A 244,142-nucleotide genomic window follows, 5' to 3' on the forward strand; every position below is an offset into this window, starting at 1 on the left:
CCCCCCCAACTAACACAACGCCCCCCAGAAGGCATAGGAATTTATACTGAAGGGTAATGGGCTAAAAAGGATAAGGGCTCATGATTGAAGTGCTAGTCTAGCAGTAAAGGTCTGAACTCGGAAAGTTGCCACTGCAAGATCCAGTCTAGTTGTTGCTCCTGCAAGACATGGATGGTCAGTCTTCAGAACCCCCCTTCTGAACGCTTTTTCTTCTCTCCCTTGACAGATGCAGCAGCACCAGTCAGGAATAACAGGAATACCTGCATATTCTCCCTAACTGAATACAGGAAAAGACACAAAAGGAAGAGAGGAGGTGAGACGTGCTCACAAGAGGGACAGACTCAGGTAAGATAAATCTCAATAAAAAGTGGTGCTTCACAAGGGAGTGTGAAAGCCTTAAAGGCAAGGACAGAATAATATTGTGTAACAGAGATGCAGTGTGGCTTCTCCTCTTCCAAAACAAGCTGATTTTACCTCACTGCCAGAAAGGAAAACGGTGCTCATATTGCTCTGCATCTGGTGTTCACTGGGCAGCAGTCCATCCACCTGGATAAATACTCCAAACTACCCTGACAGTGGGATGTCTAGAGAGTTGGAATTCGGGAACAGTTGTATCTTTCGGTGAAGAAGAAAGTTAGTAGGTTCTGTTGTCCATATGAATGAAATCCAACTTTTACTGCATTCAATACAGCATTCTCAAAGACTAAGCTTTAACTTGAGTGTTTCTTATGTTTACCAAGGTAATCTGTAAGTATATAAATAATGTATCTGTTACTGGCACTTTTCCACTCTCAGATCTTCTTCCTTGTGTAAATCTGGTGTATTCTCAAGTGTTATTTTCCACTGAACTGTTCCATATTTGGGATATTATCAAGTTTCAGAATCATGGCAATTCTTAGAGATGAGTCCAAGTTTTATAAAAATTTTACAGTAGTTAAAAAAGTATTAAAAAGATCTGTCCTTGTGATTGTTTTCCTAAATTTACACTTAGTGTTAAGTAACATACTTTTTATATTTGAGACTTTATCTGATTTCTCTTCATTATAGATTTTACTTAATTTGACCTAAGACTCAATTTTTCCATTGCTTGAAGAAATTTTGAAGGTTTCTCTATTGGTGATTCTGATCACTTGTTTCCCATAAGTCCTTCTGTTGGCAAACTCTTCTATAGCTCTTTGCCCTCAAATATTCCTTTCAAGTCCTCCTGGTGCCACCCAGTGCCATTCCATGTCTGTAGAAATGTCCTACTCTAGATTAATTTCATGGTTCTCATTCCAGATACACAACCTCATGGGAAGTAACAAAAACTGCCACTTTTATCCATTCCAGGTGCTATGAAGAAAGAAAAGTATGTCAGAGAAATGAGAAAAATGGTATTTCAGTTATTTTTCCTCTCCTTTAGGGCAGAGCCCGACTGACTTTCATTCATTTCTCAACTACACAGAATTCTCAAAAGCCTCTCACCTAGAAACCCAGAAGTGTCCAGACCATTAGTTTTCCTCTAACATTTGTTGCAAGAAATGTCAACTGCTTTACAGAGTACTAAGAGGATCATGAAAGTACGATAGTTAATAGGGTATAGAGCCAATGACAGGCTAGGATCAAGCAACCTTCTAAAAGAGGCAGCTTGGGCTTCCCTGATGGCGCAGTGGTTTAGAATCTGCCTGCTAATGCAGGGGACACGGGTTCGAGCCCTGGTCTGGGAAGATCCCACATGCCACGGAGCAACTAGGCCCGTGAGCCACAACTACTGAGCCTGCGCGTCTGGAGCCTGTGCTCCGCAACAAGAGAGGCCGCGATAGTGAAGAGGCCCGCGCACCGCGATGAAGAGTGGCCCCCACTTGCCGCAACTAGAGGAAGCCCTCGCACAGAAACGAAGACCCAACACAGCCAAAAATAAATATAATAAATAAATAAATAAAAGATTACTATTAAAAGAGGCAGCTCTAACTAAGGCAATTACTATTATAAATGGAAAAAGGAAAAAGAAAGTGTTTGTTTGTTAGCCAGTAGCAGCACCATTAAAGCAGCCAGTCACCCAGCAAAACCATTCAGCCCACTATGGCAGTTGTGTGGTATCTCAAAATAAACTGCATGTGTTTGCTTTCATTGCTTTCCAGCTGGACATTCATTATTTCTCAAACTGTGCCCAGGCAGGGAAAGGTGAAATCAAAAGGAAAGACTCAGGGGACCTTTGTGGGCTCCACAGCAAGGGTAAGGAATTATGGCACCAAACTTTAAATGATAATCATCAGTGACCCTCATTCACAATTCACCATTTTGTGCCTTGCTTCTTCTTCTTCCTTTTCATAGGGTCTCTTTTCCCACTTTCTTCTCCCCTTGTTCACTAACCAGCTCCCTACCTATGTTATGAATCAGGCCTGCCAATTCACGGGCACCGCTGGCAGAACTCCATTTATTCAGTTCAAGTTCCAATTATATGCTCAGCCTTGGTCCAGATGATGAGGATCTCAATGCTAAGAGCTTTACTGCCCACTGGTTCTGACTGGAAGCAGTAGTTACTTTTTTTTTTTGTATCACATATAATTCTTTATTCCTGCATAGTCTAATTTTTATTTTTATTTGTTTTTAACATCTTTATTGGAGTATAATTGCTTTACAATGGTGTGTTAGTTTCTGCTTTATAACAAAGTGAATCAGCTATACATATACATATATCCCCATATCTCTTCCCTCTTGTGTCTCCCTCCCACCCTCCCTATCCCACCCCTCTAGGTGATCACAAAGCACCAAGCTGATCTCCCTTCTCCCTGTGCTATGCGCTGCTTCCCACTAGCTATCTATTTTACATTTGGTAGTTTATATAAGTCCATGCCACTCTCTCACTTCATCCTAGCTTACCCTTCCCCCTCCCCGTGTCCTCAAGTCCATTCTCTACGTCTTTATTCCTGTGCTGCCCGTAGGTTCTTCAGAACCATTGCTTTTTTTTTTTAGATTCCATATATATGTGTTAGCATACGGTATTTGTTTTTCTCTTTCTGACTTACTTCACTCTGTATGACAGACTCTAGGTCCATCCACCTCACTACAAATAACTCAATTTCGTTTCTTTTTATGGCTGAGTAATATTCCATTGGATATATGTGCCACATCTTCTTTATCCATTCATCTGTCGATGGACACGTAGGTTGTGGAAGCAGTAGTTACTTTTGAAGAAACTAAGTCCCAACATGAGATTCTAAGAAAATGAACCTGCTTTGAAATATATTCAAGCGACTTAGGCAGATGCTTTTTTTTTTTTTTTGGCTGTGCTGCGCAGCTTGCGGGATCTTAGTTCCCCAGCCAGGGACAGAACCGGTGCCCCCTGAAGTGGAAGCACAGAGCCCTAATCACTGGACCGCCAGGGAATTCCCGTCAGATGCTTATTATTATCACCTCTGCTTAATCCTTTTCTCCCCCTCAAAAAGGATCAAGATCTATGCCTCAGAGGAGTGTAACACCAGTCTACCTAAAAGCAAAAATAGCATAATGACCTGGTAATGGTCTTCCATTTTTGTTCCCACCTTAAACTCAGCTCCAGATGAACTGCCCTGGAAAGAAGCTCCCTCAAAAACCCTCAAATGATGTTCTTTTTTTTTTTTTTTTTTTTTTTTTTTTTTTTTTTTAAACATCTTTATTGAAGTATAATTGCCTTACAATGGTGTGTTAGCTTCTGCTTTATAACAAAGTGAATCAGTTATACATATACAATATGTTCCCATTTCTCTTCCCTCTTGCATCTCCCTCCCTCCCACCCTCCCCATCCCACCCCTCTAGGTGGTCAAAAAGCACCGAGCTGATCTCCCTGTGCTATGCGGCTGCTTCCCACTAGTTATCTATTTTACATTTGGTAGTGTATATATGTCCATGACACTCTCTTACCCTGTCACATCTCACCCCACCCCCTCCCCATATCCTCAAGTCCATTCTCTAGTAGGTCTGTGTCTTTATTCCCGTCTTGCCACTAGGTTCTTCATGGCTTTTTTTTTTTTTTTCCTTAGATTCCGTATATATGTGTTAGCATACGGTATTTGTTTTTCTCTTTCTGACTTACTTCACTCTGTATGACAGACTCTAGGTCCATCCACCTCACTACAAATAACTCAATTTCGTTTCTTTTTATGGCTGAGTAATATTCCATTGGATATATGTGCCACATCTTCTTTATCCATTCATCTGTCGATGGACACGTAGGTTGTGGAAGCAGTAGTTACTTTTGAAGAAACTAAGTCCCAACATGAGATTCTAAGAAAATGAACCTGCTTTGAAATATATTCAAGCGACTTAGGCAGATGCTTTTTTTTTTTTTTTGGCTGTGCTGCGCAGCTTGCGGGATCTTAGTTCCCCAGCCAGGGACAGAACCGGTGCCCCCTGAAGTGGAAGCACAGAGCCCTAATCACTGGACCGCCAGGGAATTCCCGTCAGATGCTTATTATTATCACCTCTGCTTAATCCTTTTCTCCCCCTCAAAAAGGATCAAGATCTATGCCTCAGAGGAGTGTAACACCAGTCTACCTAAAAGCAAAAATAGCATAATGACCTGGTAATGGTCTTCCATTTTTGTTCCCACCTTAAACTCAGCTCCAGATGAACTGCCCTGGAAAGAAGCTCCCTCAAAAACCCTCAAATGATGTTCTTTATTTACTTTATTAAATGCAATCTCTTCACTTCTATTCCAAGCGCTCCATAGTAGATCCACAAGAACTTATTTTCCAACTCTAACTCTTTCTCTAAATGTACCCGAATTACATTTAGTAAAAAAAAGTACTACAGATTTTCTCACTTGCTTATCTCTGAAGCTTTCAAGGCTTTGCTCTTACCTTACCTTCTGCCTGGAATGTGGCCCCACTCCCTGCTGCAGGCAAATCCCTCAAGGATTTTTATAATTTTCCCCAACCCCAAAATCGACTTTCATTTCCTTGGAATTCCCACGGCGTTCAGCTTATGTCTTACCCTTTCCTACCTTGTGTTGCTGATATTTGTGAAATTGCCTCAGACCTTTCGCCAGATCCCTTGAATCAAAGGCTCTGTCCTATCGACTCTGTAACACTGGCTACACATAGTAGACTTAATAAATAATCCCTTGACTAGTATAGGCTGACACTATGAAAATACTGACAACTGGAAATATTGGAGGCCAACAACCGAAATACTCAGATTCTTATAAATATGATTCAGTAAATATTTATGGAATGCCTACCTTACCCAGGCAACTCTACCAGACTCTATAGGACAAGATGAAAAGAAGGTTCCCATGCTCCAGGGAGCACGCTGTGGTGGAAAAAGCAGAAGACAGGACAAAGGTGCCCTAAATTCCACTGGAGGACCTGCCACTGGTGAATTATGTGACCTCGATCAAGTCACTCCTTAGCTCTCAATTCTCTGTCAAGGAGATCTATAAAAGGAACCTATTTCACAAGTAAAAACCTACCTCACAAGAAAAAATAGAATCGTGTGTGCACGCACAGCCCAGAAATGAGTACACACCCCTCAGGGGCCGTCGATCCTGACCGGGACAAAACGGCCTCCTACTGTAGGAGGCTGCGACAAGGCCCTGGCCGGCAGCTTGGGCACGGCCGGCTGAGCCGCGGTAAGGTCGGGCGCCCAGCGCACGGAAGGGAACGGTGACCCTCAGGGCGGGGCCCGGGTAACCAGGCTCCGCCGGCAGCCCGAACACGACACAGGAACGACCTGGACGCACGCGCCCCACAGAGCTGGGACGCGAGACGGCGACACAAGGGCGCCAAGCCGCGCGCAGGGCCCTCTAGGCTGGGCGGGCCTGGAGACTCGGTGGACTTAACTCTTTCTTGCCGCCAGGGCTGAACCCGGGCAGGAGGCCGGTCGCCCAGCGCGGCCTGGAGCGGCGGTGCTCACGGACCCAGCCGGGGCTGAGCGGGTCCTCCCCGGAAGCGTGTCACTTCTGCCTCCGGTTGGAGCGCGGGTCGCTGCGCAGGGAGGATTTCAGGTGGGGTAGGGGGGCCGGGTGGGTCTAAATAGTGCCCGGCCTGCGCTCCCAAACCCCGGGGCCTGGGGGGCCCGCCCCTGAGTGGCGCGTGGCGGGGAGCTGTCCTCCTTAGAGCGGTGGCCGGGCCGGCGGCGACTTGTGGTAGAGCCCCGGGAAGAGGTAGCGGCCTCCACGAAGCCAAGCCGTCCGAGGTAACCTAGAAGTGGCTTCCGCTTTGGCGCCGGCTCCGGAGCCCCCGAGAGACGCCGGCCGCTGCTCGGGGCCGCTGCACAGCGGCCGGTGGTGTTTCCGAGCCGGGCGACAGGACTGTCTGGGGCGAGGCCCGCCGTCAGGCTCGTGAGGCCGCTCTCTCCAAAGTTTGTGCGGGCGGCGCCCGGGGCCGCGCGGCGGGAGCCCGCTCGGACACTGCCCGCAGGCACAGTGCTCGCGGGCGCGCCAGGGCGGTCCTGTCCACTTTCCCGCCTCCGCCGGCGTTTCGTTTACTGGCTGATGTTACTGCGGGAGAAACGGGCGGTCCAGCCTCAGTCAGATAAGCTTCCTCTGATGCAAAAGCCTGGGAAGTGTCCCCAGCACCTCAGAGCCATCGGGGGCCGACCGTCTGTGAACATCGTGGCTTCCTGGGCAGAATTTCGGTGTCCTTTCTGCTGGATCACCTCAGGGAAAGTGAGCCTCACGAAGCTCTCCTCAGCCTCGCTTAGAGGTCTAAATGAACCCTGGAGAAAGGTAGCAGCTGAATGTAATCATCACCAACTAACATGCTGTCCTTTTTTTTCCAATTGACATTTGGATAAACATTTTGTGAACAAGGATCAGCTGTAATTTTTCCTAGGTCAAGTAACGAGAAGTTAGAGATACAGGTATAGGACTTCCCTCGTGGCACAGTGGTTGGGAATCAGCCTGCCAATGCAGGGGACACAGTTCTAGCCCTTGTCCGGGAGGATCCCACGTGCGGCGGAGCAGCTAAGCCCATGGGCCACAACTGCTGAGCCTGCGCTCTGGGGCCCGCGAGCCACAACTACTGAACCCACGAGCCACAACTACTGAAGCCGGAGCGCCTAGAGCCTATGCTCCACAATGGGGCGTGGCCCCAGTCGTTGCAACTAGAGAAAGCCCATGCGCAGCAGCGAAGATCCAACACAACCATACATACATACATACATAAATACATACATACATAAATAAGTGAATTTGGAAAGGAAAGAAAAATTATACAGGTATACATCTTCTGCATGGTGCTCTTTATATGTCTTGCAAAGAAATGCCAAGACAAATGTAGAGCAACTAGTTACTTAATTGGGGGATGCTTTTGAGAAGAATAAGTCTCCATTTTTCTGAATTACTTTTCTTCTACTCTGGTCTCATTGTTTCAGCTCTCCTGCCAGTTTTCACACAATGGAAAGGAGCACCTCAAATGGTCCAGGAAGTGAAGGCTTCCATCTTCCCAAAAGGATAAAGGTCATAGAAGTTGTACCCTCTTACTGAAGACAGACTAGGACGATATGTTGAAATTTAAGAGAAACTCAGAATATTCTCCTGATCTTTCCTTTACAAGGAGAGGATGGCATAGGAAGTGCATCAATTAAATCTTTGGATAATCCCCAAACTCCTTGGAGCCAGTGGGTACTAGTTTTTTCACCCACCAACCTTTCCTGATTTTTTTTTTTTGTTAAGGCAAAGTGATTTATTGGCATTTGTCTTTAATAAGCTGTGCTGTATTCCGTTGAATAATAGAAAGAAAAGGAGAGAAACAAGGGCCTGGCAGTAGCTTTTTAAAGTTCATGTTTCTCTCATAATAGGTAACAAGTAGTAAAGTTCATGTGACTTTCTTACTGACATGCACTTTTTTCTGCCCTCAATGCCTTAGGAAGAAGATCCTTTTATTGATTTTGTTCCAGACCAGACTGGGCCTCAGTTGTCAGAGGTAGTGCTGGAGGTGTGTCCAATACAGGAGCAGAATTGTTCCTCAAGAAGAATGATGACCATAGATCTGAAGGTGGCTGAGTACTTGAACCCTCAGATCAGGACTCGGTGGGAGACCAAGGGACCTGTGACAGGGAGCTCCAGTCAGCATAAGAAATATGCCCCCCAAACGGACAGTCTCAGTCCTGAGAGGTCTCACCAGCATTTCCGGAGCTTCCTCTATCATGAAGCAGCTGGACCCCGGGAGGCTGTTGACCAGCTTCTGGAATTATGCCGTCGGTGGCTGAGGCCAGAGATTCATTCAAAAGAGCAGATCTTGGAACTTGTGGTGCTAGAGCAGTTCCTGTCCATTCTGCCCAGGGACACCCAGACCTGCATAAAGAAGCACCATCTACAGAGCATCGAGGAGGCTGTGGTCCTGGTAGAACACTTGCAGAGGGAATCTGGTCAAATGAGGAATGGGGTGAGAAGAAAGATTCTTCATGTGTGCAGTGAAATAGGGTGAAGGTGGATGTATTGGGGCAGTTAATTGGGAAATAGGATGAATTAGGTCTCAGTTCTGTTGTTCCTTTAGGACATGTAAAGCAGGACGTGAAAGCACAGACCCACAGCCATAGTCAGTCCACAGGTTTCAGAGATCCTGGCAGACTTCCCTGGCCTTAGGGAGAGAGTTGCTTTTGGCCTTCTTTGGAGCCAGAGTGTGTTGAGGGTAATGAGCCTAGTCTGGCTTGGCGAAGGAGATGGGCCTCAAGTTCTTAGAAACAAACAAAAGACAATAAGGAGTTGGAGAGGACGGGACAGATCCAAAAAAGGAGTAATTCTCAGAGACCAAAGGAGAGTGAAGATACGAAAGAGAGGGAGAAACCAAACAACTAGAGGAAGACTGCCCAGGAAGAGAAAAAGTAGAAAGAAAACAGGGAAAGAAAGATTTGGAAATCCCAATAGAGTAGCTGAGAGAAGAAAGAGCGTGAGGGATAGTGTCCTCTGTACCGTAGACAAGGGCCTCCACTGCCCTCCCTCAGTGGTTGTTCCTTGGCTGTGCTGTGAGCGGGGATCCAGGGCATGCCCTTGGGCAGGTGGCGGCATACCAGCTGGCTTCACAGGCCTGCTGAGAATACCGGGAGGGCACACGTTTTGTGTCAAAATCATTTGAGGATAGGTGGGAGCCCTGACCCTCTTTTTTTTTTTTTTTTAATTTACTTTTGGCAGCATCGGGTCTTCCTTGCTGTGTGCAGGCTTTCTCTAGTTGCGGCGAGCAGGAGCTACTCTTCGTTGCGGTGCGCAGGCTTCTCATTGCGGTAGCTTCTCATGTTGCGGAGCATGGGCTTTAGGCGCGTGGGCTTCAGTAGTTGTGGCTCTTGGGCTCTAGAGCCCAGGCTCAGTAGTTGTGGCGCACGGGCTTCGTTGCTCTCTGGCATGTGGGATCTTCCTGGACCAGGGCTCAAATCCGTGTCCCCTGCATTGGCAGGCGGATTCTTAACCACTGCGCCATCAGGGAAACCCAGAGCCCTGGCTCTTTCCTCCCACTTTTTTCTCCATTTCATCCCAATCCTCTGTGAGACTCTTCCCTGGCCATGTGGAAAATCTGGTTGACAGGACAACTTTTAAATTCAATTCCTTAATCTTCTGAGAGAGTTAGAGGACAGGAAACCACTAAGGCAAGAATCTAAGTTGGTAGAGAAAGTCTGTCAAGGCAGCATGAGAACAGGTGGCCTGTGCAACCCTGTTAGTGGTCTGAGCTGGGCTGGGTGCAGAGGGTGGGGGCTGCTGTCTGGGAGGGCTGGCAGTAACCACACCTTTTTTCCTCTTCTGCCAATTTTCCTATATTTTGTGTATAGTTCTGTGGAAAATTGGTGGTCCCGTATCTCTTTTAAGTCTCTGTGACATTTCCTTTAGTGTCTCCTTCCCACAGTTTGCACTCTGCTTTTTCCTCTCTCTCCCATCAACTCCCAAACCAAAAGTAAGTTCCATGGTAACAAGGATGGGCATTATTTCTAGGTTGCAGACCATGAGCTGGGAAAGGAGGCAGTGCTCTTGGGAGAAACAGCAGAGGCCCTAGGCTTCAAGCTGAAGCCAGCAGAGGCCCAGCAAGTGGGCATGTCCCAGGATGAAGAATTTTGGAATACACACCAGAGTCTACGAGAGCTGCTGATCAGGAATACCCACAAAGAAACTGAGCCCGTATGTGAGAGGGGTAAGGAGCTTCACGTTACTTTCCTTCTCCTGGGAGCTGCGATAGTAATTTAAGCCAGAACGTGTGAGCACTTTCTGGTTGCCCTGCCCTGTGGATCTACTAATGCAGCCACGTTAGCAATTAGGATGCCCCCCAGGTTATGGTAGAGCAGACCAGGTGTGGGTGAAGGTGGGGATTGGCCTGACATACAGAAATCTCCAAACCACAGAACCCTGGTAATAACACTGGGAACTCAGTTTTTTAGAAAAGTGGAGAGGGTCGAGCCCACCTTGTCCTCATAAAATACAGAAGGAATTGGGATCAGAAATGGGTTGTCAGTGGCGGAATGTGAAGAAAATTGTGTACCAGGAAAGAAGTAATAAATGATTAAAATCTCCTACTGTATACTGGAGTCCCTGAGTACGTCATTTTCAAATATGTTTAAGCTTTGTCTAACTCTGAACAATTTGTGTCATGAGAGGAAAATAAAAAGGGTTTTTCCTTTTGTTAATTTTGCTCATGAAAACTGGGGAATCTGTTTAGAGGCTGGTAGATACTTGGTTCTCATTAACAAGGAGAAGGCCATTTCTGGGCACCATACACTTGTAAAGGTGTCTCATCAATACTGAAAAACTCAAGGTCTTCTGTATTTTAGAAATGAGCCTAAGATATTCAGAAACAGAAGCGAGAGAGATTTCCTGTGGCTCTCCTTCACCCACAGCGGTGTCTGCTCACCGGATCCTAGCCTTTCCTGAGCAGACAAACACCAAAGACTGGACAGTGGCACCTGAGCTCATCTTGCCTGAGTCCCAGGTGAGCTGTGCTTTCCAGCTTTTTAGGGCTGCCTTTCCCTGCTGCCCTTGACCCGTGCTCCCCAGCAGGTGTTCAGAGCTGTTAGTCCAGATGTTCCCCAGGATTTGGGGCACTTGTTTGTTGATCCCTTGCCTCCTTCCTTTCTGCCTTCTCACTTTTTAAAAATCAAATGCTGTTAGTTCCTTTTGTGACTGGCTTACCATGCAGTTGATGGCTCAGAAGGTTGGGCTCCTTTTGAAGTGGCAAGTACTGAGCTAAAGCCCATTTTCTTCTCTAGAGCTTGTTGACATTTGAAGAAGTGGCCATGTATTTTTCCCAAGAAGAATGGGAGTTACTGGATCCTACTCAGAAGGCCCTCTACAATGATGTAATGCAAGAAAACTATGAGACTGTCATCTCTCTAGGTAAAGGTTCTCCCCTTCCCTTTGCATAGGAGTGGAGTAATCTGTCCTGTTGTTGGCATACTGAGAATGCACCCCTGTGAGAGAGTCTCTGTTCTAGTAGCTGACTGGTTCTCAACTAGATGGTGTAGGCAGGGAAAAGGTATATCCAGATCACCAGGGAGCTTTTTCCCAGTGCACATGATCATTCCTTATCCTAAATCTTGATCCTTCCTGCCTTCTTTCCCTCCAAATTGCTCTTCTCTTAACTTTCCCATCTCCACAAAGGACACCGCCATTCACCCAATATTTTAGCCCAGAAAACTTGGTCATCCTTTACACCGATCTTATCATACACCAGTAGTACTACTGCATCACTAGTACTCTTGGCTCCACCTTCACCGTGTAGCCTGAGTCCAACCAAGTCTCAGCCTGCTGTGCTTTAGCATCGTGGTGTAAGCCAGCGGCATCTCTAAGAAGGTCCACCTCAGTACTTTCTATCTGGCACCCCCTGCCACCATTCCTCCCCTCCCACAGGCTGTTTTCCGCAGAGCACAGCCAGAATCTTTTAAAAACTGGATCATATCAGGACATTTCTCTGCATCAAAACCTTACTGTGACTTTTCACACATTCAGAATGAATCCAAACTCCTTGTAGAGGCACCCAGGACCCCCCAAGTTCTGGCCCCTCCTCACCTTCCTCCCCTCATCTCCTGCCACTCCTGCCCTGCTCAGTCCTCTTTAGCCACACTGGTCTTCTTGCTGTTTCTTTTTTTTTTAATATATACATTTATTTATTTATTTATTTATTTAATTTTGGCTGTGTTGGGTCTTCATTGCTGCATGCAGGCTTTCTCTAGTTGCTGCGAGCGGGGGCTACTCTTCGCTGCAGTGTGTGGGCTTCTCATTGCGGTGGCTTCTCGTTGCGGAGCACGGGCTCTAGGGCCGCGGGCTTCAGTAGTTGTGGCGCATGGGCTCAGTAGTTGTGGCTCGCGGGCTCTAGAGCACAGGCTCAGTAGTTGTGGCGCATGGGCTTAGTTGCTCCATGGCATGTCGGATCTTCCTGAACCAGGGCTCAAACCCGTGTCCCCTGCATTGGCAGGTGGATTCTTTTTTTTTTTTTTTAAAGGAACTCCTTTATTTATTTATTTATTTATTTATGGCTGTTGGGTCTTCATTTCTGTGCGAGGGCTTTCTCTAGTTGCGGCAAATGGGGGCCACTCTTCATTGCGGTGTGCGGGCCTCTCACTATCGCGGCCTCTCTTGTAGCGGAGCACAGGCTCCAGACACGCAGGCTCAGTAGTTGTGGCTCACGGGCCTAGTTGCTCCGCGGCATGTGGGATCTTCCCAGACCAGGGCTTGAACCCGTGTCCCCTGCATTGGCAGGCAGATTCTCAACCACTGCGCCACCAGGGAAGCCCGGCAGGGGGATTCTTAACCACTGCGCTACCAGGGAAACCCTTCTTGCTGTTTCTTGAACTCACCAAGCTCATTTCTACCTTTGCATTTCCTTTACTTGGCACACTGGACTCAGTACTACATTTTCCAACACCTCTAATTTTTGTCCAACTCAGGAGAATTCATGTCATGTAAGGAAAAAACAAGACTTCCTTTTATTGACTTCACTCATGAAAACTGAAGAGAGTCAACTGGGAAACCCATCTTAGGGGCTAGTAGATGCTTGATTCTTGTTTAAAATGAGATAGCCACTTCTAGGTACCACATAACACTTGTAAAGTGTTCCATTTCTACTGAAAGATCAGGATCTTCTATATTTCAGAACTGAGCCTAGGATGTTCAAAGACAGAAGGGAGAGAAATTTCCTCTCACTCTTCCACAGCGGTGCCTGCTCACCAGATCCTGGCCTTTCCTGAGCAGACAAATGCCAAAGACTGGACAGTGGCACCTGAGCTCGTCTTGCCTGAGTCCCAGGTGAGCTGTGCTTTCCAGCTTCTTAGGGCTACCTCTCCCTGCTGCCCTTGACCCACACTGCCCAGCAGGTGCACAGAGGTGTGTTAACCCAGATGATCCCACTCAAGAACTGGGCACCTCCCAGGCTATTTGCTGATCCCTTGCCTACTTCCTTTCTGCCTTCCCACTTAAAAAAAATTCATGTGCTGTTAGTTCCTTTAGTGACTGGCTTACCATGCAGTTGATGGCTCAGAAGGTTGGGCTACTTCTGTAGTGGCAAGTACTGAGCTAAAGCCCATTCTCTTCTTTAGAGCTTGTTGACATTTGAAGAAGTGGCCATGTATTTTTCCAAGGAAGAATGGGAGTTACTGGATCCCACTCAGAAGGCCCTCTACAATGATGTAATGCAAGAAAACTATGAGACTGTCATCTCTCTAGGTAAAGATTCTCCCCTTCTGTTTGCATAGGAGTGGACTAATCTATCCTGTTGTTGGCGTACTGAGAATGCACCCCTGTGAGGGAGTCTCTGTTCTAGTAGCTGACTGGTCTCAACTAGATGGTGTAGGCAGGGAAAAGATCACCAGGGAGCTTTTTCCAAGTACACATTCCTTACACTATTTGGAATTCTTGATCTCTTCTTCCCTCCAAACTTGCCCTTACATCTTGCCCTTATCATCTCCGTAAAAGGAATACCCACTCATCCACTTGCTCAGAGCAAGGAACATCCAGTCATCCTTTACCTTGATCTTGCTGTAATACCCCACTAAGTCTAACACATCACTCTTGGCTCCACCTTCACAGTGTAGCCTGAGTCTGATCATGTCTCAGCTTCTTGTGTTAGCGTCCTGGTCTCAGCCAGCAACATCTCTATCAAGGTCCACCTCAGTACTTTCTAACTGGCACCCACTGCCACCACTCCTGCCCTCTCAGTCTGTTTTCTACATGGCAGCCAGAGTCTTTTAAAAACCTGATCAGATCATGACATTTTTTGCTTCAAAACCTTGCAATAACTTCTCATAAGGTTCAGAATAAATCCAAATTCCTTACCAAGGCTCTCAGGACCCTCCAAAATCTGGCCCCTCCTCACCAGCCTGCTGTCATCTCCTGCCTCTCGTGCCCTTTCTCTGGCCTCTTTGTTCACACTGCTCATCTTGCTGTTTCATGGACTTGATGTGCTCATTTCTTTCCCCTTCCCTCTTCCTGGCCCACGTTTCTGCCACATGGTAAAATTCTCATTTTAGGGTTCTGCTCAGATATCACTTTCGAAAAGAGGCTTTTCATACAGCCTTATCTAAAATATCTTCACAGAAGCAGAATCTTAACTGTTCTCTTACCCTGCTTTAGTTTTCTTCAAAACATTTATCACTTCCTGACATTTTATTTGCTTGTTTATTAATGTTAGATTGTCTCACTCTGCACTAGAAGATAAGCTCTGTGAGATCGGGGGTTTGGCTTATTCACCACTGTGTCCTTAGCACATAGAGGGTGTCTGGTGCACCATAGCCACTCAGCACATATGTATTGAATGACTGAGTGATGAATACTTTCCATACTTGGCAATATGATTTAGAGAAAGTCCACTAAGTAATTCTGGTCTGTTTCCTCCACCTGGATGTGAACCAGTGAGCTCTGGCAATGGTAGAAATCTTTCCTGGTCCAGTGTCTGGTACCTGAGAGCTAAATTGAAAGTTGCTGTAGTATAAGAGGAATCACTTGTGTTTATGATACCCAGCCCACTGACCTTCACATTGACTCCCCTAGACCTGGCCTTATCCAGTATGAGTCTTCCTAAAGACGTAATAGGCCCAGGTATATTTCCTACAGCCTTTGCAGTTTGGTCCTACCTTAGTAGAATATGGGGTATTCTTGGTAGCAGAAGATGGGGATCATGCACTGGATTCCCATGCCCTATATCCTTTTCATTGGTCCAGCTTAGGTTTATTTCTCAGTCTCTACTTTGCATATCCACCCACAAATGAAGTATGTTATGAACCTGATACCAGATATGAGTCTATCCATTTAACCATTTGGTGTTGCAGACTGTTGAAGTATCCTTTGCTCTTCCCGAAATAGTCTGGAATTAGTGGACTATTGTTGTTACCAATCCTTGACCTCAGTTTTTCTATTTCACAGCATTATTTGTGCTCCCCAAACCTAAAGTGATCTCCTGTCTAGAGCAAGGGGAAGAGCCGTGGGTTCAAAGATCCCTGGGGTTCAAGGACAATTCTGGAGAGCTGCCTACAGGTAGGTACACCATCGGAAGAAAGGAAATGTGCCTTAATAGGAACTTTTACAAGGGCTTAATATTTTACAGTTCTGCTTATCTGTTTTTTTAAAAAAATTAGTGTTCATCCAATTTTTCTCCTCATTACTGTGGCTTTCTTGCTCTGTCATATAGTTAGCTGTTTCTTATGTTTATTCCAGCAGGGCTAAAGCTCAAAAATGACACTGAAAATCTTCAGCCTCTATGTCTTTCTGACTTAGAAATACAAGCACCAGTAGATATAGCATCAAAAAAGGCCAGATTGAAAGTCCCCCAGAAAACTATGGGCAAAGAAAATCATGGTGATGTGCATAGGGTGGGGAAATGGCACCGAGATTTTCCAGTGAAGAAAAAAAAGAAACTTTCAACCTGGAAACAAGAGCTGCTGAAACTTATGGATCTTCACAAAAAAGAACGTGCAGGAGAGAAGCCTTTTAAATGCCAGGAATGTGGGAAAAGCTTCAGAGTTAGCTCTGACCTTATTAAGCACCAAAGAATTCACACTGAAGAGAAACCGTATAAATGTCAGCAGTGTGATAAGAGGTTTAGGTGGAGTTCAGATCTTAATAAGCACTTAACAACACACCAAGGAATAAAACCATATAAATGCTCATGGTGTGGGAAAAGCTTCAGTCAAAATACAAATCTCCACACACACCAAAGAACTCACACTGGAGAGAAGCCCTTTACATGTCATGAATGTGGAAAAAAATTCAGTCAAAATTCCCACCTTATTAAACACCGGAGAACTCACACAGGTGAGCAGCCTTATACCTGTAGCACATGCAGGAGAAACTTCAGCAGACGCTCAAGCCTTCTTAGACACCAGAAACTCCACCAGTAAAGGGAAGCTTGTTCAGTGTCCTCAGTCTGAAGAAATTCACCAAGTGGAGCTTGACCTTAAAGTTATGAAAAGTACAAAATTATGAAGCATGAAGAATTTTTCATCAGTGGAATTTTTCATCAGGAAACTTTGGGAAATAAACATGTTTCACAGAAGGAATCAAGGTTGAGTCTGCAGGGAATGTGTTAGTAGTTGTACTACTTGCTGTTTTTACTAAAAACTTTCAGGGAATTCCTTAACAGGAGAGGTGTTCTGAGAACATTCAGAGTAAAGGGGAAAGCTGTTTTGGGATTGTATTTGGCAAAATAGCAAATTCAGCTTCAAGTAGTGGATGCAGCCATGAATTCTTCTGTGGTCACAGAGGTGAATATTGTTGGTTTGCATTGATTTCCCCAGCCACTCTTAAACATACATGTTAGAAACATTTGTAGCATGGTCTTCCAAAACAGAAAGCAATAATATGATGTTTAATTGCATACCATTGTCTTCCAGGTTTACCAATTTCAGTAATCTCATGGGCAGAAATGAATTCTAATGTAAAATTTTTGAAGAATCAAATTGGATTTTCTTAACTGTCCTATCATCGGGTACTGTTCACAAATTTGGACATTGAGTTCCTTTTTTAACTTTTTAGCAAATTCAGCTCTTGAATCCTATTAGAACAGTTTTTACTGTGATGAAATCATATTTACTTCACCAATAGGGAATCTGCCCAGGTGAACTAATCACTATTGTATGTATGCCTCTCTGGTGGTGGATGGAAAAGGGAGAACACCTCTAAGAAGGAGATATTATGGAAACGAGTTGGAATCTTTAGCCATGTAAAGAAGAATTTTCTCGAGTAAAAGAAACTAGACTGTTTACTTAGGTCACAATATCAATAGGATAAAGCAGCCATGAAAATGAGCACTTTTCCAAGGTCTAAATGGAAATTAATGGCAATTCAGGATCACCTTCTCAGGTTTTTATCTGTTTGCATTTTAACTTGGCTTTTGTATATCATTAAGAACAAGAAAAGTGTTATATTTGTCTGGGAACTGGAGTGTTTACTGCACCAGGATCCTGTGGGTCACAGGGCATGTTACTCTGGGAATCCAGTGAGCAGGAGACCAGTTCCCAAAAGCAAAGATTTGAGAGAGGATGCTGAGTGGTAGGCAAGGACGGACAAATACACATCTATGTTGGTTGACTTACACTGTAACTGTTAAACAGGAAGGGTCATCCTTCTGTTTTCTCCATCGTATCATGTAACAGCCTTAGTGTACACATTTGATAGATTGCTGAAAACCTCTGTAGGCTGTGGATTTTCTTGTAGCTCCACCTTTTATCTACAACAGTGATGCCGGTGTGTTCCTGATAGAGCATCTAGGTGTAATCAGGAAAGGAGTTAAACAAGGAAATAAGGCTCGAAAGAGATCCAGAGGCTTGTTAAGACCCCATAGCTAGTGGGTCTGTTGGCTGTCACTTAGCTGCATCAGTCAGGCCTGAGGGCAGGATTAGTAGGACTCATCTGTATGTTGTCCCTGCCCAGCCAGCCTGGATGACATTGTATCGTATCTATTTCTATTTCTAGCTTGTAAAACATTCCTGTTTCTTGACTGGTTACTGAAACACTCTTAAATCTCCAGTTTCCTTATGAAATAGAGATAACACTCAACTCAGGTTTTTTCTGGGGATTAGAGGGGTTGATGAAGGAAAAGCACCTAACGGCCTGGGCAATAGCAGGGTCTCAGTCAGTGTGCGTGTCCTTCCCTTTCCCCTGGTCCCCAGTGCTATGTTGGGTGGACTGACTACATTCAAGGAGCAGATGCATTTGTGGCTGTTGCAGCTCCTTCCAGGAGCTGAGCACTCGTGGTGGTGGTTTGCTCGGTTGATTTGGTCCTTGGCTTCAGTGCTTTATGGTGTAAGTCACCTGAGGTTTTGGTCTGCCGCTGTCAGCAGGATTTCATTTTCTTCTCTAAGATGATCTGTACCAGTATACCAATGTGCTTATTTCTTAAGCTCAGCCAGCTCTGCAGCTCTGGTCTGCATAGATCTTACCCAACAGTCTCAGCCTTACACCCCTGGGACTCTGTTTCTTCTCCCAAGATATACATGTGGATTTCTTGCTGACACTGCATTCATTCATTCAAGTTAATGAGGGCCTATTATGTGCCCAGGTAGTCTTCTAAACTAAGGATATAGTAGTGGACAAGGAGACAAAATGCATATCCTCATGGAGCTTGTATCCTAGTGAACAGTAAGAAGGGAGTGGTTAGACTCTTTTCTCCTTGCAGTTAGACAGGATCCTGAGATAGTTTTGAGCAGTGGGTTGTGCGCAGAACTCTCACTTCTCAGCTTAAGCATTTATTTTTTGGTGCAGGACTCTCTAATGCTGTCTTTTCCTGCCTCAGTCATATAAGCACATACAGAGAGAGGGGTCACAAGTCACAACAGTCTGGAATGCCGAGTCCCCCACATTGGGGAGGGGTATCTGTTCCAGAGAGTCTCCCAGACCTATAATGGATTTTGTAGGGATAAGAAATAAACTTTTGTTGTGTTAAATCACTGCGATGTTGATGCTGTGTGTTTCTGCAGCATAACCTGGCCTGTCTTGTTGGAAATGCTAGAACAGATCCAGCACTTGCTGGATGACATATGTAACCCAGTAGATGTTGATAGTCTTCTTGAAATAGGAGAGATGTGAACCTTAGGATGAAACTAACACCATAGAAGGCAGAGCAGAGTGATAAATACTCAGGTTTTAGAGACACCACTGAGCGGTAGGATCAAGAATCACCTGACACCTAGAATTGACCAGGACTTTTTAGCGACATAAATCTATACGTTTCCTCTTATTGTTTAAACCAGTGTGATTGGGGTTTCTGTTCATTGTAACAGAAATCATTCTAATACATAGAACAATACCTGATTTAAGATAATATATGTAGGAGAGGAACAATGTTCTTATATATACCTATTTAAAAGCTTTCATTATGAGGCTTCCCTGGTTGCGCAGTGGTTAAGAATCCACCTGCCAACGCAGGGGACACGGGTTCAAGCCCTGGTCGGGGAAGATCCCACATGCCACGGAGCAGCTAAGCCTGAGCGCCACAACTACTGAAGCCAACGTGCCTAGAGCCCGTGCTCCACAACAAGAGAAGCTAGCGCAATGACAAGCCTGCACACCACAACAAAGAGTAGCCCCCGCTCAGTGCAACTAGAGAAAGCCCACGCTCAGCAATAAAGAGTAGCCCCCGCTCGCCACAACTAGAGAAAGCCTGCGAGCAGCAATGCAGCCAAAAATTAATGAATTAATTAATTAAAAAAAAACTTTCATTACAGAAATTATCAACATATTTAAAGTAGAGAAATTAATATGACAAACCCCTATATAGGCTTTAACAATTTTGCCAACTTTTGTCATTTATCTCCTCCAGTTTTTTTTTTCTGCGTCTATTGAGATGATCATATGGTTTTTATTCATCAATTTGATAATATGGTGTATCACATTGATTGATTTGCGTATATTGAACAATCCTTGCATCCCTGGGATAAATCCCACTTGATCATGGTGTATGATCCTTTCAATGTGTTGTTGGATTCTGTTTGCTAGTATTTTGTTGAGGATTTTTGCATCTATATTCATCAGTGATATTGGTCTGTAATTTTCTTTTTTTGTAGTATTTTTGTCTGGTTTTGGTATCAGGGTGATGGTGGCCTCATAGAATGAGTTAGGGAGTGTTCCTTCCTCTGCAATTTTTTGGAGGAGTTTGAGAAGGATGGGTGTTAGCTCTTTTCTAAATGTTTGTTAGAATTCACCTGTGAAGCCATCTGGTCCTGGACTTTTGTTTGTTGGAAGATTTTTAATCACAGTTTCAATTTCATTACTTGTGATTGGTCTGTTCATATTTTCTATTTCTTCCTGGTTCAGTCTTGGAAGGTTATACCTTTCTAAGAATTTGTCCATTTCTTCCAGGTTGTCCATTTTATTGGCATAGAGTTGCTTGTAGTAGGCTCTTAGGATGCTTTGTATTTCTGTGGTGTCTGTTGTAACTTCTCCTTTTTCATTTCTAATTTTAATGATTTGAGTCCTCTCCCTCTTTTTCTTGATGAGTCTGGCTAATGGTTTATCAATTTTTTTTATCTTCTCAAAGAACCAGCTTTTAGTTTTATTGATCTTTCCTGTTGTTTTCTTTGTTTCTATTTCATTTATTTCTGCTCTGATCTTCATGATTCCTTTCCTTCTGCTAACTTTGGGTTTTGTTTGTTCTTCTTTCTCTATTTCCTTTAGGTGTAAGGTTAGATCGTTTATTTGAGATTTTTCTTGTTTCTTGAAGTAGGCTTGTATAGCTATAAACTTCCCTCTTAGAACTGCTTATGCTGCATCCCATAGGTTTTGGATCGTCGTGTTTTCATTGTCATTTGTCTCTAGGTATTTTTTGATTTCCTCTTTGATTTCTTCAGTGATCTCTTGGTTATTTAGTAACATATTGTTTAGCCTCCATGTGTTTGTGTTTTTTACGTTTTTTCCCCTGTAATTGATTTCCAATCTCATAGCATTGTGGTCAGAAAAGATGCTTAATATGATTTCAATTTTCTTAAATTTACTGAGGCCTGATTTGTGACCCAAGATGTGATCTATCCTGGAGAGTGTTCCGTGTGCGCTTGAGAAGAAAGTGTAATCTGCTGTTTTGGGATGGAATGTCCTATAAATATCAATTAAATCTGTCTGGTCTATTGTGTCATTTAAAGCTTCTGTTTCCATAGTTATTTTCATTTTGGATGATCTGTCCATTGGTGTAAGTGAGGTGTTAAAGTCCCCCAGTATTACTGTGTTACTGTCGATTTCCTCTTTTATAGCTGTTAGTAGTTGCCTTATGTATTGAGGTGCTCCTGTGTTGGGTGCATATATATTTATAATTGTTATATCTTCTTCTTGGATTGATCCCTTGATCATTATGTAGTGTCCTTCCTTGTCTCTTGTAACATTCTTTATTTTAAAGTCTCTTTTATCTGATATGAGTATTGCTACTCCAGCTTTCTTTTGATTTCCATTTGCATGGAATATCTTTTTCCATTCCCTCACTTTCAGTCTGTATGTGTCCCTAGGTCTGAAGTAGGTCTCTTGTAGACAGCATATATATGGGTCTTGTTTTTCTATCCATTCAGCAAGGCTGTTTCTTTAGGTTGGAGCATTTAATCCATACACGTTTAAGGTAATTATCGATATGTATGTTCCTATCACCATTTTCTTAATTGTTGTGGGTTTGTTTTTGTAGGTCCTTTTCTCCTCTTGTGTTTCCCACTTAGAGAAGTTGCTTTAGCATTTGTTGTAGAGCTGGTTTGGTGGTGCTGAATTCTCTTAGCTTTTGCTTGTCTGTAAAGCTTTTGATTTCTCCATCGAATCTGAATGAGATCCTTGTCAGGTAGAGTAATCTTGGTTGTAGGTTCTTCCCTTTCATCACTTTAAGTATATCATGCCACTGCCTTCTGGCTTGTAGAGTTTCTGCTGAGAAATCAGCTGTTAACCTTATGGGAGTTCCCTTGTATGTTATTTGTCGTTTTTCCCTTGCTCTTTCAATAATTTTTCTTTGTCTTTAATTTTTGCCAATTTGATTACTATGTGTCTCAGTGTGTTTCTCCTTGGATTTATCCTTTATGGGACTCTCTGCGCTTCCTGGACTTGGGTGGCTATTTCCTTTCCCACGTTAGGGAAGTTTTCGACTATAATCTCTTCAAATATTTTCTCAGGTTCTTTCTCTCTCTCTTCTCCTTCTGGGACGCCTATAATGCGAATGTTGCTGCGTTTAATGTTGTCCCAGAGGTCTCTTAGGCTGTCTTCATTTCTTTTCATTCTTTTTTCTTTATTCTGTTCCACAGCAGTGAATTCCACCATTCTGTCTTCCAGGTCACTTATCCGTTCTTCTGCCTCAGTTATTCTGCTATTGATTCCTTCTAGTGTAGTTTTCACTTCAGTTATTGTATTGTTCATCTCTGTTTGTTTGTTCTTTAATTCTTCTAGGTCTTTGTTAAACATTTCTTGCATCTTCTCGATCTTTGCCTCCATTCTTTTTCCGAGGTCCTGGATCATCTTCACTATCATTATTCTGAATTCTTTTTCTGGAAGGTTGCCTATCTCCACTTCATTTAGTTGTTTTTCTGGGGTTTTATCTTGTTCCTTCATCTGGTACATAGCCCTCTGCCTTTTCATCTTGTCTCTCTTTCTGAATGTGGTTTTTGTTCCACAGGCTGCAGGATTGTAGTTCTTCTTGCTTCTGCTGTCTGCCCTCTAATGGATGAGGCTATCTGAGAGGCTTGTGTAAGTTTCCTGATGGGAGGGACTCCAGTTTTTTGTTTTTTATTTTGCTTGGGGAGAGTGGGTTGGTTGTTTTGGAATATTTAAAGCCAATCTCAGACATTATGAAATTTCATGCATAAATAGTTTCATTTATAAGAGATAAACAATTCTTGACAGTCTCTGCCCTAAACCATATTTGAGAAAGAATTCTCAAAGAAGAATTCTCCCTCTTGTGGAGGCCTTCTCTCCACAAGAGGCAAGCTTAATTGAGAACGTGGGAGCTTCCTTTCCCTCCCTAAGAGGGCAACCAGAACTTGACCAACAACTTCTCAAGGTGACTTTGTAAGAGGACCCTCTTGGTCTCCCCTCTGGGGTATTCATTTATGAGAACAACAGGTAACCCAAATGCCTCATAATGAGGGTGGTCCAGAAGGAATACTAGATGCCTGTAATGATCAGACCAATTTATTAATAAGCTGAAACTACATGATCAACTGCTAACTTTTAACAAGCATCAGAGTGATTCACGCATTAAGAGTTCATTGGCAGTAGTTAATTGTTGGTTTTCTGGAAGCCACTGAAGAACAAAATAATAATAGTAAGTACTCTCTAACATGTTCATATACGACATTTCCCCAGGAGCTCAAAGTACCCTCATTTACCTACTTTCATTGGTTTTCATCTTTGTTTTTCTTGAAATAATGTGTAAATGAATACTAAAAAAGTAGAATTTATTGTAATTCACTTCCCTCTAAGCATTCCTGCTTGATCATATTTCTTTTTGTTAGCATTACCCATCACATTTAACTAACTGCTAAGATGAAAAATGAAGTGGAAATTTAATACTCCTTTTCTATTTCCTTTCTCATTTGGCACCATACTTCCTCTTTATGAGGAATTTTCTCTTCTTTTTCTTGGTTGGTGTCCACCCCTTACCTTGATCCTCTTCTGGTGTTATTCTAAGGTAATTATTCTGTGCTTCAATACCTAGTGCTCTAATAGTCTAGAAGTGTGGTATAACCTGCTTTGAAAGATCCCTTTATGGCCAATTTAACTTACCATACTTTATCATTTATAAATATCGACTTAATCAACAAAGGGTATATGCAACCAGTATTCCTGGTGCCATAAACTAGTGTTTATCACCTGCAGTTCCCAAATTGACACATTAGCCTGCTGCCAAAAACTGGTTCCGTCTTTATCTCTACCTGCGGATGTTTGCTTCCTAAAACTTTTGGAGAGATATGTGCTGGGAATGTTCATTTATTCATTCAACATTGGGCAAATGTTTATTGGGCACTTTCTACGTGCCAGGCATTGTTTTAGGTGCTGAGATTTTCACTTAGCCTTTTTGCTTCTAAAGAATGCTGGGGTGAGGGGGAGGAACCTTCCATCGTGGTCCAGTGGTTAGGACGCCACACTTCCACTGAAGGGGGGCACAGGGTTCCATCCCTGGTCGGGGATTCCCGCAAACTGCGCGGCACATCCAAACCTAAATAAATAAAGCTGGACTGAGGATGAAGTGGGCATTCTCTAGGCTCCTGTACATCGTTTAAACAATTTGTATATTTTTGTTATTCATTTGTTTGGCAGTTTGGCTTTCCATGGTCAGTTTCCCACTCCATCTTATCTTTTTTTTTAATATAAATTTATTTTATTTTATTTTATTTTTGGCTGCACTGGGTCTTCGTTGCTGCACGCAGGCTTCCTCTAGTGTGGTGAGCGGGGGCTACTCTTCGCTGCCATGCACGGGCTTCTCATTGGGGTGTCTTCTCTTGTTGCGGAGCACAGGCTCTAGGTGTTTGGGCTTCAGTAGTTGTGGCACGTGGGCTCAGTAGTTGTGGTTTGCAGGCTCTACAGCGCAGGCTCAGTAGTTGTGGTGCACGGGCTTAGGTGCTCTGCGGCATGTGGGATCTTCCCGGACCAGAGTTTGAACCCGTGTCCTCTGAATTGGCAGGCAGATTCTTAATCACTGCATCCCCAGGTAAGTCCTAGATACATTCTCAGTAAGACATTGAGACACAAAGCAAACTCCTATGAAAATTTAGGCACTTTAGTATATAAGCAATTATATCCTATTTGCCAAAAGAGTTTTGTTTGTTTGTTTGTTTTTTTGGCTGTGTCGCGTGACATGTGGGATCTTAGGTCCCTGAACAGGGATCAAACCTGTGCCTCCTGCAGTGTACGCGTGGAGTCAACCACTGGACCACCAGGGAACTTCCAAAAGGGTTTTTTTTTTTTTTTTTTGGCTGCCTTGGGTGGTATTCGTTGCTGTGCGTGGGCTCTCTCTAGGTGCAGTGAGCGAGGGGCTACTCTTCATTGTGGTGCACAGGTTTCTCATTGCGGTGGCTTCTCTTGTTGTGGAGCATGGGCTCTAGGCGCATGGGCTTCAGTAGTTGCAGCACGTGGGCTCTAGAGCTCAGGCTCTGTAGTTGTGAAACACGGGCTTAGTTGCTCCACAGCATGTGGGATCTTCCTGGACCAGGGCTTGACCCCGTGTCCTCTGCATTGGCAGGCGGATTCTTAACCACTGCGCCACCAGGGAAGTCGCAGCGTTTTTTTTTTTCAAGCCTGTTTCAAATTTTTATAACCATCAACCCCAAAACGATCAGCAACTTCATTTCAGCATTACTTGGGGACTTCCCTGTTGGCGCAGTGGTTAAGAATCCACCTGCCAATACAGGAGACATGGGTTGGATCCCTGGCCCGGGAAGATCCCACATACCACAGAACAACTAAGCCCATGTGCCACGACTACTGAGCCTGCACTCTAGAGCCCGTGAGCCACAACTACTGAGCCCACATGCCACAAATACTGAAGCCCGCATACCTAGAGCCCATGCTCCGCAACAAGAGAAGCCACTGCAATGAGAAGCCTGTACACTGCAACAAAGAGTAGCCCCCGTTCGCTGCAACTAGAGAAAGCCCATGCACAACAAAGACCCAACGCAGCCAAAAATTAAAAATTAAAAAAAAAAAACCCACAAAAAACCTATTAAAAAATTTTAAAAAGAAGTATTACTTAACACTACATGAAAGAGACTCAGTAGTAGAGAATTTAATATTGAAGGATTTGAATAGACATTTCTCACAATAAGATATACAAATGGCCAATCAGCACATAAAAAGGCAATCAACATCGTTAACCATCACAGAAATTCAAATCAAAACCACATTGAGGGAAATGCTCCAAGCAAAAGACACAAGCTTGCTGCATGGATACAAAAACAAGACCCATATATATGCTATCTACAAGAGACCCACTTCAGACCTAGGGACACATACAGACTGAAAGTGAGGGGATGGAAAAAGATATTCCATGCAGATAGAAATCAAAAGAAAGCTGGAGTCGCAATACTCATATCAGGTAAAATAAACTTTAAAATAAAGAATGTTATGAGAGACAAGGAAGGACACTACATAATGATCAAGGGATCAATCCAAGAAGATATAAAAATTATAAATATATATGCACCCAACATAGGAGCACCTCAACACACAAGGCAAATGCTTACAGCTATAAAAGAGGAAATCGACAGTAACACAATAATAGTGGAGGACTTTAACACCTCATATACACCAATGGACAGATCATCCAGCCAGAAAATTAAGGAAACAAGCTTTAAATGACACAATAGACCAGATAGATTTAATTGATATTTACAGGACATTCCATCGGAAAACAGCAATTACACTTTCTTAAGTACACACAGAGCATTCTCCAGGATAGATCACATCTTGGGTCACAAATCAGCCTTGGTGAATTTAAGAAAATTGAAATCATATCAAGCAACTTTTCCAACCACAATGCTATGAGATTAGAAATCAATTACAGGGAAAAAAACATAAAAAACAAACACATGGAGGCTAAACAATATGTTACTAAATAACCAAGAGATCACTGAAGAGATCAAAGAGGAAATAAAAAAATACCTAGAGACAAATGACAATGAAAACACTACAATCTAAAACCTATGGGATGCAGCAAAAGCAGTTCTAAGAGGGAAGTTTATAGCAATACAGTCCCCTACCTCAAGAAACAAGAAGAATCTCAAACAATCTAACCTTACACCTAAAGGAACTAGAGAAAGAAGAACAAACAAGACCCAAAGTTAGTAGAAGGAAAGAAATCATAAAGATCAGAGCAGAAATAAATGAAATAGAAACAAAGGAAATAATAGCAAAGATCAATAAAACTAAAAGCTGGTTCCCTGGTGGTCCAGTGGTTAGGATTCTGTGCTCTCACTGCCGAGGGACTGGGTTTGATCCCTGGTTGGGAAACTAAGATCCTACAAGCTGCCAAAAAAACAAAACAAAACAAAAAATCAACCAACCAAACAAAACACATTGAGATACCATTTATCTCCCCTAGCATGGCTATAATCAAAAAGATAATAACACATGTTATCAAGGATGTGGAGAAATTAGAACCCTCATACACTGCTGATGGGAATTTAAATTGTTCAGTCACTGTAGAAAACACCTTGTCAGTAATTGCAAAAGTTAAACATTACCATTTGGCCCAACAATTCCATTGCTAAGTATATACCCAAGAGAATAGAAAGCTCGTGTCCACAGAAAACCTTACATATGAATGTACATAGCAGCCTTATTCACAATAGCCCCGAAGTAGAAAGAACTCAGATGTCCATCAACTGTTATATGGATGAATAAAAAGTGGTATATCCATACAATGGAATATTATTAGCTATAACAAATGAAATTCTGATATAGGCTACAACATGGATGAATGTTGAAACATGCTAAGTGAAAGGAGTTAGACATAAAAGTCACATGTATGAAATATCCAGAATAGACAAATCTGTAGAGACAGAAAGTGGATTAGTGTTTTCCAGGGACTGGAAGCGTCAGGGGGTGGAGGTTGACTGCTAAAGATACAGGGTTTCTTTTGGGGTGATGAAGATGTTCTGGAATTATATACTGATGATGGTATGCAAATATACTAATAAACCACTGAATTAAACACTTTAAAATTGTGAGTTTTATTATATGTGTCTTATATTGCAATTTAAAAATTGGCAGGGACTTAAGCAGGTATTTTATTGTGGTTTTTTTGTTTTGTTTTCTATTGTGGTTTTGATTTGCATTTCCCCAATTACAAGTAGGCTTCCAGGGACTTCCCTGGTGGCACAGTCGTTAAGAACCCGCCTGCCAATGCAGGGGACACGGGTTCCACCTCTGGACGGGGAAGATCCCACATGCAGCGGAGCAACGAAGCCCGTGCACCGCAACTACTGAGCCTGTGCTCTAGAGCCCGCGAGCCACAACTACTGAGCCCGCGTGACACAACTACCAAAGCCTACGCACCTAGAGTCCATGCTCCACAAAAATAGAAGCCACCGCAATGAGAAGCCCGTGCACGGGAACGAAGAGTAACCCCTGCTTGCTGCAACTAGAGGAAGCCCGCGGGCGGCAATGAAGACTCAACGCAGCCAAAAATAAAACATCAATAAATAATAAAATTTAAAAAAAACAAGTAGGCTTCCAGATAACTAATAGTAACAGGTGGGACAGGGAAGAAGACTGTGGACAAGCAAAAATGAAAGATTACGTAAAGGCTTTGAAAAGGAGTAAACTAATTTAGGAAGACTTTTGTGGAGGCAGGGGTTCGGTGGCAGAGTGGAGAACCAGTAATACAGGAAAAGAAAAAAAACGTATAAAGATTGGAAAGGCGCGAGAAAAACTATTAGTATTGGGGTTCCAGCTCTGGGTAAGTTGGAGTAAGCATGCTTCACCTTTTCTCTCACATAGAAAACAAGTCTAAAACCTGGATAGAATGCATGGAGCAGCTATTTGAGAACTTCAAAGCGTCAATAGCAGCAGGTGATTTGGAGAACAACAGTAGAATTCAAAGTACCACTGAACTGATGCTGAGTTTATATAGGATTTTTTTTTAATTAATTATTTTTGTCTGCGTTGGGCCTTTGTTGCTGCACGCGGGCTTTTCTCTAGTTGCGGCGAATGGGGGCTACTCTTCGTTGTGGTGTGTGGGCTTCTCATTGCAGTGGCTTCTCCTGTTGCAGAGTACAGGCTCTAGGCGGGCAGGCTTCAGTAGTTGTGGCACATGGGCTTAGTAGTTGTGGCTCACATAATGGTGAGTTTACAAGTTATATTCTCTGATATTCCTTTACCTCAACTTAGCACAACTAGAAACCTGGAAGTGAGCACTGTAGCGAAGATGGAGACAAAATACAACATTTATTTATGACAAAAATTCTAAGAAAACTAGGAGTAGAATGGAACTTCTTCAACCTGTTCTTTTAAGTTAATTTATTTATTTTTATTTTGGTTGCACTGTGTGGCTTGCAGGATCTCCGTTCCCTGACCAGGGATTGAACCCAGGCCACGGCAGTGAAAGCACACCAAATCCTAATCACTAGATCACCAGGGAACTCCAAAAGAGTATCTATATTTTAAAAACCTATAGTTCATATCACATTTAATTGTCAAAGACCGAATGCTTTCCCTCTGAGATAAGGAACAAAACAAGAATACCCACTCCTGCCACTCCTGTTTAGCATTGTACTGTAAGGCTTGGCCAGTCCAATAATGAAAGAAAAGGAAATACAAAACATCCAGATTTGAAAGGAACAACAAAACTGTCTACTCAGATGACGATTTTTATTGTGGAAAATCCTAAGATGCTACCAAAATTTCTAGAATAAGTAAATTTAGTAAGATCACAGGATACAAAGTCAACAAACAAAACAAATTCCACTTCTATACACTGGAAACAATATAATTTACAATAGCTTCAAAAAAATGAAATATTTAGTTATAAATCTAACAAAACATGTACAGGATATGTATGCTGAGAACTATAAACCACTGGTGAAATAAGTGAAAGAAATCCTAAGTAAATGGGAAGACATACCATGTTCGTAGTTTGGAAAGACTCAACATAGTAAAGATATCAATTCCCCAGACTAATCAATAGATTTAATGCAATGTGGAAAGATAAACGAATTAGAATAGCCTAAGTAGTTTTGAAAAATAAGAAAAAAATTAGAAGGAATTACAACACTTGATTATAAGACTTTCTCTAAAGCTACATTAATCAAAAGAGTGTGGTCTTGGGGACTTCCCTGGTGGTCCAGTGGCTAAGACTCCACGATCCCAATGCAGGGGGCCTGGGTTCGATCCCTGGTCAGGAAACTATATCCTGCATGCCTCAGTGAAGATCACATGGCAACGAAAGTCCTGTGTGCCACAACTAAGACCCTGTGCAGCCAAATAAATAAATAAATAAATATTAAAAAAAAAAGAGTGTGGTCTTGGTAAAGGGATAGACCCACAGATCAATTGCATAGAATAAAAAGTCCAGAAGTAGACCACATAAATACAGCAAGTTAATTTTTATATGCAAATTTTTTTTTTTTTTTTTTTTTTTTTTTTTTTTTTTTTGGCTGCACTGCCCTGCTTGCAGGATCGTAGTTCCCCAAGCATGCACTGAACCTGGGCCCCGGCAGTGAAAGCACAGAGTCCTAACCATTGAACCAGCAGGGAATTCCCATCATATGCAATTTATAAATGAGATGACAATTACATAAAATAAAATTAACCATTTTAAAGTGAACAATTGAGTAACACTGAGTACATTCACAATGTTGTACACGTCTATCTAGTTCCAAAATATTTTCATCACACCCCTCCTGTAAAACCCCATATCCATTAGGCAGTTACTCCCCATTTCCGTTTCCCCACAGTGCCTGGAAAATTACAAACCTGCTTTTTGTACCTCTGGATTTATCTATTCTGAATATTTAATATAAATGGTATCATACATTTATTATTGGGCCTGAATTTCTTTCACTAGCATAATGCTTTTGAAGTTCATTCACATTATAGCATGTATCAATCAGCACTTCATTCCTTTTTTGGCTGAATAATATTCAATAGTATTGATTTATTATAATTTGTTTATCCATTCATCTGTTGATGGACATCTAAGTTGTTTGTAGTTTTTAGGTATTGTGATAGTTCCTCTGTAAACATGCATGTACCAGTATTTTTGGGGGTACCTGTTTCCAGCTCTATTGTGTTTATACCCAGAAGTGGAACTGTAGGGTCATGTGGTAATTCTATGTTTAATTTTTGAGGAACAGTCAAACCTTTCTATGGTTGCTGAACTGTTTTACATTCCCACCAGCCATGTACAGGGTATCCAATAACTCTACATCCTTGACAACACTTGCTATTTTCTGTTTTATTATTATTATTTTTGCCATCTAAATGAGTGTGAAGTGGTATTTTATTGTGGTTTTGATTAGCATTTTCCCAATGACTAATGATGTTGAGCATCTTTCCAGATTCTTCTTGGCCATTTCTCTTCTTTGGAGAAATGCCTATTCAAGTCTTTTGGCCATTTCAAAATTGGGTTGTTTGTCTTTTTGCTTTTTTTTTTTTTAATTTTTTAAATTAATTAATTAATTAATTTATTTATTTTTTGGCTGTGTTGGGTCTTCGTTGCTGTGCGAGGGCTTTCTCCAGTTGCGGCAAGCGGGGGCCACTCTTCATCACGGTGCGCGGGCCTCTCACTATCGCGGCCTCTCTTGTTGCGGAGCACAGGCTCCAGACGCGCAGGCTCAGTAGTTGTGGCTCACGGGCCTAGTTGCTCCACGGCATGTGGGATCCTCCCAGACCAGGGCCCGAACCCGCGTCCCCCGCATTGGCAGGCAGACTCCCAACCACTGCGCCACCAGGGAAGCCCTGTCTTTTTGTTTTTGAGTTGTAGGAATTCTTTATATATTCTGGATATTAAACCCTTATCCTGTGTATGATTTGTAAGTATTCCCCACCCTTTTACACGTTTTCTTCTCACTTTTCTGATAATGTCCTTTGATACACAAAATATTTACATTTTGGTGATGTCCAATTTATCTATTTTTTCTTTTGTTGTTTTTGCTTTTGGTGTCATATATAAAAAGCCATTATCGGACTTCCCTGGTGGTGCAGTGGTTAAGAATCTGCCTGCCAATGCCGGGGACAAGGGTTCAAGCCCTGGTTCGGGAAGATACCACATGCCACGGAGCAACTAAGCCCGTGCACCACAACTACTGAGCCTGTGCTCTAGAGCCCGCAAGCCACAACTACTGAGCCCACGTGCCACAACTACTGAAGCCCGTGTTCCCAGAGCTCGTGCTCCACAACAAGAGAAGCCACTACAATGAGAAGCCCGTACACCGCAACGAAGAGTGGCCCCTGCTCACCGCAACTAGAGAAAGCCTGCGCACAGCAGTGAAGACCCAACACAGCCAAAAATAAATTTTAAAAAAAGCCATTATCAAATCCAACTTCATGAAGATTTTCTCATATATTTTCTTTGGAAATTTTATAGTTTTAGCTCTTATATTTAGGTCGTGGATCCATTTTCATGATTTTTTTTTTTGACCTTGCCACACAGCATGTGGGATCTTAGTTCCCCAAACAGGGATCGAACCCGTGCCCCCTGCAGTGGAAGCACAGAGCCTTACCCACTGAACTTCCAAAGAAGTCCCTCATGAATTTTTGTGTTTGGTGTGAGGTAGGGGTCCAACTTGTTTCTTTTGCATATGGCTATCCACTTGTGCCAGCACCATTTGTTGAGACTATTCTTTCCTGCTTGGAATGTTCTTGTAGCCCATATTGAAAATTGTTTGGCCATAGATATATTGGTTTATTTTTGGAGTTTTAATTCTATTCTAGTTGTCTGTATATCTGTCCTTATGTCAGTGCCACATTATTTTTATTACTATAGATTTGTATTATTTTTTGAAATTGGGTAGTGTTTCTCCTCAAACTTTGTTCTCTTTTTCAAGACTGTTTTGGTTAATCAAGGGTCCCTTGCAATCCCATATTAATTTATATTGTAAAAGATTATTGAAATTTTGATATGGATTGCATTGAATCTGTAGATCACTTTGGGAGAATTGCAATATGAACAATGTTAAGTCTTCCAATCCTTGAACACGAGGTGTCTTTCCTTTTATATATGTCTTCTTTAATTTATTTTAACAATGTTTTATAGTTTTCAACGTACAAGTCTTTCATTCCCTTGGTTAAATTTGTACCCAGGTACTTTATTCTTTTGGATGCTATTGTAAATGGAATATTTTTCTTTATTTCCCTTTCATATTGTTCATTGCTGGTGTACAGAAACACAACTGATTTTCTATATTGATCTTGTCCTGCAACTTACTGATTTTGTTTATTATCTTTAGTAGTTTTTATATGAATTCTGTTTTTTGTTTTGTTTTGTTTTTTGCCCCACAGCGCGGCATGCAGGATCTTAGTTCCCCCACCAGGGATCAAACCCTGACCCTTGACTGAGAGCGTGGAGACCTAACCAGTGCATTGCCAGGGAAGTCCCTGGGGTTTTCTATATGTAGGATCATGTCATCTCTGAATAGAGAAAGATTTATTTCTTCCTTTCCTATTTGAAGGCCTTTTATTCTTTTTCTTGTCTACGTACTCTCTATAGAACCTCCAGTATCAGTGATAACACTGAGCAGTTTTCTCTAAGCACTGGCACATGTATTATCTTGAGCCTTACATTTTTCCTGCCAGCTATTATATTTATTTTATAGATGATGTAACGAAGTACTAGAGAGATCCACTGGCTACCACAACTGACTATCTGCGGAGTACACCAGGGTGCTCAAGTCTCTAGGGTCCTAGTGTTATGACCATTCTAAGGTATATGACCGTTCTTGCTGCCTCCCTTTTTAGAGGGCAGGTTAACTGGATGGCTTCATTGACAGGAAGGAGAGAGAGGAACATAGCAGAGTCTGATTGTGGGAAGAAGCAAAGGAAGAGCAGTGCTCCTCGGTAGCACTTGTGTCGTTGTCACATCTACAAACAGGGTATGAGCCCAGGTGGTGCTGGTGCAAAGACCCTTCGAAAAAAGAGAAGCAGAAGCGCCTGTCAAGCAAAACAGCAGTAACCAATAGGAGGCATCAACAAGCGCCCAGATCTAAGGCCCCGGGCTCTCGAGCACTTCAGGGGTCCAGGTTATGACGCAAGGAGGATCCCATCTTCTCATTGGGGAACACTGCTGTCGATTAGCGGAGGGCGGAACCATGGTGGGGAGAGCTGTCCTGTAGCTCACTGCCTCCGTGTCCGGCGGCGCTGTTTTCCGGCTTAGCCCTTGCGCCTGCGTCAGGCCTTCTGGAAGTCCCGGCTTGCCCCGCGGCAGCTTCCGGCCGCACGCGCTGGAAAAGACAGCCTGGCGGGTGAGTGATGTGTTTGAGGTAGGGTTTTCCCGGGGGGCGGTCCCTAACTCCGCGGCCCCGCCCTCTTCTCTGAGGTTCTTGTCTTGTCCTGGGTCCTGTGACGGGAAGTCTCTCCGTGGCCGTGAGCCGGAACATCCTCTTTTTGTTTGGAGAGGTGTAGGGGCGAGGTACCTGGTGTGCGGGGCCTGTCGCCCTTCACCCTGTCCGCTCAGTGTCCCCGTGAAGTGTGCTTTCAAAGGCCCTGAGCCTCTTACCCTTGTGTTTTACGCGAATAAAACACTGGTTCACGGAGGGCTTATCGCGTCCTTGTGCGCCCTTGTGCTGGGCGGTGGGGACACAAGACAGCTCAGACATGCTCCTTGCGCTCAGAGAGAGCTCCCAAACTGTGGAGTAGATAAACCCGCAGAAACAAGTTCTGGTGTTAGTTGGGGTAATGTAACTGAGCAAGGGCTGTGTGCCTGCGGCGCAGAAAACCAAACGCCGATAGCAGGTGTTTGCAGTGTTAACAGGGGCGGCGAGGCGCGCTAGGCCTTAGCGGTCCCGCTCCACCAATGGTCAGTGCCGCAGTGGTCCCCGCGGTGGCAGTCTCCATAGGTCGCAGTCCCCGAGATGCGGCCGACGTTTGCGCTCGCGCCCCCTTCCGGAGCATTCGTGGCGCCAGGCCTGGCAGAGTGGTGCCAGAGGAGGGGGACTGAAGGGGAAGGCTGCGGCAGAGTCAGGTGCGCGCACACGTTGCAGCTTCTGGCTTTGGGCGAGTCTGGGGTGTTTCTGGCCGGGCAGGCGCACTGACAGGTAGACCTGCAGGCTGGGGAGATGGCGACGCTCTGACCGTGAATTAGGGAGACCCTCCCCTGGCATGAAAGGCCACTTGAAGATGCTGTGGCTGGAACCTGTGACCTGACCCACGTGGACAGCAAGAACAAAGGATTGACACCAAGAAGTTGACAACTAACCACGCCCTTCCCTCACCTTTCTTGTTAAAGGGCTTTGCTGAAAGCCTTTGAGGAGTTGGAGGTTTCTCAAGGCATGAGTCACCCGTCTCCTTGCATGACCCTGCAGTAAACCTTTCTCTGCTCCAAATTCTGACATTTTTGAATTGTTTGGCCTCACTGACACTTAACAAACCCCATAAGCAAAGCTAAATCATTACCCCTCATTTTACTTGTTCAAGGTCCCAAGGATCAACTTTCGCTCTCTGAAGTCTAGGCCCTGGCTAAGAGGAGAGGGTCCCTGTGCGGGCTGGTTACCCTGCTGGGGAGCATTCATCCAGCATTCAGCCTGTGTCCTCCCGCCAGTGCCCAGGCCCAGCTGGAGAGGCAGATCTCAGCTGGTGGCGCCCTCCAGGCCGGGTCCCCAGACCCTGCCCAGCCATCATCACTGAGGGAGCAAGGCACCCAGGACCTAGCTGGCCCTCAGGCTCCTCAGGCTCTGCAAACAGGGGTCAGGTCCTGTGGACTGCAACCCAGGGAGAGTGCCACCACCGGGACTACCATGATGCTGACCATTAGTATAGCAAGGCCACTAACAGCCTCTCACTAGTGGCTGTGCTCCCGCCCCGCCCCCACCCCTATTACAAACTGAGGTCAGAGCGTACAAGAAAGGTAATAAAAGTTTTGGGTAGAGTGATTAATCATAAACTCAATAGGGAAACTCAGTTTTAGGGGGACTCATTTTCAGTAAGAGAAGGCACGCTGAGAGAGAGTTAAAGACGGGACTGAGGAGTTCAAAGTGTTAGGAGCTTACAAGAAGGTGATAGTGGTGGTGTTACCAGTCCTCATTCTCTGGGTTTCTTGCCTTCTCTGATGGTTTACTCCTTGAAATTTTTTCCTTATTTCCACATGTCTAATTTCTAAACAAAGTTGCCCTTTCTCCTTTGATTGGAAGGAATGCAAACTGGTACCGCTAGTGTTCAGTTTCTATGGAAAGGATGAATGAGGCCTTGGGAAAAGGCACTAAGGCTGGAAGGCACAGAGCCTGTTCCAGGATGTGGGACCAGTTCACCTGTGCTGGTTTGTAGACTGTGTATAGGAGAATGTGCAATGAGGCTGGAGGGGTAGGTTGGGCCTTGAATGCTAGGGAGAGCCTTGCGAGTTAGGAGATCTTGGCTTATTTCAGTGGCGTTAGGAAGTCTTAAAGGCTTTTGAGCAATTAGATTATTAGAAAGTCAAGAAGTCCAGATCTGCTCTGTACAAAGACCAGGTGAACAGATGGGAGACTCATCTACCAGCCTGGCCTAATTGTATGTGCCTAGACCAGGTGTTCTCAATCGGGGCCGATTGCCGCCCAAATACATTTGGCAAAGTCTGGAGTCAGTCTTGTTGTCAGGACTGATGGGTGTTCCTGACATCTAGTGGGTGGAGGCCAGGGGTACAGCTAAACATCCTACAGTGTATAGGATACCCACCCACGCACACAGACAACAAAGACCTGTCTGGCCCCAAATGTCAATAGTTCTGAAGTTCAGAAATCCCACTCTAGAGCTATAGGAGTGGAAACGAAGGGGAGACAGATCTCAGAGACATCTAAGCTAGAGACGAATCTTCGTCTCCTTTCATACTGTTTATAATGCTTAAGTACTGGACACCCAGGCAATTAATGAGGTCTGAAGACCCCAGTCTTCCTTGTCTTTTTTCACCCATTCATTTGCCAAATATTTATTTTAGGACCAGACACTTCTTGAGGAGCTGTGATTCAACAATAAAACAAATTACCTGCTCTCCAAGAACCTTACATTTTTGTGGGGATGACAGACATTAAACAAATTAATATATGTTAAGTAGTGAGATATGCTTGAAATTCCTGTAAGATGGAGCTTCTCTTACACCACCCCAGACCATTTACTCTGCACCTTCTAAGTGCGAAGCACTGGGCCAGATGCTATACAAATAGCATTTCTAATCTTTTTCTCTGTGCTGCATGGTAGGTATTGTTATGCTCAGATGAGAAAAAGAGGCTGAGAGAGGTTGAATATTTTCCCTCACATCAGTTAGTGTGGAGTTCAGCTGGGACTGGAAACTGGATCCACCTGATGGTCGAAGTCTGTGCAATTTCCATTAGGTAACAGGTAACAACTTCCATTTCCTGTCTCATATGCCAGGTTGATTAACCCCACATTGTAGGGATTGAATTTTGGGCCAAAGATCAGCCTCAGTTCGATTTGAATTCCCCTTTATTGCTCACATTCTCCCAGGTGGCTGATGGCAGATTCTGACCTCTCAGAGAGGTTGGCAACTTGGAGATCTCCCACTAGCTCTTCAGACTCTCCCATTATCAGCAACTGCTGGGCCTCACTCACAAGCTTTCAGCCAGCTCTGGGAGCTCTGCTCATGATCGTTGCAGCCCAAGCTGCATTCAAGGATAGGTTCCTGGAGCTGAAGCAATTCCTGATCTTTCTGCCCAGGGATATCCAAGCCTGGGTGAGGGCGTATCATCCAGGAAGCATTGAGAAGGCAGTGACCTTGGTGCAGCATTTAGAGTGAGAACCCAGGAGACGAAGGCAATGGTGGGAAGGGAAGTATGGAAAGAGAATGGAAATCAGATTGGAGAGGGCCTGGGTTAGGGGACAGGCAGTTGAAACAAGGTGGAGAAACTTGATTTAATTACTGCTTCTTAAGCACTTGTTTGTTTTTCTCATTGGTCCATGGCAACTTTTAAGAAAACAGATTTTCTTTCCCCACTGAAGGAAGGAGGGTGGGTAGAGAGTTTTCAGTAGTTCTTGTCTGCCAAGAATAAAGGAAGGGAGGTATTTGTCCCTGTAGAACACAAGATTTCTCCTCTGCATGTTGTAAGTACCTGAGCCAGTTCTGTAAACAAGAATTTTCTGTTGTTTTAAAATTGAAGTTGATTTACAATGTTGTGCCCATCTGTGCTGCACAGCAAAGTAACTCAGTTATACACATATATACATTCTTTTTAAAAAATATTCTTTTCCATTATGGTTTATCACAGGATATTGAATATAGTTCCCTGTGCTATACAGTAGGACCTTGTTACTTATTCATCTTGTATATAATAGTTTATATCTGCTAATCCCAAACTCCCAGTCCTTCCCTCCCCCACCCTGCTTCCCCTTGGCACCCACAAGCCTGTTCTCTATGTCTGTGAGTCTGTTTCTGTTTTGTAGATAAGTTCATTTATGCCATATTTTAGATTCTACATATAAGTGATATCATATGGTATTTATCTTTCTCTTTCTGTCTGACTTCACTTAGTATGATAATGTCTGGTTGCATCCATGTTATTTCATTCTTTTTTTTATGGTTGAGTAGTATTCCATTGTATATATATAGCACACCTTCTTTATCCATTCATCTGTTGATGGACATTTAGGTTGTTTACATGTGTTGGCTATTGTGAATAGTGTTGCTATGAACAGAGGGGTGCATGTATCTTTTTGAATTATAGATTTGTCCAGGTATATGTGCAGGAGTGGGACTGCTGGACCATATAGTAATTCTATTTTTAGTTTTCTGAGGAACCTCCACACTGTTTTCCATAGTGGCCGCACCAACTTACATTCCCACCAACAGTGTAGGAGGGTTCTTTTTTCTCCACACCCTCTCCAGTATTTATTTGTAGACTTTTTAATGATGGCCATTCTGACGGTGTGAGGTAGTTTTGATTTGCATTTGCATTTACATTTCTCTAATTTTTCTAATTAGTGAGAATCTTCTGGTTGTTGACATGCCTGTTTTAAGACAGAGGGATTGCCGTGCTCAGCCAGCTGTAGGAACACTGGTTGCATGTGAGTGTCTGGGTTACACCTATCACAAGCCAGATTAGTTAGACGAAACTGCCTTTGTGAACATTATAAACGGTACCTCATTTAAAATGGAATCAGAGCTCAAAGGGGGAGATCTCACGCCCAACCACTAGACATCAATTGCATTTGCAACAGGTTACTACTTTACTACGCACCAGGAGGAAGATTTTCTCCTGACCCAGCAACAGGTGAGCCAATGAGAGACTGTCAAAGTTCAGCCAATGACAAGCCACCACACTCCCATTTTCCTCCAGTGGATTCTTAGGTTACAACAGTTGCTCCGAACTCTTCAGGTCTCCTGTGTAAAAGAACCATGTTCTCCAGACTTGCTTATGGTTGCCAGGGCTTGCATATTCCAAATTGCAACTCTTTATTGTCCCCAAATTAACTCATTTTGCTGATAAAATAACTGGCTATTTTATTGTTTTAAGTCAACACCAGGTACCGGAGGAGGCTGTGAGAAGCGGCGGGAGGACAGCTCGGGCACTGGCAGGGGCGGGGACGTCACCCGGTGGGACTCCGGGTTACAAGTCGCCAGCCACCCACAACGACGAAGGAAGTAATGGCCGCGAGAGGGCGGCGACCGTGCAGGGCCCTCAGGCTCCGCGGGCCTGAGACTCCGGAACATCAACTCTCGCCACCAGGTAAACCCAGTTCGCGGCGGTGAGGACGCATTGACCTGCGAGGAGCCTCTCCCCGGAGTACGTCACTTCCCCTTCCGGTTTGATAGAGTGAGGGGTAGGGGTGGGGGTGGGTAAGCCCGTGGCGCAGGAACTGCTCCGGGCGGGCCGTCTGGGCCAGGCGAACCTAAGTGGTTCCGGGCCTGAGCCTCGGAACCCACCTCTGAGTGGCGCGGGGCGGGGAGCTGTCCTCAGAGCAGTGGCCGGACCGGCGGCGACTTGCGGTAGAGCCCCGGGAGGAGGGAGCGGCCTCCACGAAGCCAAGCCATCCGAGGTAACCTAGAAGCGGCTTCCGCTTCGGCGCAGGCTCCGGAGCCCCCGAGAGACGCCGGCCGCTGCAAGGCGGCCGGGGGTATTTCCGAGCCGGGCGGCAGGACTGTCTGGGGCGAGGCCCGCCGTCAGGCTCGTGAGGCCGCTCTCTCCAACGTTTGTGCGGGTGGCGCCCGGGGCCGCGCGGCGGGAGCCCGCTCGGACACTGCCCGCAGGCACAGTGCTCGCAGGCGCGCCCGGGCGGTCGTGTCCACTTTCCCGCCTCCGCCGGCGTTTCGTTTACTGGCTGATGTTACTGCGGGAGAAACGGGCGGTCCATCCTCAGTCAGATCAGCTTCCTCTGATGCAAAAGTCTGGGAAGTGTCCCCAGCACCTCAGAGTCATCGGGAGCCGGCCGTTTGTGAACACCGTGGCTTCCTGGGCAGAATTTCGGTGCCCTTTCCCCTAGATCACCTCAGGGAAAGTGAAACTCACGAAGCTTTCCTCAGCCTCGCTTAGAGGTCTAAATGAGCCCTGGAGAAAGGTAGCAGCTGAATGTAATCATCACCAACTAACATGCTGTCCTTTTTTTTCCAATTGACATTTGGATAAACATTTTGTGAACAAGGATCAGCTGTAATTTTTCCTAGGTCAAGTAATGAAAATTAAAAATTCAGGTATAAATCTTCTGCATGGTGTTCTTTATATATCTTACAAAGAAATGCCAAGATGAATGTAGAGCAACTAGTTACTTAATTGGGGGGTGCTTTTGAGAAGAATAAGGCTCCATTTTTCTGAATTACTGTTCTTCCATTCTGGTCTCATTGTTTCAGCTCTCCTGCCAGTTTTCATACAATGGAAAGGAGCACCTCAAATGGTCCAGCATCTTCCCAAAAGAACAAAGGTCATAGAAGTTGTACCCTCTTACTGAAGAGACTAGGATGATATGTTGAAATATAAGAGAAACTCAGAATAGTCTCCTGATCTTTCCTTTACACGGAGAGGATGGCATAGGAAGTGCATCAATTAAATCTTTGGATAATCCCCAAACTCCTTGGAGCCAGTGGGTACTAGTTTTTTCACCCACCAACCTCTCCTGATTTTTTTTTTTTAAGGCAAAGTAATTTATTTACATTTGTCTTCAATAAGTCCTGCTGTATTGCGTTGAATAATAGAAAAGGAGAGAAACAAGGGCTTGGCAGTTGATTTTTAAAGTTCATTTTTCTCTCATAATAAGTAACAAGTAGTAAAGTTCATGTGACTTTCTTATTGACATGCACTTTTTTTTTTCTCACTTTAAACCTTAGAAAGAAGAACCTTCTATTGGTTTTGTTCCAGACCAGACTGGGCCTCAGTTGTCAAAGATGGTGCTGGTGGTGTGTCCAACACAGGAGCCAAATTGTTCCTAGATCAGAATGATGACAGTAGATCTGAAGGTGGGTAAGTAGTTGAACCCTCAGATCAGGGCTCTGTGGGAGACCAGGGGACCTGTGACAGGGAGCTCCAGTCAGCATAAGAAATATGCCCCCCAAACGGATGGTCTCAGTCCCGAGAGGTCTCACTAGTACTTCTAGAGCTTCCTCTGTCATGATGGAGCTGGACCCAGGGAGGCTGTTGACCAGCTTCAGAAATTAAGCCCATGGTGGCTGAGGCCAGAGATTCAGTCAGAAGCGCAGATCTTGGAACTTGTGGTCCTAGAGCAGTTCCTGACCATTCTGCCCAGGGACACCCAGACCTGCATAAAGAAGCACCATCTACAGAGCATCGAGGAGGCTGTGGTCCTGGTAGAACACTTACAGAGGGAATCTGGTCAAATGAGGAATGGGGTGAGAAGAAAGATTCTTCATGTGTGCAGTGAAACAGGGTGAAGGTGGATGTATTGGGGCAGTTAATTGGGAAATAGGATGAATTAGGTCTCAGTTCTGTTGTTCCTTTAGGACATGTAAAGCAGGACGTGAAAGCACAGACCCACAGCCATAGTCAGTCCACAGGTTTCAGAGATCCTGGCAGACTTCCCTGGCCTTAGGGAGAGAGTTGCTTTTGGCCTTCTTTGGAGCCAGAGTGTGTTGAGGGTAATGAGCCTAGTCTGGCTTGGCGAAGGAGATGGGCCTCAAGTTCTTAGAAACAAACAAAAGACAATAAGGAGTTGGAGAGGACGGGACAGATCCAAAAAAGGAGTAATTCTCAGAGACCAAAGGAGAGTGAAGATACGAAAGAGAGGGAGAAACCAAACAACTAGAGGAAGACTGCCCAGGAAGAGAAAAAGTAGAAAGAAAACAGGGAAAGAAAGATTTGGAAATCCCAATAGAGTAGCTGAGAGAAGAAAGAGCGTGAGGGATAGTGTCCTCTGTACCGTAGACAAGGGCCTCCACTGCCCTCCCTCAGTGGTTGTTCCTTGGCTGTGCTGTGAGCGGGGATCCAGGGCATGCCCTTGGGCAGGTGGCGGCATACCAGCTGGCTTCACAGGCCTGCTCAGAATACCGGGAGGGCACACGTTTTGTGTCAGAATCATTTGGGGATAGGTTGGAGCCCTGACTCTTTCCTCTCACTTTTTTCTGCATTTTATCCCAAATCTCTGTGAGACTCTTCCCTGGCCATGTGGAAAATCTGGTTGACAGGACAACTTTTAAATTCAATTCCTTAATCTTCTGAGAGAGTTAGAGGACAGGAAACCACTAAGGCAAGAATCTAAGTTGGTAGAGAAAGTCTGTCAAGGCAGCATGAGAACAGGTGGCCTGTGCAACCCTGTTAGTGGTCTGAGCTGGGCTGGATGCAGAGGGTGGGGGCTGCTGTCTTGGAGGGCTGGCAGTAACCACACCTTTTTTCCTCTTCTGCCAATTTTCCTATATTTTGTGTATAGTTCTTGTGGAAAATTGGTGGTCCCGTATCTCTTTTAAGTCTCTGTGACATTTCCTTTAGTGTCTCCTTCTTCCCACAGTTTGCACTCTGCTTTTTCCTCCCTCTCCCACCAACTCCCAAACCAAAAGTAAGTTCCATGGTAACAAGGATGGGCATTATTTCTAGGTTGCAGACCATGAGCTGGGAAAGGAGGCAGTGCTCTTGGGAGAAACAGCAGAGGCCCTAGGCTTCAAGCTGAAGCCAGCAGAGGCCCAGCAAGTGGGCATGTCCCAGGACGAAGAATTTTGGAATACACACCAGAGTCTACAAGAGCTGCTGATCAGGAATACCCACAGAGAAACTGAGCCCATATGTGAGAGGGGTAAGGAACTTCACGTTACTTTCCTTCTCCTGGGAGCTGCGATAGTAATTTGTTAAACCAGAATGTTGTTACCACTCTCTTGCTTGTCCTGTGGATCTACTAATGCAGCCACGTTAGCAATTAGGATGCCCCCCAGGTTATGGTAGAGCAGACCAGGTGTGGGTTGGCCTAAGATACAGAAATCTCCAAACCACAGAATCCTGGTAATAACATCAGGAGTTCTGGTTTTAGAAAAGCAGAGAGGGTCAGTCTTACCTCGTGCTGAAAATATGGAAGGAATTGGGATCAGAATGGGTGGTTAGTGGCAGAATGTGAACACTATTTGAACCAGAAAAAAAGTAATAAATGATAAAAAAACAAAAAAACTACATCTCTTACTGTACACTGGATTCCCTGAGTATTTTGTTTTCAATTTATGTCACGAGAGGGTAATAAAAATTTTTTCCTTTCATTAATATGCTCATGAAAACTAGGGAACGTGTTTTAGAGGCTGGTAGTTCCATGGTTGTCATTTATAATGAGAGAGGCATTTCTGAGCAGCACACACACTTTTTTTTTTTTTTAATAAATTTATGTATTTATTTATTTTTGGCTGTGTTGGGTCTTCGTTGCTGCGCGTGGGCTTTCTCTAGTTGCGGCGAGCGAGGGCTACTCTTCCTTGTGCGCGGGCTTCTCATTGCGGTGGCTTCTCTTGTTGCAGAGCATGGGCTCTAGGCGTGCGGGCTTCAGTAGTTGGGGCACACGGGCTTCGTTGCTCCACGGCATGTGGGATCTTCCTGGACCAGGGCTCGAACCCATGTCCCCTGCATTTGCAGGCGGATTCTTAACCACTGTGCCACCAGGGAAGTCCAGCACACATACTTGTAAAGGTATCTTATCAATACTAAAAAAATCGGGGTCTTCTGTATTTTAGAAAAGAGCCTACCACGTTCAGAAACAGAAGCGAGAGAAATTACCTCTGCTGTTTTCACCCACAGCGGTGCCTGCTCACCGGATCCTAGCCTTTCCTGAACAGACAAACACCAAAGACTGGCCAGTGGCACCTGAGCTCATCTTGCCTGAGTCCCAGGTGAGCTGTGCTTTCCAGCTTCTTAGGGCTGCCTCTCCCTGCTGCCCTTGACCTGCACTGCCCAGCACGTGCTCAGAGGCGTGTTAACCCAGATGATCCCCCTGGGGAACTGGACACCTCTCAGATTGTTTGCTGATCCCTTGCCTCTTCCATTTCTGCCTCCTCACTTTAAAAAGTATCATGTGCTGTTCCTTTAGTTCCTGGCCTAACATACAAATCATGGGTCAGATGGTTGGGCTGCTTTTGAAGTGGCAAATACTGAGCTAAAGCCTATTTTCTTTTTAGAGCTTGTTGACATTTGAAGAAGTGGCCATATATTTTTCCCAGGAAGAATGGGAGTTACTGGATCCTACTCAGAAGGCCCTCTACAATGATGTAATGCAAGAAAACTATGAGACTGTCATCTCTCTAGGTAAAGATTCTCCCCTTCCCTTCATTGAATCTTTTTATTTATTTATTTTTTTTTAATTTATCTTTTTGGCTGTGTTGGGTCTTCGTTGCTGCACGCGGGCTTTCTCTAGTTGCGGTGAGCAGGGGCTACTCTTTGTTGTGGTGCACGGGCTTCTCATTGCAGTAGCTTCTCGTTGCAGAGCACAGGCTCTAGGCACGCGGGCTTCAGTAGTTGTGGCTCGCGGGCTCTAGAGTGCAGGCTTAGTAGTTGTGGCACATGGGCTTAGTTGCTCCGCGGCATGTGGGATCTTCCCGGACCAGGGCTCGAACTTGTGTCCCCTGCACTGGCAGGCGGATTCTTAACCACTGCACCCACCAGGGAAGTCCTGAATCTTTTTTTTTTAAAAATAATTTATTTATTTGGCTGTGTCAGACCTTAGTTGTGGCATGTGAGATCTTCGATGTGGCATGCAAGATGTTTCGTTGCGGCACGCGGCCTTCTCTCTAGTTGTGGCACACAGGCTCTAGAGCGCGCGGGCTCAGTAGTTGTGGCGCGGGCTTCGTTGCCCCGTGGCATGTGGGATTTTAGTTCCCTGACCAGGGGTTGAACCCCCGTCTGCTGCATTGGAAGGTGGATTCTTGACCACTAAACCACCAGGGAAGTCCTTTGCCCTTCCCTTTGCATAGGAGTTGAGTAATCTGTCATATTCTTGGTTTTCTCTGTGAGAGAGTCTCTGTTCCAGTTGCTTTTTTTTTATATATATACACAGATATATTTACCAGTTGCTTTTTTAAAAATTTTTTAAAATTTATTTATTTTTGGCTGTGTTGGGTCTTCGTTTCTGTGCAAGGCCTTTCTCTGGTTGTGGCAAGCGGGGGCCACTCTTCTCCTCGCAGTGCGCGGGCCTCTCTTGTTGCGGAGCACAAGCTCCAGACGCGCAGGCTCAGTAGTTGTGGCTCACGGGCCTAGTTGCTCCACGGCATGTGGGATCTTCCCAGACCAGGGCTTGAACACGTGTCCCCTGCATTGGCAGGCAGATTCTCAACCACTGCGCCACCAGGGAAGCCCTACCAGTTGCTTTTTGATTCTCAGATAGTGGTTCAGCAGGGAAAAGGTGTAACCAGTTCACCTGGGAGCTTTTGCCAAGTTCACATGCTCATTCCTTATCCAGAATTTTTGTTCCCTTCCCTCCAAATTTGCTTTGCTCTTCTCTTTCCCGTCTCCCTAAAGGACGCTACCATTCACCCAATATTTCAGGCCCGAAAACCTATGGATCATTCTTTACCGTGATCTTGCCATCCTACCCCACTACTAGGTCATCGCTAATCATCTTGGCTCCACCCTCACAGTGTAGCTTGAATCGGATCATGTCTCAGCCTCTTGTGCTGTTAGCATCCTTGTCTCAGCCACAAGGTTCGCCTCAATACTTTCTAACTGCCACCCACTGCCACCACTCCTGCCCTCCCACAATCAGTTTTCCACACAGCAGCCAGAGTCTTTTAAAACCTAATCATGGGGGGCTTCCCTGGTGGCACAGTGGTTAAGAATCTGCCTGCCAATGCAGGGGACACGGGTTTGAGCCCTGCTCCAGGAAGATCCCACATGCTGCAGAGCAACTAAGCCCTTGCGCCACAACTACTGAGCCTGCGTGCAACAACTACTGAAGCCCACTCGCCTAGAGCCTGTGCTCTGCAACAAGAGAAGACATCACAATGAGAAGCCCACACACTGCAACAAAGAGTAGCCCCCGCTTGCTCACCGCAACTAGAGAAAGCCCACGCACAGCAACGAAGACCCAACACAGCCAAAAATAAATAAATAAAGTTATTTTAAAAAAAAAAACAACCCTAATCATGGGAAATTCCCTGGTGGTCCAGTGGTCAGGACTCTGCCCTTTCAGTGCCAAGGGTGTGGGTTCAGTCCCTGGTCGGGGAACTAAGATCCTGGAAGATGCAGGGTGTGGCCAAAAAAACCAAACCTAATCAGATGATGACATTTTCTGCTTAAAAACTTTACGATAACTTCTCATCACATTCAGTATAAGACCCAAATTCCTTACCAAGGCTTCCTCCACGATCTGGCCCCTCCTCATCTCCCTGCTGTCGTCTCCTGCCACTCGTGCCCTTGCTCTGGCCTCTCTGTTCACACTGCTCATCTTGCTGTTTCATGGGCTTGGTGTGCTCATTTCTTTCCCCTTCCCTGTGCCTGGCACACTTTTCTGCCATATGACAAAACTCTCAGTTTAGGGTTCTGCTCAAAATATCACTTTTTTTTTTTTAATATATATTTATGTGGCTGTGCAGGGTCTTAGTTTCGGCACTCTGGATCTTTAGTTGCAGCATGCAGGATTTTTAGTTGCAGCATGCAAACTCTTAGTTGTGGCATCTTAGCTCCCCAACTATGGATCGAACCCGGACCCACTGCATTAGGAGCATGGGTCTTAACCACTGGACCACCAAGGAAGTCCCTCAAATATCATTTTCTAAGAGAGGCTTTTCACATAGCCTTATCTAAAATAGCTTCACAGAAGCAGAATCTTAAATGTTCTCTTACCCTGCTTTAGTTTTCTTCAAAACATTTATCACTTCCTGATATTTTATTTGTGTGTTTATTGACGTTAGACTGTCTCACTGTGCACTAGAATATAAGCTCTGTGAGATCGGGGGACTTGGCTTATTCACCACTGTATCCCTAGCACATAGAGGGTGCCTGGTGCACCATAGCCACTCAGCACATATGTATTGAATGACTGAGTGATGAATGCTTTCCATACTTGGCAGTGTGATTTAGAGAAAGTCCACTAAGTAATTCTGGTCTGTTTCCTCCACCTGGATGTGAACCAGTGAGCTATAGGAGTGGTAGAAATCTTTACTGGTGCAGTGTCTGGTACCTGAGAACTCAATTGAAACTTGCTATAATATAACAGGAATCACTTGTGTTTATGATACCCAGCCCACTGACCTTCACATTGACTCCCTTAGACCTGGCCTTATCCAGTATGAGTCTTCCTAAAGAGGTAATAGGACCAGCCTGTATTTCCTGTAGCCTCTGGAGTTTGGTTACTGCTTAGTTGAATATGGAGTATTGGTTTCAGAAGATGGGGAACACGCAATGAATTCGCATACCCTTTTCATAGATCTAGCTTAGGTTTATTTCCCAGTCTTCTTTTTTTTAATTTTTATTTATTTATTTATTTATTTATTTATGGCTGTGTTGGGTCTTCGTTTCTGTGCGAGGGCTTTCTCTAGTTGCGGCAAGCGGGGGCCACCCTTCATCGCGGTGCACGGGCCTCTCACTGTCGCGGCCTCTCCTGTTGCGGAGCACAGGCTCCAGACGCGCAGGCTCCGTAATTATGGCTCATGGGCCCAGTTGCTCCACGGCATGTGGGATCTTCCCAGACCAGGGCTCAAACCTGTGTCCCCTGCACTGGCAGGCAGAATCTCAACCACTGCGCCACCAGGGAAGCCCCTATTTCCCAGTCTTTACATACCCACTCACAAATGCAGTCTAGTGTAAACTTAATATTGGATATGAGACTCTCCATTTAACCATTCAGGATAAGAAACTGTTAAAGTATCTTTTGCTCTTCCTGAAGTAGTCTGGAATTAGTGAACCATTGTTAGTTCCAGTCACTGACCTCAGTTTTTTATTTCACAGCATTATTTGTGCTCCCCAAAACTAAAGTGATCTGCTGCTTAGAGCAAGGGGAAGAGCCATGGGTTCAAGGATCCCCAGTGTTCAAAGACAGTCCCGGAGAGCTGTTTTCAGGTAAATATACCATGGGAAGAGGAGAAATGTGCCTTGGTAGGAACCTTTACAAGGGCTTAACATTTTAAGATTCTACTTCCCTATTTTTCTTTAAATCAGTGAATATTGCGGTTTTTTCTATTCCCATGGTTTTCTTGCTCTGACATACAGTTGGCTGATTCTTATGTTTATTCCAACAGAGATAAAGATGAAAAATGACACTGAAAATCATCAACCTATATGTTTTTCTGACTTAGAAATACAAGCATCAGGAGACATAGTATCAAAAAAAGCCAGTGTGAATGTTCATCAGAAAACAATGGGCAAAGAAAATCATGGTGATATGCATAGGGTGGGGAAATGGCACCAAGATTTTCCAGTGAAGGAAAGAAAGAAATTTTCAAACTGGTGGGAAGAAGAGCTGCTGAAACTTATTGAGCTTCACAAGAAAGAACGTGCAGGAGAGAAGCCTTTTAAATGTCAGGAATGTGGGAAAAGCTTCAGAGTTAGCTCTGACCTTATTAAGCACCAAAGAATTCACACTGAAGAGAAACCATATAAATGTGAACAGTGTGATAAGAGGTTTAGATGGAGGTCAGATCTTAATAAGCACTTAACAACACACCAAGGAGTAAAGCCATATAAATGCTCATGGTGTGGGAAAAGCTTCAGTCAAAATTCACATCTCCACACACACCAAAGAACTCACACTGGAGAGAAGCCCTTTACATGTCATCAATGTGGAAAAAAATTCAGTCAAAATTCCCACCTTATTAAACACCGGAGAACCCACCTGTAGCACATGCAGGAGAAGCTTCAGTAAGTGCTCAAGACTTTGACACCAGAAACCTTGACACCAGTGAAGGAAAGCTTGTTCAGTGTCCTTAGTCTACAGACATATACCAAGCGGCGCTTGACCCTGAAGTTTATGAAAAAATGCAAAATTAAGAAGCATGAAGAATTTTTCACCAGTGGAAAATTTGGAGATGTAAACGTCATGTTTCACAGAAAGAAATCAGGGTTGACTGTGGCGGGGAAACGTTAATAGTTGTACTACTTATACTGTTTTTACTTAGAACTTTCACTGAATTCCTTAGCAAAAAAAGTGTTCTAAGAATATTCTGAGTAAGGGAAAAAGCGGGTTTGGGATTGTACCTGGCAAAATAGCAAAATCAGCTTGAAAATAGCAGATGCAATCATGAATCATCAGTCTTCTGTGGTCCTCCCCAGCCACTCTTAAGCACATATGATAGAAACATTTGTAGCATGGTCTTCCAAAACAAAAAGCAGTAATATACATGTTTCATTGCATACCATTGTCTTCCAGTTAGCAGACTTACAAATTTCAGTAGTCTCATGAGGTAGAAATGAATTCTAATGTAAAGTTTTCCAAGAACCAAATTGGATTTTCTTACTCTTTTGTCATTGGACAGTGTTCACAAAGTTGACCTGGTTCTGAGTTCCTTCTTGAACATTTTAGCAACTATATCTCTTGAGTCCTGTTAGCACAGTTTTTACTGTGATGAAATCATTTACTTCACTGTTAGAGAATTTGCCAGGTGAACTAATAATGCACTATCATTGCCTCTCATTTGTGGTGTTCGAAAAAAGGAGAATATCTCTAATGAGATCATGTGGACATGGGTTGGAATTTTTAGCCATTCGGTATATTTTAGATGAAAAGAAGAATTTTCTGCAATTAAATGGACTCCTTACCTCACAATGCCAATTGGATAAAACAGCCATAAACATGAGCACTTTCCTGAAGCTCATGGAAATTAATGGGAATTCAGGATCAACTTCTCAGGTTTTTGTCTGTTTGTATTTTAACTTGGCTTTTGTTTGTTACTAAGAACAATAAGAAAGTTATGTTTGGGAACTGAAGTGTATGCAGTAGGGAGGATCCTGTGAGTCACTGGGGATGGTGCTCTGGGAATTCAGTGAGCAGGAGACCAAGTTCCCAAAAGGAAAGGTTTGGGAACTGATGTTGAGTGGTAGGCAAGGATAGGTGAACCTGCATCTGCCTTGGTTGACTTACACTGTAAACTGTAAACAGGCAGGGTCTTCCAGTTTCTGTTTTCTCCAGCATAGCATAGAATGCCAAAAATCTCTATGGGCTGTGGATTTTCTTATAACACCTACAGCAGTGTTTCAGATGTGTTCCTGTTAGAGCTTTCAGGTAGTATTAGGAAAGAGGTTAAATGATCTCTTACAAATCTCTTATAAAAAGGGAAGTTAGGTTCAAAGAGATCCAGAGGCTTGTTAAGACCCCATAGCTAGTGGGTCTGTTGGCTGTCACTTAGCTGCATCAGTCAGGCCTGAGGGCAGGATTAGCAGGACTGATCTGTATGTTGTCCCTGCCCAGCCAGCCTGGATGACACTGTATCATATCTATTTCTATTTCTAGCTTGTAAAACATTCCTGTTTCTTGATTGGTTACTGAAACACTCTTAAATCTCTGGTTTCCTTATGAAATAGAGATAACACTCAACTCAGGTTTTTTTGGGGATTAGAGGGGTTGATGAAGGAAAAGCACCTAACGGCCTGGGCAATAGCAGGGTCTCAGTCAGTGTGCATGTCCTTCCCTTTCCCCTGGTCCCCAGTGGTATGTTGGGTGGACTGACTACATTCAAGGAGCAGATGCATTTGTGGCTGTTGCAGCTCCTTCCAGGAGCTGAGCACTCGTGGTGGTGGTTTGCTCGGTTGATTTGGTCCTTGGCTTCAGTGCTTTATGGTGTAAGTCACCTGAGGTTTTGGTCTGCCGCTGTCAGCAGGATTTCATTTTCTTCTCTAAGATGATCTGTACCAGTATACCAATGTGCTTATTTCTTAAGCTCAGCCAGCTCTGCAGCTCTGGTCTGCATAGATCTTACCCAACAGTCTCAGCCTTACACCCCTGGGACTCTGTTTCTTCTCCCAAGATATACATGTGGATTTCTTGCTGACACTGCATTCATTCATTCAAGTTAATGAGGGCCTATTATGTGCCCAGGTAGTCTTCTAAACTAAGGTTATAGTAGTGGACAAGGAGACAAAATGCATATCCTCATGGAGCTTGTATCCTAGTGAACAGTAAGAAGGGAGTGGTTAGACTTTTTTCTCCTTGCAGTTAGCATACTGAGATAGTTTTGAGCAATGGGTGTGAGCAAAAGTTTCCCTTCTCGGTGCAGGACTCTCTAGTGCTGTCTTTTCCTGCCTCAGTCATATAAGCACATAGAGAGGAGTCACAAGATCAGAACAGTCTGGAATGCCGAGCCCCTCACATTGGGGAGGGGTATCTGTTCCAGAGAGTCTCCCAGACCTATAATGGACTGTAGGAATGAGAAATAAACTTTTGTTGTGTTAAATCACTGGTATGTTGGTGCTATGTGTCTCTGCAGCATAACCTGGCCTGTCAGTAAGACTGTCTATTCTGCTAGAGCTCAGGAAACTTCTTTGTCATTCCACCTGGTCTTTGGTCCTTGGAAGAGATCTGGTTTCCTCTAGATGCTCCACTAAGCTGGTGTAACACTGATGGGAACACTTAGGAGCTTATAAGACTGTAAGTGATGGGAAAGACAGACTGCTTGCTTGCTTACTGGGGACAAATCCTGTAGAGGTCAGTTGTTGAAGTGGACGAGGCAACCATCTGTCCCTCTCTCTGGCCTATTCCATTTTTTTTTTTTAATTATATTTTTGGCTGCCTTGGGTGTTTGTTGCTGCGCATGGGCTTTTCTCTAGTTGTGGCGAGCGGGGGCTACTCTTCGTTGTGGTGCACAGGCTTCTCATCGGGTGGCTTGTTGCAGAGCACAGGCTCTAGGCACGCGGGCTTCAGTAGTTGTGGCACTCGGGCTCAGTAGTTGTGGCTCATGGGCTCTAGAGCGCAGGCTCAGTATTTGTGGCACATGGGCTTAGTTGCTCCGCAGCATGTGGGATCTTCCTGGACCAGGGATCAAACCCGTGTCCCCTGCACTGGCAGGCAGATTCTTAACCACTGTGCCACCAGGAAAGTCCTGGCCTTATTCCATTTCGCTGTCTTTGTCCCCCCTCTGTTCCACTGCTCCACAGCCCCACATGCACAAGAAAGGCTTCTGTTGATCAGTGGGCTAGGGAGAGGTTAGGGGTTTCTTTCCATTCCTAAGTCAGTGCAGTAGACTTCAAGGAATGGTTTGGTAAATAGCTCTGTTGTACCTTCTGTGAATTGTGCCTCAGAAAACACGGGACGGAGATCACCAAGTTTTCCCAGATTGTTGTAAAGAGGAAGGTGGCTTCTTTTCCTGGACTGAAAGGTAACAGTTGGGAAGAAGCTTGGACAGGAAAACAAGAGCAGGGCACTCCAGCTGGGGAATGAGAAACTTCCAGTGGGAAAGTTCTAGCTTAGCCACTAATCAGCACAATGTTTTACTACTACATATGTTTTGGAATTAGGGTTGGATGTATTCAGGTTGGAAGAAGGCATTTCTATACCTCATCACAGCGATGAGAGCCGATTACTAAAACAACAAGGTAAAACCAAAACTGTGAGGCTTCGTTTAAAAATGAAATCAGACACAACCCTAGGTTCAGCCTCAAACAGTGTTAAAGTTCTCACTAATATGACCTGCATAATCAGATTTCTAGAACAAACCAGAAGGTGCTTTGTTTTTGTGTGTCCAGTTAACAGCCTTATAGAGGCTCCAAGGTTGGTTCTGAGAATTGGATCACTGACCTAGCCTAGTCCCCAAATCCTCGACCCCTTCTCTGCACGGGTCCCAGTGGCCACGGTCCTGGGAACAATGTATACCCAGAGTTCTCACCATTAAGCTGACTGTAACCTCAAGCTGATCTTGAGAATCTCAACTATCTTTTAACTGGAGGGGAAGTACAGGAGGAGAGCTTGGATAAAACAAACTGCTTAGGGTTTCGATCAGCTTTTGAAACTAAGAACAGTGTTTAATTGCGCTGGAGATCTTTAGAGGAGGAATGCTAAGCAGCCTTTTCTATCCAGCTGGACAGTTGGGATAATAAAAAGCTTTGAACACCATAAAGGATTTTCCAGACATTCGTTCAGCCACTCCACAGACAAGTGTTTACTGAGCATCTTGTGCATTTCCTGGCTCGTTCCCACTCACGTGTAATGGATCAAGGCTGCCCATTACTTTTCTCTCAGGAGCTTTCCCTCTAGTGCTTACAGTGGATTATTTGCTGAAGGCCTCCTCAAGTTCTTTCTGTGGGTTCTCTCCTGTACAGTCTCTGAAGTGCCCTGAGTAGGAAGTGCTGAAGCTTTACCCACGTTCTGTCTCTAGGGTTCTTTCCAAACAAGTACAGAAGCATTTTGTTGCTCTATCTATTCCACACTTGTCACTTTTATAGTTTCTTCCTTGTGTGGGTTCAATGGAGAGCAAGACTGGAGCACTGTTTAAAGCATCTACCGAACCCGATGTATGTGTAGGGTTTGTGTATGAATTCTCCAGTGGACAAGGGTATTGGGCTGTACTGAAGTTCTTTCTGCAGTCAAGCGTCTATAAGGCTTTCCTTCTGTATAAATCATCCATATCTGATAATGCCTACACTTCACTTAAAGCAGTTCTCCCATCTGGCTCTTGTGAGAGGAATTATGCAAGCAAGCTCTTGTCTTTCACTCAGTTTCGGATTTAGGAAAACTATCAGAATCGCTTTTCATTTCCACCACAGTAGGATTATGAATCTTGAATTGCACAGATCTAAGCACTAATACAAAAATAAGGTTTATAGTATTTGAATACCCTGAACCTTCAAGGAAATACTTGGTAAGAAATCTTTCTGTTGAATTTTTTTAACCAATGAATGTAATATTTCCAGCATCATGATTTTCACACTAAGCATTTGTCCATGACTTGTACAAGCAAAACAGTTTCAAAGCATGTGAAAAAATGAAAAAGTGGAGGATCTTTAATGTTCACAAAGAGAAGAGTTATTAGATATTTAAAGCTTCAGAACAATCTTTTTTAAAATGTTAGTAGCTTAAGGAACAATAGGTTCTCACACAGAGGAGTTATAGAAATGTGTTTTAATGTTTCCTTCTTCCTGTAACTTCCTGTTGAGTAAGCATTACCCAGCATCAAAGCTATTTATCCTCCTTAAAGGAGGAGCTCATATTTCCAGTCTTACTCTTCTTTGAGTTAAGAGGCGCTTCTACAGTATTCTCCTCTTGGATCTCTCCACAGCTCCCACAGTTTGAAATCCAAGCTTGCACAAGGGCTCTGTCTTCCCTTGACCTTCACTCTTATACCAGTCAGTCATGTCTGCACTTAACCATTCTGAGCATTGTGTTTATTCCCTTCATAGGAAGTATCACAAGGCAGGGTTATTTGGTTTGTTTGCTTGCTTTTGTCTGTCTTAACCCATTAGAATATAAGCATCAGGAGGGCAGGGGCTTTGTCTTATGTAGCCTTCAGTGTTGGGCACAAAACTGACATATAATAAATACAAGGATGAAAATACAGTTGATTCTTCAACAACGCGCAGGGTAGGTTAGTTGCGCCAACTCCTACACAGTTGAAAATCTGTGTATAACTTTACAGTTGGCCCTCTGCATCTGTGGTTCTGCATCTGCAGCTTCAGCCAACCATGGATCATGTGCTGTGGTAGCTATTTATTGAAAAAAGTCCACATGTAAGTGGAGCCTTGCAGTTCAAACCCATGTTCTTCAAGGGTCCACTTATATCAAACGGAAAAAAGCTGCCACAGCCACCTGAACATTAGCTTTGGTTACTCAGAGCACCCCCTGGCCCAGTGTTCTCCCTTCTTCAGGTATTGAGTGCTTGACAAATGTGTGATGGCCATGAGTCCTGGTCTTGTTCTTTATCAGGAGAGATGGAAGAGAAGAGCATGCAGGCCCTCTGAAGGAATGCACAGAGGATTCCTATGTTGGGGACTTTGGAATGTCTAAGGCTATCATTCCATCTGAATGAATGCTCTAGCTTGGAGCTCAGGGAACTTCACCCTGGAATAGGAAGACTGGATTCCAAGTGCACCCCAAGGAAAGCACCTCCACTCGGGTTGCCTGTCCTCTCAGCACCCACCCCCACCGTGTCTGCTCTCCAACACTTGCTGTTAGCAAGGGCCTGAATGCCCACACAGACCTAGGGGTCTTGCAGGCACTCAGCACATCTCTTCCCAAGGACTCGCTCAACACCGAGGTGTATAGAAGGACCTGGAAGGGGCCTTGGAAATCTGTTCTGTCAGTGGGTACCAAATGTAGGTAGAGAACAATGTGAGATATGCAGAGCTATTCCATGAAAAAAGTACTAGGCACCCAAGTAAATCTGGGGACAGTGGGTTAAAGTCAATGTTTTGTTATAGGAGGACTTCTCAGTGTTTATGTTTAAATATACAGTGTAGGGCTTCCCTAGTGACACAGTGGTTAAGAATCCGCCTGCCAATGCAGGGGACACGTGTTTGAGCCCTGGTCCAAGAAGATCCCACATGCCACTGAGCAACTAAGCCTGTGTGCGACAACTAATAAGCCTGCGCTCTAGAGCCCTCGTGCTACAACTCCTGAGCCCGCGTGCCTAGAGCCCATGCTCCACAACAGGAGAAGCCACCGCAATGAGAAGCCCGCGCGCTGCAAGGAAGAGTAACCCCCACTAGACGCAACTAAAGAAAGCCCGGGTGCAACAACGAAGACCCAACGCAGCCATAAATAGATAGATAGATAAATTTATTTTTAAAAATTAAATGTACAGTGTAAACTCCGGGTCAAAGGAGAGGAGTATAAGCACGCAGTGATTGCCAGCCTTATTTGATCGTGGTGGTGGTGGTGGGTGTGTGACATTCACACCTAACATCCATCTCTCAGATAGTTTTGTGGAATACCAGTTTGGGAAACACTGACCTAGTTAATCCTTTCACCATTATGGAAACTTGAGAGACTATCTGAATTAGTGGAACAAAATTAGATCCCACGCCACCTGGCTCGCAATTAAATGCCCTTTCCTCTACACCACACAGCCTCTTGGGTAGTGGGACAGGCATCACCATTAAACATTAGGAAGGTGAAGCTTCAGGTCCCATGGTTAGATATTGCGGGCAGAGTAGAACTAGTACCCGTGCATTCTCTTTCTAGGAGAGAACTTGGAGACTTCTCTCTTGCAAGGGCCCCAGCCAAAGAATTTGTTTCTCGAAGGTCAATGCAAGCAATTGTGTTTGGCATCTTCTGTATCTAGTAGAAGATCCAAACGTTTAGCAACAACAGTCTCAATTGCTTCCAGCGTCTGCTATGCAACGAGTGTTTTACACACAAGGGTTTGGAAAATGGCACTTCACTTTTACAAAGCTGACAACCCAGTATAAGATCTTTCAACTTCAAAGCTTATCTACTCCCCAGGAGGGGTGAAGAACAGGGACCATCAGTCCCACTTGAGACATCAGGTATATAAGACAAATTTCAGGAAGTGGTTGCCTTAAGATGTGTTGCAGAAGATGCAGGGAGGGAATTGAGATTTCCTGGTTCCCAGTTTAGATACCACAAGAGTTCTAGGAAGAAAGTAAATTGTTGTCCATGCATGTTGTGGAGCAGGATTTAGGAGTCAGGGCTCCTGACTGATTCCTTATTACCCATTCTTCTCCTCAGGCTGTCTGAGACAGACTGCCAGGGCTCCATTCCACCACCATCCCGACCACTCATATCAGCCCTCACTGTCTTAGAAGGAGGAAAAGGAGAGACCAGGGCACGGATATCTCAGGAAGTATCATCACTCAACTAAATCATGATCTCTCACCTGTCTCCACAAGTGACAGGAATCCCTTCTTAAGTATGGTCTCTTTTTCTCAGAAAGAACCCTGTTTTCTCTTTGGCTAATCCCTTGGAGTTAACCTGGGTGCTATGCCCTCCCAAATTACTTCTTGTCCTGTACACCATCTGGGACCTGGAAACAGTCTGTCCTCTAACCATTTGCAGGCACAGAGTGGTCTGGGATTTGCTGAAGAATAACAGGAAACGCTGTGCCATTTTGCATTCCCATCAACAATGAATGAGAGTTTCTGTTTTTCCATATTCTTATAATGTAGTTGTCAGTGTTTTTGGATTTTCACCATTCTGATAGTTGTATAGTGGTATCTCATTGCTTTAATTTACAATTCCCTAATGACATGATGTGGAGCATCTTTTCATATGGTTTTTTTTTTAAATTATCCCCTTTTTTAAAAAATTAATTAATTCATTATTATTTATTTTTGGCTGTGTTGGGTGTTTGTTTCTGTGCGAGGGCTTTCTCCAGCTGCGGCGAGCGGGGGCCACTCTTCATCGCGGTGCACGGGCCTCTCACTGTCGCGGCCTCTCTTGTTGCGGAGCACAGGCTCTAGACGCACAGGCTCAGCAGTTGTGGCTCACGGGCCTAGTTGCTCCGCGGCATGTGGGATCTTCCCAGACCAGGGCTCGAACCCGTGTCCCCTGCATTGGCAGGCAGACTCTCAACCACTGCACCACCAGGGAAGCCCTTCATATGATTTTTTACCATCTGTGTACATTGTTTGGTGAAGTGTCTGTTCATATCTTCTGCCCCTTTCTTAATCAAGTTGATCATTTTCTTATTGTTGAATTTTAAGAGTTCTTTGCATAAGTTATATAAAATTCCTTTATCACATAAGTATTTTGCAAATGTTTTCTCCCGGTCTATGGCTTGTCTTATTCTTTTGACAGTGTCTTTGCAAAGCAAAAGTTTTTAATTTTAATGAAGTCCAACTTATCAATCATTTCTTTCCTGGAGCATGCCTTTAGTGTTGTATCTACTGTATAAAGTCATCACCAAACCCAAAGTCATGTAGGTTTTCTCCTATGTTTTATCTTCTGGAGTTTTATTATTTTGGTTTACATTTAGATCTAGAATCCATTTTGAATTATTTTTGTGAGGGGTGTAAAATCTGCATCTAGATTCTTTTTTTTTTTTTTTGCATGTGTATGTCCAATTGTTCTAGCACCATTTGTTAAAAAGACTGTCTTTCCTCCATTTTATTGCCTTTGCCCTTTTGTCAACAGTCAGTTGTCCATATTTATGTCGGTCTATTTCTGGGCTCTCTATTCTGTTCCATTGATCTATTTGTCCTTTCACCTACACCATACTGTCTTGATTATTGTAGCTTTACAGTAAGTCAGTGTTGAGTAATGTCAGTCCTCTAGCTTTTTTCTTCTCCTTCAATATCATGGTGGATATTCTGGGTCTTGTGCCTCTCCATATATATTTAAAAATCAATTTGTCAATATCCAGAAAATAACTCGCTAGGATTTTTTAAAAAATAAATTTATTTTATTTATTTATTTTTGGCTGCGTTGGGTCTTCATTGCTGTGTGCGGGCTTTCTCTAGTTGCAACGAGCAGGGGCTACTGTTCGTTGCAGTGCACGGGCTTCTCATTGCGGTGGCTTCTCTTGTTGCGGAGCACGGGCTCTAGGGCGTGCAGGCTTCAGTAGTTGTGGCACGTAGGCTCAGTAGTTGTGTCTCATGGGCTCTAGAGTGCAGGCTCAGTAGTTGTGGCACACGGGCTTAGTTGCTCTGCGGCATGTGGGATCCTCCCAGACCAGAGCTCAAACCCGTGTTCCCTGCATTGGCAGGCGGATTCTTAACCACTGTGCCACCAGGGAAGCCCTTGCTGGGATTTTTATTGGGATTCCATTGAATCTATAGATCAAGTTGGGAAGAATTACCATCTTGACAGTATTGATTTTTATTCTTTAGCCTGTTGATGTGATGGATTACGTTAATTAATTTTGTATAAGTTCTTAATTAATTAATTACTTTTGGCTTCGTTGGGTCTTCGTTGCTGTGTGCAGGCTTTCTCTAGTTGCGGCAAGCAGGGGCTATTCTGTTGCAGTGCGCGTGCTTCTCTTGTTGTAGAGCACAGGCTCTAGGCGCGCGGGCTTTAGTAGTTGTGGCTAGCGGGCTCCAGAGTGCAGGCTCAGTAGTTGTGGCGCACAGGCTCAGTTGCTCCGCGGCATGTGGGATCTTCCCGGACCAGGGCTCGAACCCGCATCCCCTGCACCGGCAGGCGGATTCGTATCCACTGCGCCACCAGGGAAGTCCTGACATTAATTAATTTTTGAATATTGAACCAGTCTTGCATTCCTGGAATAAATCCCACTGTATAACTCTTATTATACATTGTTGAATTTGATTTGTTAATATTTTGTTGAGGCGTTTGGAATCTATGTTCATGAGAGATATTAGTAATGTCTTTATTTTGGTTTTTGGTATTAGGGTAATGTTTGCTTCATAGAATTCCTCACCACTGTTCCCATCCACTCCAGACACTGCGTGTTCTTTCATTAAGGTAACCTTTCATCTCTACGGACTGTCCAGGTCCCTGATCTCTGATTATAGCTTCACAACTATCTATGTTACAGTTTTAGAAGCTATCATTCAATGTCCTCTATTCTATTATACTGGAAGTTTTACAGGTGAGGCGTGTAGTAGACATTTGTTGGTTGCCTCTTAGCATCCGTTTTTCCTTTCCTCCTTCCTAACAACCCTGATTCAATTTGGAGACCTGTGAGGTTTCTGACCCCGGTTTCTAAGAGTGAGTAGAGAATAATAATGTAATGAACCCTATGTAGGCGTCAACAATTATCAACATTTTACCTATTTTGTTTCATTTAACCTCTCCAGTTTTTGTTTTTATTTTGTTTCTTTTGGAGTATTTTAAAGCAAATCTCAGACGTTATGGCATTTCATGCATAAATAGTTCCATTTAAAAGAGAAATACATCTTGACAATCATACCCTAATCTGTCTTTGAGAAAAAATTCCCACTCAACAGAAGCCTTCTCTCCCACAAGAGGCAAGCTTAATTGAGAATGTGGGAGCTGCCTTTCCCTCCCTCAAATGGCAACCAGAACTTGACCAACAACTTCTCAGGATGACTTTGTAAGAGGACCCTCTTGATCTCCCCACCCCCCGCCAGGGGGTATTCATTTATGAGAACAGCAGGCAACCTGAATGCTTCATAATGAGGGTGCTCCAAGAAATGAAATTGAGTTATTTGTAGTGAGGTGGATGGACCTAGAGACTGTCATACAGAGTGAAGTAAGTCAGAAAGAGAAAAACAAATACCGTACGCTAACACATATATATGGAATCTAAAAAAAAAAAAAAGGTTCTGAAGAACCTAGGGGCAGGACAGGAATAAAGACACAGACATAGAGGATGGACTTGAGGACACGGGGAGAGGGAAGGGTAAGCTGGGACGAAGTGAGAGAGTGGCATGGACATATATACACTACCAAATGTAAAATAGATAGCTAGTGGGAAGCAGCCGTGTAGCACAGGGAGATCAGCTCGGTGCTTTGTGTCCACCTAGAGGGGTGGGATAGGGAGGGTGGGAGGGAGACGCAAGAGGGAGGAGATATGGGGATATATGTATATGTATAGCTGATTCACTTTGTTTTACAGCAGAAACTAACACACCATTGTAAAGCAATTATACTCCAATAAAGATGTTAAAAAAATAATAATGAGGGTGCTCCAGAAGGAATACTAGATGCCTGTAATGATCACAAGAGCAATTTATTAGTAAGTTGAAACTGCATGATGGACTGCTAACTTTTAACACGCCCCAGAGTGATTCGCTCATTAAGAGTTCAGTGGCAACAGTTAATTGTTGGTTTCCTGGAAGCCACTAAAGAACAAAATAATAATAGTAATTACTCTCTAACATGTTCATATAGGACATTTCCCCTGGAGCTCAAAGTGGCCCTCATTTACCTACTTTGTTTTTCTCTTTTTTTTTTAATTGAAATTATGTGTAAATGAATACTAAAAACATTAGAATTTGTTATAATTCCCTCTAATCATATGCCTAATCCTGAGCCATCTTCTAACCATTCCTACTTGATGGTATTTCTTTCTTTTTCTTTTAAACAAATTTATTTTATTTTGTTTATTTTTATCATTTTATTTATTTTTATTATTATTTCATTTATTTATTTTTGGCTGCGTTGGGTCTTCGTTGCTGCATGCAGGCTTTCTCTAGTTGCAGCGAGCGGGGACTACTCTTCGTTGCAGTGGGCGGGCTTCTCATTGCAGTGGCTTCTCTTGCTGCCAGGCACGGGTTCTAGGCGCGTGGGCTTCAGTAGTTGTGGCACACAGGCTCAGTAGTTGTGGCTCGCAGGCTCTAGAGCACAGGCTCAGTAGTTGTGGTGCAGGGGCTTAGTTACTCCACGGCATGTGGGATCTTCCCAGAGCAGGGCTCAAACCCGTGTACCCTGCATTGGCAGGCGGGTTCTTAACCACTGTGACGCCAGGGAAGTCCTGGTATTTCTTTTTATTAGCATTTAACTATAGCATATTGGTAACCACTAAGATGAAAAATGATGTGGAAATTTAATACTCCTTTTCTATTTCCTTCCCCATTTGGCACCATACTTCCTCTTCATGAGGAATTTTCTCTCCTCTTCCTTGGTTGGTGTCCACTCCTTCCCTTGATTCTCTTTCTGGAGTTATTCTAAAGTAGTTACTCTGTACTTCAACACCCAGTGCTCTAATAGTCAAGAAGTGTGGTGCAAAATGCTTTGAAAGATCATTTTATGACCAATTAATACTTGCTGTAGTTTAACATTTATAAAAATCGACTTAACAAACCAAGTGTTACTTGTAACCAGTATTCCTGGTGCCATAAACTAGTGTTTATCACCTGCAGTTCCCAAATTGACACATTAACCTGCTGCCAAAAACTGGTTCTATTTCTGCCTGTGGATGTTTGCTCCCTAGAACTTTTGGAGCAATATGCACTGTGAATGTTCATGTATTCATTCAACGTTGGGCAAATGTTTATTGCGCACTTTCTGCATGCCAGGCATTGTTTTAGGTGCTGGGATTTTATGTTCACAAGTATTTTTGGTTTTGTGTTTTTGCTTCTAAAGAATGCTAGGTTGGGGATAAAGTGGGCATTTTCTGGGTTTCTTTACATGGTTTAAACAATTTGTATAATATTTGTATCATTCATTTGTTTGGCAGATTGGCCTTCCATGGTCAGTTTCTCACTCTGCCTTATCTTCAAGACCAACTGCAGCTTCCCCAAAATAGAATAGGAAAAACACAACTCTACTGTCTTACATACCTTAATATTAATTTAAAAAATAGATGTGATTGAATTGACTTAGACGCTCTACTTTTTTGAGAGTGGACTTTAGCATTCACATTTGAAGAGTATCTTTGATACTTTTATTTTAAATTTTAAAATTCTTATGAATGACATGATTAGAGCATTAAAGGCAGAGACAAGAAGTCTAGATACATTCAGACACAAAGAAAACACCTACGAAAATTTAGGCACTTTAGTATATAAGCAATTCTACTTGCTAAAAGGGTTTGTTTGTTTTTTGTTTTTTGTTTTTTTTTTGGTCTATGTCTCAACTTTTCACAACCATCAATCCCCAAGTGCTCAGAAACTTCATCTCAAGCAGCATTATTTAACACTACATGAAAGAAACTCAGTAGTAGAGAATTTAATATTGAAAAGGGCAAAGGATTTGAATAGGCATTTCTCACAATAAGATATACAAATGACCAGTCAGCACATAAAAAGGCACTCAACATCATTAGCCATCATGGAAATGAAAATCAAAACCACAATGAGATACTATCCACTAGCATGTGGATAATAGATAAGAACGTGTTATTGAGGATGTGGAGAAATTAGAACCCTCATACACTGCTGGTGGGAATTTAAATTGTTCAGCCACTGTAGAAAACACATTGGCACTAACTTCAAAAGTTAAACATCGAATTACCATTAGTCCCAGCAATTCCACTGCTACATATAGACCCAAGAGAATAGAAAACTTGTGTCCACAAAAAACTACTATATGAATGTACATAGCAGCATTATTCACAATAGCCCCAAACTAGAAACAACCCAAACGTCCATCAACTAATAAATGGATAAATAAAATGTGGTATATCCATACAATAGAATGTTGTTTAGCAATAAAAGGAAAGGAAATTCTGATATATGCTACGACATATATGAACGTTGAAAACATTCTAAGTGAAAGGAGTCAGACACAAAAGGTCACATGTTGTATGAAATATCCAGAACAGACAAATCTATAGAGACAGAAAGTGGATTAGTGGTTTCCAGGGACTGGAAACTGCAGGGGGTGGAGGTTGACTGCTAAAGATACAGGGTTTCTTCTGGGGTGATGAAAATGTTCTGGAATTAAATAGTGATGATGAAATGTAAGTATGGTAATAAAACTACTGAATTAAATATTTCAAAATGGTGAATTTTATGATATGTGTCTTATATCTCAATTTTAAAAACCTGACTAAGAAGGGACTAAAGCAGAGGGTGACAAGTTGGCTTCCAGGTAACTAATAGTAGCCGGTGGGACAGGGAAGAAGATTGTGGACAAGAAAAAAGATTAAGTAAAGCCTTTGAAAAGAAGTAAAATAATTTGGGAAGACCTCGGTGGAGGCAGGGATTAGGTATCAGAGTGGAGAACCAGTAATACAGGAAAAGAAAGAAAATGTATAGCTGTTGGAAAGGCACAAGAAAAACTAAGTATTGGGGTTCCAGCTCTGGATAAGATGAAGTAAGCATGCTTCACCTTTTCTCTCACATAGAAAACAACTCTAAAACCTGGATAGAATGTATGGAGCAGCTATTTGAGAACGTCAAAGCATTAATAGCAGTTGGTGATTTGGAGAAGAACACCAGAGTTCAAAGTACCACTGAACTGATGGTGAGTTTACAGTTTATGTTCTCTGATATCCCTTTACCTCAGCTCAGCACAACTGGAAACCTGGAAGTGAGCACTGTGGTGAAGATGGAGGCAAAATACAACATTTACTTATGACAAAAACTCCCAGGAAACTAGGAATAGAATGGAACTTCTTCAACCAGTAAAAGAGCATCTATTAAAAAAACTCTATAGCTTATATCATACTTAGTTATCAAAGATTGAATGCTTTCCCTCTGAGATAAGCAACAAGACAAGAATACCCAGTCCTGCCACTCGTGTTTAGTGTTGTACTGGAAGATTTTACCAGTGCAATAATGAAAGAAAGGGAAATAAAAAACATCTAGATTGAAAAGGAAAAACAAAATTGTTCTGTACACTGATGACATGAGTGTCAATGTAGAAAATTCTAAGACCCTGCCAAAATCTCTAAAATAAGTTAATTTAGTAAGATCACAAGATGCAAGGTCAATAAACAAAACAAATTCTATTTCTGTACATTGGAAACAATGTAATTTACAATAGCTTCAAAAAAAGAAATAGTTATAAATCTAACAAATCATGTAGAGGTTGTGTGTGCTGAGAACTATAAATCACTGGTGAAATAAGTCAAAGATGTCCTAAATAAATGGAAAGACATACCATGTTCATAAATTAGAAAGATTCAAAGTAGTAAAAATGTCAGTTCTCCCCTGATTGATCAATAGTTTTAATGCAATGTGGAAAGATAAAAGAACTAGAATAGCCTAAACAGTTTTGAAAAATAAGAAAAAAATTGAAGAAATCACATTACTTGATTATAAGACTTTCTCTAAAGCTATGTTAATCAAAAGAGTGTGATGTTGGTAAAGGGATAGACACACAGATCAATGGCAGAGAATAAAGAGTCCAGAAATTGACCCACATAAATATGGCAGGTTGATTTTAAATAGGCAAATATTTAATGAGGTTACAATCACATAAAACAGAATTAACCATTTTAAAGTGAACAATTGAGTGGCATTTAGTACATTCATAATTTTGTGCAACTACTACTTCTATCTAGTTCCAAAATATTTTCATCACACCCAAAGAAAGTCCCATATCCACTAGGCAGTTACTCCTCATTCTTGTTTTCCTATAGTGCCTGGCAAATCACAAACTTACTTTTTGTCCGTCTGGATTTATCTAATCTGAATATTTAATATAAATGGAATCTTACAGTATGTGACATGTTGGGCCTGACTTTCTTTCACTAGTGTAATGCTTTTTAAGTTGACCCACGTTGCAGCATGTTTCAATCAGCACTTCATTCCTTTTTTGGCTGAATAATATTCAGTATTATTGATTCATTACAATTTGTTTATACATTCATCTGTTGATGGACATTTAAGTTGTTTCTACTTTTTGGCTATTGTGATAGCCCTGTTGCATTCATGCAAGTACAAGTATTTGTTTTGAGTACCTGTTTTCAGCTCTGTTGGCATACAGTATACCCAGAAGTGGTACTGTGGGGTCATATGGTAGTTTTATGTTTAATTTTTGAGGAACAGACTTACCTATCGGGCCTGAAATATTTTATAGGCATACCTCATTTTAGTGCACTTTTATTGTCTTTACAGATAATGTATTTTTACAAATTGAATGTTTGTGGCAACCCTGCGTCAGCAAGTCTAGCAGCACCATTATTCCAACAGCATTTTCTCACTTTTTGTCTCTGTGTCACATTTTGATAATTCTCACAATATTTCAAACTTTTTCATTATTATATTTGTTATGGTGATCTGTGATCAGTGATTTTTCATGTTACTATTGAAACAGTTTTGGCATTATGTAGACATAATGCTATTGCATACTTAATCAATTGCAGTATAGTATAACTATAACTTTTATATGCTCTGGGAAAACAAAACAAAAAAAGTGTCACTTTATTGCGACGTTTGCTTTTTTTGTTTTTTGGCTGCACTGTGCGCCTTGTGGGATCTTAGTTCCCAGGCCCTCAGCTGTGAGACCACAGAGTCTTAACCGCTGGACTGCCAGGGAATTCCCACAGTGTTTGCTTTGTTGCAGTGGTCTGGAACTGAACCCTCAGTACCTCCAAAGTATGCCTGTGCATTCTCACCAGACATGTTCAGGGGTTCCTTTTTTCTACCTTCTTGCTAACACTAGCTATTTTTCTATTTGTATTATTATTATAGCCATCTAAATGAGTATAAAGTGGTATTTAATTATGTTTTTGGTCTGCATTTCCCCAGTGACTAATGATGTTGAGCATGTTTTCATGTGCTTGTTGACCATTTATCTTCTTTAGAGAAATGTCCCTTTGAGTCCTTCAGCCATTTTACAGTTTGTTTGTTTGTTTGTTTGTTTATTTATGGCTGTGTTGGGTCTTTGTTGCTGCGCGCGGGCTTTCTCTAGTTGTGGCAAGCAGGGGCTACTCTTCGTTGCGGTGCGCAGGCGTCTCATTGCAGTGGCTTCTCTTGCTGTGGAGCACGGGCTCTAGGCACGTGGGCTTCAGTAGTTGTGGCACATGGGCTCAGTAGTTGTGGCTCACAGTCTCCAGAGCGCAGACCCAGTAGTTGTGGCACATGGGCTTAATTGCTCTGCGGCATGTGGGATCTTCCTGGACCAGGGCTCAAACCCATGTCCCCTGCACTGGCGGGCGGATTCCTAACCACTGCACCACCAGGGAAGCCCCAAAACCTTACTTTTAATAATACATAGAACAGCTAGACAGAAGATCAAAAAAACAAACTGAGTTCTTCAACAACATTATAAACCAGGTAGATGTAACAGTTATATATAGAACACCCTGCCCAACAACAGTACACATTCTTCTCAAGTGCACATGAACATTCTCCAGGATAGACCATATAGTAGGCAATGAAATAAGACTTAGTAAATTTTAAAAGATTCAAATCATATAAGGTATCTTCTCTGACTGCATGGAATAAAACTAGAAATAAACAACAAAAAGAAAACTGGCAAATTCACAAATACGAGAAATTAATTAACACACTCTTAAATGACCAGTAGGTCAAAGAAGACATCATAAGGGAAATTATGAAATATTTTGAGATGAATGAAGACAAAAATACAACATATCAAAACTTAAGGGATGCAGCAATAGTAATACTCAAAGGGAAATTTATGGCTATAAATACCTATATTAAAAAAGAAGAAATATCTCAAAGCAATAACTTTCTGTTTTAAGGAAAGAGCAAATTAAATGCAACAGCAGCCAAAGGAAGGAAATAATTAAGATTAGAATGGAATAGGGAATAGAAATAGAGAAATGAAATGGAATGAAATAGAGAATAGAAAAACAATAGAGAATCAAACACACCAAAACTGGTTCTTTGAAAAGATTAAAAATATTGACAAAACTTAGCTGAACTGACCAAGAGAGAAAGAGAGAAATCACAAATTACTAAAATCAGAAGTGAAAGTGAGGACATTCCTACTGCTTTTATAGAAATGAAAAGGATTATAAGAGAATACTATGATCCACTGTACACCAACAAATTAGTAACCTAGATGAAATGGAAAAATTGTTAGAAACACAAAACTGTAAAAACTGACTCAAGAAGAAATAGAAATGTAAATAGACCTATAACATGTAAAAAGAATTAACCAGTAGTCAAAAACCTCCTAAGAAACAAAAAAACAGGACCCAATGACTTCACTGGTAAACTCTACCAAACAGTTAAAGAAAAATTAACACCAAACCTTCTCAGCCTATTCCAAAAATAGAAGAGGAAGAACTTCTTCTGAACTCATTCTATGAGGTCAGCACTCCTGTGACAACAAAACCAGACAAAGACATCACAAGACTACAGATTAATATGCCATATGAATGTAGATGTAAAAATCCTCAACAAAATACCAGCAAACTGAATTCAGCAGCTTATTAAAATGATTATACATCATGACCAGTGGAATTTATTCCAGGAAAAAATTAGTGGTTTAGTATGTGAAAATCAGTCAATGTAATATAGCACATTAGTGGAATAAAGGACCAAAATCAAATGATCATCTCAATTGATGCAGAAAAACCTTTGACAAAATCTTACATCCTTTCTGATTAAAAAAACACTCATCAGGCTAGGAGTAGAAAGGTACTTCCTCAACATGGTAAGGGGCATTTATTAAAAAACCCACAGCTAAGATCGTGGAAGACTTAATGACTTAATGGTGGAAGACTTAATGACTTAATGATGGAAGACTGAAAGCATTCCCCCTAAGATCAAGAATAAGATGAGAGGATGCTCGCTTTGATCACTTCAATTCAACATTTTACTGGAAGTTCTAGACAGAGCAATTAGGCAATAAAAATAAATAAAAGACATGCAAATTGGAAAGGAAGATTAAAAAAATCTCTATTCACAGGTGAGATGATCTTATATATAGAAAATCATAACGAATCAACAAATACCCAAGTATTAGAGTTGATAAATTCAGCCAAGTTGCACAGTTCAATATCAAGACATAAAAATCATCTGTGGTTCTATATATTAGCAAGGAACAATTTGAAAAGGAAATTTAAGAAAACAATTTCATTTATAATATTATCAAAAAGAATAAAATATTTAGGAATGAATTTGACCAAGAAGATACAATACTTGTATACAAACAAGTATAAAACATTGCTGAAAGAAATTAAAGAAGACCAAAATGAATAGAAAGACATCCCATGTTCGTAGATTGGAAGAGTTAATATTGTTAAGATGGCCATACTTTCCAAAGGGATCTACAGATTCAATGCAATCCCTGTCAAAGTTCCAAATGTGTCCTTTACAGAAATGGAAAAGCCGATACTAAAATTAATATGGAATTGCAAACCCTGAATAGCCAAAACAATCTTGAAATAGAAGAACAAAGTTGGGGAACTCACATTTCCCAGTTTCAAAAATTTCTTCAAAGATATAGTAATCAAAACACGGAGATAGGACTTCCTTGGTGGTCCAGTGAGAAGGAATCCGCACTCCCAATGCAGGAGACCCCGGGTTTGATCCCTGGTTGGGGAACTAGATCCCACATGCATGCCACAACTACGAGTTTGCATGCCACAAACACGAGTTTGCATGCTGCAACTAAAAGGATCCTGCATGCCTCAACTAAACATGCCGAAGTGAGGATCCCGCGTGCCGCAGCTAGGACTCAGTACAGCAATAAATAAATAAATAAATAAATAAATAAATAAATAAAATGTTTTTTAAACCCCACAGAGATAGATATATAGATCAGCTGAATAGAACTGAGAGTCCAGGAATAAACCCATACATCTATGGTCAATTGATTTTTGACAAGAATGGTAAGACCATTCAATGTGGAAAGAATAGTACTGTCAACAAATGGTACTGAGAAAAATGGGTATGGACATGCAAAAGAATCAATTTGCAGCCTTACCTCACACTATATACAAAAATTAACTCAAAATGAATAAAAGACCTAAATGTAAGAGCTAAAAGTATACCTCTTAAAAGAAAACATATGGGTAAATCTTCATGACCTTGGATTTGGCAGTGGATTCTTAGATATGACACCAGAAACAAAAGCAAAAAAGAAAATATAGGTAAACTGGACTCATCAAAATAAACAACTTTTGTATTTCAAAGGGCACTATTAAAAAAGTGAAAAGACAATTCAATTGCACATGAAATGATGCTCAACATCACTAGTCATTGGGGAAACGTAAATCAAAACCACAAAGAGACATACATCTCACCCCCTAGGATTGCTATAATGCTTTTTAAAAGGGACAACAATAATTGGTAAAGATGTAGAAAAATTGGAACCCTCTACGTTGCTGGTGGGAATATAAAATGATACAGCCTCTGTGGAAAACAGTTTGGCAGTTCCTCAAAAAGTTAAACATAGAATTACGATATGAACCAATAATTCCACTCCTACATATATCCTTGAAAGAATTGAAAACATGCTTTCAAACAAAAACTTGCAAGTGAATGTTCATAGGAACATTGTTCACAATAGCCAAAAGGTTTAAACCACCCAAGTGTTCATCAGCTGATGAATGGAGGAACAAAATGTAGTATATCCATATAATGGGATATTATCAATTCATAAAAAAGAATTTAGTACAACTAAGTTGTACTAAATTTAACGGGGATGAAGCTTGAAAACATTATGCTAAGAAAAGGAAGTCAGGCCCCAAAGGTCACATATGATTCCATATATATGAAATATCTGGAATAGGGAAATCCACAGAGACAGAAAGGAGATTAGTGGTTGTCAGAGGATGGGGCAAGGGAGAATGAGGAGTAACTACTAAATGGGTAGAGGGTTTTCTTTGGGGATGATGAAAATATTTTGGAAGTAGACAGAGGTAATGATTGAACAACCTTGTGAATATACTAAAAACCACAGGATTGAACATTTTAAATGGTTAAAATTATGAATTTTGTTATGTGAATTTTATCTCAATAAAAATTTAAAAGACACTCAAAACTTTCCCTAATTGGATTTTTCTAATTGTAAAGAAATACATTCTTATTGTATTTAGCCAAACAATACAGAAGTCTATTTCAAAAGAAGTTAATCATTCTTCTTGGGGCAGGGACTATTGCTTGGCTGCTCAATACCTCCTCTCCATTTCTTTCTTACTAATACAACATTGTATTATGGGGGCTGCCTGACATGATGTGATGTGATGTGATATAATAATTGTGACTAGCTAAAAACTACATTTTACAGCCTCCTATGCAATTAGGTGTAGTTATATAACTGAATCCTCATCCATGAGATGTATGGGGAAGATATTTGGTGGGACTTCTAGGATAGCTTCCTAAACTAGGTGCAAACATCTCCTTCCACCTTCCGTGCAGGAATGTGGACATGTGGCTAGAGCACCTACCACCATCTTAGACCACAGGTGGCCTTGAGGATAGACGCCACTGTTAAGAATGGTGGAACAGGGGGAATTCCCTGGTAGTCCAGTGGGTAAGACTCCGCGCTCCTAATGCAGGGGGCCCGGGTTCGATCCCTGATCGGGGAACTAGGTCCCGCATGCATGCTGCAACTGAGAAGTCCATATGCCGCAACTAAAAGATCCCGCATGCTGCAACAAAGATCCTGGTGCTGCAACTAAGACCTGGCGCAGCCAAAAATAAATAATAAGTAACTAAATAATTTTTAAAAATTGAAAAATAATAGGGCAACTTTCTTTAAAAAAAAAAAAAAAAGAATGGTGGAACAGGGACTTCCCTGGCAGTCCAGTGGTTAAGACTTCGCCTTCCAATTCAGGGGATGCAGGTTCGATCCCTGGTTAGGGAGCTGAGGTCCCACCTGCCTTGTGGCCAAAAAGCCAAAACATAAAACATAATAAATTCAATGAAGACTTATAAAATGGTCCATATAGGGCTTCCCTGGTGGCGCAGTGGTTAAGAATCTGCCTGCCAATGCAGGGGACACGGGTTTGAGCCCTGGTCTGGGAAGATCCCACATGCCAAGGGGCAATTGAGCCCATGCACCACAACTACTGAGTCTGCACTCTAGAGCCTGTGAGCCACAGCTACTGAGCCCGCATGCCACAACTACTGAAGCCCACGCGCCTAGAGCCCGTGCTCCACAACTAGAGAAGCCACGACAGTGAGAAGCCCGTGCACCGCAACAAAGAGTAGCCCCCGCTCGCTACAACTAGAGAAAGCTCGGGCACAGCAATGAAGACCCAACACAGCCAAAAATAACTAACTTAATTAATTTTTAAAAAATGGTACACATCAAAAAAAGTCTTAAAAAAAAAAAAAAGAATGGTGGAACAAAAAGGCACAAGGAACCTGCACTGGTGATTGTTGAGCTGCTGCCATGCTAGACCCTGATTGTCTATTTTTTATTTATTTATCTATTTGGCTGTGTCAGGTCTTAGTTGCGGCATGTGGGATCTTTGTTGCTGTGCATGGGCTTCTCTCTAGTTTTGGTGCGCAGGCTCTAGAGCACTCGGGCTTAGTTACCCCTCGGCCTGTGGGATCTTAGTTTCCCGACCAGGGATCGAACCTGTGTCCCCTGCATTGGGAGGTGGATTCTTAACCACTGGACCACCAGAGAAGTCCCTGATTGTCTATTTCTGAACTTGCTTTTTGTGAAGGAAAAATAAACCGCCTATTTTCTTATAAAATAATTAATTTGGATCACTACTTCATACCATATACAATAATGAACTCCAGAGAATTAAAAACTTACATATGAAAGATAAAACTATATGAAGAAATTGAAATGAAATATATTTGTAAATTTGGGATTGGGAAGAACTTCTTAAAAATCTTAAATGCACAAATCAACTTTAAGGCAGATAATGTATTATTGGATTATATAAAAATCTAGGATTTCTGTTCAGAGGTTAGCATAGACTAAACTAGGGGGAAATATTTACAGTGTATATACCCAGCAAAATTTATCTAGACTATTCTAGGATCTACTGCAAATCAGAAAACCACAGAAAAACTAAAATAAAAATGGGCAGAGGATATGAAAAGGCAGTTTATAGAAGGAGAAATAAAAATAGCCAACACATTTATTAAAAAATGTCCAATCTCGGGCTTCCCTGGTGGCGCAGTGGTTAAGAATCTGCCTGCCAATGCAGGAGATACGGGTTCAAGCCCTGGTCTGGGAAGATCCTACATGCCGCGGAGCAACTAAGCCCATGCAGCACAACTACTGAGCCTGAGCTCTAGAGTGCACAAGCCGCCACAACTACTGAGCTTGCGTGCCACAACTAGTGAAGCCCATGCGCCTAGAGCCCATGCTCCACAACAAGAGAAGCCACCGAAATGAGAAGCCCACGCACCGCAACGAAGAGTAGCCCCTGCTCGCTGCAACTAGAGAAAAGACCACACGCAGCAACGAAGACCCAATGCAGCCAAAAATAAATAAATAAATAAATAAATTTTAAAAATGTCCAATCTCACTAGTAATCACTTTAAATTAAAATCAAATTAATCTGAGATACCATTTTATACCCATCAGATTAGCGTAAATTAGAAAATTTGATTGTAGTAGGTGTTAACTAGGTTGGGGCAGGGGGCTGCGGAATCAGAACCCTTCATTTATAGCTGTTGGGAGTGGTATACTGCTACAACCCTTTGAAAGAGTCTGGTAGTGCTTATGTATATATATCCCTATTCCCCAGCATTCTCAATCGTGTGTGTGTGTGTGTGTGTGTGTGTGTGTGTGTGTACACATATGTGCATACAGTAGAGGCTCATGCAGGTCCATAAAGAGACCTGTACACAAATGTTCACTGCAGCATTGTCTGTGGTTGTGGGAAATTAAGACAAGCTATACATTCATCCCTAGTAGAATGTACAAATAAAAGATGATAGATGCATATTCAACATTGAAAACACTAAACTAAATATACACATAACAACATGGATATATCTTTTAAAACATAAGTAATAACACTGTGGGAAAAAAGGAGTTAAAATGTAAGCAGAACAGGAGGTATAGCACAACAACATTGATGCAAATTTAAAACATTTACATATATAAAATAACATTACATGTTCTACAAGGATTCAATACATACCAAAACACTTATATGTCAAACATATGAGACAGAGGAGGTGCCTATGAGGGTGGAAGGGAATGAGAGTGGGATTGGTAATAAAGTGGAAAAGTAAATAAAGTAATATTAAATTAAATTAACAAAAGAGAAGTCTTGCAGAGACCTATGATCACATTTTGTACAGTATTCCAAGGTGACATATTTACTGAATTCCCCACTGAAGGACACTGAGATTCTCCATTTTTTTGTGATTGTGGACTTTATAGTCAAATAGACATAGTTTAAGCAGCTCTGCCATTTACTAACTAGTCCACGTGCCCTGGACAATTATCTACTATCTCTGAACAGTAAGTAGTGTGGTCATCGTGGTAATGTAAACTACTGAACAGAGCATCTGGCACACAGAACAAGCAGCCCACAGTGCTTATGAGTGCGAGAGACTTGTTGGAGACGGGCCTACGGGGCAGGGAGCCCCACTGGGCAGGGGCCAGGCTCAGCTTGCTCACCCCTGTACCCCACCAGCACCTGGGATACTGTCCACCCTTAGTGACCGTTCCTTGAATGAGGTGGTTTCGAAGTCAGCAGTTTCGGGGGTAATTTATCTTACATGACATCTAATGACCTAATCAGGTTGCCAGTCACATTTTACATGTTTATTTAGCATCATTTGTAGGTGATTCCTCTTCACACAGAATGGTGTGAGTGTCTAAGTTTCAAGCCTCTTATCCTCTTATGTTAAGGCCAGAGATAGTGGGAATCCCCTTTTCTCTATTCCCCCCACAAATAAAACACTCAAAGACAACATCTCCCAGATGATGAGTCAAAAATACTAATTTCCTCATCAAAAAGAATAAAAGACCTAGGAATAAACTTAACCAAGGAGGTGAAAGACCTATACTCTGAAAACTATAAAATAAGGATGAAGGAAATTGAAGATGATACAAAAAAATGGAAAGACATCCTGTGTTCATGGATTGGAAGAAATAATATTGTTAACATGTCCATACTACCCAAAGCAGTCTACCCTATTGCAGTCCCTGTCAAAATACCCGTGACATCTTTCACCGAACTGGAACAAATAATCCTGAAATTTAAGAGGAACCACAAAAGACCCCAAATTACCAAAGCAATCTTGAGATAAACGAACAAAGCTGGAAGTACCACACTCCCTGGGTTCAGATGCTACTAAAAAGCTACAGTAATTAGAACGGCATGGTACTGGCACAAAAACACATAGATCAATGGAACAAAATAGCTCAGAAATAAATCCAAGCACTGATGGTCAGTTAATCTATTACAAAGGAGGCAAGAATATACAATGGAGAAAAAAACCAGTTTCTTCAATAAGTGGTGCTGGGAAAACTGAACTGCTACATGTAAAAAAATTAAATTAGAACATTTTCTCAAACCATTTACAAAAATGAACTCAAAGTGGATTAAAGACTTAAATGTAAGACCTGAAACCATAAAACTCCCAGAAGAGAACATAGGCAGAACACTCTTTGACATAAATCATGGCAGTATTTTTTTTTATTTGTCTCCAAAGGCAAAGGTAATGCAAGGAAAAATAAATAAGTGGCACCTAATTAAACTTAAAAGCTTTTCCACAGCAAAGGAAACCATTGACAAAATGAAAAGACAACCTACTGAATGGGAGAAAATATTTGCAAATTATATGACCAATAAGGAGTTAATGTCCAAAATATATAAACAGCTCATACATCTAAATTAAAAAAAAACAACCTAATTTAAAAATGGGCAGAAGAGGGCTTCCCTCGTGATGCAGCGGTTAAGAATCTGCCTGCCAATTCAGGGGACACAGGTTCAAGCCCTGGTCCAGGAAGATCCCTCTAGAGCCTGCGAGCCACAACTACTGAGCCTGCATGCCACAACTACTGAAGCCCGCATACCGGAGCCCGTGCTCCGCAACAAGAGAAGTCACTGCAATGAGAAGCCCGTGCACCGCAACAAAGACTAGACCCTGCTCGCCGCAACTAGAGAAGGCCCGCGCGCAGCAACAAAGACCCAATGCAGCCAAAAATAAAAAGAAAAAGAAATAAATTTATTTTAAAAATGGGCAGGGCTTCCCTGGTGGTGCAGTGGTTGAGAATCTGCCTGCCAATGCAGGGGAGACGGGTTCGAGCCCTGGTCTGGGAAGATACCACATGCCGCGGAGCAACTGGGCCCGTGAGCCACAACTGCTGAGCCTGCGCATCTGGAGCCTGTGCCCAGCAACAAGAGAGGCCGCGACAGTGAGAGGCCCGTGCACCGCGATGAAGAGTGGCCCCCGCTCGCCGCAACTAGAGGAAGCCCACGCACAGAAACGAAGACCCAACACAGCCAAAACTAAGTAAATAAAAAAAAATTTTATAAAAAAAAAAATGGGCAGAAAACATGAATAGACATTTTAAAAAATTTGATATACACATAGCCAACAGGCATATGAAAAGATGCTCAACATCGCTAATCATCAGAGAAGTGCAAATCCAAAGTACAGTGAGACAGGTGTGAGCACCTCATACCTGTCAGAATGGCTATTGTAAAAAAAAAGTCTACAGGGAATTCCCTGGCGGTCCAGAAACCACTGCTGAGGGCACGGGTTCAGTCCCTGGTCAGGGAATTAAGATCCCACAAGTCACGCAGAGCAGCCAAATTAAAAAAAAAAAAAAAAAAAAAAGTCTACAAATTACAAGTGTTGGCGAAGATGTGGAGAAAAGGGAACCCTACTACACTGTTGGTGGAAATGTAAATTGATGCAGCAACTATGGAAAACAGTATGGAGGTTCCTCAAAAAACTAAAAATAGAACTACCATATGATCCAGCAATTCCACTCATAGGTATATATCTGAAGAAAATGAAAACATTAATTTGAAGAGATACGTGCACCCCAATGTTCACAGCAGCGTTATTTACAATGGCCATGATACAGAAGCAACCTAAGTGTCCATCAACAGATGAATGCATAAAGAAGATGTGGTATATTTTTACAATGCCATAGTACTCAGACATAAAATAGAATGAAATTCTGCCACTTGCAACAACGTGGATGGACCTAGAGGGTATTACGCTTGGTGAAATAAATCAGACAAACAAATCACTTAGATGTGGTATCTAAAAAATAAAATAAATGAATATATGAAAACAGAAACAGACTCACTGATATAGAGAACAAACTAGTGGTTACCAGTGGGGCTAAGGAAGGGGAAGGGGCAAGTTAGGGGTAGGGAATTAAGAGATACAAACGACTATGTATAAAATAAATAAGTGGGACTTCCCTGGTGGCTCAGTGGTTAAGAATCCGCCTGACAGTGCAGGGGACACGGGTTCGCGCCCTGGTCCTGGAAGATCCCACATGCCGTGAAGCAACTAGGCCCATGTGCCACAACTACTGAAGCCCGTGCACCTAGAGCCTGTGCTCCACAACAAAGAGAAGCCACCGCAATGAGAAGCCTGCGCACCGCAATGGAGAGTAGCCCCTGCTCGCTGCAACTAGAGAAAGCCTGTGCGCAGCAATGGAGACCCAACGCAGCCAAAAATAAATAAAAACAAAAAAACAAGGTAACTTAAAAAAAGACACAGACCTGCTAGAGAATGGACTTGAGGATATGGGGAGGGGGAAGGGTAAGCTGTGACAAAGTGAGAGAGGGGCATGGACATATATACACTACCCAATGTAAAATAGATAGCTAGTGGGAAGCAGCCGCATAGCACAGGGAGATCAGCTCGGTGGTTTGTGACCACCTAGAGGGGTGGGATAGGGAGGGAGGGAGGGTGGGAGGGAGGGAGACGCAAGAGGGAAGAGATATGGGAACATATGTATATGTATAACTGATTCACTTTGTTATAAAGCAGAAACTAACACACCATTGTAAAGCAATTATACTCCAATAAAGATGTTAAAAAAATAATAAAATAAATAAGCAACAAGCATATATTGTACAGCGTGGGAAATACAGCCAATATTTTGTAGTAACTTTAAATGGAGTATAATCTATAAAAAATACTGAATCACTATTTTGTACACCTGAAACTAACATAATATCAGCTATATGTAAATCAACTGTACTTCAAAAATATATGTAAATCAACTATACTTCAAAAAAATACTAACCTCCTCTACATAGTCTGTTTATGCCTAGTGAGAAAACGAACACTGTTTAACACTAAGCAAGTCGTTTTATTCTCACTTTATGCTTGGTTTACTTGTCTACCAAGTGGGGATAAGACCACCTGCCATAGAAAGCATTTTAACAACTAAGCTAGATCCTGTGAAAGTACCTTGGAAAGGATAAAATTATATAATTAGTAATTATTTAAGGAATGCAGTTATTCTTATTGCTCTTTCAATTAGTAATCTGTGTTTGGGGATGGAGTTCAGGTGAAAGAACCAGTCGGTTCTTCGGGGACAGCCTTTTTCCTGTGTTCCGGCCGTGCGAGTGCTTTGTGCTAATTGCCTGTGGGGGACAGAGATCCCCTCTTGGGCCCTGCAGAATGAGCCAGAGCGAGCCTGGCTTCCAGGTGGCAGAGCCAGCACTCCTCAGAGGGCCAGGGCCAACCCCAAGGTTAAAAGCCTGCGCTCTCAGCTTGAGGGCAGGGGAGCAGCCACAGAGCACAGCCACCATCCTAATTCCACACTCTCTCTCCTACTTGATCCACAAAGCACCAATGACAGTGTGACAGATTCAGGTGGAATCTTGAAGCCAAAGGTATGTTTCCATAGAAAATCTATAGACATTTATTAGTGGAGAATCCAGGGTATGGGAAAGAGAGGCAAAGAGTAAAAAAGATAGAGAAGGAAAGAGCAGTCATGGGGATCAGAGAAGAGAGAGCATGTGAAACGGCCTTTTACAGGGGCTGATTTTGGATTCTTCCTGCCTGGGAAAAGTTGGAGGTGATGATATGGTATTAGGGCCCCAAGCACATTTGTGACCTTCTCTATCAGCTAAGAGAAGAGATAGGAAGGAAAAATATTTAAGCTGCACAGGGGAATTGTAAAACTACAAATTAAGAACTTTTATTGAATCAAAGTCATCTCTAGAATGTCTAGGAGAGAAGCTGGAAAATTTTTATCCTGATCCCCCCCCCCAAAAAAAAGACCCTTTTGTGTGCACATTCAAGTCCTAGGAACAGAATCCTCCAACAGAAAAGGGTCATAGCAGACTTAGGGAAAGCCCAGTGCCCTTGGTCAGGCAAATGTCTAAACACGAAGTCTCTAATTCCTTTTTCTCTTGCCAAAGGATTTGCCAATATTTTATCATGCCAAAATCTCAGAATGTATAATCACAATTTCTCTTGCTTTTAATTTAAGCCTGTTTTTCCTTTTCCTAGGTAAGGAGAGCACCTGCTCTGCAAGCAGGCATCTTTGAAATCCCACCATATAGCAAAGACATTCTTTAATCACTTCTTAAATGAGCTAATATCTTGGCCATTTTCCATAGAACCTATTTCCTCCTTCTCCCTCTTCTCTGAAAATCTGCACATGCTCCATGTCTTTTTAAAAATGTCTGACAGGGGACTTCCTGGCTGTCCAGTGGTTAAGATTTTGCCTCCCAGTGCAGGGGGTGCGGGTTCGATCCCTGGTCGGGGAGCTAAGATCCTACATGCCTCAGGGCCAAAAAACCAAAAACATAAAACAGAAGCAATATTGTAACAGATTCAATAAAGACTTTTAAAATGGTCCACAACAACAACAACAAAAATCTTTAAAAAAAATGTAAGACCCTCCAGTAAGGAACTTCCTAGGCAAGACAGGGCAGAAAGCTTCCTGGACCTAACGTTGAGCGCTCCTCTCTCCAGTTTTCCCTTACGAGACCCACTGCAAACTGCCCTCAGCTTGCACAGAAATGTACCCTCAATGGAACACCATGCTTATCCAGCCTTTTCCAGTCTGAGTTTTTGGTGGTAAACTTTTATATGTATTTGATGTACTGCCATGCATTTAGCCTTCTTTTAATTTTATAAAATCCTATGCTCATTAGAATTACCCCCTTAGCCAGCCTGATAGTCCATGTATCCAGCATCCTTTTTCCAACAGTAGCATCAGAAATCAATTTAAGGGAGCTTGGTTGGATTCCCTGATGCAAACATCAAATGTGGAGGCCCCTTCAGACATTGTAGATTCCCTTCATTTCCCTTTATGAATCTTAAATTTTAATATATTTTTTCAACTGTGCTGCTCTTAGGGGTAATAATTTCCATAGATTTACTATGAACTATGTCATTTTTTCTTTTATTGATCCTATGTTTACCTCTTTTAAGATTCAAACTCCCACATCTCTAATTCTTGAATTCTAAGATTCGGGGGTAGAACTCCTGTTCAAATACCTGAAATCCACCGTAGACGTCAACCTTCTAGACAAATTTTGTTCTGTTATATGGCTCTTGCCTGCCATACTGCCACAATGTTTACACTGAAAACCTTATCTCCAGTTCTGACCAAGTCATCATGAAAAGGTTAACTTAGACCTTAGATGCAAGATAGGCACAAACTGAGCTCTCAGGAATATCACTGTCAACTGTCTCCCACATAAATGAAATATTTTAAAATAAAACATATATAAAAACTTCTCTGCCAGGATCAGGAATTCAGGATTAGGTTTATTTATTTGTTTTTATTTTTTATAATTCCCTTTGCTTTTATTACTCAGGCTAATATTAAAGCAAGGCTTGAATTCTGAGAACTTGCACCCATATATGGGGAGTGCTAACAGCTCAGGAACAGTTTCCATGATAGGAGAAAGCCAACTCCAAATTCCATATTTGCTGTGGCTAATCCACGAGTGGCCAATTGAGAACTGTGGTAAAATTTAGGGGAGGAATGGGCAGAAATCTGGGCGAAGGTGGGCAATTACCACACCCAGGATTATCTTTAAGAAGCAAGTCTTGGCTGCTTTTCTCAATATCCTGAAAGTTCAAAACAAATTTACGGACAGGCCAAGATGGGAACCATCTATGCATACATGAGTGATTCCTAAAAATCTTTCTGTAGCCAAACAAACTCCATCTGGATGCTCCTAAATTGCACCATACATGGCGCATCCTCTGAGTTCAGTATTGTCCTTTCTAGGCTTCTCTTAAAATGCAAATAGTGCCGGATCAATTTAACATTCCAGATTACAAGAGAGCTAGGAACCAAGTGGAGAGACCCTTTAAGGGTGGAAAACACCCTGAAGAGCAGTCGAGTTGCTGAATTCAAACTTGAAGTTACATTCATGTTTGCTTGGGGAGTTTGTCAAGATCAGACCAAGCATCTAGCTGGTATGGTATTTCCTCCTGAACTTTCTGGGTGCCTGGCATCAACATCCTCCCACTATATACCCTTTCCTTTTTCTGTGCTGACTGGTATGCATAGAGTGGGGACCAAAAGAGTCCCCAGCTGAGCAGACACAAAGCATCAGCCTCCCAGAGACCAGACAACTTATGGAAGAACATGGGCCATGTCTGTCTGTGTTTCTTTCCCCTAGGGGTACAAGAGGACAAGCACTTCTAGGAGGAGGTAGTGAGATGGATACCAGGAAGAACAGAAATATGAGCTACCAGATTGGTACCTCAGTTCCTCAGCTCCCTTAAGTCCTAAATGAAAAGAATAAGCAATCACCTCTTCTTCTTTTTTAATTTATTTATTTAATTTATTTATTTTTGGCTGCATTGGGTCTTTGTTGCTGTGCGGGCTTTCTCTAGTTGCGGCGAGCGGGGGCGACTCTTCCATTGTGGCGCGGGCTTCTCATTGAGGTGGCTTCTCTTGTTGCGGAGCACGGGCTCTAGGCGCGCAGGCTTTACTAGTTGTGGCTCGCGGGCTCTAGAGCGCAGGCTCAGTAGTTGTGGCGCACGGCCTTAGTTGCTCCAAGGCATGTGGGATTTTCCCAGACCAGGGCTCGAACCCATGTCCCCAGCATTGGCATGCGGATTCTTAACCACTGTGCCACCAGGGAAGCCCTAAGCAGTCACCGCTTCTTAAGGTATTAGATAGAGATATGAAGGAGGGTTGAAAAGTGCTCTGAAATCTTTATCATCCCTGACTCAAAAGAAGGACTACCTTGTTGACCTAAAGAAACAGACAATTAGAAGAGATTTCCTGCCTGACATCTGGGTGGGATCTAGCATTAGGATCTCCAGTATTTTTGCTACTTATTGATGAAAAGGACAGTTCTCAGGGTCTTCAGAGGTGTAGAGGTGTAGCCAAGTCGTCCCTGTCTGGAGCACCAGAACCAGATAAGCACACGTGCACACTTCCCTTGAGTAGAAACTCCCGTCAAGCCTGCTCTTTGGGCGTGGCAGCCAGGGTTCCTGTGGGACATGTCATGGTCCAGAGGAAGAGCAGAGCATTTACTCCCAGTCTTCAGCGTCCAGATGAGGACAGCTGACCCAAGACTGTTTTTGTTTTCTTCTCAGATCCTTTTATTTATTAGCCAAAGAAGGGGGATGGGCTTTGGTTCGTGATCTTCAGTAGAGCCTAGGTCTTGCCCATTGAAGGGAGATGGTAATTGGCCCATTATTAACAAGAGGTAATTTTTGTTTATGAGATGTTAAGAATTACTCCATGGTTTAGAGGTGGGCATAGTGGTCATATACCTCAAACTTTGGGGGATCCCCTCTGAAAACTTCTATTTTCCTTTTCTAATTATGGGTATCCTGTAACTGATTTAACTCCTTTTGGGGTAGACCCTGTTTCTATCTTTAGCCTGTTCCACCTACACGTACTTGGGCTTACATGAAATTTTGTTCTGTTCTACATTTACCTCTTTTTAACTCACGTATTTGTATTTTCTGTATTTGGTGAATATGTCTATATTCATGCTTCCCATTCTTTTCATGATTGTATAGACTCATCACCTTCTCCCTCAAACTTCATCTTTCTAGACCAGGAGTTTTCACTTGGGAGGGGAGGGATATAGAAGAGAAGGGAAGAAATTTATCAGAAACATTTGGGGAATTCTTCCAAATACAGCAGGTCTGCTCACCCCTCCTCTGAGTATACCAAAACCTTGGCTGGGGAAATTAGTATTTTTTGAGAATTTCCACATTTAGTTCCAATGGTCAACTCCCTCTACCCTTTTGAACTGAAGGAGTTCACACTCCTTCATCATGGACAAAGATGATGGATGGACAGGGTGCAAAGGTGAATTTCTTGGGTCATCACTGTGTTGAACTGAAGACCCTGATCTTTTTGTTCTTCATGAGGCACTTCCTTCATTTTGTGATAGCTCATGTTTGATATTCAGATGGAATAAAGTTTCCATTCATTGTGGGACTGACAGTGTTTGGGGATTGCAATGAAACCTTGCAATCATAAAATTTAAATTGGTACTTAACTACGAAGGCCGGCGACATCAGACCTGCACTGATGCAGATCCACCTAATCCAGTAGCTTCTTCTTCACTTGCTTTACTCCTGGTTGTCCCTGGACAGATTCCTCAAGTGACTGAAGGCAACCAGAGATGGAAAGGGCCAACAGCAGCTCCTTGGAGAGCTTTATTCTGATGGGTGTATCTGACCATCCCCAGCTGGAGATAATCTTTTTTGTAGTCATCCTCTTCTCCTACTTGCTGACCCTGGTTGGGAACTCAACCATGATCCTGCTTTCCAGCCTGGATGCCCGGCTCCACATACACATGTACTTCTTCCTCAGCAACCTCTCCTCCCTGGATCTTGCTTTTACTACTAGCTCAGTCCCCAAAATGCTGATCATCTTGTGGGGATCAGACAAGACCATCAGCTATGGTGGCTGTGTGACCCAACTCAATGTTTTCCTCTGGCTAGGGGCTACTGAGTGCATCCTGCTGGTGGTGATGGCATTTGACTGCTATGTCACAGTGTGCTGACCCCTGCACTACACCACCATCATGAACCCCCGGCTCTGCTGGCTGCTGGCTGCCATTGCCTGGTTGGGTGGCTTGGGCAACTCTGTGGTCCAGTCAACATTCACTCTGAAGCTCCCTTTGTGTGGGCACCAGAGGGTGGACAGCTTCCTGTGTGAGGTGCCTGCCATGATCAAACTAGCCTGTGGAGACACAAGTCTCAATGAGGCTGTGCTCAATGGTGTCTGCACCTTCTTCACCACTGTCCCATTAGGCATCATCCTGATCTCCTACTGCTAAATAGCTCAGGCAGTGCTGAAGATCCACTCAGCCGAGGGACAGAGAAAGACCTTTAACACATGCCTCTCTCATCTGGTGGTGGTGCTCCTCTTTTACGGCTCAGCTATCTATGGGTATCTGCTTGCAGCTAAGACCAGCAACCAGGACAAATTCATTTCCCTCTTCTACTCTGTGGTCACACCCATGGTCAACCCTCTCATTTACACTCTGAGGAACAAGGAGGTGAAGAGGGCGCTGAGGAGGCTGCTGGGGAAGTCAGCTGAAGGAAGGGAAAACTCTATCATTTACCACCTCTTCATCTCTACAAGCTTTTTCTCATTCTCTCTGGCCAGGTGAACATGAGGAGTACTGACCACAGTACAAGCACGTTCTTGACAGCACTAAGCTGTTGGTACATGGTTAATGTTATTTCTAATATTCTACACTTCTTTACCAAATATCCTACTGTGGACCACAGATAACAGGGCAGATGTGTCATCAATGGCTCAGAGGTTGTTGACTTAGTACAGACTTAGCTCACTGTCACTGCTGTCCACATTTTATTATGTGTAATATATATTACATATGTATTATTATATTTCTAGAGAATTCTGTACTTTTCTAAAGAAAGCACCTCCACTTGGCAGTACCTTATATAATTCCATAAAATCAAGCCAGGTTTTATTAGCCCCAGTTGAAAACCCAAGAATTCATCTTTGCACCCTATCCATCCATCATCGTTGTCCATCTCTCTTTGTCTTTTCTTAATATTTCAGTCTATCTACCCACACTTCCCAGCCATATGCCCCTCTGTCATCTTGTTTAACCTCTCCTTTATGTCTACATTCCATTTTCCCTTTTGTCTTATCCAATGTTGAATGAGAAATGGTAGGAACGAGATTGGTTCAAGATGGCAGAGTAGAAGGACGTGCTCTCACTCCCTCTTGCGAGAGCACCGGAATCACAACTAACTGCTGAACAATCATCAACAGGAAGACACTGGAACTCACCAAAAAAGATACCCCACATCCAAAGACAAAGGAGAAGCCACAATGAGACAGTAGGAGGGGCACGGTCACAATAAAATCAAATCCCATAACTGCTGGCTGGGTGACTCACAAACTGGAGAACACTTATACCACAGAAGTCCACCCACTGGAGTGAAGGTTCTGAGCCCCACGTCAGGCTTCCAACCTGGGGGTCCTGCAACAGGAGAAGGAATTCCCAGAGGAACAGACTTTGAAGGCTAGCGGGATTTGACTGTAGGACTTTGACAGGACTGGGGGAAACAGAGACTCCACTCTTGGAGGGCACACACAAAGTAGTGTGTGCATTGGGTCCCAGGGGAAGGAGCAGTGACTCCCATAGGAGACTGAACTAGACCTACTAGCTAATGTTGGAGGGTCTCCTGCAGAGGCGGGGGTTGGCTGTGTCTCACCGTGAGGACAAGGACACTGGCAGCAGAAGTTCTGGGAAGTACTCCTTGGCATGAGGCCTCCCAGAGTCTGACATTAGCCCCACCAAAGAGCCCAGGTAGGCTCCAGGGTTGGGTCACCTCAGGCCAAACAACCAACAGGGAGGGAACCCAGCCCCACCCATCAGCAGACAAGTGGATTAAAGTTTTACTGAGCTCTGCCACCAGAGCAACAGCCAGTTCTACCCACCACCAGTCGCTCCCATCAGGAAACTTGCACAAGCCTCTTAGATAACCTAATCCACCAGAGGGCAGACAGCAGAAGCAAGAAGAACTACAATCCTGCAGCTTGTGGAACAAAACCACATTCACAGAAAGATAGACAGGATGAAAAGGCAGAGGGCTATGTACCAGATGAAGGAACAAGACAAAACCCCAGAAAAACAACTAAATGAAGTGGAGATAGGCAACCTTCCAGAAAAAGAATTCAGAATAATGATAGTGAAGATAATCCAGGACCTCAAAAAAGAATGGAGGCAAAGATCGAGAAGATGCAAGAAATGTTTAATAAAGATCTAGAAGAATTAAAGAACAAACAAACAGAGATGAACAATACAATAACTGAAATGAAAACTACACTAGAAGGAATCAATAGCAGAATAACTGAGGCAGAAGAACGGATAAGTGACCTGGAAGACAGAATGGTGGAATTCACTGCTGTGGAACAGAATAAAGAAAAAAGAATGAAAAGAAAGGAAGACAGCCTAAGAGACCTCTGGGACAACATTAAATGCAACAACATTTGCATTATAGGGGTCCCAGAAGGAGAAGAGAGAGAGAAAGGACCTGAGAAAATATTTGAAGAGATTATCGTTGAAAACTTCCCTAACGTGGGAAAGGAAATAGCCACCCAAGTCCAGGAAATGCAGAGAGTCCCATACAGGATAAACCCAAGGAAACACGCTGAGACACATACTAATCAAATTGGCAAAAATTAAAGACACAGAAAAATTATTGAAAGCAGCAAGGGAAAAACGACAAATAACATACAAGGGAACTCCCATAAGGTTAACAGCTGATTTCTCAGCAGAAACTCTACAAGCCAGAAGGCAGTGGCATGATATACTTAAAGTGATGAAAGGGAAGAACCTACAACCAAGATTACTCTACCTGACAAGGATCTCATTCAGATTCGATGGAGAAATCAAAAGCTTTACAGACAAGCAAAAGCTAAGAGAATTCAGCACCACCAAACCAGCTCTACAACAAATGCTAAAGGAACTTCTCTAAGTGGGAAACACAAGAGAAGAAAAGGACCTACAAAAACAAACCCAAACCAATTAAGAAAGTGGTAATAGGAAAATACATATTGATAATTACCTTAAATGTGAATGGATTAAATGCTCCAACCAAAAGACAGAGGCTTGCTGAATGGATAGAAAAACAAGACCCATATATATGCTGTCTAAAAGAGACCCACTTCAGACCTAGGGACACATACAGACTGAAAGTGAGGGGATGGAAAAAGATATTCCATGCAAATGGAAATCAAAAGAAAGCTGGAGTAGCAATACTCATATCAGATAAAAGAGACTTTAAAATAAAGAATGTTACAAGAGACAAGGAAGGACACTACATAATGATCAAGGGATCAATCCAAGAAGAAGATATAACAATTATAAATATATATGCACCCAACATAGGAGCACCTCAATACATAAGGCAACTGCTAACAGCTATAAAAGAGGAACGCAACAGTAACACAATAATAGTGGGGGACTTTAACACCTCACTTACACCAATGGACAGATCATCCAAACAGAAAATTAATAAGGAAACACAAGCTTTACATGACACGATAGACCAGATAGATTTAATTGATATTTATAGGACAATCCATCCAAAAACAGCAGATTACACTTTCTTTTCAAATGCGCACAGAACACTCTCCAGGATAGATCATATCTTGGGTCACAAATCAGGCCTCAGTAAATTTAAGAAAATTGAAATCATATTAAGCATCTTTTCTGACCACAATGCTATGAGATTAGAAATCAATTACAGGGGAAAAAAGTAAAAAACACAAACACATGGAGGCTAAACAATACGTTACTAAATAACCAAGAGATCACTGAAGAAATCAAAGCAGAAATCAAAAAATACCTAGAGACAAATGACAATGAAAACACGACGATCCAAAACCTATGGGTTGCAGCAAAAGCAATTCTAAGAGGGAAGTTTATAGCAATACAATCCTACCTCAAGAAACAACAAACATCTCAAATAAACAATCTAACCTTATACCTAAAGGAACTAGAGAAAGAAGAACAAACAAAACCCAAAGTTAGTAGAAGGAAAGAAATCATAAAGATCAGCGCAGAAATAAATGAAATAGAAACAAAGAAAACAATAGGAAAGATCAATAAAAGTGAAAGCTGGTTCTTCGAGAAGATAAACAAAATTGATAAACCATTAGCCAGACTCATCAAGAAAAAGAGGGAGATGACTCAAATCATTAAAATTAGAAATGAAAAAGGAGAAGTTACAACAGACACTGCAGAAATACAAAGCATCCTAAGAGACTACTACAAGCAACTCTATGCCAATAAAATGGACAACCTGGAAGAAATGGACCAATTCTCAGAAAGGTATAACCTTCCAAGACTGAACCAGGAAGAAACAGAAAATATGAACAGACCAATCACAAGAAATGAAATTGAAACTGTGATTAAAAATCTTCCAACAAACAAAAGTCCAGGACCAGATGGCTTCACAGGTGAATTCTATCAAACATTTAGAGAAGAGCTAACACCCATCCTTCTCAAACTCTTCCAAAAATTGCAAAGGAAGGAACACTCCCTAACTCATTCTATGAGGCCACCATCACCCTGACACCAAAACCAGACAAAAATACTACAAAAAAAGAAAATTACAGACCAATATCACTGATGAATATAGATGCAAAAATCCTCAACAAAATGCTAGCAAACAGAATGCAACAACACATTAAAAGGATCATACACCATGATCAAGTAGGATTTATCCCAGGGATGCAAGGATTGTTCAATATACGCACATCAATCAATGTGACACAGCATACTAACAAATTGAAGAATAAAAACCATATGATCACCTCAATAGATGCAGAAAAAGCTTTTGACAAAATTCAACACCCATTTATGATAAAAACTCTCCAGAAAGTGGGCATAAAGGGAACCTACCTCAACATAATAAAGGGCATATATGACAAACCCACAGCAAACATCATTCTCAATGGTTAAAACTGAAAGCATTTCCTCTAAGATCAGGAACGAGACAAGGATGTCCACTCTCACCACTATTATTCAACACAGTTTTGGAAGTCCTAGCCACAGCAGTAAGAGAAGCAAAAGAAATAAAAGGAATACAAATTGGAAAAGAAGAAGTAAAACTGTCACTGTTTGCAGATGGCATGATACTATACATAGAGAATCCTAAAAATGCCACCAGAAAGCTACTAGAGCTAATCAATGAATATGGTAAAGTTGCAGGATACAAAATTAATGCACAGAAATCTCTTGCATTCCTATACACTAATGATGAAAAATCTGAAAGAGAAATTAAGGAAACACTCCCATTTACCCCTGCAACAAAAAGAGTAAAATACCTAGGAATAAACCCACCTAGGGAGACAAAAGACCTGTATGCAGAAAACTATAAGACACTGATGAAAGAAATTAAAGATGATACCAACAGATGGAGAGATATACCATGTTCTTGGATTGGAAGAATCAATATTGTGAAAATGACTATACTACCAAAAGCAATCTACAGATTCAATGCAATCCCTATCAAATTACCAATGGCATTTTTTACAGAAGTAGAACAAAAAATCTTAAAATTTGTATGGAGACACAAAAGACCCCAAATAGCCAAAGCAGTCTTGAGGGAAAGAAACGGAGCTGGAGGAATCAGACTCCCTGACTTCAGACTATACTACAAAGCTACAGTAATCAAGACAATATGGTACTGGCACAAAAACAGAAATATAGATCAGTGGAACAGGATAGAAAGCCCAGAGATAAACCCATGCACCTATGGTCAACTAATCTATGACAAAGGAGGCAAAGATATACAATGGAGAAAAGACAGTCTCTTCATTAAGTGGTGCTGGGAGAACTGGACAGCTACATGTAAAAGAATGAAATTAGAACACTCCCTAACACCATACACAAAAATACACTCAAAATGGATTAAAGACCTAAATGTAAGACCGGACACTATAAAACTCTTAGAAGAAAACATAGGAAGAGCACTCTTTGACATAAATCACAGCAAGATCTTTTTTGATCCACCTCCTAGAGTGATGGAAATAAAAACAAAAATAAACAAATGGGACCTAATGAAACTTAAAAGTTTTTGCACAGCAAAGGAAGCTACAAACAAGACGAAAAGACAACCCTCAGAATGGGAGAAAATATTTGCAAATGAATCAGCGGACAAAGGATTAATCTCCAAAATATGTAAACAGCTCATGCAGCTCAACATTAAAAAAGCAAACAACTCAATCCAAAAATGGGCAGAAGACCTAAATAGACACTTCTCCAAAGAAGACATACAGATGGCCAAGAAGCACATGAAAAGCTGCTCAACATCACTAATTATTAGAGAAATGCAAATCAAAACTACAATGAGGTATCACCTCACACCAGTTAGAATGGGCATCATCAGAAAATCTGCAAACAACAAATGCTGGAGAGGGTGTGGAGAAAAGGGAACCCTCTTGCACTGTTGGTGGGAATGTAAATTGATACAGCCACTATGGAGAACAGTATGGAGGTTCCTTAAAAAACTAAATATAGAATTACCATATGACCCAGCAATCCCACTACTGGGTATATACCCGGAGAAAACCATAATTCAAAAAGGCACATGCACCCAATGTTCATTGCAGCACTATTTACAATAGCCAGGTCATGGAAGCAACCTAAATGCCCATCAACAGATGAATGGATAAAGACGATGTGGTACATATATACAATGGAATATTACTCAGCCATAAAAAGAACGAAATCAGGTCATTTGTAGAGACGTGGATAGATCTTGAGACTGTCATACAGAGTGAAGTAAGTCAGAAAGAGAAAAACAAATATCGTATATTAACGCACATATGTGGAACCTAGAAAAATGGTACAGATGAACTGGTTTGCAGGGCAGAAATTGAGACACAGATGCAGAGAACAAGCGTATGGACACCAAGGGGGGAAAGTGGCGGTGGGGGGGGGGTCGTGGTGGTGTGATGAATTGGGAGATTGGGATTGACATGTATACACTAATATGTACAAAATGGATAACTAATAAGAACCTGCTGTATAAAAAATTAAATAAAATTCAAAAAAAAAAAAAAAAGAAATGGTAAGAAGACCATTTTTCTTTTCTTTTCTTTTTGGCCGTGCCCTCCGGCTTGTGGGATCTTAGTTTCTCGACCAGGGATCGAACCAGTGCCCCCTGCAGTAGAAGCCTGGAGTCCTAACCACTGAACTGCTGGGGAATTCCCAAGACCATTTTTCTTTCAATTAAATAGTTTGATTTAAATTATTTTCTCACTGGGACTTCCCTGGCGGTCCAGTGGTTGAGACTCCACGCTTCCACTGCAGGGGGTGCGGGTTTGATCCCTGGTCAGGGAACTAAGATCCCGCATGCCACGCGGCCAAAAAATAAATTAATTAATTAATTAAGTAAATCATTTCCTCACCAAAGTCCCAGCCATCAGATTTGCTACCAGTATTTGGATATGCTAGTATGGTCAGTGGATTATGGAATGCTCTGAGATTCCTTAAGCAGGTTTAAGAGCCCAGGAAAGATCATCCATTTGTAAAGCATCTCCTCTGCCTCATGATCTAGTCTTTCACCCCTAAAGTTTCTAAAATTCAGCAATCAGTCCAGCACACCATGACTTACCAAAGAACTCAGGTATTGGAATGAGAATGCCAGTACGTGATTCTTCACGTCACTAGAATTGCCAAGGGAATCCACACCTGCCACTGCAGTTCGTATGTTCTTTCCCCAGGGAGAGAAGCTGGGTTGATATGAGAAAGTTACCTGGCAACTGCATTACCAGAGAAAAGATGATCAATGATTTTAGGGCTACTTTCTAAAGAGTCTTGTGTCCTTCACAGCACCTAAACACATGCCTCATACATAGTAAATGCTCAATAAATGCTTAGTGAGTTGAATTAATTAACAAGCCTCATGAGTCTCCCTTTTTCACACTAGGAACTAAAAATGTCGAATGAACCATTTTCATATTTTCCACTTTGGGGTCATCCTGTCACTTGGACAATGCTGAACAAACAATGATGTTTCCCCTCTTTCCACATTTGCATAATGCCTCCCCAAAGACATCTAGTTATATTGTCCCAGCCTGAATTTGTTTTTCTAGTTGTAGATCAGAGCCATGACCTATTGTCTCAGTTCCTTACACAGTAATACTGAAGTATGTCTCCAGGCGTAGCCACCTAGCAGCATAAACTTGGTGAGTTCATCAAAGTCCAGAGTCTTGCAGGCTCAAAAGTTTTATTGATCAGCACACTCAGATTAGATGAAGTTCTCAGGAGGTAGAATCACAATGACCAAGCTCCTAAGTTGATATACAAACCAGAATGCCAGTTGATTAATTTATGAGAACTGTACTTTCCAAGGAGATATCCCCTAGCTAATTCATTTAAATTACAAAATTACTTGTGGGAAAATAGGAAGAAAATAGACAGGCGTTCTTCAAACACTTCAGAGTTTTGCAGAGTCTCCCTACGGAAAGTACAGGACGTTTTGAATCTAACTTGCAGTTAGGGGCATAGTAAGACACAGAGAATTAGAGGGAGGAGAAAAAGCTTGGGACATGAATGCATCATGGAGATCACATACGCCATCATCAAAGTGTACACATATTCGTCTTCCATTCTCAGTGGTGTGCGTGAAACAAAGTCAAAAATTGGGAGAAAAGCCATTAAATGTGAGGGAAGCTCCTTGTTATTAAGGACTTTGATGTTCCATTTCTAGGGTTTCAGAAGAAAAAATAGGTTTTGTGTCTTATTCAGTTGGAAATTCAAAAAAATGAAAAACAAAAGATATACCAAGAACTATAGAAGGTTCACCAACCTTAGTAAAACATAAATGTAGAGAATTTGAATATGCTAGTGTGGTCAGTGGATTTAAGTGAATTTAAGAGCCCATCTCTTAGAGCCTTTCACAGAGTCTGTCCAAATCCCACCTTGCCCTGTATCCTAGCAAAGTGAGTGCAATGACTAAAATTTGAACCTGTCAATGAAGGGAGTCAGTCCTTTTTCTGTCTTCACAGCCTTCATGTTCAATTACATGGCTGTGGTTAGGAGATGTTGGCATAAAGAAGATGGTGAGAAATAAGAATGGGAAAGTGCCTTTGGCTTGGTGAGCTTATGCTCTAGTATATGAGTGCTAAATTACAGGCTAATTTGGATGCTCCATTAACGATTGGGTGGAAAAGTCCAGTTTATTTGACTATATAGATGAGTTGAGCACATCAACTTTACTGAGTACTTATCCTGGGCTCTGTAACAATCTAAACCCTTTATAAGATCAACTCCTTTAATCCTCACAACAACCTATACCATTCCCATTTTAAGATGAGGACATTGGAGCACAAGAGGAAATGTGCTCCCAGCACACAGTGGTAGGTCTGGGAATCAAACCCAAGTACTCTTGACTCTAAAGCTTGTGCCTTTTCCAATTTTTTTTTCTTTTTGTAATAATCACAAACTTACAGAAAAGTTGGAAGCATGATATAAAGGACTTTCTCTCCCTGGATCATTTGACAGTAAGTTGACAGCATGATACTCTGTCCTCCCCAAATATTTTACTGTGTATCTCTAACAAACAAGGACATTCTCCTACAGGACCACCATGTAGCCATCAAAATTACTAAATGAACATCAATACATTATATTATTTAATCCTGAGACCCTATTCAGCTTTTGCCAATTGTCCCAATAATGTGTTTCATAGCAAAAGGATTCTGTTCAAAATTACACGTTGCATATAGTTGTCATGTCTCCTTAGTCTCTGTCAGTCTGAAGTTGTTCCTCTGTCTTTTCTTGACTTTCGTGACCCTGACACTTTAAAAGATCGTCCAATTATTTAGTAGAACATAGCTCAATTTCAGTTTTTTTCCTCATAGTTAGATTCAGGTCATCTTTGTCAGGAATTCCACACATGTGATGTTACATTCTTCTCACCGTATGCTATCAGGTGGTGCTATGGACTGAATTTGTACCCCACCTGAAAATTCATATATTGAAACCCTAAACCCCAATGTAATTAATTGTATTTGGACATAGAGCCTTTAGGAGGTAATTAGGGTTAAGTGGTATCATAAGTGTGCGCCCCTCATCTGATGGGATTGGTGACCTTACAAAGAGAAGGAGAGGGAGATCTTTCTCTCTCCACACACAGTCAAAGGAAAGGCCAACTGTGGACAAAGCAGCCTTCTGCAAGCCAGGAACGAGCCCTCACCAGAAACTGAATCCTGCCAGAACCTTAATCTTGGGTTTCCAGGCTCCATAATTGTGAGAAAATTAATTCCTATTGTTTAAGTCACTCAATCTATGGTATTTAGTTATGGCAGCCGAAGCAGACTAAGACAGGTGGTGTAAATTTCGATGTCTTCAGACTAAGACAGGTGGTGTAAATTTCAATGTCTCCCATTACTAGTGATGTTACTTGGATCACTAAATGAAGGTGGTGTCTGCTAGGCTTTTCCATTATTTCCTACTTTGTAATTAATAAGCATTTTACAGGGAAATACTTTGAAACTACTTAAATATCCTGATACTAATGAAACTCAACTTAATCTTTTATTTATTTACATCTTACAGAATCAATGTTTCCTATTCTATTCTATGGTTTATAACTTTTTTTTTAAAACGCAACAACTCTTCAATTTATTTATTTATTTATTCATTTATGGCTGCGTTGGGTCTTCGTTTCTGTGCGAGGGCTTTCTCTAGTTGTAGCAAGCGGGGGCCACTCTTCATCGCGGTGTGCGGGCCTCTCACTATCGCGGCCTCTCTTGTTGCGGAGCACAGGCTCCAGACGCGCAGGCTCATTAATTGTGGCTCACGGGCCCACTGCTCTGCGGCATGTGGGATCCTCCCAGACCAGGGCACGAACCCATGTCCCCTGCATTGGCAGGCAGACTCTCAACCACTGCACCACCAGGGAAGCCCTATAACTTTTTACTATCATTATATTGTTGTCCCTTGTTTAATCACTGGGAGTCCATTCAAACTGGCTTTTGTGTTTTTTGACTTGTCCTCATATTCCTTGAGCATTTCCTTGCTTTCTGCCACATCAAGATGTCCCAGGCTTATGTTTTATTAACCCTCTCTAGCACTCTGTTTCATCATATGAAATGTGAATATAGTAGATGCCAGGAACAATATAAGGATCAAAGTAGATAGCGCATGTGCGAGTGCTTCGAGAAAACTGCTCAGTGTTGTACTTAATCAAAGATGGAATACTTACCCTAAGGAGGTTTATCAGTCTATATCACATCCCAGCTCCATTTATATCCTGATGGAGTACTACTCTCACTGTGCAACCAGATTGTTTATAAATGATGGATGGATGAAGTGGGGCCAGAATAAAGGCAGAGAGAAGCCTCCACCGTTCTTTCCCACACACTCTTATCCCAACCCATGAGCTCCCTCTTCAGAATATATCCAGAATATCCCAATCCAGAATCACACACACACACACACACACGAAAATTAGTAAAGTATTTGAATGTCCATCAAAAGGGAAATGATTGAAGATTGAACACATAATGGTAAATGCCAAACACAGGAGTTAAAAAAAAAAAAAAGAAAGATGAGGTTGATATATTGAAACAGAAAAACTTGGAAGATATACTAAGTAGACAAAATTACAGATTAAGGTCCAGCAAGACATACACACTAATGACAGTTATTTCCTCTGGAGAGGGAGTGTAACTTGGGAGTTAAGGGATGAGAGGCTTCATTTTTAAATGAGAATGTTCTGCGGTACTTGTGGAATATGAAAAAATTAAAACAGAGGGAAGAAAAGCATTGGGTTAGAAGCGAGTTCTAGTCCTACTTCTGTGATTAGACAGTCACTTAAACCCTGTCGCAGTTTTCTCGTCTGGAGGACGATAATAGTATTGGCTTCATAGGATTGGTGTGAGGATAAGTTATTGTGTACGTGTGTAAAACTGTGCCAAACATACAGTAAGCGTTACGTATTTTTGATACTGTCATTGTCACATCTGTAAGTAGGGTACCACTCCGGGTAGGCCCGGTACAAAGACCCTTCTAAGTAAGAGAAGCGGAAGCGCCTGTCAAGCAGAACAGCAGCAGTAACCAATAGGAGGGATTAACAAACGTCCAGATCCAGGGCCCCAGGTTTTCGAACAGCGTTATTGGTCCAGGTTATGACGCAAACGAGGAGCCCGTCTCCTCATTGGGGACGACTGCTGTCGATTAGCGGGGGGGGCGGAACCAGCTGGGGAGGGCTGTGCGTATCCCGCGGCGCTATTTTCCGGCTTAGCCCTTGCGCATTCGTCAGGCTTTCTGGAAGTCCCGGCCTGCCCTGCGGCAGCTTCAGGCCGCGGGCTCTGGGAAATTCGACCAGGTGGGTGAGTCGCGCGTTTGAGGCTGGCTTTTCGCGGCGGGGCGGGCTGGAGGTCCGCGGCTCCGCCCTCTCCCCTGAGGCTCTCATGATGTCCTGGGTCGTGTGACCGTAAGACTCTCAGTGGCCGTGAGCCGGTGCCTCCTCCCTCTGTTTGGAGAGGCCTGGGAACATGGTAGGCTGGTGTACGGGACCTGTCGCCCTTTGGGGTTCCTGTCCGCTCTCTTTCCCCGTGAAATGTGCTTTGAAAGGCTCAGAGCCTTTTACCCTTGTGCTTTACGCGAATCAAACACTGGTTCACCGAGGCCCTATCGCTTCCTTGTGCGCCCTTGTGCTGGGCGGTGAGGACGCGAACACAGCTCAGACATGCTCCTTGCCCTTAGAGAGCTCCCAAACTGTGGAGTAGATAAACCCGCAGAAACAAGTTCTGGTGTTAGGTGGAGTAAGAGAAGGCGCCCTGAGAAAGAGTTACAGACAGGGCCGAGGAGTTCAGAGCGTCAAGAAAGCGTCAAGAAGGTGGTGATGGTGCTGTTACCAATCCTCTTCCAGTGGGTTTTTTGTCTTCTTTGATGGACTCCACTCATTGAGAACGTAAAATTTACCGTATTTCTAATTTCTAGGCTTAGGTGCTCTTCCTCCCTAGCTTGGGAGGAATGGAGATTGGCAGCCCCTGGTGTTCACTTTCTCTGGAAAGAATGAAATCAGGTCTTGGGAAAAGGTTAGAGGGCAAAGACACTATGGAAAGCAGAGAGCCTGTTCCATGATGTGGGACCAGTTCACCTGTGCTGGATTGTATACCATGTGTAGGAGAGTGCGCAGTGAGACTGGAGGAGTAGGTTAGATCTAGAATGCCAGGGAGAGCCTTTGCAGGTTAGGAGATCTTGGCTTATTTCAGTGGTATTAGGAAATCTTGAAGGCTTTTGAGCAGAGCAGTTTACACAATTGAATTAGATTTGTAGAAAGTCAAGAAATCCAGATCTGCTCTGTAGGAAGACCAGGTAGACAGATGGAAGACTCTTGTACCAGCCTGGCCTAATGATGTGTCCCTGACCAGGGGTTCTCAACCAGGGAAGATTTTGACCCCCCAAAGATATTTGGCAAAATCTGGAGTAGTCTTGTCATGACTGACGGGTGCTCCTGACATCTAGTGGGTGGAGACAAGGGGTGCAGCTAAACATCCTACAATGCATAGGACAACCGCCCCAACCCCCCGCCCCGACCCACACAGACAACAAAGACCTGTCTGGCCCCAAATGTCAATACTGTAGTGCTGAAGTTCAAGGGAATTCCCTGGAGGTCCAGCAGTTAGGACTCCACACTTCCACTGCAGGGGGCACGGGTTCGATCCCTGGTCGGGGAACTAAGATCTGCATGCCGCGCAGCGCGGCCAAAAAACAAAAACCTAAGCTTTAAAACAACAACAAAAAAATAGTGCTGAAGTTCAGAAATGCAACCCTAGAGCGATAGAAGTGGAAACGAAGGGGAGACAGATCTCAGAGACGTCTCAGCCAGAGACTAGTCTTTGCCTCCTTTCATATTCTTTACAATGCTTAAGTACTTTAAGCAGTCAATCAGGTCTAAAGACCCAGACTTCCTTGTCTTTTTTCACCCTTTCATTCCTTTGCAAAATATTTATTTTGCATGAGACACTATTCAAGGTGCTGTGATTCAGCAATGAACAAAACAAATTACCTGCTCTCCAAGAACCTTACATTCTTGTAGGGATGACAGACATGAAACCAATAAATATATGTCAAGTAGTGAGATATGCTATAAAGAAGTTCCTGTAAGATAGAGCTTCTGTTATTATCACCACAGACCATTTACTCTGCATCTTGTAAGTGCCAAGCACTGGCCAGATGCTTCACAAATAGCATTTCTAATCTTTTTCTCTATGCTGCAGGATTGGTATAGTTATGCTCAGATGAGAAAAAGAAGCTTAGAGAAGTTGAGTATTTTGCCCCACATCAGTTAATGAGGAGTTGAGCTGGCACTGGAAACTGGATCCACCTGACAGTCAAAGTCTGTGAGATTTCCATTAGGTAACACTGTCTGACTTGAATGGGAGAAAAAAAATCTATACCTTCTCACCCAAACTTAGCAAAGTGAAGTAGAAATGAAGTTCTTATTGGAGAGGCCCAGCTGGAAGTGATTCTCCACATTGTAGGAACTGCATTTGAGAACACATGAGCCTCAGTTGACTTCGTCTTCATTACTCACATTCTCTCAGGTGGCTGATGGCAGGTCCTGACATCTCAGAGAGGTTGGCAACTTGGAGGTCCCCCACCAGCTCTTCAGACTCTCATGTTATTGGCAACTGCTGGGCCTCACTCACAAGCTTTCAGCCAGCTCTGGGAGCTGTGCTTATGATGGCTGCAGCCCAAACTACATTCAACGAGAAGATCCTGGAGCTGAAGCAATTCCCGGCACGTCTTCCTTTCTGCATGGGAAGATCCAAGCCTGGGTGAGGGGGCATCATCCAGGAAGCGTTGAGAAGGCAGTGACCTTGGTGCAGCATTTAGAGTGAGAACCCAGAAGACGAAGGCAATGGTGAGAAGGGGAGTAAGGAAAGAGAAATGGGATCAGGTTGGAGAGGGCCTGGGTTAGGGGACAGGCAGTTGGAACAAGGTGGAGAAACTTGATTTAGCTGCTGCTTCTCAAGCACTTGTTTGTTTTCCTGATTGGTGTCCATGCCAGCTTTTAAGAGAACAGATTTTCTTTCCCCTTTGAAGGAAGGAGGGTGGGTGGAGAGAGAGTTTGGACCCTCATCAATCACCGAGCTTTCAGTAGGTCTCAGCTGCCAAGAATAAAGGAAGGGAAGTATTTGTCCCTGTAGAACTCAGGCTTTCTCCTCTGCAGGTTATAATGACCTGAGCCACCTCTGTAAACGATAATCTTCTGGTTCTTGACATGCCTGTTGTAAGACAGAGGGATTGTAATGCTCAGCTAGCTGTGGGAACTTTGGTTACATCCTCAGTGTCTGGGTCACACCTCTCACAAAACAGATAAACAGAACTGGATTTCTGGTCAGGAGAGGGCCAGACTGGGACCTGCTGAGGACTGATAGTAATGCTGCAAGATACAACAGCACTGTGGGGCCCTGGGCAGGGGCTGCCCCAGACCTCCCAGCACTGCCCTGAGCACACAGGACTCAAGCGCTCTCTGCTGTTCTGCTCAGCCACACACATCACATTCCTCAATCAAGTTTCTAACTCTGGCTTTGCAGGCATCTCCGTTCCTCTACTTTTCCTCCCTGGGCCCATATGATGATCTTTGGCGGGGGAGGTAGGGTGTCCATTGATGGGGTTTATTTCCAGGTGATGGTGTTTGTGCTCCAAGAAGAGCCAGCAACCGGGGTTATGGCGGCGGGGGGGCAGTTACCAGGCTTCTATTGGAGACCATGAAGCCCATCCTCAGGGGCTTTCCCAAGAGAAGAGGCAGAGCTATGCTCAGACCACTCAGACCCTGGGGCTTTAAAGAACAACCCACCTATTTGAAGAACAGAGTCTCAGGCTGGAAAGGGGAGAGGCAGGAAGAATCCAGGAATGAGAGGTTGTCCGTGCCTGTGCCATCCATCAGAGACATGACCTTATCGTTCTGTCATGACCACAGTTGGGAGCAGGAAGCTAGTGATTTGGGACGCAGTTGTGGTTCTGAGGCAGCTAAGTTCCATATAGAGGCTTTGTCGTTCCCGCTGGTTCTCCCTTCAGAAAACCTCATTCCATGATAGCTCTTAGAAGGGTCATGTATGAATCAGGTCTAGGGGCTTACATGGTGACCTGCTGCCATACAAGGCAGAGGGCCGGATCTTAGTTTAGACCTATAAGACTCTGCCACTGTCAGGTGCGGCACTGGGGTCCTGACACTCTTCTGTTCTGCCCAGCCACACGTACTGTGCCTCGATGGAAGGGGTACCTTTTGACCATCCTGTATAACAAGTGAGATCTCTGATGGGTCTCCTTTTCTGTCTTTTTAATGGGTTTCTTTTTGCTTTTTCTCACTTTTGGCTGTAAAAGTTTCTTAGGAACCATGTCTAATCTATACTGTGTAATAACTAGCTCTTAATCTTGTGCCAGGCACGACACCATGCCTGGGAGGTAGTTGCTGGTAATGGGTGTGACATGAAACCTCAACTGTGCCTTCCTCCTCCCCAGGAGGCTGGGCCTACGGCCCCTGCCACAACAAGGCTGCCCTGGTGGCATGAACAGGTCTGTGTTTGGAGGTTTCACAGAAATTGTTAGCCAGAAAGAGTGTTGAGAGTGAGAGTGAAAAATTAAAAGGTTTTGAAATTGATCTGACCCAGGTTCAAAATCCAGCTCTTTCACTTTAATCGCTATGCAAGTCACTTTAAACCTATGATAGCAGGTGTGCTATTGGGGCTACCAGGAAGACTTTACTTGCAAATCTCAGTAAATCCCCAATTTATCAAAAACTCCAGAAGTGCCACTAGAATGGCCAAGTGTACAGGGAATGCCCGAGCAGCTTCAGGACCACAGCTTTCTCCAGATGCCAGAACAGGGTGGCACAAGTTCAAAATCCTTCAGGCTAACTTCCATATCACAGGGAGTAGCCAGGTTAATTGCTAGTGTCCTGTGACCTGCACTCAGTCCTTCTCTTTGTCTCTACCCAGAAGCCGAGCCGAGGACGAGCAGCAGGACTGCAAGGAAGCTGGGGCTGATGATGGTGAAAGCGAGGATTCGCCTGTGATGACGTCAGCGATGACATGGGCACAGTCTCACCCGGGACCCCAGCAGTCCTGGCTGTTCCCAAACTGACCGGTAAGGCAGTCCCTCACAGGAGAGGCAGACAAGAGGTGGAGAGAGGAAAGGAAGTCGGGTAGGAGGCCTGAGGGGCCCAGCTCTGGCTTTGGCTGTGACCACCCATCAGCCACCTTAGGCTGAGGAACCACAGCAGATGTGTGAAAAGGGAACGGTGTGCAGGCTTTGCGCTACTTCTCTGGGTTGTGAGAATATTTATTTGATCCTGTCTGTGGCAAGTGGTTAGCAGTCCTTGGAAAAAAGGCATGCTGTCAACTGAAAAACTGTATCAATGAGTTAAAATCTTTCAGTGAGGAAGGGATGTACAGACTATATGGAGAGCCCCAGTTTTAAACGTACAGGGGAAAACTGGCTTTTCAATGGATATCTGAAGGGCTGAAGCAAACCAGGAGTATAAGTTACACGTCAGAGGAAATGGATAGACTTGGGGGTGTTGCCTTTTGTACAACCTACTTCAAATGTATTCTCAAGTGGTTGGTGCAGTGATCAGGCTGATTTGTCAGTGGGACGTAGACACTAAGGTAACAGAGGTGTAACTGTAGGAAGCAGCGACCACACAGGGAGTAGGGGGAAAGGTTGGGTTTATCAGAACTCGGAAGCAGGTTGGGTTTATCAGAACTCGGAACTTAGAAGAGTGGCCCTGCGGAGCTGGAACTCAGATCTTGGGGTTTGGGGGCTGGGTGTGCTGCCTGACTTGTGCTGTATTTCTGAGGGGTCCAGTAAGGCTGGTTCTGGAAGGAAATACAGTGTCTGTTTCGTTCACTGCTTTGTATTTGGCTTCTGTGTCATACCTGGTACTTTATAGGCAATCAAATGTTTCCTGAATGAATGAATAACTGGATGTATTCTCCAGTTCTTACTGTCTGCTCCAGACCCTCCCGAGAGGCTGACAGGCAAGGGCTGGGCGCTCTAGTACTCTGTGTTCTTTCTCCTGCCCAGCAGACTAGAGGATAAAGCAATTTGGATGATGGAGGCAATCTAAGAATGCAAGGAGTTCAACAGTTGCATCCCAGTTTCCCTGGTTACCGCAGACCCAGGGGTGGGAGGAGCCTGCCTGTGAGGCCTGGGTACCTGCGCTTCCTTAGTGATTCCATTGACTTTCACTGGCTCTCCTCACTTATCAAAGCCAGCTTCTTTGAGCTGGTGTACAAAGCCCTTCAGTAGTTGATCCACCCCGGGCTGTCCCCCTCTTCCCCACCATGATCTCCAATGAAGTCAGGCTGTGCCCCAACAGGTCACATTCAAGCCCATCTCTTTGCCTTTGCCTGAGCTTTCCTAAGGTATCATTTTTTCCCCCTCTCTGTAGAGCAGAGGTAAGTATGTGACTCTGGGAACTGGCCTGCATAGTTGTCCACTGGGCCATGTTCAAGGACCGTGTATGCAGAGAACTGCGGGATGGGCCAAGCGAGACTCAAAGCTGAGGAAACACTGAAGTATATTTTTCTGTCCTGCCTTTGCTTCTCCTTTTCTAAATTAAATTTTTTTTTGGCTTTGAGGTATACATTCTCCTTTGCTCATCTGTAATTCCTCAAGAAGGCTTAAAGCAGAGACCATGACACTTGCTTTTCAACAAAGCTTAGGCAAGGTACTGACAACTTGCATGCACAGGCCAAGAACCATGGACAACTTACCCATCTTTCACCACATTTTATCAGAGATTTCACAAAAGCTTAAACATCTATGCCTTGTTCTGGATCAGTAAGCTTTAATTTTGGCTCTTCATGCTCCTCACACCCACCCTTCTTTTCACCTATAGTCAGAACCGCCTGCAGCCCCTGTGTTTTCCTTACTCCCCAACCCAACTGTATTCCTTCTGTCCCCATTTCCTGTCCCTTATTCCTTCTCTGCATGTTCTACTGTCCCGAAGCAGGTTCTACCCTTGGATCCTCTTGAGGACCGTGCAGGCTTCTGCATGAGAATAAAGTTTCTAATGGAGAAAATTACAACCAAAGGCCAAAGAAGTAGAGGGAGAAACACCTTTATTGTCAACAGAAGCAGTAATGGTTATAAGCTTGTAGAAAGTGTTAACTATAAGAGACAATAAACCAGGAACTGGGGTGGAGGTGATGGTAAAATGAGGAATCTTACAAAGATTAACCTAGATGTTACCCTTGCTCTGAGATTACGTCACCAAGGGAAACAGATTTAATATTGCCCAGTGGCTTAACCTCTTCTTCCTTTCCTTTTTTCTTTCTTTGGTGGTGGCTGGATTACAGAGTAGTGATCTGCTCTGAAGTTAGCAGTAGTACCTAACACTAGGTGCCAGAGGTCAGTTGTTGGTTTAGAATACATCCAGGCTGTTAACTTCTAGATATGCTTCCCATGAGGGTGGAGAATTTCTTCTCTGACATGGCCCAGAAACAGTGCTCAGGCCACTAGCCCCCCCCATTCTTTGTTGGGAACAGTCATACCCAGGTTTCCTGGCAGGAATTATGGATCCTGTAGCCTTGTTCCCTTCAAACAGAATTGAAATCAACAATGAGACAGGACCCAGGAGTCCCATGCAGAGCCAGAAAGAGTTCAGCATTCTTACCCTGATTCCTATTCCTGGACGTGGTTCTTAAGAATAAACCTATAGCTAAGCTGGGGATTGCCCAGTAGAACTCTCCACAAGCAGAAGGAAGCACCGAGAAACACATGTTGACGTAAGGAATTGATCCGTCGGGTTTCTTCCACACTTATAGCACATGCCTTCCTTCCTGTGATATGGGAACCTCTTCTGTGTGCACCCCTTGATGGTGGATGAGGGCAGGGTTCTTAGTGAAGATTTTCTCACACTGAGAGCACTGGTAAGGCTTTTCCCGTGTGGGTTTTCTGGTGGGCACTCAAGTGGGAGCCGTTGTTGAAGCTTTTCCCACACTGCCCGCACTTGTATGGGCTCTCCCCAGTGTGGACTCGCCGGTGAGCGCTGAACTGGGAGCTGTTGTTGAATCTCTTTGCACAGACAGTGCACTGATAAGGCTTCTCCCCCGTGTGGGTCCTCTGGTGGACGATGAGGCTGGAGCTCTGGTTGAAGCTTTTCCCACATTCCCCACACTGGTAGGGTCTCTCCCCTGTGTGAGTTCTTAGGTGGGCAGTGAGGTTGGAGCGCTCACTGAAGCCTTTCCCACACTCACTGCACTTGTGAGGCTTCTCTCCCGTGTGGATTCTCTGGTGTCGAACAAGATAAGAACTTCGGCTAAAGCTTTTCCCACATTCGTGACATTTAGAAGCTTTTTCCACTTTGGGGACTGGCTGGTGGTGAGAGGGAGAACTCTGAGAGCAGTTTCTCCCACACAGGAAATGTGTACAGGCCTTTTCCCCAGTACGAAGTCTCTGGTGACTCATCCTCATCCTCTTCTGGGATGGGGGTTTCTCCTCACTCTCCCCTGGAGAACATCTTCGTTGCCTTTTTGACACTGGAGCACCTGCCCAGCCTCTTTTTAGCTCAGAGTGCCAAAAGACTTCACTGGACTTTCTCTGAAAAGGCTTGTTCATTTCTGCTTCCTCTGTATCATCCCATTTCCGATTCTCGTTTGTAATCCCGCTTTTGATCTCAATACCTGCAAGAACAGAAATACATCAGACTGTCGGGACTTCCTTGGTGGTGCAGCGGTTAGGAATCCGCCTGCCAATGCAGGGGACACGGGTTCGAGCCCTGGTCCAGTAAGATCCCACATGCCACGGAACAACTAAGCCTTTGTGCCACAACTACTGAGCCTGCGCTCTAGAGCCCACGAGCCACAACTACTGAGCCCGCGCGCCTAGAGCCTGTGCTCCGCAACAAGAGAACTACCGCAATGAGAAGCCCGTGCACCACAATGAAGAGTAGCCCCCGCTCGCCACAACTAGAGAAAGCCTGTGTACAGCAACAAAGACCCAACGCAGCCATAAATAAATAAATAAAAATTAAAAAAAAAACTAAAAAGAAATACATCAGACTGTGGAGCAGGAAAACAATGGAATGAGGAAAGAATTACAACTAAACTACCTTAAAGAAGAAAAACTAATTGGAATTCTCATGTGATTCAGTCTTCTGCTAATTAAAAACCTAAGTTTTATTTTGCAATTGTAATATTTTTAAGCTCCAAATTCTATGATCACAGGTAAATATACCGAAAACTCCATCCACCCACTTTGCTCCTATTGCACCTCTTTTTGGATGTTCTGACACAATGACAGAATGAGGCAAGGAGTCAAGCTCTTTGTCATCTCTCTCAGTTCTTGAATGGCCTGGCTTCTGGGAAGAGTAACAAAAGGCCACCCCGGGTTTAACCATCTCAAACAGGAAGAAGGCAAGTTGCTGGGCATCTGGGAAACCCAGGCTTAGATTTGAAAGGAGGGTCAATGCTGGAAAAGGAGAGAGAGTCTGGGCTGGAGACCTGACTGGCCATCTATGGAAGCAAAGTAAGTGCAAATCCATGGGGAAAAATGACACGGACCCTGTGAAAGAGGCCAGCAAAGTAAAATCAGGGCTCTGAAGTGCAAAGGAAATAATCCTTAACCATGAAAACCAAGACTCTCTGGCCTATGTCAGGTCATACATCAAGATGATGACAAGGCCAGGAGCAGAATGGCTCTCTGGTGATGCTAGGCTAACGGCCCTAAGTGGACTTACCCATGCTTTGACCAAGAGTCAAAGCCAAGAGTCTTACCACGTCTGTTTGGGAACAGGTCTGGCAGGCCAACCCTCCTAACCGCCTGGCCAGGATCCCTGAAATCCTCTTCCTCCCAGTCCTCACCATCCACGGTGGTACATTCTCCAGCCTCTGTGGGCCCCCCATTCTGCTGACTCAGCTCTCTAGCCTCAACTTCCCTCTTGGCCAGGAACAGCACTGCTTGCCATAGTAGGTGCAGAGGCCCAGGGGCTGGAAAGGGCATCAGTTTCCTCGTAAAAGATACAAGGCTCAGGCACGCAGCCTCTCCTCATGTTGCGGGAACTCGACTGCAGGCTTTTGAACTTGGCGCGATGCTGCTCTGGGGTCTGCAGAAAGCTTTGCTCCTGGAGTTGTTCCACCAAGGCCCTGGAGACCTGGCTGTTCTGCTGACGGGTCTGGAGTTTTTCATAAAACTGAGAATTACTGAGAATGGCCAGGAGTGTCTTGGTCTCTTCATAGCCCCAGTGCACACTTGCTGCCAGGAGACAACTCAGTGATCAGAGCAGGGTGGACCGATACCACAGTGCAGGGTTTTAGCAGCCCAGGAAGCTACATCCTAGTCTCTCAAATTATGCCATGCTGGCTACTGTCATTCCTGGGGAGATCTCACTGTGGGCTTGTTCCTAAAGCAACAACTTCCAGTGAAATCCTCTCCAGTTGAGGAGGGTTTGTAGAGTCTTTACCAAAGCTTCTGCTTTTATTTCTCTTTATCCTGAATCCCACTAATTTCCCCTGAAAGATGATTCAGGATAAGCCTCGTGCTTGTCTGTCTCCAGGGTGGGAATCTCTGAGGGTGAGTGGCCATATAAGAGGGCCTGGTGAACAGGTAAGACTTGGATGGAAGCAAAGATTCACAAGAGAGAAGATCGGATGATAGGATACTTCTGCTAAGTCCCACCTCTGATGTCTGAGTCCCTCCTGATCTGGCTCCTGTACATCTGTTTATATCTCTTGTCATCCCTGTGTATGCAAGAAACTGAATTACTGCAGGTAGTGTCCCAAGGTGAGAATAAGTAGTAAAGGTCTGGGAAGAGCAGTTCAGGAAGGCTGGTTACTCAAGAACACTCAGCACAGGCCCCTCAGGGGCTGCCCATCTGGGCCGGTGGCTGAGGGCCATTTGTCTAGAGCCATCCCAGCAAATGCATTCTGATCACACCTGGTCATGATGCTCTGAAGGGCACGCAGCCTCTTCTCATCACTCTCTAGTGCACTCTGCTCCGAGCCACTGTCTTCTCGTGCCTGGATTACTGCAGTGGCCACCTACCTGGTCTTGACTCTCCTCTGGACCTCCTACAGTCTCTCTCAATCCAGCTGTCAAAGTGGGCCCCTCCTTTTCATTCAACTCAACTAACCTGTGTGAGTGCCAGCAGGCCAGTTTCTGAGAAATGCAACTGTCATATGACATGGACCCTGCCTTCAAGAAATCCACAGTCCTCCAAAGGTCTCCGTAACAAAACAGAGACACAAACACGTGTTTAAATAGAGTTAAGTGTCAAATAAATTGAAATTCTCAACGTGATCCTTTTAAAACTATTACTCCTCTGCTCAGAATCCTGCAAGGCTACCCCATTTCACACAGAAAAAGTCAGAGTCCTTACAAAGTCCTCTATGTAGGGCCTGAGGCCCTAGGTTAGTGCTTCTCAAAGTATCTGTGAAGAACCAGGTTTTTTGTTTTTCAAAATACATTGAATATGCAGTTAGATGGTGCAGCAATGTCAGATTGCTATAAAAGTTTCTAAACGCTTGCTCTCAATTTCACTCTCAGTAGTGCTGCCCCACGTGATCTGGTTCTGACCTCATTTATTACTCTCATCCCCTCTCAACCTGCACCAGGCACACTGGCCTCCTTGCCCAGGCTCCTCCGGCTCAGAGCCTTTGCACTGGTGATCCCCTCCGACTGTTACAGTCTCCCCAGAGAGCCACACACTTCACCCCTTCTCCTTCACATCTCTACTCTAATGTCATTTTCTCAGTGAGGACTACCCTGACAACCCAAATTAAAAATGCAACCCACCCTCTGTCCCCACATGCTCCATCACTCTTCTCCTGCCCCACTGCCCTGCAGCTACAATGGAACCTGATTCCCAGACTGCGATGACAGCTCTCTGAATCCACACAGCGGCACCAGCTGGGACATCACCCACCTTCCACGGAGAACACAGTGCTCCTTCCCCAGGCTGACATTAGCTTCGTTCTTTTATGTTCAGTTAACAAAATCTAGATATAACACCTACTCACACAATTTACTTCTTAGGTCACAGAAACACCCCAGGCTTTGGCTTTCCAATTTCACAACTCAGAAGAAAACCCCCTGGGTTACCAAGACAACATAATGGTTTAGGTACTGCTTTTCCCTGTGTGTAACCTGCAGGTGGCCGAGTGAATGGCTTTATGTTGGGTGTCCACTAGAGCCTTCATCCCAGCATTTCCCCAGCAGTGAGGGAACAGGAACAATCCTCAACTTACAGCTGGAAGGCAAGGCACAGAGTGGGGGCATGGTTTGCTTGTAGGTGACAGTACCAGGACACGTGTGCTGAGAGGCCCTCACCCAAGTGGCTCTGGAGCTGGCTGTAGGTGTGGGGGCTCCAGTTTCCTGGACTGGCTGCTTCCTGTCAAATTTGTAGCTGTCTGAGCCCCCAACTGTGTCCTCGAGCCTCGCCTCTTTGCGCTTCCATGGCCCTTGGCTTGGCCCTTTGGCCTCAACAGCCCTGTCTGCCGAGCTCCTGGGAGAACTGGAGGAGCCCTGTAAGGCCGGCAGAGCTTCCTTCTCCTCCTGAAGGGCACAGGGTGCCTGGCTGCAGCAGGCTGCAGTCACTGGCCCAGAGGCTTCTGAACTGGTTCATGCTGCTCCAGAGTCTGGTGGAAACCTCGTTCACACAAGAACTCAGCGACTTCCCCGCATAGCTGGCTGCTCTGCTGGTGCTCCTGGAGTTCCTCATAAAACCGAGGCTGCTGAGAACAGACAGGAGAGTCCTGGTGTCCTCAGCCGCCCATGGTGGGCCAGCCGCTGTCCCATTTGCTGAGTCTGGCTCTTGTGCTTCACCCTTGATTTCTTCTTCCCTGTTTGCTGGTGTCTCATGGGCTTTCACTCTAGTCTCCCTCGTGGAAGTCTTAGGCCTTTTCCTTGTCCTGCAGCCCTGCATATCTGGGGTCCCTGCGTGTTCTCTGATCCAGCCCAGAATGTCCTTCCGACCATGAATGAGCAACCCTGCATGTGGAGACGCAGGGAGGAGACATCAAGGCTGCAGAGCATCTGTCTCTGAATCTGATGGTCGGGGAGGCTTCTCTGAGGAGGAGCAGCCCAGATGGGGCAAAACTGATTTGAAAAAAGGCAAGAGATTGGTCCAGAGACTCTGAAAAAGGGCTCCTGTTGCCTCCTGAAGGGCCTGGGCATAGAAGTAGACTGTCACGGTTGGAGTCTCTTGTCTTTCAGTCTCCTCTGCTCCCCAGGACTATCACAGCTGTGTGTGTGAGCACAAGTTCACTCACCTCTCCCCTGTTCCCAGCACAGCCTGTGCCTCCCTAGCTGCTGTCTGTCTTCCCTCCCCCCTCATCCTCTGCCTCCCACATGCTCTGTCCCCACTGCCCCTGTCATGAGCCCGTGCTTTCCCTTCCTTCTATCCCTCTGTCCCTCTCTGTGTCTTCCTTTCTCTGTCTCTTGTCATCTCTCAGTATGTTCCTGTTCCTTCTTTCCCCCCACCCAACAGGCTCCCCACTGCCTCTCTGTCTCCTTTCCTCTTGGGTTCTTTTGGTCTGTCTCCAGACAACTGAACACATCCACTCTGGACCTAGAGGGAACGTGGATCCTTACCCAGCCAGGCGTTTCTGTCACTCTTCTGTGTAACATCCCTGTAGAGGGCCCTCTGTTCGGGGCCCAGGTGTATCTGCCCTTCCTGACAGAGGGATATGGCTCTGTCCTCACACGTGGCTCGTCCCTGTAACAACACCGGGGTCTGCTGCTACCGATAAAATAGCACTGCTCTAGCTTGGGGGGTGGGCAGAGACAGGACCACGGGTATCAGATCAGGGGCAAAGCAAGGCAGGGAGAGGTCAGGCCTCCAAGAGAAGGATCGGGATGGGTAAAGAGCCATATGATGATGTCAGTGGACAGAACAAGGAAACAACCCAAGAGAAACTCAATGGACCACGTAAAAATCTTTCCAGCATCTCCAGAAAAGAAGGGATTTTAGGCTGAGAGTGAGCGCAAGATGAAAGGGGAACTTAAAGAGATAAAAGATACCCACCATAGCTCACCTGGGCCCCAGCTATGTGGAGCACAGCACCTGTCTCCTGGTCTCCAAGACCCCTCCTCTGAGGAAGGTTCCTGGGAGCCTGCAGAGTAAGCCAGGCTAGGGGAGAAAACAGCCACTGTTAGAGGGTGGTCTCCACATAACAGCCACACAGCAGAGGTTGTGAGTGGGGTCCCCAGGCCAGCAGCCTCAGCAGCACTTGGGAGCTCATCAGAGATGCATATTCCTGGGCCCCACTGGGATATAATGAATCAGCAACTCTGGGGGTGAGGCCTGGGAATCTGTTTAACACTCCCTCAGGTGAGTCTGATGCACAGTCAAGTTTCAGGACCACTGCCACAGCCAATGGTCTGTGTGTTAAGAAATTCCTTTTACCAGATCCCTCCTGACATAATAGCTTTAAAAAAAGTTTTTTTCATTCTAAAGAAATATGTGCATAGTATATTTTTTAAAAATTTTAATAGAATACTTGGGAGCAAGGGGAGGGAATGTCTCATTGTCCAACCACTCAGAGATGACTATAATGCTCTTTTTTTTTTTTTTTAATTTATCTAGTTTTTGGCTGTGCTGGGTCTTCGTTGCTATGCGCAGGCTTTTCTCTAGTTGCGGCGAGTGGGGGCTACTCTTTGTTGTGGTGTGTGGGCTTCTCATTGCAGTGGCTTCTCTTGTTGTAGAGCACAGGCTCTAGGCGCATGGGCTCAGTAGTTGTGGCTTGCAGGCTCTAGAGCACAGGCTCAGTAGTTTTGGCGCACAGGCTTAGTTGCTCCACAGCATGTGGGATCTTCCTGGACCCGTGGGCTGAAACCCGTGTCCCTTGCGTTGGCAGGTGGATTCTTAACCACTGCGCCACCAGGGAAATCCCCTATAGTGCTCTTAAAAATACCACGGGAATTTGATTCTTTTTTTTTCAGACCAAGATAATACATTTTTTTCCAGATCCCCATTTTCAAGAATAGTACAAAGGAAATGGTACGTTTTGATGACTTATTAGTGGAACTTGACCCCTGGGGAGGTTTCACCACTTGGGAGCAGCCCACAGGTACGGTGAGCTGAGGTTGCAGAACATGGAACACAGTGAGTCCTGCCCCCTTTACTCAGACCCCAAAGCCTCAGAAATCACACACCAAAGAGCACAGATGTTCCCAAGGATTAAAAGTAAATAAATTCTAAATGGCAAAGTTTTCTAACATATTGATAGTGTATTTACTTCACTTAAAAAATACAAAAGCAAATAAACTCTTAAGACTGTTTCTCATTTCATCAACAGAAGCTTGCCTTTTTAAACAGCATGAAGACACAGTGCTTTTCTTTAGGATCTGAGTTACATAAAGATGAGGTGGCTTTAAAATAATTACTTAGAAACCTGTAGGGGCAGCTTTGAATTACGCAGAAAAGGCAGCAGTGGCCTTTAGATAATCTAGAAATGTATGCAGCCAAAGTGCTTTACAGAAAGAGACTTATAAAGATAGAGCCTTGGTCTGTCTGCGCAATGGAATATTACTGAGCCCCAAAAACAAACCAAGTAGTGATACTTCGTAGGCTGGAAATGTGATAAATGAGAGAGGCTAGAAACAAAAGGTCATATATTGTAGGATTCTATTTCTATGAAATGTTCAGAACAGGCAAATACAAAGAGAGAGAATGAGGAGCAACTGCTTAATGGGCATGGCGTTTATTTTGGGGAGGATGGAAACTTTTGGAATGAGACAGAGGTGGTGATAGTACCACACTGTGACTGTACTAGATGCAACTGAATGGTTCACTTGAGATGGCTAATTTTACATTAGGTGATGAATTTGAGATCAGTTAAATTTAATTAAATTTTTAATTAACCTTTTTCTAAAAAATTAGGACAAATTTTAAAAAAAGCACTGGAAGAAAGGAAAAACTAATAGGAGAAATGTATTTTGGAAGAGATTAAGCTGGATGGAAGGGGGTTATGTCTTCAAGTTCATGAAGAACCGCTCTGTAGAAGGTGAGGTAATTATGCTCACCTTTAGTAACACCTGATTCAGAAGCAATAGAATTAAATTGTAATAAAAGAGAATTAAGCTAACACATAAAGGATCTCCACCCACATTTTAAGTGCTAGTACCATCAACTATAATTTGAAATCTTGATTTTTGGATGTATCTCAAAGGCATTTTAATCTGGAACCCAGGGGCCAACTTGAGCTCAGACCTGCATTTCCAAGAGATGATTGTCCCTCACACCTTGGGGGAGGGCAGAGGCTTCTGCTTACCTTCTGACTGTCCCCACGGTCTCCGGGGTGAGCCCCGTGACCCCTTCACAGTCCATTCTTCTGGATGAACCCCCTGTTTCAGGTGGGATCTCAGTGATTCTCTGGCTGCTCCCAAGGAGGCCGTCTCCTCGATGGGCATTTTCAAGTCCTTCCCAGATTCCGGGACCTGAGAACAGACAACATCATCTGTCACTACAAATTCCTGTGTAAAGTGACAGAGGAGAGGTACTGAGAGGCAGCTGGGGTATCACCTCCCTTACTGCTTCTCACCTCCACTTCCTGCTCTCCCCTTCACCCCCCTAATGGGTTTCAAATAGCCGTTTTAACCCTTACATTCCTGTACTGTTTTCAGTCACATTAAGAGTGTGATCCTGAAATGGTGGTGGACAATAAGGGAGAGATGGTCCACACAGAAATGGCAAGGGGAACGGGGACCAGGATGACTGTTAGCACAGAGGGATTCCCGCTCTGCTTAGGTCCCTTCTCCAAACTCTTAACTTCGTACATGTGCTCCACTGCCCTTCTCCATCCATCCTGGTTATTATTAACAGTCTCCAAACCATGGATATTAAATTAACTTCCCCTGTTTCTAATGCATCACCACCATACTGCTCCCCCCTCCAAATTCTGTCAAAACCTCTCAATCCTATGAAATTTCACTGACACCCCCTTCGCCACTCTTCCTCCTACAGCTGGTGTGCACATCCGCCTCCTCACAGGGAAACGCAAGCACGTCCTGATCCAGCCATACAGACTCGGGCACCAGCGGGCTGCTTCCTGCTCTGGCCACAGTCACATTCAGGCTGGCATTCCTCTGACCCACACTCCTCCGTTACTTGTTGCCTCTCCCAGATTTCTGACCTGGATTTCAGCCGCCTTCTTCCCACAGAATCTCCCACAACTGAAGCCCTCATGTTTCTTTTCCTTCTCCTGTGCCTTTCACACTCCGCTTCTCCCAAAATATACAAGACGTTACACTGAGTGGATCTCAGACCTAGTCCTTACCTCTACAAGTGGGTATTTTGTGAAACTCATCACTGTCCCAAACTGACCACTTAATTCAGGCAGCAAGGACCAGCTCTAATACGACTTTGTTTAGTGTACAACACATGGCACACTACTTCAAGGAACCTTCTAGCAAGAGAGATTAGATTTAAATTCACCACCATCTCTAATTTTCCTGACCTGCTGAGTGAAGGATTGTTGTCCTTTTCCTCGCCTTGTTTTGGAGAGTGTTATCTCACTTTAATTAGTGACTCCAAGGATTCAGTGAATATATGAATGTCTAAGTTATTTCACCAAATGAGAAATTCTTCCCATAGACCAAGGGCATAGGACCAAGGCAGGATAGCTAATACTTTCTGGGCAGCAGACAGCTTCTGGCATTTCTCAGCTAAGCGCCTCTCCAGTAACTGGATTCTTGTGCTCCTCACACCAACTTCTTCATGACTAAAACCACAAGGTTCTGACTGCCTTTTCTCACCTGCTGCCCAGGTGCTCTCTGTACATCCTCAACCAGAGCCACAGCTTCGTCACCATTTTCTGGACACTGCTCCCTCACCCAGCTCTGGATCTTTTCTGGCAAGATGGTCAGAAACTGCTCCAAAACCAGCAGCTCCAGGATTTGCTCTTTTGAGTGTGTCTTAGGCCTCAGCCACTGACAACAGAGTTCCCAGAGTTTGCTAAAAGCTTCATGTGGACCAGCTACCTCCTGGTAGCAGAACTGCCGGAAGCGCTGGCGGGAAGCTTCAGAGTGAGGGCCGTTGTTGTGCAGGGCTGATTTCTGTCCCTGTGTGGAATCCTTGCTTGGGGACGGGTGTGCCTGGGAACTCCTTATTGCAGCCATGGTTTGCTTCAACGAACTGGCTCACTGGTTGCCACTTCCATCCTGCAGATCAGATTCCATCTCTTTTCTTATCACTGGGAAGAGGGTCTCCTGGATACCAGTGAAAAGTGTGTCTTTCTGGAATCAGAGACATGAGCATTTCATAGACATGCAGACTCAGACGCACACTTGAAAAAGGCTCAGTGAGGCTGAAAAGAATGGAAAAAGACAGCATGAAACCATCCCATATTCCTCCACTCTAGTTCTTATGGTTTATTCCTATCCTTTTCCTTTACTCCCTCTTCAATCCAAGCCAAGTAGCCAAAGTACTAAAAATATCAAAAAACATAGTTTTCTCCCTAACCAAATTTCTGTGGATGAATTCCCCAAACTGTCCCTCAGTGTAGTCCAGCTGTTCCTTCTCGTGTTCCCCATGTGCCTGGGTCTTGTCCCTGCACTCCCTACCCTCAGAGGCCTGGACCCAGCCTCCCAATTGCCACCTTTTCTTAAGGAGGGAAAAGTATTAATCTCTTTATCACTATCACACTCTCCTCCCTCCCACCACCACCACACACACAATGAGGATGAGAAATGATTGTTCTGGTTTGCTTTTATTTTCCAGCATTCCTTCCCACTTCTGACAACAGCATCTTCTCCCTTTATGAAAAGCCCCTCTCTATTTCATTGTCTCTGGTGGGGCTGTTCATTACAGTACCCTTCCCCCAACCCCAGGAATGGGCAACTAACATAGGCTGGGCCTGTCAAAATTCTCTGGGATTTTACATACAGTTGGGGTGAAAAAAGTTGCGAATTTCCTGGAAATTGCTAAATTCGGTGGACGTAAGACTGGAGCTTTCTGCAGTTAATGTCCCACTCTCCATTCCATTCCTTCTCCAGAGGCCTGAGTCTCTTTTACAGGAGTAAAGAAATTACTTTTAAAAACATGGATTCAGGTTGCCTTTCTTCCAAAGTACTTAAATTGCCTTCACTTGTATTCTCTTTACATTTCCGTGAGGCAGGAGGGGCTAGAGATAGAGAAAGCAAAGGCATTACTGTGAACAGTCCTTTTGAACGAAAAAGGAGCATCACAGAGCATAGTTTCTCAGCAGCAAGGTCAGGACTAGAACCTGTACTCCTTGCCTTACACATTTTCATAAATCCCACACCTTCTCTGGATGAAGAATAATGAGTGCTATCCTAGTTACATGCAGAAGGCGGAGCCTGCACTCCTCTTGACCCCTAATATCCCATTCATCGTTAATTTTAAAATACTCCTCTCTCAAATATGTGTTTCTCTCTGGCGATAACCCAAACACTCAGCAGAAAGCAGGATGAGGATGGGGAGTCGGGCAGATTCACTTTTCATTTGGCAAGGATGCCCTGAGTACTCCAGTGCACTCGGTGCTAGGATTAGGTCCTGTGGCTGAAGTGGACTAGGAAACAAGTCCGCGGGCTCCCGCTCCCGTCTCCCGGGGGTGAGACGGGCAGGGCCACAGGCCGGAGAGAGTCCGCGCTGGGGCACAGGGATCGGGACAGCCCTAGCCGGCTCGGGTTGGCCGGGGCGAGGGGCCGCGGCACAGGAGGGTGACCGCCGAGCGTGCGAGGGGCGCCCTGACCTGGCCCAACTGCCTCTGAGACGACTGCCAGCAGCAAGCCGCCGGCCGCCAAGAAGCGGAGCACTCACCAGACGCACTCACTCACGACTCTCCAAACTGGCTCGGCCGCCGGGCCGGAAGTCAGCACCGCGAGGCCCCGCGCGGATCCGCCCACTGCGCTTCCTCGCGAGTCTTGCCAGCGGACTACAACTCCCGGAGTGCACTGCGACGGCGGGGTGCCGTTCTCGCTAGCATCGACAGACCCAGCGGCCGATAGACGAGAGAGAACGACCCCGAGGAGCCAATCCCTCTGCGGAGGAGGCGAGCTCTCCCGTGGCACAGCTTCGCGGCAGCCTGTGGGAGTGTCCGCGACGAGCGGCTTCTGCCCCGCCCCCAGCCTTGGCTCCTGGGTTCTGGGTCCCCGGTCCCCAGAGAGGTGAGTCGGCTGCAGGTGGGCGTGTGGAGCGGGGCTGTCGGTGGTGCTGCCGTCGCAGGCGCCACCGCCGGCTCGCACCCGGCCGCGTAGTTGAGCCGCGCGCCAGAGTGCTGCAGCTTCGCCAAGCCCCAGGCCAGCTGGGGCGCGGAGTCGGAGCCGGGCGCCCTCGGAGGCCGGAGCGGCTGGGCCTCGGAGCCTCGGGGGTGAGCAGCCGCCGCGCCTCCGTGTACCTTGCTGGCTAGCAGGAGGTTTCCGCTAACTCACAACCCCCAGCGTGCGCCGTGGCCTGCCTGGGCTCGCCCTGTAGCGCCTGGCGAGATGCTGGAGGTCGGCCTGTGGAGGATGCGGGGGAGCTGGTGCAGGCTACCTGGATGACATACTGAACTTTTCCCAGGGATTCCTGTCAGCCCATTAGGTCACGTTGCGCATTTTCCTGTGAGACCGCTTGTGCTTGCCGCTGAAATAAAAGCGGTATTTCCCCCAGTTTCCTTTTAGGACATTATGACTTTTCTCCTTTGCAAGACAGTTCAAGAAACTGGCAGAATAACAAACTCTTCCCACTCTCAGGGACTGTGCTGTCTTCAGGAGTTTGGAGTCAAGTCCAGCGAATGAGGAGGCTCTGTTTGCATCCTTTCCTCTCCAATATCCTCAGAGGAGCTTCGTTTCTAGCATCTTTCTAGCATTCAGGGTCATGATCCCGAAGGCTTGAGCTGTTTACAAGGAGAGAGAAGCTGTCTCCTGAGCCCCAAAATGGCGGCTAAGATGGAGATAACTTTGAGCTCGCAGTCCCACATTCAGGCTTCCTCCAAGCAAGAGAGACATATAATAGCAAAGCTAGAAGAAAAACGGGAGCCCGCTCTGCAAAAAGACTGGCCCGATCCTGAGCTCTCCCGCCAGAGTTTTAGACGGTTTTGTTATCAAGAGGTGTCTGGACCCCAAGAGGCGCTCTCCCGTCTCCGGCAGCTCTGCCGTCAGTGGCTGCAGCCTGAGGTGCACACCAAGGAGCAGATTTTGGAGCTGCTGGTGCTGGAGCAGTTTCTGAACATCCTGCCTCCGGAGATCCAGGCTCGGGCCAGGCATCAATGTCCAATGAGCAGCAAGGAGATTGTGACCCTGGTGGAAGATTTTTACAGAGCAGCCAAGGGACCAAAGCAGTGGGTAAGGAGGGTACTTTCTGTGGTCCCCAGGATTTCTTTTTCATCTGGTTAGTGTTTGGTCTCTGGACCCCTCCCTAGATAGAGTCCAGAATTTCAAACGTTGCTTCTGGCCTCTATTTGGAACCCTCCTCCCCCCACCCTCCTAGGGAGATGTAACAGGTTTTCAGAAAACCCAGCCACAGGCATTCCAGTGAGAAAGTAGAGAATCAAGTAAGGCTCTTGAAACTTTGCTGACAGATCTCCCCTGACCCTTTCCTCTTGAAGTTTTTCTGCAGTCAGGATTCATAGCAGGCAGGGTCATTCTACTGGATAGGAATTTGATTTGGGGGGAACTTTATTAGACCTTGTCCGAGGGCAGTGTCTTGCATATTGCCTTTGGATCAGGAAACTCCAGCTCAATTGGCTAGTATTCCTTCCAAATCCCACCCCTAAGTCAGACCCCAGTAGGGACCTAGGGAGGAAGCAAACAATCATGTGTTTTGGTGAACGGAAGCAGTTAGGGAACAGGGGTAGGGCAGTCCTCTTACTGAGATCTCCTTACCAGGAGAGCCTTGGGCAGAACAATTTATAGGTAAGGGTGGTTTTTAATGGCCCCCACCCTACTGCTTCCCTATCCTACAGGGCCTGTTTCCAGCAGAAGCAGGGAGGCAAGTGAGCATAGGGTAGGAACCTGCTGGGTGGGTGTCATGGCTGACCCTGATATATTTGTGCCTGCTCTCTGATGACTTTGACTCCAGGCCTTGAGAAAGCCCCAAGCTTTAGGGACAGGAAGTATTGGCTGATTTGAAGCAGCCTCCTTTCGGTCATTCTGCAAGTCCTTCCCTTTGCTTCCTTTGAGAGTTTCAGCATTCTCTCTCAAGGTTGACCCCCAGGCCATTATCAGAAATTTCCAGGGAAAAACAGTCATTACAGAGCAGTGAGAGGTCAAGCTGCCCTCAGACAGTCCTTGAGCATGCATTGCCCTCTAATGCATGGGGCTTGTTCCTAGGTGGCTGTTTGTATGGAGGGCCAGAAGGTGCTCTTGGAGAAAACTGGATCCCAGCTTGGAGAACAGGAACTGCCAGACTTTCAACTGCAAACTCCTAGCAGATATCCCAGGGAGAGCTCTCTGGAGGAGACGTCCCAGGCAGGATCTCAGGATCAGCGGAGCCCCCGTCATTGGGAAAAATCCCTGCTCCTCCAGGACCCAACCCCCAAATTGGCTGAGACAGGTAAACACTCGGTGCCTCTTCTCTCCCTCTCATCATCCCTTTATCTCCATCAAAGCATTTCATGGTTCTAAAAAGACATAGACCAGGTATTGGCTTTTTTTCAATATTGTATGTGATAGTAGATATTTATTCTCCAACGAATTTCACTAATTAGAATGGTAGTGTTACTAAAGTGTGCTTTTATCATTTTCTGTTCATGACTATTTGAGAATCCAGTGCACAGGATTATTCTAGTGCCTACTTTTCTGTCCCTTTCAGAGCTACTTATAGTGAAGACAAATCCAAATATGACCACTGATGAACTTCCATTCAAGCTGTGGCTGAGTTTCGTCACTTAAAATGGTCCCATGTTTAGAAGGGACCTAAACAAGATTCTGCTAATTAGAGAAAAAAGCTCCTCTCCGTTTTATTTTCTGCCTCTTTCTCCTGTGACATTGTCTGTGTCCATTTCTTTATCTTTCTCTGGTACAATGCCAGTATAATTGCTGGCCCTGCTCTACACAGTCCTGTGGTCTCTCTGACTGAATGAAAGTGACACTTTGGCCAGTCTTGGTGATGTGAATACAGGATATGGTCAACAGATTAGAGAAGAAGGTTACAAGAAAGCTAGATTCCTTAAGATTTGCTACATTCAACGAAACACTTTGATTTCATTATTCTCAAAACTCATGAATGGAGAAGACCTAGGGCATCCAGCAGGAAAGCACTGTGGCCCTGGCTGAGGTCCCACCCCATAACCTACGGCCTTCATGGTCCTAAAGAAAGTGGACCACATGTACTCCCTTCTTCTGCCTCAGCAGAGGCAGCTGGGTGTGCATGCTGTCTCCATTTCCTTTTATTTGATTCCAGAGAGGGTGGAGTCTCATGCTCAAGGTTCATCCATGTTGTAGCATGTGTCAGTACTTCATTCCTTTTTATGGCTGAATAATATTCCACTCTGTGGACATTTCGTCTGTTTATCAGTTGATGGACACTTGGGTTGTTTCCACTTGTTGGCTATTATGAATAATGCTGCTGTTAACAGTTGTGTACAAGTTTTCGTGTGGGTGTCTATTTTCATTTCTCTTGGGTGTACACCCAGGAGTGGAAATGCTGGGTCCTATGGTAACTCACCGTTTAACCTTTTGAGGTTGGACTTTTCCAAAGTGGCTGCGCCATTTTACATCCAGTAGTCTATGAGGATTCCAATTTCTCTACATCCCTGTTGACACTTGTTATTTTTTGTCCTTTTTATTGCATCCATCCTAATAGGCATGAAGTGGTATCTCATGGAGGTTTTGAGTTATTTCCCTAATGACTGATGATGTTGAGCATATTTTCATGTGCCTATTGGCCAATTGTGTATCTTCTTTGTAGAAATGTCTATTCAGATCCTTTGCTCATTTTTTTTTAATTTATTTATTTATTTATTTTTGGCTGTGTTGGGTCTTCATTGCTGTGCACGGGCTTTCTCTAGTTGCAGTGAGCGGGGGGTACTCTTCGTTGTAGTGTCCGGGCTTCTCATTGCTGTGGCTTCTCTTGTTGCGGAGCACGGGCTCTAGGCATGCAGGCTTCAGTAGTTGTGGCTCGCGGGCTTAGTTGCTCTGCGACATGTGGGATCTTCCTGGACCAGGGCTCAAACCCGTGTCCCCTGCATTGGCAGGTGGATTCTCAACCACTGCACCACCAGGGAAGTCCCCTTTGCTCATTTTTAAACTGGGTTGGTCTTTTTATTGTTATAAGAGTTCTTTGTATAATCTGGATACTAGACCCTTATGTATAATTTGCAAATATTTTCTCCCATTATGTGGGTTATCTTTTCACTTCCTTGATAGTATCCTTTGAAGCACAAATGTTTTGGATGTTGAGGACGTCCAGTTTATCTTTTTGTTTGCTTGTGCTTTTGGTAACGTATCGAAAATACTATTGCCTAATCCACCATCACAAAGGTTTACACCTTTGTTCTGTTCAAAGAGAGATAGGTTTAGCTCTCACAATGGTCTTTGATCCATTTTGAGTTAATTTTTGTATGTGTTGTGAGTCGGGGTCCAACTTCATTCTTTTGTATGTAGAAATCCAGTTGTTCCAGCACCACTTGTTGAAAAGACTATTCTTTACTCCATTGAATTATCATGACAACCTTGTTGAAGAGCAGTTGACCATAATTGTGTGGGCTGCTTTTTAAATCTGAATTTAAATTAAAGTTAAATAAAATTAAAAATTCGGTTTCTCAGTCACACAAGCCACATTTCAAGTACTCAGTAGCCACATGTGGCTAGTGGCTGCCATATTGAATAGATCTTCCACATGGCAGGAATCCTGTTGGATAATAGCACTGTTGTGGAGTTTCTGTAATTAGGGTGCATGTCTGGCCCATATCCCAATTTCCAGTCACATATGCTATCTATCAACTTCATAATGGAAGAAAATACCACACTCACTGGATTTACCATTATTTGAAGAGAGAGTGGTGGTCAGTGTCCATGTAAGTGAGGGTATATTTGCTATGTCGAAATTTCTGATGGGTTTGCTTTTTCCTATTTCTCCTTTCTTAAACCTTTCCCCAAAGGTAGAAAGGAGGGAGGGGTTGGAGAACTTGTTTCCTAACTTTAGTATACATCAGAATCACTCCAGCTTCCCCCTGTTAACTGCAGACTTCCAGGTTCCATCCCCCAGAGATTCTAACTCAGCAGCCCTGGGGGAGCAGGGGCAGCCTGCTTGGTGGACAGCTGCCCCAGATGAGTCTAATGCAAGTTGCCAAGTGGAGAACAGCACTTTGAGAAACTTTGCCGTGTATCTCATAGCTCTTTTGCTTGGGTTCTTTCTTCGAAGCCCAGAAATGAAACATATTCTTTATAATTATAGAGGCCTCCAGAATGAAAAGTGACAACAAGGAAAATCCACAGCAGGAGGGGGCTAAAGGAGCAAAACCATGCGCGTTGTCAGTGGGCAGACCCAAAGGGAATGGTCTGCAGAGCCCCGAACCCAGAGGGGCGACTGTGAGTGAGTCCCGGTTGTCACGGAGGCAGGTCAGCCCCCCACGTGCTCAAAAGCCATTTGCTCACTACCAGAGACATTGCAGGGAACTGGAATACATCAGCGGCCCCCTGAAGAGCCACCCACTGAGAGAGCTGAAGAAAAGCAAGGGAAGCAAAAGAAACCTGAGCAGCCGTTTGCAACGTCTTGGTCACCAGCCGACCCGCTCGGCGAAGAAACCTTACAAATGTGATGACTGTGGGAAAAGCTTCACGTGGAATTCAGAGCTGAAAAGACACAAGCGAGTCCACACAGGGGAGAGGCCCTACACGTGCGGAGAGTGTGGGAACTGCTTCGGGCGGCAGTCCACCCTGAAGCTGCACCAGAGGATCCACACCGGAGAGAAACCCTACCAGTGCGGCCAGTGTGGGAAAAGCTTTCGCCAGAGCTCAAACCTTCACCAGCATCACAGACTCCACCATGGGGACTGAAAGCAGGGCTGGGTCCTCTCTGTTCAGAAGAAGGTACTTGCATTTCTCCTTCCCCTAGCTTGCATGTAAATCACAAAGACCGTCTGCGTGACTTACAAGGAAGAAAGCAAGAGATCCCTGAGGAGTGATGGCGCCCGTCGGGCTGGTGAGGCGTCGGTCGGGAAAAGGCTGACGGGGGACTTGATCGTGCATGGGGTCATGTACGATGACGGGGGAAGAGATGGCAGGTCTAGGCATTGGGTCAGAGAGCACCGGGGTGTCTGTTGGAGAGCAGGGAGTCACTACTGAGGGAGAATCAGGACGATCCTGCAGATGTGCCCCACACCTTGATGTTAAATCTCCCCTTGCTGCTTTATTTATCCTCTAAATCTGTTCAAGGATAAATCCTATATATAGTTATGCATTTGCTGTCCTACCAGACAATCTTTATCATGCACACACTCCTTTAATAAAGATGAGTGATCTGCAAGAATTTCAAGGCAGAAGTTCATTGGAATGTAAATCCCCTAATATTCTTCCTGTCATTCCTGGCTGTTCATAACAAAGCACGCATGAAGTGGGACTGTGGACACGTTTGTGTGAGGAGGGGGTCTCCAAGTATTAGTGCTTTTACCAAATAAATACACATACACACACACTAAAGGTTCTTTTTATATCAAAGCACCTTTGATTTGGTAAAAGAAAAATCACAGCTGCTGCAATCCCCCACCCATAGTGATAAGGAAAAACTGCAAGAAGCAAGACTGCTAAGGAGACAGCAAAGGGAATCCTTCCTACTTTCCTTTCTCACTGAGGCCAGTAGCTTTAAGAATAACAAAATGCTTGGGGTGATGAAAATATACTAAAACTGAATTATTTCAGAACAAGTACCAAAAATCATTGAAACATTCATTAATTTTATGATATGTACGTTATACCTCAAAGAAGTTTCTAAAAATGACAACATGTATTTATCTAAAATGTTAAAGTCCTAGAACTAGGCCTGAGAGATCATCTAATCCCACCCCTCATTCTCTCAAAATGGAAATTATAACCCAATCAGTATACAATTCTTATTCACACTGGGCAAGCCAGTGGATCTCCCAGTTTAGAGAAGACTTTTGGTAGGTGGGTGCAGTACGTCAAGCAGGAAACAGGTGCAGGTAGCGTTCTTCCTAAAGTATCAGTATCCTCAGGTCACTGCTGGCCACCTCAGGGCTGTGGTTGTGCTATTGTGTGTCCCCCCCAAGGATCTCAGGTTCCTCTGACCACAGAGGGACAGGTGCTCACATGGGCAGCCCTGTCCCCCAGGTCTTTGCACACACTGTTCCCTTTGCCCTTAGGACCCACCGCCCCCACTCCCTCTCGCATCTCACAAAAGTTGCCAGCTCTGCAAAGCCTCCTCTGACAAGTTCTAGGCAGAGGTAGACTTCACCAGTGGCGCTCAACCTGGTAGCAGATTCGCCCCCTAGAGGATATTTGGGAACGTCTGAAAACACCGTTGGTTGTTATGACTTGGGGGAAGGGAGCGTAGCTCCTGGCCTCTGGTAGGTACAGACCAAGGATGTAGCTAAACATCCTGCAGTGCACAGGACGGCCCCAAAACAGTTATCTGTTCCAAATGTCAGTAGTACCAAGGTTGGGGAACTGTGCTATATATGTTAAAAGCTCTTTAAGGACAGAACCTTGATTTTCCATCACTTTAGCTTTAGAACTTAGCCCACAACCAGCCAGGAGAAATAGGTGTTCAGTAATTGAAGAGTCGAGGGCCCCTGCTTCACCCTGGGGCCCATTCCTGCCTGAATCAGAGATCCCGGTGGCAGTCTTCGAATGCAGTGGACAAAACCTCTCATCTTTTGGGCAGAGAGAGACTTAATGGGAGCCCAGTGGCCTGCTTCCTGGTATTTGGTGGGCCTTCAGAATCTAATCCAAGGTCCCTTTCCCAACAACTGTGTTAGATAGTAGAAGAGTTTATCTTTATTGTTAGGCCTGCCCGTTTTCTCACTCCTGTCCCCCTGCCTCTCACCGGTCAGAGCCTCCTGATTCCTTATTCTGTTACCACCTTTTTTTCTCCAGGCCAGTTTCACTGTTGTTTCTTAGTAACTTCCCTAATTATATTTACGTCTGTATTAGTTTCCTCTTGGTGCTGTAACAGATGTCCACAAACTTAGTGGCTTAGAACAACACAAATGTCTTCTCTTATAGTTCCTGAGGTCAGAAGTCCGAAATCAGTTTCACTGAGTAGAAGTCAAGGTGTCCGGCGGGCTGGTTCCTTTGGAGGCTCTGAGGGGTGAATCTGTTTCCTCGCCTTTTTCAGCTTCTAGCGGCTGCTGGCATTCCTTGGCCTGTGGCCCCTCCCTCCATCTTCAAAATGCATCCCTTCAATCTCTGTCATCACATCACCTTCTCTTCTGACTCTGATCCTCCAGCCTCCCTCTTAGGAGGACCTTTATGATTATATTGGGCCCACCCAGATCATCTGAGATATCTCCCCATCTCTAGGTCCTTAATACACCTGCAAAATCCCTTTTGCCATATAAGGGAACATTCACAGGTTCCAGGGATTAGGATGTGGACATCTTTGGCGGGGACTGTGATTCAGCCGACCACATCCATCTAGTGAATCAATTCGGTTAGTCAAAGACGATCTCTTCTAAAAGCAAAGGAACATAGATTTCCACTTTCCTTAGATTTGGGACAGGAAATCTCTCTTAAAATAAGAGCTTTGTTTACTTGGTATGTTTTGAAGAACCCGTGTGCGTGTGTTTTCTGTCTTCTGATTATGAAATTAATAATTGCTGAATCTTAATGTCTTTGGGTACCTGTTCAACTGTGGACCTTGAATAAATGTGACAAAATCACCACTCTGAATATCACTCACTCCCAAAAGGTTTTCAAGCCTGTGATGCTGCCGCCTCCCCCAGCCCAGTTTTCCTTTGACAGGTAAGGCTCAGCTCCAGGTGAGGAGTGCCCGTGAGGGTCTGAAATCCTGGTAGAAGGCCCCTGGGCACTCAGCCACATTTGCTGGTCTGTACTCACTTCTTCAAATGTAAGAGTCCGCATGTGTGGTTCCACCAGAGGGTCTCAGCACAAAACATTGACCTGCTGACTTACAATCGGCTACCCCATATGAGAAAATAACCTCTCTCCTTTTGTGTGCACCCTTTACCCACGGAGCAGTCTGTAAGTGTCACCATGTTTTCTGAGTTTGCCCTGTACTCACCCATGTGGGGGTGGGATGATTCCTACCTTGGTTATTTGGTCCCTGGCTTACCCCAGGAGACAGGGAGAGGGGAAGATTCCATGCATATGTGAGGGATCTGGACCTCGCAGATTTCTCTGAAAAGCATTTTCCATCTACAGCAGATAAGGACTTGTAAAACCCGTCCCATAATACCGTTACCGCTCCCAACAAAATTAACAACTCCCAAATACCATCTGATAGATAGAGTTGAAATTTCCCCCAGATATTTCTAAAACCAAAATGCTATTTTTTACAACTTTATTGAGATATAGTTCACATATAAAATGTATCCATTTAAAGTGTACACTTTAATAATTAAGTTCACAGTGTTATACCACCATCACCATAATCTAATTTTAGAACATTTTCAACAGCCTGAAAAGAAACCTTTGGGCTTCCCTGGTGGCGCAGTGGTTGAGAATCTGCCTGCCAATGCAGGGGACACGTGTTCGAGCCCTGGTCTGGGAAGATCCCACATGCCGCGGAGCAACTAGGCCTGTGAGCCACAACTACTGAGCCTGTGCGTCTGGAGCCTGTGCTCCGCAACAAGAGAGGCCACGATAGTGAGAGGCCTGTGCACCGTGATGAAGAGTGGCCCCCACTTGCCACAACTAGAGAAAGCCCTCGCACAGAAACGAAGACCCAACACAGCCAAAAATAAATAAATAAATAAATAAATTTAAGAAAAAAAAAAAAAAGAATTTGAGGAACCCCCAGACTGTCTTCCACAGGGTCTGCACCATTTTCCATTCCCACCAGCAGTGTATGAGGGTTCTAATTTCTCCACATCCTTGTCAACACTTGCTATTATCTGTCTTTCTGATCGTAGCCATGCTAGTGGATATGAAGTGGTGTCTCATTGTGATTTTGATTTGCACTTCCCTGTTGGCTAATGATGTTGGCATCGTTCCATGTGTTTACTGGCCATTTGTGTATCTTCTTCGGAGAAACGGCTATTCAAAACCTCTGCCCTTTTAAAACTGGGGGTTTTATCTTTTTATTGTTGAGTTGAAGAGTTCTTTATATATTCTGGAATCAAATCCTTATCAGATAAATGACTTGCAAATATTTTCTCCCATTCTGTTGTAATGTAATACTTTTGCACAATTTCAGTAACTCTCTTTAAAGCACTGTCTGTCACCTGCCAAAATACAAAACTGACTAAGACGGTAACAGTCCTGAATTGCCAGTGAAACAGACGTTTGCGGCAAAATGTCACTCCTGTCTCTAGAAATTCGTCTGGACCAGATAAGGGCAGAGCCAACTAGGGTAGCCCCAGGAACCTACCTTGGTCTACCTACCTGACCTGACTTAGTCAAGTCTGAGGCAGCTCCATAAACAAACCAGAGTGGACTTGATACCAGGCTAAGACCAAGGATGGTTTTGCTCGCAGCTCTGTTGTCCCCCAGCCCCCTGACCTGGATGTGTCACTTAAATTCTTCAAGCCTGTTTCCTCCACTGAAAATGGGAAGACCTGCTCTGCTTACCTCACATGATTGGTGAAGTGAACACACGTGTGTGAAAGTATTTTCTGTAAAGTGTTACATAAAAAGAAAATGAATTATGTGTCAAGTAAAACAGCATCTTGAAATCTCCTTCTGTCACCTTTTCAGATCCAAATACTTGTGCCTGGAATGAGCAGAGAGGCCACAGGGGTTCGAGGGTGGAGAGGTCCTATTTTCCTGGATTTGGCACTTGCTCACACTGGGGTCACGGTAGACAATGTCCTGGAAGGGGGGAAGAATTTCTCCAAAAGTCTGTTTATGAAAAATTGATGTCCTAGAGAGAGGCATCCCAAAGCAGAGGCACCCGCCCTTTCTTCAATGCCCCTTCATGCTGCTCCTTACTTTTCTTTTTAACATTGACTTTTTAAAATTTTTTTATCATGGTGAAATATACATAACAAAGTTTACCATTCTAACCATTTTTATTGTACGATTCAGTGGCATCACGTACATTCACAATATTGTGCAGCCATCACCATGATCCATCTCTGGAACTTTTTCATCTTCCCAAACTGAAACTCTGTCCCCATTAAACACTAACTCCCTGTTCCCCCTCTTCTTGCACCTGGCATCCCCCATTCTACTTTCTGTCTCTGCGAAGTTGCCTACTCCACATACCTCGTATAAGTGGAATCATACAGTATTTGTCATTTTGTGACTGGATTATTTCACTTAGCACAATGTTCCTGAGATTCGTTAGAATTTCTTTTCTTTTTATGGCTTAATAGTATTCCATTGTATGGATAGATCACATTTTATTTATTTATTTATTTAAAATTTATTTATTTATTTATTTATTTATTTTGGCTGCGCCATGTGGCTTGTGGGATCTTAGTTCCCAGACCAGGGATCAAACCTGGGTCCTGGCAGTGAAAGCACCAATTCCTAACCACTGGACTGCCAGGGAATTCCCATGGATAGACTGCATTTTAACCATTTATCTGTCAATGGACATTGGGGTCATTTCCACCTTCTGGCCATTATGAATAATGTGCTCCTTACTTTTTGCAAATACATATTTTCAAAAACCCCAATGAAAAATTTGCCAGAGGGCCCCCGAGTCTTGTGAGAGTGGCACCACACATTAGTGTTCCTGGAGCAGCTGCAAGCAGGAATTGTGGCAGAGGTCCAGGGAAGGGCTTGTCCTAGGAGCTGGAGCAGAGGGTTAGGGGCCAGGATGGAGACAAAGGTGGCAGAGGGAGGCCATCCCGGATGGAAGCAGCTTTAAGGAGGGTGGAACAACCAACGATAAAGGTTACAAGTTAGGGCTCACCTGGGTCTCCCTGGGAGATGTGGGGCCATGGATGTGTCCGAGTGTCAGGAGGGGACACCTGCACCGAGGTCTTGGGAGGACAGGAGCAGTGTTTTCAGCAGTGGAAGGGAAGGCCAGAGTCGCAAAATTCTGCAAGTGGCACAGTCTTAGGAAGTGACGCTGCAGAGAGATAGATGGTTCATGTGGAATGGGGGTGTGCAGGCTAAAGACAGTGTCCAGAGGAAGAGTTTTAAGGCATTTATTTTACCTTTTGGAAAACTTTAATAAAGGAGCGTCGGGACATAGTTCAGTGTAGCCAAGTGTTTTAGTCTGTTTGGGCTGCTGTAACAAAATCCCACAGGCTGGGTGGCTTATAAACAATACATATTTATTTCTCACAGTTCTGGAGGCTGGAAGTCTGAGATCAAGGCACCAGCACGGTCAGGTTGAATTCTAGTGAGAGCCCTCTTCTTGGTTCATAGATGGGCTGTCTTCTTGCTGTGTCCTTACATGGTGGAAAAGCTGAGGGAACTCTTTGGGGTCTCTTTTATAAGGGCACTAATCCCATCCATGAGGGCTCCATCCTCATGAGCTACCTCCTAATACCATCACACTGGGGGTTAGGATTTTAACATAGGAATTAGGGGGGTGCACAGACGTTCAGACCATAGCACCTGGTGTGCATGAACTTTGGCTTTGGACAGACCTAGCTTCAATCCTGGCTCTAGTTCCCCTTTCAAACTTGTTTCTTTAACTCGATAAGGTTGAAATGAGAGGATCCGAGTTATTTGCCTCCATTGGGGTGAATGCCCCAGCACGCTAAGGCAAAGGCTCCATGGGCATAAATACTTCGCCCCTCAAGAGGTCTGGTCCCCGTTCTGGGTGGCTCTCATGGGTCTGGTCCAGCCACCACTGGAAGTGTGGACCAGTGGGCAAGGCTGCCCCTGGCAAAGCTGGCCCACAGCAAAACTGGGAGGTGATCAACTGCCCCACACTCCTCTTTACAAACCTCTTCAAAATCACAGCCTATTGCTGGAGGGAAAAGCAAGATTGTCCACACTGCCTGTTACATAGATCCTCCTACCACACCCTGATAAGCTGTCATCCAGGCTTTTGTTAGAAATTCTTGTAGACAGGGGAACTCGCCACTTCACAAGCTGCAACATTTCATTTGGGGGCATCCTAGTTGTTTTAAGTTCTAGGAAGCTGGACTTCTGGCCATGCAGACATTTTGCCCCTGGAGCCCTGGTTGCTTCTGTGAATACCTTGGATGGGCCGGTGCAGGGATGAAGGGGATCATGTTATAGCCTCTAGAACGCCCCACGTGAAGGCTTCATAAACACCGGCCCATCTGAACTCCATTGAAGGCAGGGAAGAAGCCCACCAGTGAGGTGTGTTTGTAGAGCACATCAGGGACCCAGACACCTCCAGAGCGCATGCCCCTGTATGTCCACTTCTGAGGCATATGCTGCACTGAGCAGGATGATTTCCTGGGAAACAGGATCTGTTCTGGAAGAGGATGGTAAGAGTCCTCTCTGATCCAGGATTTTGAGAATCGGAGGTCAAGGATCACACCAGAAGTCAGATACATGCCCTCAGGAGGGAGAAAATGGAGCTAAGGAGAAAGTTCTGATGGAGAAGTTTGCTTCTAAAGAGTAAGGGGTGGGCAGAGGAGCTGAGCGGGAAGCACGCCTCCCACCAGAGACATGCATCGGCTCCTCTTTTCATCTGGATTTCCTGCTCAGTCCATAGCTTTTCCCCAAACCCTAGTGAAAACTCTCCCACGCTCAGTTCTTTGAAACTATGACACACTCTTTTCCCTTTGCAACAGGTGGGTTCTGTGGAAGGAAATCGTGCCTAAGCCAGGACACACATCTTTTCAGTATTTTAAAAAATCTTTTTGGGAACTGCATTCCTATATTAACATGCAGTTTATTTGATTTTTATTTTGGTTGCACACTATTGAGAAACTTCTAACGCACACAGATAAGTAGTTGCAAATGCTAATGGTTCTAACAGCTCATCTTACAAGATATCTTTGCACAGAAAAGGCAAAAGCAGCTTTACTATCAGGTCTGCCCCAAAATAAGTCATGCTGGTAGCATAAATTATTTCATGTCTCTGATGCGTTATTTTGTATATTACATTTAAATATTTTATTGCAGCTTTAAAATACATTTCAACTTTTTTTTTACTTCAAAGGTAATTTTTTTAAAATTGTTTTTAATTAATTTATTTATTTTTGGCTGTGTTGGGTCTTTGTTTCTGTGCGAGGGCTTTCTTTAGTTGTGGCAAGCGGGGGCCACTCTTCATCGCGGCGCGCGGGCCTCTCACTATCGCGGCCTCTCTTGTTGCGGAGCACAAGCTCCAGACGCGCAGGCTCAGTTGTTGTGGCTCACGGGCCTAGTTGCTCCGCGGCATGTGGGATCTTCCCAGACCAGGGCTCGAACCCATGTCCCCTGCATTAGCAGGCAGATTCTCAACCACTGCGCCACCAGGGAAGCCCCAAAGGTAATTTTTTAAATTGAGATATAATTAATATACCATAACATTCATCCTTTTAAAGTACAAAGTTCAGTTTTTTTTATTATAGTCACAAAGTTGTACAACCAGACCCATGTCTTTTTGAGAGAGACAGAAGTTACTTCTTCACAAGGAGTTAGCTGATCACACACATGCCGCTGCACTTGAACCTGACCAGGAGACAGCCTGAGACGGTGGGAAAAGGCCTGGGATGGGGAAAAGGCACTGAAGAGCCAGGTTCCATTTTCAGTGCTGCAGGCAGCCAGTTACTGAGCTCTACGATGTCTGCACCTCAGTTTCCTTATCAGTAAAATGAGGTTTTAGACAAAATGCTAATTTTCTTTTCAGTTCTACTCCGAGCTGCCCATGAAACCTTGAAAGTTTGGGTCTTTCTTGGGCCAAAATAAAGGTGACCCTCAGCTCAATGGTGTGGACTCTTGGAGGCCTTGGAGCCAGGATCCCTGGTGGAAGAGGAAGCAGGGGTGTAACATATGCTCAGGGTATCCCCCCGTCTACTCTTTCCCAAGGAGAGGAGCTTATCACCCATCCTGTGTTCACTCTCTGAGTCTCCTCTGGCCCTTGTCACCCAGCATCCTGGTTCCTGGGCTCTCTCTGCAAATCCCCCATCAGGGTTGCTGTCTCTTGTCACCCTCTGGGTGTGACACTGAACCCAGTGTGGATCCCTCAGACAGGATGGGCCGGAGAGCTCCAGCTCCAGCAGCTCCAGGATCTGCTCCTTGGTGGGCATCTCTGGCTTTAGCCACTGATGGCACACTCCCCAGAGGTGGCTAAGAGCCTCTCTGGCGCAGCTACCCCTCCTGGCAGAGGGGCCTAATGCATTGACAGCAGTGTTTCAGGACCAGGATGGTGGGCTTGCAGGTTCGATTCCCGCCCCCAGTGGTATCTTTTATCAGGGGGCTCTCCAGTTCTGGGGGATGGGGAGTTCCAGGGCACCCAAGTTGCAAGCATCTTATGGCTCAGGGGATAGCTTCATACCAGCTGGGACTGAACTGAATCTGGGAATGTCACACCCTGTCTCTCTGTGGGGTGTGGTTGGGCATCTGGGCTCTCCAATTTCTGTTTTTCCCTGGAAACAAACAGTACAGGTGAGCAAGAAAAGCTTACTATATGTGGGGTCAGCTGACACATTACCTGAGGCCCTTGCTATGTTCTCTGTTAGGACCCTGTGCCCTTTCCAGAAGCCTCCAACCAATGAAGTCAAGTTGGTGTTTAGCTCTCAGCTCTTCTTTCTGGCCAGGTGCGACCCCTCTCACAGCATAACATACCTCTTCTCGATCACACTGAACACAGCTGCACTGTCACCCTCACTTGTGATGAACACGTCTCCCTAGAAAGTTTAGAAAAACTGTAAACTCATGAGAGGCAAGCAATCTCTCCACAAAGCTACCAACCATCAAGTCACCCAAACCGGAAACTTCCAAGTCATCTTTGACTCCCTGCTTTCTCACCCCACCAAAGCGTCACCTTTTCCTCCTCAATCTGTCTCGAAGCCCCACCATCTTCCTCATTCCCGTGACCCCTAGTGAGGGCCCTCATCTCTCACTTGCTTTATTGCAACAGCCTCCTGAGTGTCTGTTGTCTCCGAGCTTGTCCCGGTCTGCAGCATCTGGCTATGGTCATCCCCACAACGTCAAAACCCTGTCCGTGCCTTGCTGTCAACCCGGGTCAGTGCTGTTGGGTAAGGGTGGAGAGAGAGAGAAGTCAGCTTTGAGAGATATTTTTGAGGTAGAATCCACAGGACTTGATGACTGAAAGTTTGAGGAGCAGAGGAGGGAGTGTGTGTTAGTAGCATGAGCAATTGTGTGGATGTGGCGCCACATACTGGAGGCAGAGAGATGAAGGACTAAAGGCCTGGGACTTCCCTGGTGGCACAGTGGTTAAGAATCCACCTGCCAATGCAGGGGACATGAGTTTGAGTCCTGGTCCGGGAAGATCCCACATGCCGCGGAGCAACTAAGCCTGTGAGCCACAACTACTGAAGCACGCGTGCCTAGAGCCCGTGCTCCGCAACAAGAGAAACCACCGCAATGAGAAGCCCACGCACTGCAACGAAAAGTAGCCCCTACTCACTGCAACTAGAGAAAGCCCGCACACAGCAAGACCCAACGCAGCCAAAAATAAATAAATAAATAAATAAATTTTTTAAAAAAAGGACTAAAGGCATGAGTTCGGTTTTGGGCACGTGTTTGTTTTTTTTTTTCTTTGTTTGCTTGTTTGTTTGAATTTTACTGGAATATAGTTGATTTACAACATTTTGTTAGTTTCAGGTTACAGCAAAGTGATTCAGTTATACATATACATTTTTCATTCTTTTTTAGATTCTTTTCTCATATAGGTTATCACAGAATACTGAATAGAGTTCCCTGTGCTATACACACAGGTTCTTGTTGGTTATCTATCTTATATATAGGAGTGTGTGTATGTTAATCCCAAGCTCCTGATTTATCCCTACCCCCTCCCCACGTTTCCCCTTTGGTAACCGTAAGTTTGTTTTTGATACCTGTAAGTCTGTTTGTTTTGTAAATAAGTTCAATTGTATCATTTTTTAAAATTAGATTCCACATATGAGTGATATCATATATTTGTCTTTCTCTGTCTTACTTCACTTAATATGATAATCTCTAGATCCATCCATGTTGCTGCAAATGGCATTATTTCGTTCTTTTTTATGGCTGAGTAATATTCCATTGGGCATGTGTTTTCATGCCTCAGAGACACCAAAGGAAGATCTCTCTTTTGCACTTGAATACAGGCATCTAGAGTGCAGGAGAGAAGAAAAATTGGGGCTAGACATAAAGTGAGGTACTTGTAGTCATGGAAGTGGCTAAGCTCGCTTGGGGGTTGGGGCGGGAAAGGGGGGGTGGGGACTGTGGATTCAGGTGATCCCAAGATACACTCTGACCAAAAGCATGTTAGAATTCGGCTGTGGAGTACACAGAAATCAGGTGAGGAGACTGGCGCTGGTTCCAGAGAGAAGTGTCGACTTTTAAAACAACACACAACTTAAAAGTTGTGAGTCAAGTTTATTCATTGTCTTACTGAGGACTACAGCTGGGGAGGCAGCCTCTCAGATAGCTCTGAGAAACTGTCCTGAAGAACTTAGGAGGGGAATATATGTGATTTTGACGAAGGGGTATGCAGCACGCCCCTCCATAGAAGGTTACTGCTATTCACAAGGAACAGATATCTTAGTAATGCTTTTAGTGCTTTTCCAAGTATGGAACAATGCAAGAATTTGGGTTCATAAAATTTTCTCCTTAAAATATCTCACTCTCTGAAGGCCGGCTCTGCCAGTTTTCCCAGAGCACAGAGTGCCTCATTCCTGATCTTCGCCCTGAATTCCTTTCGGGTCGTGTTGAAGGTCAGTGACTGCAGTGGCTAACGACTCAAGCCTTGCAGAACTGTACAGGCAGCGACACTCTTTAGTTGGCAGAAGACACTCTACCCAGGGCAAGTGAGAAGCTCAAAGCGTCCCTTTCGACAAGTTAAAGAGACAAACAGGGCGAGCCCATAGCTTCGCGTTGCCAAAGTAGGGTTAGGGCCCAGGAGGTAGCGCCGGGCTCCTTTTCCCGTCACCAGTGCGAGATTCGGGCTGGCCCCCCACAGTCCCACCCACGTAACCTTCCCGCTGGTGCGGAGAGAGAGACCAGAGGAGCCGCTCCGCAGACGCTCTCACCCGCCCCGCTCGGCTTCTGCAGAGGCCGCCTCTCTTTGGGTGGCGGAGGTGGGCCGGGAGTCTGGCCGAGGAGCCGCTGGGTCCCCCGCCCACTACGTCCGCTCCAGGAACGCGCAGCTGTGCTGCCGGAAGACGGCGACGGAAGTAAGCGTAGGACTTTCGATTCCCAGCCTTGTGGGCCGCTCTAGCGCGTCTCGTCTCGTTGGTGTTTCCGCCGGCCTGCGCGGCTGGTGGCCGAGCGGCACAAGGTCTCTCCCAGGCCTCGCAAAGCCTTCTGGGAGCTTTACTCCACGCGTCCTCAGCTCCAACCCCCGCTCTAGACGGCGGCCCACGCAGGGCTTTGGTGGCCTGCGTGGCCGGAGGTATAGCCGTCGTGGAGCAAAGACTGAAAGGGAAGATGACGTCTAATGACGTCTAATGCCGTCTCCCGGGAGCAGTGCTGGAGTTTTCTTCTGACTTCCGGGAGCAAAAGATTTTCCCTCCATTATTAAACGGCCGAAGTTACTCATTAACCCCTTCCAAGCCACAATCCTGCCACACAATGTCACATCTCATTGACATCTCAAACTACTAAAGTGTAAAAAAAAATTTTAAAGTTCACTTCATTGTCATCATCATAAAAAAGCATTTATTAGATGCCAAATTGCACATCAGACAGTAATCACTGCCCAGTGAGAGCTTGAACTCTAGAGCTAAGACTGATGAGAATACACCAAAAACTGTAAGATCAAAACATTAAACAAACAGCACAAGTGCCTCCAACAAACATATTACTTCTAAGGTATCCAAAGGAACTAGAGACTGCAGCATATTCTCAGGTTTATATAACTGTATATTTATATCATATCCCCACACTCCCTAGATTGTTAATACAAGGAAGGATGTCAAAAAATAAGACAAAACACCTGTAGTCAGACGGGCCGTGAAGAGATGGATAATGGTCATCCTGATGTCAGATCAATAGCTCTCTCAATCTACAAAACTAAAACAGATGAATATAAACACTTCTAATGAAGATTATTTAGTTACTTTTTAAACAGATGTCCAAGCAAAAACACTTTCCAATGGAAATCCTATAGGCTTAACAAGTTTAATGAACACTTTCAAATAGACTCTTTATTCAGATAAACTATAACCTGCTTAGTACACATATGCAGTAAATTGGCAGATTACTTTGAGCAAAATCTGCAGTATCAGATTGTATGACATGCTGCAGTCATCAGAATAATGGCACTTAATTATATGGAATCACAGGAGTCAAAGACTCAAAACAGTATTTGCTGTGAAATGTCACTTGTTTTTAGTTTTAACTCCCTGAATTACTGGGTTAGTCATTTTCTATGTTAAATGCAGAGATGTGAATAGACTATTACCTACTGCAACAACGCTGTAAACAAAACTATTTTGAGTTCAACTCCTTCAAGAATAACAATTAAATTCCACAGTTTCTTTAATTACAAAATGTAAACTTAACATCTGCAGGCTATTGGAATAATGCTGTTTCATCAATGACGGATGTTAGAGAACCTGATAGTCCAGCAATCACATTAAGGACTTTAATACACATTTTCATCACTGCATCAACAACAAAACCAAAGAAATTTGTTCAACAATTGAATTCTTCAGTACAAAGTTTTCACTCTGCCTGTGTTAACATCCATGCTGCAAAATGTTGTGAACCGACTGTTCCTAGCAATAAACTCCTGCATTTAGTTTTTCATCCCTATATTAACTTTCATCCAAGTATTCATTAAAAGTAACATGGCGGCTTCCCTGGTGGCGCAGTGGTTGAGAATCTGCCTGCCAACGCAGGGCACACGGGTTCGAGCCCTGGTCTGGGAAGATCCCACATGCCGCGGAGCAACTAGGCCCGTGAGCCACAACTACTGAGCCTGCGCGTCTGGAGCCTGTGCTCTGCAACAAGAGAGGCCGTGATAGTGAGAGGCCCACGCACCGCGATGAAGAGTGGCCCCCGCTTGCCGCAACTAGAGGAAGCCCTCGCACAGAAACGAAGACCCAACACAGCCAAAAATAAAAATAAATTAATTTTTTAAAAAAAGTAGCATTGTGGCTAAAAAAAAAAACAACAAAAAAACATGGTAGGCTAATGATGTCTCTGAATTAATGACCATCTGTGGAATCTGTCAGTTAACACTGTAAATAGAGGGTGAAAAAGCCATCTGCATAAAACCAGCATGGGTCTCACTGATGGATACTGACCGCTTCCTTCAACTCCTTGGGCTCAGAGCAGCTCGAATTACATCCAGCAAATGGATTTAGGTGCAAGTGCACAATAAAGCAACAACTGAAAAGATGCCTCTTTCACAGTAGCTGACACTCAGTGATTTTTTTTTCCTCCGCATAACAATCATTAACAATATTACACCAAAATGGCATTTTAATTATACTCATGTATATATTAATGTCTTTGTAAAAGATATTTTTCTAATCTCTTGTGGAGGTTTGGCATAATCTTCCCAAATCTAGAAAATAAAAATGTAAGAACTGAAGTTAATTGGGAAGGAAACCTCATCTGGAAAGGTAACTTCCCATGCTGAGTGCAGAACGTCATTGATGGTATGAATTTTCACCTTCCCCTGTACTTTCTTAGGAGCAAAAGGATGACAGCTTCCATGTTTCAGGTCAGCGCCACTCTGTCCAAACGCCTTCTAAAATAGTCTTCTCTACTTCTTTCTGCAGCAACTCTGCTACTAGGGACCTCTTTCCCAATTTCATCCCCGACCCTGCAACTCTTCAGTTAACTGAAATATGGGAGCCCCTACTATGTGCCAATGGCGCACTGTGCCAGCTGCTCCCACGGAAGGCAGAAGCAGGAAAGCAGGGAGGCAGTACTTTCTGATATTTAGCAAAGGTGTTTATATCCCAGAGCTGGCTGATAAGAAACCTAACTGGAGACCATCTTTCTACACAACTCTAACCACCTCAGACAGAGAGACTTGCTGAAGAAGAACCTATAGAAGACCTCGCTTTTTTATTTGAGACCCCAAAGGCCTGGCAGACTGGTGTCCTGTATCCTAAGAGTGGAGACATGGGAAACAACGAGCCAAGTGTGACCTTGACATACAGAGCACAGGGTCTCAACTGTGGATCTGCAAACAAGAGGCAAAAGAAGAATGAGGAAAAGGGGGAAAGGAGTGGGTGAGCTGGGTTAGGGCTATTGGTTTCCCTTTTCCTCACCAACAGTATCTTCCTGCCTCTAATCAGTGTTAAGAGCTTACAGCAGTAGCCAGCACCTTTTTGTACATTCAGTTCTCAATCTGCTGTTCAGTAGAAAGACCCTACCTTCCAGGTACTACTTTCCTCCAATTAGTCCTAAAGAGGCCTATTATTACTCCTGAGGTTTCCCAGTGATAATCCCATTTTAGTAAATGCCATACTTTTATACCATTTATATAGAATAAGACCATTCTCACATCCCAATCAAAAACCCCTTTAAATGCTGCTTTGCTGAGAGGTACACAATTTTGCTTTAAAGAGAAATTCCACATGAATGTAACATTTACAAGATCCCCTGGTTCTTTAACATTAATAACCATTCCATTTAACAATATTTTGCTCCAGTATTTACATGTAACAGCAGTATCTATATATTTTCAAGTATTTTGATTAAGCTCTAACAATTTTCTGTATGTATCTTTCTTTGGATATGAGGAAGAAAAACTTTTTTCTTAAACCAAACTCAACTAAAACCTAAACTCAAACTAAACTAAAACTATACTCTGTAGAGTTTGCAATCTCTGATTATAGGGATGGAGTTTGAACCTCAAGTCCTGAACAGTCTTTCAGTTGCTTTGTAACCATACACGTAAGTCAGGCTTGGGATGAAGCACTAAGGGAATGAAGCACGTGCACAGGGTAGCCTCCATGATGACCATCCTCACCCACCCATCTCAGTCCCCCAGCTGCCTGTAGTTTTAACATGTGGTGCAAATGCCAACATATAACGCAATGTTGCTGAACACATGGCCTCTGACAGCAGAGACCAGAGGTTAAATGCCAGCTTCAGCATGTTGCTACTTTTGTGTCTTGGGCAATGTACTGATTGTATCCTCCAGGGGCTCTACTTACTCATTTACGAAACGAGGATAGTCCTTTTCTGTCAGATTTATTCTGAAGATTAAATTAATATACCTGAAGTATTGAGCATGCACACTAAACAAGGGTTACTGTTATTCATAGCAAGGCAGGTGATGTGCTTTGGTAAAGACTTGGAGGTAAATCCTCTTAGAGAGAAGCAAGTACCTTTCCATTGCTCAAGTCCAGGCACCAGAAAGGGCTGTAGTCAGATTGCTAAAATTCCTTCCAAACACTTGAATCACAAAGGCCAGTGGCATCAGATCTGAGAATGGATACTAACTTCACGGATACTAACAGCCATCTCGACACTAACTAGTCCAACCCATTTGGGAACACCTCACATGGAGGGAAAAAAGCTTCCGAACCCCTCCAGAAATTCATATGTAAAACAATAATCTCATACAAACATTACATTCTGATTGTTACAGCAAAAAAAAAAAAAGTATAAAATAGATACAAAGGTACTTACTTTCCTAGATCCTAGATCTGCAGAACTAGCAAACAATAAATAAATTTGCCTTCTAAAACTTACTTAGAAACCACGTAAACAAAATTAAAAGAACTCTAGCAATAACCTTCATTTTAGTGAAAACTGAATTTTTTTTTTATAAGTTCTGTATCTTTCTCCGGCTCATACAAATGGAATCTGGATAGTAACTGAGCTACTGAGTTAGAGTTCTGGCTTTGTTCAGTAGCTGTGACACTGACTATGCTTCCTCCATTATAAAACCGAAATCATGGTGCCTAAATCAAGGTGGTGGTGAAAATTAAATATTACATGGAATGTGTGTAAAATGCTTAGCACAGTACCTGGCACATAAAGGGTAACTGTGCCCCAGTTTTCAGTATAAATACTGAGAAGCACAAGCATTAATGAAAACTTGCTATATTTACGTGGTGTTTTGTGCATGGGTTTGCTGATGGACAATGAGATGTGTTTTCAACCTGAAACTTTTCCCACACACGGTACATTTAAAAGGTTCTCCTGTGTGGTTCTTCTGGTAGCATGCAAGCTCTGAGTCCGAAATAAAACTTTCTGCACAGGGTTTGCATTTATGGGGCTTTTCCCCTCTGTGAATGCTTTGATGGGAGATAAGCTCAGAGATACGAAGAAAGGTCATCGAACACTCAGGACACTTTAAGGGTTCGAATTTTGAGAACGAAAGCAAATTTTCCCCGCAATCGCTGCAGTGTTCAGGGTTGTCCTCGTGGCCCCGCTCGGGGAGGGCCAAGTGCGAGGGCTGCCCAAAGCATTTCCCGCTCGGACTGCATGGGTGCTGGCTGGCTGACCCGTGCCTTTTCTCAGGCAAAGCCAGATTTGTTTTCTGACCAAAACATTTACCACAGGCTTTTTTGGCAGCGTGGGTTTTCTGATGCTGTGCCAATCCTGGGAGCCACATGAAACCTCTTCCACATATGCCACAGGTGTAGGGTTTCTCCTTTACATGGATATTCATGTGCCGAGACAGATGTGAGTGCTGGCGGAAGCTGCTGCCGCACTCAGCACACTTATATGGTTTCTCGCCGGTGTGGATTCTCTGGTGTGTTCTCAAGTTGGCTCTGTGATTGAAAATCTTCCCACAGTCACCACATTTATACTTTTTCTCTCCTGAATGCATTTTCTGATGCAAAACAAGGTATGAACTATCACTGAAGCTTTGGTCACATTCAGGACACTTGTATGAATTTTTGGCTTCTTCCCCGGGAAATTCAAGAATTTCAGAAAGTGCTCTGGTTCCTAAACACTGAGATAGTTCTATCAAAGGGGTGTGGTTTTCAATGGTAACTAAAAGGCTTATGAACCTCTTCTTGAAAGCAGGAGTTCTACCTGACATTTTCCTTTCAAGGTTTCCAACTCCATGCTCAGAGGAATTTTCTGGGTAATAGACAAGGGGCACAGCAATGGAGTATTTTTCTAGGGCAAGCTCTTCAAGTCCCATAGATTCTAGCCTTAGCTTCTGATTAATCTCAATCTTGCCTTCTCCTCCTGTTGATAAAAACAAAACAAAGCAAAACATAAACACCCTCAAGTAGTACTGGGGAAAGAACAAACTAGTTACACAGAGGACCAGGAAGCTATAGGATGGCTGACAAAACTCAGGCCTGCCCAAAAGCATTAAGTCTTTAATATTTTCCCAAATATTCTTAATTTATAAAGCCAATATATCAATCCAAAAGGGATCTTTCCTTCCAAAGCAACAGCCCTATGACTGCCCCAGCTCACTGCCTGGAAAGGGTTTCTGGGCTGCAGGGCAGTGTGTGGAAATCCAGTCTTCAGTGGTTTTGCTGATTCAAGGAGACCAAGTTCAGGAATGCCAAGGCTGCTAGAATTTGACAGCAAAATACCAGAGAAGAGGCAGATGCCCAGGCAGAGAGCTCTGGGCATCTAGATGGGATCCCCTTAAGACTCTGGCTGCGTACTAGTCTGTAAATGCATCTGAGGAAACTACCCCAGGTCAGGGAAAGAACCACCAAAAAGGAATAGAAAGAGCAATCTCCAGAATTCACGTAATAGTTCAATAGTTCATGTTCCCACCAGCCAAATTGGAAAGACTCCCTACCACACAGAGCATCAGGCAGTATGCTTAGAAAGACACTGCCTTAGCAGCAGGCCAAATCAGCCCTAGACTAAAGATTGCTCTGAACACACCCTAACAAAGCAAAAAGCAAGCCTTGAAAGGATCATATTGATCCCAAGTAACTTACTGATAAATTAGCACCCTACCCCAAAGTCCAAAAATTGTTTTGAAAATACAGCAAAAGCCAGCATACAACAACATAAAACTCACAATGTCCAACATCCAATCAAAACTTACCAGGCATGTAAAGAAGCAGAAAAATATGACCCGTAACTAGAATCAAAATCAATCAACAAAAGCAGACCCAGAAATGACACAGATGATAAAACTAGTAGAAAGAATGTTTAAAGAGCTATTATAAATATGCTTCACATGTTCAAGAAGGTAGAGGAAAACAAAATGATGAAGACAGAAGTAGAAAATATAAAATGTGAGTTCTGGGAAAGTTCAAATAGTCAACCCTAGTCAAGGATAAAATCTACTCAGGCATAGGAATGTTTCTACATTATAGTTCCTCTTAGGTGAGAAAGGCACACCATCCCCTTAGGATTAAAGCGATTTCCAACCTTTAGCAAATAATAGTAACCCATACTAATGGAGCTTCACAAGTAAAATTGTGAATTAACCGTAACAAATATCTGGAAAGATTACCAGGTCTTATGCAAAACCACAGTCACTGTATTAGACAGGATTTTTGCCTTTTAAAAAAATTTTTAATTTTTTAAAAAATAAATTTATTTATTTTTATTTATTTTTGGCTGCGTTGGGTCTTTGCTGCTGCGCATGGGCTTTCTCTAGTTGCAAGAGCGGGGGCTACTTTTCATTGTGGTGCACGGGCTTCTCATTGTTGTGGCTTCTCTTTGTTGCAGAGCACGGGCTCTAGGCGTGCGGGCTTCAGTAGTTGTGGCTCGTGGGCTCAGTAGTTGTGGCTCGCGGGCTCTAGAGCACAGGCTCAGTAGTTGTGGCACACAGGCGTAGTTGCTCCATGGCATGTGGGATCTTCCCAGACCAGGGCTCGAACCCATGTCCCCTGCTTTGGCAGGTGGATTCTTAACCACTGCATCACCAGGGAAGTCCCTAATTTTTTTTTTGCCCTGCTGCATGGCTTGCATGGGATCTTAGTTCCCTGTCCGGGGCTCCTGGCAGTGAAAGCACCGAGCCCTAACCACTGGACCATCAGGGAATTGCCAATTTTTGCCTTTTAAGAATCAACTCACCCTTTGAAAATTGCACTCTCATGCAAGTTCTTGTCATGTCCACATAAATCACTCAGGGGTAGGTCCCACTCCCCCATACCAACATGTGGATGAGATATGCAATCCTAATCCTAGAAATAACCAAAGTTCAAAAATGCAGGAAAAACAACTATGTTACCCATCAAGGCCATATCCTCCAAACACTCCTGTGGCGTGTCTCTGCTGCAGGACCTCTGGGCAGGGTGCAGACTCACACACTCCTCTTGAGAAAAATATACAGCCAGGTCCTCAAACAGCACTGGTCCCTGAAACAACATGAGAGCCCATCTCAGGACAAGAAGCTGGAAAGCTACCCCCTTACTCAGTCTGGGAAGGCTGAGAAGAGCTAGAAACATCAGAGGCAAGGGAGAAAAGGGCTTGGTGGAAAAGGTCCCTGAGTGCTGGCGAGGGGGTATGAATGGGTTCTGAGGGCTGGAGGTGGGGATTAGGAAGGAAAGAGTAAAAATGGACCACTGGAGGTAGTGGTATAAGGACCAAAACGGTAAACTGGGAGAAGTTCTAGAAGAGCCTATTAGAAAAGATGAGGGAACAACTCTCAGGGAACCATTAAGGAAACCATTACGTAGGGATGCTCTAAGGGAAAGGAGAAGACTGAGCAGCCCGGGAAGACTCATGACAGGACAGGAGGTCCAGTGTTCTCCCAACATCCTTCCCTTTGCTGGTCCCTCTCCTTCTTCTTCGTCACACTCATGGCTAAGCTCACCGCAGCATCATATCCAGGCCTATTCCTCCTTCCCTAAGTTTACCAAACTTATAAATCAATAGAGCTCTGGTGTGATTAAGAATCACCTGGGGTTTCTGTTTGTTTCTGTTTATTCAACAGGTGTGGAATGAAGCTTAGAAATCTGTAAGTTTGAGCAGCATTCCAGAAAGACACTTTGAGGTACCCTGTAATAGCCTTCTCCAATGGGCCCTGCTCCCAGTTGGTGGTTCTAAAAGGAAGGCTCTGATAAGCCATTTCTCCTATATGCCTGGTAGGAACAAAGACAGCTTGGTGAAAGGGCTCTCTGGGGATCAGGAGCCCTCGCATCACGGGCATGCCTCACCCTCCTCCAAAAGAGGCCAGGCAGAGGCCAGAAAGGAGCGACCGGAACTTGGACCGAGAGAAGGGACCCGGTCTCACCTGGGCCCCGGTTGTAGGGAGTGTGGATGCCATCTTGAGGGGTGGTAGTGTCTTCAAGTCGCCACAGGGACTTCGGGACAGATCTGGGGGGGGAGAAAATAGTACTTGGAGGGGCCAATTCGGCTGCCAAGCTCCTCCACGCACCCCCTCGCATCCCCACACCCTTTAAGACCTGAGCCTATGACTCCTCTCCCCGGCCCAGCCTCGGAAAGGCCGACTCCCGGGCCGGCCGGGCCCCACTTACGGCTCCGAGACTAAAGATCTCAGGAAGCCTCCCGCTATCCAGGCAAAAGCAACAGAAAGCGACGCCCAGCCGAGACTCGAGACCGAAAGACGACGCCACCATTAGGCTCCCACGCTCCCATGCTCCCCTACGCTGGACCTGCCGGGAAAGCCGCCGGATGCGGCCGGCCCCCATGCTTTTACGCAGACCTGCCTCTGATTGGCTAGCGTGACCTAGGAGGGGGCAGTCCCTTTTGAGTGTTGACCAATCGGGCGCCTTAATGGAGAACCTCCCGCCCCCGGCTCACCCGGCATTCTGGGAGATGTAGTTTTCCCTGTTTTTCCAAGCATTTCCGGTTCCGCTGTCTGGGTCTCCCCCCGTGAGCTTCGTGCCGGCGGACCTGGTGAAGTGGAGCGTTAGCGTGACCACGGAGGGACGTAATGTTTCAGGGAAGAAGGAAAGCAAGTAGACGGAGAGAATCCGGAACCTGAAGAGTATCGGTACTGAAATGTGGGTTCGGCCGGCAGTACCCTGTGGGTCCGAAACTTTGGTCCGGCCTAGGTGAGATGCCTGAGTGGCCAGGAGTGCGGGTCCTAGTCTTAGCCTGAGTAGTCCGCTGTGTCTTGGGCGGACTGCGTGGCCATGGAATGTAAAGGGGTGTCTTCTGGGTGGACAAAGTTCAGGTCGGCGCAGGCCGGTTGCTCGTCTCCAACGCAGTGTATTCTAGGGGCATTGTGCCCGGCGACTGCAGCCCAACCGAGCCGTATCAGGCTCGGAGCCACAGCGGACTTCAAGCGGTAGTAGAGCCATCGGATTGCTTCGCGGGACGTTGTAGGCCTCTTAATACCTCACATTCGACCTGCCCCATTGCCACATATATTCCACTTTACTGGCACTGGGTGCCGTGGTGTAGGGATTTGGAATTAGAAAATTGAGCTGCTTCCGCAGCTCTGCCACTAATTGCTTGTTTAATTTTGGCCTATATACAACTTTGCTTTCCTCAGCTGCAAAGAACTCAGAAGCCTTTCCTCAGAGGGTAGTTTCAAAGAAGTTGTCAGTTTACAAAGGTGTCTGAATAAACAAGGGTGATATTTACCTTAATAGAAAATTCTGAATACGTCTCAATATATTTTCTTATTCTTGTGCCAGGCATGTTCCTGTACCTAAAAGGTTATTCAAGGAGTGGTTGCATATTAATTGAAACAATATTATCAGAGTTGACAAAATAAGTAACGGGATTTGGTGGAATATCAGATAGGATAGTTTCAGCTGCAAGTAACAGAAAACCCAACAAAACGTTCAAAGGTAGGGCAGTTATAGGTTGATTAATTCAATGGCGTAATGACACCATCATGGTCCCAATACTTCCATATTTCTCCTCTGCCATCCTTAGCATGTTGGGGAAGATGGCAATGGAATCCACGTAATACATGCCGACAAGCATTGTGTTATGTACCAGTCCTAAACCAATCATTATCAAGAGTAAAAAGACTAGCTACTGTATTGGTTTACACCCATCATGGTTCACCTCCAGGGGACCCAGTCTCTCCTGACCATCTACCTACACAAAATCAGGGCTCTGTTGGAAAATAAAAAGAAGGACGAAGAATAGACAGGTTAACTAACAGTATCTGCCACAAGTGACATCTTGACAGGTAGAGCTAGGCCTTGTGGGAATGGGTCACAAAAGAGGTATCTGGGGGTCCCAGGAGGAAGGAAAAAGGTGCTGAAAGGACAGGTGGAAGAATGATAAGGACAAACTTTCCTACAGGCTAGACCAACCCAAAGTGTAAATGTTGAAGAAGAGCTAATGGCCTGGTACATGTTCACCATGTAATCACGGAGCTGTTCAAGTAGTCCTCTTTCCCCTCTTCCTTTGTACTTAATTTTATGGTATTCTTATGTCAGAGATATCTCATTTGGGGCTAGATCCTCCTGATTTTGATCTGTGGCCCTTTCACCAAGAATAAGTGGCTCTAATGGCCCTTTCCTTTGAATCCTGTTCTCATTATTACAAAGAGATAAACCCAGTTTCCAATGACTAGAAATTAAGCCTGTGGTATTAACTCACTGGGTAACCAGAGAGTTATCTTTGAAACAGGAGAGGAGCAAAATCTTCCCTAGGCCTTCTGACTACCAAAAGTAAACAAGTAGATCAAGAAAGAAGAAGCTTGAAAGCTTGATCTTGCTAAAAGGAAAGAGATGAGATACAAAGTCTATGATAGACCAAGATTGAAAGAATAAGACTGAATTATATACCTAACTTGATTTTTTATTTATTTATTTTTCTAACTTGATTTTTTAAAAATCAGAGGTGCTTGACCATATATCCATTAGAAGTTCAAGTGACAGATTTTAATCATCCAAACTTAAAAATTCTTCTGCCACAACCCTTTGACAAGTTTCTTCATTTCAGTCCCTAACATACCAATAATAATAATAATCTGTATGTATTAAAATTCTTTCCATAGCCAAATATCTGCTTTCTCTCTGAAGATCACATCATCTTTTTTAAAATTAAAAGTAACTTTTTATTATTACAAAACAGTATATGTACATTTTAGAAAGTTAGAAAATACAGATAAAAAAATAGAAAATAAAAGCACCACATTCTTATCACCCAGACATTATCACTATTTATTGTTAAGTATATATTTTTTCTTTGGTAATTTTAAACATGACTTCCAGAATGAATTACTCACTAGGTTTGGTGTTATTTTGGCCATGCTGCGCAGCTTGCGGGATCTTGATTCGCAGACCAGGGGTCAGACCTGGTCCTCAGCAGTGAAAGTGCTGAGTCCTAACCACTGGGCCGCCAGGGAATTCCCAGGTTTGGTGTTTTTAACATTCCCAGATGGTACTGCTTTTTAGGGTTTATTACTTAAAAATAAGTATGTCTGTTGTTCCTATAGCAGGGGTCCCCAACCCCCAGGCCGTGGACCGGTACCGGTCCGTGGCCTGTTAGGAACTGGGTCGCACAGCAGGAGGTGAGCAGGGGGCGAGCAAGCGAAGCTTCATCTGCCGCTCCCCATCGCTGGCATTATCGCCTAAACCATTCCCCAACCCCCCTCCCCACAACCGCTGTTTGTGGAAAAATTGTCTTCCATGAAACCGGTGTCTGGGCCCAGAAAGGTTGGGGACCACTGCTTAGAGCCTTTAGTGTATCCTTCATGAGATTTTACTACCAATGGGAAGTTGACAGGGTCTTCTCACAGTGCACCAAAGGAGTCTAGACAAGCAAGAATAATCTTTTTTCCCGACTTCAGCAAGAGGCTTTTCTCATAAGTATCCAAAATGCCTGACTGAGCAGTTAGAAAGCTGGGTTCACTAGTTTGTCTCTAATTGGGGAATGATGGCTGTAGCTCATGCCTGCAGGTTTTACTTTCACCAAGAATAAGAGGCTCTCATGATTTGAAGCTAGGATCACCTCTAGCTGGGCAGGAGGTCCTTCATCAGAAAGAAGCTCAGGGCTCTAAAATGTACCCCCAGTACGTTAATCCCATTACCAGAAAGTGGCTTTGCTCCGTATCAACTCTAGCAGGATTCTTTTTCAGTCACTGAGGCCAGAGACGTTTCCAAAGAAAGGTTCTAGATCTACTGATACTGATTAATTCTTGCAAATAGAAGCTGCAACCAGAGATTCCTGGAGGGTAATGAGATCTACAGAGAATGCAGGTTAAACACAGTGAGGACGGAGAAGAAACGATGGGTTGGATAGTAGGTTAGAGGACTATGTGCTCAGATAATTCATTTTCCCCGAAAAGGCCCATCAGATTGAGAATTCTGAGATCAGACTTGTCTGAGACACTTGGCCTAGGAGTTACAGCGATGGCGTGGCCAGGAGCAAAGTGATGGCCTGCCTCTTTCTCCCCTGCAGCGTAAGAATGGCTGTACCTGGAGGGACGGGGGACTGAGCCAGCCGGAGTGCAGAGAAGAGTTCCAGGGAGTGAGTCAAAGCCTGCTGTGTCCTAAGCAAAAACTAAAAGAATACAGCAACACTAAACCTGCCCTAAAAGAAATAATTGAAAAGTCTTCCTTAAATAGAAAAGAGGCAAGGATCTATAGGAATGGGAAAATCACAATAGGAAAGGCAAATGTATAAAAGGACTGAAGATCACTTAAACAATCCAGTACATAGATTTAAAAAACAATCAAAAAAGTTTTGTAAAAGTGATTATAACTACAATTAACAGCAAAAGGATAAATAAGATGTAAAAGCCTGCTCTGCCTTGCTGTGGATGATGCGCTCATAGTCAGAGGGAACCTACTCAAATGAAACCCATCTTGCTAGTCAACATTTAAAAAATTATTAATACTGAATGATAGAGGGGTTTAGTGAGACAAAAGCTTTTACTTTGCTGGTCGGTGGGTAAGCAAGTATACTCAGTATACTCTTGTAATTTGCCCCTATTGTATGCATTGTGTGGTTGAAAACTATTCATACCATTTGACTCTGTAAATTTAATTCTAAAAATCTATGTTTTAACTGGGCATCTGATTTCATTAACTATACTAAGAAATTCAAAATAACATTGGTTTAAACAAATAGAAATATATTTTTCTCCCACATACAATCCAAGCTGGTCTGATAGCTATGCTCTGGAAAGTTGCTGGGAACCCAGGCTCCTTCTGCTTTGTGCTCCACTATCTTAGAGTGCTTAGTATCTTAAGCATGACTCTCACCCAGTATGGCTCAGTATCACACCTGCATTGCAGCCAACAGGAAGGAGAAAGGGAGGGCATGTCCTTTCCTTTTCAGGGTGGAACTTGGGAGGTTGCACCTATCACTTCTGTTCACATTCCATTAGCTAGATCTTAGTCATGTGGTCACAACCACACCTAGCTCAAGGGAGGCTAAGAAGCATAGTATCACTCTGGTAGCCCACACCCAGCTAAAAAACACAAGTTCTATTACAATGAGAAAGAAGGAGGAGGTAGACACGGGACAGCTGGCAATAAGTGCCATGTTATCCTAAGGAAATATGTTGAATATGGAAAAAGATGAATGGAAATGGATGGGAAAACATGAAGTTCATTGCAGAATTATTTACAGTAGAGAAAAACTGGAGAAAAATGACCTAATTTCTAAGTATTTTCCCTCTCTTTCAGGAGGAAAGATTGCATCCAATTAAGATTATATATATAAGGAGTTTTTGATAACATGGGGAAATGCTTCCAATACGTTTTTTTTTCTTTATAAATTTATTTATCTTTGGCTGCTTTGGTTCTTCGTTGCTGTGCACGGCTTTCTCTAGTTGTGGCGAGTGGGGGCTACTCTTCGTTGCGGTGCGTGGGCTTCTCATTGTGGTGGCTTCTCTTGTTGCAGAGCACGGGCTCTAGGTGCGCGGGCTTCAGTAGTTGTGGCGAGTGGGCTCTAGAGCACAGACTCAGTAGTTGTGTCGCACAGGCTTAGTTGCTCCGTGGCATGTGGGATCTTCCCAGACCAGGGCTCAAACCCGTGTTCCCTGCATTGGCAGGCGGATTCTTAACCACTGCACTACCAGGGAAGACCCCAATATAAGTTTTTAAATGGGATACCAAATTGTACATAAAATGCCATCATAATTATTGAAAATATACTGAAAAGAGCAATAAGGAAACAATAATGTTGAGTGATTATCTTTGGATGATGAGCAAAGGGTAATTTTTTCTTCTTTATACTTTTTTCTATATTTTTCTTATTTATTACAGTGAGTATGTATTTCTTCCATAATTAGCAGATTATTTAAGCCAGGGCTCTGGAGTCAGATTGCCTGGGTTGAAATTGCTCCTAACAGTTTAACAGCTATAACATCTTGGGTTAATTATTTAACCTCTCTAAGCCTTAGTTTCCATATCTGCAAAATAGGAGTAATGATTGTAACTGCCTCAGATGATTATTGGGAAGATTAAAAGAAAATATGTTGCATAACACTTGGCATAAAAGAACTGCTCAAAAAGTATAAGCTTTATAATTGAAAAGGTTTCTAAATAAAGCTGTTGTGTATTGGCACTTTAGCAATCAGATACCTCAATGTAATCCACAGATAGCTTCCTGTAATGAGGCGTTTCCCAAGAACTTGAAAGAGAGGAATAAGGCTGAATTTTGAGAATTAAATGGGGAAAATGAAGATAAAATCGTGTTTCTGCAGCAATAAGAAGTAACCTCGGGACGTCCCTGGTGGTCCAGTGGTTAAGACTCTGCGATCCCAATGCAGGGGGCCCCAGTTCGATCCCTGGTCGGAGAACTAAGATACCACATACTGCAACTAAGCCCGCGTGCCGCAACTACAGAAACCTGTGCGCTGCAACTAGAGAAGGCTGTACGCTGCAACGAAGAGCCTGTGCAGCCAAAATAAATAAATAAATAATAAAAAATTTTTTACAAAGTAATCTTAAGGAAAGCCTGGGAAGTTAAGTCGTGATTTATGGATCTGAAAAGTAATGTGTTTACAGAGCGGCCTAGTCTGAATGGAGCCAAGAGAAAGAAGAGTCAGCAAGGGTCTGGCAACCCTCCGGCACTGCTCAGACACAAGGAACATGGACTTGTGGGGCAAGCATTCCTGACCTTTGAGAAAGGCCTGAGTAAAAGATCTCCCTTAAGGCTCTCTTTTCTTTCCTCTTTATACGCTGCTTACCAAGAACTTTCTGGTTAGCAGTCTGTTTTCCCAGGAACACTAAGAGAGAAGGAGGTGTCTGGAGCAGGGTTAAGAGCATTCCAGTGACTCTTGACTATAAACAAGTAAACCAGAATTTGGTTTAAGCCTCAGTCTTTTGTGAGCCTGACTGGTAAGCCCAGTCTCAGGGTACACTGACAATAAAAATGGAGAATCAGACCTTCCCAATATACTGGCCTGACCCTCTTAGTCCAGGCTAAGTGGCCACTTCTGTCTTGGTTTTAATTGCAGCAATCAGTATCATTCTTGGTGATCCAGCTTATACACTTGCATCATTTTACACCCAAAGGGAATTTTTTTGGAAGCAAATTATTTTTTTGCCTTGCAAAACTTATTTTATTTTTTTGAAATTAATTTGTATTGGGGTATAGTTGGTTTACAATGTTGTGTTAGTTTCTGCTGTACAGCAAAATGAATCAGTTATACGTATATCTGCTCTTTTTTAGATTCTGTTCCTATATAGGTCATTACAGAGTACTGAGTAGACTTCCCTGTGCTATACAGTAGGTTCTTATTAGTTATGTATTTTATATATAGTAGTGTGATATGTCAATCCCAATCTCCCAATTTATCCCTCCCCCTGGAAGCAAAATATTTGGTTCATAGTTGTACTGGCTTTGGTTCATGCAAATTTTTTCCTATTGTTTATTTTACAATACAAATGTGTTAAAGCCTTTGCTTCTTTACACTTAAGTATATCTAGAGAGATTTTTTTTATATTTGCCCATGTAGATCTACTTTGTTTATTTTTTTTTCTTTTCCATTATGGTTTATTACAGGCTATTGCATATATTTTCCTCTGGTATACAGTATAGGACCTTGTTGTTTATTTTATATATAGTAGTTTATATCTGCTAATCCCAAACTCCTAATTTATCCCTCCCCGACCCCTTTCCCCTTGGGTAATATATGCCCAGTAGTGGGATTGCTGGATCATATGGCAACTCTATTTTTAGTTTTTTAAGGAACCTCTGTACTGTTTTCCATAGTGGCTGCACCAATTTACCTTCCCACCAACAGTGTAGGAGGGTTCCCTTTTCTCCACACCCTCTCCAGCATTTGTTAATTGTAGATTTTTTAATGATGGCCATTCTGATTGGTGTGAGGTGGTACCTCATTGTAGTTTTGATCTGCATTTCTCTCTCTCTCTTTCTTTTTTTCAGCTGTGCTGCCCTTGTGGGATCTTAGTTCCCTGACCAGGGATTGAACCTGGGCCTCGGCAGTGAAAGCGCCAAGTCCTAACTACTGGACTGCCAGGGAATTCCCTTGCATTTCTCTAGTAATTAGTGATGTTGAGCATCTTTGCATGTGCCTATTGGCCATCTGTATGTCTTCATTGGAGAAATGTCTATTTAGGTCTTCTGCCCATTTTTTGATTGGGTTTTTTTTTGTTGTTGTTATTGAGTTGTATGAGCTGTTTGTATATTTTTTAAATTAAGCCCTTGTCAGTCACATCGTATGCAAATATTTTCTCCCAGTTCGTAGGTTGTCTTCTCATTTTGTTTGTGGATTCCATTGCTTCGCAAAAGCTTGTAAGTTTGATTAGATCCCATTTGTTTATTTTTGCTTTTATTTCTACTGCCTTGGGAGACTGACCTAAGAAAACATTGCTATGATTTATGTCAGAGAATGTTTTGCCTATGTTCTCTTCTAGGAGTTTTATGGTGTCAAGTCTTATATTTAAGTCTTTACACCATTTTGAGTTTATATTCGTGTATGGTGTGAGGGAGTGTTCTAACTTCATTGATTTACATGCGACTGTCCAGCTTTCCTAACACCACTTGCTTAAGAGACTGTCTTTTCTCCATTGTATATTCTTGCCTCCTTTGTTGAAGATTAATTGACTGTAGGTGTGTGGGTTCATTTCTGGGCTGTCTATTCTGTTCCATTGATCCATATGTCTGTTTTTGTGCCAATACCAGGCTGTTTTGATTACTGTAGCTTTGTATTGTCTGAGGTCTGGGGGGGTTATGCCTCCAGCTTTGTTCTTTTCCCTCAGGATCACTTTGGCAATTCTGGGTCTTTTATGGTTCCATATAAATTTTAAGATTATTTTTTCTAGTTCTGTGAAAGATGTCATGGGTAATTTGATAGGGATCGCATTAAATCTGTAGATTGCTTTGGGTAACGTGGCCATTTTAACAATATTAATTCTTGTAATCCAAGAGCATGGGATGTCTTTCCACTTCTTTGAATAATCTTCAATTTCCTTTATCAGTGTTTTATACTTCTCAGCATATAAGTCTTTCACCTCCTTGGTCAGTTTTGTTCCTAAGTATTTTATTTTTTTATGCAATTTCAAAAGGGGTTGTTGTTTTTTGGGTTTTTTTACTTTCCCTTTTTGATATTTCATTGTTAGTGTAAAGAAATGCAACAGATTTCTTATGATCCATGTAAATATTAATGAACCCATCAGAACCATGAGTCAGAACAATCCACTGCACCTCCAGCCAGTCTCCTGGAACCTTTCTCCTCCCCTGGGAGTGCTCCCAGGGAGGTCCAGAGTCCTCTCAGGCAAAGCAGATGCTAGTCAACAAGCTGACTGTCTACAGGGCTTGCCATGAAGTGGCTTGTTCATGATCTGTTTCTGGGATCCTGGAAAAATGTTTTCGGTGTCTTCCTGGAAAGGCTGGTTTTGGTAAGTCAGCTGTCCTCCTGGGTGTCAGGAAGGTTGTGATCCAAGAGAACACATCACGTCTTTAAATGAAGAACCAATTTGTTTCTTGACTTTCATCCTCATGGTGCCCCTGGGGAGACAAGTTTCATTCTGCATGCTATAAAGGCCTTGGGTGGGTGTTTCATTGTAAAATGGGACAACAGTACTGACTTTTCAGGGTGATTGGGAGAGTAAATGAGGACATTGAGGAAGGACTGTAACACAGTATGTAGCACATAGCAGACACTTAGAAACTACATGTTCACTCAGATTACATTCAAAAAGTTCCATTATTCTGTGTAAGTGCTTCTGTTGAAACCCTCATCAAACCGTCTTGTAATCACATATCTTCTCAAAGGCAGAGAACACATCTCAGTCACTACTGGTACCCACAGCTCCCAGCATAGTGCCCAGCTAACCTTAAGTGAAGGAAGAAGGGAGGACAAGCATCCAGTACCCAAGCTCAGCCCTCATCTCACTCACACTTGCTTTTTATTTATGAAAATATCATATTGTCCGTGTAAATAAGGTCTCTGAGAGCATGCAGAGACGCTGGTAACAGTGGAGAACTCTTGTTACTCAGAGTCAGAGGGAAGGAAACTTACTTTTCACCATATATCCTTTTGTTCTGCTTTTAAAATTTTACCATGGGCATGCATACTTCTTTCTTTTTTCTTTCTTTTTTAAAAAATTTATTTATTTATTTACTTATTTATTTTTTGGCTGCGTTGGTTCTTCATTGCTGTGTGCAGGCTTTCTCTAGTTGTGAGCAGGGGCTACTCTTCTTTGTGGTATGCGGGCTTCTCATTGTGGTGGCTTCTCTTGTTGTGGAGCACGGGCTCTAGGTGTGCAGGCTTCAGTAGTTGTGGCACGCAGGCTCAGTAGTTGTGGCACACGGGCTCAGTTGCTCCGTGGCATGTGGGATCTTCCCGGCCCAGGGCTTGAACCCGTGTCCCCTGCGTTGGCAGGCAGATTCCCAACCACTGCGCCACCAGGGAAGTCCAGGGCATGCGTACTTCTAAAAAAATGTTTATGTCATAAAATCCCCCCAAGTTAAACCAAAACCAAAATATGTTGCATACATCTGTAAAAATCATATAAAGATGAAATGTAAATGGTTAATAAAAATAGAAAAAAGTGATAAAACTTACTAAGAAGTACACATTAAAATAATGAGATTTTTTTCCCCTTAGAGTGCAGGCTCACAAAAGACTGAGGCTTAAACCAAATTCTGGTTTACTTGTTTATAGTCAAGAGTCACTGGAATGCTCTTAACCCTGCTCCAGACACCTCCTTCTCTCTTAGTGTTCCTGGGAAAACAGACTGCTAACCAGAAAGTTCTTGGTAAGCAGCGTATAAAGAGGAAAGAAAAGAGAGCCTTAAGGGAGATCTTTTACTCAGGCCTTTCTCAAAGGTCAGGAATGCTTGCCCCACAAGTCCATGTTCCTTGTGTCTGAGCAGTGCCGGAGGGTTGCCAGACCCTTGCTGACTCTTCTTTCTCTTGGCTCCATTCAGACTAGGCCGCTCTGTAAACACATTACTTTTCAGATCCATAAATCACGACTTAACTTCCCAGGCTTTCCTTAAGATTACTTTGTAAAAAATTTTTTATTATTTATTTATTTATTTTGGCTGCACAGGCTCTTCGTTGCAGCGTACAGCCTTCTCTAGTTGCAGCGCACAGGTTTCTGTAGTTGCGGCACGCAGGCTTAGTTGCAGTATGTGGTATCTTAGTTCTCCGACCAGGGATCGAACTGGGGCCCCCTGCATTGGGATCGCAGAGTCTTAACCACTGGACCACCAGGGACGTCCCGAGGTTACTTCTTATTGCTGCAGAAACACGATTTTATCTTCATTTTCCCCATTTAATTCTCAAAATTCAGCCTTATTCCCCTCTTTCAAGTTCTTGGGAAACGCCTCATTACAGGAAGCTATCTGTGGATTACATTGAGGTATCTGATTGCTAAAGTGCCAATACACAACAGCTTTATTTAGAAACCTTTTCAATTATAAAGCTTATACTTTTTGAGCAGTTCTTTTATGCCAAGTGTTATGCAACATATTTTCTTTTAATCTTCCCAATAATCATCTGAGGCAGTTACAATCATTACTCCTATTTTGCAGATATGGAAACTAAGGCTTAGAGAGGTTAAATAATTAACCCAAGATGTTATAGCTGTTAAACTGTTAGGAGCAATTTCAACCCAGGCAATCTGACTCCAGAGCCCTGGCTTAAATAATCTGCTAATTATGGAAGAAATACATACTCACTGTAATAAATAAGAAAAATATAGAAAAAAGTATAAAGAAGAAAAAATTACCCTTTGCTCATCATCCAAAGATAATCACTCAACATTATTGTTTCCTTATTGCTCTTTTCAGTATATTTTCAATAATTATGATGGCATTTTATGTACAATTTGGTATCCCATTTAAAAACTTATATTGGGGTCTTCCCTGGTAGTGCAGTGGTTAAGAATCCGCCTGCCAATGCAGGGAACACGGGTTTGAGCCCTGGTCTGGGAAGATCCCACATGCCACGGAGCAACTAAGCCTGTGCGACACAACTACTGAGTCTGTGCTCTAGAGCCCACTCGCCACAACTACTGAAGCCCGCGCACCTAGAGCCCGTGCTCTGCAACAAGAGAAGCCACCACAATGAGAAGCCCACGCACCGCAACGAAGAGTAGCCCCCACTCGCCACAACTAGAGAAAGCCGTGCACAGCAACGAAGAACCAAAGCAGCCAAAGATAAATAAATTTATAAAGAAAAAAAAACGTATTGGAAGCATTTCCCCATGTTATCAAAAACTCCTTATATATATAATCTTAATTGGATGCAATCTTTCCTCCTGAAAGAGAGGGAAAATACTTAGAAATTAGGTCATTTTTCTCCAGTTTTTCTCTACTGTAAATAATTCTGCAATGAACTTCATGTTGGTGAGGATGTATGAGACAGGAGGCAGTGTGGCATTTGTTTTCAAATGAAAATGAAATGTTTTCAAATTGAAAATGAAATCAATTAAAAATAACCAACATTTGGGACTTCCCTCGTGGTACAGTGGATAAGACTCTGCCCTCCCAGTGCAGGCCTGGGTTCGATCCCTGGTCAGGGAACTAGATCCCACATGCATGCCGCAACTAAGAGTTCACATGCTGCAACTAAGGAGCTGGCAAGCCACAACTAAGGAGCCGTGGAGCCACAACTAAGGAGCGTGACTGCCGCAACTAAGGAGTCCACGTGCTACAACTAAGGAGCTGGCAAGCCGCAACTAAGGAGCCCTGGAGCTACAACTAAGGAGCCCGCCTGCCTCAACTAAGACCTGGCGCAACCAAATAAATAAATAAATATTTTTTAAGAAGAATATATATTATATATATAAAAAAACAACATTCTAGGAATTTTCGCTAAGGAAATAATCTGAAATATTGCAGGTTTCTGTCCAAGGTTTTTAGTGGCAATACTGCTTACAACCTGAATGTCCGGGTGTTGGGAGGGAAACCTTATCCCCAGCCCCTGCTCTCCCCGCCTCCCCAACCGCAGTCCATCTATGATAGAGCAGTGAGTAGGGCCCTGGGTGGCTGGGATCACCTAGGGTTGGCAGAAGACAGCGGTACCCGACCTTATTCCTCTATGCACCAGAGAGAGAGAGATGAAAATTACTATGCTTAATCTTGGCTTAATTTCTGGAGAGATCTTGGCCTTGGAAATTTGTGGAACGGCAGAGAAAGTTAATTCCTATTTGTTACAGTGAGCATGTATTCCATAATTAGAGTAGTTCAGCCGGGGCTCTGGAACGGCAGAGCCTGCCCATGGAGATGGTAGCTTGCGGCTCTCCCTGACCCAGCAGAGCCTGATTACCTCCCTATCACCGAAGCTGGGAAAGGGCTCTGCAGCTGAGGAGGCAGGAATTGAGGGTTTCCCTTCAAGAGCTCCACAGAGAACCACTCTTGGCAGCTTGGAACGTGGCTCGAATGCAGAAGTAGAGACTGATGACGCCCCCCACTGGTAGTGCCTGCAGATATCTCTGTGCTTGACCCATGGCCAGAGGGTAAAAACAGTCATGAGTAGGCAAGAGAAAAATAACAGTACACTTGGAAGAGACTTGGCAGCCAGAGGGAGAAGGAGCTGGCAGAACTCTCAGAATAGGCAGCTCTTGAGGAAATAGAACTTCTGAAAGAGACAGATGGCAGCTCTACCCAAATACGATGACTGGAGGAGATTCGATTATAGCAAAACTTTCTGGAACTGAAAAGCATGTTTTGTTTTGTTTTTAAATTTACATTCAGTAGGGACTTCCCTGGCAGTCCAGTGGTTAAGAATCCACGCTTCCACTGCAGGGGGCACGGGTTCGAACCCTGGTTGGGGAACTAAGATCCCGCATGCCGCATGGTGTGGTGTGGCCTAATTAATTAATTAATTAATTAACATTCAGTAGGTAAATTGAAGGAGAGGATGGTCATCATAAAGCCAGTGGTCTCTTAGATCAAGTGGAAGAAATATCTCAAAACACATCAAAAATAGAGAAAAACCAGGAAGGCAAAGACTTGGAGGACCAATCAGTATTGAGCTCAGTGCTGATTAGACCTTTCCTGAACCAATTCCTGTGGTCAGCAATTCCCACTTGCTGGGTTATCTGAGCCAGTCGCTGAGCCAAGGGAGAATGGGTTGAACTTAACGGGTTAGACCAAAGTAGGGACCATTTTGGGGTGGAGTCAATACCACCCACACAATGGGATAGAGTGGAATTTTTTTAAAGAGGACAACTACCTGGAATGTCCCTTGTAGTGACACATGGTACCTGACTGAAACCATTGTCCTGAGGATAAATGAGATCCTGTGTAAGATGCTTACACAGTGCCCAGCACATAGTAAACCCTGGGGGAATAGTTATCATTATTTTCTCATTTTTTTTAGAAAGTGCTTTTAAAGTTTGAATGGATATAGATGCCCTTCTCAGTTTTGACAGTTCGTCTTATTAGTGCTCTATGTAGAACCCTGGAAACAACAGAATGTTGTCAACTCTGCTACACTTACAGAGTGCTTCATGCAAATTCTGATTCAGTCTTGTGAGGCTTGAGGTTCTGCATTTTAAACAAGCTCCCAGGTGATGCTCATGCTGCTGGACCACAAGACCACACTTTGAGTAACAAGGACCTGGGAAGGGTTTTGCCTTTCCTGTGTGATTGAAGGGGCTTACCACTGCCCCCATGTTCCATGGATGGGAACATGATGGAAGGCGAGAGAAAGGATGAGGAAAACAAGCAATTTTCTTTTTTTAAAACCTCATCCTTTTAATTTAAAATTTTCAAACCTTCTGAGTATTTGAAAGAACAATGCAGTAAACACCTATGTACCTTTCACCTAGCTTCACCAATTATTAATATTTAAGCAATTTCCTCTTAAGGACATGCTTAAGAACTTAAGTTGTCCACATCACTTCCGCTCTTGTCCATCAGTAAAAACTTTGGCATATAGCCTCACATTGCTGCAAGGGAGGGTAAGAAGTATAAGCTCAGCTTGACAGCTATTACCTGCTATAGGGGGTGCTGTTCTATTGTACTACAAGAGGAGGAGAAAGCAGTTGCTTTTTAAAAAGAAGGAAGATGGGACTTCCCTGGTGGTCCAGTGGTAAAGGATCTGTCTTCCAATGCAGGGAACGCAGGTTCAATCCCTGATTGGGGAGCTAAGATCCCACATGCCGCAGGGCAACTAAGCCTGCGCCACAACTACTGAGCTTGTGGGCCTCAACGAGAGAGCCCATGTGCCGAAAACTACAGAGCCCACGCGCCACAACTAGAGAGAGAGAGAGAAGAAAAAAAAACCCGCGTGCCATAACTCAAGAGAAGCCCGCCTGCCGCAGTGAAGAGCCTGCGTGCCCGCAATGAAAGACCCCACATGCCGCAACTGAGACGCGACACAATCAAAAATAAATAAAAAGAAGGGAGAGGAGGAGGAGGAAGACAGTGGATACTAGGGGACAATTAGCCACCTCTGACACACTGACTCGCTGGATCTCCCAACCAGTTCTCTTCAAAGTGGATTCTGGAAAGACTGAAGCTAAATTTGCAGCCCATCTCTACAAAGTATGTAAGACTTCAAAGTATGCATTTTATACCCGCCTCACTGTTGCTTGTTCTATCTTCATTTATATTAAAGCTTTTTTTTTCAAGTTTGATTATAATAGTGACACACTAAATATAATTGTATAGAGCGCTTGAAATGCTCTGAGTGGACCCAAACACATTTACCACAGCATCTTTGCTTACAGTAGCATGTTTGCAGTACTTAAAACTGTAACTCTACCGAGTTGTAAATGATATTATGTTTTCATTTGCCCGCGATTTTTCAGCCTTTAAAAAAATAGGAACTTACAGAAACTGTTACAGAAAGGAAATATAAGTTGCTTTACACAAACCAAGATTCCATCAGTCACTAACATCATATTATGTAGACAATAGAATATCCTGGTTGTTTTACATCCCCTTGTTCCACTACTCTTGATCTATTTATACCAATTGCCTTTAAAACTTCTAATCTCTTTAGGTATATTTTCTTTGTCAAAATGTTAAAGAATATGCATTCAACATTTATGAGATAGTGTGATTTTATTTTATTATTTTTAAAATATTTATTTATTTATTATTTATTTGTTTTGACTGCTCCGGATCTTCTTTGGCGGACTTCTTAGTTGCCGCATGCATGGGGGATCTAGTTTTCTGACCAGAAATCAAACCCAGGCCCCCTGCATTGGGAGCCCTAAGTCTTACCCACTGGACCACCAGGGAAGTCCTGATAGTGTGATTTTAGACTGTTTTAATCTGTGATAACGTTTATTCATTTGGATGTGAATTAAATCCTTTTAGGGTTGATCATTTTAGCCTTCCGATTCCATCCTTTGGCCCTGTTACCACTGTAAGTTATTTGAAGGCAAAGAATAAATCTCTCCTTTAAAGTTAACATCGGAGTTTGCTCTACACGAGTCCCTTAGCAACAAAATTTAAGTTAGGTTTTGTGATGTAGAACCTCCAACTTGAGGGCAACTGACCCCCGCCCATTTACACGGCGACAGCCTTAACTGCCTGTCTGCGGAAGCTGGACTCTGGCTGCCGGCCGACGTCCGGCGCTGGGCGGGGTGGCGCTGCCCTCCAGCCGCTGTCGGTCCTCCGATCACGCTTCCCTGGCTTGACAACCCTCCAGCCGCTGGGGATGGAAAAGCTCAAGCCCCAAACCCAAACGAGGGAAGTGTTGGCCGGGAACTGGAGGGCTGTGAGCCTCCGGGTCTGCGCGGGGACGCTCAGCTGTGCCCTCCCGAAAAACCAGAGCCGGCCGGCTACCAACCGGACCGCGCCCCCGGCGTCCACACCCGCCAGGCTCGGGCAGTTCAAAGTTCGGCCGGGTCCGGAAGGATCTCGGACCTTCCGCTGGCTCTCAGAGCCTCTCCAGCCGCTAGCAGACGCGCCCCCTGGAGGCGCGCCCCCAGCCCCACCGCCGGCATCCCAGCCTCTCCTGTGTTCGGCTTCGCGCCCGGCCGCCAGCTCCTAAGATGGCGGCGTCGGCGTCGAGAGGTGGCGCCCCACGTGGGCGCCGGTGGCCAATGGACTTCGGGACTGCGCCGCCGGCCCGGAGCGGGAGGCGGAAGTGCCTTGGGCAGCCGCCTCCGTCCAGGCTGCGGCCCCTACCGGTTACATAACTCGTTGCGGGCTGCGCGCGGCCCCACTTCCTGGCTCCCTGAGAACCGAGGATGCACTGAGCCCCACAACGCCGTCCGCTGCCGCCGGCTCTCTCCCGAGGTGAGGTATCCCGGGCTCGGGCCTGCAGTGGGGCGCCGAACCCGGCCCGGGGCGGGGATCGTGGGAGGCAGGGGAGCGCAGCTGGTGGGACTGCCGGGGTGCAGGGGAACCGAGGCGGCCCTGGCGGGGCGCGGAACTGCCCGTCCATTCGAGGGAGGCCGGGGGCGCGGCCCACGCCAGCCGGAGCCCAGATCTTTGCGCGGTGTTTCGGGACGGCCTCAGAGCTCACGCTTCCCGGGGTGAGGAGGGGGCCGCGACCCCAGACTCCAGGGGTGCCGAGAAGCACGATTCCGACCCTTTTGCCTGGGACGCCTCCGTGCGAGGCCCCAGGACGAGTTGGTGGGGAAATTTGGAACCGCAGGGCAGCCTGCCCCTTACTACACCCTAGGTCTCACGGGAGGTGCAGGGCCTGCCCTCTTCACAGTTCAGCGATTCGCCGCTGCCTCGCCCGGCCCTACCTCTGCTTTAGTACTTGTTGCACGGATTGTAGTTGTTTGCCGACTTGTTTGCCCTCCCGTGAACTCCTGAAAGCCTGGGACTCTTTCTTGGTCGTCTCCACATCTTACTCCTTCAGCTGTACATTTTGGTTAAGATAACTGAATTCCTTACGTTTTTGGTAGTTTACAGACTGGCCATGCAGACCCCTACACCACCTCTGACCTCCTCTGCCCTATCGGGCACTTCCCAAGGAATAGAGGGAATCTATAGCTTCTGTGGTCTGTGCCCCGGGAAGATTTTCAGGGAGGCTGAGCGCCTTCCTTAATCCGCTAACAGCAAAGATCTGTGTGCCCAGCGGGTGACGGAGCCCAGGGCCTGGAGATGAGGAAAGGAGTTACTCTGCAATAAACATGGACACTGCCTGCTTCACTGGTCTGTTTTCATTCTGCCAAATCCTTGAGCCATGCCATTTTCTTACTGATTTGTCCTGAAGGAAAAGGATAACAGCCCCACAGGGTAGTTCCCTGTGGTACCTGGAGTGGTTGTTAATCAGAGAGTCAGAACTGGAGAGAACATTGCTGGTTGCAGATATTTTACCCGGGCATGGAAGGCAGAAAACTTCTAGTTAATGCTTAACTGACTGAACCGGGAAAGTCACTGTGACTCCAGGTCATCTATAGAAATACCACATTCCGTGTAGTACTTTGTGATGTACAGATAAGCCTTAGAAGTTCTTTGGTCAGTAGTACTGGATTGCGAGGTGGGGAGAAGGGGAGTCTTGAACAACACTGAATTAAAAGGGGCTGGAGCAAAACAAATACTCTCTTACAAGAATCCCTGAATTGATTTAAGCTCAGTTAGAGAAGAAGGGATTCCAGACCAGAAGAAACTCAAGGGTGGCTGAAATATAAACGTCAGTCATTTAACAAATGGACAAAGTCAGTCATGGCTGTGCACATAGGTCTTCATCTCCCCTGCTCCAGGATTTTGTACGTCACAATTAAAGTGCAAACTGGACCTTTGAGAAAGCAGTGTGCATGAGCTCCTTCTCCTTTGGGCCACAGTTTGCTGGAGTTCCATCTCACTGAGCTTGCAGACATGCTGGGTTTCTATAAAGATGGTTAAAACCTGTAAGTAACAAAGTCAAGGCATAGTGTGGTGTTCACAAGCCAGAATAAAAAATACAGACACTTTTTTAAAAGGTCTGTGTGTGTCTTATCTTTAGCCTCTCCCGTTGTAACTTACAGTGACTTTATCACCATGTTTATTTTAACCGCACCCACTCAGACTTCAGATGTAACTTGTTGAGGTTGCTTGGCAACTTGGCCTCTGCCTGGGATGGAAGAAAGTTCCTGGATGTTAGGAGATTGGAGAGATAAAAGACACCCAGTAGAACTAAGAAGGTTGGTGCTGTCATTGCTCACCAGGTGCTCTGCCCCGCAGACTATCCCAGCCTCAGTGGACCTGTTAGCAGCAGTTTGTCTTCTGGCAGCCCGAGGTGTGTTTAGACCAGGTGGACACAGCATCCTTACCTGGCAGCAGCCACAGGGAACACAGTGTAGAGAAGAATCCTCAGAGCTCTGAGTGCTGGGCAGTGCATATCTTTGCTCTGCTAAAATGGCCCAGAGGTCGCTCCTTGTTGGTGACAGCTCTCCTACCTGAGTAGAAGGCTGGCTGCTTGTCAGGCCATGTCTTCTCTTAAATGGTGGCTCCTGCATCTCTACATCTTAACTGCCAACACCTCCTCCCCTGACATCTCTTTCTGGAAGGGATCCACAAAGTCCTCATGGCTTTTCCACCTCAGTTCTTCGTTTGCAGAAAGCTAGATTGGGATATAGACTCTGTGTCGAAGCTGGTCCTGCTTCTGTCCACGTGCAGTGCTTTCAAGTAAAATGCTGATTTGCGAAATGATGCTGGAACTCCTGGGTCTCATTCTGGCTAAGTCCAAATGTTGAATTTCATTCAATGACTATTTCTAAGTGTCTTTGATAACTCCAGGATCAGACCGCCTTCCCTAAATATCATTCTTTTTAGGGTGACCTCTGATAGAGGCTGGCTGACAGGCCAGGTCAGGGTTATCTGAAGCCCAGATATCTTACACTGCTGATTAAAGAGAGGCCTACGTGTTTGAAAACCCAGTGAGCACATACATAGTAGGGTTGACGTTCCACTCTGAACCTGAAGGTGTTTGCTCAGTGCTTGTGGAGTGATGGGAAGGGGATCTGAGCAGGGAGCCAGGGCTTTCTGCAGGAAGTAGTTTGGGGTCTACGTCAACAGTGGAACCAGTGCTCCATCGAGTGCCCCACTGCAGAGGCTGGCAGACACATGACAGTCACCCCGAGGTGCCCACAACACCGAGCCTGTATGGTCAGGTGGAGGGGGAGTAACCATGCATGAGGGCCAGTCCCTAGTCCCGTCCTGTGGGCATCTCAGACTCCCCATCTCCTCACCTGAGGCTCACTTCCTGCTTAGGCAGGGCCTACATGGCAGGGAGGGGTCCAACACTCTGAATATTGATGGCGAGAACCACCTGTGAGTGTGACAACGTAGAGACTTTAAAATGTCTCTTCCAATTCATAGACTCTTAGTGCCAACGTTTAAGCCCCATACCCTTGGAATAGCACGGCATTTGTTCACTGGTACCAGAAGTAAACATTCTAAACGTTCTAATAAGATGCACAGTTGTAAAGAAGCAAAGAGGAGCTGATTGTGGAAAGGGACACAGAACAAATGTTTGTTCCCTTTGCTTCCACAGGAAGACCAAAGAAAAGTATTTTGTCATCTTTAACAGACCACATTAAAAAAAGAAATTCTTCCCAGTTCTATTCTTGTTATTAAAAAGCAAATTGTGTTCCTCTTTTTTGTTTCCTGCATTCCTGAAATAGGGCAGCAAAGTATTTGGGCAGCAAAATAGTGAAATTTGAGCCCATCTTAAAAATAACTGAGAAGAAAGCAATTTCATTTTATAAAATAGTCTTTGAGTAATTGTCCCTTATCTACTGAAAATGATTTTTATCTGGAAAATGTTAATACAACAATATTTCCATGGTTTCTGTAGCATTCAGTAGCTGTTTGCTACTTTTTAAAATTTTTTTTTTATTTTTAGAAGTTGACTCCTGACTCTAGTTGTAAACTATTCAGAAGGTCTTGCTGGTCAGATATTTGCTGCTCTTTCTACTCTTACTGTCAAATTACAGTATTGCTTCTCCTCTGGCCTCCCATTTTTAACTTTTTTGTTGAAATATACACACAGAAAAGTACACTGCTTGACCAGCGGTCATGGCATGAGCGTACCAGGGCAACCACCACCTCAGAAGACCCCTTGGGCCTCTTACCAGGCAAGCCCTCTCCTATTTAAAAAGTTTATTTTCTTGTAGGAAACGCAAGAAACTATTAACCGTCATTTTATTGGGACTGGGGTGAGGAGGGGATTTCAAGTTTTTGCTTCACATTGTGTATGGATTCCTATTTTACCATGAACATGTGTTCATAGTAAAACATAGTTTTAAACAGCATTTAACAAAAGGGGAATATTCTTTTTAAACCTTTTTTTTTAAATGGCTGTCCTGAAACCTATGAATAGTTTTAAAAACTGATTTTTATATGGCCACTAAATTTTCTTTTTAACAGTTGCACAGGAACTCTTTAAAATATTTTCACAAGTCTATTTGGCATCCTTATCCACAACTACCTCCTCTTTGCTTCATTACAAATGTGGGTCTGTGTTTAGAATGTTTATTTCTGGCATCAGTGCATAAATGCCATGCTGTTCCAAGGGTATGTGGCTTAAACGTTGGCACTAAGAGGGTCTATTTGGGGGCAAAATGGGTAACCATTCTACTTATACTTTGAAGAGACACTGTAAAATTCCCAAGTTGTTACTAATTAAAACAGATTATTTTAGGGCTTCCCTGGTGGCGCAGTGGTTGAGAATCTGCCTGCCAATTCAGGGGACACGGGTTCGAGCCCTGGTCTGGGAAGATCCCACATGCCGCGGAGCAGCTGGACCCGTGAGCCACAATTACAGAGCCTGCGCGTCTGGAGCCTGTGCTCCGCAACAAGAGAGGCTGCAATAGTGAGAGGCCCGCGCACCGCGATGAAGAGTGGCCCTCGCTTGCCGCAACTAGAGAAAGCCCTCGTACAGAAACGAGGACCCAACACAGCCATAAATAAATAGCAAAAAAACCCCAGATTATTTTAATATAAAAGATGTGTTCATAATTTTCACATACCACCTGCAAGTCTTGTTTTTTTCTGATAATAAAAACAACCCAAGCTCATTGTTTTAAAAAAAAAAAAGCTCAAATGATACAGAAGCGAGTGATGTAGAACACCAACGTCTGCCTTAATTCCAGAGGCAAATGCTGACAGGAGATTGAATTACTTTTAAAAATAATTTTTATTATAAAAGTTAACCTCATGATCAAGTGTTAATTTATACCGAATTTGACCCACTTTCACATTTAATATCTGTTGGCTTCTGAAGGACCTTAAATGCAAATCCAGAGAAGTAGAGATTAAAATCAAACATAAAAAAAACCCAGCAGAGTGAGATGGGAAAAGTGCCGAAAGGCCAGTGGTGGGGCTGGTTCGCTGAAGGAGCAGCGGTGAGGGGCAGGCAGGGTTTCTGAAGCCCGATGCCCCCTTTGCTGTGCTTTTCCCCTTCAAACTGAGCAGCCAGCGGTCCATTTCACCCACTGCCCCAGACAGTGCTGAGGGCACCTGCAGCTGCCCAAGTTTTCTGTGGAAGAACTCACTCGCTCTCAGTTGGGTTAGAGCCCTCAATAGGGTCCAGTCTTGGGTGTCAGTCAAGGACGTGTATTTAATTTTTGGCTGCATCCTGCGGCATGTGGAACTTCTGTGACCAGGGATCGAACCTGTGCCCCCTGCAGTGTAAGTGCAGAGTTTTAACCCCTGGACTGCCAGGGAAGTCCAAGGATGTGTATTTAATACGTACATTTTACTACCATTAAATACATACACTTACCACCATCAGCCCCAACCTAGTATTTACAGGTGGTTTTTTTGTTGTTTGTTTTGTTTTTAAACCCAACTGGTTGACCCACTCCCTCGATCTGAACTGGGAATCAGCATTCTGGGCAGCCCTGTCCCAGCTTGACCAAGATCCCCAATTGAAAAGCCACGGGGCAGCGGCGCCTCTTGCCCAGCCGTCCTGGTGGCCCGTCCAGCCCAGGCCCGGCTGTCTCTGCTTCGCGCTCTGACCGAGTCCGTGGGTGTGAACGTGCGGGTGGGCGGCGGAGGCACACCTGCACTTCGTTTCCGTTCCAAGAAGAGGAGACCTGCCCGAAGCTTTCAGGAGAGGGGACCTCAGGGTTTGCTCTTGGCTCCACATCTCTGGCCCCCAGTTCAGTGGCCCTTTTTCTCCCAGGTCACATTCTTGTCTCTGTTTTCCCTCTTTGTCCTTGTCTGTCCCCAAACCCGGGCTGTAGTTCCCCAATTCTGACCAAGTGGGGCCACAAAAGACGAGCAGTCCTTTGGCCGCCCATCGACTGCTGGGATGCTGGTCCTTAGAACAACCACAGGATTCTGCCTCTGGAAGGAGTGGGGGGGGGGGGATCGCAGGTGGCATACGTGCACAGTGGTCCGAGGACATGCCCTCCGCATCTGGTCATTTTACCATGGACATGAGGTAGAAAAGCAAAATGGTGAAATAAAATTTAAAACAAAATAAGATCTGTCTCATCTTGGGATATAGTGTAAAGTTAAAGGGCAGAGCTCTGAAACGCAGGGTGCCCTGAGCTGCGTAGTGCCCTTATCTCTGCCTTCTCATCCTCGAGAATCTGGTGATGGCCCGAGTTCCAACTGCGGGTCCCCAAGTTTGCCGGCCCCTGGCAGAGAACTTGGCACCTGGCAGTCGCGGCCACCTTTTGCAGAGGGCTTACATCTCACTGCCTGGCAGGCGTTTTGCACGCTTCCTATGAGGACTTCCATCCCCATTTTATAGCCCTCCCTGCGGCTCATAGCCCGCATATGGCAGGCGGAGCTGGACAGTGAATTTGAACCCAGATCTGGTGGCCTCGAAGCTTTGCTTAGCCCTGGACTCTGCTGCCTCCTGCTTCACAGGCCCTCTGAGAAATGTTGTGAATCAATGATCCTCTTGTTTCTTTGTGTCCCATGCACATGGGACGTTTCAGGCCTCAATATTTTGCCTCCCAGAACTCTTTGATTCGAGGAGGCGGAACAAATACTCAAGAAAAACATGATCGTTTTTTTTTTTGGCTGTGTTACGCCTTCGTTGCTGTACGCGGGCTTTCTCTAGTTGCGGCGAGCCAGGACTACTCTTTATTGAGGTGCGCAGGCTTCTCATTGCGGTGGCTTCTCTTGTTGAGGAGCACAGGCTCTAGGCACGCGGGCTTCAGTAGTTGTGGCTCGCGGGCTCTAGAGTGCAGGCCCAGTAGTTGTGGCGCGCGGGCTTAGTTGCTCTGCGGCATGTGGGGTCTTCCTGGACCAGGGCTCGAACCCGTGTCCCCTGCATTGGCAGGCGGATTCTTAACCACTGTGCCACCAGGGAAGCCCAAGAAAAACATCTTGACTGAGGCAAGGGGATGGATTCCCCGCCTTTCCTGTGGCCGAGGGAGGAGAGCATCCCTTCCCACAGTTGTGTTAACCCCTCCCAGCCCAGCCTGGTGGACAGCACTTTTCCTGTTCATTGATGTGCTGTTTGCCTCAGAACTCCTCAAGCAAAAGAAGGGGTTTCTGAGAGTTTTTAGGTAATAGTGCAGGAAAACACACACCTTCCTTCTCCGCTCAGTAGCTCCCCCAATAATCAGAGATGTCCAATGATGCTCTTTGCTGTGACCCCAGTGCCTAGAGCAGGGCCTGGGTTTTAAGTACAATTTTGGTAAACAAATGACTGAATGGATTCTCAGTGTGGAATGGGAGGGAGGTGATAGAAGCTTTGGCCCAAAAGAAAGCCAAAATGGGCTGTCCCCGGGACTGCTCCTGGACCACCTGTTGTCTTATTTTTAAATCGAGAAGTGTGCAGATGCACACAGTTGGTGACCCCAAAGGACACGTGGAACGTCACCGCCAGCCCAGTGGGTCACCTTTTGCCCCCTCTCAGTGTCGTCTGACCCCCCAGCCACATTCTCATTTCTGTCGCCATCGGTTCCTTTAGCCAGTTTTAGAATTTCACACAAATGGAATCCTCCACTGTTATCAGTTCATGTTTGAAGGGATGTGTCTTTTTTTTTTTTTAATAAATTTATTTATTTATTTTTAGCTGCATTGGGTGATCGTTGCTGCGCGCGGGCTTTCTCTCGTTGTGGTGAGCATGGGCTACTCTTCGTTGCGGCGCCAGCTTGTCATTGTGGTGGCTTCTCTTGTCTAGGCGTGCAGGCGTCAGTAGTCGTGGCACATGGGCTCGGTAGTTGTGGCTCCTGGGCTCTAGAGCGCAGGCTCAGTAGTTGTGGCGCACGGGCTTAGCTGCTCCACGGCATGTGGGATCTTCCGGGACCAGGGCTCGAACCCGTGTCCCCAGCATTGGCAGGCGGATTCTTAACCACTGTGCCACCAGGGAAGCCAGAAGGGATGTGTCTTAAATTGTGTGTGAGGAATACGTGGGCTCCCCTCTGGGCACGATGAGGTGGGTTGTACGAGGGAGGCTCTTTGGAACTGGAGTGCTGGGTGTTTGTTTCTTGTTGCCTGTAAATTATTCATGTTCCTCCTACTCTGAGACTTTGGAAGGAGCCCAGGCCGCTTTAGAGACGGCTTGTCCCACCACGGGCGGCTGCTCATTTGAACAGACCAGCTGTGCCGAGCGCTCAGTTTCCCTCACTTGCCGTTCTGAGCCCTTCAGCCCATTTTACTGATGCGCAGGGCAGTGCCCTGTGTCCATCACTGGCTTATATCTCCTTTTCTGCGTCATCCATCCTGAAAGCAAGAGCTTGGAGTCCATGGCTGTTGGATTTTTCAAGCCGGTAGGCCTGGCGCCTGCAGAATTTCACACTCCCGAGGGCCCAGCGGTCTTTCATTCTTGTGCTATGGACGAGTGTGTGCTAATCTTCCTTGTGCTTCGCTTGAGAAGAAACCTGGAGTGCTGGGGACAGACCAGGGCGGTGCTTTGTCACAGGGTGCAGGGAACTGAGGGCTCAGGAAGGGGATTGACGGAGATGTGGGCTGTAGTGAGTTTAGGGAGGTGACTCCTGAGGGAGGCTGCTGGGCTGCAGTGGGGGAGATTGTTAGTGCGTTGTCACCATGTGCTGGAGCAGAGGCCAGGCCAAAGGGGAGCTGGGGCAGGAGTAAAGCAAGAAGGTGGCAGCAAATGTGGCAGTGCAGGCAGTTCCATTGAAGGGAGAGAAGGTGGCGGGAGGCTTGTCCAGGAGAGAGTGCGCGGTGTGCACTGGAGGGTATTTGTGCAAAAGAGAAGATTGAAAAGGTTGGAGAAGGTGGTGCTTGGGCCAGGGAGGGAGGAGATGTGGAGCTGGGCCAGGGACTGGGGTGCCCCTTAGTGGCCACCTCATTTATCTTCCCAGCGACGGATAGGAGAGCTGAAGCATGCAGCAGGACAGAGATGTCCCAGTGGACAGCAGAGCTGGGATTGACCCTGGGCATGGTGACTCCAGCATCCCTGCAGGATCTGGGAGCACGTGGGGAGCACAGAGTCCAGAGCACAAGTGGAGGGTGGCCTAGCCTCAGCAAGGAGAAAGGACCGTTTTGAACCAACAGGAGTAAAAGAAAAGAAAGAAGGGAAGGTTCTAGGGGCAATGTGGTCATGGCTGGCCTGACCACTGGCAGTCTGCTGAGGTCAAGGTGGAGTCCAGAGCACTTCTCAAGCCATTAAGATGATGGGAGCAGTTTTTAAAAGTTAAGTATGGCTTGTTTGGGACTGAGAAGCAGTGCCTTTGAAGGAGGGAGAGGCCCTGTGGACCTGGGGCATCAGGACACAGTCTGTAGAGGGGAGTGGTTTCCAGGAAACAGGGTTGTGTATGGCTTTCTTCACTGGTTGGGAGTGGAGCGCACCGTGGGGATCTTGCTGGTGCCAGGAAACCCCTCCAAAAACTGGAACAATCCCATTCCAAGCCCCCAGGTTCTGAATCCCCAGCACTTGGCAGTGGGAGGGGGATGGAAGATGCTCCTGGGATGTTGGCTTTCACTCCGTCCCTCTGGCTGAGCACTCGGAGGCGCTCGGGAAGTGTGATCGGGGAGGGGAAGCCTAGGTGATCAGGCACCACCACCCCCCAGCCACCACGTGGACTTCAGTACAGGGACCTGAGAGGTCATTTCAGCTCAGAAGGAAGATGAGGCTTGCAGACAGCCCACAAGGACAAGGTTTGGGGAAGGAGAAAGGATGGACTGAGAGGTGAGCTGGTGGGCCCTTCATTGTCTTGGAGAATCCAGTTTCTGACCCTCTTGGAATTGTTCCACTCACTGACCCCTAAAGGCCAAGGACAGGATGAAAACCCAGGAAACCTGGGGAGAACTCTCCCTGCAGGCCTGAACTATGCCTTCTCCCGTACAGCATGTCCCTGCTTTCATAGTATCGGCGTGTCTGTGTCTTTGTAGAGAAATGTACCGAAAGGTGGCCTGTGTGGCTTCGGTGCCCGTCCACCAGCACCCCAGGCCTTAAGACAGAGGGCTGACTCGGGGGCTGTGCTCTGGCTTCACCCACCGGCCTCTGTTCTCTAGTGAGTATTCAGAATCCTTGTCTCTTAAGCCCTTAGGGTGGCCCATAGTGATAGGAGATCAGTTCCGGGCAGACAGGTGGGGTCCCCACAGGTGTCAGATGTCAGTCCCCGGCCTCTCCCGTAGCGGTGGACCAGCCACACCAGCCTCCCACCTGCACCGCCGCCGCCTTGACCTCGCCCTCCCTGGCACTGTTCCTTTCTCTCTGGCACACGGGCGCCAGATTCTCCATTCCCCAAGCCTTCCTGCCCCCTTCTCCACTCCTGTTGGTTGGGCTGGGACAGATTAACACTATGACATGCTGCATTTTCCCTTAGTTAAGTGTGATGTGTTTCTATTTTTAAATCAAGGCATCTGAAGAACTGGCCTTTGAAAACACGGAAGTACTTTTAATAGGGATGCAAGAATCCAGAAATAGCTGTGTGTCTTAGAGCCCAGTGTTCTTCTTGAAAGTTGAACAGGGAACAAATCCTGCCCCTTTGGTCAAGAGCATTATCCCAAGGGTACTAGGGGGAAAATGTATAAATCCTGGGACATAAGAGATGGTCGTTTATTATGAGTCTCTCCCTTTGCTATCAAGCTTCAATTTTTTTAATGTTTTAAAATCAACTTTATTGAAGTTTAATAGACATATGACAAAATGTACCCAATGAGTTTAATATGTGTGTATATATGTGTATGTGTACATATGTGTTTGTGTGTGTAACCACCACCATCAAGATACAAAACATTTCTGTCCCCTCAGGAAGTGCCCACTCAGCCTCCTTGCAGTCAGCCCCCTGCCGCAGGTGCCAGAGGTCAAGGCCTTGCTTCCTGTGGCTCCGGGTGCCCTGTGTCTGCCCATGACCACCCAGATCCAGGCTCTGCAGCCGGTTTTGTTGGTTGCCTGCACTTGTCCTGCCAGCTCCGGAAGAGAGACTGGTGAGAGTGAGCTGACGTATCCCATCCTGCAGCTCCTTTCTGCGGGAGCTCAGAGCACATTTGCTATTGGTTGAGAGAAGAGTGGGGCAGAGCCATTGAGACACCTGGAGCTCTGCCAGGGGTGGTGAGGGTGGGCAGGCATGTCACCCTGTTTCTCAGACTGGCTTCAGCCCATCAAACCCCAGACAAACCACCTGGAGCCGGTTTTCCAGGGAAGAGGACGATGTGGAGTTTCCTGGCGCAGGTCAGGTATTGGAGGCGAAAGTTGATTTGAAATTCATCCGGTGATTTGTGCTCTGTGTTGACTTCCTAGACAGGGGCAAATCTGAGCCTGATCTTTCCTTTCTCAAAATCACCTAAGCAGCTTACCCCGTGAAAACCTGTAGACAACACAGATGCACTTGGTTGAGCCTTGATAACTTTATTTGGTCACTTCTTACACACTCCAAGCCAAAGACAGATTTTTTTTTCTTTGAATATGAAATATTAAACTTGGCCCAAATCTGGAGTAAGCGACCAGATCGGCCCTGGTGGACTGGCGGCTCTTCCTCATCTCTGTGAGTCTGTGCCTCCCTCCAGCCTCCCTGACCTTCAGCCTCATCTTCCCCAGAGCACCCCCATCGCCCACCCTAGTGGGCCTGGCTCAGAGGCGGGGGCTGGGGGAGGTGGCGTGTGGACCAGCCCCACTGCAAGAGCCCCTCTCCAGGTACCAGCTTGAGCCCCTGCAGTTTGACTTGCAGGCTGGAAAGTTTCTGATTCTTTCTGGAATCTACTGTGACTTCCTTCAGGAAGAATAGTTTTTATCCATTTCACCAAAGAAACGTTTACTCTCAAGATTGGGGCTGGCTTTTGTTTTCTTTTTAACAGCTTTATTGAGGTACTGTCCACCTACCATGAATTCACCCAAAGTGTACCATTCAGTGTTTTCAGTGTATTCACAGAGCTGTGCAGCCATCACCATGTTCAGTGTCAGAACATTTTCACCACTCCTGGAAGAAACATACACCCTTAGCCATCACCCTCCAAGCCTCCCAACCCCACTCCCAGTCGTAGGCAACCACTAATCTGCCTTCTGTCCCTATGGATTTGCCTGTTCTGGACACTTCATGGCAATGGAATCGTAAGATGCAGTATGTGGCCCGTTATGTCCGGCCTGTCTCACTCAGCATCGTGTTTGCCGTGTTCATTCACATCGTAGCACGTGTCAGTGCTAAATATTCACCGCATGGATGCACACGTTGTATTGGTTCAGGCATCCATTGATGGACATTTGGGTTGCTTCCACGTTGGGGCTGTTTTTTGGTGAGCTCACAGTGGGCTCTAGCTTACACTCCTTTGCTCAATTTAGAGCAGGGGTTGTGCCCTCACTGGAGTGTTGAGTAGAACGTGTATAGGGCATCCTGTTTGGCCACTCGGATTAGGCAGGTGGTGATGTATTGGGGTTTGTCCCCCAGGATTTTCCCTAAAGGCAGTTGCCACAGGGAGAGGGGGACACCTGTCTCAGGAGCCTTCTCTGGAAAGGCTGCACTGAGGGCCAGGCCTCGGCCTCAGATGGTGCAGGGTTGTCGACCGTCGCGAAGGCTCGAGGTTTTGACAGGGGTTTCCTGCGTTTCCCCTCTCTTGGCTGCGAGGGAAGGAGAAGGGGCGCCAACTGGCCCCATGGTTAAGACTTAGCCCCTCGGGCAGCTTCAGGCACGGCTTCTAAAGCGGCGCCCTTGTCCTCAGGTGTCTACACCCTCCTCTTTAAAACCGCGGTGGAGTTTGGGGGTCGCTTAACTTGGGTCCCGGACGATATTCCTGCCCCCAGAAAGCTCCGAACCAGGCACCCAACCCTCCAGGGCTCCCCCGTGTGGCCGGTGGGCAGCCGCGGCCAGCAGGGGGCGCGCTGTGCTGTTCTCAGCAAGGAGTGTGCAGAGGCGGGGTGGCCACTGCAAGGTGGCCTCGTGCAGGATGGCAGAGGTACCTCCATCAGTCACCTGGGGAAGCTGCCATCCATGCCGGAAACTCAGCCTGTGGAGAAGTCTGGCAGGTTGGTGGCTAATTTTAATTAGGAACATTTTCACACATCCACCTGGTGTACCCGTCATCCAGTTCAATGGCTGTGAACATTTTGCCACTTTCGCTACAGCTAAATTCAGCTCCAGAACATTCTGCATTTCACCCCTGTATGTCCAGTTTGCATCTCTTCAGGAATATGGACATTTCCTACACAACCACACTGCTGTTTTCATGCCAACAAGATTAGCAGCACCTCCGTGGGTGCTTTTAGAGGTTTTTTGTGGACTCTCTCCCTTTGTGGGGGAAAGAGGGTCACATGTGCAGTGGGTTGTTTAGAAACCTCGCAGGAAGCGGTGCTTTGTTGTGGCAGGTGTGATGTGTTGGGCCTCGTTCTGCTCCTGGAACTGTACAATCTGGGATGACTGTGAAGCCACGTCCTGGCTGTGACTGCCAGGATGTATTCTGGACAGAGATGACTCATAAAACTCAGGAGTTGCCATTTTTGGTCGACAGTCCATTTCCCAAGAGGTGGCCGGCCTGAGGTCCCTGAGGTCACATTCACCAGAGCGTCCTGGGCACCATTGGTGGTGGGGGGTGCTGCTGAGCAGTGGACCAGCCAAGCTGTTCACGAGAGATGGAGCCAGACAGCATCTTGGTTTCTGAAAGTGTGTCCCAGCAACAAGAAAAACACAGGCGATGTGGGAAGGTCAGATTTGCCAAGTCTGGGAGGATTTTTTTGTTGTTTGGTTGGTGTTTTGGTTTTGTTTTGTGTTTGGAGCCGAGAACTCAGCCCAGCAGCTGTGGCTGCCCTTTCTCCAGTGGCCTCTCACATTAATGTCTGCGATGGCCTGGTCCCTGGTCCTGTCATCTCAAAACAAGGACATGGGCGGCTGTCTCTGCCCTGCCTGAGTGGGCTCTCAGAGGTCCCCTCTGAGTGACGAGTCTTCTCAAGAAGGGCACCTGTTGGGATCCACCAGGCCTCAGGCAGGAGCTCACCAGCTTCTTGTCCCGATGAGCTTCCCTTTACGCTGCCAGGGGGTCACAGGAGGGGCCCCACCTGGCAGACCCCACGCGGGCAGTGTGTGCAGCGCGCAGGTGCTGGCTGAAAACACGGAGGAGGAAGAGAAAGCAGGTCCCCTCTCATCTCAGCTCTCAAGCCGTGCTGTGCAGAGGGACCTGTCAAGGTGGCATGGTCCTTACCCTGCAGGGTCTGGCGAGAGCTGGAAAGACAGAACCCGATGTGGGCACAGAGCCATGGAGCTCCTGCAGTACCTCCTCTGCCTCCCCGCCCACCCCATGTCTGCTTCAATGTCACCAAGGTCACCATGTTTCCAGCCCCGTGGACCTGACCTTTAAAGCCCCTGCCCCAGCTGTTCCGTGTCAGACTGGCTAGTGCCATGAAGGGGAAGGGGGACGGCGGCAGACCTGTCATTGCCCAGCCTACCCTTGGCCACCCCTCAAAGGAGCCCTTCTTGCTGGACAGAGCCTACTGGGATCATGTCCAGGGCTCAGAGACTGAGCAGCTGCCCCACTGGCCCTGTGGTCAAGCCTCAGGGTGGATTCGGCCCCTGGCAGGTGGCAGGTTAGGACACGGCCTTCCCGGGGACCCTCATGGAAACGCCTGTGTCTCATGGGAACCAATCAGGAGCAGGGTCAGGACAGCAGGAGGGCACTGCATTTGGGCTCCCTTTGACCTTTGGGCATTGCCTGGACTCTCACAGTGCCCATTCACAGAACTGTGGTTTCCAGAGTCAGTTTAGGTAACTTCAGGCTACCCCCTGCCCCAACCCCGATGTTTATTATGAAAAATTTCAAATATGTAGAAAAATTGAATGTGTGAACAGTAAGTTCCTATTTTATATCAACCTGCCACTTAGGTCCAACCGCTAATAGCGTTTTGTCACGTTTGCATTCTAAGCAGTTGAAAAATTTTTGAACTGTTTAGTTTTAGACCTCATGATACCTCACTACAAAGTATTTCAGCAATGCATCTCCTAAGACTTTCTGCATAAGCACTGTACCCTCCACATCTAAGTCAGTTAATTATAGTTTCATAATAATTTCATCATAAATTCATCATCTACTGTCCAGCCAATATTTAAGTTTCTCCAAAATATTGTTTGACTTCTTATTTTTCCCAGGAAGAGTTTACACATCACATTTGGTTGTAGGTCTCCTTGTCTTTTTTAGTCTTTTTTTTTTTTTAATGACATTGACTTTTTTTATTGATAAATTTATTTATTTATTTATTTTTTGGCTGCATTGGGTCTTCGTTGCTGGGTGCGGGCTTTCTCTAGTTGCAGCGAGCGGGGGGCTACTATTCGTTGCGGTGCGCGGGCTTCTCACTGCGGTGGCTTCTCTTGTTGCGGAGCACGGGCTCTAGGCACATGGGTTTCAGTAGTTGTGGCTCGCAGGCTCATTAGTTGTGGTGCGTGGGCTCTAGAGCACGGGCCCTAGAGTGCAGGCTCGGTAGTTGTGGCGCACAGGCTTAGTTGCTCCACGGCATGTGGGATCTTCCTGGACAAGGGATCAAACCTGTGTACCCTGTATTGTAAGGCAGATTTCTTAACCAGTGCGCCAACAGGGAGGTCCCTAAATGACATTGACTTTTTGAAGAGACCAGGCCAGTTGTCTTGTAGAATTCTACCCATTCCGTGTGTGTCAGATGTCATGGTGCCCGGGTGCCAAGTGTTACATGCAGTCGTGAAGTTAGGCCTGGAGGCTTGATTGGCTTCAGGCCCAGCATTGTAGGTGGGAAGCTTGAGGGCTTTGTGTATTTCACAGGAGGCACTGGGAGGCTGGCCTCCATCCCTGGGGGATGTGGCACTGCAGGATCTCAAGGGTGTGAGGTTAGGCTTTTCCTTGGCAATCGCTGAGCCCTGGGGGGTGCAGGTGCTTTGTCAGAGTCCACCCGTGGCCTTCCTGCCTGGGCTGAATGTAGCTTCCTGATTTAATCGTTGCAACTCGTGGCCCCTGTCTTGAACTTTTGGCCTGTCTTGAAGTCCTTCTGTGCGCACATAGGGGAGGAGAAATGGCCCACCCAGCAAGTGCCACTCTAAATCCAGCAGGTCTCTGGGGCTGCTGAGCCCAGGGTCGTTTGTTGGCAGCCACTGGCCCAGGCTGGGAGGAGTCAGGGCTGGCAGGGCCGTGTGCCTCACCAGTGGAAAAACAGCAGGTGTGAGGGAGACGTGAGAACCTCTGGGTAGAAGTAGGGCTGGTGTGGGCGCTCAGCGGGCAGCTCAGAGGGGCCAAGAGAAGATTGAACACAGACCAGAGGGGGGCTGCCCTCTGTGGGGCTCAGGAGTATCCCATGTGAGCAGCGAGGGGACCCTGGGTCCCCATCCTCCCAGGCCTTCCCGATCCTTGGTTTCCTGCCCTGCAGGGACGGCGGAGGTGGGGGTGTGCCTGTGATGCCTAGTGCAGGGAGTGTTGTAAGGGGAGGAACACTCCATCAGGGGGAAGGTGCGAGCTTTCCCGCCTTGCTTGCCTCACAGGTTATATGAGGAGGAGGCAGCGGCAGCGTGGGTGCGGCCGCCCTCCTGACACCTCCCTCCCTGCAGGTGTGAATGACAGAGGTGGTGCCATCCAGCTCCCTCAGCGAGGTCAGCCTGCGTCTCCTCTGCCACGATGACATAGACACCGTGAAGCACCTGTGCGGCGACTGGTTCCCCATCGAGTAAGTTGAGCAGTGTCCCCAGCTGTGGCTTGAGGGTGGGGAGTGGCGCGGGGTATGTGAGCAGAGCCACGGGTGCCAAAGCTGAAAGGCTTGCTGTGAAGGCGCCGTGGTGGCCCAGAGTGACCTCGCCTGTCGGGGCCCCGGGCCCTGCTCCCTGACTACCACTGGGCTCTTTGCACCTCATTGTGTTCCTAGAGATCCCCAAAAGGGCTTTGCTGAGAATCTTTAGTTACAAAGATGTTCCATGCAGTGCTACTTATAATATTCAGAAAATTGAGAAGCTACTTAAGTATCTTAACAGAAAGGAATTGGTTACATACATCGGGGTATGTGCATGCAAAAGTATAATGTTATTCTGCCGGGGGAAAAAAAAACCTGTCCTAGAGGTATATATGTTGACAAGGAGAGTTTTTTTACGAGATATTAAGTGGAAAAAGCAGACTAGAAAGCAGTATGTACCACAATCCCCCTTTTATTTAAAAACACATACAAGATAAAAGCTTAGGAGGATATGTACCTCGTAGCAAATGTGTTCGGTAGTTCGGGTGGGTGGATGATTAACATCTACAAGTTTGTCTGGTTTTGCTTGTCTGTATTTCCTACATTTTTCTGTAATATGCACATAGAGCTTATAGTGAGAAAAATAGTGCAAACTTTTAAAAATTAAAAATAAACAATATCCTGCCAATCATCTAATTTCCGTGAGCCTTAGCCTCAGATGTGTTTAACCTGCTGCCGGCAGGAAGGGAGGGATTCCCTTACGTCCCTGATGGGAGTGTGAATTGTCACCTTCTGGGGCCACAGGCTAGCGGCGGCTTCATAGGTTAGAAAATAAACGTCATCCCAGCAGTCCCACCGCTGGAAAGTAATCCAGTAAGTCCGAGGTTAGACCCCGCTGAGGGTGAGCTGGGGCAGGCAGAGCCTCACTGGCCGGAGCCTCTGTGCCTCTGAGGAGCCCGACCTGCCTGCCTCTCCTTGCAGTTTCCTGGGCCTGAGGCCTCAGGTTCCAAAGATGATGGAGAGAACTTCAGTCCCATCAGACCATGTGGTCGCAGCTCCCCTCCTGGCTGCCGCGCCACCCGGCACTGCTGGGGTCAGAAGGCGGGAGTGTGATGAGGACCAGGAGAGGAGCCTGGGTGATGCTCAGGTTCTGTGGAACCTTCCGGTGGGCGGGCGGTGGCCTCTACAGTGCAGACCCGAGTAGAGCGCCTCTCTGTGTCGCCAGGAGGGTCTGAGACCCTCCTCCAGCTCTTGGTCTCATGAAAGGCATCCTGGGCTAACCCGCTGTGTCCGTTAGGAAACAAACCCATACACCCTCCCGACTGAGCCTCCTTGGCTGTGGCTGAGTCTGCCTTTTCATCACTGCATCACTGTTCTGTTCCCTGCTCCCCTCGGACGGCGCTTGGTCAGCAGCCCCAGTGACCCTGGCTACACCTTGCCCTTGAGGCCCTGTCCCTGAAACTCAAATGCCACTCTGCAGTGAACCTGGCTCTCCCCACACCACTTCCTCCAATCTTGAAAAAGTCTCACAGAATTCTTGGAAATCACCCACGTGTCCACAGGCTGCGGGGGTCATCAATCTTAACTCATCCACCTGCCCCCCCAGGCACTGCTCTCGAGGGGACAGCATCATCAGAGGTTTTTCCCCTCTTGTCTCGGTGTTTTGTAAGATCGTTTTCCCATCAAATTTCCAGTCCTGTCCGGACAGATAACCGCTTTCAGAAGATGATACTCTGAGAGTGATACACTTCGGTGGAGACTGAGCGATGGGCAGACCCCTCGTCAACCCTGAGTGGTGGACAGAGCAGCCTAGGGTCCCCTGTGGTTCAACTCTCTGAAGCACGACAGGGGTTGGACTTGACCTGGCCGGTTCATCTGAGTTTGTCTCTTCTTCAGTTACCCAGACTCATGGTATCGTGATATCACCTCCAACAAGAAGTTCTTTTCCCTCGCCGCAACCTACAGGGGCGCCATCGTGGGAATGATCGTAGCTGAAATAAAAAGTAGGACCAAGATACACAAGGAGGTGAGTGTATGCAGCAATGACTTGGCAGTCGGTGCCTCTGGACAGGACTGTGGGGCCTTACGACACAGTCACGCTGCCTGCTCTGTGACCCTTTCTCTTGGGAGCCCAGATGGCATGTGAGATTCGTACCTGGTTGGTTTCTTTCTGTGTGTTCGTGACACAGTCATATATGCATTAAGTAACACGACCACAGGCTTCACAATCACAGCCGTTTTGAAGTAGGGAGGCGGGTAAACGGTACACTGGCCTTTCTGCGGGCTTCGAGTCACAAGAGCAGGAAGGATGCTTACCTCCCTGAGACTGATGGCAAGTCCACCTGTGTCCAGGCTAACTGTGGTGTGGAGGGTGGGGTGGGGAGTGGGGAGCCGACCCACTCCCAGCACGTGGGAGCCACTCAGTGAGCAGTGGACGGGACACAAAGGCCGAGTCACCAAGTGTCCTTTTCAATGGGGGAGAGAAAACCATACACATGGCAGATCCTTCTAGTTCTTTGTGAGGTAGAAGAACATAAGAACCTTGTGCTGGTCAGATTCATGACACTCCCGGTCCAGAACTGCATCTCCGGAACCAAGAGACCCACGTGGGGCGGTGTGTCACTTGGCCTGGCCTTGGCAGCAGAGGGTGGTGGAGGGCACCACTGCCCACCCTACCCCCCGCCTCCCCCTTTACTGCGAGACCACCTGGGGCTGTGTAGGATCCCTAGTTAAAACATTCACACTCTCTTGGGCTGCCTTGTCTCTTGGCTGGTGGACTGTCACGTGCTGAGGGCCCGCTGAGCAGTTCCTTCTTCCCGCCATGACTTCACTCGTCTGGCATCCCTGACCCTCCTTGTCTGGTCTACCACCCACCCCAAGAGAAGCGATTTTTTTGTGTGCTGTTACATCTGCAGTTTCTCGCAGAAGGGCCCACACCCTCTCGTTTCCATGGGAGTGGAGGTGACCCTCTATATTGTCTTCTGTTCTGTTCCCTCTGCCCCAGTGTCTCCCCAGGTGTCATGGCTGGGAAGTTGGCAAGTGAGCTGTGTCCTGCAGTGGGACCGGGGCCTCCACTGCTGACCCGACTGTTTCTGACTTTCTCTTTAGGATGGAGATATTCTAGCCTCCAGCTTCTCTGTTGACACACAGGTTGCGTACATCCTAAGCCTGGGAGTAGTGAAGGAATTCAGAAAGCACGGCATAGGTAAGGGTGGCAGAGCTCATAAACCACAACCGCCAACTCGCCCCCCACCCCCGCCCCGTTCTGACGATTGTCTCTCATAAATACCCCTCAGTCTCTTCCTCCATCCCTGTCCCTCTGTCTGGGGCCAGACCTTCATCCTTCCTCCCCTTCCGCCAAGACCCACGGCCCCACCCACTCCCTTGGCCTTCAGCCTGTCCTCTTTCCATACAACACCAGGTCTTTTCTGCCATGGCCTCCTTCCCAAATCTGACAAGATCAGATTAATAACCGCTCCCGAATGTCCTCATCTGGGAATGGGCACCTCTTATCGTGCCTCTTGCCACACACATAGCTTATGTCTGATCCCAAGGTATTTTTTTTTAATATCTTTATTGGAGTATGATTGCTTTACAATGTTGTGTTAATTTCTATCGTACAACAAAGTGAATCAGCTGTAAGTATACATATATCCCCATATCCCCTCCCTCTTCAGCCTCCCTCCCATCCTCCCTATCCCACCCCCCTAGGTCGTCACAAAGCATCGAGCTGATCTCCCTATGCTATGCGGCAGCTTCCCACTAGCCATGCATTTTACATTTGGTAGTGTATATATGTCAGTGCTACTCTCTCACTTCGTCCCAGCTTCCCCTTCCCCGCTGTGTCCTCAAGTCTGTTCTCTACGTCTGTGTCTTTATTCCTGCCCTGCCACTAGGTTCATCAGTACCATTTTTCTAGATTCCATATATGTGCTTTAGCATACAGTATTCGTTTTTCTCTTTCTGACTTACTTCACTCTGTATGACAGAGACCCAAGGTATTCTTGATTAAGAGTAGAAAACATAATTGAAAAATAGTGCCAGCCACCATGTATCGGGTGCCTGCCACACCTGGGGTGCCGGGCTGCCCGCATGACTCCAAATTCCCATCCCATTCAGCCACACAGCCAGTGAGTGGCAGAGTCTTCATTTGTGTCCGTTCCACATTTTCCTGGGCTCAGGTTTACACTTCATTGTCTAAAAGATCAGTGAGTCTCTGTTGTGGGTTCAGCCCCTGGGAGGGAACTAGCAGGCTGGCATCCGCGGTCCCGGATGCCTGAGGACCTCAGGTGACAAGCCCCATTGGGCCATGAGATGTTAGGGACTTCTATAGTGGGTGGTTATGGGAGGTCGGTCTTCAGTCCAATAGCAGAGAGATCTGTAGAGACCTCTGCAAAGATGACTTCCTTGTCTGCCTCACGCTTCCTTCCCACTTGCCCTGCGCCTCTTCCTCCGCAGGTTCCCTATTACTTGAGAGTTTAAAGGATCACATATCAACCACCGCCCAGGACCACTGCAAAGCCATCTACCTGCATGTCCTCACTACCAACAATACGGCTATAAACTTCTACGAAAACAGAGACTTCAAGCAGCATCACTATCTCCCCTATTACTATTCCATCCGAGGGGTCCTCAAAGATGGCTTCACCTATGTCCTCTACATCAACGGTGGCCACCCTCCCTGGACCATCCTATATCCTTTCTCTTTCGGGGGTGAGGTATTGTGGCTTCCTAGCAGGGCCCGTGCGCCAGCTGGAGCTGTGGTTGCCTTCACATGGCATCCACAAGGCCAAGCTCACGGGACCAGGTGTTGTTGTGGGCGGGTCTGGCCGGCACATCTTGGGAAATGACGGTCTGGGTGTGGACATTGGGAAAGCAGGCCAGCTCTGGCACTCGGCGCTCGCTGGACGTTAGACTGGTATGAGGGGAGTGTTCAGCCTCCTGGCCCAAGATCCATCCATCCATCAAGTATCGAATGAGAGCCTCCTGTTCCAGGTGCGTGGGGGATACAACAGTGAACGAAACAGCCAGAAGCCCCTGCTCTCATGGGGCTGTGTGCTGGTGGGGGAGAAGACAAGCAAGTGAGGTGAAACGAACTGTTTGCTGTTTGTGAACACTTGGGTTCAAACCTTCTTTGCTGGGTGCGTGACCCAGAGGTGTGTCCCTGCCCTGCTCCCTCCTCTTTAACTCTCTCTGGCCCTTGACAGGTTCAGTGGAGGCCAGGAGACTTCCTGATAGTCATAGGGTGTGATCCCCAAAATACTGTGTGTATGTGAGAGAGAGAAGTTAAATGAATGAGTCCAGGATTTATCCATTTCACAGGGAAATAAACGAGAAAGACAAGGGCGGCCCAAAAGCCTGCAGGCCTAGCTCCTGTGAAGATGGGTCTCTGTGGGTGTCCACAGGGTCAGGACTGCTGACCCCTCCTCATCACAGGGACAGGGTCCTGCCACTCTGAGGACTGAGCGTAGGGGAGAACTAGGAACACTTGCTCTGCCAGACCCCACCCCCAGCACCCAGTCCTGTCCAGCCTTAGTCTGGGTGTCCAGGTGCCTGGGGCCTCACCCAGAAGGTCCCTTGTACCCAGGCTCTGCCCTGCATATTTTGTGCAGCAGAGCCCCCTGCATCTGATGAGGCTTTCCAGCCCTGCAGAGGCTGAGCAGGCTCTTGGCCTCCTGCAAGAGTGGCATGCTGTCTGCATGCAGCCCCCATGGTCACCGTGCTGACAGTGCCACCCCGGGGCAGTTGGGCAGGCGAGTCGGAATCTTCCTTAACGGAGCTGCACGGACTACATCCAGCACCTGGGCTCTGCGCTAGCAAACCTGAGCCCCTGTTCCATCCCGCACAGGATCTACCGCCAGGCCCACAGCCTGCTCTGCAGCTTCCTGCCATGGTCAAGCATCTCCACCAAGGGCGGCATCGAGTACAGCCGGACCATGTGACGCCAGCCGGGCAGTCTCTGCCAGGCCCCACCCCTCGGCACCCTGTGGAAACCGCCTTCCCGGCCAGCTGACTTCTGCTGTCATCTGCAGAGGAGCCAGTGGGCACCTGCCAGGCCCGTCGGCCTGCCCCAGCTGCAGGCCCGGTGCTACGTGGGCTCGGGAGAAGAGAGTCAAGGGGCGTGCCCGGTCTCCCCCAGGTACACCGGAGCAGGGGGTGCAGAAAGGGGAGCAGAGCCCAGTGGGATGATGGTTGGGGAAATGGAGGTGGTGCTTTCAGCAATGAAAACAGGAGGCCCTGGATGGGCATCTGCTGCTCAGGGTGCTGGGAAGCATGGCCAGGGGCCGAGATAGTTCCCGAACGTCTCTCAGAAACTTCAGGAGGGAAAGCAGAGCTCTTGAGCCCTGGCCAGAGCTTTATCTTTTCACTACCTGAACTACTTTTTAAAAAATAATGCATTCACATGGTTCAAAAATTGAAAAGTTACCAAAAGATCAAGCCCCTTCTACTCCTGTCCCCAGACACTCAGCTTCCCCTTCCCAGGGGTTATCAGTGCCACTGTGTCCCTGGTGGTGCTTCACTGTAGATGGCGGCTTTAACAGCAGCGGCCTTGCCCTGTGGTGGGCACCTAGATGAGAGCTCTGCTTAGACGTGGCCACTTCTGAGCACCGTGGGGAGCTGGTCTCCCAGGCCTCAGGGAATGGCAGAGCTGGAAGGCATCATGGGGACTCCAAGGTCTACCCCTTGTGCATGGACACGGCCCAGAGCGGATTGTGACGTGGGCCAAGCCCAGGCGGCAGGGCTCCGTGGCCTCCTAGGCTGGCACCCCCGTCGGTACTGTGGTTTGTGCTGGGACCGAGGAGAGCCAGTGGTCACTGGAAGGGACTTTGGACCTGGAGGAGGGCTCACGCTTCAGGAGCACCAGGGGCCCAGCTTTGGGCTCCTAGGCCAGGCCCCTGGGGAGGGGAGGGAAGCAGAGTGTTTCTGCTGAAGGCTTCACCCCTGCTCCCCTCTTGTCTATCCCACAGGCTCCTCCAGCCCTCCTTCCCAATCTGGAAACCTTCACTTCTGCTGAGCCCTGGCCGGGCCCCCGCACGTGCTCCAGCCCCACGGGCACCTGGGGGTGGCAGTGTTCACTGTGGTCTGTTTCTTCTGCTGCCCTGGGAGCAAGGGCATGGGAAAGGGCTTCCTTCCCCACGCCCCTCACCGGCCTCTTCCCCTCCACTGCCTGATCCTTCCAGCTCCTTCCTCCAAAGTCGGAATAAACTTCTGGGAGGGAGGAACCCAAGTGTTACGGACAGACTTGACCCTAAAGACACAGGAGCCTCTGAACAATGAGGGGTCGAAATAACGGGAAGGCCAGCCCCTTGTCCAAAACCAGCACCCAGAAGCCCGGGGGGCAGAGAGCAGCCCCGGTCTCTCCAGCCGGGGCTGACACTTGCTGGGCACAGCTGAGGAGGCTTCTTACCCACACACTGAGCTCTGGGGCTTCGCTCCCCACATGTGCGGGCGGATAACGAGACAGATGCCCACATGCCCACTAGGAGGCTGAGTCCTCCCGCAGCCTCTTCCCACGGGCTGCTTCATTCTGTCCCGAGCGATTGGAACCGCCTGTCAGATGGTGGATGTGCCATTCAGCTGAGCTGCCGCAGGGAGCTGGGCTGAGGACAGGCGCCGCTGAGGGCCTGGGGGTTGTCTCCCCCAGCCCCCCAGCCCCATGAGCAGCAGCTCCGGGGCCTGGCCAGGTGCAGACGGGACGAAGCTGAGCACCACCATGACCAAGTGAGACCCGGCCTTTGGGGCTGGGGACAGTCACGTGCCTTGTGGTCCCTCCACCTCTGGGGCAGAGACAGTGCCTGGAAGTGTGCACGTGGACGGCACGTGCTCCTGGTGTCCCTTCTGCCAGGGCCCCTAGAGCTGCTTGCTGCCTGGCCTGCCCTTCCGGAGCAGAGGGGATGGCACAGAGTCTCACGCCGGACGAGAGCAGGAGACGGGAACACCCCAGGTGGGGGCTCCATGACCGTGTCCTTCCTTCCCTCAGAACTTCCCAGCCCTGGGCTCCTGCGGCCTCACCGGTGGATCCCGGGCAGGAAGGGCACTCCATCTCCCCGCACTCCCCACCTCCACGCTGACATTGGTTTCATGCTGAGGCCCAACTGGGTGTCCTCTCTAATCTGAATCAAAGATCATGTGATTTTTATTTCTGCCCCTCAGGGTAAGGGAAGAGTCTTCCAGAAGGTTCTGCCTTGGACATTCGTAATTGAGCTCAGAGGCCTTGCCCTGCCCCTCCCTCCTCGCCTCCTTATCACTGCAGTGTCCAGCCCAGTGTTGAACAGATTATAGTGTTTTGTCTTACTACAAACAAATAAATAGACTTTAATTGGTCACATCCTGTCTTTGCAGGCCCTGCGCCTGTGGACCTGCCCCGTGGCTGAGGGCGGCCCAGGAGCTGCTTGTCCCCTGAAGTCCCAAGGACGGCTTCCAGCTCAAAGGGCGATTGTTTTTTACGATCATAATTGTACCTTGCCCTGCCAAGGAATGCAGCCCTGGAAGAGGTTCTAGAGCTGGTGACAGTGCAGTGGTCAGGCAGGGGCCCTGCCCAGGGCACCCCACCGCAGGAGCCTGAGGCGGGGGGAGGGGGCAGCAGGTCCCAACCCCTGGCTGGGCCAAGCCTGGGACCAGGTCCTTCCACCAACTTCTTGGAGCCTCTGGCCACCCTGGGGGCAGGGGGTCATGCCTGTCACCCTGTTAGACAAATGACTGGTTCAGGGGCTGGGAGTTGCCCAAGAGCCACACAGCTGTGAACGGTGGGCTTGAGACCCCAGCCCAGGTGTGGACCCCTCCAAAGCGTGGGTGCGCTGCTCCCTGAGGGCTGGGCCTCCCCCCGATGGCCCTCCCTATGGGACAGGGCCTGAGGCTGGTGGCCCGGACTAGGAGCTGCCACCACCCAGGGCCGTATGCACACTTAGAACAACCTGAAAAGCACCCAGGGGCCAAAGTCTCCAGAATCTGCTGTACCAGGGTACAGGGGCAGGGCAGGGGCCTGAGGGAGCTTTCCCCCATGTCTGGAAGGAGCCCAGCTGTCCTGGTGTCCAGAATGTCCTTGACACCATCATGTGTGGTCTGACAGAAGCCTGTGAGAGGGGTAGGTCAGCCCTTGCCTGACCCAGGCTGCCAGGACAGGAAATCAGCCAAATGGTGAGGGTCACTGAGGCAAACCCAGGTCCTCCCATCTGTCCCCACAGGCTGAGGCCCAGTGATGTAGAGCAGGGGGTCTCAGCCTGAGAGATTCTGCCCCCCAGGGGACATCAGACTCTCCGGAGATGTTTTTCATTGCCACACTGAGCGGAGGGCACTACTGGAATCTAGTGAGTGGAGGCCAGGGTCGCTGCTAAACATCCTGCAACTCACAGAACAGACCCCGAAACAAAGAATGGCATAGCCCCAAATGTCAACAGGGCTGGGGTTAAGACCTCCTGATACAGAGGAGCCCATGCCTGGGTGCCTAGAGTCTAGTCCAGCTGGGAGAAGGGCTGTGCCCATTCTGCCTGGAGGGTCAGGGCAGCCAGGGGTCCCCAGGGAGGGTGAACTCAACCAAGGCCTCAGTGAGGGGCGGCGTGGGGTCAACGTCTCTGCCCAGGTTGGGAACTTGCTCTCCTCCCGACACCCTCCCTAAACCTGGCCTAACTTTCTCTGTCCTCTGCCCTTTCCACCCAGAACACCAAGCCCTGCTCTTAGGCCTGCTGAGACCCTGCCCACCCAGGAAGCCTGCCCAGAGTCCCGCCCCGAGGAGGACGGCTCCCTCCTCAACTAAGGGTGGGAGCACCTCGGATTCCCCCAGGATCTACATGGAACTCTGCTCTCAGAACACAGGTGCCGAGGGGCCATTTCTCTGGCTGAATTGGCCTGATGACAGACAGACCCAGGGACAGAAGGTGCAGGCCTTGGCTTTTATTGAAATTAGACCTGTAGGCTCCCTGGCCACTTGGGAGCCCAACTCTCCACTCTGCCCAGCCTCCCAGGTACAAGTGGCCGACTTGAATTGGAGCAGGCTGCAAGGGTACGCCCAGGCTTCTTTCTGTCCCTCCCGCAGGACCTCCTCCTCCTTCCACCTTCGTGTTTTCCCGAGGCTGGCCTAGGCTCTGGTGCTGGGCAGCTGCCCAGGCATCTCGGTGTGAGGATGCTACTGGTGGGGGCTGAGCCCTTCCCCCTGGACCTGTGTCCTCCTCCTCCTCCTGGGCCATCCTTTCCCCTCCTGTCCTGAGCTGGGAGAACCAGCCCTGGCACTTGGATCCCTATGGCCTCTCCAGAGCCCCAGAGTGCGTTCTCTTGCATGAGGGACATGTGGATTCCTCTGAGGGCCCCCAGGATCTCTTAGGCCTGAGCCCCAAGCCTTCACGGGGACCGGGCTGGGAGGGGGCACCCTTGGCTGGGTCCATGCTGGAACTGGAAGCTGAGGAAAGCGGGGGGAGAGGAGTCACTTGGAGGGACCTGGGGGAGGCTGCCAGCCTATGACCCCCGTGAACCTGGCATCCTTCAAAACCGGAGGGGAGGGGGCAGTTCTCCTTAAAGAAAACCTGGGAGGGGAGGAGGAAGAGGGAAACACGTTTCAAACTGAAAGGACCCTTCTCTAACGCGAGCCCCTCATTTTACAAATGGGGAAACTGAGGCCTGGCCAGTGGGGGAGAGCAGTCTGAGGTCCCTCATCAAATGTAGAGCTGGGACAGGTACCCAGGCAGATTGGGAGTGGAGAGGGGCCACCTGGGTCCATCTGAGTGCCCAGCCCAACCCTGCCCGGGGTCTTCCCCTCCTGTCCCCAGCCCTGCATCACCTGAACAGGTGCTCACCTGTATTTCCCAGGCTGTCGAACTTCCAGAAGGGCTGAGTGGTGACTGTTACCTGAGCCCAGAGCCCCCTGTTTCAAGTCCAGGGGCCAGACTGTGCCCTCAGGTTGTGGGAGGCAGCCCCCGGCCATGAGCTGGCCCAGCCAATGGGTCTCACACTGGCCGGCAGGCTGCATGAGGCCTGGCAGGTAGAGAGCCAGACCCCGGAGGTGGTACAACCGGAAGTTCTTGGGCTTGCTTCCCTGGGCACTGGGACACTGCTGCTGCTGGGCCCCCAGCCCCCCGTCGTAGATATTGGGTGGCGTGTCGGGGTGACTGGTGCGTCCTCGGACCCAGCTCACTGCATCTGTGGAGGGGAGAGCAGGAGATTGGTGGCTGGTGGGCCACAGAGGCCGTGAGGGGACAGTGTAGTCACATGCTCATGTGATGGGCTCCACCCCTGGCCTGCAGAGCCTCAGCTTACCTGTCTGTCAAATGGGCTCCACCCCCTGTCTCCCACCTCCCTCACCCAACAAAGCACTCCTTCTCCCTCCCAACCAACAGGGAGGCTGAGAAGCCTGAGTCTTGGCACCAAGATCTCTTTCAGGACTGCAGGCTCTTTCTGCCACCCCTTTTTGCCCCCTACCCTAGAGAGAGCATTCTGGTGCCCAGGGTCACATGGCCTGGACTGGTGGCCATTCCCCTCTCCCAAGCTTGTATGTCCCTGAGGCCACCCTGGTGGCTTTGGGCCCAGGTCAGGACAGGAGGACATCTCTCCTCCTGCCACTCCTCCCCACAGCCTGGCACCTTCTCTTATGCGCAGCTGAGAGAACACACAGACCAAGGCTTCCATGGAGGGCCAGCCAGGTGGGAGAGGAGCAGCCGAGCCTCCTGTGCAGCAGGGCTGTGCTCTCCCCTGCCTAGGGGATGGATCTGCAGGTCTCCCTTGGCAACCAGCTCTGTGACGTCACAGGGAAGACTCCCAGGTTTCCCAGATCCCTGAGTTTGGGAGAGGATGATGCTCAAGGGCAGGGGCAGGGTGGGAGGAGGACAAGGGAAGGGGGCAGAACCTTAGGGGAGGTCCCTGGTCCCTCTGGCTTGGGACAGGCATGCCAAACAGATTCAGCTTTTGCAGGCTGAGGAGTCACTCCCAGGGGTGACTTCTTGGGGTATCAGTTTCTTCATCTATGGATGGATAATGAAGGTTTAGGGATGCAGACTTGGTGAGATCTGGCTCAGTGCTTTGAGCATGCTGAGAAGGTGGTATTGGGTGACTGGATAGGTCCCTTAATTTTTCTGTCCATTTTCCCCTAAGTAGATGATCGAGTACTGTGGGATCACACCAAGTGTAAGGAAGGATTTGGAGGAACCGGAACTCTCATATATTGCTGGGGGAATGTAAAATGGTACCACCAATTTGGGAAACAGTTTCTTAAAAAGTTAAACCTTCAATTCTCTCTATTCACAGATGACATGATCTTATACAGAGAAAAAAATTAATTCACACTAAAAAAACTATTTGAGCTAATAAAACTATCGGAGCTAATAAGATTCAGCAAAGTCTCAGGATACAAGATCAACACGCAAAATTAACTGTATTTCTATACAGTAGCAAAGAACAAAAAGAATAAAACAGGAATAAAATTAACCATGGAGGTACAAGACAACACTGAAAACTAGAAAACATTGCTGGGAAAAAATAAATAAAAATAAATGGAAAAAGATCCTGTTCGTGGTTTGAAGACTTAATATTGTTAAGACAACAATCCTTCCCAAAGTGATCTATAGAGTCAATGCAATTCTTATCAAAATCTCAATGGCCTTGTAGGCAGAAACAGGAAAACTGATCCTAAAATTCATGTGGAATTACAAGGGAGCCCAAAAGCCAAAAACAATCTTAAAAAGTTTGAAGACTCAAGAGTTCTGATTTCAAAACTTATTGCATACAATGCTACAGTAACCATAACTGTGGAACTGATATTAGGCTAGACATCCAGACTAATGGAATAGAATAGAGAGCCCAGAATAATTTCATACACCTCTGGACAATTTATTTTTAACAGGTTGCCAAGACTATTCCGTAGGGAATATAATAGTCTCTTCAACAAATGGTGCTGGGACAACTAGATGTTCAAAAGATACAAATGAAGAATGAAGCTGGACCCCTACCTCACACCATATACAAAAATTAACTCAAAGAAAACTCTTTGAAGAAATCTTCATCACCATGGATTTGGTAATGGATTCTTAGATATGACAACAAAAGCCCAAGCAACAAAAGAAAAAATAGGTAGTGCTCGCTTCGGCGGCACATATGCTAAAATTGGAACGATACAGAGAAGATTAGCATGGCCCCTGCGCAAGGATGACACGCAAATTCGTGAAGCGTAATTAAAAAAAAAAAAAAAAGAAAAAATAGGTAAATTGGACTTCATAAAAGTTGAAAACTTTTGTGTTGCAAAAGACAGTGTCAAGAAGTGAAAAGACAGCCTACAGAATGAGAGAAAACATTTGCAAATCATATATCTGATTAGAATGTAGTATCTAGAACACATAAAGAGCTCTTACAAGCCAACAACAAAAAGACAAACAACCCAATTTAAAAATGGGTGAAGAACTTGAATAGATATTTTCCCAGAGAAGATATACAAATAGTCAACAAGCACATGAAAACATGTTCAATGTATTTAGTCATTAGAGAAATGCAAATTTGAACCACAGTGAGGGACTTCCCTGGTGGCACTGTGGTTAAGAATCCGCCTGCCGATGCAGGGGACACAGGTTCGAGCCCTCGTCCAGGAGGATCCCACGTGCCACGGAGCAACTAGGCCCGTGCGCCACAACTACTGAGCCTGCGCTCTGGAGCCCGCAAACCACAACTGCTGAGCCCAATGCCACAACTACTGAGGCCCACCCGCCTAGAGCCCGTGCTCCGCGACAAAGATAAGCCACCGTAATGAGGGGCCTCCTGTGCACTACAATGAAGAGCAGCCCCCGCTCGCCACAACTAGAGAAAGCCTGCGTGTAGCAACGAAGACCCAATGCAGCCAAAAATAAATTTTAAAAAAATTATAAAAAATAAACCACAGTGAGACACTACTTCTCACACATGAGGCTGGCTATAATTTAAAAAACCAACCAACCAAACAACCCCACAGAAGATAAGTGTTAATGAGGGTGTAGAGAAATTGAAACCTGCCTACACTGCTGGTGGGAATGGAAAGTGGTGCAGCCACTATGGAGAACAGCTTGGCAGTTCCTCAACAAGTTAAACGTAGAATTACCATATGACCTAGCAATTTCACTCCTAGGTATATACCCAAAAGAGTCGAAAACAGGTATTTAAATAAATACTTGTACACAAATATTTATAGCAGCATTATTTATAGTAACCAAAGAGTAGAAACAACCCAAAAGTCCATCAGCTAATGGATGGATAAACAAATTGTAGTCTGTCCATACAGGGAAATATTATTCAGCTGTAAAAAGAATGAAGTACTGATACACAGGGCAACATGGATGAACCTCAGAAACATACTGCTCAGTGGTAGAAGCCAGATACAAAATGCCACATATTTTATTCTGTTTACACGAAATATGCAGAATGAATAAATCCAAAGTGACAGAAAGCAGGTTAGTGATTACCAGGGGTTGTGGGGAAGGAGAAATGGGGAGAGACTGCTTAGTTGGTGTGACATTTCTTTTTGGGGTGATTAAAATATTTTGGAACTAAATAGAGGTGGTGGTTGAACATTTCAAATGTATTTAATGCTACCGAATTGTACACTTATAAGGGCAAATTTTATGTTATGTATATTTTATCACAATAAAAATAAGTAAATGACCAGCACCACTTAAAACTATCAAGGTCATCAAAAACAAGGAAAGTTTGAGAAACTGTCACAGTCTAGAGAAACCTAAGAAGACTTGACGACTAAATGTAATGCTGTGTCCTGAATCAAATCATAGAACAGGAAAAGGACAGTAGGTTAGAAATGAGGAAATCTGGACTTCAGTTAATAATAATGTATCAGTATTGGTTCATCAGACAAATGCACCATACTAATGTAAGATGTTAACAGTTGTGGGGATGAGGGAGAGATGGAATATACAGGAACTCTGTACTATCTTTGAAACTCCTTTGAAAATCTAAAACTGTTCTAAAATCAAAAGTCCATTGAAGGGCTTCCCTGGTGGCACAGTGGTTAAGAATCTGCCTGCCAATGCAGGGGACACGGGTTCGAGCCCTGGTCCGGGAAGATCCCACATGCCGCGGAGCAGCTAAGCCTGTGTGCCACAACTACTGAGCCTGCGCCCTAGAGCCCACAAGCCACAACCACTGAAGCCCACGTGCCTATGGCCTGTGCTCCACAACAAGAGAAGCCACCGCAGTGAGAAGCCCGCGCACCACAACGAAGAGTAGCCCCCGCTCGCCGCAACTAGAGAAAACCCGCGTGCCGCAACAAAGACCCAACGCAGCCAAAAATAAAGTTATTTTTTTTTTAAATTATTGAAAAAAAGTTAAACATTCACTTGCCTTATGACTCTATGTCATTCATAGGTATTTATTCAAGAGAAAAGAAAGCATATGTGTCTTTATAAGGATTTCTACATGAATGTTCATACCAGCTTTATTTGTACTAGCCCCAAACTGGAAATGCCCAGGAACAGGTGATGTGTAAATAAACTGTGGTATATACATACAATGGATATACAACTCAGCAGTAAAAAGGAATGAATTACCGATATAGGCTACAACATGGATGAGTCTCAAAATAATTATGCCAAGTAAAAGATGCCAGACAAAAAGAATATGTTGTGTGATCCCATTTATATAAAACCCGAGAAATACACCTGTGTACAGTGACAGAAAGCAGAGGAATGGTTGCCTGGGGTAGAAGGAGTGGCAGGAGGTAGACATTACAAAGGGGTGGGACACAGGAAAACAGGTGGCAGATGTGTTCTCTATCTTGATTGTGGGGATAGTTTCTTGCGTGTATACACTTGTCAAAGCTTATTAAATTGCACACTTTAAATATGTGCATTTTATCTTATGTTAAAAAGCTGTTAAAAAAAGTAAAAACCGAGGGAGGAGGCTCGGTGCTCCCTCCGTGCCCTGCCAGCTACAGTGGATGTCAAGTGCTGTCTGCCCATCACAGCCTCCACTGTGTGTGTCAGGCATCACAACCTCCACTTTGACATTGAAGAATCTAAGTCCCCCAGAGGTTGAGTAACTTCCCAAGGTCACAAAGCTGACTGCTTTAGAGACTGCACTGGGTGCCCTGTGCACACCAGTTTGCCCAGATCTGGTGGACTTCAGGCAGCCTGTTGTGTCAGCTCTGAACTGGGCATCACAGCCAGCACAGAGCATGGGAGAAGGGCAGGGGACGTGGCCTTTCCTCAAAGACCTTTCACTTCACTGGGGTGAGGCATTGTACTCTGACTCACTCATTCAGTCTCAGCATGTATGTTCTGAGAGCCTGTGTAGTGCCAGGTACTATTGTAGACTTGGGGAGAGAGTCGAGTAGGACAGAGAAGGTATGTTTCCACGGCGCATACATGTCCAGATCAGAGACACAGAAGAGAAGCAAGGGAGATGTTTCCAGGTCATAATACGAAGAAAATAAAAGAAGGTGATGTGACAGGGAGGGGCTGGGAAGGGTCTGCTTTAGTGTAGATGGTCCGAGAGCCCTCTTCACAAAGATCTGAAGAAGTTGGGAAGAGCGCTACGGACAGAACTACTTGCGCAAAGACCAGAAAGCAGGAAGAAGGTGGGCGTGTTCAACAGGAAGCCAGGGAGGGGAGATGGAGGGAAGGGAGCAGAGGAGGCACAGAGCAGGCGCAGCTCAGAGGACTGAGTTTTCTTTGAACAGCGATGGGAAGCCATTGGATAGTTTTTTTTTAAGCTTTTTTGTTTTTAGTCATGCTTAGTGATACACTATTTTATTTTATTCTATTCGCCATGCCACGCGTCTTGTGGGATCTTAGTTCCCCGACTAGGGATCGAACCTGGGTCCCAGGTTCGACAGGGCAGTGAAAGCGCCCAGTCCTAACCACTGGACCCCCAGGGAATTCCCAAGAGATACAATTTTAGATGTGGTAAAATTCACCCTTTTTAGTGCACAGATCTATGAGTTTTGACAAACAGCTACTGTCATGTAATTACCACCACAATCAAGATACAGAACAGTTTCATCACCCCCAAAATTATTTTGCACCCAACTCTTCCTGGCAATCACTGATTTATGTCTGTATTTTCATCTCATTCAGATTGTCTTGTAAATGGAATCGTACAGTACAAAGCCTTTTTTTAAAATATATTTATTTATTTTATTTATTATTTTTGGCTGTGTTGGGTCTTCGTTGCTGCGTGTGGGCTTTCTCTAGTTGTGGCGAGCGGGAACTACTCTTCGTTGCGGTGCGCGGGCTTCTCATTGCGGTGGCTTCTCACTGTGGTGGCTTCTCTTCTTGCGGAGCATGGGCTCTGGGCGCGCGGGCTTCAGTAGTTGTGGCTTGCGGGCTCTAGAGCTCAGGCTCAGTAGATGTGGCGCACGGGCTTAAGTGCTCCGCGGCATGTGGGATCTTCCTGGACCAGGGCTAGAACCCATGTCCCCTGCATTGCCAGGCGGATTCTTAACCAGTGCACCACCAGGGAAGCCCTTTTTAAATATCTTTATTGGAGTATAATTGCTTGACAATGTTGTGTTAGTTTCTGCTGTACAACAAAGTGAATGTATACATATATCCCCATATCCTCTCCCTCTTGAGCCTCCCTCCCACCCTCCCTATCCCACTCCTCTAGGTCGTCACAAAGCATCGAGCTGATCTCGCTGTGGCATGCAGCAGCTTCCCACTAGCCATCCGTTATACATTTGGTAGTGTATGTATGTCAGCGCTACTCTCTCACTTTGTCTTAGCTTCCCCTTCTCCCACTGTGTCCTCAAGTCCTTGTACGAAGCCTTTTGAGTCTGGCTTCTTCCAGTTAGCATAAGGCATTGGAGATTCATCATTGTCCTTGTGTATTTTAGCTCTTTGCTTTTTCAAAATTGCTGAGTGGTAATCCATTGTGTGAATGTACCACAATGTGTTTATCCATTCATAAGTTGAGGGGCACTTGAGTGGTTTCCAGTTTGGGGCAATTATAAAGCTGCTCGCAACATGTATGTAGAAGTTTTGTGTGAACATAAGTTTTTATTTCTCTTGGGCAAATACCTGGGAGAGAGACTGCTGAGCTGTACGTTGTGTATGTTTAACTTTATTAAGAAACTACCAACTGTTTTTCCAAAGTGGATGTACAGTTTCATATTCTCACCAATAGTGTATGAAAGCCCAAGTTGCTCCACATCCTTTCAAGCCCTTGGCACTGTCAGGGTTTTTGTGGTTTTTTGTTGTTTTAGCTATTCTAATAATTATGTAGTGATATTTTGTGGTTTAGCATTTCTCTAATGACTAATAATCTTGAGCATCTTTTCCTTTGCTTACGATTTGTAATAAAATTCATATTTTAAGGCAAGACAAGAAGACTTAAACACAAATTTTTTTCTGCCCATTTGGGCCTCCTCTCTCCCCTGTAGTGTGCATTGTGTATCTGCCTTATGCATTAACCAGACCTCCCCAACAGCAGAAATACCTGCTCAACCATAAAGCTCAATTTTTCTTCTTCTGATGCCAGTTATATAACTCCTTAGAAGATAACATTCCTTTCTCAATCTTGTAAGGGGTCATGATGCAGATATCTTTGGTGAACTTTGTGTGCAATGCCAATATAACATTTCCCTTAAAGATAGCGATTGGTGCAGAACACACTGGGTCAGATGATCTGGGGAGATACTGGGCCACACCTAATGGAAGTTCTTAGCTTAAATACCTACTTAGGACCTTAGTAATGTTACTTGTATTCTGTTTATTTTGCAAGATTATAGTTTCTTGTATTACTGAATGTGTGACTGAGCCTCTGATAAAAATGACTAGGCTACTTGAAACAATTGATCAAATATATGGTTCTATAACATTGAAGATTTTTTTCTTTTTTTGGCCACGCCACGTGGCTTGCAGGATCTTAGTTCCCTGACCAGGGACTGAATCCAGGCCCTTGGCGGTGAAAGCGCAGAGTCCCAACCACTGGACCACTAGGGAAGTTCCAAGATTGATGATATTAATAGTGTAACTCTAGATACAGGAAGAAGCAGTAAGAGAGAACCATTTCCTGGACCATAAGAGACTAGAAAGACAGGCAAGGTGGTCCAGAGGCTTTTGGCTACTGTTAACAGTCCAGTGATAGCACATTGCGTGGCCTATCAATGAAATCCTTGCTTGACCTGGGTATGAGCATTCCTAGAGCCGTGGGACAAACTGGTCATGAAATGCTTCCCAAACCTTGGTAGAAATTAAGACGGAAAAGGAGGAGATTGTAAAACAAAGAATGTTGCTCACCATCCAATTCTACAAGAATTGAGTCATTAGTCACTACAGTCACTGATTTACAACACACCCTGAAAGAAATTCAGGGCCAAGATCAGGATGAGGCATTTTGTGCTCTGGGAAAACTGGCAGAACTAGCTCTCAGATATTTGTGGGAGAAAATTTTATGAACTCAGTTTCTTGCATCTTCCCATACTTGGAAAAGCACTACAACCATTAACTAAGATATCTGCTCCTCGTGAATAGCAGTAGCCTTCTACCAAGATGTATGCTTGACTGCACCTACCCCTTAGTCAAAATCACTACATACTAGCCTCCCTCTTTCCTCTTTGAAACATCCTCAGAGCTTTCTGAAAGACTGTCTCCCTGATTATAATCCTCAGGCTGGCCCAAATAAACTATGCATTTCTTAGATTGACTATTGATTAATTTTTTTGTTGACATTTGCCATATCTTCCCTTGTGAAGTATCTGTTTTAAGTTTTTTGTCTACTTTCTTGTCTTTAATTTTTTAAAAACAATTTTTGACTGGGCTGTGTGGCATGCAGGATCTTAGTTCCTGGACCAGGGATGGAACCCATACCGCCTGCAGTGGAAGCTTGGAGTCTTAACCACTGGACCACCACGGAAGTTCCTTTTTCTACTTTCTAATTGGATGGTTTTCTTTACTGAGTTTTGAGAGTTTGTTATGTATTTTGGATAGAAGGCTTTTTATCAGATGTGTTTTGTGAATTTATTTTTCAGACTCTGGATTATCTTTTCATGTTCTTAGTGTCTTGAAGAGCAGTTTTAAATTTTGATGAGGTGCAATTTATCAAAAAACATTTTTTTAGAGGATGATACTTTTGGTATATCTAAGAATTCTTGTTTAACCCAGTCACAAAGTTTTCCCCATAAGTTTTCTTCTGGAAAAGTTATATTCGGTTGGCCAAAAAGTTCGTTCCGGTTTTTCTGTGCGATATTAACGAACTTTTTGGCCAACCCAATAGTTTTTAGGTTTTACTCTTAGGCAAGGGTGGAGGTTCATTTACTTGCATTTCCAACTGTTCCAAAACTATTTCTGAAAGATTATTCTTTCTCCACTAAAGGGCTTTACCATCTTTGTTCTAATGACCATGTATATGTGGATCTATTTCGGGACTCTCTTTGAGGTCCCGTGCCTTTATGTGTCTGTTACTTCGCCAAAACCAATGCAGGGGCGGAGGGCGTCCCACGGGTTGGTAGTCCCTCGTCTTCGCCTACCCTTCTGGGCTCAGCTCACTTCACCTCCCCAGCCCTTGCTGTCGCCTATCCCCAACCGTGGCAGCCCAGTAGAGAGGACTCCCAAGTTAGGTCACAGCTTAGCTGGCCACATGTTGGGCGCGGTCCTCACCCCGGAGCCGCCCCCTCCCTCCACCAGGCGCAACGACAGCTCCAGCTGGCAGGGTTCACGGTTGCCAGGACAACCGCCGGCGCGCGAAGACCCGGGCCAGTTTCCGGCCTGTTGTGAAGAGCGAGACGGCTGCGCACGGGCCTGCTCTCGCCGCCTTGCGGTCAGCCCCTGCCTGCGACTCGCAGTCTGTGGCCTCAACTGCTTCACGCTGCAGGCGCTTCTTGCGGGTTTCGGACGTGGGCGCGGCCAGCCATTTTACACATGCCAGAGAGAAGTGTACTGGGCACAGGACCGAGGCTGGAGACCCGGCTTCGTGATATTATGTACATTCTTTCTAGAGGAGTTTAGGAGGAAATGGGAAGTAGTACGTAGGGTGCCTCGCACAGCGTCAGGCACTTAGTAGGTCCTCAGAACGTGTCAGTCAGTGCCAAATGTCTGCAAACTGTGTAAAGGGGGCCCGGCCGCCAGGCGGGGCGGGACCCCACGCCCCCTCCCTCAGCGTCGCGGGACGCCCCCTGCCGGCTGCCCTTTCTCTGGCGGCATGGAGCATGTGCACACAGCCCGGCCGTTTCGCCTCCAGTCCTGTTTGGCCCCGGCTGCGCGCCGTAGAGGGCTCCGTGCATTGCCATAGAAACCCGTGAGCGCTGAGGGGTGAGCGGCTGAGACTCCGGCGTCCTGAGGACTAGAGCCCCATGTCTTTCCGCGACCTCCGCAGTAAGGCAAACCTGACCCCTGTGACCAGCGGTCCTCCCGAGACTCGGGGCTCCGGCCCGCCGGGCCCCCTGTCTGAGCCCCGCCGAGGCTCCCGCGCTGGAGCCCCCTCCCGGGCCTCTGCGGCTCGGGGGCGCTCCTGGCCCGCCGCCCCCCAGGCTGAGCGCCCCAGCCCTGTCTCATAGCCCTTCCTGCGATGATGGGAGGTTGTGTATGTGTATGCGGCTAGTGCGGCTGAGAAACCGAAGCTTTAATTTTATCTAATTTTAATTGACTTATGGGTCTGTTCGCTACTGTATTGGAAAACGCAGAGACCGTTTTGAGTTGGGTTAGCTTAGAGCTCCGGGAAACGAACAACAACCGAGGAGGGGCTGGTGAATAATAATTGAGGCTTCCGTTTTTTCGAGCTTTTATGATCTGCCAGGTAGTTAGTTACTGTCTTATGTGTGTTCATCGTTTCATTCACTCCTCTGAACAACTGTGCTCCTGTGTTTAGAGATGAGGAACTGGGCAGAGAGAGGTCAGGTCAGGGGACACACGTGGTAAGAGCTGGCGCTGAAGTGTGAAGTCAGGTTGTCTAACCTACAAAGCTTGCATCTTTTCTAAAGGGGCTGGTGAGGAGAAGGGAACCCAAGTGCCTTTGCTAGGAGGGTGGGGAAGTGGAAGAATGGGGAAAAGAGAATTAGTTACTACTACTTTGGGGGACACCTGTTACACACCAAACATTTTACATTCAGTATCTTGTTTTAGTCCTCACTGTAGCAGTAAGGTGGTTCGTATAAGTTTCTGGATGAAATACTTTGAGGCAGGGAGGTAAAGTAGTTTGCTTTAGGTCACATAGCTAGAACTGGGTGGAAACGAGGATCAAAAGGTAGGACTGTGTGAATGAATCAGTTGCCTTTTATACGCTTTCATTTTCTGAATCTGAAGCAGTTTAGCCAACTGGCTCCACCTTCATAGGTGTAGCAGGTGATTGCCAATTTGGTGTGATCTGAGGGGCCTCTTTAAGGCCAATTTTCTAACAATTGCTGGTGCCTGAAATTTCCCCATTAAAGATTACTCCTTTCAGTTGTGAATTGCTCTTTTTTCTATAATGGAAATATATAGGAAGAGGCATCACATTTTATTGATGCCTATTAGCACTATTGTGTGAATCTGTGCCCTCTGGGATTTGGAGGTTCTTGGTGACCTTATGTTGTAGAGACAAGTTTCTCCTTCCTCGTAGTTGAGGGAGGCCAGCCTTCTGCTAGGGGACGTTGAATGGAGTTGTGTTGGGAAAAGTGTACAAGAAGGGGATTTCTGAGCATTGTGACCTTAAATGAATGCTGTACATTATGCAATTCATGGTAAGATTCTTACTCAGATTGTCTCCATTTTGACAATAATACTGTAGAATTAACAACTGCACTGCTACTTAGCGGCAAGAAGTGTTTAGGGCTTACTGTGTGATGGGAAGGCTGCTGCTTTATTTTCCATTGCTCTATTTAAATAGTCCTCAAAACAGCAACAGAGGCCCTCTGCTTCTCTTTCCTCTGCTTCTCTTTCCTCTGCTTATGCCTTCTCTTCTGTTGTCTTGTGAAATCCAGCCTAATTTCCAAGGCCCAGGTAGCTTATTTGTGAATGTCATTGGGACATCTTGAATACCCACCTTCAAGAAGAGTGAAGACAGACATTACTTAGCCAGAAGCACACTGAATATAGGTCTTAGCACATCGTGGGAACTAAAAAGATGTTTTATTTCCAAGTCTTGCTGAAAGCTTAGTGACTGCAGCATCTGGTATCAACATGTATTAGTATTACTGTTTCTTAGTCTGTTTCATAATGCATCTAAATATTGCTCAATCGTTCAATCATTTTCTTGAAGATTTCTCTAAATACAATGCAACTAATGTTTAAAGTTTGTGTTATTAAGGTCCTATATGCTCAGTGGGGGAAAAAAGTCAACTCAGAAATAACACAGAGACATAAACTTCACCCTACCATCATCACCCACCCCCCCCCCCCCAAAAAAACCCCACGGTTAACATTTAAACCGTGGCCAGGTAGTTCTCATTTTTTTTTAAAATTAATTAATTAATTAATTAGTTTATTTATGGCTGTGTTGGGTCTTCGTTTCTGTGCGAGGGCTTCCTCCAGTTGCGGCAAGTGGGGGCCACTCTTCATCGCGGTGCGTGGGCCTCCCACTATCGCGGCCTCTCCCGTTGTGGAGCACAGGCTCCAGACGCGCAGGCTCAGTAGTTGTGGCTCACGGGCCCAGTTGCTCCGCGGCATGTGGGATCTTCCCAGACCAGGGCTCGAACCCGTGTGCCCTGCAATGGCAGGCAGATTCTCAACCACTGCGCCACCAGGGAAGCCCAGTAGTTCTCATTTTGAGTGGTAAAGAGAAAGCTATCCAAGAGATAAATGAGGTATCCAAGAGAGAAATTAAATCACAGCCAATCTGTACAGTTTCCTCTTCTCCCATTGAATTTAAATAAATGATTTTCAGGAAGCAGATTAGGTATTTTAACTTTTATCTCCCTTTTTCTTTCCCTCTTAGAGAGTTGATAAATAGTCCATAAAAGTGTCAGTAGGTTGGGAGTAAAAAGAGAAAGCAAAGAAAGTGTCTACGTTCATAAGTCGTTGCTGTTTGACGAGGAACTGACTACATTGTGTTTTACCTTGGACAGACTTTACAGAGATGATGAGAGCCTTGGGATACCCTCGACATATTTCTATGGAAAATTTCCGCACACCAAATTTCGGACTTGTATCTGAAGTGCTTCTCTGGCTTGTGAAAAGGTTAGAACTGCACTTTACTGAGGTCTAAGAATGAATATGAGATGTTATTCATTAGCCACCTAGAAACAGGATGCTTTTGTGAAGCAAAACGAAAAGTTCAATAAAATTTGACAGACTCGGTTGTAACCTGTTAAAAATCAGTTGAGTTTAAAGAACGCTGTGGGAGAAGGGAGTGTACCAAGCAGCGGTAAAAGGAGAATGTTTCTCAGTAGGAAGCCGACACAGGGGTGCTGGTCTGCATTCCTCTTCATCCCCTCACCTTCATCAGGGAGTGACAGGACCTCCTCACACATTCTGCTGAGTACCTGGCTTGGAAATAATTTAGATTTCATTTTGTGTGAAAAATCTAATATGATTCAGGGTTGGCAAACTTTTTTGCTAAGGAGATAATATTTTAGGCATTGCAGGCTACATAAGATCTCTGTCATGTATTCTTCCTTGTGTTTTTTATAACCTTTGAAAAATGTAAAAACCCTTTTTAGTTTGCGGGCTGTACAGGAAGAGGCCAAGGGCTGCCGTCTGCTGACCCCAGTGCGTCATCAGTTACTCGAAGAAAGGAACTCCACTGGGTCAAGGGCAGGCAGCCAGAGTAATAGTTCTGATTATTTTAATGAAACTTTGCAGTCTGAGATAGATTTAATTTTGTAAGCTGAGCCCCGAATTTGATTTTTGAAATTTGTTAAACCTATTTTTAGGTGAAGATTTGTTCTCTTGAATATTTGGTATTTTGTGTTGCTTCTGAAGCCTTTCTTACTCTTACTGCCTTAGCTGGGGACTCAGAGAGCTTCCCGTTACAGAGCCACTGTCCTCTCAGTTGCTTTACTTTCTCTTTTGTGAACTTTATACTTAATTACCTTGTGTCTTCTCTCTCTCTTTCTCTCTCTGCAATAGGTATGAACCTCAGACTGACATCCCTTCTGATGTTGAGACTGAACAAGACCGAGTTTTCTTCATTAAGGCAATTGCCCAGTTCATGGTTGGTTCACAGTTTTTTGATGGAGTTGTAAAATTAAATACATTAGAAGGAGATGAAGCCTAGTTAGAGCTGCTTTCAGATTTCTTTTTTAAAAGTATTTTTTCCTTCTCTTTTTTTAAAAGTTAATTAATTTTATTTTTGGCTGCGTTGGGTCTTTGTTGCTGCACTCAGGCTTTCTCTAGTTGTGGCAAGTGGGGGCTACTGTTCGTTGCGGTGCGCAGGCTTCTCATTGCTGTAGCTTCTCTTGTTGCGGAGCACAGGCTCTAGGCGCATGGGCTTCAGTAGTTGTGGCACGCGGGCTCAGTAGTTGTGGCTTGCGGGCTCTAGGGCGCAGGCTCAGTAGTTGTGGTGCACGGGCTTAGTTGCTCCGTGGCATGTGGGATCTTCCTGGACCAGGGATCAAACCCATGTCCCCTGCATTGGCAGGCGGATTCTTAACCACTGGGCCACCAGGGAAGTCCCAGATTTCTAAACACACTCCATTACCAGATTTCTGTGGAGCCATTTTACCAACAAAGTTTTCTGGGTTTTTTGTTTTTAATTCATTATTTGTTAAGAATTTTGGAGTCCCATGCCCCAGCGGCCATTGGTCCCTACAGTCAGGCTGTGTTAGTTGGCAGGACCATTTACGTTTCAGGACAGCTAGGCATGGACCGTGCAAGTGGACAGCTTGTGCCAGGAGGGGTGGCAGAAGAGGCTAAACAGGCTCTTACAAACATGGGTGAAATTCTGAAAGCAGTAGGCTGTGAGTTCACGAATGTGATAAAAACAACTGTTTTGCTGGCTGACATACTGTCAATGACATCTACAGACAATATTTCCAGAGTAGTTTTCCTGTGAGAGCTGCTTACCAGGTTGCTGCTTTGCCCAAAGGAGGCCATGTTGAAATTGAAGCAGTAGCTGTTCCAGGACATCTTGTGACAGCATCACTTTAAGTGGGCCCAGGGTTATTTAGTCTGGAATTTTAATAATGTTTTTAAATTAACATCTTAATTTTTACAGTCTTTGTTGCAAAGTGTAAGGTTGACTGAAATATCTGAAGTTATTATGGAAATACCATATAATAAGGGGAATTGAACATAAATTGAAGATTAATGACGAATCTAGTTATTGACGTTACAAATTATGCTTACATAACACTTGTATTACTGGATGTGGGAAAAAAGACATGCATTACATAGTTACTCAGATAAATAAAAGTAAAGGGAAATAACATACAGGAAAGATGAGTTACTATTCCTGAGAAATAATAAAGAGCACACCTAATTAAACCCTATTAATTTAATGATGTAAAATATTTATTTTTCATGTCAGATATATGATTCTGGTTTTACTTGAGTAAAATTAAAGTATTTAAGTATTCAAACCTAGTAGAGCTAAAGGAGAAGAAACTGGACCAAAATTTTATATAGATAATATTTTTCTAATGGAAATAAAATAGCATGCAGATTTTTAAAAAGAATTTTATTTACTTATTTTTTGAATAGGTAATATATTTTATGGTTCAAAAATTTTTTTTAAATCATGAAACAATACAGAGTAAAATGACTTTCTATTCTGTTTGCCATCAGCCCAGTTCCATTCCCAGTGATCATTATTCTTAATATCTTTCAGAGTTTCTTTAGGCATATTTAAGCAAATAGACTGTATATTCCTTTTCCTTCCTCTTACACAAATAGTGGCATACTGCACACCACCGTTTAGAATCTTGTCTTCATGTAACAGTACATTTTGGAGAACTTTTCAAATACACATAGAATTTCTTTATCCTCTCTTACACCTGAGTAGTATTGCTTGCACGTTTATACCATAACTTATGTAATTTATACAGGTAGGCATTTAGGTTGTTGGTAACTTTTGTTCTTAGAAGCAATGCTGTAACAAATAGCCTATACACATCATTTTGTTTGTGAATATGTATATCCCTAGCATAAGTTCTTAGGATTGGAATTGCTGGGTCAAAGGACGTATGCATTTGTAGTTTTGTTGTCATTTACCAAATTGTGTCAGTCAACATACCCACTTGCAATATATGAGTAACTTGAAAGTTTGATTCTTAAAATGATTTGGTTATATCCCTATTGTTGGCAGTGACATTTTCAAATGACCTACATGGAATTTGGTTTAGATTTTACGTGGAATGGGTCTTAAACTTTTTTTTTTTTTAATCTGAAAATAGGCCACTAAGGCACATATAAAACTCAATACTAAGAAGCTTTATCAAGCAGACGGGTATGCAGTGAAAGAACTATTGAAGATCACCTCTGTCCTTTATAATGCTATGAAGACCAAAGGGATGGAGGACTCTAAAATAGGAGAGGAAGATATCAGCAAATTCAAGTTTGACCTTAGCTCAAAGGTAAGGACAATGCAAGGCTTGTAGTGAGGAATGGAATGTTTATTTCTCAAACTCTGAAATGGGCTGTATCAATACAGCATCATCACTTCTTTCCTTATTCCTTGACTGAGGGCCATTTGTCAGTTTTGTGCTTGTCAGCATTTGGATCAAAGCAGAAGGGACAATAAATTCAACTTTTCTTTTTTTTTTTTTTAAACTACCAATCCCAGAAATAGTGATTTTTACTGGCCTATAAAGTGGGCACTGGGCGTGGCATTTTTTTTTTTTTAATTTATTAATTTATTTATTTATTTTTGGCTGTGTTGGGTCCTCGTTTCTGTGCGAGGGCTTTCTCGTTGTGGTGAGCGGGGGCCACTCTTCATCGTGGTGCAGGGGCCTCTCACTGTCGCGGCCTCTCTTGTTGCAGAGCACAGGCTCTAGACGCGCAGGCTCAGTAGTTGTGGCTCACGGGCCTAGTTGCTCCGCGGCATGTGGGATCTTCCCACACCAGGGCTCGAACCCGTGTCCCCCGCATTGGCAGGCAGATTCTCAACCACTGCACCACCAGGGAAGCCCTAAATTCAACTTTTTATTGAAAGCCTGCTATCTGCCAGGCACTCTTCAAGCACTGGGGATACAGGCGTGAAAAACAAGGACAGGAATCCTCTGTTCCCGCGGCTCAGTTGGGGGAGCCAGACTGTAAACTGCAAAGCAGAAAGAGTGACAGGTCAGATGGGCTGCATGTGTGGAGGATAGTAAAGCAGGGAAGGGGCTGGGGTGCCGGGGGAGGTGTCTTAAATGGAGGGCTAGGACAGCCTCAGGGACTGGGTGACGGTTTCAGCAGAGATCTGAAGGAGGGAAGGAGCAAACCATTCAGTGGAAAGGTGTGCTGTGTGTGTTTGAGGAAACACAAGGGGGCCATGTGATGAGAGCTGGGAGGGGAGGCAGCCCCAGGCCTGTGGTCCCTGGAAAGCCACTGTCAACACTTTGACTTTGACTCTGACGTGGAAAATCGTTGAGTTTTGATCAGAGAAGTACATAATTTGAAACTTCATATTAAAAGGATCACTCTGGCTGCTGGATTGAGTCGGACTGAAGGGGGAAGAAAGGTGGAAGCCCAGAGACCTGTTAGAAAGCAGGAGGTGACAGCGCCTTTGAGCAGAGTGGCCGTCAGGTGCTCAGCTGAGCTTGGGGAGAGAGTGAGCTGCCAGGCGTCGGAGGACTCGATTAAAGCAACAAGCTGAACGTGAAAGCTGTGTCTTTAATCACTAACTGCAGTGGTATAAGCAAGGGGCTAAAGCCAGAAGAAGTGTCAACTCCCTGTTTCATAAGACTGCTCTGGCAGTTTTAATGCCCCCTGAGGTGTGGGAGAAGGTGTTTGCCCTACCTACCCCAATAAGGAGGCCTCAGCAGAGGCACTGAAGAGGACCTGGACCCAAGGCCTCAGATAAAGAGACCTAGGAATGCAGGTCTTTATGAGAACATGACTGGCCAGAGGGCCTGATTCCTTGACTGCAACTCTCTTCAGAGACTGCAGGGTACTGGTGTTCGAGTGCAGCTTTCCCCAGGAGGCCTGCCAGGTAAAGCCTCCGGGATTGCCTGCGGTCAGGCCTGAAAAACCATACACAGGAGCCAGATCCTCACTGGGAGGAAGTGGTCAGAGGTTAGAGCATATTTTGAAGGGAGGTCTTATGGATTGGGTGTAGGTTGGAAGAAAGCAGACAGCACAAGGAAGGTCCTGAAGCAGCTCTGTCTGGTAGCGCTTTCCATGCTGGTGGACGTGTTCTGTGTCTCTGCCACACGATACGGTAGTCGCTAGCCACGTGTTGCCAGCATAACCAAGGAAGTGAGTTTTAAGTTTTATTAAATTTTGAATGGTTTAACATTGAAAATGGCCACACATGACTAGCGGGCACAATATTAGATATCATGGCTCTAAAGTTTTGGGTGTGAGTTCCTGCAAGGACAAAGTTGCCGTCTACTGAAGTGGAGAAGAGTTTGGAAGGAGCAGGTCTGGCAGGAAAGATGAGGAGTTTGGTTAAGGACATGTTATGTTTGCGACGTCCACGAGGTGTCCAAGTGGAGATGTCAAGCCCCAGCTCACGGCTTTAATCTTGGTATCAGAGCTGAGAGCTTGCGGGGAGTGTGCGTGGAAGGGAGGTCCGGGTGGGGGCGGTGGTGTGCGGCTGGACTCTGCTGAACTCCAGTGCTGAGAAGTGGGGCGGATAAGAGGACTCCCAGAGAGGAAGCTGGGAACTCACTGCTGGTGAGGAAGCAGCTATGGGAGAGGAGTCCTGAGGACTGAGGAAATGGGAAGGAAGCCACCAGCTGTGAATGAAGAGCGAGAGTTGTCTGTGGTTTGAAAATGAAAGAGGGTGGGAATTCTTTGTTTTGGGGAGAGGGAGAGGGAGCTGAGCTGGGAAATGTTTGGGCTGTTTGGAAGTTTAGCGTATTCATGGAAGAGGGTGTGACGTGTAGATCCTAAGAAAGAAGCTGTGCCCAGGGCCAGATCATCATCATCTTCACAGCAGTGCCTTGTGGGAGCTTGTAAGGCCTTCATGCCTGTGAGCTCATTTGAGCTCACAGCAGCCCAGTGAAGTGCAGCCTGAAGGCAGAGAATGAGGGGACAGGGAGGGTTAAACACAGGGCATCAGGGTTCTGCGGTAAGCATGTGTCCCTCAGGTTGCCCCTCCTTTGCTCACCCCACCACTGCCAGGGTCCCTTATTATAGGAAGCGTGTCAACGTTCACAACCCCCACACCTCCTGGTGGCAGAGTACATTTGACCTGACATTTGGGTTTTTCAGGTGGCCTGGAATTGGTCTAATTTGTTCTTAGATCAGTGTTTCCTAAACTGGTGTTCTGGGAACTCTCTTCTCCAGGATGTAAATATGTGTCTTGTAGAAAATGTGTTCTATAGTCAAGTAAGTCAAGTATCCTGACTGGAGGTAGGAACCGATATGAACAGATTGATTCTTTCAGAATGCCTAATAAAAACCTGTCACTGAAGTTTCTGTTTTTGATATTTTCCTTCCAGATTGCAGATTTGAAAGCAGCCAGGCAGCTTGCTTCTGAAATCACTTCCAAGGGAGCATCTCTATATGACTTGCTGGGCAAGGAGGTGGAGTTGAGGGTAAGCAGTGTTCAGATAACTCAATTACCTCCTTAGCTAAGCAGATTTCCAAGGTTTCTTTTCCAATTCTGTTTTTCCCTGTTCTTTTGATTTTATTAAACGGTACCTGATTAAATGAGCTACTGTGTGGGAAAGTAATATGCATATGGTGTTTGCTGCTGTTTGTGCTTCTGGTGGGCTCTGGTCTGTTTCTAATACCTTTGACATCTAGTTCAGGAATGGCAAATAATGTGCCTGTTGCTGAAACTTTCCTCCTTGTGCCCGTGGCAGACTTTATTGATCATGATGCTTTCCCCCGGTACACTCAGCCTTGGCATTCTTCCCAACAAAATGCTCTTCTGAGCCTGTGGTTCCCAAATCTTGTTGCCCAGTGGAATCACCTGGGGATCTTTACAAACTACTGATGTCTGGCTTCCATGCTAATGTCATTGGTATGAAATGTGACTTGGGCACTGGGAGTTTTAAGTCTTCTGGGTGGTTCTAACATACAGCAGAGTTTGGGAACCAGTCATTAATTTAGGCAGTCACTACCAATCATTTGAAGTTGATGTTACAGTTGAAACTTACTTGCAGTCCTTACTCTAGACCATGCCAGTCAAGGAGGATGCTCTGTCCACTGTGTTTAAGGAGCTGTTGAAGAGTGGGTTCCTAAAACACACTTGGAGCTCCTATAGAGCTTTTTAAATCACCCGACATCCAGGTCATCCCCCATACCAGTGGATCAAAATGTTTGGGGGTGAGAGCCAGATTTTTAAAGATCTCCAGGTGATTCCAATGAGCAGCAGATTTTGGGACCTACTGGTTGGAGAAGAAATGGAGTACTGTTTAATTCTTACCTGTGAGGATTTATGCCATTTGAAGCATACATGCTCACATCTAATGTTTTTGAATTAAATGCGCTTAGTCCATTCCGTTCCCATCAGGTGTATCATCCATGACTGCTCTCTCACTGCCTTGCCTGTGTTCTGGCATTGCTGCTACAGTGTAATGGCATTTTTCATTTCTGCCCTAGGAACAGACTGGAAGCAGGGGACTTGGTGCTAGCTCACCATCCCTGCTCTTGATATATTGCCACCTGGTGAAGTGTAGTTGGCAGAACAAACCTGACATAATGTCTGACAGCTAATTTAGATAAGCAGTGAGGCAGCTCCCGGCTTTCCATGTTTTCTGTTTATAGTGCAATAGTGCAAATGTTCTACACGTGTTCCTCACAGTCCCAGAGACAGGAGCTGGTCACTTGCTATTTGCCAGCAGAGCCCTGGCTTCATTGTGAGGCTCACCAGGATTCCCCTGGGGGCTCTTTTAGCACTGTCCTGTAATGAATTGATGGAGCAATCAGAGGCCAAACTGTTGCCATGGAAGCCAAGAGACCCTGAATGTAGGACTTCTCAAATTCTGTATACAGTCATGATCTGAGGAAGATCCCCTATCCAATATATGTTTTTCATACACTCAACAAATATTCATTGAGGACCAACACCAACCACAGGCAAGGAAGGCACTGTGCTCTGTGTCCTTGAGTAAGTCACGGTCCCTGCCCTCAATAGTTTTCCACTTGGGGGAGGTAATGTACACTGTGGAATAAAGGAAGCACAAGACAGGATTTGATAAAGTGCTCCAGGAACCCCATAACTGCATCCACAATGAAGTCCCATGTCTCGGAAATTTCCAGTACTGATATGATAGGCACAGATGCCTCCCTTGATGGTTAGTGGTTAGTGCTAGGGGCAGGGCCGAGCTGATTCTTCTCATTAGTTACAGTTGTCAGTGATAGGCAACTTAGAGGGACGTGATCACAAAGAAGATTGTACAGGCTGGCAGGGGGTTCAGACAGCAAGTTGAGCTGCATTTGGTTTGGGGTCACCTGAATGGAATGCAAGTAAAAGAAGCAAATTTGGGAGAAAAGATTCTGGATGGTGAGTTCAGGTTCCCGTGGTGTTAGGGCACAGAGGGCCTGTGGCTGGAGAGGGGGACCTTGAGCACTGGAGAGAGGCCAGGCTGGCCAGAGGATTACAGAAGACACTGGAGGAGGTGATGGTGGGAGTGCTTTTGCATCAGACACCCACACAGTAATGAAGCTTTTGAGAACCAGTCCATAAGCCATATCTAGACAGGGGAATTGGTCTTGCGAATTCGTCTTCTGAAAAAATAATTTCGCTTCATTGTTTCCCATAGGAACTGAGAACAGAAGCAATTGCCAGACCTCTGGAAATAAATGAGACTGAAAAAGTGATGAGAATTGCAATAAAAGATATTTTGGTAAGATTACTTCGCTTTTATTTAATGTTTTTGTGCCTGGGACTGGAAAACAGTTCCTGGCTCTACAGGACAGAACAAGCCAGGCCTCATAACAAAGAAGGGACAGGTTAGTGGGGAGGTGAAAAATTTAGAGCACATTCTAGAATAGTTGGTGACTTACTGTTATTTTTCTCCTCATTACAAATATGAACAGTTTCTCTTGTTGCTAAAATTTTGCCAGTTTTATTAATTTAATAATTCTCTTAAATTCTGCAGTAATTTTAGTAAATACTCTACTTTATGGACTCTTCATACTTGATTTAACCAGTTCCTCACTGCTGGGCGTTTAAATGATTTCCAGGTTTTCTTAACTTTAAACAGCACTGTGTAAATAGAATGATCGTCATCCTTTACTACTTACCCATGATCAGTTGTTATTTGCTTATCTCACCTAAATCATTCATTTGGAAAGCAGAAAGTGGGGGGGACTCAGACTACTTGGGTTTGAATCCCTCTGTGTGATTTTAGGCAAGTTACTTAACTTCTCTGTGCCTCACTTTCCGCATCTATAAAATGGGAGGAATGGCAGTGCCCACCACATAGGGTCCTTGTGAGCATTCATTATGACAGTGCGTGGCACATAGTAGGTATTCAGTCATTATTAGAGATTCATTTTATTCAGTAGACACAGACAGGGGGGCCTTACATAAATTAGGAATAGTTATAAAACAAGAATTTGCTGTGAGTTGTACAAAACTCTAAGATTGGTTTTTATAGTACTCTTATCATAAAACAGTAATACTCCCTGCGCAGCCCAGCACAGAGAGTCAGAGCCTCAGCAGGGTGAGACGTGCAGGGTAGCCGAGATGGGAGATGGTTACATACAGGCAGGTTGATCAAATAAGTAAATATATTAAAGATAATGGAAGCCAGGGTTCTCACTGTTGGAGAATGGAGTTACAGATATGAAAAGGGAGAAAATTAGATTGAACCCTGAAATAGGAGGCGTTGGTTAAATGCATGCGTTTCAATATGTAGATAGATATAGGAATAAATTTTGTTGTGTGTATGTATGTGTAGCATATGTATGTAGTATATTTATGTACATACACATGCACACCCACATACACATTCATACACTCCTTAGCTCTGAGCATACCTAGCACCCAGATCTTGGCTTCTAAATGCCATTCTCCACTAAAATGAAGCAGGGCTCTTCGGGAGGGATGGCTGATTCCAAAGCTGGGACAAGAAAGTACAAGATCTTCTTGTGCCAGAAAGCAAGGAAGTGCTCAAAGAGTGTCAGAAGGACACAGAAGCCAGCTTCCCCTGGCCACACCAGGGACAGGATAAGCATCAAAATGAATGAATTATAGTAATGGATTATAGACCATTGAATGAAATGGGAGATCTTGAGTTCTCACTGATAAATGAATACATTGAAAACTGATGAAGAGCAGGTTTTTCACATAGTTTCAAAGTAGCTCCCTACAAAATACTTATTAATTACAGAGAGGAAAGGAGTAACGTCATAGGAGAAGCCTGACAGACACCCTCTTAATCCAGTAATCAAAGGGATATCACCAGTGATGGAGCAAACCAGAATTATGCCCGCCTGATGGGATGCAGGGTTCAGTGATATCTGTGCTATTCCTGCTAGGGATGTGTAATCTGAAGCTAATCAGACAAAGGCAAATTGAAGGGCATTCTGTGAATTCCCCGGCCCCTACTCTTCAACAGTGAAAAGTTCATGTTCCTGTCATGAACATCCAGGAGTGGTTGAGGAGCCATTCCAGACTGAAGGAGGCTAAGGAGACCTGATGACTGAATACCAGGGGTCACTCCCATCTGCTGTTAAGGACTTCATGGGGCAGTGGGTCTGAGGGTTGGATGGGGGTGGTGCGTCAAGAGTTCATTTCCTGTCTTGATGATTGTGTTGTGGTTATTTAGGAGAAAGGCCTTATTCGCAGGAAATACACATTAAAGTATTTAGAAGTGATGGAGCATCAGGTCAGCAGCTCATTCTCACCTAGGTTAGGAAAAAATGTTTTGTATTACACTTCAGCTGTTTGTAAGTTCCTGATTGTTTCTAAATTAGAAAAAAAACTAATGATAATACTTTTGTGCTTGTCAGTGTTCTGGCTGAATCAGGTTAGCATGGCATGAATGTGCCTTTAGCACTAAGTCAATATTAAAAATGGAACAACCAAATGAGGGCACAGTTCATTTCTTGGTGAACACCTCTTAAGATATCTTTTCGTTGCTGGAAAATATACATGATATTTGATAATTCTAAAAACAAAAACGAAACAACAACATGGATACTTAAAAGGGGTTATGAAATATAGGCCATTTATTTCAGAAAGCTAGAGAAAATTTTTTGTATTTATCACATTTGTCTTTTTTGAGGAACAGACCCTTTTTAAAAATCTTTATTTTTGAGGTCAGATAGATTCACTAGGTTTTAATCTGACTTTGATTCAGAGAAATAGTTGCCATCAACCTGAGTTGTCTGTTCAGAAAGGAGACCCACCTTGTCTTCCTCTGAGAGTGAACTCACATCTCTGCTGGGGTTTTTAAAGTACTTGCAGCAAATCAATAGTTAGTGATATGATTAATCTTCATGAAAGCGTCTTCGAAATGGTTAGTGTACTTAGACAAAAAAAATTAAGCCATAAAGTGTTGATAAAAGTGACTGCTTCCAAATATGCACTGTCTCTGAGAGTCGTGCAGCGTGTCTGGGCTCCTTAGCTGATTTCTTTGTGGACCGCATAGTGTTTCAGAGGCCTGCAGGTAAACAGTCAGTAAACCTTCATGGGCCTACACATGTGTAAAGTCCTGGAGGGGAGGACCCCACCTTGGCAATCTGGAACTTAACAGCAGAGTTGGATAGTCCCAGCCTGGGGGCGCGGGGAGCAGTTCTACACTTGGCTGGTTGTGTTGCAGATGTCATTCCTAGGGCAGCAGATTGCAGCTCTGAGCCACAGGCCTTGACCTGGCCCGCTTCCCAGACAGCACGAGTGAAGACAGTGCATTTACTCAGACTAGCCCTGCCTCAGATGAACTTGCTCTTACGGGAGGATGGGGAGGCCTATGGTTTTCACCAGTGATCTCTCTTCCCCTTCACGCTGCCCCCTTGCCCAGGGGCCTGTGTCACACTGCTGCCCAGGCTCCCTCCCCAAGGCTGGATCACACCGGAGCCACCCAGGGAGCCACTTTCTCATAATGGAGTGGTTTCTCTGTTTAGTTCAGTCTGCGGTTCAGCTGCCTGGGAGGGGGAGAGGAACCTTCTCTCAGTCCCAGCAGGCAGCGCATTAGAGCTGGGACCAGGCGGCGTTTCTTTTTGTTCCCTTCTAAGTAAAGCTAAGATAAAGCTTGTGTGTGCATGTATTCTATAAGTCAGTTATTTGTAGCTGGGGAGTAGCCTGAACTATGTAAATGAAGGCAAACCAACCCTTCAGAGTGACGTGTAACCATCTAAACAAGTGAGGTGGCAGGAGGTTTTGGGTCCCTCTTCGGAAACACCTTCTCATGGAAAAAAAAAGTAGATGATTCTTTCTAGGCCTATGTGATGTTCCTCCTGGAAATAGTTGGTTAAACGAGTGATGGCTTGAGGGAGGGTTTGCTCTGTTTGCTTCCCCTTGATTCTGTTTAGTGAGGTGTTGCTGGGCTTGAGAGGTTGAGAAGTCCTGCTCTTCCAAGAGTCAGGTCGTGGTCCTTATTGGCACATTTGTCTCCTTCATTTCCTGTTAAATGTAGGTGCAGGTTCAGAAGACGAAAGAGCTGCTCAATAATGTGGCCTCTGATGAAGCTAACCTAGAAGCCAAAATTGACAAGAGGAAATTAGAGCTGGAAAGAAATCGGAAGCGACTCCAGACTCTGCAGAGTGTCAGGTAGATATGAACACCTGAAGAGTGAGTAGAACACTGTCTCTGCAAGTTAAAGCAGACTGAGGGAATACATCGTCAGTGATATTAACCTTTCAAGCAGTGGGAAAAGCCCGGCATAAAGATGTCTCTGCTGCAGAATGTACGTGTGTTTTTAACAGGCACACTGCTAAACTCATTCTCTTTACTGCTTTCAATATGCCTGGAAAACTGCTTAGTTCTTGAACCGCCCTTCTAGCTTTTATAGCTTCTGGGAACGCAAGGCAAAGTAAGTAAATCCAGATGGCGAAAGTTATACAAGGCCTGGCTCCTCAGATCTGTGTCTTGCCATAAATTAGGTGGAAACAGAAACATACTCCCATTTCTAGGTTTGAGTAGATTTTAGAGTTTTATAATTCCTCACTGGTAATTCATCCTTCTGACTTTCCCTTTCAAGTGTGTGCCTCACATTTTCTTGGAGCCCCCACTTCCCCCACCGCACCTCTTTCTTGCGCCCTCCCTTTTTCTCTCACTTTGTACCCTCCTTTCTTTGCTTTGTTTCTGTGTTGCCCTTCCTCCCTTTTCATTCTCCCTTTATTTTTCTCTCTTTACTCCTTCCTTTCTCCAGCTGCTGTATTCGCTCTGAATGTGTCTTGCTTTTTCAGGACACTGGTGCCTGGCCCACACTCTGGCTCCTGTCCTGATATCTGCGGGAAGGCAGCATCTGGGGGCAGCAGACAGTAACCAAGGGAGCATCAAGGCTTCCTCCTTGCCAAGGGCAAGCCCACGCCCCTTCTGCCTCTGGATCAGGGCCACCAGATAGATTTATCTCATTAAAAACTTCTGCCTTTCAAGCATAAATTCATTTTTGTTAAGCCTCAGATCTTTTGTTTTTTTTATTTAATTTTTTTTATACAGCAGGTTCTTATTAGTCATCAGTTTTATACACATCAGCGTATACATGTCAATCCCAATCGCCCAATTCATCACACCACCATCCCCACAACCCCCCTGTGGCTTTCCCTCCTTGGTGTCCATACGTTTGTCCTCTACATCTGTGTCTCAGCTTCTGCCCTACAAACCGGTTCATCTGTACCATTTTTCTAGATTCCACATACATGCGTTAATATACGATATTTCTTTTTCTCTTTCTGACTTACTTCACTCTGTATGACAGTGTCTAGATCCATCCACGTCTCAACAAATGACTCAATTTCGTTCCTTTTTATGGCTGAATTCCATTGTATATATGTACCACAACTTCTTTATCCATTCGTCTGTCGATGGGCATTTAGGTTGCTTCCATGACCTGGCTATTGTAAGTAGTGCTGCAATGAACATTGGGGTGCATGTGTCTTTTTGAATTATGGTTTCTCTGGGTATATGCCCAGTAGTGGGAATGCTGGATCATATGGTAATTCTATTTTTCGTTTTTTAAGGAACCTCCATACTGTTCTCCATAGTGGCTGTATCAACTTACATTCCCACCAACAGTGCAAGAGGGTTCCCTTTTCTCCACACCCTCTCCAGCATTTGTTTGTATATTTTCTGCTGATGCCCATTCTAACTGGTGTGAGGTGATAACTCACTGTAGTTTTGATTTGCATTTCTCTAATAATTAGTGATGTTGAGCAGCTTTTCATGTGCTTCTTGGCCATCTGTATATCTTCTTTGGAGAAATGTCTATTTAGGTCTTCTGCCCATTTTTGGATTGGGTTATTTGTTTCTTTAATATTGAGCTGCATGAGCTGTTTATATATTTTGGAGATTAATCCTTTGTCCATTGATTCGTTTACAAATATTTTCTCCCATTCTGAGGGTTGTCTTTTCGTCTTGTTTATGGTTTCCTTTGCTGTGCAAAAGCTTTTACGTTTCATTAGGTCCCATTTGTTTATTTTTGGTTTTATTTCCATTACTCTAGGAGGTGGATCAAAAAAGATCTTGCTGTGATTTATGTCAAAGAGTGTTCTTCCTATGTTTTCCTCTAAGAGTTTTATAGTCTCCGGTCGTACATTTAGGTCTCTAATCCTTTTTGAGTGTATTTTTGTGTATGGTGTTAGGGAGTGTTCTAATTTCATTCTTTTACATGTAGCTGTCCAGTTTTCCCAGCACCACTTATTGAAGAAACTGTCTTTTCTCCATTGTATTTCCTTGCCTCCTTTGTCATAGATTAGTTGACCATAGGTGCGTGGGTTTACCTCTGGGCTTTCTGTCCTGTTCCATTGATCTATATTTCTGTTCTTGTGCCAGTACCATATTGTCTTGATTACTGTAGCTTTGTAGTATAGTCTGAAGTCAGGGAGTCTGATTCCTCCAGCTCTGTTTTTTTCCCTCAAGACTGCTTTGGCTATTCGGGGTCTTTTGTGTCTCCATACAAATTTTAAGATTTTTTTGTTCTAGTTCTGTAAAAAATGCCATTGGTAATTTGATAGGGATCACATTGAATCTGTAGATTGCTTTGGGTAGTATAGTCATTTTCACAATATTGATTCTTCCAATCCAAGAACATGGTATATCTCTCCATCTGTTGGTATCATCTTTAATTTCTTTCATCAGTGTCTTACAGTTTTCTGCATACAGGTCTTTTGTCTCCCTAGGTAGGTTTATTCCTAGGTATTTTATTCTTTTTGTTGCAGGGGTAAATGGGAGTGTTTTCTTAATTTCTCTTTCAGATTTTTCATCATTAGGGTATAGGAATGCAAGAGATTTCTGTGCATTAATTTTGTATCCTGCAACTTTACCAAATTCATTGATTAGCTCTAGTAGTTTTCTGGTGGCATCTTTAGGATTCTCTATCTATAGTATAGTATCATGTCATCTGCAAACAGTGACAGTTTTACTTCCTCTTTTCCAATTTGTATTCCTTTTATTTCTTTTTCTTCTCTGATTGCCTTGGCTAGGACTTCCAAAACTGTGTTGAATAATAGTGGTGAGAGTGGACATCCTTGTCTTGTTCCTGATCTTAGAGGAAATGCTTTCAGTTTTTCACCATTGAGAATGATGTTTGCTGTGGGTTTGTCGTATATGGCCTTTATTATGTTGAGGTAGGTTCCCTCTATGCCCACTTTCTTGGGAGTTTTTATCATAAATGGGTGTTGAATTTTGTCAAAAGCTTTTTCCGCATCTATTGAGATGATCATATGGTTTTTCTTCTTCAGTTTGTTAATATGGTGTATCACATTGATTGATTTGCGTATATTGAAGAATCCTTGCATCCCTGGGATAAATCCCACTTGACCACGGTGTATGATCCTTTTAATGTGTTGTTGGATTCTGTTTGCTAGTATTTTGTTGAGGATTTTTGCGTCTATATTCATGAGTGATATTGGTCTGTAATTTTCTTTTTTTGTAGTATCTTTGTCTGGTTTTGGTATCAGGGTGATGGTGGCCTCATAGAATGAGTTTGGGAGTGTTCCTTCCTCTGCAATTTTTTGGAAGAGTTTGAGAAGGATGTGTGTTAGCTCTTCTCTAAATGTTTGATAGAATTCACCTGTGAAGCCATCTGGTCCTGGACTTTTTGTTTGTTGGAAGATTTTTAATCACAGTTTCAATTTCATTACTTGTGATTGGTCTGTTCATATTTTCTATTTCTTCCTGGTTCAGTCTTGGAAGGTTATACCTTTCTAAGAATTTGTCCATTTCTTCCAGGTTGTCCATTTTATTGGCGTAGAGTTGCTTGTAGTAGTCTCTTAGGATGCTTTGTATTTCTGCGGTGTCTGTTGTAACTTCTCCTTTTTCATATCTAATTTTATTGATTTGAGACCTCTCCCTCTTTTTCTTGATGAGTCTGGCTAATGGTTTATCAATTTTGTTTATCCTCTCAAAGAACCAGCTTTTAGTTTTATTGATCTTTGCTATTTTCTTTGTTTCTATTTCATTTATTTCTGCTCTGATCTTCATGATTTCTTTCCTTCTGTTAACTTTGGGTTTTGTTTGTTCTTCTTTCTCTAGTTCCTTTAGGTGTAAGGTTAGATTGTTTATTTGAGATGTTTGCTGTTTCTTGAGGTAAGCTTGTATAGCTATAAACTTCCCTCTTAGAACTGCTTATGCTGCATCCCATAGGTTTTGGATTGTCGTGTTTTCATTGTCCTTTGTCTCTAGGTATTTTTTAATTTCCTCTTTGATTTCTTCAGTGATCTCTTCGTTATTTAGTAACGTATTGTTTAGCCTCCATGTGTTTGTGTTTTTTACATTTTTTTCCCTGTAATTGATTTCTAATCTCATAGTGCTGTGGTCAGAAAAGATGCTTGATATGATTTCAGTTTTCTTAAATTTACTGAGGCTTGATCTGTGACCCAAGATGTGATCTATCCTGGAGAATGTTCCGTGCGCACTTGAGAAGAAAGTGTAATCTGCTGTTTTTGGATGGAATGTCCTATAAATATCAGTTAAATCTATTTGGTCTATTGTGTCATTTAAATCTTCTGTTTCCTTATTTATTTTCTGTTTGGATGATCTGTCCATTGGTGTAAGTGAGGTGTTAAAGTCCCCCACTATTACTGTGTTACTGTCGATTTCCTCTTTTATAGCTGTTAGCAGTTGCCTTATATATTGAGGTGCTCCTATGTTAGGTGCATATATATTTACAATTGTTATATCTTCTTCTTGGATTGATCCCTTGATCATTATGTAGTGTCCTTCCTTGTCTCTTGTGACATTCTTTATTTTAAAGTCTATTTTATCTGATATGAGTATTGCTTCTCCAGCTTTCTTTTGATTTCCATTTGCATGGACTATCTTTTTCCCTCCCCTCACTTTCATCTGTATGTATCGCTAGGTCTGAAGTGGGTCTCTTGTAGACAGCATATATATGGGTCTTGTTTTTGTATCCATTCAGCGAGCCTGTGTCTTTTGGTTGGAGCATTTAATCCATTCACGTTTAAGGTAATTATCGATATGTATGTTCCTATGACCATTTTCTTAATTGCTTTGGGTTTGTTTTTGTAGGTCCTTTTCTTCTCTTGTGTTTCCCACTTAGAGAAGTTCCTTTAGCATTTGTTGTAGAGCTGGTTTGGTGGTGCTGAATTCTCTTAGCTTTTGCTTGTCTGTAAAGCTTTTGATTTCTCCATCGAATCTGAATGAGATCCTTGCCGGGTAGAGTAATCTTGGTTGTAGGTTCTTCCCTTTCATCACTTTAAGTATATCATGCCAGTCCCTTCTGGCTTGTAGAGTTTCTGCTGAGAAATCAGCTGTTAACCTTATGGGAGTTCCCTTGTATGTTATTTGTCGTTTTTCCCTTGCTGCTTTCAATAATTTTTCTTTGTCTTTAATTTTTGCCAATTTGATTACTGCGTGTCTCAGCGTGTTTCTCCTTAGGTTTATCCTGTATGGGACTCGCTGCGCTTCCTGGACTTGGGTGGCTATTTCCTTTCCCATGTTAGGGAAGTTTTCGACTATAATCTCTTCAAATATTTTCTCTGGTCCTTTCTCTCTCTCTTCTCCTTCTGGGACCCCTATAATGCGAATGTTGTTGCGTTTAATGTTGTCCGAGAGGTCTCTTAGGCTGTCTTCATTTCTTTTCATTCTTTTTTCTTTGTTCTGTTCCACAGCAGTGAATTCCAACATTCTGTGTTCCAGGTCACTTATCCGTTCTTCTACCTCAGTTATTCTGCTATTGATTCCTTCTAGTTTAGTTTTCACTTCAGTTATTGTATTGTTCATCTCTGTTTGTTTGTTCTTTAATTCTTCTAGGTCTTTTTTAAACATTTCTTGCACCTTCTCGATCTTTGCCTCCATTCTTTTTCCAAGGTCCTGGATCATCTTCACTACCATTATTCTGAATTCTTTTTCTGGAAGGTTGTCTATCTCCACTTCATTTAGTTGTTGTTCTTGGGTTTTATCTTGTTCCTTCATCTGGTACATAGCCCTCTGCCTTTTCATCTTGTCTGTCTTTCTGTGAATATGGTTTTTGTTCCACAAGCCTCAGGTATTTTTAATAGAAGAATTTCTGTGTTTTCCTCTAGTCCAAAAGATTATAAATTATTTTCTAGTTTGTCTGTTTATGTTTTTATTTTTAAAATTGTTTTGGCTGTGCCGTGTGGCATGCGGGATCTTAGTTCCCCGAACAGGGATCAAACCCGTGCCCCCTGCATTGGGAGCTCGGAGTCTTAACCACTGGACTGCCAAGGAAGTCCCTATCTGTTTATATTTTTAAAAGAACAAAGTTTTCCCTTTAAGCTCAAAAATAAGAGAAAAAAATTCAGCAAACCAGTTGAAACAGGTTTTTATGCTATGGTTTTATTTTTAAGTTTTATATTGTTTTAAAACTTAGCTTTAATTTGTAGCAACCTATATTTCTCTTTTTAGGGGACTGATTAAATTTTGGAACATTCAGACAGAATATTATGCCCAACTAAGATAATGCATATATTTAATTTATTGATTTTTAGAGATGTGTATAATGTATGATTATTCTTTAACTCTGTATTGTAATATGTGCCATATTGAGTGAGGAAAAAAGACCTCAGAGCTTCATTTAAGATAATATACTTAATGTTTGTTAAAAAGAAATGCATTTCTGTGTGTATCTATGCATAGAAAAGTCTGGAAGGATGTATGTCAAATATTAAGTGCTAATACCTAGTGATGGGATTATGAGTAATTTTAATTTTATTCTTAATACTTTCAGGATTATTTCTAGTTTTTACAAAGAGCATGTCTTAATTTTTGATTGAAAGTATGTTCATTTTGTGGGGAGGGAAGAGAAAAGGGGAAATTAGCTTTAGTTACAAGAATGAAGAACCTTCTCTAATTAAAGGCTTTCCAAAGAAAACCAGGACGGAATCTGGAGCTCTGAATACCAATTTCAAACTACTATATATTTGTATATTGATTAATCTTTCAGTTTTTATTTCATTTTGTTTTCCTAGGCCAGCCTTTATGGATGAATATGAGAAGACTGAGGACGAATTGCAAAAGCAGTATGACATTTATCTAGAGAAATTTCGAAATCTGGCTTATCTGGAACAGCAACTTGAGGATCATCACAGGATGGAGCAAGAGAGGTTTGAGGTGAGTGCTTAGTCCTTCTGTATGACCATTCGTTCTGGTGTGTTACTTTGTACTTGTTGACATGCCAGTTTGTAAATATCACTGTGAAAAGAATATCAGGTGAATGTGTTTTCTCCCTGATCAGACTAAGGATTGCTCATGTGATTCTTCTGTTTTTCTGGTTGTGTAGCCTGGGCTCCAAGGTTGTCAGATCTTTGGTAGTAGGTTGTCACCAGAGTTTGGTCAGTTAGGACTACAGACAGGGCTGGGACATGACCTGTGCAGTTGGATACAGCTGCAAGCTTAGAAGGGCCTGGGCTTGCTTTAATCCTCTGCTGTCACCGTCTTGAAATTCTTAGTAATTTTTAACTGCATTTTATTTTGCACTGAGTCCCACAAATTATGTAACATGTCTTGGGTACAGATCTTGCTTGGTTGGTCAGTTCACTTAAAGATTTTCAAGCCCTGGTTTATTGAATCACCCAGAGTAGCTTTTCAGAAACTGCTTTATGAAGAAGAATTGTAGCTTATTGATTATTGTGGGAAATATGTATGACCTAGAAACTGACCGGCTGTCTTTCAGGTTCCTTTCATCCCAATGTGTAAGGCCGTTTAGGAAAGAGTATTTCAAATCCCAGCGTCAGTTGATAAATATGGACTCGGAGCAAAGGAACTTGGACGAAGTTGCTATCATTTTGAATTGCCCTTATCCCTTAGGGATATTTCTGCTTAACCCTAAAATAGGCATTTGGAATCTATGTTCACGGTGAAACTGGTCTCCAGTCTCCCTTTCTCATGCTGTCCTTGACAGCTTTTGGTATAAAGGTTATCCTAGCCTTATTACAAACCTGGACATTTGAATTAGGTGACGCTACTTTGTTGCCAAGAGGGCTGGCTGTAACTGACATCTTCATCTGGATGTGTTTATCTGGAAGAGGAACCCGTTGCCACTCTTGCTGTAAGGCAGAGGCAGGCCATGGAGGAATGGAGGGTCCAGGACAGGCACGTTTTGAGGGCAATGAAAAGACCCTGGAGTTCTGGACATTTTAAACATTGGGTGTCTGGGAAAGAGCAGTAAAGAGACAGTGAAAATAAGCTGATCATTTTGTACTATTGTCTGGGCCACCCCTGGGCTCAGAGAACGTACCAAAGAACGTGCCTCAGGATGCGAGTGGGTGGCCCAGGTTACTTCTGAGGGGCGCCTTCCTGCCCACCCTCCCTTCAGCAAGTACCTACCCTCTTTTTCTTCTGTGCTCACAGCTACTCCCCATGCTTCTAACACCTGGTCCCTCAAAATATCTCATGCATGAAACAGTGCTTCCTTTTTAACATTTAGAACAACAGCACATTTTTAAAAGCCAATTTCCTCTCCCATTCTCTCTTTTTCTAACTTTTTTTTTTTCGGCCACACCGCACGGCATGCGGGATCTTAGTTCCTTAATCAGGGATGGAACCCGCACTCTCTGCAGTGGAAGTGCAGAGTCTTAATCACTGAACCACCACAAGGAAGTCCCTCCCATTGTCTTTTTTGACAATAATCAGGGCCACATTTTATTAGCCACAAGTATTAGCTTTTTTTTATACCCTAGGAATTAAAACTAGTATTTCTTTCTTTCTTTTCCTATCTGATTACTCCTACCATTTAGCCCTTTTCAGGGTTAGAATTGTGCAGGGCAGAAAAATGATAAAATTCGTGCTTTATTTTAAGAGCAAGAGGCCCCATAGTTGATGCATCTGTTCTTGTGTCCACATCCCACACAGGCACACGTGACGGGCATCTTGTTGTGTTGTCAGTTTTCTTCAGAGGCAGTGAGGTGTAGTGGGAGGAGCCTGGCTTTGGGGGCCAGTGAGGCCCATTTTGGGCCAGTGGTGTCACCTCTGGGAGCCCCCCTTTTCATCAGGCTGCCAGAGTGATGACGGAGAAGGGGCGTTGAGTTTCCCATGCAGCGTTAGTTCTCTTCCCCTTCCTGTAGTTTAGTCTTTTTTGCTTCTATATCACAAATTTAGCAGTACTTACATGGTAAAGAATAATAAAACAGTCCAGAAAGTGTCATTTCTTCTGGATCTTGTTTTTCCTGCTCCATAGGAAGCTGAAAACACTCTCCGTCTGATGCAGAACAAGCTAAAGGAGGAAGAAAAGCGACTGATCAAGAGCAGAAGTAAGCCCACACTTTTTAAAAATTTTATTTATTTATTTATTTATGGCTGTGTTGGGTCTTCGTTTCTGTGTGAGGGCTTTCTCTAGTTGCGGCAAGCGGGGGCCACTCTTCATCGCGGTGCGCAGGCCTCTCACCATCGCGGCCTCTCCCGTTGCGGAGCACAGGCTCCAGACGCGCAGGCTCAGCAACTGTGGCTCACGGGCCCAGTCGCTCCGCGGCATGTGGGATCCTCCCAGACCAGGGCTCGAACCCGTGTCCCCTCCATTGGCAGGCAGATTCTCAACCACTGTGCCACCAGGGAAGCCCAGCCCACACTTTTTAAATGGACGTGCTTACTCTGGACTAGTTTTCAGCCTCGGAAAACTTACACACGTATTTTATTTATTTTCAAAAGGCAATTTTCTCACAACTTTTATATCAGGTACCATTTTAATTCACTCAGGAGCTCAAGAGAATGTTTTAAATTACATAGCATTTAAAGTACATTTGGTTTTCGTGCCAACTGAGATACTGTTTTCCCCTGTTTAACTGATACAGTTAGTTTGAGTTGCATATAATTATACAAGAAAATTTGCTCTTAGAGGTCTTGTAGGGTTCCTTATTTTAGGGCAAACTGAGGGAAAGCAAGTATTGTGACGCAGTGCAAGTGTACTTACTTGAAGGTAGTCCCCCCACTTCACACACACCTGTCATATGTCCCCCAGTAATCCAAAGTCATTCATCTAGGCTCTCACCTGTAGAGAAATGGGGGTTACCTACTTGTGAGACCTAGATTCTGGGAAGAAATGTTCCCCATAAATGGGTAGCACACTTCATCCATGAACTTCACCAAGGTGTCAAGTCAGCCTTGGGAGCAGTAGCAGCACGTGATCTTCACGCGGAATTGATGGCTTTGTCTCACAGAGTTACTTCTCTTGCATGTTTCTCTTTTCTTGTGATGGTTTATTCTCTCATGCTTGCGGGAAGTGTACCTGGGACAGCAGGTGTGTGCTCTCTCTGTCTTTTCCCTTTGTATCTCTCTCCTGTCATACTTGTTCTATGCCTCTCTGTCCTGAATGTCAGGAAACTCTGGAAGAAGAGTAGGGACTGCTGTGAAATTCTCTAGGGGCAAGTTTAGAAAATTCCAAGGGCCTCTCTAGCGAAAGCAGCCCCTCACCTTTATGGTTCCAGGTCGGCCAGGAGTGCCTGAAGCAGCCCTAAGTGATAAGCCTGCATGGAGTTTATCCCCTTCCGAGAGGCCCAGCACAGGTAAGAGCCCGGTTGGTTGGCTGCATCCTGCTCTGCCCTGGACCAGCACATTAAGACCTTTCTCAGTGATCTTGCTTTATTCTTCTGAACTCAGACTTTAATTTTGTGATCCATAGGTTTGGGATCTCATGAAGGACAGAGATTCTCATGAGTATGTGTGATTTAGTTTTTTTGGAAAAATAAGTTCCAGTTTAAACCCACTTAATGAAGGAAAGCGCTTAATTTAGTAATTTTTGAGCAAAGAAGTTAGGAAAATATTTACAAAGGACCATTCTCAGTTCTATTCATCCTAAGCTTCTTAAGATGCCCTGTCTTTCTTTGCTTTTCTGCACATGTGGGAACATTGACCAGAGTACTGGGATATAAAGGAGGAGAGATATAAAGGAAGACCTTCTGAACTTTTCTCCATCTGTGAAAGACTCCTCTGAACAGAAAAATCTAATAGTACATAGATGTGAATCGGGACAAGAATTAGCAAAATCCAAAAGCTGGAAGAGAGCATCTTGTTCAGGCCACTCTGCAGGCAGCTGATTCAACCCAGCAAAGCATTATTGAGTATCTTTTCTGGGTGCTAAGGACATACCAGTGGACAGCAGACAGGGATCCTTGCCTTAAACGATTTGATGTGCTAACGACATGCTGGGGGACAAACAATAAGCAAGCTGTTTGTGGAAGGTGAAAAATGCCATGGGGGAAAACATGGAGCAGGTAAGGGGCATAGGGAAGGTGTAATAGAATTGCAGTTTTAAAGAGGAGTCAGGGTAGACCTCACCAGGAGATGCTGTTTAAGCAAAGGCTAAATCAGTAGAGCTGGGGAGAAGGGAGCTATCAGATGGGGAAAGTCCCAGCCTTTCTGTGAGAAACTCATTGAGTTTCGCTGAGTGAGGAAAAGTATGAACATGTGGGGCTGGAGCTGAGGCAGATGAGATGAGCTGGAAGGTGGGCCGTGTGCTTGAGGGGCTCACATTTGATGGAGACTGTCTTCTCTGTTAAGCAGGAGGTAAAGTCATCTCAGATTTAGCTTTGGGATTTGGAGTAAGAGGTTTGAGGAAGAGAAAGTTTGAGTAATTAGAGATGGGAGAGTGCCATAGGCCCCAGAGATTAAAAAGGCAAAGTGCTCTGTTCGGATGCCCTGTAGTAAAAGTCAAGGGCGACTCTTCATCTTCCCACCATCCTTTTAAACCTTGTTGCTGGTGGTAAATTTATAACTGTATCCTCGGTAGGATTCAAGTACTGTAGCATTAGGAACTTAAAGAATCCTCTGAATTTATAAAATGACCCAGGAATTTCTAAAAAGCAACTGAGTAACCTTGCTGTGGTTCCGTTTTTGTGGTGTAGTGGAGAGCAGATGTTTATGCATGTCACACACATTTACCACGTGCCTACTGTGTGTCAGGTGTTGTTCCAGTGCACAGTGATGGAAAAGGCGCTCAGGGAGCTCCACATCTAGAACTGCACCATCGGTACCTGGCCATGAGCTGGTGTTCTTGGAGCACTTGAAACGTGGCTAGTCCGAATCGAGATATGCTGTTTGTGGAGAATATACACCAGATTTTGAAGACTTACTATAAAAGTAGAGTAAAATTATTCATTAATACTTTTTTAAATTGGTTACTTTTTTTTAAAATTTAATTTTATTTTTATACAGCAGGTTCTTATTATCCATTTTATACATATGAGTTTACATATGTCAATCCCAGTATCCCAGTTCATCACACCACCACCCCTCCCACCCGCCACATTCCCCCCTTGGTGTCCATACGTTTGTTTTTTACATCTGTGTGTCAGTTTCTGCCCTGCAAACTGGTTCATCTGCACCACTTTTCTAGGTTCCACATATATTCACTCTGTATGACAGTCTCTAGATCCATCCACGTCTCTACAAATGACTCAATTTCGTTCCTTTTTATGGCTGAGTAACATTCCATTGTATATATGTATCACATCTTCTTTAACCATTCGTCTGTCGATGGGCACTTAGGTTGCTTCCATGTTCTGGCTATTGTAAATAGTGCTGCAATGAACATTGGGGTGCATGTGTCCTTTTGAATTATGGTTTTCTCTGGGTATATTCCCAGTAGTGGGATTGCTGGGTCATATGGTAATTCTATTTTTCGTTTTTTAAGGAACCTCCATACTGTTCTCCATAGTGGCTGTATCAACTTACATTCCCACCAACAGTGCAAGAGGGTTCCCTTTTCTCCACACCCTCTCCAACATTTGTTGTTTGTAGATTTTCTGATGATACCCAATCTAACTGGTGTGAGGTGATACCTCATTGTAGTTTTGATTTGCATTTCTCTAATAATTAGTGATGTTGAGCAGCTTTTCATGTGCTTCTTGGCCATCTGTATGTCTTCTTTGGAGAAGTGTCTATTTAGGTCTCCTGCCCATTTTTGGATTGGGTTGTTTGTTTTTTTAATACTGAGCTGCATGAACTGTTTATATATTTTGGAGATTAATCCTATGTCCGTTGATTCGTTTGCAAATATTTTCTCCCATTCTGAGGGTTGTCTTTTCATCTTGTTTGTGGTTTCCTTTCCTGTGCAAAAGCTTTTAAGTTCCATTAGGTCCCATTTGTTTATTTTTGGTTTTATTTCCATTACTCTAGGAGGTGGATCAAAAAAGATCTTGCTGTGATTTATGTCAAAGAACGTTCTTCCTATGTTTTCCTCTAAGAGTTTTATAGTCTCCGGTCATACATTTAGGTCTCTAATCCTTTTTGAGTGTATTTTTGTGTATGGTGTTAGGGAGTGTTCTAATTTCATTCTTTTACATGTAGCTGTCCAGTTTTCCCAGCACCACTTATTGAAGAAACTGTCTTTTCTCCATTGTATTTCCTTGCCTCCTTTGTCATAGATTAGTTGACCATAGGTGCGTGGGTTTACCTCTGGGCTTTCTGTCTTGTTCCATTGATCTATATTTCTGTTCTTGTGCCAGTACCATATTGTCTTGATTACTGTAGCTTTATAGTATAGTCTGAAGTCAGGGAGTCTGATTCCTCCAGCTCTGTTTTTTTCCCTCAAGACTGCTTTGGCTATTCGGGGTCTTTTGTGTCTCCATACAAATTTTAAGATTTTTTTGTTCTAGTTCTGTAAAAAATGCCATTGGTAATTTGATAGGGATCACATTGAATCTGTAGATTGCTTTGGGTAGTATAGTCACTTTCACAATATTGATTCTTCCAATCCAAGAACATGGTATATCTCTCCATCTGTTGGTATCATCTTTAATTTCTTTCATCAGTGTCTTACAGTTTTCTGCATACAGGTCTTTTGTCTCCCTAGGTAGGTTTATTCCTAGGTATTTTATTCTTTTTGTTGCAGGAGTAAATGGGAGTGTTTTCTTAATTTCTCTTTCAGATTTTTCATCATTAGGGTATAGGAATGCAAGAGATTTCTGTGCATTAATTTTGTATCCTGCAACTTTACCAAATTCATTGATTAGCTCTAGTAGTTTTCTGGTGGCATCTTTAGGATTCTCTATCTATAGTATAGTATCATGTCATCTGCAAACAGTGACAGTTTTACTTCCTCTTTTCCAATTTGTATTCCTTTTATTTCTTTTTCTTCTCTGATTGCCTTGGCTAGGACTTCCAAAACTGTGTTGAATAATAGTGGTGAGAGTGGACATCCTTGTCTTGTTCCTGATCTTAGAGGAAATGCTTTCAGTTTTTCACCATTGAGAATGATGTTTGCTGTGGGTTTGTCGTATATGGCCTTTATTATGTTGAGGTAGGTTCCCTCTATGCCCACTTTCTTGAGAGTTTTTATAATAAATGGGTGTTGAATTTTATCAAAAGCTTTTTCCGCATCTATTGAGATGATCATATGGTTTTTTGTCTTCAGTTTGTTAGTATGGTGTATCACATGATTGATTTGCGTATATTGAAGAATCCTTGCATCCCTGGGATAAATCCCACTTGACCACGGTGTATGATCCTTTTAATGTGTTGTTGGTGTCTGTTTGCTAGTATTTTGTTGAGGATTTTTGCGTCTATATTCATGAGTGATATTGGTCTGTAATTTTCTTTTTTTGTAGTATCTTTGTCTGGTTTTGGTATCAGGGTGATGGTGGCCTCATAGAATGAGTTTGGGAGTGTTCCTTCCTCTGCAATTTTTTGGAAGAGTTTGAGAAGGATGTGTGTTAGCTCTTCTCTAAATGTTTGATAGAATTCACCTGTGAAGCCATCTGGTCCAGGGCTTCTGTTTGTTGGAAGATTTTTAATCACAGTTTCAATGTCATTATTTGTGATTGGTCTGTTCATATTTTCTATTTCTTCCTGGTTCAGTCTTGGAAGGTTATACCTTTCTAAGAATTTGTCCATTTCTTCCAGGTTGTCCATTTTATTGGCATAAAGTTGCTTGTAGTAGTCTCTTAGGATGCTTTGTATTTCTGCGGTGTCTGTTGTAACTTTTCCTTTTTCATTCTAATTTTATTGATTTGAGTCCTCTTTTTCTTGATGAGTCTGGCTAATGGTTTATCAATTTTGTTTATCTTCTCAAAGAACCAGCTTTTAGCTTTATTGACCTTTGCTATTGTTTTCTTTGTTTCTATTTCATTTATTTCTGCTCTGATCTTTATGATTCCTTTCCTTCTACTAACTTTGGGTTTTGTTTGTTCTTCTTTCTCTTGTTCCTTTAGGTGTAAGGTTAGATTGTTTATTTGAGATGTTTGCTGTTTCTTGAGATAGGATTGTATTGCTATAAACTTCCATCTTAGAACTGCTTTTGCTGCATACCGTAGGTTTTGGATTGTTGTGTTTTCCTTGTCATTTGTCTCTAGGTATTTTTCGATTTCCTCTTTGATTTCTTCAGAGATCTCTTGGTTATTTAGTAACGTATTGTTTAGCCTCCATGTGTTTGTGTTTTTTACATTTTTTTTCCCTGTAATTGATTTCTAATCTCATAGCGCTGTGGTCAGAAAAGATGCTTGATATGATTTCAATTTTCTTAAATTTACTGAGGCTTGATCTGTGACCCAAGATGTGATCTATCCTGGAGAATGTTCTGTGCGCATTTGAAAAGAAAGTGTAATCTGCTGTTTTTGGATGGAATGTCCTATAAATATCAGTTAAATCTATCTGGTCTATTGTGTCATTTAAAGCTTGTGTTTCCTTATTTATTTTCTGTTTGGATGATCTGTCCATTGGTGTAAGTGAGGTGTTAAAGTCCCCCACTATTATTGTGTTACTGTCGATTTCCTCTTTTATAGCTGTTAGCAGTTGCCTTATATATTGAGGTGCTCCTATGTTAGGTGCATATATATTTATAATTGTTATATCTTTTTCTTGGATTGATCCCTGGATCATTATGTAGTGTCCTTCCTTGTCTCTTGTAACATTCTTTATTTTAAAGTTTATTTTACCTGATATGAGTATTGCTTCTCCAGCTTTCTTTTGATTTCCATTTGCATGGAATATCTTTTTCCATCCCCTCACTTTCAGTCTGTATGTGTCCCTAGGTCTGAAGTGGGTCTCTTGTAGACAACATATATATGGGTCTTGTTTTTGTATCCATTCAGTGAGCCTGTGTCTTTTGGTTGGAGTATTTAATCCTTTCACGTTTAAGGTAATTATCGATATGTATGTTCCTGTGACCATTTTCTTAATTGCTTTGGGTTTGTTTTTGTAGGTCCTTTTCTTCTCTTGTGTTTCCCACTTAGAGAAGTTTCTTTATCATTTGTTGTAGAGCTGGTTTGGTGGTGCTGAATTCTCTTAGCTTTTGCTTGTCTGTAAAGCTTTTGATTTCTCCATCGAATCTGAATGAGATCCTTGTCAGGTAGAGTAATCTTGGTTGTAGGTTCTTCCCTTTCATCACTTTAAGTATATCATGCCAGTCCCTTCTGGCTTGTAGAGTTTCTGCTGAGAAATCAGCTGTTAACCTTATGGGAGTTCCCTTGTATGTTATTTGTCGTTTTTCCCTTGCTGCTTTCAATAATTTTTCTTTGTCTTTAATTTTTGCCAGTTTGATTACTATGTGTCTCAGCGTGTTTCTCCTTGGGTTTATCCTGTATGGGACTCGCTGCTCTTCCTGGACTTGGGTGGCTATTTCCTTTCCCATGTTAGGGAAGTTTTCGACTATAATCTCTTCAAATATTTTCTCTGGTCCTTTCTCTCTCTCTTCTCCTTCTGGGACCCCTATAATGCGAATGTTGTTGCGTTTAATGTTGTCCGAGAGGTCTCTTAGGCTGTCTTCATTTCTTTTCATTCTTTTTTCTTTATTCTGTTCCACAGCAGTGAATTCCACCATTCTGTCTTCAGGTCACTTATCCGTTCTTTTGCCTCAGTTATTCTGCTATTGATTCCTTCTAGTGTAGTTTTCATTTCAGTTATTGTATTCTTCATTTCCGTTTGTTTGTTCTTTTATTCTTCTAGGTCTTTGTTAAACATTTCTTGCATCTTCTCAGTCTTTGCCTCCAGTCTGTTTCCAAGGTCCTGGATCATGCTGTCATCATTCTGAATTCTTTTTCTGGAAGGTTGCCTATCTCCACTGCATTTAGTTGTTTTTTGGGGTTTTGTCTTATTCCTTCATCTGGTACATAGCCCTCTGCCTTTTCATCTTGTCTATCTTTCTGTGAATGTGGTTTTTGTTCCACAGGCTGCAGGATTGTAGTTCTTCTTGCTTCTGCTGTCTCTGCCCTCTGGTGGATGAGGCTATCTAAGAGGCTTGTGCAAGTTTCCTGGTGGGAGGGACTGGTGGTGGGTAGAGCTGGCTGTTGCTCTGGTGGGCAGAGCTCAGTAAAACTTTAATCCACTTGTCTGCTGATGGGTGGGGCTGGGTTCCCTCCCTGTTGGTTGTTTGGCCTGAGGCGCCCCAACCCTGGAGCCTACCTGGGCTCTTTGGTGGGGTAATACCGGACTCTGGGAGGGCTCACACCAAGGAGTACTTCCCCGAACTTCTGCTGCCAGTGTCCTTGTCCTCGCGAAGAGACACAGCCACCCCCCGCCTTTGCAGGAGACCCTCCAACACTAGCAGGTAGGTCTGGTTCAGTCTCCTATGGGGTCACTGCTCCTTCCACTGGGTCCCGATGTGCACACTACTTTGTGTGAGCCCTCCAAGAGTGGAGTCTCTGTTTCCCCCAGTCCTGTTGAAGTCCTGCAATCAAATCCCGCTTGCCTTTGAAGTCTGATTCTCTGGGAATTCCTCCTCCCGTTGCTGTAGCCACAGGTTGGGAAGCCTGACGTGGGGCTCAGAACCTTCACTCCGTTGGGTGGACTTCTGTGGTATCTGTGTTCTCCAGTTTGTGAGTCAGCCACCCAGCAGTTATGGGATTTGATTTTATTTTGATTGCGTCCCTCCTACCATCTCACTGTGGCTTCTCCGTTGTCTTTGGATGTGGGGTATCTTTTTTGGTGAGTTCCACTGTCTTCCTGTCAATGATTGTTCAGCAGTTAGTTGTGATTCCGGTGCTCTTGCAGGAGGGAGTGAGAGCACATCCTTCTACTCTGCCATCTTGAACCAGTCTCCTATTGGTTACTTATTAAAATGACACTTTAGATATATTGGGTTAAATAAAACATTAGTAAAATTAATTCACCTATTTCTTTTTGCTTTAATGTAGTTACTAGAAAATTTTAAATTGCATCTGGGGCTGGCATATTTCTGTTGGACAGTGTTTATCTAAAAGGAGAAACTTACAAAGGAACTGTCTACAGTTTAAGTGTGTATGAAGTATATTTCATTGTGGTTTTGATTTGAATTTCTCTGATAGCCGATGAAATGGAGCATCTTTTCATCTGCTTATTGGCTGTCTGTATATCTTCTTTGGAGAGACCTATTCAAGCCCTTTGCAGATTTTTCAATTGGGTTTTCCTTTTATTGATGAGTTATATATACTAGACCCTTAGGTGATTTCTGATTTGCAAATATTTTCTGTCATTCTCTGGACTGTCTTTTCACTTTCTTGATGCTGTCCTTTGCTGTACAAAGTTTTAATGAAGTACAATTTATCAATTTTTTTCTTTGTTGCTTGTGCTTTTAGTGTCATATTTAAGAAACTGCTGAATTCAAGGTCGCCAAGGTTTACCCCTCTGTTTCCTTCTAGGAGTTTTATAGTTTTAACTCTTACATTTAGGTCTCTGACCCATTTTGAGTTAATTCTTGTATATGGTGTGAGGTAGGGGGCCAACCTCATTCTTTTGCGTGTGGCTGTCCATTTGCCCCAGCACTATTTTTTGGAAAGTCTGTTCTTTTCCTGTTGAATCATCCCGGGACCCTAGTTGGCCATACTCATTTTAACGTGTCACTGACAACTCGGTGATTTCGGTGTCAGCATGTATTAACTTTAGTTTACATGCTTGGTCCTCAGTCTATTGCTGTGACTTGTCAGAAGAAATTGTACTGAGCCCAAGGTACCTGTGTTAATGTTGGTTTAAGATTCATGATATCATTTGCTTTATATTGCTTGGGGTGAGGATTTAATGTCATAATTTTCCTGGAGGAGGTAAAAAGTGAACTAATCTGAAGAGTGATTTCACTTTGTGGTCATTAATTTGTGTTAATATCTAGTTAATATCTAATCACATTCTCTGTAACAGCTTTTATAAGGTGGTAGTTGTCAGATCAGTTGTACTGAAGTCCTTGCAGGATGCCCTTATTGACACTTTCTCCAGCTCCCAGCTTTGCCCCTTCATGCTGTAGAGTACAGCTCTTCTCTCCAGGGCTAAAGGAAGCAGGAAACTTTCCCTCAGTGCCCAGCTAGATGCAGCTGTCATTTCATTACTCTCTTACAGCAGGGGTTAAGCAAAGCATTTTTGTAGATGAACAATTACTCTACTTCCAGACTGTCTTAAGAGTCAGTGATCAGAACAGCAACTGCATTCTTCCAGTTCCTTCCTTCTAAAACCCCTGTCACTCTCTGGGCACAGAGCAGTTGGGCTGGGCAGTGAAAGTTTTTTCTCCCCACTGTGGAAACTCTCCTTCTGTAGGTTTACATTAGGAAATGTTCAACCTGCACAAGACTCCAGAGGAGTATTTAAGAAATTAATGTAAAAGGCCGTTGCATTGAGAATGACCTTTCTTTACCTTTATAATGAATTTTCTCCAGTAAGGAATATCACGAGCACCAATTTTCGTTGCCAGTCACCAGGTAGCCATCTTTCCCAGGCAGCCCAATCAGGCCCTTCCTGGCCCATCTCCCTCTTGCCTCCAGGCTTGTTTTGGTGCAGTTGCTGACCATTTCAGTGGGCTCCACTTCCCTCGTGTTATCCTCAAGGAGCTTGAGTTCTGGTAACATGGCCTAAGACTGAACAGAGAATGTTTTTTTCCCCCCAACTAATGAAGAACTCCCAGCTACCTTGACAGCTGGCTAGTCAGTTTTTTAGTTTTACATACTGGAATAATGTTTCTAACTGATATAACTGACCCACTTTTTTCTTGCTTTGGAAAATTGTTTATAAAAAAACTAGCCTATCGTTGTTTGCATTAACTCTTCACTAAGTATCTACAGGCAACTCCCAAGAGCCTTGTAAAATCAAATGCATCAAAAGAAAGGCTCAGAAGCACAGATGGCTTTTGACAAGAGCCTTACTGGACAGAAGATGTTTTAGCGGCAATGACAGAGCTGCCCTTTTGTTTTGCCTACTTGTGTCGCTGCCAGGTAATAATGACTCCGACATTGACATCCAGGAGGACGATGAATCCGACAGTGAACTAGAAGAGAGACGGCTGTCCAAGCCACGGACAGCCATGGAGGCGCTCTTGCAAGGTACCACGGCGGCTCTTGCTTGCCCTCCGCCCCACGCCCTGTCACAGGAAATGGCGGCCAGGATTGGGTCAGGGCCGCTTGGTTTCGAGGCTCGTAAGCACACTGCCCTGTTGTTTATCAGGATTTGGCTCTTAAACTGGTCAGTGGTCATCTTTGCTGCTAATACTCTTACCTTTGGCCCCAAGAATAGCCAGTCTTATTTATGGTTTGGTACTTCTCACAGAGGCCACATAACACACTGCCTCTGCTGATCAGCTGAATTCTGCCCTTTTTGGGTCCAAACTGCTCTCAGTGCAGTTACATCCCTTATGGTCAGAGAATTAATGCACAAATAAGGGACTTACATGATCATCTCTGCTGTTAAAAAAAAGTTCTTCTGGGAATTCCCTGGTGGTCCAGTAGTTAGGACTCTGTGTTCCCACTGCAGGGGGCACAGGTTTGATCCCTGGCCAAGGACCTAAGATCTCCCATGCTGTGGGGTGTGGCCAAAAAAAAAAAAGTTCTTCTAGTTTCTACCTTCTTACTGCAAAAGATTCAAGCAATAACATATGTGGAGCAAATGTGGGTGCTCCCCTGGGGTCTTCCTCATGTCCCACTCCCTCACCTACACGGGTCATGGCCAGTGGCTTGGGGTGTGTCCTTCCAAATTACCTTTCCACACATATACACGTGTGCGCTTGTGAGCGCGCACACACCCACACACACTCAGATGTGGACACAAAGATCACCTGAAACATTTTTTAACCTAAATGGGACCAGATTGTGTGTGGTTCTGTACTTGCTTTTTAAAATTATTATTAAATATACTGGAACCTTTTCCATGTCAGTAAAATACAAATCTGCTTCATTCTTTCTGACAGCTGCATAGTGTTCCATCCTATGAGTGTACCCATAATTTGTTTGGGCATTCCATATTGATAGATATTTAAGTATTTCCACTCTTTCCTTTGTATGTACATCTTTCCGCACACGTGCAAGTGTTTCTTTAGGTTGCATCATTAAAAATGGATTTCTTAGGTCAAAGGTTATATAAATTGTTATTTTGATAGATACTAAACTAAATTGCCCTATATTTGCCTATAAAGCATTTCTACTACCTGTTAATTTTTGGAACAAAATTGCATTTTTATGTATATAATACTCCTAAGTGGTAAATCATCTTTATTGTTTTATATTAACTTCTATATTAACTGCTTTCTCTTATAGGCTCAGCTATTTTTATTTTTTACATTTCATTTTTTATAGGATAATTAGATGCTCTGATTCCTTTCTCTTCCTTTTATTTTTTAAGAGCTTCATGATATAAATAGAGGTTAGAGGTTATGACTCCCATTCTGCAGATGGGGGCCAAGGCTCTAAAAAGGTGTGGAATTGGCTCAGTAGAACATAGTAAGGGCACTGGTTTCCTAAATTCTCCTGCTGACCACTCAGCCTGCAGAAGTAAAATCAGGAAACAGGGTTCGTTTCCAAAAGCTATAAATAAGTTCTTCAAACAACACAAGAGTTGCATTTTATCTGACCAAGAGAGCATGTCCATAAACAGCTTTTGATGGCCATCTCCAGGCCTGCCCTGAGTGAGCGCCTCTGAGCTGCCTTTGCTGCCTTTCTTCTGAGGCCTGGCCCTGGCATCACCGGTGGCCGTTTTTCAGCCTTCGGGTATGTGCAGCTCTCTGCCTTCACCCAGCAAGGATGGCTCTTGAGTTTTTGCGTAAGTCACATCTAGACAACATTGGCTTCCAGAGGAGGAGGGGAGAATCACTTAGATAATGATGGTGTTTTGAAGGATAAATTAATGTGATACTTAAATTTTTTTACTTTTTGGAGCTCAGACATAGATCCAAGTACAAGTGACATTGGCCCATAAAAGGAGAATATATTTCTTTTTTCAACAGAGAGCACATCTGTTCTATTGCATGTATACTAATAATGGGATTCAGTGATTTTTTTCCCTGAAATATTTACAGGATGCATATTTATTTTTCTGATTTATGATTTGTGCTTATATTTTAATGCCCTTTTCCTCGTTTTCAAAGTGGAAATGCAGAAAATCTATTACTATCACAGTTCTGATTCGCTGGATGCTACTTAAGTCAGTTTTTTATTTTTATTTTTTTAAAAGTATTTATTTACTTATTTTATGTATTTGGCTGTGCCGGGTCTTAGTTGCAGCACGTGGGATCATCGTTGCCTCGTGTGGGATCTTTATCTGTGGCATGCAGGATCTTTAGTTTTGGCATGCATGTGGGATCTAGTTCCCTGACCAGGGATCGAACCCAGGCCCCCTGCATTGGGAGCGCGGAGTCTTAACCACTGGACCACCAGGGAAGTACCTACTTAAGTCAGTTTTTTAATGTGATTCTTCTTTTTCCCAGTTTTCTAAAGGAAAGCAAATCTTGAAGGCCATTTCCTGTCCTGTATCCTACAAGGTTTTCATACTCTCTTCACGCTTTTGTTCTCCTCAGGACGACCCAGCAAACGCGTCGTGGGCACAATGCAAGGTGGAGACTCGGACGACGACGTGAGTCCCGACCAGCTCCCTGAGCTGTCCTGGCCTTGGCCATCTTGGGCCAGCCTCGTAGGCTAGTTTGGCCGAGAAGCTAAGTGTATCTGACCAGTTTAGCGCGAGGTGCTGCTTCTCAGCCCGGCCCTTTGCTGGGTTTGTGGCGGAGTTCGACCTCCCAAGGAGCTAGACTCTCTTCTTTGCTAGTTGTTGGCTCATTTCTTTTCTTTTCAAATGACCGTGCTTGCCCTACTTTTTTTTTTCTTCTTCTCTTGTTCTTTCCATTCTTGCTTTCCAAAGATGGAAGCAGCACCAGCTCTCTTAGGTAAATGCAAGACTCCCAGCTCCAAGAAACAGGTTGGTTTTCTTTTTCACCTCCATTTGTGTGTGTGTGAGCGACTTAGGGTCAGCAGAGAGCCTTCCCCAAGAGTGATGCCTTGTGTCTGGGGCAAGAAGCCACTCAGATGGGTTCCACAGTGAGTGGTGAAGTTACCTAGAGGTCCCTGTGCTAATGAGGAGGCGGGGTGAACACTGAGCCAAGAAACAAGGAAGGTTATCAGGCCCCTGAACTGTAACCTAGAAGAGAAGGGATTCTGCTGAGGGCTGGGGTCAAGTCCAGGCTTTTCTTCAGCTCCATTCTGGGGAGGGAACCTGAAAGGCAGGCTCTCTCGAGACCAGGGCCCGGAGTGTTACATCAGGTTGCTGATGCCTTGAGCACTGTTGAGTGGATAACTGACTGGGAAACCAGTGGAATGGGGAACCAAGGCATCCTTGCTGGGGTCCGGTTATTGGGGCCGCACCGTCCATCGCTCTGGGCGTGCCTTCTTTGTTGAGTCCCTGGCAGGGCTGTGAGGCCCAAGAGGCAAAGGTGACCGGACTGATGGAGATCACAGACCTCCCATCAGGCTGAATGCCATGCGTGTCTGGAGCACGGCACTAGTGCATGCACATAGCATGGGCTGATATTCTTGTACAGCAGTTCCGTTTATTAGGTACCGATGGTGAATACTTTTAGAGAAATTCACGGGAGGGGAGAGGTCACTCAGATTTGCTGGGCAAGATGCACAGGGAAGATAGGGCCTTGAATTCATAGAAGACAGTCTATAGAGAAGCAGAGAGACTACCTCAAAAATTTTTTTAACAAAGTAGGGGATGGATGGCTAAATAGCTTCTATCCATCCATCTTACCCATCTGAGACAGAATTAGGGAAAGTCTGGTGGGGAAACTCATGACACTGTCTGGCCTCTTTTCTTATGATTTGCTTGATCATTTGTATAGCTTTCTACTTTTCTGAGTAAATGCCTTATTTGTAACTTAAAATCTCCTCTGTGCCTGTTGCCACTTATTTATCTCAAGGAGGCTGTTTCCACACATCCCCCTGGGCATAGGGGCTTGCCCTTCACCTGTTCACTCATTCACTTGCCAGGTCCTTGTTGAGTGCCTGTTATGTACCAGGCACCGTTAAGGGTTTGGGGAATACAGCAGTGAACAGAACAAAGCCCCTGCCTTCTTGAGGCTTACATTCCAACGGTCATCAAGCAGATACATCAGGGGTCATGGTGGTACGAAAAATAAAGCAGGTTCAGGGGACAGAGTGACAGGGATGAGGGAGGAGGTCGATGTCTTCTGATTGGTCGGGGAAGGTCTCTGATTAGGTGACATTGGGCAGGGGGCTGAGTGGTAGGAGGAAGGTGATGCGGTGGGGCAATGAGGCCTAGGAAACGTGGTTCCTGAATTCGAGGGCTGGAGGCGGCAGCGTGACTGGGAGTGAGTGAACTGGGGCAGGAGCAGCAGGAGAGGCAGCAGGGGCCACGCACAGCTTTGCAGGATGTGACGAGGACTTGCGCTCTCTGACTGCAGTGGGGAGGTGCTGGAGACCCAGGAGAGCTGACCTGAGTTTCAGAGGAACCAGGTGGGGGGCATTTGCAGGGGTCTGGTTCAGAAGCGAGGGTGGTGGTAGCAGCAGACTGGTGAGAAGTGGTCAGATTCTGGATGTTTCTAAGGTGAGGACCATTACGTTTTGTTAATTGGACATGAGGTGTTAGAGAAAGAGAGAAATGCCCTGGTTGTGGCTTAATTGGCTGAAAGCATAGTTTTCATTTCCTGAGGGGGGCAGACCTGAGGAAGGGACTTGAGAGCAGATCAAGAGTCTGGTTTTGGACATTCTCAGTGTGAGCTGCCTGCTAGATGTCCACATACTGGTGTTGAGGACTTCAAGGGTCAGGTCTGAGCTGGAGATTGAATTTGGGGGAGCCACCCAAAGACCACCATGAGGATAGATGTGATTGCTCGGGGAGAGAGAATAGAAAGGGAAGAGAGGAGGCCTAAGGCCGACCCTGTATTGCAGAGGCCAGGGTGAGGAAGCAGGTCAGGCAAGCTCTACCGAGAAGACGAGGAAGTGAAGTGGGGCGAGCACCTGAGAGGAGGGGGCCTGGAGCACAGGAAGGGGGTTCCGGGGGAGGAGGAGCAGTCCTGTGTCAGATGCAGCCATGGGTCAAACAGGAGCACGGAGAATTACCCATAGGATCTGAGTCCATTGAATGTTTCAGTCTTGGGGGACTTGTCGGGGGGGGTGAGAGCCTGGCTAGTGGTGCTTAGAGGGCAGCGAGAGGGGAGCCAGCAGGGATAGCGTGAGTGCAAGCTCATTCAGGGGGTTTGCTGTGAGGCCACAGGAGAACAGGGCAGAGTAGCTGCAGAGGAAGGTGGGGTTACATTTTAGGGTTTTTTATTTTGTGTTTTTAAGAAGGAGATTGCAGCATGTATGTGTGCTGGTGGGAATGGTCTATATAGAGTGACCGACCATCCTGGTTTACTGGGGCTACAGGACTTGCAGTATGAAAAAGCTTGTTGAGTTGGTCACCTTGATCTAGATGATGAAAGAGAGAATGTCTTTTATTTTGCTCCTTACACCCATTTCCTGAGTGGCTTTCCATCCAGAAGCCCAAATAAGCAACCCCCACCAAGCCCCTGCCCTTCTTGCTGTCCACTGGTGGGTCTCTGGGCCTCCAGTGAGCCTCCGTGCACATCCAGTGGTGCTCCTGAGACGGCGGCGGGAAAGCCACCTTGCAGCTCCAGCCTTGGCTTGCCCGTTGGTGTTTGAGGGTTACTGGTTGGAAGACACATTTATATATGTATTTCAGCCAGCAATATATAGACACTGGCCCCGTTCTTATGCCCCCACGGCCTGACTGCTGCTCTGGCAAGCTCTTCCTTCATGTGGGTGTTGCTGGTTATTGAGCTACTAGTAAAAAAGCAAGGTAGGGTCTCTGCTGACATGATGTCAGTAGCAGGACGGGACCCTCAGCTGTATTTGCTGTCTTTTCCTGTAGGAAGACTCAGAGGACAGTGAGATTGACATGGAGGATGATGAAGAAGACGACGACGATTTGGAGGACGAGAGCATTGCTCTCTCACCAGCTAAGCCCAGTCAAAGAGTCCGGAAACCTGAGCCCCTGGATGAGAGTGACAATGACTTCTGACCTTCTTGCCAAGGGACCCAGGCAGATTAAAACCCTCAGATTTGTAGGTAAAGGGGAAATTAAAGGGTCAGAAGGAAATAGGCATTTTGTTGGATAAGCCAGCAGGACTCATTGTTAATGAAGCAAAACCCATTTCAGCTTTAGCCTCCTATGTGTTACTCTACACACTCCAAAGCTTAAACAAGAACTGGAGCAAACCCCAAAGATGATTTTTTTCCCCTTATCTATCGCCTAAAACTTGGGAAATGCATGTGTTCTTAGTGATTCACATCCACAGGACAAAAACTTGAGAAATAACAGCCAACGCTGTGTAAGTCTTGCCTGTTATTTTTGTTACACTTTTCCTCTAAAAGTCAGCAGGACCTTCAAGTCCAGACCTGGGGCTAGAACTGGGCATAGGACTCATTTCAGGAGTTGTGGGGGAGTGTCTGACTATTCATCACATACAGTTCAGAATGTTTATTTTAGATCAGCTTTTGATTCTAGCCTTTATTTTCTTTCTTCTGCATGCTCACAATACCAAGCTTTAAATGTATTTTACTAACTAAAATTTTCTGAAAGAAAGTCAGCTAACTCTGATGAAAACTAGCTTTCCTTGAAAATCAGGCAACAGAGAGATGCTCCAGATCATACATACTCCATTTTCTCTCAGAAGGCTGACATTCCTCCTTAGGAAGGAGCAAGTTAAGGAAAAAGTTTTCGTACAGATTCATGTTTCTGACCTAAAAAAATAAACCGGAATTGAATTTGATAGAATAGCACTAGAAGAATTTCCCTTCTGTGAAAGGAGAAGTGACAGATAGGTGGAGTTTGGTTTTGTCTTGTTAATATGGAAAGCACAGAGGAGTTTTCATTTATTTTCAATTATAAAGTCAGAAGACTTGTGAAGTTCTCTCTTAATAAATTTATTTAATACCATATTTTTATATTATTGTTTTATTTGAAAGTATAATTATTTATTTGTACCATAACATATAAATACTTATTTAAGAAGAGTTCATGGGTTATTATATTACACGTGAATTTCAGGAGACTATGTGACAGTTATTTCTATCTTTGCTTTTTTCTGTCTTTCCCTCAATTTTACATAAGAGATTACTCCCTTTTTTTAAAAAAACATTCAGCATTAAGTTAATTCACCAGTAATTTGAGATGTGCCATCTTCGAAACGATAAGCTAACTGGGAAGAGGTGTATCGGGAGCCACATTACCTCCTCAGATGCCATGGCTTTTAAGGCACAAGAGAGTCATTGCATCTCCTTGGATGACATAGCTTTGGTTTACCCGAGTCTGACCTGACTTTTATTTTAAAAAACAAAAACTGTATTTCTGTTTCCCTTATGTGATGCTTTCTTCTAATGGGCATTAACATGGGAGCCCAACCCAAACCACAGATAACACGTCCACAGGTAGAGGCAAGAGCTGCAGCGGCTAGTCATTGTCTCACCTGCTTCTTTTTTTTTTTTTACGATGTATTTGTTTATTTATTTATTTATGGCTGTGTTGGGTCTTCGTTTCTGTGCAAGGGCTTTCTCTAGTTGCGGCAAGTGGGGGCCACTCTTCATCGCGGTGCGCGGGCCTCTCACTATCACGGCCTCTCTTGTTGCAGAGCACAGGCTCCAGACGCGCAGGCTCAGTAATTGTGGCTCACGGGCCCAGTTGCTCCACGGCATGTGGGATCTTCCCAGACCAGGGCTCGAACCCGTGTCCCCTGCACTGGCAGGCAAATTCTCAACCACTGCGCCACCAGGGAAGCCCCTCACCTGCTTACTGTCATCCCTCATCCCTTGATTAACTGACTTTGTGCAGAGTCTTGTGTGGTCTGATGTTTCCTTACTTCAGCAGCGTCTTTCAACAAAGGAGCTTCAAGTATGGATCGTAATTATTAATGTACTTCTGTTGCTCTGACAGATCCGGGAGTCAGATGTGTGCAGGTGCCTTATGAGTTTTTTTTTTTAATTTTAAAATTATATTTATTAAAATATTTAACATTTTCTATGCTATTTCTGTAGTTTCAACTCTTCATCCTAACACATTTCTTTTTTTTTTTTTTTTAAACATCTTTATTGAAGTATAATTGCCTTACAATGGTGTGTTAGCTTCTGCTTTATAACAAACTGAATCAGTTATACATATACAATATGTTCCCATATCTCTTCCCTCTTGCATCTCCCTCCCTCCCACCCTCCGCATCCCACCCCTCTAGGTGGTCACAAAGCACCGAGCTGATCTCCCTGTGCTATGCAGTGCCTTATGATTTGGTGTCATTTGGTTTTGGTCAAGCAGCAGAGCGGACTTAGGACCCAGAGAAGATTGTGTGATTAGGTCAGTGAAAAACTAGCTTTTAGATCATTGCTGACAGCTTTTTTTGGTTTTGTTTTTTGTTTTTTGCTGTGTAATCAAAGGACCTCTTAAAATGCTTTAAAATACATATATTGGCAGAAAATTTAAAGGAACTTTTTAAGTCCTCAGTTTTTATTGGTGGTGATAACCATCAAGGATGTCCATTGGGAATTCTGAAGAACTGTTTCCCTTTTATCTGGGGCAGGAAGAAGAAATACAAGATCTCTTTCACTAGTATTTTAAACTGTAACATCAGTGTCAAATGTCTGAAAGGAAGGTGTGTCCCTTTAGGTTAGCAACATACTGCTTAAATATCACAACTGTTAGATTGGCCCAGGGGACTCATGTGTGCTAGAACACAGGACTGGTTGAATTGGAAGTGAACTAAAAGCTTCTGCCTCCTACCCAGAACAGAAGTCCTTTCTATAAGGACACACTGGAGCAGGAAGACAAAGGGCTCAAGAAGTAATGTCATTAGGGGAAAATGGAACTGACGGGATAACCGATATGTCTGTAGGAAACAGTATTCAGATTTTACTTTTCTATTAGATAGTTTGGAAAAATTAATTAGTAGTGACATAGAAAGTTTAAAATGATGCAACTTTTAATTCTAGAAAGAACAATAAATTATATAGGAAGAAAATGGCTCAGCAGTGATCATCAGTACTAATAAAATCATAAAATAAACACTAAATAATGATTTACCCAAGAATCATGCTGTAACTGTATTGGAAGGATGGAGAAACAGAAAGTGGGGTCATACGGTGATATACGTACAAGTGCCATTTCCCATAATAGAAAGTCAATAGATAATCTCTAAAATGATAAAACAAGAACTAGTGTATGTATGACATTTAGCTTTGGGTGGAGAGGTATTCAGGAAGGGGAGGAATAGGACAAGAGATTGTTCTTTCCCATTATAAGCCTAGTACTCTGACTTTTTAAACTGTGTATTACTACACATTTTGTCCTGATGAAAATGAATTTTTTAAAAAGGTAAATGTACAGGCAGGAAAGGGGTGAGGGCTGGAGATTCAGGTTTGAGAATCATTTGTGTATAAGATTCCTCAGGGGAGAACATGTGGGATGAGAAGAGAGCTAAGGGTGGAAGCCTGAGAAACGCCTGTGTCTAAGGGGAGAGTCCACAAGGAGCCAGGAGAGACTGGGAAAGTATTTTCTGGATTTTCTAAAGTGAATATATTTTTCCTTTAATAATCAGGAGAAATATGTTTAGTTTTTCAAAGAGTGGTAATGAGAAGGTGGAAGGATTGGAAGATGGTAATGTTATGGAATCCAGGGCAGGGGAGAATTTCCCAAGAAGGGAGAGGTGAACAATGTGAGGTCCTTGCTGTAAGTGAGCTTGAGTCAGAGAAGTCACTGAAATGGACAGTTAGGAAATCTCTGGTGACCTCAACAAGGAAAAGCAAGATAGCAGGTGAGGGTTGAAGAGAGGTTGGGATTTGAAGTGAGTATTGATGACTGTTTAGAAAGTGGGTGGTCATAAGTAAAAAGAGAAGGCAGAGCCAGGGAAAAGTGGGATCAAAGAACATTTTGAACATTTTGGAGGGGCAGAGGGCCTTTTTTTTTTTTAAGAGGAAAATGAACATAGCTTTTTAACTGAAGGGAACTAGCTTTTGGAATGAGAGGGGTTGAATCTATGGGAGAGAGAGAGGGAGGGAGTGACCGTGTGTGTAATGATGAAGCAAAGTTTGCATTAGGAGCCATTCTGCTTAAATATGTATTGTATATTGAAAACATATACACCAGATAACCATTTGGGTTGATGCTGCTATTTGGGGTAAGAAGGCTAAGGCTGATTTCATGGTCTTTTACACCTGGATTTCTATAGTGTCTATTGTAGATACGGCCCAAAACAGTTCTCTTGACTTGGGCATCAGGTAGAGTACCCAGAATACTGAGACATTGCCTTAGAAGTTGAGTCAAAGTAGCCCTAGACTAAAGGATGGCTGATCCTGACTAGCAAATCTTCAAAGCAAGTTTTGAAAGGATCCAACTGTTTCTAGGTAATTGTGTCCCAGAATAAAGCTCAAGAATATTTTAAGGAATATGAAAATAGTCAATACCCAACAATATAAAATTTTCAATGTCTGGGATCAAATCAAAAATTACCAGGTATAATAAGAAAAGTCAAGAAACAGACCAAGAAATGATGCAAAAATGACAGTTGATAGAATTAGTAGAAAGAGACATTCAAACAGTTATAACTATATTCCATATATTCAGACAGTAGAGGAAAGCATGAGCAGGTTGTGAGATACGGAAGATGGAAAGAAAGTCTCACACAGTACTGGTAGAGATTTTAAAAAAATGAGAGGACAACTGTGCAAGCTGAGATTAAGATCAGATTAGACACTGCAGAAGAAAACATTACTGATCCTGAAGACTCAGGGCATGTTTGTCCAAAATGGAATACAAAAAAGACCCCCAAAATCCCATTGTGTTGATTATCAATTTATTGCCTCAGCTCCAAATTCACCTTTTGGCCTGCTCTGTGATAGTGGAGCTATTCGTAGTAAATATCTCTCCTTTGCTAGCCAGCAAAATGTTAAGCCTCGTCAGTAGGGTGCTAGAGAGACTTTGAAGGAGAGAAGAGGGGCCTTTACTTCCAATTCCCAGTGTGGCTGGCTTTCAAAGTTCCTGGAGAGCACACTTTTTTCTCTACTGCTTTGGCCCCTGAGTTTTCTCCAGTGCTAGGTTCCTGCAAAGGCACAGCTTTCTCTAGCATTTGGCTACTGCAACTACTGTCTGTCACATTCTCAACTTAGCCAGAAACAGTGCAAACCAGAAGACAGTATAGCAACATCTTGAAAGTGCTGAAAGAAAAAACTGTCACCCTGGAATTCTATACCCAGCAAAAATATCTTTCAAAACCAGTAATCCAGTAAAGACTATAACTAGACCTATGTTCAAATGTCCCCAACTTCCAAATAATGTTCTTTATAGCTGATTTTTTCCCTCTAGTCTAGGATCCAATCAAAGATCTTAAGTTGTTATGACTCTTTAATAATATCCTTTCATTTAAAATAGTCCCCAGCC

General features: G+C 44.8%; 8 protein-coding genes, 1 non-coding gene and 1 pseudogene across 21 annotated transcripts; 7 read left to right on the forward strand and 3 right to left on the reverse strand.

The window, feature by feature from the left end:
* Window positions 1-5,822: 5,822 nt before the first annotated feature.
* On the forward strand, window positions 5,823-19,220 carry LOC137749797 (zinc finger protein 75D-like). Of its 2 annotated transcripts, none has more exons than XM_068524045.1 (9): window positions 5,823-6,688; window positions 7,830-8,348; window positions 9,884-10,079; window positions 10,714-10,871; window positions 11,149-11,275; window positions 13,032-13,183; window positions 13,474-13,600; window positions 15,296-15,406; window positions 15,587-19,220. In XM_068524045.1, exons 1-9 carry the CDS (start codon window positions 6,455-6,457, stop codon window positions 16,267-16,269), a joined length of 2,307 nt encoding a protein of 768 aa, XP_068380146.1. In that variant the 5' UTR covers window positions 5,823-6,454; the 3' UTR covers window positions 16,270-19,220. The 2 variants fall into 2 exon arrangements, with proteins under 2 accessions (XP_068380146.1, XP_068380147.1); XM_068524046.1 differs by having other exon boundaries at window positions 15,590-19,220.
* A 20,070-nt stretch (window positions 19,221-39,290) lies between these two features.
* LOC137750406 (zinc finger protein 75D-like) lies at window positions 39,291-78,468 on the forward strand (annotated as a pseudogene).
* A 4,040-nt stretch (window positions 78,469-82,508) lies between these two features.
* OR2C1 (olfactory receptor family 2 subfamily C member 1) lies at window positions 82,509-83,504 on the forward strand. Its single transcript, XM_068524771.1, is given in 1 exon segment — window positions 82,509-83,504. A coding segment is annotated over 1 exon segment (996 nt).
* An 18,456-nt stretch (window positions 83,505-101,960) lies between these two features.
* Window positions 101,961-112,981, reverse strand: ZSCAN32 (zinc finger and SCAN domain containing 32). Its single transcript, XM_068524064.1, is given in 9 exon segments — window positions 101,961-102,797; window positions 102,799-103,540; window positions 104,633-104,787; window positions 104,789-105,124; window positions 106,517-106,526; window positions 108,468-108,570; window positions 108,890-108,984; window positions 111,128-111,293; window positions 112,611-112,981. Coding segments are annotated over 9 exon segments (2,091 nt in total). The 5' UTR covers window positions 112,974-112,981; the 3' UTR covers window positions 101,961-102,676.
* A 173-nt stretch (window positions 112,982-113,154) lies between these two features.
* ZNF174 (zinc finger protein 174) lies at window positions 113,155-123,623 on the forward strand. Its single transcript, XM_068524059.1, has 4 exons — window positions 113,155-114,983; window positions 115,551-116,141; window positions 117,129-117,351; window positions 120,196-123,623. Exons 2-4 carry the CDS (start codon window positions 115,734-115,736, stop codon window positions 120,795-120,797), a joined length of 1,233 nt encoding a protein of 410 aa, XP_068380160.1. The 5' UTR covers window positions 113,155-114,983; window positions 115,551-115,733; the 3' UTR covers window positions 120,798-123,623.
* Window positions 123,624-133,988: 10,365 nt separating this feature from the next.
* Window positions 133,989-142,436, reverse strand: ZNF597 (zinc finger protein 597). Of its 2 annotated transcripts, none has more exons than XM_068524462.1 (4): window positions 142,298-142,436; window positions 142,054-142,136; window positions 141,049-141,175; window positions 133,989-139,082 (listed from the first exon to the last, which is right to left on the reverse strand). In XM_068524462.1, exons 2-4 carry the CDS (start codon window positions 142,084-142,086, stop codon window positions 137,986-137,988), a joined length of 1,257 nt encoding a protein of 418 aa, XP_068380563.1. In that variant the 5' UTR covers window positions 142,087-142,136; window positions 142,298-142,436; the 3' UTR covers window positions 133,989-137,985. The 2 variants fall into 2 exon arrangements, with proteins under 2 accessions (XP_068380563.1, XP_068380564.1); XM_068524463.1 differs by having other exon boundaries at window positions 142,226-142,314.
* A 259-nt stretch (window positions 142,437-142,695) lies between these two features.
* On the forward strand, window positions 142,696-182,098 carry NAA60 (N-alpha-acetyltransferase 60, NatF catalytic subunit). 2 transcript variants are annotated; one of them, XM_068525045.1, is made up of 6 exons: window positions 142,696-142,837; window positions 175,945-176,060; window positions 177,957-178,086; window positions 179,169-179,265; window positions 180,519-180,753; window positions 181,846-182,098. In XM_068525045.1, exons 2-6 carry the CDS (start codon window positions 175,951-175,953, stop codon window positions 182,000-182,002), a joined length of 729 nt encoding a protein of 242 aa, XP_068381146.1. In that variant the 5' UTR covers window positions 142,696-142,837; window positions 175,945-175,950; the 3' UTR covers window positions 182,003-182,098. The 2 variants fall into 2 exon arrangements, with proteins under 2 accessions (XP_068381146.1, XP_068381145.1); XM_068525044.1 differs by lacking the exon at window positions 142,696-142,837 and adding an exon at window positions 159,222-159,382.
* A 988-nt stretch (window positions 182,099-183,086) lies between these two features.
* CLUAP1 (clusterin associated protein 1) lies at window positions 183,087-239,652 on the forward strand. Of its 10 annotated transcripts, XM_068525036.1 has the most exons (15): window positions 183,087-184,005; window positions 184,404-184,555; window positions 185,718-185,873; window positions 199,996-200,107; window positions 200,999-201,083; window positions 203,263-203,442; window positions 206,458-206,553; window positions 208,729-208,812; window positions 212,551-212,684; window positions 219,527-219,668; window positions 221,734-221,806; window positions 222,977-223,054; window positions 232,655-232,762; window positions 235,225-235,280; window positions 238,593-239,652. In XM_068525036.1, exons 3-15 carry the CDS (start codon window positions 185,849-185,851, stop codon window positions 238,740-238,742), a joined length of 1,323 nt encoding a protein of 440 aa, XP_068381137.1. In that variant the 5' UTR covers window positions 183,087-184,005; window positions 184,404-184,555; window positions 185,718-185,848; the 3' UTR covers window positions 238,743-239,652. The 10 variants fall into 10 exon arrangements, with proteins under 10 accessions (XP_068381137.1, XP_068381139.1, XP_068381136.1 ...); XM_068525038.1 differs by lacking the exon at window positions 184,404-184,555 and having other exon boundaries at window positions 185,718-186,022; XM_068525035.1 differs by lacking the exon at window positions 184,404-184,555.
* On the reverse strand, window positions 186,296-197,238 carry C16H16orf90 (chromosome 16 C16orf90 homolog). Its single transcript, XM_068565767.1, has 4 exons — window positions 197,172-197,238; window positions 196,675-196,894; window positions 186,848-187,219; window positions 186,296-186,491 (listed from the first exon to the last, which is right to left on the reverse strand). Exons 1-4 carry the CDS (start codon window positions 197,236-197,238, stop codon window positions 186,296-186,298), a joined length of 855 nt encoding a protein of 284 aa, XP_068421868.1.
* Window positions 189,117-189,223, forward strand: LOC137750818 (U6 spliceosomal RNA). The gene has a single exon (XR_011070600.1). It is a non-coding gene; the product is annotated as a U6 spliceosomal RNA (small nuclear RNA).
* Window positions 239,653-244,142: the final 4,490 nt, after the last annotated feature.

Source organism: Eschrichtius robustus, chromosome 16, assembly GCF_028021215.1.
Source record: "Eschrichtius robustus isolate mEscRob2 chromosome 16, mEscRob2.pri, whole genome shotgun sequence".
Lineage (NCBI taxonomy): Eukaryota > Metazoa > Chordata > Mammalia > Artiodactyla > Eschrichtiidae > Eschrichtius > Eschrichtius robustus.

Bases quoted from the DNA above. Each gene is read 5' to 3' on its own strand.
- LOC137749797 (XM_068524045.1), top strand. From the start codon at position 6,455: ATGTTACTGCGGGAGAAACGGGCGGTCCAGCCTCAGTCAGATAAGCTT. The intron at 13,184-13,473 runs GTGAGCTGTGCT...TCTCTTCTTTAG, and splicing joins TCGTCTTGCCTGAGTCCCAG to AGCTTGTTGACATTTGAAGA. The intron at 15,407-15,586 runs GTAGGTACACCA...TGTTTATTCCAG, and splicing joins TTCTGGAGAGCTGCCTACAG to CAGGGCTAAAGCTCAAAAAT.
- ZNF174 (XM_068524059.1), top strand. From the start codon at position 115,734: ATGGCGGCTAAGATGGAGATAACTTTGAGCTCGCAGTCCCACATTCAG. The intron at 116,142-117,128 runs GTAAGGAGGGTA...GCTTGTTCCTAG, and splicing joins CCAAGGGACCAAAGCAGTGG to GTGGCTGTTTGTATGGAGGG. The intron at 117,352-120,195 runs GTAAACACTCGG...TTATAATTATAG, and splicing joins CCCCAAATTGGCTGAGACAG to AGGCCTCCAGAATGAAAAGT.
- ZNF597 (XM_068524462.1), bottom strand. From the start codon at position 142,086: ATGGCATCCACACTCCCTACAACCGGGGCCCAG. The intron at 141,176-142,053 runs GTGAGACCGGGT...ATGTTGTTTCAG, and splicing joins TCCCTACAACCGGGGCCCAG to GGACCAGTGCTGTTTGAGGA. The intron at 139,083-141,048 runs GTAACATAGTTG...TTTTATCAACAG, and splicing joins GGAGGATATGGCCTTGATGG to GAGGAGAAGGCAAGATTGAG.
- NAA60 (XM_068525045.1), top strand. From the start codon at position 175,951: ATGACAGAGGTGGTGCCATCCAGCTCCCTCAGCGAGGTCAGCCTGCGT. The intron at 176,061-177,956 runs GTAAGTTGAGCA...TCTCTTCTTCAG, and splicing joins GGCGACTGGTTCCCCATCGA to TTACCCAGACTCATGGTATC. The intron at 179,266-180,518 runs GTAAGGGTGGCA...CTTCCTCCGCAG, and splicing joins ATTCAGAAAGCACGGCATAG to GTTCCCTATTACTTGAGAGT.
- C16H16orf90 (XM_068565767.1), bottom strand. From the start codon at position 197,238: ATGCACGGAGCCCTCTACGGCGCGCAGCCGGGGCCAAACAGGACTGGA. The intron at 196,895-197,171 runs GTGCACATGCTC...TCCTGTGCCCAG, and splicing joins AGGCGAAACGGCCGGGCTGT to TACACTTCTCTCTGGCATGT. The intron at 186,492-186,847 runs GTGAGCACCTGT...AGCCTCCCCCAG, and splicing joins CGACAGCCTGGGAAATACAG to GTCCCTCCAAGTGACTCCTC.
- CLUAP1 (XM_068525034.1), top strand. From the start codon at position 198,645: ATGAATGCTGTACATTATGCAATTCATG. The intron at 219,669-221,733 runs GTGAGTGCTTAG...CCTGCTCCATAG, and splicing joins TGGAGCAAGAGAGGTTTGAG to GAAGCTGAAAACACTCTCCG. The intron at 221,807-222,976 runs GTAAGCCCACAC...TTATGGTTCCAG, and splicing joins GCGACTGATCAAGAGCAGAA to GTCGGCCAGGAGTGCCTGAA.